General features: G+C 39.5%; 8 protein-coding genes and 1 long non-coding RNA gene across 34 annotated transcripts in view; 4 read left to right on the top strand and 5 right to left on the bottom strand.

The window, feature by feature from the left end:
- Positions 1-19,010: 19,010 nt before the first annotated feature.
- On the bottom strand, positions 19,011-54,409 carry ANKRD45 (ankyrin repeat domain 45; the record flags this gene model as incomplete). Its single annotated transcript, XM_081299492.1, has 6 exons — positions 54,384-54,409; positions 42,548-42,887; positions 31,242-31,409; positions 24,923-25,017; positions 22,143-22,281; positions 19,011-19,042 (listed from the first exon to the last, which is right to left on the bottom strand). The coding sequence occupies exons 2-6, from the start codon at positions 42,870-42,872 to the stop codon at positions 19,011-19,013; spliced, it is 759 nt and encodes a 252-aa protein (XP_081155618.1). The 5' UTR covers positions 42,873-42,887; positions 54,384-54,409.
- On the top strand, positions 28,250-29,723 carry TEX50 (testis expressed 50; the record flags this gene model as incomplete). The annotated part of the gene is made up of 2 exons (XM_081300045.1): positions 28,250-28,576; positions 29,502-29,723. The coding sequence occupies 2 exons, from the start codon at positions 28,250-28,252 to the stop codon at positions 29,721-29,723; spliced, it is 549 nt and encodes a 182-aa protein (XP_081156171.1).
- Positions 54,410-58,622: 4,213 nt separating the features above from the next.
- Positions 58,623-97,223, top strand: KLHL20 (kelch like family member 20). Of its 2 annotated transcripts, XR_014022613.1 has the most exons (13): positions 58,623-58,853; positions 59,681-59,744; positions 71,285-71,858; positions 77,095-77,253; positions 78,231-78,325; positions 80,790-80,905; positions 86,060-86,243; positions 88,610-88,753; positions 89,822-89,955; positions 90,822-91,030; positions 93,046-93,152; positions 95,442-95,872; positions 96,747-97,223. XR_014022613.1 is itself a non-coding variant. In XM_081298915.1 (12 exons), the coding sequence occupies exons 2-12, from the start codon at positions 59,722-59,724 to the stop codon at positions 95,524-95,526; spliced, it is 1,830 nt and encodes a 609-aa protein (XP_081155041.1). In that variant the 5' UTR covers positions 58,623-58,853; positions 59,681-59,721; the 3' UTR covers positions 95,527-97,223. The 2 variants fall into 2 exon arrangements, 1 of the variants encoding a protein (XP_081155041.1); XM_081298915.1 differs by having other exon boundaries at positions 95,442-97,223.
- A 24,709-nt stretch (positions 97,224-121,932) lies between these two features.
- Positions 121,933-133,085, bottom strand: CENPL (centromere protein L). 3 transcript variants are annotated; one of them, XM_081298912.1, is made up of 5 exons: positions 132,709-133,085; positions 130,709-130,897; positions 128,676-128,927; positions 124,470-125,012; positions 121,933-122,779 (listed from the first exon to the last, which is right to left on the bottom strand). In XM_081298912.1, exons 2-5 carry the CDS (start codon positions 130,892-130,894, stop codon positions 122,708-122,710), a joined length of 1,053 nt encoding a protein of 350 aa, XP_081155038.1. In that variant the 5' UTR covers positions 130,895-130,897; positions 132,709-133,085; the 3' UTR covers positions 121,933-122,707. The 3 variants fall into 3 exon arrangements, with proteins under 3 accessions (XP_081155038.1, XP_081155039.1, XP_081155040.1); XM_081298913.1 differs by lacking the exon at positions 132,709-133,085 and adding an exon at positions 132,272-132,684; XM_081298914.1 differs by lacking the exon at positions 124,470-125,012 and having other exon boundaries at positions 132,709-133,082.
- A 194-nt stretch (positions 133,086-133,279) lies between these two features.
- Positions 133,280-157,984, top strand: DARS2 (aspartyl-tRNA synthetase 2, mitochondrial). Of its 6 annotated transcripts, XM_081298903.1 has the most exons (17): positions 133,281-133,939; positions 134,576-134,675; positions 136,253-136,319; positions 138,137-138,238; positions 139,006-139,101; positions 140,560-140,683; positions 141,398-141,444; positions 142,573-142,679; positions 143,757-143,826; positions 144,654-144,833; positions 145,992-146,099; positions 148,130-148,192; positions 150,915-151,067; positions 153,169-153,387; positions 153,601-153,711; positions 155,655-155,730; positions 156,438-157,984. In XM_081298903.1, the coding sequence occupies exons 1-17, from the start codon at positions 133,813-133,815 to the stop codon at positions 156,650-156,652; spliced, it is 1,965 nt and encodes a 654-aa protein (XP_081155029.1). In that variant the 5' UTR covers positions 133,281-133,812; the 3' UTR covers positions 156,653-157,984. The 6 variants fall into 6 exon arrangements, 5 of the variants coding, with proteins under 5 accessions (XP_081155031.1, XP_081155029.1, XP_081155030.1 ...); XM_081298905.1 differs by lacking the exon at positions 150,915-151,067 and having other exon boundaries at positions 133,280-133,939; XM_081298904.1 differs by lacking the exon at positions 153,601-153,711.
- A 2,206-nt stretch (positions 157,985-160,190) lies between these two features.
- Positions 160,191-165,699, bottom strand: LOC308651586. 13 transcript variants are annotated; one of them, XR_014022608.1, is made up of 5 exons: positions 164,392-164,887; positions 162,908-164,062; positions 162,001-162,655; positions 161,581-161,697; positions 160,191-161,346 (listed from the first exon to the last, which is right to left on the bottom strand). It is a non-coding gene; the product is annotated as an uncharacterized lncRNA (long non-coding RNA). The 13 variants fall into 13 exon arrangements; XR_014022610.1 differs by having other exon boundaries at positions 160,191-161,697; positions 162,001-162,048; positions 162,233-162,655; XR_014022603.1 differs by having other exon boundaries at positions 160,191-160,920; positions 161,097-162,655.
- ZBTB37 (zinc finger and BTB domain containing 37) lies at positions 165,074-191,281 on the top strand. Of its 4 annotated transcripts, none has more exons than XM_081298908.1 (6): positions 165,074-165,207; positions 165,712-165,910; positions 166,913-167,869; positions 170,007-170,106; positions 170,645-170,740; positions 175,109-191,281. In XM_081298908.1, exons 3-6 carry the CDS (start codon positions 166,947-166,949, stop codon positions 175,595-175,597), a joined length of 1,608 nt encoding a protein of 535 aa, XP_081155034.1. In that variant the 5' UTR covers positions 165,074-165,207; positions 165,712-165,910; positions 166,913-166,946; the 3' UTR covers positions 175,598-191,281. The 4 variants fall into 4 exon arrangements, with proteins under 4 accessions (XP_081155034.1, XP_081155036.1, XP_081155035.1 ...); XM_081298910.1 differs by having other exon boundaries at positions 170,641-170,740; positions 175,109-175,316; XM_081298909.1 differs by lacking the exon at positions 170,645-170,740.
- Positions 191,282-191,908: 627 nt separating this feature from the next.
- SERPINC1 (serpin family C member 1) lies at positions 191,909-204,353 on the bottom strand (the record flags this gene model as incomplete). The annotated part of the gene is made up of 7 exons (XM_081299111.1): positions 191,909-192,085; positions 194,267-194,331; positions 195,552-195,942; positions 197,871-198,008; positions 198,839-199,054; positions 202,034-202,403; positions 204,313-204,353. 7 exons carry the CDS (start codon positions 204,351-204,353, stop codon positions 191,909-191,911), a joined length of 1,398 nt encoding a protein of 465 aa, XP_081155237.1.
- Positions 204,354-217,042: 12,689 nt separating this feature from the next.
- RC3H1 (ring finger and CCCH-type domains 1) overlaps positions 217,043-242,650 on the bottom strand; it is an 81,480-nt gene continuing 55,872 nt past the window's right edge. For all 3 annotated transcript variants that reach the window (XM_081299713.1, XM_081299711.1, XM_081299712.1), the window contains exons 9-20: positions 241,872-241,984; positions 237,116-237,397; positions 236,619-236,830; positions 234,183-234,550; positions 233,329-233,499; positions 228,627-228,779; positions 226,285-226,498; positions 225,823-225,913; positions 225,571-225,703; positions 222,627-222,800; positions 221,471-221,586; positions 217,043-219,065 (exon numbers count right to left, since the gene is read on the bottom strand). In XM_081299713.1, coding sequence (XP_081155839.1) covers positions 218,915-219,065; positions 221,471-221,586; positions 222,627-222,800; positions 225,571-225,703; positions 225,823-225,913; positions 226,285-226,498; positions 228,627-228,779; positions 233,329-233,499; positions 234,183-234,550; positions 236,619-236,830; positions 237,116-237,397; positions 241,872-241,984 — 2,178 coding nt within the window. In that variant the 3' untranslated portion in view covers positions 217,043-218,914. The remainder of the gene's footprint in view (positions 219,066-221,470; positions 221,587-222,626; positions 222,801-225,570; positions 225,704-225,822; positions 225,914-226,284; positions 226,499-228,626; positions 228,780-233,328; positions 233,500-234,182; positions 234,551-236,618; positions 236,831-237,115; positions 237,398-241,871; positions 241,985-242,650) is intronic.

The raw sequence follows: 242,650 nt of genomic DNA, 5'->3' as shown, positions 1-242,650 counted from the left end.
TGTCCACCTACAACTAAAAAAAAAATTAAATTAAAAAGAAAGAACAGAAGGAGGAAACAGCCATGAGTGGGATGGGTCTCTAAGTCAATCACAGTCGTCATTTTAAATTTTTCCTTTGTGCCTTCTGAATTTCCAGGGACAGAGGAACATGACAACAGCACTCCTTGTGTTGGCCAATGCCTCAGCCATGCTCGAGCTTCAAGATGAGACAAATCTTAGGACTCTCCATTTAACCTGAATGCACATGAATCAGACCCCAAAAGAATATCATTGCTGAGTACAAAGTATGATCCAGCAGTTCTCCTCCTGGGTAGATACGCAAGAAAATCTTCAGATGCAAGTCCACAGGAAGGCTTGTATATGGACATTTGTAACAGCTTACTCATCATAGCCAGAAAATAGGAACAAGCCTGCGTTCATTGGCTAATGAGTAGATAAACACATGCGGTCTCTCCCTCCTCAGAAAGATATGAAGTACCTACCAACTTGTGTTATAACACGGAGGACCCTGAAGCATTGTGCTCGGTGAAAGAAGCCAGACACAGAGCCTCTTACAGTAGTCCCCCGCCATCCGAAGCTGAGCTTTCCATAGTTTTATTCACCCGAGGGCAACTATGATCCAAAAATATTAAGTGGAAAAATTCCAGAAATTCCTCTTTTAAATAACTTATTTCAATATATTGTTACAATTTTTCTAGTCACTATTAGTTATTGTTAATCTTTTTGTGCCTAATTCATACATTTTTATGATAGTTGTATAAGGCAAAGCATCGTATTTATAGGCTTCAGTACTATGCATGGTTTCAGGTACCCACTAAGGGTTTTGGAATGTATCCCTGATGGATGGGGGAGGACAACTATATTGTATGGTTTGATTTATATGATTGTCCAGAGCAGACACACAGATACACACCAAAACTGGAGTAGAAGTTACCAGGGGTTTGAATATCAAATTCTAAATTTCTTTCTGATAACCACTTTCTTCCTGAAGGACTTCCTGTACCTTTTTTTTTTTTTTTTGTGGTGGTGCAAGTTGCTGCTGAGAGATTCTATCAGCTACCATACGTTTAAGGAAGTAGTTTGCCTTCACTGTAAGTTGTTTTCACTGAGTGTAGAATTTTAATCTGGGAGTGATGTTTTGGTACTCTAAAAATGTTGCCACACTGTTCTTGGGTTTGCTTGGTTTCTGAAGAGATTTTCTTTACTATAATTGTTCCACTGTATGTAAAATATCTTTTTCTCGGGCTGCTTTAAATTTTTTCTCTTTATCAATACTGGCTTTAAGGGATTTATTTGTATGTGCCCTGGCATAGGTTTGTGTGTGTTGTGTGTCTTAGACTTGGGGTTTATTAAAATTCTTCAATTTATGGCTTTAGTTTTCATGAAACTTAGAAAATTTTTATTCATCATTTATTCAAATATTTTTGGTTTTTCCTTTCTCTTTCTCCTCTTTTGAGACATGTATACCAGGTCACCTGTAGTTGTCCCACACCAATACTCAGTTCATTTGTCCGGTCAGTTCATTTTTCCCTGAGCTTCATTTTGGGTAGTTTCTATTGCCGTGTCTTCAAGTTCACTAACCTATCTTCTTCAGTGTCTAATCTATCTACAGTGTGGTTTTCATCTCTAGAAGCTTGATTTAGGTCTCTTTTATGTATACAATGTCTGCTGGTGTGCTAATAAACTATCTCTCCAAAATTTAAAAATGCCCAATTGGCAGTGCTTGCCAATTCCATGAGTACACACTTCAGCCCATTCTAAGCTACCGATGATTAATAATTGTGTTTGCAAAATTCCTGATTATTTAACAATTGGCCCTTATAATCTGGTATGAGCAGGTTCTACACTATGCTCAATCTTTCCTTTATTTTTGAACTCTTGGAATATGTCTGTAATAACTATTTTTTGAGAGAAAGGTTCTTGCTATGTTTACCAAGTTGGCTTTGAACCCCTGGGCTCTAGTGATGCTCCTGCCTCGGCTTTCCAAGTAGCTGGGACAGGGGTGCAGCTGCAGGTCCAGCTTGGGATAACAGTTCTAAGGTTTGTCTGTACTAACTATCATCTGTGTTATTGCTGTGTTATTTTCCTGATTATTTTGCATGCTGGGTAATTCTTACTAGATTTCAGACTTGTACATTTCCCCTTCTTAGGTACTGTATATTTATTCCTATAAATATTCTTGAGCCTAAGAACATAGTTGAGTTACTTGGAAACCATGTGAACACTTGAGACCTGCTTTTAGGTTGTGAGCACCAGAGCAGCCTTTAGTCTAAAACGAATCCCCCCCACGACGGCAGCATGACCTTCCATGGCCTCTCCCTGATGTCCCGTGAGTTATACTGTGTGGAAGGAAACCTGACGGGAGTTACTCCCTTTCCTCTCCCCCGTGCTGGGCACTCTGCTTACATGCAAGCACTGATGCTGACCCAGTCAAAGATCCTTCAAGGCAGCTCTGGTCTCTGTGAACTCAGGCTGCCTTGGCCCCACTGGACTCCTGGCTCCAGCACTGCTCAAATTAGAGAAAGTACCAGGCTCCAACGAGGTTATCCTTCCCCCTACTGACACCTGAAAACTCCTGCCAGGTGATGAACGGAGGCCAGAGCCATCAAGAGTCCATCGGTCTCTCTCCCTTTTTCTCCCCCACCCCCGAAGAAGCACTGTCCTGCGCCATCTGATGCCCAATATCTAAGAACTATTTTTTCATACATTTTGTCCAGTTTTTTAGTTGCTTCAGGCAGGAAGGTAAATTCTACCTGAGCCACAGGGGTATAAAAATAGAGGGCCCCCACGTCTCTGGTGAGTTAGGGAACTGCAACTGGGGCCAGCCCTGGACTTCTTTTACTTGACAGCAGAATCCCCAAACTCAAGAACATGTGACCCAGGGTGGCACATTATGCAGCCTAATGCAATGGCTGATGGATAGAGAAAGGATCGCACAACTATACACATTTTAAAAGCAGCTGTTCAATATAATCCATCATATATATTTTTATCATTATATTTAATATTATATTTAATGAAATCCATCAAGACCTAAACTGATCACATTAGGTGACAATTTTTTTTTAAGTGAAAACAAGACCTGATTAACATTCCGATTTTTTTCCTTTGAGGTTTTGAAATGTAATTGAGTAAATGTAGAGAAAAGTCATTTTATATTATTATTATTTCTAAGGATATTTTATCTAGTTTAAAAGAAAGGAAATCTCTGCTTTTCGATGTTTGATGTGGATGTAAAACGCCAGAATATTCCAAAGCTCAGGGTCAACATCAGGGGCGCTCAGGTGTGACTGTGGATTAATATTTAGCTGGTTGTGTCTCTCTTCCTGCTTCATTATCAGGCCGACAAAAAAGGCAAGCTCAGCCGCCCTCAACTCTCTCACCACCTGCTGCCAAGTCTGTGACGAAGGCACAAACCCCTGCTTCCTCAGGACTGGAGTCAGCACGTGGATGTATCTAGTGAGGAGATCCTTTAATTCTTCTCCCAGATTCAGTGAGATGATGAGGGGCAAGTAGAAGTTTGGCAAATGAGGTTGTATGTTTGATTTGTAGTTGTTTTTAACATTAAAACTCGATAGTAACTACTCTTCAGTGTCTTTATTGTAGAACTAACATATTGGTACATTGCAAAATTTAGAAAAGGGAAAGAACAAAAATCGTCTGAGTCCACAACCCATACACAGCTATTTTAACTTCAAAATCTTTTTTAAGTGTACAAAGAGAAAAAAGAGCACAGGATCAGACTCTTGGAGAAATAAAACTACCTTGTAGCAATTTAGAACATTACCGCCGGGAGTATCTAACACCCTTCTCTGCTGTCCCAGGTACAATGAGTGTAAAAATGGGAATATCGCACGGGAAGCCGGGAGGTTTCTCCTCGGGTGATCTGTTTCCTCTAAATACAACCAGTGCTTTGAAGTTAGTTAGGAAAACATTTGTGAGTCAAAACCAGTAACTATAGCCTCTATTTCATGTTTTTACTGCTATGTTAATAAACATGACAATAGGAGGATATTTCAGGGTGAGATCACCTTTCACCTCACTGAGTAATACGGGAAAAAACACAAGACCCCAAACCCTCTTGGAAATAAGCACTTACTGAAAAAATACATTGAAGTGCCAATCTCAATCTTTACCTCCTCTCTTCAGCTGCCCAACTTCAGTTCTTTCAAAAGGGTACCATTTTTTTTTGTTGTTGTTGGGGTTTTTTATTTTTATTTTTATTAGTTTACATGGACACAATATCTTTATTTTATTTATTTTATGTGGTGCTGAGGATGGAACCCAGGGCCTCACATATGCAAGGCAAGCTCTGTGCCACTGAGCCACCACCCAGCCCACCAGGGAACCAGTTCTAATGAGAGGTAGCAAGGCCTTGGAAAGGGGTCTGTATTTTCTCTCTTTATTGGTAAACAAGCTCACCAATGTGGAATCTTTACCTTGTGGCTTAGAATTCAGTGGCGGAGAACAATAAGGCCAATTTTTGTCACATTCTAGGAGGGTCACCTTTCCCTCAATTTTATACCGACACTATTTACCTCACTCCTCAGTGACGGGCTTCTCTGCTCTTCCTCCTTCAAGTCCAACAGTGCCCTGCCCTCAAGGACGAGAGCACCAATTCCTGCTCTGCTCAGTGCACCACTTATGCAAGGAAGACATAATCAAAAGAAAATAAAGTACCTTCTTATCTTCAAGGTGAGAAAAAGAAATAAATGTGACCTACCAAGAGTTTTTAGTGAGCTCACAGAATGAAGGGGATCCATAATGCTGAGAGTGATGCTCAAGAGTAAGCAAGATTGAAAATCCCATGACTCCGAATTGAATTTCAGAACCACATATCCAATTATGATGAGTGATATAGAAAAGCTAATAAATCCAATTAACAAAACCTGTGAACCAATTCATAATAAGGTATTAGATTTAATATCCAAAGATGACATGACTGCATTTATTTATGTTCTAAGAATCAAATCTTGGTTTTATACACATATTTTTTTTTCATTTTGTTATTTTTAATTGACACATAATAACCATACATATTTATGTGATACAAAGTATACATTGTGTAATGATTAGATCAGGGTAATCAGCATATCCACCACCTCAATTCATCATTGCTTTGTGTTAGGAACACATAAATTCCTCTGTACTCTTCTTTTTTGTAATATATAATACATTCTTGTTAATTAGAGGCATCCTACTGTGCTAGAACTTAATTCTCCTGTCTAACTGTATCTTTGTACCCAGTAACCAACCCTTTTCTCCCCTCCTCTCTACTCTGCAACAGGGACAGGAGACACCCTGAAATGCTTGAGATACGAAAATTTATGCAATTTTCTGTTTCTGTAAACACAAGAAACTTATTTTCCAAAATTATCCCTCAGGGGGAAAAAAAGATGTTATTCAGTCCTTTCATTTTCCACTTTGTCTTTTGTTTTATTTTCTGTGAGTCTCGGCAGCTCTCCCTTTGATCTCTTTCACTGAATTAGTTGAGTTCAGCCATCATATTTTCAACTTTCAAGATCTCTTCCTGGATCTTTGTTCTTTCTGTGATATTACTGCCTTATTCCTTATTGTGTTTCTCCAAGCCTATTAGTTATACATATTTGGAAGTTTTCTGTCCCTTATTTTTATCATAAAGAATGCTAATTTGGGGCTGGCTCAGTGGTAGAGTGCTCGCCTAGAATGCATAAGCCACTGGGTTTGATCCTTAACACCACATGAAAATGAAATACAGATATTGTGTTTCACATTAAATCTACTCTGTCTGTGCTCTAAAATGAACCAACCAAGCCTGGACAACAGCACATCTATTTACATGATTTACCTAATATTTTAAGCCCACTATGGAGACCTATTGCTTGGGAAAAAAAAAAAAAAGATTACTTTCAAAATACTATTGCTCGTTGGCAATGCACCTGGTCACCGGGTGCTCTAATGGAGAGTGCCGAGGCTAATGCTGTTTTCATGCCTCCTGTCACAACACCTGTTCTGTAGCCTGTGGGTCCAGGAGCAATTTCCACTCTCAAGTCTCGTTACCTAAGGAATACAGTTCATCAGGCTACAGCTGCCATTACCACTGACTCCTCAGATGGCTCGGGGTCAAGGAAACGGAAGACCTTCTGGAAAGGACTCCTCGTTCTAGACACCGTTAAGAATGTTTGTGAGTCGTGGGAGAAGGTCAAAATGTCAACCACCAGGAATTTGGAAGAAGTTGATTCCAACCCTCATGGATGACTTTGAGGGGCTCAAGACTACAGAAGCAATAGAAAGAGCTAGAAAGCTGGAAACAGAAGTGGAGCTGAAGATGTGACTGAATCGCTGCAATCTCAGAAGAAAACACGGAAAAGCCAAGAAAGCACGTTCTTCAGATGGAATCCCCTCCTAGTAAAGATGGCGTGCCCCGGGATGGCACGGCAAAGATAGAGCAAACTGTTACACGAGCTTAGTTGGGGAAGCCGTGGCTGGGTTTGAGAGACCGACTACAGAAGCAGCTCTGTGGTGGCAAAACAGCTACCAAACACCTTGGCCCCGTACAGAGAGATTTTTTGTGAAAGGAGGATGCAGGAAACTCCTTTGTCACATTAAGGACCCAGCCTTCGGCCATCACCACCCTGCTCAGTCTGGACATTTGAATTAATATCAGTTGATTGACTTTTAGCTTTTGGGGGGATTTTGTGTATTTAAGCCTTAAATTTTTTTGATAGGTAACAGACAGGAGTAGTGGGGACACAAAGTTAAGGGAATCATTCTATAAAGTGGGCCCACTGCGCTGATCCCCCCCCCCACATATTCTTTCTTTTAAAAACAAATAAACAACAATTTATTTGCACCCTGCCTGGCTAAAGTCAATTGGATATGTTACATTCCTCAGCAAAAAACCTGTTATCCGCAATAACAATATAGGATGGGTCGGCATGGGCCACAGTGACCTAGAGAGTTGTCATGCAGAGTGGGGACTGAGTTGTCCAGCTGTCAGTCAAAATCCAAGAGGTGAACCTGAGCAGGACTCTCTAAACTCCCCTGGAACCGCCAATAAAACTGGGGGGGGGCACACTGTCCTTTTCCTCTCTGAGAGGACTCACTCTCTCTCTTAAGAGTGTCCCCTTTTCCCATACCTTTAATAAACTCATGCCTGCTGCTCTGAGTGACTTGTTTAAAATCTTTCTCTTGTGATCACAAGAATGGGGATGAGAAGGGACTGCGGTGGCTGCCTCAGTTTGGCCACTGATGCATGCCCTGGAACAGTGAAAAACCGGGCAGATCTGCAGGTGGCCTATCCCAGGGAGCCTGTTGGCCTCCTGCAGGCTGTATTTGACTGCCTGCCCCCATAAGAAATAGGGGAAAGATGGGAAGAGAAAAAATTAACTTGATCAAAAGGAGGGAGAGAAACAGCCAGAAGCAGTTACAATTTATAGGAGCAGAAGCCAGGTGACAAACAGGAAAAGCACACGTGTGGATTTGGGGAGCTTAGTCAGACCACTGGGGGACGGGGCAGTCTCCACTGTGTTTCCTGGGCACCCATCAGGTGGAGGGTTGTAGCCCTTCAGTTTCTACTGTCAGCAGGGGTCGCTCTTAAGTTCAGAGGGGTCCCCCAACTCAGTCTGTTCCAAGCTGAGCCAGGTGTGAGACCAGAACCCAGGTCCCGACATTGATGGATGACTTCTGAGCCACAATTTGCTTGTGTACAAAATGGAGATGATATTTACCTAGTGCCTTTTCTTGGTGGTCACTAAGCAAATATTAATCCTTCCCCCCAACTCTCTTTAATTAGTGGTTCTACACAATGAAGAGGGTAAAACAACACAAAAGGCAAAATTCATTAATTCATTAATGAGGAATCTGCTATAAAACAATCATTTTTGATCAACTTGAATAAGCAAGAGTGGACTTCAGTTTGTTTCAAAATGTGTTCTTACCTGCCACAACACATTCTTGACTATATAAAAATCCACATCCAAAGCAGCCACAAATACAATTAAAGGCAAAAAATAAGAATAAAGCGAAAAACTTGGTGTTCTTAGAAGAGGGTAAACAACTGGATACACCTAATACAAGGCAAATGAGAAATTAGTTTGCTGCCATTCTCAGATCTTAGAAATTAGGTCAATTCTACGTCCATTCATGTAGACTTGAGAATATTCCCATTTACAACCAGTGAGAGATTATCTCCAAGGTCAGTCTCAGAGTCCTAGAGTAGTAGAGACAGTGGAGAGACAGATCAGTTGATAGACACATAGGCAAACATACAGTCTTCTATTTACCAGGGAATTTTTAGCCATATGAACACTGCCTGTGGAGGGTAGCCAGTTTATAAAATAGTGATGTGCCTACCATCAGTAATACCTGAAATAATTTTAGGTGATTCACAGATAAGCATTTTTTTATTTGACTACTAGATATTTATTTTAATTGGCTTTAAGCAGGAAAAGTAATACTGCATAGGTACCTGTGGTTTCACATAAATTTGCTTAAGATTGAAAAATCCTTCAGTTAATCAGTAGAGAAAAATAATACATAATCCTATGATTGGTTATATAATTAGGAAGGCTGCACATAGCATATTGGAAAACACAACAGTGATTGATGAGCTGTAAATATTCCCTCCTAAAAAGTTTATTTTGGCCTAGTCAATGGATTAACTGTCATTATTTAACCTCTCTGGGTCTCAGTTTCCTTGTATGCCAAATAAGAACAGAGAAACACTTCCATTGAGTTGCCACAAGAATGAATGTATTAATTCAAAACTTAATTAGTTAATAAATTAGTAAGTAATATAATAAACACTCAAAAGATGTTAGCTAGCAAGAGCAGGGGTACTTTAGGATGACCAATAGACTCTTACAAACCTGGACAGGTAAAAAGCATTGTCTCCATTGTTTAAAAATAAAGAATGAGCAGAGGCAAATGCTTATCAATCATATTGTAATGCAGTTGAAATCAGGAGTTACTAAATTAATGAATTTTTTTCTCTTGCTTGGCTTTTACATGCAATCTGCCTCCTCATGGAAACAACTGCTGCGTGTTATAAGGGGCCTCTGCAGGGGAGATAAGAAGCCGGAGCAAGGCTGGAAGGCCAGAGACAAGAACCCAGGGAAGCCAACCAACCCCCTCACTTACCAATTATGGGTTTATCTGGACTTTCCCTAATAATACATCCTTGGTTGTGTTTTTCCATTTGCCAAATATTTTAGACTAGGTGAAGTTTTTTGAATAGCTGTTCACATTTTTTTAAAACATTCATATTTGGGGATGAGATGAAAGTGGACCTTGTATTTGATATTTGTCCTTTAATTTATTCTCTCATTTATTATACATACAGTACCTCAATAAAATGGTAAGCCAGTTGTCCTATTATAAATCCTGATACAGAAAGAATGGTCAAGACAATGACTTCAGAATTCTTGAAAAACATCCTTGAGAATCCTAAAAAAAAAAATTGCACCATTTAAACATAACTTTTACAGTTTCAAAATGCTAATTACCCTCATTTGATCATTACACATGTATCAAATTATACCACTCCATAAAGTGTCAATTTTTAAAAAATTTGTCAAAGAGTAATTGTGATCACTTTCTGCACTGAAAAAATTCAGAGGGCAGAGGAAAGTAGAGTTTTACAAACCACCACTCAGGGCTAGGGTGAAGCTCAAAATAGAAAATAATAACAATTTATAGTTTTGAAACGATTTAATGTTCACTCTAGTTACTTATTTTAAACCTCTCTGTGTGTTATATTATTGTGAGTGAATATCTGATGGTCATTACAAATGCTATTATGTGTAAGACACACAGACTGTAGCATCCCTCACAGGTGAACTTGGAAAATACTGAGGCTTCAACAACGCCCCACTTGCCAACCCAGTGACATATTAGGAACACCATATTGGTATCTTACCAATGGATCTGAAGGTGAGAAATAATGAAAATCCAGTCTTAGTACCTACATCATTCATCTTATTAAAAATTGCTCATCCTAAGCTACTACAATGTATATTCTATAATTTTTCCTAAAAGCCAGAAATACTTTTAACTGACTCTAACCATAAAGAAAATTGCCATCACCAGAAAGGAACAAAAGGTGCTTGCTTTTCTCTAACTGCATTTTTGAACAGCTGACATTTTTCTTAATTTTTCTTTTTCCGAGGTCTAGAAGCTTTTCTCTAATCGCTGGTGTTGAATTGTGATCAGAGATAAAGCACCTGTGCTATCAAGTGCATTACTGTATCTGCATGAATACCATTTGCCACACCTGTTTGATTCTTAATCATTGTTTAAGAGCCCTTATTTGTAAAGGCTTTCCTAGTTTCCTCTGGGAAGTGGGGTAGGAGTGAAGAAGAAAAAAAAATCACATCAGGTGCTGTAATAAAATGGGCAAAATTAATGACATCAGCTATGCAAATTGTACCTCTGGGCTTTGCCCAGTTGTCAGGTTTGGTTGGGTCAGGCCTGGCCAGGCAGGCACACGAGGATCTCTCTCCTCCTTGGTGCCAGACACTCAGACAGTACCTTCATGCTGCATCGTAATTTCTGGCTGGCCTGTCCCCATATGAGAGGGCTCCGTGAGGCTAAGGACGGTCTCACTTCCCTGGTGTGAGACAGTGCCTATCACACGGCCATGCCCAGTCAATGTGACTGACTGAAGGAACGTCAGTAGACGCTACTGAAACCTGAGCGAGGCTAGACTGGCAGCATTCACTCACACGTGAAGAGTCCTGGGCCTCTTCTTTTGATGTGGTTGCGATCACTTTCTGCACCAAGAAAAGTCTCAAAGGACGAGGGAAAGTCGAGTTTCACAAACCACCGCCCAGGGCTAGGGAGAAGCTCAATGGCACAGGGCCCACCTTACATGTGCCAGGCCAGGGGTTCCATCCTCAGTGCTACAGGGCAGGCTGGGGCAAGGAAACCTACCTCCCAAAACAAGAGTGCCACATATAAGCATCATGAAACGGTCCTTCCTGGTGAGGAAACCAACTGGCCTCCCGCAGAGTAAGTCAGGTGTGGTGCCTTCTTTCGGTGACCAGAAGGAAGAATTCGACATCTTTGCTTCTCCAGACCTAACTCGGTGGATTCACGTGAGTTATGACTTTCTCTGCTGCAGACTAACCTGCGATCATGTGCAAAAGAGGAACATGAGGCGGGCCAGGTCTCCATTCACCCCACCTGCTTCTGTCTAAGGTTGTCCCAACTCAGACCCGAGTGCTTCTCCTCCTGTCCAGGAACACATTACTATGTCCTGTCTGACCTCTTGCTCCAAGAATATTGGAGCAAGCGCTGACGTTTCTTCCTCTTACTACTACATGCATGTGGGAGAGGGGCTGTATTGATTCCTGCACTTTCTGTCGTCACCAGGTGGTAATGTGTTTCTCAAAGGCCTGGGCAGAACACTGGCTTTCATTAAGGACAGGCACACAGGAGTGGCACAAGATAGGTTCTCCACAAACATGTGAGAAGCGAGCCCTTTGAGGGGAAGGAGCAAGGTACCTGGTTTTTCATTCTCTGTGGGTGAAACTCCTTTTAGAATTCCATTTTTCTACTCCAACCCCAATACCTCTTTTGTCTCTCTCCGCCTCATCCAAATCCAAAATAGCAAATAGGAAACAAGGTCAGAGTTGAGTGACGGCCAGTCAAGGCTGGGGTGAGGATGGGAGTGAATAAGGTAAAAGCAAAGGCAAAGACCCAGGGTGAAATCTGATCACACCGCACTGCTGACTGAACTAGAGACGTCCCCCTTCAGAGGTGCCCGATGACAGGCACATGGCTTGCACATGAATAACTGATTTAACCCCCAACCCCCACTGCAGCTGGTGCCCTGAGGCAGGGCTTAGCCAACCCAAATTCACAGGGTGGTGCTGAGAAGGACTTCCGTTGTTTCATTTTTCCTCACGATTAGCTTTAACCTACAAACTCCTAGAAGTTTCTAAGTGGCCCAAATAATACTTAAAGTTTATCTCTGTTCTCTAGTTTGGTACCTGTTTGGTCCACAGGTCACAGTAATGCAGATGTGTAGCCAGGAGTGAGTCAGAAGTGGACTCAAAATGCTACATCTTCAAGTCACATCACCTGTCCCCCAAGCGGCTCTTCAGGTCTGTGGCATCCTCAAACCGCAAATGTCAATGATCCTAAATCAAGTTCTTCTCCAAACTGCCAAGACCAAAGACAATGCTCTGCCAAGTCCAAGCTGGTTCAGTATGGAGAGGAGACAGAGGCTCTCAAACTCCCAAAGCCAGCCCCGCATCTGTCTGCGGGGGACACCACACCAACAGATAGCCAGCAAGACTCATTTCCATGCCCACTTCCCATTGGCTTCTTGCCAACCTGCTCTTGTTCTGATTGGCCGCATGATTGTCCCCACCCCCAATTCAGAAGAAGCGAAATCCTCTGGTCCCAGGGAAGCGTGTGGTTCTTAAGCTCTTGTCTACACCACAACTGTTGTAACTGACCTCCTTGGCTGACCAGATGGCTGACATGGCCAAGGATGAAGGGTTTTTCTCCTGCCAACCCTATCCAGTTCAGCCCCGTTTTCAGTCAGCTTTTTCACTGCTGTGACTAAAAGGACCGGAGCAGAGCAATTGTAGAGGAGGAAAGGTCTATTTGAGGCTCAGGTTTCAGAGGTCTCAGTCCATAGACATCAGGCTCCATTCCTCAGGGCTTGAGGCAGGACAGCATGGAGGAAGAGTGTGCTGGGGAGAAGCAGCTCACATCCTGATGAGGAAGCAGAGAGGAGCCCCTCTCCAGATACAAATAGATACCCCATAGCCACACCCCAACGAACCGCCTCCTGCCTCCAGTTCCCACTCAGTTAATCCCACCAGGGATCAATTCCCCGATTAGGTCACAGCGGGAACCCAATCGTCTCTCCTCAGACCTTCTCACATTGTCCCACAGGTGAGCTTTTGAGGGACCCCTCACATCCAAACCATGACAAGCCCTAACCCTCTTCAACCCTGCCCTGTCTCCTCTCTGACTCATTTTTACTCCAACTTTTCCATTTTCTTTTTTTATTATTATTATTGGTTGTTCAAAACATTACAAAGCTCTTGACATATCATATTTCATACATTAGAATCAGGTGGGTTATGAACTCCCATTTTTACCCCGTATACAGATTGCAGAATCACATCGGTTACACATCCACGCTTTTACATACTGCCATACTAGTGACTGTTGTATTCTGCTGCCCTTCCTATCCTCTACTATCCCCCCTCCCCTCCCCTCCCCTCCCCTCTTCTCTCTCTACCCCCTCTACTGTAATTCATTTCTCTCCCTTGTTTTTTTCTCTTTCCCCTCACATCCTATTATCCATTTTCTTTTATCTCTCCTTCCCATTCGATATTTCACATTTCCTTTTTCCTCCCTCCTCTTCCTCATTTGCTTTTGGTCCCTAAATTAAAGAGACAATGTCACCCATTCTCTGTGGGAGGACACATGCACCCCCCAATTCTGTGATCTCTGTTTTTTGCCTCTAATTAACTAACAACAAATATAGTATAAATGTGTTGTTGTTGTTGTTGTTGTTTGGGTTTTTGTTTGTTTGTTTGTTTGTTTGGGTTAGGTTTGGGTTTTTTGATACCAGGAATTGAACTCAAGGGCCCTTTTTATACTTTATTTCAGAACGGTATCTAAGTTGCTGAGGCTGGCTTTGAAGTGGTGATCCTCCTGCCTCAGGCTGCCCAGCTGCAAGGATTACAGGCATGGGCCACGCTGCCTGGCTAGTATAAATGTTTTTTAAATTAACATTAATCCTCATTTTATAGGTAACTTTCAAGAAGAGCTGAACTTGGCAACTAGCAAGGTCCACTTTTGTGCCTGTGCCGTGTACCCTCTCCTGGGGGACTGAGGAGAACATCACAGCAGGAAGCTCACAAACTCTGCCCTCCGTCTTCTCTAGCACTTGGGTACTAAGGAAAATGACAAAGCCCCAGTTCCTAGAGACTAAATAGAATTTCAGCTGACAGCTCTGTACCTGTCCCTGAATATAACCACCACTTTGGCATCCACCCAGCAACCCCCCAAATATTCTCTACAACTTTCTATTTTATACAGACTTGTACGGTTGACGTGGGTCTGTTCTTTTAAACCCCTGGACCCCTCCTTGCTGCAAATGCCAGAGGTCATTTTTTTCTTATAATTTACATATGACAGGGGGATGCATTACAATTCATGTTACACATATAGAAAACAACGTTTCATATCTCGGTTATATACAAAGTAGATTCACACCATTCCTGCCTTCATACATGTACTTAGGGTAATGATGTCCAACTCGTCCCACCACCTTTTTCACCCGCAAGAGGTCTTTCTTTTTTTTAATGTCTTATTCCCAGCTGTCTCCTGAGACCTATTCCTTTACGTGCCCATCTGCCTTTACTTAACTCACCCATCTTCCGAGTTCTCCATGCTGTCCCCCACTCTCACCCCCACCTCATCTGTGCAGGTTGTCACCTTCATCTCTCTCGGCACTAAGACTCTCTCCTGGCTGCACTGCCTCAGGTCATTCTGACTAATGCCCTGTCAGGTTCTCATCTAGTTCCTGTCCCACCTGGGTCCCCTCAGGCTCACTCAGTCCTCCTAACCCATGGGTGAGACTCCTGTGATTTCAAGTTTCAGAGCTCAGATTCTCCCAATCTCCATACCTCGGGAAAACATGGAGGAGATTTAGAGTCAGCCCTGGCTTTCATGTAGTTCTGAGAGACCATCTTCCCAGTTCTCCTGAAAAAGCCCACCTAAAATCTGGGAGGTTCTCTGTGATACCATCTTAGGAATTTCTGAGGTCTCCGCAGATAACCTTATAAACCACCACCCTACCCTGCCCCCTCACCCCAGATCTGATATTTTCCCAGAACTCAATTCTTAGTTGGAGAGAATGAGAAGCAACTTTATTCTCAAACCCAATAAGTACTGACCCCTCTATATTTCTTTTAAAGTTCATTTGAGAGCTGAAATGTTCCTTCTCTTCAGCTCCTCTCTCTTCTCTCACATTTTAGAAGCAGCCAGGGGGCACTGGCACGCTGTCCAGAAAGTCCTTGGCAGGATCAGGGCTCATTACTTCAACAACAGTGTGGTCACTCACTGCAATCTCACAACAAGGGCCCTTTTCTCCAGCTCCTAGTACATTTTCCCCTTTTCTATAAACTCCCACAGGCAGCCTCCTAGAGGCCCTGAAGACTTCTGTAAAAGCTCCACTCAAGGCCGGTAGGCTTTCACCCAGACCCCACTCTGGAAATTTCTGGCTTCTATCTACCATGCAATCCCAAAGCCAATGTCACATGTTTTAGGTGTTGTTTTGTCAATTTCTCACTTCCAGTTTCCAAAATGTGCATGTTTTATTGCTTACATAAAAGAACACAAAACTGAGCCTCTTAAAACAACAACTATCATTTATTTAGCTCACAGATCTGCAATTTGGGCAAGGCTCAGCTGAGAAAGTTGGTCTCTGCTGCATTCAGCATCCGTTCAGTGGCTTGACTGAAGAATCCACTTCCAGGATGACTCTCTTCCATGCCTGGCAAGTTGGGGAAGGTGGCTGGCTGGAGGGGGCTGGGGCCTGAGGCCTCTGTTCTTTTCCGAGTGGCCCTCTCCACAGGCTGGTTTCTAAGTGCAAGCATCTTAAGAGAACTAAGCCAAAGCCATGTCACCGCTTATGATCTAGCCTTGGAGAGCACATATACTCACTTTTACTGTGGTCACAGGCCTGCCCAGATTCACCAGGAGAGGACAGATACCCCTTCCTCTCACGATCACAAGGCAAGAACAGCACATGAGAAGGGAGAAGGGCCCGTCTTGGAGAGAGCACGGTCCACCACGTATCAGACTGAACACTGAGGCAACTGCCAGTCCTTCACAACTTGGAGCACCATGAGAGCCTAACTAGCAGTCCAACTGCTTCGCTTACTCTAGAGCAGCAATTCTCAAAGGCCGGACCACACATCAGTTCTGACTCTTATGGAAGTTCCATTGTACATGGCAAAATGACAACAAGAAACCTAACATAAAGTTCTAAAATAAAGCTTAATTTATTCAATCTAAAGGGTAATCTCCCCAACTTTTCTGATGTTAAATGTGTTTTATTAAATGAAAGTAGTATAGGTAGTAGTTGTTTTCTTAATGACATCATAGCAATCTCCTCCCCCGCCTTTTTTTTTTTTTACATTTTTCTAATCAATGAAACACAAAAGTCTAAAGAACCACTATCTAGAATTTATCCTAACAGAATGCCTCTCAAATACTGTGGAGGCTATCTTGAGTTGTTAGTATGTACTCTGAAGTAGTAACTACTCTTGAAGCTCAGGAAAAGACATGCAGCTACCCGGGTAACTGTAACTGAAAGCACAAGGGAATCTAACTCGTCCACAAATCTATCTATACTTCAGCACAACAACAGGCAACAAGAAATACCACCTCTCCAAATAGACAAAAGTTATAGATCTATAGAGATGAATAAATGTTCAGATCCCCACATCAAAGGAATCCTGGAAATGAGATCTAGGAATCCCTTGGTGTCACTGGGTTCACATGCCTGAAAGATAGGACACTCCAGAAAAAAGCTTAGGAAACAGGTCGCAGCAGAAACCAGACAAGAGTCACAATGCTGGATGTGTGTGACCCGTACTGTTGGAGGAGGAGGAGTTGAAATGGAGCACAGGCATAAGCAAGGTATGGAGAAAAGGTCTGGAAGTCATTTATAAAGACAAGAAGCTCTGGAGATGAAGAGCTCATGAGTTCTTCTAAGAAAAAGGTCGAGTTAACCGTGATTTCATTCACCTACTGTTTACTAATTTACGATCTTACAGCTCTTTAGGTATAAGGAAGAACACAGTCTGTCGCTTCAAAAAGCTCCGAATTCACTTGCAGAGATAAAAGTGTGAACAATTGAATAGAACACAGAATGAGGCTACCCGCCTCATTAGTTCCTTATAATATTGGGGACAGAGAGGGTGATGGGGCAGAGAATTACAAATGCTTCACCAGGGGTCAGGACTGAATTCTGAGAGGTTCCCATGGCTAGGCAAGATAAAGAAGAGGAGGTGGTGAAGGGGGTGGAAAGGCAGATTGTAAGAAAGTACAGGAATCGTGATTGGCATAAAGGTGCCGATACAAAGAGTTTTATAAATCGAGCATTAGCAAATCTATCAAAAGCTACAAAAGATTTAAGGATAAAGACTGAGAAACAAAAAAAGGGGGGGGGGGAAGAGGAGTTTATTTTATTCTAGGGGGTTTCCAGAAATGCTTCGGTGTTCTTTCAGAATCCCAGAGGTTAGACCCAGGATTCCCTCTACTCCCCAGGAACACACACCTGGAGAGAGGTGCTGTCCTCAGGATCAAGCTCCGAAAGCAGAGTTAGAACAGAAACAACACCTTCCGCCTGCTCTCCCTGGATTATTGCAGTGCTTACAGATACCACACCGTATGGAGAGAGTGGAGCAGCCAGAGCTCCTCTGTGCTGTTCTGTAACCCCTGGGAGCCCACCAGAAATGGGGACATCACCCTGTGCTGCCGCTCAAGGAAACTGGAACTGCAGCGCTCATGCATAAAATCATCTCAAATTTTAAAAATTTAGGAGACATTTAAAAGTTATCTCAAAATCATGGTTGAGAAAATGTTGAATGGAAAAACATTACCAAATTGCTCATTTATATTCCTTCTTCCTAAAATGGAAAAACTAGCTCTCAGAGCAAGACAAAGAGGAAAAAGTCACAAGAGCAAGGAATAAATGGGATTTTTTGGTTAACATTTTCTTTTCTATTAAAATTTCCCTGAAGGTCACAAGGAAATAGAAAATTCAGGGGCTTCATTGAATAAACTAAGAAAAAAAAAAGATTTTCCAATCTCCAATGGGAAACCAAGTATGACAGTTAAAATCTAGGAAATATAAAACAGAACAGGAGGGATACTGGTATGGCGTTCCATTATCTCTATGCTGCCGAACCTACAGAATAGGGAGCGATTCTAAATATAAAACTACACAGATGTGTGTTTATTAATCTAAAAATACAAAGAAGTTAAAGATATTTTTTATTTTTCTTTTTTAAAGAGAGAGTGGGGGGGGGACAGAGAGAGAGAGAGAATTTTTTTAATATTTATTTATTTATTCTTAGTTCTCAGCAGACACAACATCTTTGTTGGTATGTGGTGCTGAGGATCGAACCCTGGCCGCACGCATGCCAGGCGAGCGCGCTACCGCTTGAGCCACATCCCCAGCCCCGAAGTTAAAGATAAATAGGGATTTTACTCAGAGACTATATCTCACCTTACAGGTGAATTTTAATTTGTAAATAAAAAGTAATACTAAAGGACCCTGATCCAAACAATTACTATTTCCTTGCTCAAAAATGTCTTTCCATAGATGTTTTTTTTTCTTTTCTTTTTGTTTTTCTTTTGGTACCTGCGGATTGAACCCTGGGGGGTGCTTAACCACTGGGCCAGATCCTCAGCCCTTTTTAAAAAAGTATTTTATTTAGAGACAGGGTGTCTCTAAGTTGTTTTAGGGCCTCACTAAGTTGCTGAGACTGGCTTTGAACTTTCAATCCTCTTGCCTCAGCCTCTGAGCTACTGGGATTACAGGCATGCACCACCACACCACGCTAAGATTTCCTTCTGAGAGAGGGAGAATATTTTTCCCCCCTCTGGAAATAACTATCTTTTTTAGATGGAATTCCCCAGTTGATAAAAAATTTCTTGTTTCAGTTATACAGAAAATTATTAAGTTTTCTAAGTGGTTTTCAAAGCCTCCGTATGTCTTCCTGAATGATTTCTACCCAGTGAGTTCCTGAAGGAGCCTTTGAAAGCCGTGGAGCTGAGCTTGCAGGAGAGGGGCGAGGCCAGAGTCTGCAGTCAGCAGGCCCCACAGGGGAATAAAGCAAGGATGACTGAGTTTGTACTCCAGCATTTTTATAAAACCCCATATCCAGTTACTTGACTCAAGTGGCATCCATAGGTTTATCTTTGATACTAGAAATAAAATGTATGTTCCGTAGAAAGCGTGAGCTTGACTTCTCCTCTGACCACGCTTAGGTTACAGATTTGCCACTTTTCACTTGACCTGAAAGGAAGCAGATTTTAAAATTACATTTGATTAGCTGTGGCAGAAAACAGATGAAGCCAGTTTCTTAAAAATGAGCAAGGAGGAAGTCACTAGGTCCCGGCTGGTATCTCAACTGAATACTCTCTCCTCCTTTGTTTTTCAAATATGCAGAGCAGGGAGTCACATTTCCCATATCACTGGCATTAGCCTCCCCAGTTTGGCGGTTGGCTAGTCATTTTGCATCCACTGCGAACCTCTCTTGTCTCCGTTTCTTCATGTACAATGAAGACCATTTAGGGGACCCATCAAGACCCAACATTCTATGACATGGAAGTGCTCCTTGGGGAATGTAAACCAGGGGAGAGAGGTGATCCTGCTGCAGGGGAGGGTTTGGGCCAGGCCAGGGGCAGTGGTGGAACAGGTAGCAGTTGAGGTCTAATCCGCCCACTCCTGGACTGTACTAGTCTCTGTACTATATTCTCCCCTATTTAATTCCTCTCTCTTTACACCAAAGCCTATTTAACAGCACTCCACTGCCCAGAAAATAAAGCCCAAACATCTAAGCTTCCCTCAGCCGTTACTTTTTTAAATATTTATTTTTTTTTTACTTGTAGATGGACACAATACCTTTATTTTATTTATTTATTTTTATGTGGTGCTGAGGATTGAACCCAGGGCCTCACACTTGCCAGGAGAGCCCTCTACCACTGAGCCCCAGCCCCAGCGCCTTCCTACAGCAGTTTTAATAAAATGATCAAGAGTGAGCGCTGCAGCCCTGTCTCCTGTTGTCCTGGAGGGATGACACAGAGCAGCTGGGCATGGGCTCCCCTCTGCTCCCCTCTGGAGTTTTCCTCCTTGCTGGGCTTCCATTCTGGAAGTCCCTTCATATCCCTCCACCCTGGCTTCAAGGGGACAATTCCTCTTGCTCCGTGATGCTTTCTCTCCAGCTTTGGCTTCTCTGAATACATACAGCACTTACTTCACTTTTTTCGGGTGTATGTGTGTCACCTACAAACTAGGGGACATTCCAAAGCCTCTGTCTCCCTTCAGGGTCCCAAGGACAGTGCTACCTGAATGCTAACTAGGTGCTAATTAATGACAGTAAGAAATATTCTGCCACACCACCTAGAGGAGGTGCAGGGTCCTGACCTGTTAAAATCCACAACTTTCGATAAACATAAAAAGATGAAAGAATGAAACCCCATTTCACACCATGAACAAAAGAAAAACCCACACAAGATGGCTCACAGAACTAAATGTGAAACTAAAACTAAAAACTCTTAGAAGAAAAAGTAGAATTAAATCTTAGTAACCGTGGATTAGGCAACAGATTTTTAGATATGACACTAAAACCAACAAAAGAAAAAATAGATAAATTACGCTTCACAAAATTAAGATCTTTCATGCTTTAAAAGATATAGTTAAGAAAATGAAAAGATAATCCTCAGAATTGGAGAAGATATCAGAATCATACTTCTGATAAGGGGTTTGTATCCAAAATATATGAAGAACTCTTATACTAAATAATTAAAAAGCCAACTGCGGTGGCTCATGCCTGCAACCCCAGCTACGTGGGAAGCTCAGGCAAGAGAATTGCAAGTTTGAGGCCAGTCAACAACTTAGCAAGGCCCTGTCTCAGAATAAATAATATAAAGGACTGGGGATGTAGCTTAGTGGTAAAGCACCCCTGGGTTCAATCCTCAGTATCAACAACAAAAAATAAATAATAAAAAGACAGGGGCTGGGGTTGTGGCTCAGCGGTAGAGCACTTGCCTTGCATGTGTGAGGCCCTGGGTTCTATTCTTAGCAACACATAAAAGTAAATAAATAAAATAAGTGTGTAAAACAATTATATGCTAAAAAAAAGACAAACCAACTTTAAAACGATGAAGAATTAAACATTTCTCCAGAGAAAATATACAAATGGCCAATAAATACGCAAAAGGTAATTAGTAATTAGGAAAACGCAAATCAGAACTATGGTAAGATACCACTCCTCAAGATGGCTAAAATGTACAAAAAGACCAAGATGGAGAAATTGGAATCCTCGTAGACTGCTGGTGGGGATGTAAAATGGAACAGTTTGGCAGCTCCTCAAAAGCTCAGACACAGCTACCACGTGACCCAGCAATTCCACCTCTATTTATATACCAGAGAAAACTGAAAACGTGTGCCCACACAAAAATTCATACAGAAAAGCCCACAGCAGCATTATTTTAACAAGAAAAAAGAGTGGAAACTTAAATGTCCATCAACTGATGAATGGATTAAATTTGTATCCATACACAGAATATTTTCAGTTATAAAAAGGAAAGAAGTACTGACACATGTCCCAACGTGGATGAACCTAAAAAACACACTACGTGACAGATGTCAGCCACAAAAGGCAACACATAGTTTGTTTCTATTTATGAGATATTCAGAACAGACAAATCCACATATATATGGACAGTGGATTAGTGGTTGCCAGGGCTTGGGAGGGAGGGATGGGAAGAGTCTGCCAATGGTACAGGGTTTCTTTTGCGGGTAGTAAAATTTGTACTAAAATTAGAGAGTAGTGATAATTATATAGCTTTTTGACTATACTCAAAACCACTGAACTGGACCCTTCAAAAAGTTGACTTTTATGGTAGGAGAATTGTATCTCAATAAAGCTGTTATTGCAAGAATCTCAGATATGCCTCCACCAAGACCCATACACCACCCACCCACTCTTGAGCATGGTATTCCCACAGCAGATTTTCCTCCAATACATAATTAAAATGCTAAAAAACCATTTTTTAAAATTTTAAATTCTGTTACCCTCTCTCTCCCTTACACATTTGGAAATCACTGGCCAAAATCAAAGGCATAGTAATCACATAAAACTTAATGACGGACGATAGTCATATCAATATTATTATTAGGCATTTCCTATATAAAGAATTCAGTTGTTATTAGTAGTTTTTATTCATAATGATACCAGGGATCATCATGATACTGTGCCATGGATCAGTGCTGGTAACAAAGTTAATGACTACTTAATGGGTTGTTAAAATCACAGCGTCTCAGAAATAACAACACTGAACCTAATTTCATCCTTCTTGACAGTCAGCATCACCTTTTACCTCAAACTTACGTGGCATAGTCATTTTTACAAGGATGGGAGTCACGATATCTTCCAATAGTTGTTTCTGCTCAAAAAGCTCATCAATGGACGCGTCCGGGTGGGTTTCCAGCCACTCGTTTTTTGCCCGACAGGCACCGAGGACAATGTTCTAGGGATAGAAATAGAGACAGTATTTTCCACCTATTTGTTGAAAATCAAACTCTACAGTATCTCTAGGCATCTTTCTTTTTTTCCCTGAAGTACCGGGGGTGGAACCAGGCTCTGGCTTGAGCTAGGGTCCTCGTTGTGTTCTACCTTGGAGCTACAGCCCCCCCATAGTCTCCCCAAACTAGCACAATCCAGGCCTGTGGATCTGCGTCTGCGTCGGCTAATGCAGTAGCCATTAAAGATGTCTAGCTGTTGAGCCTAGAAATGTGACTAGTATGACTGAGGAAATGGATTTTAAATTTTGTTTAATTTTAAATCATTCAAATTTAAACAGCAACATGTGGCTTGTGGCTGCTGAGCTGAACACTGCAGCTCTCACATCGTGGGATAGGAGTTAATGAAACTCACCACCAAGAGGCAAGAAGCCCTGTGCTCTCTCCCTAATTCTCTATTTTCTTTAAGCCCTGTGACAAAGAGAAGTGGTTTGCAAAGGCTAGAAAAAGAGCTGATCTCTCCATTGGTTCACTGGGGAGGAAGTTCATGACATCCAAGAATAGCTCCGCCTCACGGGAAACATCCCCACACGCACTGTAAAAACCACCTCACTGCACAATGCAGCAAACTTTTGGTGTCTGACTTAAGACATTTATCATGCCATACCTCATAAATATGAACAATGTGACAAAGAATTCAATTAAAAAGTGAAAATAGAGGGGCTGGGGATGTGGCTCAAGCGGTAGCGTGCTCGCCTGGCATGCGTGCGGCCCGGGTTCGATCCTCAGCACCACATACCAACAAAGATGTTGTGTCTGCCAAAAACTAAAAAATAAATATTAAAAATTCTCAAAAAACAATAAAAAGTGAAAATAGAGAAAAATGTTCATTGCACTTCGGTTTGTAATAATATAGGGAACTCAATAAGCATGTGATGTGTCCTGTCCATACTATAAAGTAGCAGCAGATGCAGAAGTGGATTTAGAAAGGTTTCATGAGATATTATTAGGAGCCCAGCATGTCCTCACATCCCTGTAAGCCCAACTAGTAGGGAGACTGAGGCAGGAGGATGGGAGGTTCCAGGCCAGCCTCAGCAACTTAGGGAGACCTTGAGGGCTGGGGATGTGTTTCACTGGTAGAATGCCCCTGGATTCAATCCCCTCTACCTAAAAAAAAGGGGGGGCGGATATTATTAAGAGGAAGAAAAGCAAATTATAGAATAATATGACTGGTATGATCCCATGTTTTAAAACATTTTTTATACACAATACCTTTATTTTATTTATTTATTTTTATGTGGTGCTGAGGATGGAACCCAGTGACTCACATGTGCAAGTCAAGCGCTCTACCACTGAGCCACAACTGCAGCCCCAATAATCCCATTTTTATAATATATATATATATATCTCCCTTGTGGACCCCTATTATATATGGACATGCATATGTTTTTATAAGTGAAGAAAAAAAATATGATGAAATTAGCACAAAATTATTATGAGATCCACATGGTAAAAGACTGGAAATTGAAGCAAGTGTTTTAGTTGTTTCATTTTTTTCTAGTGATTTCTGAGTACACATTTTGTAACTCAGATAACTAAATTTTAAAAAATTGAAAATTGACTTTTCTAATTGCTAACAAAGCACTATTCCTTTGTGCCAAGAAAGTTTTGTCTTGCAGATCTAATAGCTCCAGAAACTATCCCAATAGAATTTTTCCTTTATGTTGTTTGTTTCACAAGAGATTCTGTAGTGTTTCATAAGATTCAAGTGCAATGTGTAACTTATCAAGTTCTCAGAATTGCTGATGTCTTCTTAGCAATGGCTAATTCTTTTTCATATAAAATGTGTCAGAGAAAATTAAATAAATTATGTCAGAGCATCCTGCACAGAAATGCATGAGATAATTTGAAACCAAAATGTATTTCTGATACCTTGAGCATATATTTAATACACATCCAAATCAATAAACTAGTTCACAGACAGTACTTAAATATAGCAAGGTGGCAGGCTGGCTCCATAGTTAGCTACCTTCCTATCTATATATCTTTTTTCCCCATTATGGAAACTTTGATACACTAAAAAATATGTAATGTACATGTGCATATGCATATATGTTAAAATGTATGATATACATCTAAGTTTTGAAGGAAAATAATGAAATGAACATCATTGGACCGAAAGGCTGCACCAGAACAGAGCCCTACCAGTACGACAAGCCCAGCTTTGCTTCCTGCCGCCCCCCTCCACCCCAGAAGAGAAACACCATCTTTGCTCATCCTTTTGTTTGCTTAAAAAAAAAAAAAAGTTTTGCCCCCATATGTAGGCATTCCTTTATAAATATCTGTGGTCTGTGGGAGTGGTTTCCACTCAACATAACATTTCTGACCTTCAACCAAGCTGTCAGGGGTGATATTTAGCACATCTCTGTGTCACTGTTCAACACAACTTCATTCCATTTAGTTCAGTCTGTCCCTTGTCCCCAGTTTATGGAGGTCGGAAGCAAAGGAGGCTTCTCTCCACCTTCTTTCCCCTTTCCCTTCACCCTCCTCCCTCCCTCCCTCCCAGTCTCTATAGCATTAGTGTGTGAATTAAGATGTGAGGCAAAATTCTCAGAATTTTCAGAACAAGAAACAATCACAGTACCATACCTTGTCTTCCTTAAGAAGCTTCCCTGGTCCCTTTTCTGGGTCTGTAATTGTTAAAGTAACCTTTGTCATGTATTTTTTCAGAGCCAGCCTTGCATCTGAAAGACAGTGAGAGCAGGGTGCGGTGGTACACACCTGTAATCCCAGCTAATTGGGAGGCTGAGAGCCTGGAGAATTTAGTGAGACCCTATCTCAAAATAAAAAGGGCTGGGATGTGGCTTAGTAGTACCTCTGGGTTCAATCACCAGTACCAAAATATATATATATATATATATATATATATATATATATATATATATATATACACACACACACACACACACACACACACATATACATACATATACTTATATATACACACATATGTATATATGCTTAACTGATCAAATTATATATAATATATATATATATATATATATATACACACAACTTTTCATAAAGTATATTACTTATCTTAATTTTGTAAAAATTGTGTGTCCAATATTTGTTGTGGTTTTTGGAGCACTCAGTGTGTTCCTAGAATTATGCTAAGTTTTTTGAAAAACAAAAGAAATATAAAACATAAAACTGATTCCAAAGAGAATATATCTATTAAAATTTCTCTTCTGGCAAAAGTAACAACAAAAAAATATTTCCATCACTTGCTTTACTCCTCTAGATCCCCCCCCCACAAAAATTCAAAACTAGCTTTTCTCTTAAAAAAAAAAAAAAAACTACATTCACTATAGTGCCCATAGCAATGTTATCACAGCATTTGCAAGACCTGTTTAAATAAAGTTATATTTCTTTGCTGAGATAAATAAAAGAGTCAAATAAATCAAGGATTTATCATATTCTCAGCTGAAACTACTGAACACTGTAAATTAGATTAGTCCCAGATTAATTTAAATGCTGATGGGTCCATCTTCTGTGGCTGCTACATAAAACCAACACATATTGGGTGGCCCGAAGTGACATAGACTCTTCCCCTTACACTTCTAGAGGCAGCAACCGGAGCTTGGTTCCACTGGTCTAAAGCCAACCTGTTGGCTTATGACCCCTTAATCTGTCTTCAATTACACCACCTGACCCCAACTTCCACTGTCAAATTACTTTCTCTTCTATGTCAATCTCCCTCTGCCTTTCAGTTATAAGGCCACCATGATTAGATTTCAATCCCTCCTGTATAATCCAGGATAATCTGCCCATTTTAAGATTCTTAACTCGAGGACCTACAAAACCACCTCCTCCAGAGGAGGCTGTAGCCACAAACTCCAGGGATTAGCCCTGGATATCTGTGGTACCCATCATTGAGCCTTCCCTCTTGCTGCCTCAGAAGTCACATCTACCCCACATCCAAAATACATTCCCGTCCGTCCAACATCCCTATAAATGATTACAACATCAACTCTATCCCAATCCTTATCTAAATAGCACAACTCAAAACTCTCAAACCCCAGACTCCAAATCATCAAAACAAAGTATGGGTGAATTTGTATGATCCATCCTAAGGCAGAACTCCTCTCTGTCTGTGGACCTGTCAAGCTAGAAAACTAGTTATCTTCTTCCAAACTGTAAGGGGGGATGGGCAGAGAATAAGGCATAGACACTGCCCTTCAGAAATGAGCAGAGAGAGGGAAGAAAGGCATCACCAATCCCAAGCAATTTTGAAACGCACAGGGAAAATTCCACTTGGTTTTAAGGCATGGGGATAATCCTCTGTGATTTAAGACTGCCCTCTGGGCCTGAGGTTCTACCCACTCACTAATCCTTCCTTTTTCACAAAAATTGCATGTGCTTGCTGCTAAATACCTCCATTAGTCTATTTCTTTAGAATTTTGGGAGAACAGTAACTTTATTACTTTGTCCTCTCTTTGCCCCTTTGTCGTAGCTGGAGTTTCTGCTGGTGTAACATTTTCAAAAACCTGTGAGTCTCCCAGCATGTCTCAGAGATTCAGTCTATGAGATGAGACTCCTCCACAGATGTTTCATGGAGAATCTCATTTCTACCCCTGACTTCTGCAGAGATGGCTGGGAGGATCAACATTCACACTCCTATTCTCAAACATACTTCTTGACAGTGGCTTTCTTAAATTCAAAACCTGTGTTAGTCAGCTTTCTGTTACATAATAAGAGAGCTGAGATAGTCAACTTATAAAGAGGAAAGGTCTGGCTCGGCTCGAAGTTCCAAAGGTTTCAGGCCACAGTCACTTAGGCAGCAAGGAATGGGTGGAGCAAAGCCATTTACCTTGTGGCCAGGAGCAAACACGCAGAGAAGAAGGGGCTGTGGCCCTGCTACCACCTACGAGGGTACACTGCAGTGAGCAAGCTCTCCCATTAGTCCCCACCCTTAAGTTTCCACCAATTCCCAATAGCACCAAGCTGGGAACCAAGCCTTTGAACACAGGCCTTTGGGGGACACTTTCCAAATGACAGCGGTACCTTTTGCAATCTGGATTGGCTGGGAATTTCCCAAACCATCAAGCCCTGTATCCTTTGTGCTTAATAGTTGTTCCCTCAGTTTATCTCTTTCCTTTCACATTTTAGTACTGCAATAAATAAATAAATACATTTATTTCCTGGTAATTCTGAGATGTCCTCTCTGCCTGGCCACCTACCAAAATTCTACTCATTCTTCAAGGCCCCTCAAATAACACTCTTGTGAAATTTCCTAATTGTCCCCGGTAGAGCTCATTGCTTCCTCAATGCTGTCTGTTATAGTTTTATGTAGCTCTCTTCTTACTCCGTCTCTGAAATCATCTTGGTTTTCCTCTTACTTATAGACCGTTCGCTCCATAAAAGCAAGGACTGAAGGCCACCATTTTGTCACATGCCCACTTCCTTGCCACCTTATCTCTATCCACATGCCATGCCATCTCCCTTGCCCCTCACCCACAGCCTGACAGCACCAAGGGAATATGAGGGACTCATTCCCAGGAGATTTTATTAATATGCTGACATTGTTGTTGAATTTACTAATCAGCAAAATATTAGTAAATTCTTTATCTTTAAGAAAATTGAAGAAGCTCAAACCATTCTAGCCAAAAGCAACAAGAGGTAATTCTAAGAAACCTCAGGGGATTGGTCAGGTGACACCTCTCAGCTCCAGAGCCCTTCTTTATGACATCACCGAGCTTACCCCTGCATCACCAAGCTTTTCCCTGGTATCCCTGGGACTGGCCAACGGTGGCACAGTGACCATTGCTGCATCTTGCCCACTGTATTTTGCTGACCAACAAGATTTTCTGAAATGCTTCAACTGAAGCATCCTATTAACCAATACTCAGGGCACATTCTTCTCTGTCTTTGATCAATTTTTTAGCTACAAATTTTTCTCCCAAGTGAGAAAGAATGGCGTCTAATGGAGGAGTATCCCTGGTTCTTTTTCTGTTGCTTACCTGCTTCTTCAGGGAGAGTGTCTGCATTTGTGATGGAACAATCTGGACAAAGGTTGGATGGGAGATTTTTCCAGAAGAAGTGCACTATCTGAAAGTTAAGCCTTCTCCCTCTCACTGTCTACCCTACCCCCTGGACAGACTGTGCTGCAGCTTCGCTAACATGGATCTACTTCAGAGTTGTTTGCACCTCACTTATATCATAGCACAAGCTCTCATTGTAATCCTGTCCGTCTTATCTGGGCATTATCTGTGGATAAAATGGAAGAAACACCAAAAAAAGGTGAATTCATGATGTAAATGGTAACAGTCACAGCATCTCAGAGTTTAGAACATAAGATCAGCCATTTCTGTGAAGAAGGGTTATTCCTTTTTGCCACCTGCCCCTCCCGCTCCTCCCCAGCATCCTGCAGAGTGACTTGCTGGTACCAGGTGCTCGACAAGTGTGTAATGAATAGAAGGGCCTTAAAATCACCTGGCCCAGCCCTTCTGTTTCAAGTCTCAAAGCACAGCAGGAACACAGGGTGTCACCGCGGGAGGAATGTGCAGAAAGGGGCACTGTCTGTCTGGGCTCTGTCTGGGCTGCCCTGTAAAACCAAGGGTCTGGAACAACAGATCTCTTGGATGACAGTGATCTATCTAAAAAGCTAAGTAAGAAAGTTGGCATGTACTTTTAAAATGGACTGTAAACTCATTTCTAATGTTAGGATGGCTTTTAGGGGAACAGAGCTCCTTAACTAATTCACTACTTTGCCAGCAGATGACACCACAGTTTGAGACAATCTTAAAGACTCACTGGCCAAGCCCAGACAACAGACACCAACCAGAAAAACCCCCTGATCTTCAGGAAAACTTAGACATCTACAAGTGTTACCCTATTTTAAAAATGCCTTTGATTTTATGGTCTTGCATGTTTAGGAAGGAAAACATTCTGCTAATATTGAAATAATTCCTCCCAGCAGAGTGCTCTAACACAGACAGCACTAGTCACACGTTGGCTGACAGTGATCGAGGTCATGCTAGTCCGATACCGTGTGTGTGTATATAAATGAGCATTTCTTCTGCATTTATACTTTTCTTCTAGAGTAAGTTTTCTTTTGCGTAAATAATGGATTGTGTATTTTAATAGAATTTAAGCTTATATGTTCAGAATATGAATTAAATTCAAACTAAGATGCAATCTATGTCATTCGCTTCTCTCCTTTCAGCTGAAAAAGCAAGCCTCCTTAGATAAATCTGGCAAAGCTCTAGAAAGCCCATCCATCTATGACATTGACCAAATACTCTGCAGACTGCTGGCCACCACGTCAATGATGACCAAGTACCTGAAGCAGGTGTCCCACCATTCTTCCTCTAAGAAAGTTAAGCACTGCGAATTAAAGAGGAAGAAAAGTGGAGGAGGAGGAGGAGGAGGAGCCAGAGGACACTAAACATGCACACATGCAAATGTAGCTCAGTCAAATATGGAGATTGCAAAGGAATCTGTTGAGAGGAACTTATCTAAGGTTCTTTAGGAGCCTCAACCTTTTTTTTTTTTTTTTTTTTTGGCCACAATTATTGCTGAAATTTTCCAAAGATGTCTGGATTTCCATTCAACTAACTCACTAACGTGCTCCCAGAACCTAATGAGAGCAGCTGGGCCTGGCACTCAGGGTGAGCTCTGGCTGCGGTTGCGGCAGCAGCATTTTGCAAGCGTTGACCACATGACAGGTATTGTGCTCAGTGCTCTGCACACCTCATTTCACTCTCAAACCCTCGAGAAAACACTGCCATTGCCCCTTTTTCAGAAAGGGAAACTGAGGTATAGAGAACTGAAGTAACTGTCCAAGGTCACAGAGGTTTCGGGTGGAGACACCAGAGGCCATGTAGTTAACCCTTCCATTATTCTACCTGGGCTACAGCCTACCTGTGCCAACCATGACCTGCTGCTCCAGTAAAGCGACCTTCCCCCTGACCCCCACATACCACCTTCATTCCGAGTCGTCTTTGCTCATGCTCCTTCCCTTTTATTGTGCCTTCAAATCCCACCCATCCCCCAAGGCCCAGCTCAGCCCCAATAGGTTGACCTCATCCTCTCCGACGGCCCCATGGCACGGACTACCTGCTCTGCCTTCATCATGATCTTCCTGCTGTAGTTACGTAACCGTTGGCTGTGTTTATCCAACAAATATCCAGAGGCGGGAACCAGTTGTACCCACAAGAAGACTGGCATATGGAATAGTGGGCATTGAATAAATGCTTGCTAAAAACCTGAATGCAGGGCAAAATGCATGCTGTGAGTTCCATAAGTACTGGGTTTTTAAGCCAATGTTTGCACACATACGAAGTTATGCGGGCATATTTTCCTAAAACTTCTTTCAGCTCTATCTATATGGCCATAGCACGTAGCTTTCTGAACTTCGTATTGAAGTCTGCAATATGCAAACAAAAAAGTGACAAATTATAAGTATACAGCTCAATAAATTTTCAGAACCTGCATCCAAATTAAGAAAAAGACACTACATCCCAGAAATCCTCCATGCCCTCAGGGTAACTACTATTCTGATTACTAACACCATAGATCAACTTTACCCAAACAAATATTTTCTTAATTATAAAATTTTTTATCTGGGAAATTGAACATATTACTAAAATATGCTAATTTTTAAACAATTAAGGAATCATTTACTTTGCCTGAGTAAGAAAACAGCCTTGAACATGTTGTATGCATAGGCTTATAAAAAATAAGTTGTTAAATCGTTATCAGCTGGTAAGTTCACAATTTCCAATACATACAGCTCCTACTAAGTGCAATAGGTTAGGCCAATAGTGAAACAGAAAAGAAGATTTCATGTTATTGCCAAAAGTTACTGTGGAGGTACCTACAATAAAACATCTAGATGGAGGGTGAAGATGCTAACTGTCCCCGTCCATCAGATCAATCCGTTTCCACTGTGGAGCTTCCTCACCTGCCAGGTCCAGAAACTCAACACACTCAGTCTGGGAATACCGAGCGGCAACGTCCCGAGCTCTTTCGTCGTTGTAGTTTAAAGCTTCTATGTCAACATCCAGCTCCACTAGTGCTTTCAAAGTTTCCAGACGACCCCAGGCTGCAGCACAGTGTAGCAGTGTGTACCCTGTCAGACAGAATGAAGATGGTCAGGTCAAACAGACTATGGACAAGTCCCCAACATAGGATGGTTTGACACGATGTTTTGACTTTAAGATGGCGGGAAAGCTGTATTGTTCAGTGGAAACCATACTTGGAATTTTGATCTATGATCTTTCCCAAGGCTAGCAATGGGCATCCAATACTCATGTGATGCTGGAAAGCAACAGTGAGCCCCAGCTCCCAGGCAGCCTGCAACCAGGCACTCTCTAGTGTACAGTGTTGATGAGCTGTAATAGGTCGGATATGTATACGCCTTCTCCTTATATGGTATTTTACAATAAGTCTATTGGTCATGACCCCATCATAAGTCAAAGCACATCTGTATATTTTAGGCTATTCTTTTTTGCAGTAGAATATCATAATCACAAGTATTAAACAATTACTATGGGCCAGGTACTAAGTACTTTACATATGGTGAACTCATTTAATTTCATAAAAATTTGATGGTGTCAGAATTATTATAATTCTCTTCTTACAGATAAGGAAACTAAAGTCCAGAGAAGTTAAGAGACTTGTCAGAGGGACACAACCCGTAAACGATGGACACAAGGCACTGACACAGGCAGCCTGAGGCCTGAGCTCTGACACAGCGTCTGAAGAAGATAACTTCCCCAGTAATTGTCTATTTGGAAGAACTGAATCTCCTAAGTTAAGGAATTTTCATAGAATTCAAAGTACTCTAGCACTACTGATAACAGCGTCACACAAATTGCCACAACTGTGTGTGCTTTGGTTTAGAAATAAATAATTTGTATTAAAGCTAAAATTATGACTTACTAAATTAGAAAGTGATTTCTTTTTTTAAAAAAAAAAGAGTGAGAGACAGAGAAAGAGAATTTTTTTTAGAGAGAGAGAATTTTAATATTTATTTTTTAGTTCTCGGCGGACACAACATCTTTGTTGGTATGTGGTGCTGAGGATCGAACCCAGGCTGCACGCATGCCAGGCGAGCGCGCTACCGCTTGAGCCACATCCCCAGCCCTAGAAAGTGATTTCTTAAGTCCTACTGAGGTGACCACCAGGAGGAATGAATTGTAAAGGGGGTGCTTCCTTACGACTTTTTCAGACTGTTTGTTTTTGAAAATCAAAGTTCACTGTTTTAACTGTTTTGAGAGCCCCCAGCAGCAGAGCAACTGGCAACCAGGCCCCAGCAGGAAATGACGTGGAACAGAAGGCTGGTGTGCCTTTCACAGGACACTGCTTTCCCTGGTGGACAGCCTAAAGCCGTGACCAGTCCATGACCCAGGGTCCCTCACACCTGAAGCGTGTTTACACTGGCATTTGTCCTGTGGCTCTGTGTGAGCTTCAGCCTATGCCTGCCTGACCAGCACTCTGGCACTAGGACCCTGACCTCGCGTCTTCCTCAGAGGCCCCAGGAAAACCCCTCCAGGGAAGCCCAGGTTCCTCAGATGGAAGGAGCAAGATCAACGCACCACCGCGTCGGGGCGCGTGTTCAGGACTCTGACTCTCAGGCTCTGGCAAGAAGGGTGTGATGAGTCAGAGGACAGCCCTCTGTGCCCAAGTCACGCAAGGCAGGAATAAAGAGGCCGAGAGAGAGTATATAGGGACACGGGACGAAACTTCACATTTGTGGGCAAATGCTGGGCGGTTCACTTAAAAGACACAGTGAGAGTGGGGAGCCACTGTGCTAGACAGGAGAGACGCATCTCAGTTCTTACTCCGGCCTCCAGCTCGAGCCATTTGGATGTGGAGCTGGTGTGGAAAGTGAATGAACCCTGCTTCTGGTGCCAGAAAGTTAAACGTAGGTTCACAGTGAAGGCTGAAGCAACACGAAAGCACAACAATCCATTACATTGACCTAGATAAGGACACACAACTCCCTTGACTACATACTATACACCACAAGAAGAACTAAGCCGCAGGATGAACCATGTGTTGACTCTATTGAGTGCCAGTCACTCTTCTTTCACTTAATCCATAACACTGTGAGGTAGGTAGTATCAGCCCATCAAAGGGCCCAGGACAAAGCCAAAGTCAAAGAGTCCCTACCTTCCCCAGGGCCACACTAACCAAAGCAAGATTAAAACCTGAGGCTATTGTCGATGGAAGGTTTATAAGGGGCAGGAAACAGCACCCAAATATTTGCCTCCGGTTTTGGAAGTTTCTTGACTCCTGATTTGCCACATTCCCATACTCATGGGACTATTTTAGACCAAGTGATGAACTGTCATAACCAGAAAGGATAACAGTTTATAAGAAATCCAAAGGAAATCCAAAGGAGATGAAATGAACTACACGAATATCAGCCAAAATAGGAATCACCTCCACTTTTTGGCACAACATTTTTTTTTAATATCAAGTGAGAAAGATTAAAATACTACCAGAAACTCACCCAAGAATTCTATTAAGTCTTTATTCCTGTCTTAGTCTGTCACACAATGCCACACACTGGTCATTTATAATGAACGGAAGGTGTTTCCTCCCAGTGGGTCTGAGAAGTCCACCATCAGGGCCTAGCATTCAGATGCAGGCTTTCTTGCTGGTCCCTCACAGTGTAGGAGGCAGAAGAGCAAGAAGAGTGACTCCACTCCCACGCACCTTGGTACAGTGTCACTAATCCACTCACGACGGCTCCTTGTGACCCAAACACCTCCCCAAAGGGCCCGCCTCCCAACATTGTTGATCATTAAGTTTTCAACAAATAAAATTGGAGGAACACATCTCTCCACAGCACCTTCTAAAAGGGGCAGGTGCAAGAACTACCCAGATATCACCATTATTACTGCCTCCTGCCTAAAGTTGGGAGTCTTCCATCAGCTGAATGGTTCGGGCCCCTGGACTGCTGGGGGAGAAAGACCTTCTGTACAGGCCAGACACTGCTAACACGGCTGAGGCCGTTCCAAATGGGGAAATATTCTCCCCACATCGAGTCCCTCTGGGCTGAAGTCATAGCCCAGTGCTGACATCTAATCAGAACACTCTTAAGTTCACCTGCGACCCTATAAGGGTGGGATGGGGGTATTTTCTATTTTTTAACATAGTTTTTAAAAAAATCAAATGCTGGGCGTGGTGGTGCACGCCTATAATCCCAGTGGCTCAGGAGGCTGAGACAAGAGGATCACGAGTTCAAAGCCAGCCTCAGCAAAAGTGAGGCGCTAAGCAACTCAGTGAGACTCATATCTAAATAAAATACAAAATGGGGCTGGGGATATGGCTCTGTGGTCAAGTGCCCCTGAGTTCAATCCCTGGTACAAAAAAAAAAAAAAATCAAGCAAGATTTCTAAACAGAGACTTTTACCAGGTGGTAGGCAGGTTGTGAGAGACTTGAATTAAATAGGTGAAGTGGCAAATGATTTTACAAGGATTTGCAACTTTTACATGTTTTATCCCTTCTTGGAATGGTCTGTTTTCTAGAAAGAAACACACAGATCCTCACAGGGCACTAACCTCATCACTTTCCCAAGAGACAGAAAACATCTAATGGAGATTATTTAAGAAAACATCCAGATAAGAAAGCAGTTTTCCTGAAGTTCTCTGGTAACATCAGCGATGAGTGCTGCATTCCAGGAGGGGGATGCTGGGAACCCCCACAGGAAGCAAGGGGCCACGCTGGACCTGGGAAGCATTCGGACTGAGTCTGGGAGGAGAAAAACCTCTTTGTGGAAGATTACTGGAAAGCAGAGTCAATTGAGAGGCAGTTCATGGTAGAGCAAAAGACCAGAGAGGAGCAGGGAACTTCTCCCCTGTGCAGAGATTGCTCTCCTTTAAACTCATTCTGATCCTGTGGCCTGGGCGTTGGGTACCAGTGTTCTCAGCTGCAAAGGAGGAAAGGGAAGCCCAGAGCGGATGAGCACTTTCATATATAAAGTCATGAGCTCCCAAGGAGGAGATCAAATCCAGAACAATCAGGAGCTAGGAGCGGGCCATGCAGCAGACGATTCACCTGTTTAGTTCCCATCTCACAGCCTGCCTACCTCCAGCAGTACAGACTGTGTGAATTCCCCCAACCACGCTGCTGCTCACTGCCAGGACCTCACAATGCTGTTCTTCTGCCTGGAACAGTAATTACAGTAGTAGAATAAAATGAATGTTCATTTTATGTTTGCATAGTATTAACGCCAATATTTTACAAAACTGGGCTTGGAATGCTCTTCTAATTAGCATAACTAATACAGTCATTCTGTTAGCATTATAAATCATCAGATAAAATTAATAATAAAATGAAGGTTTAATGAAACAAACACACTGTAAAGTGAATAAAATGTTTAACCATGGCAATTATAAATGAAACATTGGTGGATCTTTTTTTCAAGTATGTCAGTAGTATCACCAGGATATTTTTATACAAAATTTTTCAGCCACCGAAATTTTTATGACTCAATAAGTATAATGAGAAGGTTGTTAATACTAAGACCAAACACTTTCCTTCAAATTATCTTAAAGTTATCTCATCACCAACTTGAAAACAGAAATGTGTCTCTTTGAACAGCTTTCTGCATTTCAGTTAGTGCTAAAACCTTCTTATTTTTGAGAGTAAGCTCTCTCCCACCAAAAATTACAGGTTTATATTTATCATTTTTACTTTCTTCACATACAAAAGAAAATTCCATAACATCTTCTCAACCAATTTCAAAACTGTAGGATTCACATTAAATTTTTTATAACCAATTTTGCAGCATCACAACATGGACCATCTAATTTTGTAGACCTCAGCTTGCTTTCTGTAAACATTGACTAATTAAATCACTGATACTGTTCTCAACCCATAAATGATTGAAATCTCTTATTTTTAAAATGCCATTGTCAGGTTGGGGCTGTGGCTCAGTGGTAGAGTGCTCACCTAGCATGTGTGAGGCACTGGGTTTGAGCTGAGCTCAGCACAACATAAAAACAAAGGTATTGTGTCCACCTAAAACTAAAAAAAAAAAAAAAAAAAAAAAAAAAAAAAATCAAATAAAATAAATAAAATGCCATTGTCACAGCAAAAAATGATAACTGTGAATACAGTCTTGAGTTTCCCCAAGGGTTCGTGTGGTGGAAGCGTGGTCCCCATGTGTTGATCTAAGAGGTGGTAGGACCTTTAAGAGGAAGAACCTAGTGGGTGCTGGTTGGGCCACTGCCAGTGCTGTTGTTGGAAAGGACTAAGAGACCTCCACAAGACTCTGAATTCGTTCTCATGAGAGGGTTGTACAAAAAGATCAGGCCAGGCCCCTACTCTGCCTTCCAGTCTCACCTTGTGGTCTCTCCCTCTCATACATGCTCCCACCATGATGCCATCCAGCATGATGTCTGTCTAAAGTTGGAAGTCTTCCATGAGCTGAATGGTTCGGGCCATGCTGAGCCAATGCTGGCACCACGTCATTGAGCCTCCAAAACTAAAAGAGCTAAATAAACTCTTCTCTTTATAAATTACCCAACCTCTGGTATTTTGTTACAGCAATGGAAAATGGACTAATACACAATGTGAGTTAATACAAATGTCAATTAACTAGACTTAACCATTCCTCCGTGTATACATACTTCAACACCCATGTTGTACATGATAAATATATATATTTTATCTGACAATTGAAATAAATCAATCAATAAATTTGAAAAACAACAAATAATACCATCATATCTGTTTTCTTAAAGACCACTGTTTTGGTTTCTTAAAATGGTAGGCGAGGGGCTGGGGTTATGGCTCAGCGGCAGAGCGCTCCCCTAGCATGTGTGAGGCCCTGGGTTCAATCCTCAGCACCACATGAAAATAAATAAAAAATAAAATAAAGGTATTCTTTCCAACTACAACTAAAAAAAGTAAATATTTTTAAAAATGGTAGGTGAGCATTCCAGAAGAGCAGAAATACTGGAACGCTAGTACCTGATCATGCAATCACTGCTGCTTGCCCTTCCCCATCCCTCCCCTCTCCTTCACTGTTAGGTAAACTCTTAGACCTTCTTCAAGATTCAACATAAACATTTCCCCTCTGTGAAACCTTCCCTGAACGTTCCCAAGGCTCCCAGGTAAAGCTGGCTAATCTCGGCCCTGAGATACCGCTGGCCCTTACCCTACCATATGTCGTCATTTGTTTACATTTCTGTTTCTTGCCCAACCACAAACTCACCAAATGGCAACGGGTTCGGATTACGCCTGTTTAAGTACAGTCGGATTTGGTGACCAAAGCCTCGCCAGGACCAGACAGAGCTCCATGGTCAATGAACTGAGTGATTCGAGGGCCTGTCCTCGGCTCAGTCACAAAACAAGCCACTTCCAAATAGGCTGAAAGCCAGCAATGCACAGAGCTGAGACCAAAAACAGTTTCATACTCCTCTCTCTGGATCAAAACATCCAACTCTCCAAAATTAATATCTAAAGGAAAGGATATCCTGAATGCAAACATGATTCATCGCTAATCTTAAAAATGAGTTTCCTTCTTTCATTTCTGAGTATCACCCACAAATAAACAGCACATATCTTCTCACTTTACAGAGACCCATACACTGCAGTCTTCACCCCAAAGTCTTTTAATTCTGGCGGGTGGTTTCTTACGCCCCAACAGAGCTCTAGCATTCTAGATTCTGGTTGAGTGTATTCCACAGCTACCCCTGAATAACCACAGTCTTTCCTTAATTCACAGAAACTATAATAGTACAAATGTTCTCAATTTTAATTTCTTTCCCTTGAAATATTTTTCTTAGAATCTTCAGAACTTGCTGAGTAGCACTTCAAAGTGACATAAAAATTAAACAAATAATGAACGTTATGTTCATAAATAGAAAAAAATGGAGAGTGATATTAGCAGGATGGCTGAACAGAATAGCCTACCACTCATCCACCGCCACAAAAAATACCACAACAAAGATAAACATGTATATTCTGGCCAGAGGGATTGAGGAAGTTCACTAGAGAATAGCTAGGAAGTGGCAGGATCCCCGTGGAATGCAAAACCTAATGGAACACCATAGAGAGGAGAGCAAGACACCCCGTCTCTCCTCTCCTGTATGAATTCTGTATTGACTTGGCCAAGATGGACTTCAAGCTAGAGACCCCCAACAGTCCCTGTTGCTGTGGCAGATGATCACACAGGAGACTCATCAGCCCCCACAGGTCCCAAATACAGTTTGGAGAACTTCCCAGAGTTCACATGGATGTATTGCCACAAAGGGAGCCCACATTGTAAATGCCCCCGACACCCTGCATGAGCTAAGCTGCTATGGTTGGCACCATCCTGAAACTCAACCTACTTGTAGAGGATACCCTGTCCTAGAGGTTAGTGTCCACAGTGTACCTCCATTCCCAAGACTTGGCTGTCATTCTCCCGTGTACATAGCCACAGCACCATGACCCGGCCAAAGCACAGGCCTGGGAGAAAGACCAAGACCCGGGTTTTCAAACCCATATTATACCCCAACCCCAGAGAATTGGCAGATTTTCACAAAGGTGAAACTAACATGGCTGGTGGCCCATGTGCACCCACACCCAATGTAACAGCCAGCCAAAAGTCAGCCCTGTCACACCACGGAGCCTGTCAACACAGCCAGCCAAGGTGCAGCACCTGTGCATACAAGAATAGTCCATCAGTTAGCCAAACAGGTTAGCTAAACTGCAGTGGCCCTGCATCTCCAAACCCAGCCTGGCAGCAAGGTGGACAGCAGCACACCAACAGCCCATGGCACTTGCAAACACCCACAAATGGCCCAGCAGCCAGCCCCGTACCAAATCTCCCTCCACAAAATACAGTGTCATACCACCCTGGTTACAAACACAGCACAGGCCACTGATGCTACCGCAGACATCACTACCAGGACTGCAGCTGAACAAATCCATGCCATGGGTCCATCCACAATCAAAGCTAATACACCCTACCCTCTGTTCACAAGAAAAGGCCTCTCTCTATGGGGGAAAAGACAAAATCATCCATTCAACTGGAAAAAGAAATTATTGCACTAGATGTGTAGATACCACTGTGAGAGACAGAAGAAACACGGAAAAGCAAGGAAAGTACCACCGGCAAGGACATACTAATTCTCCAGCAACAGACTCCAAAGAAAAGGAAATTTATAAAGTGCCCAAGAGGGAATTCAAAATAATAATCTTAAGGAAGTTCAGAAAATATAAGATCATACAGACAAAAAATTCAATAAAATCAGAAAGAAACTCATGATCTGAATTAAAAGTTCAACAAAAAGATAAATATAAAAAAGAACCAAGCAGACATTTTGCATCTGGGATAGTCAATGAATGAAATGAAAAAAATATATATATACAACTGAAAGCCAAAAAAACAGATCAGATGAAGCAGAAATAATTTCTGAACTTGAAGTCAAGTATTTTGATGAAAAATATAGAAGAAGGAATAAAGAACGAAAAAGAGTGAGGAAAGCTCACAGAATCTATGAGATACCAATAAAGAAACCAATCACATGATGGTGGCTCCTAAGGCAGGAGAGACAAAGAAAGGCATAAAAAGTACACGTAAAGAAATGGTAGCTGAAAAAGAAAGAAGGAGTAGTTTAACATTTCCCAAGACAGATGGAAAGGGACATCCAGATTCATGAAGCAAAGAAACCCCCATTAACAAAAGGCCCTCTTCAGGGCACATGATAATTAAGCTGTTAAAAGCTAAAGTCAGAAAGAGAAAACAGTCACTTACAAGGGAATTCCCGTTAGACTAATGATATATTCAGAGCCCTGAAAGAAGAAAAGCTGCCAGCCAAGAATTCCATACCCAGAAAAGCTTTCCTTCAGAAACGAAAAAGAAGATCTTTATAAGAGGAGCAGAAATTGAAAGAATTCATCACCACTAAACTGGCCTTATAAGAAATTCTTAAGGAGCGTTCCATCCCATCATGAAAACAAGTGAAAATATAAAGCTCACTGACAGGGAAAACATCCAAATGACAAGAAAGAGGACTCAAACCTTATCACTACACAAAACCACAAGGTTTAAATAAGCCACACATGGTAACATACACCTGTCATCCCACAGCTCAGGAGGCTGAGCCAGGAGTATGCAAGTTCAAAGCCAGCCTCAGTAATTATCGAGGCCCTAAGCAACTTAGCAAGACCCTGTCTCAAAATAAAATGTTAAAAAGGGCTGGGGATCTGGCTCAGTGATTAAGACCCCTGGGTTCAATCCCTGGTACAAAAAAAAATTAGTAAATCTTACCTTTACATTTGGAATTTGGTGGTGACATAAGGGCAAAAGAGACAGATTTGGATTGCTTACTCAATTTCTTTAATAACCAATGATCTAGTCAATAATTCTATTTTTTCCTTGAATCAATTTTGATAATTTATGTTTTTGGAAATATATCCATTTCATCCAAGTTTTCAAGTGCATTGTCACAAAGTTGGTTATGATAGTTTCTAATTATTTTTTTTGTAAAGGTAAAATTTCTAAGCTGATTCTAAGCTGCAAAAGTCTGAGTTAAAGTGTAAAAGACTAGGGCATTGTAAAGCTTCTAGATTACAAGGCCTGGGCTAAAAGGTAAAAGCCTATTGTTACAATTCCTCTGCTATCCCCGGAACCTGTAAGTTGTTAGGACAATGCGGGAGCTGCTCAGTAAATATCTCCATTGATTCCCTGGTTGTTTAATAGCTAAGGGCTCCAGGTAACATGGCACGTAGGCATCCAGGCCCCAGAACCAATCAGTTTGAATGTGTACCCCACTTAGAAGTGACCAATTATCCCTGCCCAAACTGTTCCCTCCAATGAATGGACTAATCATGTATCAGAATTGTTGTTCAATTTCCCCGCGCCTCATGATGATTTGTTCTGATGTATGCAAAGCCCCCCACCCTCTCCAAAAAGTGTACTTAAGCTCTGCTTGACCTCTGCTCTGGGCTCTGGGCTGCTCTCCCTTCTTGAGTGAGCACAGAGTCCCAACGCGTTGGAACGGATCCCTAATAAAAATCCCCCTTGCCATTGCATGAAGCTAGTCTCGTGTGGTCTTTCCTTCTCCGACGTTTCGCCGGACCCTTACATTTTAATCTTAGGCTTTTATCTGTTCATATTCCATGTTTTCAATTCCAAATACAAATTGTGTTCTCTCTATCTTGCTTGATCGATATTATCACCAAGCCAGATTTTGACTCCTTATTTCCAGTGTTATTATTCCCCCTACTGCTTTGTTCCTTTCATTTCCTTTGGTTACTCACTTGGTCTTTGTGTCATCATCACCGTGCAGGGGACTGGGCCCAGGGGCTCTGTATGCCAGGCCAGTGATCCACCACTGAGCCCCTCCCTGGCCCTCAGGGTTGTTTTTTTTTTTTTTTTTTCCTTCTAACTTCTTGAGTTAAATGCTTTTCTTATTGATCTTAACTGTTTCCTACAGTTTAATATATGCATTCAACTAGAATTTTAATACATGGTGATCCTATTGTCACTTAAAGATTTTTTAATTTCCATGATATCTTCCGTGACCAACAGGTTATTTAAAGTGTTTGTTTCCAAAATTATGGTTATCTTTTGTTACATTTTCTAAGTTTATTTTGTGATGGCCAGAGACCACAGACTGCATGCTATAGATTTTGTGATACTGCTGAGATGTCCCTTATGACTCAATATATGATCAGTTTTTTCAATGTTCCATGTGAGTGGGGAGAGAATATATAATCCTTATTCACTGGAGATGATTGTTTTCTTTCATTTTCCACCAAGATCATGTATCATATTTGTTATCAGAAAAAAAATTACTGAATTAAAAGAGATAATCCAATAATGACTGCTAAAAGTTAATAAAATTTCAAAGAGAAAACAGTAATACTATTGGGCATTTACAATATATCATTTCACTATGTGCCACGCACAGTGATATTTTTGTATTTATTAGCTAAGTTAAATCCTCAGAACACCCTATAAGAAAAATATAACTATTATCCTCATTTCTGAGATGAAGAAATAGAAATGAAAAAGCTTAGGTAATTTGCTAAGCCACAGAGATAATAAATAGTGAAGTCTGTGTTCTTAAAATACTATGCAACACAATATCAACACTGATATATTTACAGGCATACACCATACACTTGTTCACATATGTGCATGCATATATGTAAAGTATACATCAGGCCCATCGAAATTATCTAACCTTAAAGACAGTACCTGGCATCTTTAGGTAGTCATAAGGAATACTGACGAGAGAGAAAAGACAAAATACCTCCAGTGGTTTTCTCATTCAGATTCACACCATACTTTGCCAAGGCTCTAATGACGTCATTTTGCCCAGCCATGCAAGCTGCGTACAACAGATTTCTCCCAATGATGTCTTCTTCCAAGAGGAGCTCCATGGCATGGTCATGATGAGGATCTTCAGGGTCCTCAAAAATCCTACGCAAGCCTTCTATGTCCCCTGTGAGAAGAGGCCGCAGGAGAGGGTTCTCACGGCTCGCTGCCTTTGATTGTTGGGATTCTTCATCTTCTTCTGGCTGTGAGAAGACAGATTTTTCTGAACTCTCTGACTCTAAGTGTCCTTCTGGCTCCATTAACTCCAAAAATACCTAAACAAAAAAAATGGTAATGATAAGGAATAGAGATTCCAAATCCATCAGTATTTATTTATTCACTTATTTAATCAATTAGAAAATGCGGCCGAGACAGGCGGTGCTGTGATCATCCATCACCCTCGGAGAGCCACATACACACGTGAGTGATGTGCAAAGGCTGGAAATGTCTCACTGGTGAACACTTCTTAGGAAAAAAGTTGGACTGGTAGACTTCCTGAAAATGCCTTGGGATCCCCAGGGATTCAAGACCACTGGACCAGGGACAACCCTCAACCCACTGCAGTCTATGGTCAACCCCTTAAGACCAGAAGTATGTCCCTTTTTTTTTTCTTTTCTTTTCTTCTTCTTCTTCTTTTTTTTTTTTTTTTTTTTTGTATTTTGAAATATTTGCATAGGCTTAACTGGATTTTGAAGCATTTCAAATTTCTGATTTGGGGATTAATAAATCTTTTTTTATTTATTCAAAACACACACACACACACACACACACACACACTGTATTGGTTCTGGAAAACATCAACTAATACAAAAAAAAACTTGTATTGGCTATGCATTGGCTAATGTGACCATAACAGTTCCCCAGTACTGTTCTGTGATTAGTGGTGATACTAATGAAAGTGGTTTTTTAAAAATATTACAGCATGACATATGCTAACACTTGGAAAACTGATATGACTAAGTGAACCATTATTTTATCAAATCTGATTTACTCTTCACCATCTTCCATGATGTCACAAAATCAGGAACATGTAAAAGATCCAGCATAAGACAAGCCAGGAATGGTGGTGCACACCTATAGTCCCAACTACTAGGGAGGCTGATGCAGGAGGGTCTTATGAGCCCAGGCATCATAGCCAGACCTCATGGCTTAAAACACAAAGATAAGACAGAGAAATAGGTTTTAATCAAACACAGTATGAAAATCTCATTGCTAGAGCTTCAGATTCCACATTGCAACTAGCTTTAATAAACTACCACTTTTCAAGTTTCTGTGCAATCAAATGAAGAACATGCACAATTATCTGAAAATACTATTTAAATATTCCTTTCTCCAACTATACCATATGAAAAGGAATTTTCCTTATATATTTCAACAAAAGCAACATATTGCAACAAATGACTAGAGAAGCAAAAAGAAATCCCTGTGCTCCATGAGACCAGGAATTTAAGACATCTGCACTTGTGTAAAACAATGCCACTTTCTTGTTAATTTTTTAGAAGTCATTTTTTGTGGGCTGGGGATGTGGCTCAAGCGGTAGCGCGCTCGCCTGGCACGTGTGCAGCCCGGGTTCGATCCTCAGCACCACATACCAACAAAGATGTTGTGTCCGCCGAGAACTAAAAAAAAATAATAAAAGTATAAGTATTAAAAAATTCTCTCTCTCTCTCTCTCTCTCTCTCACTCTCTCTCCTCTCTCACTCTCTCTTAAAAAAAAAAAAAAAAAGAGTATAGTGGAGTCCTGAGACCAAAATGTTTGAGGGAAGGCTGTGTAGAAAACACTCCAACCAGGGCTGAAGGGAGTCACAGCAGTAGCTTGGTGCAGCCTGAGAGCCACCAAGGAACACAGGTTGTATCTAACCAAGAGCACCATCAAGGCAAGAAACACCAACTGACCAAGAGAGAGGCCCCAGAGACGGCAGAGGGCTGCCACTTCTCCAAAATTGGTTTCATGAGCCATCACCAGCACCCATATATATACCCAGAGCACCATCTCAAGGAGAATCAGAGACGTTATCTAAGAACCTAAGCATTTGAACCTAAGAAATTAAACACCAGTTGAAGAAATCAATTGTAGATTGAGCTAAACTTTAAAACCAATTGGACATTTAAATTCTTTCTGTCCAAATACTGAATAAGAAACTAGAGGATTAATAGACAAAAGTAAATTTCTTTGTCCACCCAAGAAATAATATGTAACAGAATTGCAACCCTGCTACATGTAACAGGTTTCATAGAGAATATGAGCATTGGAGGGGATAGAGAGAAGGAACTACAAAGGCAGAAGGGCAAATCTTAACCCTGATTATTAATGAGGCAACTTTTCTGAAATGAGGCAACTACGCTGGGCCTCAATGACTGCCTGGGGGGCAGCAGTTGCAGCACCTTTTCCTTCCACCTACACGCTCTGCAGCCTTTTGAGACTTCTGAGGCCCCACAATAGGAAATCACAGAGGTCAGGCCTTCACAGTCTCTGGGGAAGACTCCAGTACACGAGCAGCGACCGCAGACACGGGACGGAAAGCCAAGGACGATGGAGGGAGAAGAGGACGGACTTCCACACCAGCCGGGTGGAGAGGTCCCGGCGCGCCTCCCCGGAGAGGGGCTGCGGAGTGGAGGGAGGAATCCGGGGCAAAAACAAGGGGTAGGAGGCGACGGGCGGTCTGAAGTTGTGACGCGGGTAGACCCCGAAGGGTCGTTCAAGACAACTGAATTCTTTCTTTAAAAAAAGAAATAGAAAAAGTCGCCGTCGTGGTCTCCCCGGACCCCGAGCCGCGGCTCCAGGAGGCCGCGCGCCCCGCTCTGAGCGCCCAGGCGCTGACCCAGGCCCGCGGGATGCGGCGCGGCAGCCCCGCCGCCAACCAGGGGTCCTGCGCGAGGGGCCGCGGCTGCGGGGTGCGGGTGGCCACGGCCGCGCGGGGCGAGGGGCGCGGAGCCCGGGGGCCGCGCAGAGGCCACCGGCCCGGCCCGGGCAGCCCCGAGACGATGCCCGCCACCCCGCCGCGACCCCGGGCCAGCGGCCCGCCGACCCCACTCACCGCTCGCCCGCGCGGCCTCGCGTCACCATGGCGACGGCGCCTCCCGCGCGAGTCGGCGCTGCAAAGGTGCGGGGCGCTGCGCGGGCGCGGGGAGCGGGGGCCGGGGCTCGGGGAGCAGGAGCCGGAGCCGGGGAGCAGGAGCCGGGGCCAGTGACAGGTCGCGGTCCGGACCCTGGCGTGCGGGTTCGGTCTGATTCTGTGAATTCTCCGTAATCTGATCTTCGTTTATTTTACGATTTAAAATGTGACACTAAGGGGTGCGCGTGGGTTGAGGATGGAAGCCTTTGCCGCAGGGATGATGCTTTCTGCAAACTGCGAGGGACCTGATGACAACGGCGCGGTCCACTCTAGGTCCCGGGGCTCTTTCTCCTCTGGTTATGGTCCTCATCACCTCCCAGGAGCGTTTCCTGGCTTCAGAGTGCCAACTAGGTCGGAGCAGAGGAACCTGGACACCGGATGCCTCTGGATTCAGGAATTTGAGATTCAGAACACCACGGGGGGGGGGGGGAAGGGGAGGCAGAGGAGGAGGATGGGGTATAGAAAGAAACCAGCGGAGAAGGGCCAGGCTTGCACAGTGAGGTACATAAAAGCTCACGTCAATCACGGGGTGAAGACTGGGAAATTTTTGTGCTGAAGACAAGTGTGAAGGAAAGTATTTTTTTTCTTTCCTATTTTTATAAAGAAATCATTAATAAGGTAAGAGTTTAGAGGGGTCCTGAGGTCCTGAACATTGATTCAAAGGTTTGAATAACTTCGTTTTTTGTTTTGTTTGAGACAGAGTCTCCCTAAGTTGCTTAGGGCCCTATAAGTTGCTGAGACTGGCCTCGAACTTGCAATCCTTCTGCCTCAACCTCCAGAGCCTCCGCAATTACTGGTATGCACCTCTGCATCCAACTTCAACAGCTTAGTTTTAAAATGAATACTTGCCCTATGGCCCAAGCAAAATATCATCATTGTAAATGTGAAATTCTGGAATATAAGAACAAATCTGAATTTTTAATGTAATTATTGTTAAACTTTTCTTTAGTAAATGGTGGTAGTCAAGATCTTGGAATTCGGCATTATGGACAAGAACAACAGTCTAGAAGTTCTATCAGCTGCAATCTTACTGCTGATATTACCGTGCAGCACATTGCTCCTCCATACACTCACTTCCTACTGAGATTGGTGATGAGCAAAACTTAGTTATTTCACTTTTAATATGTTCTCTCGTTTTTGTGGGCTTTATTTTTGGGATTTTTAAATATTCAGACAGAAGATAACTTAGATGAGTAATTTTACCTGATTCTGTTTTTGATTCAACTTCACAGGACATGAAGAATTCCCAAATACAAGTGTTTCTTGAAATCTTTTTTAAGCAGGTGGACGAGGCTCTGAGCAATATGATCCAAGCGGATAAAATCAAGGCTGGGGACCTCAGGAGTGAGCATCAGTCCCACCAAGAAGCCATCTCCAAGATCAAGTGGGAGTCGGAGCGGGATATTCGGAGGCTGGTTAGTAATCCCATCAGACCATGCGGTGCAGAAACCTTCTCTTTCTAGGCTCAGAGCTCCGTGGGACTTGCTTTTTCAGGTGTTTCCTGGTCAGTGGATGGTATACAATGCCTAATTATTGTCCAGTGCGATGTTCAAAATGCAAGATAGGTCAACAGGTATTCAGGGAGCGAGATAAACAGATGGGTGTGCCCAGGCCCAAAAGAAATTATAAAACGTAAGAGAATTTGGAATCACCCTTCTCTTATTAATTGGCTCTTCCTAGTCCTACATTTTTAGAGAGTATCTGTTCCATGACCATGGCTTTCTTTGATTGACATCTGTAAAAATATTCTAAATTATGAACTCTTCCAATGTTTTTATGGACTTTGCATTTATAAAACCTCACTGGGATTTTTACAGGGCACAGGAGATGGTTCTGTAATTTTTCAAGATGTCTGCAAATGGTAGCCACTGAGAACATCCTAAGTGATTCACCAATCTTTTTTTCCATGAACCATGTCTGAAAGCAAGAGACAGAGCTATAAAAGCTTTAATCATTTTGAAAATTGATCTTTTCTCAAAATAAACAGGGGTCATTCAAAATAAGAGTCATTATAATTTCTTACTTGGATGTTATTCCTAAGTAGCTAGTTGGCTATTTGCAATATTCAAGATTTATCTCAGCCCCTGCAGTTTGGATCTTTCATTTTACCTTGTATAACCCCAAAGCACATAGATCTTTCACCATACTAAAAATAAATAAATAAATTTTAAAAAATACAAATGTAACCATCATCTAAAAGCTAAAATGCCCTACATTGGCCATTTTAGTTATTTTAGAAACAGCATTTATGTTCATCTACACTTAGATGTTTAGTATTAGTTGTATCTTAGTTAATCTTATTAAATTAACTATCACCTATTAGAATGTACTTTATGCTTCTCTAAAAATAGTATTTTCTTAGAATAAAAAATAACTATATTTTCCTTCCTGCGTCTGCCAATTCTAAGCAATTGTTTTCTAAGAATTCTAATTATGTTCTTTGGATATACCTAGTATTTAAATTTTAAGGTAATAGTGGTTACCATAGAACATTTTAAAATAGCTAAATGTGTGATTTTCTTTGTAATGTAATATAGTATGACTGTAAACTATTCCTGTTGCCACACCTTCTGAATCTTTATATCTGCAATTCATTCTATGCCAAGGTTTGACAATGAAAACCAAACACAGTGCAGAAATATTGGTCCCTGCCCTGTCTTTGGTTTTGCAAGTGACAATGGCTGATGAATAAAGAATCAAAACTGTGAAAGCTGGAGTTGGCACATAGGTAAATGAAAAAGAAAGCTCTGCAGTAAATATTTTTGTTAATGGGTTTCAATATAAAATGTACAAGTAAAAAAAATATTTTTTAGTTGTTGATGGACCTTTATTTTATTTATTTGTATGTGGTGTTGAGAATCGAACCCAGTGCCTGCTAGGCAAGCACTCTACCGCTGAGCCACAACCCCAGCCCCTCTTGAAAACTTTATGTGTCATTAAAGAACTCAAATTTAGAGTTCTTAAAGATTATTTTTAGAGCTCTGAATGCCAGTACTTCAAAGGTGGCAAGACACTAAGTAGGTCTGACAACCCTAAAAACAAAGCAACCCTGTTCTCTGCTTGAACTCCATGTCAAATAACCATGTGATACATTTTAGTAGGTCAGGTTAAAAATAGGCTTTTGCAGGAGAGTTGAGCCCAGGTAAGGCCCAGATGTAGCAGGAAGGCTCCCTGATCCCCTCCAACCCCTAGCCATGCCCCCTCCAAACTTGACATGAGAGTGCTGTTTTGTAAAAAGCCACTGGATCTGAAGGGGCTAAGTGCAGTATGCAGGAGACACCTCAGCAATAACTCTTGGGTACTAAGTATGGAGATCCATACAAGTCAGTGAAGGCCTGGTGAGCAGATGGCTAAGGAGCAGATGATGTAGGCACTGTTCAGACCTTCTGACTCAGAAATTAGATCAGCTCCAGAAAATTATTACCAGGATAAACTAGTTAAGAAAATTACTCCAAGGTAACTTTACATGCTAAGATACAAAAAGTTATTTGAAGGTATGTTAAGTACATATAAATTGGTGTGTGTGTGTGCGTATGTGTGTGTGTGCATGTGTGTGTGTTGCTAGGGATTGAACCCAGGGCTTTGTAAATACACAGTAAATGCTTTACCCTTGAAATGCATCCCCAGCCCTTTTTTAAAAATTATTTTATTTTGAGACAGAGTCTTGTTAAGTTGCCCACCTGGTCTTGAGCTTGTGATCTGCCTGCCTCGGCCTCCCAAGAAGCTGAATTTCAGTTATGTGCCATCATGCCTGGCTTCATGCAAATTTCCTGTGATCTTTGTAGCAACCCTGTGAAGGTGATGATGTTCTTGAAACTGATATTTAGGAAGGTTGAGCTACTACCTAAGACGACACAACTAGTAAGGAACTGGACCAGGATTTGAACCCAGTTCAATCTGGTTTGAAACATGTGAAAGATTGCCACTGCTTAACTATAAATTAATTACATATTAGAAGATGCCCACCCAAAGTAGTAATTTTGTGTCAAAATGGTTTATCTTAAGCAAGTCTTTCCATTAGTAATTAGATAATATTAAAGCCACTGCCCTGGTGTGTCGCTAGAAACCTGCTTATGCATACAGCTGATGTCCACAGCAGGGGGGAAGGAAGTGGGGGACACCATTGTCTTCACCTGCCCATCCTTCCTCTCCTGAGGAAGGGCCTCATGCAATTAGGCCACCCAGCCATTCAGCCCTAGCAAACCAATACATTATCAGACCCAAGTTATTTTGTGACTTAATTCTAATTAATGGCCTAGTGGCAAGGAGGAGGGTAACCTACACCTGTAATCTCAGCAGCTTGGGAGGCCAAGGCAGGAGGATCTCAAATTTGAGGCCAGCTTCAGCAATTTAGCAAGACCCCCAGCAACTTAGTGAAACCCTATCTCAAAGTTTAAAAGGTCTGGGATGTTACCAAAAGTATTATACAGATTCAATATCCCATCAAAATACCAAGGTCATTCTTCACAGTACTAGAATAAAAACAGTCTTAAAACTCATTTGGAAGAATAAAAGACCCAGAATAGCCCAGGCAATACTGAAGAAGAAGAGTAACACGGGAAGTATTACAATACCTGATCTCAAATTATACTACAGAGATATAGTAACAAACACAGCATAGTATTGACTTCAAAATAGACATGAAGACCAATGAAATAGAATGGAAAACACAAAGACAAACCCACATCAATATAGTCCACCAAAGTAAACCCAAAATATATGTTGGAGAAAAGACAGCCTTTTTAACAGATGATGCTGTAAAAACTGGATATTGGTGTGTAGAAGAATGAAGATAGATTCCCATCTCTCACTCTGCATGAGAAAGAGAACTCAGAGTAGATGAAAGACCTAGGAATTAGACCAGAAAGCTTGTGACTGCTAGAAGAAAACATAGACTCAATACTCCATCATATTGACACAGGCACCAACTTTCTTAACAAGATCCCTAAAGCTCAAGAAATGAAACCAAGAATCAGAAAGTGGGCATCAAATTGACAGGCACCTGGGTTGGTTCCATAACTCGGCTGTTGTGAATTGTGCTGCTATAAACACTCATGTGTTTGTTTCACTAAACTATTACCATGCCCAGCTTCTGCACCCGAAAATCTCTAATGGCCAAAGTTTCCTGAACTCTGATCATAGAAAAATAATCCCCTCCTCCCTAGGGCTATGTTCTTTGATTGCACCAGCCTTTCCAAGATGAGCCCCTAATCTTTTCCTTCTGCATAACAAAGGAAAGGAAAAGAGAGCCTACAAAAGGGAGAAAATTTTTGTTAGCTGCTTCTCTGACAGGGTATTAATATCCAGAGTACATAAAGAATTCAAAAAACTTAAGACCAAGAAGACAACCCAATCAGTAAGTGGGCAAAAGTACCAAACAGACATTTCTCAAAAGAAGAAATAAATGCCCAGCAAATAAATGAAAATTCAGGATGTTCAACATCCCTGACAGTCAAGGAAATGCAAATCAAAACTACATTATGATTCATCTCACTCCAGTTGCAATGGCAGTCATCAAGAATACAAATAATAATTGCTAGTAGGGATGCGGAGGAAAAGGTACATTCATACACTGTTGGTGGGACTGCAAATTAGGGCAACCACTCTGGAAAGCAGTATGGAGGTTCCTCAAAAGACTAGGAATGGAACCACCATCTGACCTAGATCCATTTCTCAGTAGTATTCCAAAGAACTAAAATCCACCTTAAGTGACACAGGCACATCAATGTCCATAGCAGCACAACTCACAACAGCCATTATGGAACAGCCCAGGTACCCGTCAACAGATGAATGGATAAAGAAAATGTGTTAACACACAGTGGAGTTTACTCAGCCATAAACAAGAATGAAATTACACCATTTTCTGGTAAATGGGAGGAACTGCAGAACATGATGCTGAGTAAAATAAACCAGACTCAGAAAGTCAAGGGCCAAATGTTTTCTCTCATAAAAAGAAGCTAGAACAAAGTAAGGAGAAAGGTGCATGGGGGGACAGATCCCTCCAAAATAGAGGGAAGATAAATCATGGAGTAAAGGAAGATGGTTGAGGAGAAGGGAGGAGGGATTGGAAAAGGGAAGAAATGCAGAAAGAAATGACAAAATTATGCTATGTAGGTATATGTTGTACCACAGTGAGTTCCACCTTTCTGTATATCTATACAGCACCAGTTTAAAAAATTAAATAAATAGAGGGAAGACCAGCAGAGTAAAGGAAGGGGAATGGGGGAGGGAGAAAAAGAGGAAAGAGGAAGCCCTGGGACTGAAATGGAACAAATTATATTCCATGCATGTATGTCGAAATGTGCCCTGGAAAGCATGAGGCTTGAGCAAGCAGCACACTTCAGCCAAGAGGCACCCAGAGAGGGCTGATGCTGAGCCCCTCTGTCAGCACCACCTCCAGCCACTGGTGATGTCCAGATATCTGGGTGTCACGTTGCAGCATTAACTTTATGCCACCAGTTTGACACTAACTTGAGTTCATTTACTTTTCAACATTCGGGAACTGCTTTTTTTCTTTTTTGACTAAATTTTGTTTTAAAATTGTTAAGAAACAAAGAAAATGTTTTTTAATTTGTTAAAATAAATATAATATTAATAAAATAATAAGCTGTTTCTTAACACAGATTTTTCTTGAGTGATTTTTAAATTATTAAGACTATTTAATATTAAAAAGAACATATACTAAATATAGAAAAACTAACATTTTCAAAGCAATCCACTTCCATTCTTAACCTTTCTACCTCATTTCCTCCTTCCCCTACAGATGACCCTTTTTATTAATTCTCCATTTATCTTTCCGTTTTTAAATATGGAAGTAAAGATTTTTAAATATAGGTAAATACATATGCATATGTACATGCTCACAGGTTGTATTTCTATCCCCATCTTAAAGTTAGCATGTTGGTCAGGGTGGTGGTGCACGCCTGTAATCCCAGCAGCTCTGGAGGCTGAGGCAGGAGGATTGCAGGTTCAAATCCAGCCTCAGCAAAAGCGAGGCACTAAGCAACTCAGTGAGACCCTTTCTCTAAATAAATATAAAATAGGGCTGAGGATGTGGCTCAGTGGTCAAGTGGCCCTGAGTTCAATCCCCAGTGCCAAAAAAAAAAAAAAAAAAAAAGTTAGTGTGCTGTGAACTTCACTTGGTGCTATAGTTTGGATGTTCAATGTCTCCCAAAGGCCATGTGTTAAAAGTTTGGTCCCTGGTTCATGCTTTTGGAAGATGGTGGGACCTTTAGAGGCAGGGCCCTAGCAGGTCCTTAGTTCATTGAGACAATACCCCTAAAGCTTTTCCTCATTCTGCTTCCTGGCAATGAAGTGAGCAGAGGTTTTGCTTCTCCACGAGTTCCGGAGTTCCCGTCATGACGCTCCTTCTCACCCCAGGCCCCAAAACAATGGGGCCAATTGACCATGGGCTTGAACCTCCAAAACTGTCAGCCGAAATAAAACTCTTTCTTATAAGTTAATTGTCTCAAGCATTTGGTTATAGGATGAGACATTCCATTTTTATCACTCAACAATATACCTGAGGAGCATGCAATACGTGGATATCCCCTGGTTATGTAATCAGCCCCCGTTGAAAGGCTTTTGGATTATTTCCACTTTTTGCCATTACAAAGAATCCTGCAACGACACAACTTATGCATAATTTTGTATTTTGTTTCCTTTTATTTACACTTTTTAAAAAATTTACTTTTGCACGTGTTTCCTTAAGATAACAGAATTGCTAGGTTAAGGAAAACAACATTACTAGGTCAAAGAGTAAATATGAATGTAATTTTTCTAGATCTTGCCAAATCTCCATCCATAGACATTTTAGCATTTTTGCACACACACCAGTCACAAATATATGTCTGCTTCCCCACAGTTGTGCAAACAAAGCAGGTAATCTAATTTTGGATTTTTTCCTACTTTGTAGGTGATAAATGGGTCCCAATCTAGCTATAATTTTCATTTATCTTATTAGGAGCAAATAAACATTTTCAAATGAGTAAGGACATTCTATTTTTTTATATATTTTTATTTTTTAGTTATTGGCCGACACAACATCTTTGTTTGTATGTGGTGCTGAGGATCGAACCCAGGCCACACGCATGCCAGGTGAGCGCGCTACCGCTTGAACCACATCCCCAGCCCCAGGACATTCTATTTTAATGTGTACTGGCTGTTGGTGCTTTCTTCCCACTTATCTATATTTTCTGTTCTTCCTCCCTTTTAGAAGCCTTTTTTATATGTCATTATGAACCCTTTATGATAGATATTGCAAATACTTTCCTATTGTCATTTTTTTACTTCATTTGTCTTTTTTCTGTGCCATTTTTAAAATGTTTCTTTGCCAGGGACTAAAAGGGAGTTCTCCTTCAAAGAATAGCCTGACAGTTACCAGAAACAGCCCCCTGGGAAACATCCCGCCTGGGAGACATCCTGCAGCCATCTGTCTTCCTGAGACATCCTGCGGCCATCTATCTTCCTGATACAGGGGCACTGTTAGCTTTATGAAATTGAGTCATCCTATCCAATAGCATGGAAAGTTTTTCATATATGTTTGAAAGTCCACTTTTGTCTTTTTCAGGGGGGTTTTATAACTTGCCTCATACAAGTCTCATATAACTAATAACTATTGATTCAGAGGTTGTAAGGATTCAAATTTCAACTTACAGATGAGAAACTGAGGATTAGAAGGACTAAGTGATTGCTTGACGTCACGGGGTCAGATCTGAGACCAGGTCTTCTGGCTCCCATCACAGCACTTCCTGTTATACCACCTGTCTTGGTCAGTTATGTGTTGCTCTGACGGAATGCTGGAGGCTGGGTGTTTTAAAAATAAAACAAGTCTGTTTAGCTAATTACTCTTGTATCTGGAAAGTCCAAACAGCATAACATCTGGTGAACTCCTGGTGCACTCCTTCCCACCCCATACTCCACCCCCCACTGCGTTAAAAGAAGTGGGAAGGGAAAAGACCATTTTGAAGGGACAAAAATGCACCTGCAGAAGTGGAGGGACATCTTACCACACTTGCCCTTACCCTCTAGTGTAGATAGGATGCCCTGATAGCTGGTTCTTAGCACCCGTCTGTCACTTTCAATTGTGTCTCAATGGTAAACAACTACGTAACTCATGGTTCAATTTTATAATGCCTATCTTCTCAAGAATGAAAATTCCACAAAATAAGGGGCCTATGGGTCTTGTTTACCACTGAATCTGGGGCCCCTGCACAGTATTTTATTCTCCAGTGGCCTACGTCCTCCAACCACTCTCTACCTGCCTACAGTTAAACAAGATGTGATTTCTAATTGAGTTGATGAAATTGAAGGGAGATCAGTAGAGTAGAGGGGAGGGTGAAGGACGGGAGAGAGGGAAAGGGAAGTGCTGGAAAGTGACATTAGCCAGATTGTACAGTTACATTGTAACAACAGATCCCACCATGCTGTACAACTACAATGCATGGTAGAAAATGGGGAGAAACAAAAGACAGAAAGACTAAGAGTTAGCTCAGCAACCCCTGAAGAAGTGCTAGGCTGCTGCCACTGCCTCACACTGAATCTAGGTAACATCTATTTTGGGTGTATCTTCAACTAGAAACTCAAGGCCTCCAACAGCATCATCTTTCTAAAATGATGGAGGTCATGTACTTATTGTAAATGCCAGGTTTGCCATATGTATATTTCTAAATGGAGTTTCCTGCGCTTAACGTAAGTAGAAAGAGTGGATTCACATTGAACTGCTCTACTTTAAAAAGAAATAGAGTAGCAGAAGCAGAAGCCAGATTGCAGAGAGTTGGAGAGTGAATCACAGATTCACAAAAGGAGGAGGGACTGCTCTTATCTGGCCCAGAGTTTAAAAATCAGTCTTTGGTTTGTTGTATTCCTTACATTTTCATACCTTCTTCAATATTATCACTACAAATAATTTAAAATATAATTCATATTTTGGAAAAAGCCTAAGGTCACTTTGAAGATTTTTTTTTACTATAGGCAATTCACATGTGAAAACCTTAAAGCCAGCTTTTCACACATAAAACATGCTTTACCCAAATTACATTGTTCTATTGTGTGCAAGTAGAAATATGTAACAACAAATCCTACCGTTAGGTGTAATTATAATGTACTCTGTTAGTCTGCTTTTTTGTCACTGTGACCAAAATATCCAACAAAAATTTATTTTGGCTCACAGTTTTAGAGGTTCAATCGATGGTCAGCTGACCCATTTCTCTGGGCACAAGGTGAGGCAGAGGTACGGCAGAAAGGCATGGCAGAGGAAAGCTACGTGGCAGACAGGACGCAGAAAGAAAGCATGAGGTGCTTGGGACAAAATATAATTCCACAGGCATGCCTCCAATGGCCTACGTGCTCCAACCACACCCTACTGCCTACAGTTATTACCCAGCATAGACGCCTTTCAGATTATCAGTCACTCAAATGGATTGATCCACTGATTAGTTTACAGCCCTCATAATCTAATTGTGAGCCTTCAGCAGACACCTCATATCCAAGCCACAACATGCACCAATAAAAGTAAAATGTAAAACGAAATAATTTTTTTAAAATTAAAAACGTGTTAGCAAATGATAACATTTCAAAGATATCTCACTAGTTATCAGAGAAATATACATTCAAGCCATTTTATACCCATAAGATTGGCACAAACAAGTTTAAAGTTGGGGAACACCAAGTATGAGGATGATACAGACCAACAAAACTCTAAACCCTTCTTGTGGGAGAGGCAACATAACACTGTGGCTGAAGGCAGGGAGTCCTGAGCCACTGGGCACGGCATCCAGTCCCGGCTCTGCCTCTGACTTGCTGTGTATCCCAGAAAGGTGTTTCCCAGAAGCACCTGACTTTGGGCAAGTTATGTATTATCTTGACATCATCCGTAAAATCCGAATGATGATATTAGAACCTTCCTCAAGAGGACTAATGGTTATTGATGAGATAACAAAACATGCTATATTTTTGCTAATGTTATTAAAACAGAACAACTTTCACTAGTGCTAGTAAACTTGAAGCTGTGCATAGCACACTCAGCAATTTTACTTTAATTGCATACCCTAGAGACATTCTTAGAGATGCATACAGGAGGCATATGCAAGAATTTACATTGCAGCATGTTTGTAATGGAAAACTGGAAACAGTGAAAATATCCATCTGTGAATATTTCAGAAAAAAACATTCTTGGTGTATTAGAACAGGTTGCCAAAGATGGAAGGTGTTGTGAGGCCAAAGAAAAAGGCAAAGAGAGGCAGAATTACACGTTTACTTTGTTAAGAACTGGCAGAGAGTAGTGTGACTTCAGTGGCAGCAAGACAGCAGGATCCCTGCACCCCTAAACATTAGGAAGGGGGTTGTATGTTAAGGTAGGCAAAGATGGGCCATGGTCAACTAGAATGTATGTGGGTTTTTTTCAAAAAGTATTAAGTTAAATATCAGTTAAAAAACAGTCTGGGCATCAGTGGCTGATAAGGCACGTTCAGCCAACTATCCTAACTGACTTTGTCTCACAGGGTTTGGGATGAGTGCTATTATCACCAGGTGGGAAAAAGGGTGATTATAACCCAAGATAGCTGTAGATATGTCAACATGGAACCTTACTGTAGGATAATGGATTTATCAAAATCTGTGGGATATTTATAAAAGAATACCATATAGCAGTGAAAAGAAATGTTATTGCAGTGGTTTTTGAACTTTAAATGCATTATAATCACCCAGAGAACTTGTTAGAATACAAGTTACTGGGTCTGGGGTTGTAGCTCAGTGGTAGAGCACTTGCCTAGCACATGTGAGGCCCTGGATTCAATTGATAAATAAATAAAATAAACGTATTGTGTCCAACTACAACTAAAAAAATAAATAAATAAATTTTTAAAAGTATTGTGTCCATCTACAACTAAAAAAATCTATTTAAAAAAAAATTACAAGTTACTGGACCCCATTTCCAGAGTTTCTGATTCAGTAGATCTGTGGTGACCCCCAAGGATTTTCATTTCTCAAGTGATGTTGATGCTGTTGATCCAGGACTACACTTTTAAGAATTCTCTGAATTGAACAGCCATTAGTCAGCATGGACAGATCTTACAAACAGAATGTTAAGTTGAAAAGACAAGTTGCAAAAGATGGCATACAATTTGATACCATATACGTAATTTTAAAACATAAAAAAAAATTTACATGTGTACAAGTAGTGATAATCACAGCACTAGGACTGGAAACTATAGTTCTTTGGACCTAAACACCATTCATTCCTCATCACATTCTTATTAACAAGAGGCATCCTTTCCCTTTCAGAAACAACTAACTAAATAGATTTCATGTAAAGAACAGCAAAAGAAAAATCAGTTAAACTAACGCTTAGCCTAGGATAGTTATCAGGAAATCAGCAGTGATCTTTTTCTGATATTCTTAAAATTGTAAAAATATCATACCTTACCTTTGCAGCATTTATTTCCTTTCAATATATATATAAATAAAAAATCACAGGGCTACATACTATGGGGAATTTGAAGAAAAGACAAATTGGAAGGGGAACACTATGTTTTCCCCTAATAGGAAAGTGAGTCCACAGAAGCTGTGCCTGGTGGTAAATAGTAGGCAGAAAAGGCACAGCCTTGGAGTCTGGATAAAATCGTGGTTCCTTGAAAGCTATAGTGTGGGGAATGTGGAGGGTAGGTCTGTTTCTGATTTGTCTGTGTATCCTGAGCTCTTCACATAGTAAGGGCCTGAGATATAATACACATATATAATATTTTATATATAATATCATATACATATCTTCATAGAAAGGAGGAAGCTTCAACTACTACCAGTTTAGCAGTAAACTAAGGGGTCACTATTTGGGTACAAGAAAGGGACCGAGCACTGGTAGTCTTTGAGGTTTTTGGAATTTCCAACAAAGGGCGCGGCTACTTCCGGAGCGGCGTCGGAATCTCTTGCCGGGATATGTGAGTTTCTGCGGGAAGGATTTAGAGAGAGGACCACTTCCTGCTTCTGGTTAGGGGAGGGTGCGGGGAAAGGAAATAGTTCGCGGAGCGGCGTCCTGCCTGCGCTAGCGGCGGCAGAGGCGGAGGCAGAGAGGAGAGGAGGGCGGAGGAGGCGGAGGAGGCTGCGGCAGAGAAGAAAGTGTCAGAGCCGGTAAGTGAGCTGCCGTAGAGCCGCGGACACCGGACGGCGCGCCAGGTCTCGCTTTGCTAATGCGGGATCCCGAGTTGCCGAGCTGCCCGCTCGGGTGAAGCCAGAGCGTCGTCGGTCGCCTGTCAGTCGGCGCCGAAAAGAGGCTGTTGGGGCGCCGGGCCGGGCCTCGCGGGGCGCCAGGCTGCGCGCTCGCCGGCTGACAGCCTGTCCTGGACCCGGGGGAGGTGCCGGGGGTCCGCGCCCCGCACGGCTGCCTCCGGCGGTGCGTGAAGGCGGGCAAGGAAGCGAGTCCTGGGCGTCCCGTGGAACCCTCGGTCCGGCGAGATCCCGCCAAGTGGGGGCCAGCAGCGTTTCTGGGGCCAAGGGAAGGGCTCGCGAGTCCGCAGCCGTCCTCCCCCTGCCCTGTGCCTTGTCACTGAGGAGCAAGTTCACACCCTTCAGGTCCCGTGTCAACCCGCGCATTCCCACCCGCTCCGTCCGGTGGGCACGGTTGTGGGTAGCGGCGGTTACTCTGGAAATGCACTTGTTGGCGAAGGCGGAATTAAGAGTCTCTGGGGAGTTTTTGAGGAGGGACAAGACTTATCTACAGTCAGGACCATTTATCGCACTTTCCTGCACCTCGCAGGTGACAGTCTGAGCCTGCAGAGGAAGGATAGTCCTCCTACCCGCCCTGGACTCCGTGGTGATTAGAAGTCTGAGGGATATTACTATATGAAGTTCTTGATTACTGACAAAATAAGTGAAATTATTATAAAAGGTTTTTTTGCTGGAAAAATCAGAAATAACTTTTATTAAGTTACTGGTTTTTGTTTGTTTGTTTGTTTTAGGTTCGGCTTTAGAGTGTAGTGAAGGATACTTTTCATGGTGCATGGAAGGAAAGCCAATGCGCAGGTAGGCATTTAGGAAGAAAACCATAAGTTACACTAAACGAAATTCAGCATGTTTAAACTCAAGGCTTTTTTTTTAATAAAAGGTTCTCAAATCTTATTAAATTTTGCTTAGAACAAATGATTTTTGTTCTAAAATAAATCATATTCTTCTTTGTTCAAACATGTTTTATGGTTACTGAACTCTATTTAATCGTTTGTTATTTAACAGCAAAGATAACTCTTGGAGCCCTTTTTAAGAGAATCATTTCATGATGAGGGTATGAGTAAGAACTAGGAGCTAGAATCAGAATATATTTCCTTTTCTAGTTCTGTTATTTTCAATGGACCTTAAGCTTTACACCTCTGTAGCCCAGTTTACTTTTCTAGTATATCTGACCAGGATGTTGGTAATTCGTGAATGTTTGCTGATGTTTTGATATTACTAAATGAAAAGATGTTGTGGAAGTGACACATTCTGTTTTCTTATATGTCTTTCTCTACAATAGAAATATTTGTAAAGTACATGAAGAAACATTAAATGCTTCACTTCATTTTCTAACATTGCAAAAACCATTGATTGCTTCTCTTCCTCATCTGCCATAAATATCTTATGTAATTGCTAAAATTAGACCTTTTTAAGGAAAGGTAGTGTGTGTGGGAATGTTTTTGGTTTATTAATAATTTCTATATAAAATATTCACTTAATTACTCATATCTGTTCTTTTTTTAATCTGTTCTTTTTTTTTCTTGCTCTATTACATAATACTGTCAGGTATTCAAACTTTTGTTGGATGATTCCAGTGCCATTGTTAAATAACAGCTCTTTCTTCATCACTCTCACTTGGCCAGAGGCTGGCCTGCCATTGCTCTCTTGTCTTACTTTTACCTGCTGCCTATTAACTTCTGTCACACTTCCCTACCTTTTTTTGTTTGGCTGTCAGTTGCAGCTGCATCCCAGAAGGTAGTCTCTGTAAAATAACGTTGGGTTTATACTCAGCTGCTATTAAAGAAGCTTTGGATGAGAAGTAACTTTAATGAGATTATTTGAATACAAGTTCATTCTCCCTGTTAGATTGGGAGCTGAGTTTCATAGGTCTTTATATGTTTGCACCCCTAACACCTAATGATCACTGAATAATTGAATGAACAGCTTCTGCAGACAATCTGGTAGAGGGCTATGAAAAAGAAGAGACTGAGCTATGCACAATGACTCGGTATACCAGCTATCAAGAGGCTGAGGCAGATGGGTGACAAGTTTGAGGCCAGCCTCAGCAACTTAGTGAGTCCTGTCTCAAAATAAAATTTAGAAAGAGCTGAGGATGTGGCTCAGAGGCAGAAAGCTCCAGTGCCATACACACACACACACACAGTTTCAAATTAGTATTAAAGGTATTCTTTTTGTGTGCTTTTTTTCCCCACTCAGAATTATTTTGAGTTCATATTTATGGAGTACAGTGTGATAATTCAATACATGTATACAGGTGTAATAGTTTAATCAAGGTAATTAGCATTTCCATCTTCTGATGTGAATTAGTATAGCCATTATTAAAACAGTATGGAAATTCCTAAAAAACCTAAAGCTACTGTATATCCAACTATCACCTTATGAGGTATGTATACAAAGGAAATTACTACATCAAAGATATATGCATTCCTGGGCTGGGGTTGTGGCTCATCGGTAGAGCACTCGCCTAGCACGTATGGGGCTCTGGGTTCAATTCTCAGCACCACATGAAAATAAATAAAATAAAAGTATTGCATCCAACTACAACAAAAAAATACTAAAGAACAGATATATGCATTCCCATGTTTATTATAGCACTCTTTATAATAGCTAAGACATGAAATCAATTGAGGTATCCACTGATGGATGAATAGATACAGAAAATATAATAAACACATGTACACACACAGGAATATTATGTAGCTATAAAAAAGAGTGGAATCTTGTCACAGTAATCTCAGTGGAACTATAGGACATTTTGTTAAATGAGATAAGCCAGGTACAGAAGGACAAATGTTACATAGTCTCATTCAAACGTAGAAGCCAAAAAAAGTTGATTTCATAGAAGTAGGGAATAGAAGCTGGGCAAGGTGGCCCATGCCTGTAATCCCAGCAGCTCAGGAGGGATGGTGAGTTAAAAGCCAGACTCAGCAAAATCGAGGCATTAAGCAACTCAGTGCGACCCAGTCTCTAAATAAAATACAAAATAGAGCTGGGGATGTGGCTCAGTGGTCGAGTGCCTCTGAGTTCAATCCTCAGTACCCCTGCCCTTCCCCGCAAAAAAAAAAAAAAAAAAAAAAAAAAAAGAAGAAGAAGAAGAAGAAGAAGTAGTAGAGAATAGAATAGTGGCTAGGAATTGGGGGAAGGGGAGAGGAATTCAGGGAGGTTAGATAATGGGTACCAAAATACAGTAGATAGGAGGAATAACTTCTAGTGTTTTACAGCACAGTAGGGTAACCATAGTTTACAACACTTTATGATATTTTATAAAGAACTAGAAGAGAAGAATTTGAAGGTTCCCAACACAAATAAATGATAAATGCTAGATATTCTAATTCTTAATTATAAAGTTTATGAAATTAACTGGCATGTTTAGTAAAGTTATTCACTTAAGTATTATGTGTACATGATGCAAAATTTTAAAAATATACTAGCATATTCAGTGAAAAGTGAATCTCCCAGTGTTGATCCCAGCTCCTAGTTTTCTTCTCCAAAGGCAACCTTATACATTCTTTCAGAGGCATTGTAATACATATAAAACATGAAGAATATCTGCTCTTTATAAAAAAAAAAATTGATGTAGGCAATTTTCAATAAATAAGTTATTCAGAATTTTGCTGTTACAACCAGTTCTGCAGTAAATATCCTTTGTTGTTGTTGTTGTTGTTGTTGCTGTTTTTATAGTACCAGGGATTGAACCCAGGGCCTTATGCATGCTAGGCAAGCATTCTACCAACTGAGTTGTATCCCCAGCCCTGCAGTGAACATCTTTGTAGGTGGTTTTTACTAAAATGTGTAAGAGTAGAATAAATTCTTAGATGTAGAATTAACCAAGCAAAGTAAATGGGCATTTTAAGTTGCTGAGGCTGGCCTTGACTTTGAAATCCTCCTGCCACAGCCTCCTGAAACTCTGGGATTACAGATGTGTACCACCACTCTTGATGAGTATGCACATTTTAAAATGTTGGTAGATATTGACTAATTTTCCTCCTCAGAGATTGTACCAATTTGCAATCTTACCAACAATATTATAATAATACTAATAACGTCCTAAGATATTATTTTTAATAATTTAGAGAAACTAAAACATTTTATAATATCGTTTTCCATTTTTCCATAAAAATATAAATTGGAAACTGAGTCTAATTCTATTAGAAATTGGCTCATTTATCATCAAGTGTTTATATAATACCTGTATGTGTCGGTATACTGATTGTATACAGATGAAGTGATAGAAACAGACATCAGTATTTTAATAGAGATGTAAATCCTGAGGAGGGAACTTCTGCTCTGTGGTGATGTGGAGAGCATCACAGAGATGGTGATATTTAAGCTGGATCTTCTAGAAAGGGTAATAACTTACTTCTGAAGAAGCAAGTAAATTAATGACACCATAAACAGAAGGAAGAATTTGTAAAGAAACAAACATAATGGAACCCCAAATCAGACATGTATGGAATGTGAGTTTATGGAGTGTAAGGTATATGGGGAATGAAGTGGAAACCAGAAAAACATGGAGAACAAAACTACAGCCATGGGAAAGGGTTTGACCTTTATTCTTGACATATTTAAGAGCCAATAGACCTTGTCTCAAAATAAAATATAATAAGGACTGATTTTCCTCCTCAAAGATTGTACAAATTTGCAATCTTACCAACAATATTATAACAACACTAATAATGTCCTAAGATGTTATTTTTAATAATTTAGAGAGACTAAAACATTTTATAATATAGTTTTCCATTTTTCACCCTGAGTTCAATCCTCAGTACCACCAAAAAAAAAAAAAAAAAGGAAGAGGATAGGTTTCAGTAAGCCACGAATACAGTCTGTTTTGTTCACTTGAGGATTATTTTGTCTGTATTCAGCTTATAACTGGATTATGGGTCTGGAACTGAAGAGAGATTTGAGCTGGGAATTTCTTTTAAAAATTCTAAGTCATCCTCAGTGGCTAGGGAGGCTGAGGCAAGGAGGATCACAAGTTCAAAGCCAGCCTTAGCAAAAGCAAGGTGGTAAGCAACTCAGTGAGACCCTGTCTCTAAAAAAAATACAAAATAGGCCTGTGATGTGGCTCAGTGATGGAGTACCCCTGAGTTCAATCCCCCATAGCTGCCCCCGCCCCAAAATTCTAAGTCATCAGTATGCAGAAGGTTCTTCCGGCTATTGACATGAATGAGGGTAGAACAGGAAAGGAGAATGCCAAGGACAGAACCCTAGGCAGTGCCAGGGGTGTTTAAGGTGGCACCTAGGAGGGAAACCCACTAAAAATTCTAAAATGGATAGAGGCGTTAGGTGCTTTGGGTATTATTTACTTGTATCTAGAGGTTTTACTGATAACTTTTTGCCCATAGTGAAGATCATATAAGCTATTCCATGAATTTAATTACAAAAGAAAAAAATTTATTTAGATCTTTTATCTTTAAAGATTTTCTAAAAGGTATACTTAAAATAGTGGAAAATAGATCTGCTTGATCTGATGTCCCCTGGCATGCATACACAATAGGTCTGCCTGCTCAGCACCTCTACCCTTCCCACCTTCACAAGGCTCATGAGAAAATTAAATACTGTGCTCTACTTCTTAAGCTTTTTTGCATTTGGGGGTGGCTATGTTATACTATGTTGCCCACAGAGTGTTAGCAGAAGTTGCTGAGAGGTATTCTAGGGAGGTTTTCCTGACACACAGGGAGACCAGCTTGCTGACATGGCTTCTTGCACTTCCTCCTCCTTGCCTTGATCCCTGGCCCAAAGCTTATACTCATTTTATCTAGTAAGCAGTGATGAGGTATCTTGAGGCTAAAACATTCACACTCTTTTCAGATAAAGGTTAGGCAGCCTGGCTTTTTAGTATGAAATCAGAAAATGCATACAATGCCTGGTGGACACCCTTCATATAAGCAGAACTGGAAGCATAAACATAGAAGAGGGATTCCAGTAGACAGGGAGCACAGTTCCAGTCGAAGGAAACATTCCACATATCTTTGGACTAAGAGATAAAATTTGATTACAAATGCCTTAGAACCAAGATATGTTTTCTAAACTATTGTGTTTAATTTTAAAATTATCTTAGCCACTTACAGAAAATGATTCAGTTCCTTAATTAAATCATGGATTAGTAAATCTGAGAGTATGATGTGACCTAATAACTCTGAAATTTGAAGTTGACTCTCTCAGGGAGGGCAGAAATGTTATTTGCTTATTAGCAAGATATTAAAAAATTGTAGCATTTCTTTGGTAAAGGTGAAGTAGTAATTAAGATATTTGATTTGTGGGGCTGGGGTTGTGGCTCAGTGGTAGAGCTCTCGCCTAGCACTTGCATGCGAGGCTCTGGGTTTGAGCCACAGCACCACATAAAAATAAATAAATTAAATAAAGGTATTATGTCCAACAACAACTAAAAAAGTTTTTTTAAAAATATTTGATTTGTTCTTTGGTTCATGCTTTGTACTTGCACATGATTTAATTATTCTCCTCACTGTCATTTTAGGATACATCAGTATTCATGGGATAACCATCTGTTTATCCTTGTCTTCCTAAACTCCTGACTTTGACTTCTCTCATTTCAACAGTTCACTTCATCACTCAAAAATCTCCCTGAAATTTTAAACATGACTAATTTGTCCTCTGACTAACCCTTCTTGAATGTATATTCCATGTCTTCTCTGACCAGTCAGAAACAGCATGCCTGCACTTTTCCTTGTGGTACCTGGGTAGAATCCAGGACCTTGTGTGTGTTAAATGTGTGCTCTGACTGAGCTACAACCCTCAGTGAGCTACAGATGCTGAGCTACAACCACTGCATCCAGTTTCTCATCATCACCCAACTCCTTAGTTTGAGGCATTTCCCAACTCTAGATTAATCCATGAGTTTATATTCTTTTATCTTGGCTGTTGGGTATTGCTGAATAAAACTAACCACAGGGAAATCATGCTGCTGTATCCATGCTCTTCAAAATCATTTGGGCCGACAGTGTCATCCCGCAGTGCTGCTGTGAGTCCTGGTTATTGCTTACTTGTTCCACAGCAGGTATTTCACATCCTTACCCATCCTCATGATCCCATCACCACTCTCACTGGGAGCAAATGACGTGTTGCTCCCATTTTTGGACCTCACAGAAAAGAAATAGAGGCCATGAGGTAATGAACTTCCCCAATTTCCTGATGCTTCCCCAGAATAAACATGTCTTTTTTCTGCATTATTTTCCCTGTTATATCCTTCCTCTGATCTCCCAAGGTGAGCTCTTCTTCCTTTATTCTAAGATTCATTTCATCTGCATTTTGGTTATGTGCACTCCCACTCTTCAAGGATCTTGCTCCAGCATTTATTCTCTCCTCCTTATATTTTTAAATTTCTTTGCATCAGTATTTATTCATTTTCAAGTCCTCCCCTGCCCCAGTAGCAAATGGACATCTTACTATATGTCTCCCCTTTTCACACCAGTTTTCTCCAGAAACACTCCATACTCACTGTCTCTCCTCCTTCATTGAACACTGCCATTGAAAGCTTGGTTTCCCCATCACCATGACCTCGAGGCTCTTGAATACCTTGGGGAGGTCATAGAGTTTGTCAGCAGTTTACTAGCTGTCTTTCTCCTTAGATCACTGTCTGCCACCATTTTTAGTCAGTTTTTCTCTTCTTGTTCTTTCACCACCTACAACTTTTTAAAATATTTTTTTAGTTATAGATGGACACAGTACCTTTATTTTATTTATTTACTTTTATGTGGTGCTGAGGATTGAATCCAGTGCCTCACATGTGCTAGGCAAGTGCTCTACCGCTGAGCTACAACCCCAGCCCTCCACCTACAACTTTATCCCTCCAAATTACTGTTATGAGCAGTTTAGTTCTCTTTATTACAATCCTGGTATCTCTAGAATAGAAGTCTTTTAAATCCTGGTATGTCTTTGGCTGGTGAAATAGCTCAGTGATAGATCTTCTCATGTCTTCTTTTCATCTGTAAGAAAAGGCACAAATTCAAACCATAGTTCTAAACTCTCAATAGTATCTATAGAAAAACACAGCAATTATAGATGGTGGGGGGCCCCTCTGGAAACAGCAGTAATTAACCAGTCAAAACAATAATAAGTTTCTGTACTTGGTTGGTTAGTAAATTTAGAATATGTGACTAGTTTTGCTGTTTCACATTTTAGCTGCTGTATTTTGGATGTCATAATGTTTGGGGCTGAAAGTCACACAAAGTCTTGATGCAGCCCGGCTTCATCACTGGAATAATTTATTTACTGCAAGACCAGAGGGTGGGCTTCAGGGATGGATCATGCCATAGCTTGATGATACCATTTAGACCCAAATTCCTTCCTTCTCTCTCATGTGGTTGCTATTGCATTAGTTTCCTCTCAACCAGTCCTTTCTACCACCACTACCAGTGCTGCCTTCTTGTTAATGCCCAGCAAAAGAACCTCTTCCGGAATCATGGAATATAAGTCTTTTCCTTTGTGTTAACTGCCATCTTAGATAAGGGAATGCCATCAGTTAATGATTTAAGAGAACTGAGAATTCATCCTTAAAACTGGATAAATAGTTAAGTTTTCCTTGACATCTATGGTGGGGTAGAGGAATAAAATCAGAATTATTTTAAAGCTTGAAATAATTGTTGGTAAAATGTCATTACTAGAGTTTATCTTGAAGTTATGTTTTTTATAACTTCTAAAAGAGTAAAATATCTGCTGAAGTTATCATTAGTAGATTTTCTTCCTTTTGATTTTAAAAATATTGATTCTTTCACAAACTTGACATTTACTAAAAATGTAAAGTTTTAGTTTTAGTTTCTTTTCCTTTATTTTTATAATGTCATTAATTCAGTTTTTGAATAGAAATCCACATATTGAAAAAGCAAGTAATCTGAGACCCCCTGGTTTCTCTAGTTGAATTTTTACTTGGACAATAAAGCTTGCTCCCTTCAAGCCTTCAAAGAAATCTTTCCTAGGATTCTGCTCCATCCTGGGGAGGGGAGCAGTTAAAGCTTCAAATCAACCCTCACCCCTCAGATCTTTAGAGCATTTATTCCATCAGACTCCAAACAAAGAAGTTGTGAACGTACATGTGGCAAGGTGTGAATACAATCTATTTCTAGGTCTCTTATTATAATTTCCCTTCAAAAGCACCTGGAAAACATATAGAAAAGAATTACTTTCTACCAATAAAACCTTCTGGACATAATGAAAATGATGAAAGGTGTGAGCTTAGATTTTTTTTTTTTTAAGTGTGCATTTATAGCCAGGCATGGTGGTGCATACCTGTAATCCCAGCAACTCAGGAGGCTGAGGCAGGAGAATCCCAAGTTCAAGGCCAGCCTCATCAACTTAGCAAGACCCAGTCTCAAAATTTTTTAAAAAATGGACTAAGGATGTGGCTCAGTGGTAGTGAATCCCTAGGCTAAATCCCCAGTCCCCCCCCCCACAAAAAAGTGCATTTAAAAGATGAATAGCACAAATACAGGAAAAAATAACTTTCTGTATAGAATTAAGTACAACTTCTTGTAATATTTAAAATGAGGTGCCCCTTAAATTTTCAGCATACTGGTGATCCCTGTTCTTGTGCCCTCTCATTCTCCTAAAAGAGTAGTGTGGTGTAATCAAGTGGCTATGTGTTTGCTTTTTCTCCCATCGGAGAATAATAGCAACATAGACCAGATTTCTAAGGTCATTTCCATTTTATTTTTTTTTAAAGAGAGAGAGGAGAGAGAGAGAGAGAGAATTTTTTTTTAATGTTTATTTTTTAGTTCTCGGCGGACACACATTTTTGTTGGTATGTGGTGCTGAGGATCGAACCCGGGCCGCACGCATGCCAGGCAAGCGCGCTACCGCTTGAGCCACATCCCCAGCCCAGGTCATTTCCATTTTAAATACTCAGTCCCATTGCCTAAGAGAGTTTGGGATAATAAAGCACAGAATTTGGAATAAGAGGACCTAACATTCAGACAAACTCAGCATTGTCATTCCTGGGAGGTACGGAAGGTGATTTCCCCAAGATTATACCTAGTATGTGATAGAGCATAGTGGTTTGTCCGATGCTTGCCTGGCTTCAAACAGAGTACTTTTTCATGAGAACTAGACAAGTAAATTGATGGGTATAACTTATTTTGACAAGAAAAGTTGAATTCATTAGCAATTATTTAGCAGGCCCTGGACTCAGATATTAAAATAAAGGAGTGAGCAAGCGGACAAAAGCATTTGTCCTCACCAAGTTTACATTCTGGTTGGGGGAGACAGCCAGTGTATTATGTGAGGAGGTGATATATTCATGAAGAAGGGTAAAGGAAGTAATTGGAGTAAGAGTTGGGGTTTCATATAGGGTGGTATGTAAGTTGACAATTGAGCAAATATCTGAAAGAAATGAGGGAGAGAGTTCTGCAGATGTTTGGGAGAAGAACCTTTCTGGAATAAGGAGTCAAGCTCTTATGTAAGAGGAGCTGGGTAACAGATTATGCCAAGTGAGGAAGCACAGTTTGCATACTTAAAGCTTGTACAATTTATAGATGTTGAAACATATATATTTTGCCCTGGTCCTATAATTCAGTGTTCATTGAATTTGGGTAATTTATAGACACTCCTCCAAGGAGTGAGAACCTGTCTCAAAACGAACAAACAAAAATGAAATAAAATAAGAAGGGCTGGGGATGGGCTTAGTGGTATAGCATCCCTGGTTTTAATCCCCACTACAAAAACCAAAACAAAATAAAATACTTGTGTCAATTTTTCCCTCATATCCCTTTTTAAAATAAAATTATTATTTCAGCCTCTGAACAGTATATCTTTTAACACAGGTAGGCCACACACACTTGAATATACAGTTTATAGTCTTCCACCGTGATGGAGAAAAGTATCAGTGTCAATTCCCCAAGCGCCAGTGTCACCCTACCCCAAACTGTTTACTTAAAAACCAAAAACAATAGCAGCAAAAAAATCTTTGAGGGCTGGGCTTGTGGCTCAGAGGTAGAGCATTCGCTTAGCAAGCAGAGGCACTGGGTTCAATCCTCAGCACCACATAAAGTAAAAGGAGGACCTTGTGTCCACCTGTAACTAAAAAAATAAATGTTTTTTTAAAAGTCTTTTTGAATAATCCAAAAAAAGAAATGTTCTATTTCTTTTCCTTTTTTGTATCTTTTGGCCCTTGTGGCTTAGAACTTTAAATCTTTGGCCAGAACTCTACATAGTGACTTTCAAACTCATTTTATATAACCTGCAATTTACAAAGGGAACCAGTTATGAAAACATATGTGAACGTGTATATGCACGCAGTTGAACATACTTAACTAAATGTATGGAATGTATGCCAGTATTTTCTCATCCTGTTTCATGTTTAATGCTTCTTATAAGGCACTAAATTTTTATAACTAAACCTTGTCCCTATTCATAACACTCTTATTAGGAAAATCTAAACCTCTAAACTGCCAACAAAACTCAAACCTTTGGAAACTACTTACTTATAAATTAAAAAGTGTATGTGGGTTTATTCTTTTCTTCTGTAATCAGAGTAAAGCTTTACTAATTCAGACTGATCTGGAGGGAGAATTTGACATAATGTAGTTTTTTGTTCTGTTTTATTTTGTTTTGGTTTTTGTAGTGGGGATTAAACCCCAACTGAAACGGGATGCTACTCCACTAGCCCATCCCCAGCCCTTCTTATTTTATTTCACTTTTTTTTTTTTTTCTGACAGGTTCTTACTCAGTTGCCCAGGTTGGCCTCAAACTTGGGATTCTCCTTCCTTAGACTCCCGAGTCTCAGGGATTATAAGCAGGTACCACTTGCTCAGCACATATGTAGTACTTTCAAATGAGGCTCATTGTCATATTTAATGTTTCCAGACCCAAATGAATCTCAAACAATCAAAGACTCTTCTTTTTTAATTTTTTTAAATTATAGATAGGCATAATACCTTTATTTTATTTATTTATTTTTATGTGCTGTGTGCATCGAGCCCAGTGCCTCATACATGCTAAGCAAATGTTCCACCACTGAGACCCGACTCTACAGGCTCTTAATAGCCCTGCTAAATAAATCAGTACTTTACTGGCCATTTTCTTTACTGTTTTAATATCATGTAAATTATTCTGGTTATTTTCTGATACTTCTGGGATGAATTACCCTTTATTTTATGGGATTATGTAGTAAAAGAGTTCTGACTTGGAATTAATACCAATTTAAGAGACTCTGAAGAAATTTGAGCTTTAGAGTTCTTAGAAAAGGAATTCTTTAGGGGTGTCTTTCTTTCTCTCAGTAATTGCAAGTTTCCTTACCTCTGGACTTAGGAACACTTTAGTTAGGGCAAAAGAGAGCTTCTAATAATTGTCACCTTCTCTCCTGTTCCCCATTCCCATAGGTGTACCAACATTCGCCCAGGAGAGACTGGAATGGACGTAACAAGCCGCTGCACCCTTGGAGACCCCAACAAACTGCCAGAAGGGGTTCCCCAACCTGCCCGTATGCCCTACATCTCAGACAAGCACCCTCGACAAACCTTGGAAGTGATTAACCTACTGAGAAAGCACCGGGAGCTATGCGATGTGGTGCTAGTTGTGGGCGCTAAAAAGATATATGCTCATCGAGTCATTTTGTCAGCCTGTAGTCCCTACTTCCGAGCTATGTTTACGGGAGAATTGGCGGAGAGCCGTCAGACAGAGGTCGTGATCAGAGACATAGATGAGAGGGCCATGGAGCTTCTGATTGACTTTGCATATACCTCCCAGATAACTGTGGAAGAAGGCAACGTTCAGACCCTTTTGCCAGCTGCCTGCCTCCTCCAGCTGGCAGAAATACAGGAAGCCTGCTGTGAATTCTTAAAGAGACAATTAGATCCTTCTAACTGCCTGGGCATTCGGGCTTTTGCTGACACACATTCTTGCCGTGAGTTGCTGAGGATAGCAGACAAGTTCACTCAGCATAACTTTCAAGAGGTGAGCTGTACGTGGTTATTTGAATGCATTCTTAACCTATTTGTTGGAAGGACAATATGGGTTCACAGTCTCCAATAAATGACATCTGCTTGGATATTTACTACTGGTTCTCATTCATAATATCAAGTTGTTTTAAATTCTAAACCTGGGTTTTTTTTGTTGTTTTGTTTTTTGGTGTTTTTTTTTTTTTTTTTTTTGATATCAAGAATTGAACCCAACAGAGCTTAACCACTGAGCCACATCCCCAGCCCCTCTTTTTATTCTGTGACAGGGTCTCATTAAGTTGCTGAGCTGGCCTCAAACTTGAAATCCTCCTGCCTCAGCCTCCCCAGTTGTTGGGGTTACAAGCATGCACCACTGTACCTGGCTAAACTTGGTTTTTACTTTAGAGGCCAATGTTGTGTTTTGCCAGTAAAAGTCATTTCTCACTAGCCAATTCATAAAGAGTTAATTTATAAACCAAAATACAGTCCATTAATTCATAAGAGGATATCACCTGATAGAATAACTGCAGTCAGTCATTTGCTCAAGGCCTTTTCTTCCTGATTATATGAATTAGTCAGCAGAATAAATTATAGACAGAGGTTATTTGTGAGTAACCAAAATACCAAGCAATAATCAGAAAAATTTATATGGTATCAAAGAACTTTTCAGTGAACACTATTTTGCACTTATTCATTGAACAGATTTTTATAAAGCCTATTGTGTTTCATCCACATAGGCTATACAGTAGTAAACGAACACCCGCAGTCTCTACTCATGGAGTTTATAATTTAGCTAATCTAGATGGCTATTGTGGGCCTGTTACACAAATAATTATCATCACTGGGGTCTGCAGAGAAGGAAGCCTTGGGTGATTTGGAAGTGTGTAGAAGTATTTAACTTGGATTCTGGAACAGCTCATGCAAAATTCTGAGACACTAAACAAGTTTGAAGAACTGAAAACAAAACAAACAACCTACTCTAGACCCCAAGACCTGGGGTAGGATGTTACCTCATGATTTCACAGAAGGAAGAAGGCCCAATCACACCAGAGTTGATAGACCATGGTAAGAATTTGAGACTTAATCTTTAGAGTAATATAGTTTTAAATTGCATTTCTCTTAAAATAAGCAAAGTCAAACATCTTTTATGTGTTTAAGGATCATTTTTATAATTCTTGCAAATTATGTTTTAAATATCTTTTGCCCATTATTCTATTAAGCTTTTAGAGTTTTCCCCCTATTAACAATAACAACCTTTTATCTATGATATAAATGATATAAATATTCCAGTTTACATTTGTCTTTCAACTTTGCTTGTTATATTTTTGGTTATGCAAAAGTTTTTGGTTTTGAGTTTGTTTTGTTTTGTTTATTGGGGATTGAACCCAGGGGTGCTTAAGCACTGAGCCACAACCCAGCACTTTATATTTTTCATTTTGAGGCAGGGTCTCACTAGTTTTCATACAGCCTCACTAAATTGCTGAGACTGGCTTCAAACCCACAATCCTCCTGCCCTAGCCTCCTGAGCCACTGGGATTACAGGCATGTGTCACCACACCCAGCAATTTTTGCTTTTTTTAATGTTGTCAAATGTATCAGTCTTATTACATTTAGAATTTCAAGACAGAATTCAAAAGCCTTTCCCTATATCAAGTTACAGAAAAATTCACAGATTTTTTTTTCTACTATGTATGTGGTCTGTTTATCTTTGTGTATTGTGTGAAATATGAGCCAAGTTTTGTCTTTTTCTAAATGGTCAACTTGTAGTGTGAGGTAGACTGTAACTCAAGGTAGCATCTTTGTTATGTACTAGATTTCTGTATGTATTTGCTTTTGTACCTTTGTATTTGACAATGTACTCCACTGTTTTCTGTAATGGTTTATTTATTAAGGCTTTACAATATATCCTTACATGTGATAGGCCTAGTTTCCAGTGGTTTCCAGCTTTCTTGCTTGTTTACATGTGACTCCCACCACCACCACCCTGCAGTGCTGGGCTATGCATGCTGAGCGGGTTCTCTTGTACCTGAACTCTTTTTGCATGTTTATTTTCCCAGATGATCTTTAATATCACCTTATCCAACTCTAAGAAAAAACTTTTTTATATATTTATGGAATCATATTAATCTATAAGTTAAGAACAGTCCTATATATGATGACATATCAAAGAACAAGATTTCATTTCTTTAACTATTTTGAATCACTCAGGAACGTTCTATCGTTTTCTTCATGTAGGTTTTACAGATTTCTTTATTAAGTAGATTTGTTTTTTTTTTCCCTTTCCTATTTAGTTTTTCTCTTCCACTATATCTTCTAACTGGTTATCATTAATGTATATGAAAGTTACTTACTGAATTTCTTATTGAGTTACTTCTACCATTTTTTTTTTAAACTGGGAATTGAACCCCGGCACAGTGGCGCACGCCTATAATCCCAGTGGCTCCGGAGTATGAGGCAAGAGGATCGTGAGTTCACAGCCAACTTCAGCAACTTAGTGAGGCACTAAGCAATTCAGTGAGACTCTATCTCTAAATAAAATACAAAATAGGGCTGGGGATGTGGCTCAGTGGTCTAGTGCCCCTGAGTTCAATCTCCAGAACCAAAAAAGAAACTGGAAATTGAACCCAAGCACACTTTATCACTGAGCTATATCCCTAGCCCTTTTTGTTTTGTTTTGTTTTGGGAGACAGTCTTGCTAAATTGCCCAGATTGGCCTGATCTTGTGATCTTCCTGCTTTAATCTCCTGAGTAGCATCATCAGCATATACCCTGTTCTTGATTCTTTAGAGTGTTCTTGGCATCCTGTCTTATTGTGTGCATATTAATAGTTTATATTTCTTATTTTTCAGTCATAAGTTGATTTTTTTAAAGTTCTGCTTTAATCATAACTTTTTCTTAGATCAGAACACTATTAACCATAAGGAAATTCTGCAGTCTCTTCTAGTTCTGAGCTTGCCTTTCAAGGGAATTTGATACATACCATAATGAAATTGCAGTGTATTAGTCCACATAGGTGTAAAACAAGGATCACCATTTGGGGGTTAACACTTATGACACATTTAAATTACTTCTGAACTTTATCAGATTTATCCTTAATTTCCTTCTGTTTTATTAGACCTAGCCTAATGCATACAGTGTCATTCTTATTCAGAAACAAATTTTAAAATTGTCTTTAAACTCAGCAGCACAAGTTCACCATATACTCCATTAGAAAAAGTCTAGGTGACTTTGCTTATTCACTCTGCTTGTTTTTAGCTTTGTTCATTTCTCAAATAGTATCTGCATTCATCTGAAGAAACGGAAAGCAAACTATGATTACCATAATAGTGTGGGTCTTTTTTTTTTTTTAAAGAGAGAGTGAGAGAGGAGTGAGAGAGAGAGAGAGAGAATTTTTAATATTTATTTTTTAGTTCTCGGCGGACACAACATCTTTGTTTGTATGTGGTGCTGAGGATCGAACCCGGGCCGCATGCATGCGAGGCGAGCGCACTACCACTTGAGCCACATCCCCAGCCCCAATAGTGTGGGTCTTAAAATTCAATCTCCTCTAAACTCTTAGTTAAGAAAAAATTTTAATCATGTTTTCTTAACCTGTCATTTGGTTCAAGGATAGATTTCAGTGTTAGATTTGCCCTGATGATATATTACTAATATCTATTTCTTGTTGCTGAAAAAGAATTGGCATTTTAGCAGACTTTGTCTATCACCAGTATTATTTTTTTTACTTTCTGCTCTTATTTTATGCCAAATATATTTTTACACAAATTTTCATGCCTTCCTGCTATGTCATGTTTTTGTTAAATAATTATTAGTATCATAGTGGTTTATTCATAAACTTTAAACCTGGTGATATTTCAGTAACATTTGGTTTTTAGTCAATATGTTGGGAAAAGGAAAAAAATCTTACTCTTTGACAAGAGCTTAAAAGAATGTTAAGACACTTTACAAAGATACATGATACCATACTTGTACTTAAGAGAGGACATCAGAGAATAAAAAAGGGGAAAGGAAGATTCAGCCATGGCTAAAGTTGTGCTTGATATGAAGCCAACACACTAGGAACTAGACTCCAAACAGTTCTCGATGTTGTAGCCCTCCACCCACTCCCAACACAGGGAAGCCAGATAAAACAATGCTGTCCATTAAATTTAAATTCCAGACAAACAACAAATAATTTTTAGTATAAGTATGTGCTATATTTTTATTTGCTAAATCTGGCAACCCTACTACAAAGAATAAAATGCAACCATTCTACTTATTGTTGCCTGACTAAGCAGCCTTAGCTAATATTTATTTCCTGAACCCTGGAAAGTATTTCACAGAGATCATTTGAAAACTTGAGCTATTAAAAGGTATAACTGACCTAATGGCCCTTAACTGTTTCATTTTGAGATTTGCGTTTTTTCTAATGTGTTTGAGGAAAACGACCAAATATTTAAATTATTGTTATAGCCTTATATATCCTGCTAAATAGTCGGTTGACTTTGATGAGGATGAAAATAACCCAGTCTCAAGAGAAACTTTGGTCTGCCTCAGGCAGCACAGAGGGAACCAGCTCCCGGCCAATCCTGCTGGACCAGCAGACATTCCAGGTAGCCCCGTCTGGAGGGATGGAGCAGTGGCCGCTACCTTTTCTGCTGCATCCTGCCCTTAGTCACACCCTGAGGAGTACACTCAGGAGGGCCTGGAATCTGTGGCTTCCTGCACCTCCATCTTACAGTTCCCTAGACTTGAGTAAAGATAAATCCTGGCAGTTTGTAGTTCTCATTAGAATATGTATCAGAGTAGTGTGGTCCTCAGAGGTTGGTCTCCTGCTCTCCTCATATTCATGTTGCAGAATTGTAGGTAGCCTCATTCTTTTTTTAAAACTGACCCCTTAGTATTTCTACCCTAAATACTGCTCTTTATCAACTAATCTTCCTCTGAAAGCTTTTCCTGACTCTTTATGTACCTCTGGACATTTGTGGAATTTTATTTGGATATAGTTAATTTGGCTTATTTTGATCTTTAAGGGAAAATGTCATTTTTCTTAAATTGCTTAAGTCACAAGTGATTATTTTTGTAAAATTTTGATTGTGATCTCTATACTTTATTTTTAAACCTTACTTCAGATATTGTTTTAAACTTACATTCCATTGTGAAATAGTATTGCCATATAACCCTGAAGAAAAATTAAATCAAATGTGCTCATAAGTTTTCTTTCTTTTCTTTTCTTCCCCCGGCCCCTTTCATTCTTACCTAACTTTGAACAGGTAATGGAGAGTGAAGAGTTCATGTTACTTCCAGCCAATCAACTCATTGATATCATCTCTAGTGATGAGCTGAATGTTCGCAGTGAAGAGCAAGTGTTCAATGCAGTGATGGCGTGGGTCAAGTACAGTATTCAGGAAAGACGCCCTCAGTTGCCCCAGGTAATACTAGAAACACTTCTCTAAACTGCTTTGTACCAGAAGAAACAGTATGCACTTGTCTTGCAAAAATGAAACCCTTGTATTAGACTCCAAGACAGTTTACCTGTTTCCAAGGAAGTGTTTAGAAGCATTTGAGTGCTTATCATAGTGAACTTTTTACTTCTTTGCTTCCCTTCTATTTTGGACTCTACTTTTGAGCTATAGCACGATTCAAAAATCTAAATTATATAAAATGAACAAAAAGCAAGGATGCTTTTCCGATAGCTTAGAAATCCTATTATACCTTGAATAATAAATGGATAAATTGGGGCAGGAATGATCACTTGTTATGACTATACAGTAGTTCCCTTTTATCTGCAGGGGATACAATTCAAGATCAGCTAGATGCCTGAAACCTTCAAACCCTATGTATACTAATTTTTTTCCTATACATTGCATATCTGTGGTGAAGTTAAATTTATAAATTAGGCAATATAGAAGATCAACAACAATAGTAACAATTACAGCAATATACTGTGAAAATAGTTATTTAAAACTTATATTGAATTGTTTATTTCTGGAACTTTCCATTTAAAATTTTCTGCCAAGGTTGACTACCAGTAACTGAAACCACTGAAAGTGAAATTGCAGATAACAGGGGACTATTATATTCTTTAGTAATTAACAGAATATTTTTTCAGATTGTGAGTGAATTTGAGTACAGTTACAGAAGAGCTTGTAACATTGTTAAAACTTAAAGTAACATTCTAAAGTGATGTTAGTGTTATTTCAGTCATTTCACATTACTAACTTGTTAGTTAGAATAAGTCATTTAGTTTTAGTGTTTGTGCCTGTCATCCTTCTTCCTTGTTTATCATGTTCAACTAGCTACCATAATACTTGGAAGCAGAGTAGGGGAGCATGGGTCTTGTATTTCCTTGACAATCTTATGGGTAGACTTCATGCCTTTAGTATTAATAGTATTTCTTATCTCATAGGTGCTACAGCATGTCCGTTTGCCCTTGCTTAGTCCCAAGTTCCTGGTGGGCACAGTAGGCTCTGATCCTCTCATTAAAAGTGATGAAGAATGCAGGTATGAGTGGCCCTAGAGGAGAAAAATAAACATAATGTTTTCTTTTACTCTCCTATTGCTTCTAAAATGTTATATTTCTTAGTGCTGAAACCGGGGCGGTATTTAACAGGTTTTTCTTCTGGGCTAGGGTCAAGAGGAAGAGAATGAAGAAGAGAGGACTGAGCCTCCAGTATTCCATTCCATTAGTTTTTTATGTGTGGTGCTTATTGGTGTAGAAGTGGCAATAAAGAGGTAGATTTCTAAGATTTTAATGCTAGCTTGACTTTGAAGAGGCAATCTCTTCTTTTTTCTCTTGAGATAAAATGGACAATGCTGTTGACTCTGTTAGTGAGCACTCTTTCATTCCATCACATACGTCTTGTTGGGAAATAGGACCAGACTTGCTTTCTAAACTGTGGACAGAGTTAAAGAGTTAAAGACCAACTCCTAAAGTAACTTTGGAAAGATTTCCACTGGAGCTAGTTTCCAAATGTTTTTTGACTAAAACATAACAAAACAAAAAACTATTTTACTAGACTGTCTCTGTAACAGACACAAAATTTAACAAATTAATTTTCCAGTTTGAAATATCTTAAGATTTAGGTTCAAGTCTGAAACCATTAAAAATGAAATCATTTTTAATAATTTTTTTCCAATTATGAAGAATGTTCTAAATATAAAGGTGAAAGAACAAGTCAGTACTCCTTAAAACTGCACTCATCTCTGTGCCTCTCTTGGTGATTAAAGAAATTTGGGATTAACCCTAATTCTATAACAGAGGTAGGACATGCAGATTCACTGCATTTCTTCTATAATCCAAGGCCTGTTGTTTAACAGGAGATGCTACAGGTGATTTTAAGATATCTGTCTTTTAAATTTTAATTAATTCCCCTAAATATTTGCAATAGCAAAAAAGGAAACCATATGAATTATATGCACTGAAATCTGAAGAAACAAAACACTGATAACTCTCCTCCTTTATTAAGCATAATCAGATCATTTTAATTCTGATGTAGAAATTTAATGATACTTGTGAAGTTACTTTTAAAAGAGCCTTCCTGATATCTTAACCTCACAATTTATTAATTTTGTGACCTTGAGCAAGTTACTTTAACCTCTCTGTGCTACAGTTTCTTCATCCAGGAAGTAGGTTAATAATAGTGCCTATTCCATAGGGCTGCTATAAAGATTAAATGAGTTAATATATATGAAGCATGTAAAATAGGGAGCAGCATGTTACTACATTGTTGTTACTATTAATTTTGCATTGGCTTTCTAAGTATTAGCCCTGTAGTGCTCTTTCTAGGAACCCTTGACTAACTTAAAAACTGGCAATTAGGAGATCAAAGTCTTTCAAGTATGAAGCTTGAAAAAACTTTTGGCTTTTGGGGTGGTTTTGTTTTTTTTGTTTTTTTTTTTTTTTTTGGTGCCAGGGATTGAACCCAGAGGGACTTTACCACTGAGCCATATCCCCAGCCTTTTTTATTTTTTCATTTTGAGACAGGGTCTGGCTAAGTTGCTTAGGTCCTTGCTAAGTTGCCGAGGCTGACTTTGAACCTAGATCCTCCTGCCTTAGCCTCCTAAGACTCTGGGATTACAGGCGTGCACTCTTGCTCCTGGCCTTTTTGTTGTGTCAATTTTTGTTTTTAGAATAGATAACTCAGAAGGAGCTTTAACAAAAGCTTATGTTGGAAAGTGCATTATTGAGTGATTCCTGGGACTGGTCTGACAGGAATAAATTAACTCTTTGTAACATAAATAATAAGAGAAATCAAAATATAGAGTATTTTAGGCAACACTTTAGTTAAGGAAGAAGAGAGGAACAGAATTTGCAATAAGAAGGCACTGTATTACATGAAGGACTCAAGTGAAACAAGTACATACACTAACAGTTTGTTTTAGAGTACTGTATTCACAAGCATAATTATCAGGTTCTTAAAGCAGCTTAATTAGAAGAAATTTTTATTCATCTCACTGTGCTTGTTAAGATTAAATTATTCATATGATACCAGATAATAAATTAGTATTAAGTAACTCTAGACTATTTCTTTTTAGCAATCCAATATTTGACCCAGTTCTGTTACCTTAATTAATATAGCAAGTATCTAATGCCCCGGCTAATGTGCTGCTTTTCCAGTATTCTGCAGAATCTAATAAAACTCATTAGAAAGTAGTAACTATGCAAGCTGGTAATTGAGTTGTAATTTTTAGTTTTTTATAAGTTATTGTTGGCTGTAAGCATGTTGAGCTTTAGGCTAAATCTTCACTGAGATATTAAGTCATGATGGAAATCCGATGAATCCACAATTCATAGTGTGACTGGCATCACTGCTTCTATGTTTGTGCCAATTTAATATTGGCTGGCATTCATAATTTGATTTATGCTTGCTCCCTTTTGCCAATGTATATATTCCTAAACCATATTGGGACTTGAATGGCAATGTTATTTCTACATTAGAATAAAGGCAAAATCTTTTTTCTACAGAGACTTGGTGGATGAGGCTAAAAACTACCTCCTGTTGCCTCAAGAACGACCACTAATGCAAGGACCAAGGACAAGACCACGGAAACCTATCCGATGTGGAGAAGTACTCTTTGCAGGTTGGAATTTTAATATTCCCATAACTAAGTCAAATATTTTCCAATGTGACTTGAATAATTGTTTAGACAGTTGTGATATCGACTGTACATATTAAGTCATCAGGTAGCTTAACTCTAAACCCATAGTACAACAGTGGTAGTCTCCCAAAGAGTGATGTATTTTTACTGGGCATGGTGACACACACCTGTAATTCCAGCTACTTAGGAGGTAAACAGGATGATGGCAAGTTCAAGGCCAGCCTGGGCAACTTAGCTAGACCATGTCTCAAAAGACAAAATAAAAAGGGGTGGGGCTATAGTTCAGGGGTAGAGAGCCCTGGGTTCAATCCCCAGTACTGAAGAAAAGAAAGAGTGCTCTATTTTTATACTTCTAAAAATATCCTGCAGGTATGTTTTGTTAAAATGAGTCATATGCAGGCTGGGGTTGTGGCTCAGAGGTAGAGCGCTCGCCTAGCATGCATGAAGCATTGGGTTCAAACCTCAGCACCACACAAATAAAATAAAGATATTGTGTCCACCTATAACTAAAAAACAAATATTAAAATTTTTTTAAAAAATGAGTCACATGCATTAATTTATATACCAGTGTGTGTGTATCAACTCGTAATTTCATGGAGTTGCCAAACAACATCACCTTATATGTTATATGACACAGACCCTTTCTTGGCTCTGTTATCCTACATTGAGCTCAAGACAGCATGCTATATTATTTTACTCCTTCTATCTGCCCCTGTCTTTGAGATCTTCCAATTTCATGTGCTTCAGTTCTGCCCTGCAGTCAGCTCCCTTACCCACCTGAATAACACGGAATAACAGCTTTCTTACTATTACAACTTCTTTTTTTTTTTTTTTTTTTTTTTAAAGAGAGAGTGAGAGGGGAGAGAGAGAGAGAGAGAGAGAGAGAGAGAGAGAGAATTTTTTAATATTTATTTTTTTTTAGTTCTCGGCGGACACAACATCTTTGTTGGTATGTGGTGCTGAGGATCGAACCCGGGCCGCACGCATGCCAGGCGAGCGCGCTACCGCTTGAGCCACATCCCCAGCCCCCTATTACAACTTCTTACATGTTGAATATCCTTTATCTAAAATCAAAAAATGCTCCAAAATCATGTCCGGACTCAAACTATTTTGGTATTTTGGAGCACTTTCATATCTCAGATGTTCAGATTAAGGATGCTAAGCTGGTGATCTATGCAAATACTTCAAAATCTGAATCACTTCTGGTCCCAAACATTTCATATAAGGGATGGATACTCAACCTGCACTCCAGATTTTTTCAAATCCTGCTTCATCAAGCTGGCTGTAACTTATTATAGCCTTTTTTATTTAAGCTTCCAGATTTCAGTAATTCCATGCTCTTAGATATGGCCATTCTCTGATTCTGTTCTTCATTTTGATACATGAAGTGATCTCTTCTTTTCATCAGAGAATTTTATGCAGTCTTTAGGGTATAATACCCTTTCCTTCCTTCCTTCCCCCTCCCCCTTGGCATTGGAGATTGAACCCAGGGGCTCTATTCAACTGAGCTACATCCCCAGCTTTTTTTTTTTATTTTTTATTTTTAGACCGCGTTTTGCTGAGTTGCTGAGCCTGACCTTGAACTTTTGATCCTCCTGCCCAGATTCTGGGATTATAGTTGTGCACTACAGACTGGGTGACAAGTTTTCTATTTGTGACTCTCCCTAATAAAATCTCAGTTGCCTCTTTTGATTACATCATGATGATTTTCTTTTTGTACCGTGGATTGAACTCAGAGGTGCTTAACCACTGAGTTACATCCCCAGCCCTTTTTGTATTTTATTTAGAGACAGGGTCTCACTGAGCTGCTTAGGGCCTCACTAAGTTGCTGAAGCTGGCTTTGAACTCGCAATCCTCCTGTGTCAGCCTCTTGAGGCACTGGGATTACAGGTGTGTGCCGCGCCTGGCTATATCATGATGTTGATGAAGCTACACCCACTTCACCTTCTTCAGAAGCCTGTTAAATTGGATCTGTTTCATGGTCTCATTGTTGGTTATTGCTGATTTGGTGTCTGGTTCCTCCACTGTATTATCATTAAGTACTAAGGTCAAGGACCATTTCTAATTCGTTCTCATAGTTTCCAGATTGCATTTTGGACTTGTCAGAGTAGTCACTCACTGAAGAATAACTGAACATGAGGAACTCTAGTAAGAAATTAGCCCTGATCCTTCAAAAGTATTGGAAAAAGAAAAACCAAAGCCACATTCTAGCAGCAGTAGTAATTTATGAATTCACTTATATATGAAAGATGGCCTGTTTTTGTAGGTTTGTGGGTTTTTTTTCAGTGCTGCAGTCAGATAACCTACTTTTAAAAAACACATTTTTTCTCACTATATAAGTAAATGTGCAAGTAGTATAGAAATTTTGATTAGCACAGAAAATATAAAGCAGGAAAATAAAATCATCTGTCACCTTTCTTACACTAGTCAGGTTTCATTTGTAGAGAAGAGCCATTAGCTCTTTTCCTTTACCACCAGTATGGGTTTTCTGAACTCTATTTTATTTTAAATACTGGAGATTAAACCCAGGGGTGCTTTATCACTGAGCTACAACTCCATCCCTTTTTGTTTTTTGAGACCAGATCTTGTCGTGTTGCTAAGGGTCTTCTTGCTAAGTTGCCCGGGCTGGCCTCAAACTTTGCAGTCCTCCTGCCGCAGCCTTCTGAGACACTGGAATTACAGGTGTACACCACCACACCACCAAGCTTAGCCTGAACTCTTTTTTTTTTTTTTTTTTTTTTTTTTGGTACCAGGGATTGAACCCAGGAAGCCACATCCCCAGCCCTTTTTTTATATTTATATTTTTTTAGAGACAGGGTCTCACTAAGTTGCTGAGACTGGCTTGGAACTCGTGAACCTCCTGCCTCAGCCTTCCAAGCCATTGGGATTACAGGTGTGTGTCACGCCCAGCTCAACTCTGTTCTTGACCAACACTGTTCACCAACATAATTTAGATCTGGACCCATATGTCTATAATGTTCAGTTTGTTTTGGTTTTTATTTTTATTTTTTTAATCTTTGAAATGCCAAGTCACTAATTTTCACATATCCTTGGAAAGTGGAATCCATCTTTCTTCATCATTCTGTGGAAATAAACACTGGAAGCCTAAGAGCAGATGTGTAATCTCAGTAGTTTTTGACTCAGGAGCCTTTTACATCCTATTGATATCTTTGTTTCTGGCTTTTCCTCTTATTCTCTCCTAGTCTTATTGACATCTGTCAATTTTCAGTTGCCTTCTTTAACACTTTTTGACCAAATCTTTGTGAAGTGCTTCTTGTTAGTCAACATCTCATATGTATAAAACTGTATATCCCCCTTCCCTAGTGTTTTTTCTTCAGTATGCTGCTTAACACAAATTGAGAGTTCCAAGAGAAGGACTTGGATTTTGCTAGCTACAGTGTATAAGTCTCCTTGGGCTACCATAACAAAGTGTCATAGCCTAGGTGTGTTAAATAATAGAAATTTATTTTCTCACAGTTCTTGAAACTGGAAGTCTAAAAGCAAAGTGTGGGCAGGGTTGGCTTCTGCTGAGGCCTCTCTCTTCAGCTTGCAGAGAGTGTCTTCTGTCTCCTTTTCACATGGCCTTTTCTCTGTGTGCAAAGGTAAAAAGAGAACTCTGATGTCCCTTCCTTCTACGTGTACACCAGTCCTAGCAGATAAAGGACTCACTCATTTAACCTCAGTAACTTCCTGAAAGGCCCTGTGTCCAAATACAGTGGTCATGGGGCTTTGGCATCCACTTGTGAATTTCGAAGGACAGTCCGTAATACCAGTTATGACATCAGTTGCTGCCTTGGAAATCATAATGCACAGATGAATTGCCACAGGCAGTGGAATTTAACAAACATTTTCTTGCTTTCCTAAGTCACATGAAAGATTTAAATTTGGTTTCCTAAAGGCCTATTTTTCCCTTTGGTATTGAACATCACCATTTATGAAATATTTATTTGGTTTGGAGCAGTATAAAGCAGTGAACAGCTATTAGGCTATTTGATAGGTCTCAAGTATTGTAAACCCTCACATTTCCAGTCTGACTTTATTTTAGAGTTAAGAATGCTTTCCCTGATACTGAAATTCCTGGTATATATTTAGTTACAGAATTCAAACTTAACAAATTGCTATTCAAAAAACTTTCTGTGATTTAGTATTAGTTGTATATTCTGATTTAAATGAAAGCATAATAAAGTAAAATTTGTATATCACATTGAAATTTGAACTTTAAAAAGTGAATTTTTAGATTTATCTTGAAGATGACTAGGAACGTTATTGCCTTAGTAGTCTGACTCAGGAATTTACCCGAGACCCTAAGAAACAAGTCATTTTCAAAGGTTTAGAGGTTACAATACCATGACACTTTATTTTTTAAGAATCCAGCTCTTATTTTGGATTGAAATAGAGATGATTTAAAAGAAAAACATGTTAAGCTAGGCATAGTGATACACGCCGACAATCTCAGAACCTCAGGAGACTAAGGCAAGAGGATCATAACCAACCTCAGCAACTCAGTGAGGCCCTGAGCAACTTAATGAAACCCTGACTCAAAAAATAAGGAAGGGGGCTGGGGCTGGGGCTGTACCTCAATGGCAGAGCACTTGCTTCGCATGTATGAGGCACTGGGTTTGATCCCTAGCACCACATAAAGATAAACAAAATAAAGGCATTCTGTCCATCTACAACTCCAAAACAAAATTAGTTGTTAAAAAAAAAAAAAAGTACAGGATGTGATTCAGTGGTAGAGCACCCCCAGGTTCAATCCCTGGTTGAAAGGAAAAAAAAAAAAAAAAAAAGCAAATTAAGCTTACCTACCATAACTTACCTTTTTTTAAGGGTCATTTAGAGGAGCTTCATGGAACTCAGTTTGAAAGTGTTATTCTGAACACTACCTACTCTATTAATATGTTCAGTCTGCCATAACAAAATACTGGGTAATTTAAACAAAAATAAATTTATTTTCTTACAGTTGTAAAGTGGAAATCCACGACCAAGGTCCAAGCCAACTGTCCTATGGCTGTAATCTACATTTTAATCTGCTTTTAGACACATTTGTTAGTCCATGCTTTAGGTCCCAGTGAGGCTAGCAGGGATATATTCTGCCTTTAGGACAGGTACTCTCTTAACCTTCTCTTTCCTTCCCAGTTGGTGGTTGGTGCAGTGGAGATGCCATTTCCAGTGTTGAACGATATGATCCTCAGACCAATGAATGGCGAATGGTAGCTTCAATGAGCAAAAGGCGATGTGGAGTTGGGGTCAGTGTTCTTGATGACCTATTATATGCAGTAGGAGGCCACGATGGATCCTCTTACCTAAATAGTGTTGAAAGGTGAGTGAGGCTAATTTTAAATATTTTCATTTTAGATGTCAATCCAGATGTGACTTCTTTACTATTTCACTGTGGCACCAGTTAGCAACCTAGACCACTTAGCATGACATACAAGTCCTTTATGAACTCACTTCCCCCTGCTTGTCCAGCTTCTCATTGTCATCGCTGTTCTCTGCACATGCTAGTGCAGACCCAGCAAGTTCCCTGCAGTCCTTTGGGTGTGCTGTGTTTTTCATACCTTTTCCCTACAAGTAGGCATGCTCTTCTTTCTTCCCTAGAATATCTCTGTCCCTTAAGGACTTAGAAATCCTTCAAAAACTCAACTGTTTCTTTCTACATAAAAATTTCTCTAACTATACAGAAGAGTTATTCATTCCTCTGCTCCTCCATGAGTGTTTTAAACATGCGTGTACATATCACATCGTGCTGTAATTGTGTGTTGAAAGTCTGTTCCCGTTTCCACGTGCCACAATGCCTAGCACACCGAAAGCTGTGTTTGAGTAGCTTCTTGTTCTCACACACCTTTTTTCATTCTACCATGTTGATTTATTATGGTTTTTTATATTTACATAATACATCTATGAAACCCTGTAGCATATATAAGCTGGGGCGGAATGGGACAGAGGACTCCGTTGAATGGGGCAGGTTGCAGGGAAGAACTCTTGAAAATAAATTGATGAATATAAGAAATCAGAGTAGAAAAAATTGAATATTTATAACTTAACAGTTAAGCCTGTGCAGGTCAAAATATATAGAATGTAATACAAAGGCAAAGGTAAATGAATGTTAGCTTATATTAATTCATACAACTTGTTACCTGCATTTGAAAATAAGACAGATGAAAAATGAACCCTGTGTTTAAATCAAGAAGGTATACAACAAAGAGCAACAAAACAGAAAGAAAAAAATAATGAGAAAATATTAACAAAATTGAAAAAATTAAAATTGAGAGAATTAGGGCTGGGGTTGTGGCTCAGTGGTTTAGCACTTGCCTCACACATGTGAGGCACTGGGTTTGATCCTCAGCACCACACAGAAATAAATTAATTAACTAAAGGTATTGTGTCCATCTACAACTAAAAATAACTTTTAAAAATTGAAATTACTATTGGCTGGGCATGGTGGCACACGCCTGTAATCCCAGCAGTTTAGGAGGCTGAGAAAAGAGGATCACGGGTTTAAAGCCAGCCTCAGCAATGGCTAGGCACTAAGTAACTCAGTGAGACCCTGTCTCTAAATAAAATACAAAATAGGGCTGGGGATGTGGCTCAGTGGTTGAGTGTCCCTGAGTTCAAACCCCAGTACCAAAAAAATAAAATTAAAATTAAATTAAGATAACTGTAAAAAAAGAGCAATTTGATAGTTTTGGGTTTAGTTTATTTTGTTTTTGTGTTACTAGGGATGAAAGCAAGAACCTTCAAGTTCTCTACCACTGAACTACACCTCCAGCCTAATATTTATTGTTTTTCATAGGAAAAATGTCAAACAGCCTAAGATTCAGTAAGAATTCCTACTGATGTTAGTAGGAATATGATTAAAAAATGGATGGCACAGGGGCTGGGGATGTGGCTCAAGCGGTAGCGCGCTCACCTGGCATGCATACGGCCCGGGTTCGATCCTCAGCACCACATACCAACAAAGATGTTGTGTCCGCCGAGAACTAAAAAATAAATATTAAAAATTCTCTCTCTCCTCTCTCCTCTCTCTCACTCTCTCTTTAAAAAAAAAATGGATGGCACATACTGTATAATAAAATAGTTCAGGGGCTGAGATTGTGGTTCAGTGGCAGAGCACTTGCCTGGCACTTATGAGTTGCTGGGTTCAATCCTCAGCACCACATAAAAATAAATAAATAAAATAAAGGTATTTATAAAAAAAAATAAAATAGTTCAAAGGAAAAATTCTAGAGTTACGTTTGCATAATAGATGTCAAAAATTATTGAGAGAAAAAAATAGTGCTTACTGTGTGGTATTAATATATATAATTTTATGTAAAAAAATGCTTGTGCATAAAGAAATACATATGTAGGTACTTATTTGCCTTTTTAAGAGCATTTTACTGGAAAGTCTTGAAGATATGTGCCAGTTCAAACTGGATAGAGAACAGATTTCAGGTGGAACTCCAGGGATTATAGCTTTATCAATAACATTCTGATTTTTCAAAAAAGAAAATATACTCATATGTAACTTGTTTAAGTAAAAATAGATTTCAGAATATAAAAATATAAATTAGATATAAATGCTTCAATTATTAATCCACCCATATTTTGGGGAAAGAATATGTAAATCCTTTGTTTTGAAATACGTAAACATAGCCAAGCTTCCATTATGCAGTATGAGCTCTGCTCTTGATATGTTCCTTACAGATATGACCCCAAAACAAACCAGTGGAGCAGTGATGTGGCCCCTACAAGCACCTGCAGGACCAGCGTGGGGGTGGCCGTCCTCGGAGGCTTCCTGTATGCTGTGGGGGGCCAGGATGGTGTGTCTTGCCTCAACATTGTTGAAAGGTAATTTTTTTTTAAAGTCACTTTCAATTAAAAAAAAGAAAAAAACAATTACAGCTGAATTTAGGACACTGATAGATCCACTATTTAGTAGATTTCCCATACGTTTTCAGGAAAATGTTGAAGTCTGGAAAGATGAAAGACATAAAAAAGATTTTTAAATTTTATGTTTAATCAACAAATTATATAAGTCCATGTTGAACAACATGATGTTTTAAAATATGTATACCATGTAGAAGACCTAAGTCAAGCTGCCTGACAGCGTATTACCCCAAATACTTACCATGTTTCATGGTGAATGTACTTAAAATCTCACAGCAGTTTTCAAGTATACAGTATATTATTATGAACTGTAGTCACCATTATTGAACATTAAGTCTCTTGAACTTATTCCTGAAATTTTGCATCCTTTGACTGCATCTTCCCAATGCTCCCAACCCCCCACCCAGCCTAGTAGAGAATAGAGCACATTCTACTTTCTGCTTCTGAGTTAGACTTTCTTTTAGATTTCACATACAAGTAAACTTGTATAAAATTTATTTTTCTTTGCCTGGTTTATTTCACATAATATAATGTCCTCCAAGTTCAACCATGTTGTCACAAATGACAAGACTTTTCTCTATTAAGAATAAATGCTTGGGCTGGGGATGTGGCTCAAGCGGTAGCGCGCTCGCCTGGCATGCGTGTGGCCTGGGTTCAATCCTCAGCACCACATACCAACAAAGATGTTGTGTCCGCCGAAAACTAAAAAATAAACATTAAAAAAAAATTTTAAAAAGAATAAATGCTGGGTGCTGGGGATGTGGCTCAAGTGGTAGCGCGCTCGCCTAGCATGCTTGAGGCACTGGGTTCGATTCTCAGCACCACATAAAAATAAAATCAAGGTATGTATCCACCTATAACTAAAAAATAAATATTAAAAAAAGGATAAATGCTATTGCATGTGTGTGTGTATGATTTTTTTATACTATTGTAATTTAAATATCCAGTATATCTTAGTGTTATTTCAGACCTTATGGAAACAGCTTCACTCAGTAAGAACATGTACACATCCTGGTCTCTGTCACATAGGTATGACCCAAAGGAGAACAAGTGGACTCGGGTAGCGTCAATGAGTACCAGAAGACTCGGCGTGGCCGTGGCCGTGTTGGGAGGGTTCTTGTATGCCGTAGGTGGCTCTGATGGGACATCTCCACTCAACACAGGTTAGTCCCTCCCAGAGGTCTTCTGGTTCCCCCCAAACAGCACATTTCCCTGAGGAGACTCCCCCTACAAAAACTATTGAAGGTCCAGGTTATGCTGTAGTTTACTAGGAAAATGTTTTCTCTTCCTTCTAGGAGGATGCAGCTCTTAGCTCCTTCTGCATCCATACTCTTGTATACATTCCTGAAGTGTTTCTTTCTCCCTCAGCTTCGCAAACTGATGAAAATTTATAATGAATTAAAACTCCTTTCTGAAAAATTATTTTCACCTCCCCCCACCACAGTCTCCACCTCTCCAAAAAAAAAAAAAAAAAGAGAAAGAGAAAAGAATAATATTACAGTCTGAGAATAAATAAATAAAATTTTAGAACCACAAACTTTGTGTGTCGTCCTTTCTGTTTAGAAGCAGTGGGCATCTTTGCCTAAGGATATTGCCAGTGGCACTCTCTTCAGACCCCGATCATGATCATGTAGCTTGTCCTCTGTTGGGTGGCTTAAACTATAGGTGGCTATGAGCAAGGGAGGCTGTCTATGCCAAAATAATGAGTAGTGAATGGCATTTATGGCTCCTGTAGTCCGGTCCCCTCTGTAAAGGTCAGGAGAGCAAGGCTGAGGCTACCATTGCTAATTAATTATAGCCAAAACGAGAGCTGGAATGTCGTGACTCCAGCACGTGCCCTTTCCACTCTAACACACCTGAGGACGCTAGTCTGACGAGAACAGATGTGGTTTTGTCCAAAGTCCACAAATCCTACTCAGAAGCAAGTATTAAATTGCTTCTTGGAAATAAGTGTTATCACTGTTTCAGGAAAACTTGCATGAGAGGAAGCGGTTGAGTGGTCACATCTTGGTCTTTCTTTTCCCTGCAGTGGAGCGCTACAATCCTCAGGAAAACAGATGGCACACCATAGCCCCTATGGGGACCCGGCGGAAACACCTGGGCTGTGCAGTGTATCAGGACATGATTTATGCCGTGGGAGGGAGAGATGACACCACAGAGCTCAGCAGTGCTGAGAGATACAACCCCAGAACTAACCAGTGGTCTCCGGTGGTGGCCATGACATCCCGCCGCAGTGGAGTAAGTGCCCAGCTGCCAGGAGATTGGAGCTGTGGAAACCAGGCACCAGGGGAGCACGGTGATAAGGGCGCGCTGGTCTGTGAATCCACTGTGCTGCCACAGGGGGGAGGTGACCTGCTGGTGCCTGCAGGTGTTAAGTCTTCAGCTGCGTCACCCGATGCTGTGGGGTGCTTTAAGACAAAATGATGCCTGCTGATTTTATACTAGAAAAAATTATTTTGATTGCTTTCAACTCTAATAATTATCTTATATCCATTCATTTCTTTTATTAGATAATTAGTTTCTTCTGATTTACTTTGAATCAGGTCATTCTCTGGAAGGCATTTCCCTTTATTACTACTACCTTCTCTAACTTCAGATCCGTTAGAGCTCAGTATTCTTACATAACATTTCTAGCTAGTAGTCCAAAAATTTACATACATTGTATGCAGATATTTAGGCAAAAATGTACCTGCCCCATCCCCCACTAGTCTCCATAGCTGATTTGAATCAGTCCCACCCAGAGGAGAGGCCAGATCTGGCTGGCCCATGTCATGCTGTAAACCATTAATGACCTCTGGCTACATGCGGCTTCCAGAGTGGAGTACCCAATTCACCCACCCTGGAGCCAGGTGCAGTGGTGCACGCTTGCAATCCCAGCAACTTGGGAGGCTGAGGCAGAAGATTACAAGCTTGAGGCCAGCCTGGGCAACTTAGTAAGACCCTGTCTCAAAATAGCCCAGTGGTAGAGTAGAGTGCCCCTTGGTTTAGTTCCCAGCACCAAAAAAATAGAATTCATCCATCCTGGAACATTTGGCTTACTGAAATATAACCCACATGTAATGACCATGTCAGGAGTCCATCACTATAGGACGCAGCCATAAGAGAAAGGACTGGAAACTCCACAATCTGAGGATGAAACGAATGAATTCAAGTTTGCAGAGATCAAGGACCACAGTGGGAGGTGTCAACAAGTCAAAGCATTCACATGTGGCTTTTCATTACTGGTAACTCGACAGCTTCTTAGTCACATTCCTGTTATTTTCACTGCTATATCCTGTTGACCATATTTTCCCTCATTTAGCAAGCCTTTATTAAGTGCTCGCTGTGCTGAGGAAGCGGGCTTCTCTTCAAGGAACTCCTAATTTAGGGAAGGAAATTGAAAGGTTTGCCGCTGACTGTAATAAGCCAATGCAGCAGCCACAGTGGCGTGCTATTGGAGAGCATGGCAGGAGATGCCTTGGGTTGTGTGGAAAAGCATCCAAGTGGGCGGGTAGTGAAGCACCCAGGGACAGTCCACATAGGCTGGGTCATGAAGAAAGAGTAAGGTTTTCCTGGAGGGACAGAAACACCAGTCAAGAAATGACATGTGCAAAACCACGGAGGTATAGAAATGTACTTAAAAAGACCAGCAGTTAATCCAGTATTTCTGCAGCATGAGTCATGAAGAGGAAGAAGGGGACAGTTTAGGAGGCTAGACATACAGTGGCCTACAATGGGTTCCTGAAAGGCTTGAGTCACATAGTAAGGACTTCAAACTTATTTTTAGGGGGGAGGGATGCTTAGAAAGTTTTTGTTTTAGGAGGCAGAGGTAGGAGGATTCCAAATTGGAGTCCAGCCTCAGCAACATAGCAAGACCCTGTCTCAAAACTAAATTTTAAAAAGGCCTGGAACGCAGTGGTTGGGTGCCCCCATTTCAGTCCGAAGCACTGTGAAAGGGAATCTTAGTAGCAGTGTAGAAAGTGCGTTAGAGCTGGCGGGTACCAGAGGAAGTTAGCAGTTCAGGCCTTAGTGCTTTCTTCTAATGAACGTTTCTTCTAAAATTTAAGAAATATGTTTTGGATTCTATAAATATTGTAATTGAATATATAATTTTATGGTTCCCATATTTCACAGATATTCATTGTTACTTTTTTCCTCTGTGTTCAACCAGGATGTAAAACCATAAAGAACTAAAGAGATCAATGTAGAAGCGGGGCTGACGTCTCCCAGTAATTGTCTAGCTCTTCAGCAGCCACTATGCTCTCGTTCTGTAGGTGGGCCTGGCCGTGGTCAATGGACAACTTATGGCCGTGGGAGGTTTTGATGGCACAACCTACCTGAAGACCATCGAAGTGTTTGACCCCGATGCCAATACCTGGAGGTAAACCTAGGCTGTGTGCAGTTCTGCTCACTCTGACTCTGACTTGAAATCCTTGAAACTGGGATGGTCAGGGCTTTGAAATACCCGCCGTTGTACTCTAAAGAGGGCTGAAGCCCAGCATGGTGGCTCACATCTGTGATCCCAGTGGCTCCAGCGGGAGGCTGAGGCAGGAGGATCATGAGTTCAAAGCCAACCTCAGCAAAAAGCAAGGCGCTAAGCAACTCAGTGAGACACTGTCTCTAAATAAAATACAAAACAGAGGATGGGGCTCAGTGGTTGAGTATATCTAAATTCAATTGCCAGTACCCCCCCCCACCCCCGCAAAAAAAAAATGAATCTAATAGAGGCCCTAAAATGCCAAATTGTCTTAGATATTAATTTTTTTTAAATTTTATTTATTTACTTATTTTTTTTAGTTCTCAGCAGACACAACATCTTTGTATGCGGTGCTGAGGATCGAACCCGGGCCGCACGCATGCCAGGCGAGCGCGCTACCGCTTGAGCCACATCCCCAGCCCCTGTCTTAGATATTATAAGAACTCAAATTTGTAAGAGTTAGTTCTCAAACTTAATAAAAAATATTTTTTAACTAAAATTCTAATTCTTCCAAGACCTGGGTATGGTAGTATATACCTGTGATCCCAATTAAGCAAGACCCTGTCTCAAAATTTAAAAAGGACCGGTGAAGTAGTTCAGTGTTAGAGCACCCCCTGAGTTCAATCCCCAGCACCACAAAAAAATAAAATAAATTAGTCTTCCAAGAAATCAAATTCACCTTCCAAGCAATTAAGGGTTCTCTTCTCCACAAATTGAGCTTCCTTGCCTCAGCAAATTTTAAAGTTCCCAGCTCAGTGACTGAGGCAGAACATCAAACAGGGTGACGAGTGTGAACGTGAGGTCTCATCACACTCCGGGAGGTTCTCAGGTCCATCCTGAGAGACAAGCTGAACTCATCTCGGAGGCCATTCCCACTGGGTCCCAGTGAATCACTTCATAATGTAGAGCCTGCAACTAACCACCAAGTTTTTTCCTCTCCCCGTTGGATCAACTAATACATTCACTGAGTTGTTCCCAGTCTTCACCTCAGGAATATCTTACAGATGTTTAAATAACTTGCTTTATCTGCATGGCTCTCGCAGCTCTGTGTGCCTAAAATACTAAAGCCAGCATGCGACACTGGAGTATTTTGTGCTCCAAAACCTCATATTTTCACCAGCCTGTTCATTGAAGATTTACTGAGTATTCCAGGCCCTGGAGATCCAAAGGTGAACAAAACAAAGTTCATTGCCCTCCTGGAGCCAGCCTGTGCTCAGACTAGCTGGGCTCACAGGAGGTAGAAGTGCAGGTGAGCAGGAGAGCGGGGCATTTGGAAGCTAGGGAGGAGTCTGCCGCCAAGGGCCATTGAGGGCCTCACTGACAAGGAAACATTCTGGCAAAACCTACTACAAGTTAAAGGCTGCAGGTTTTCATGAATGGAAGCCTCCTTCTCCTGGGATTCTTCCATATAGAGTTTTATATTTTTTGTAAGAATTTGTGAGTAAGAATAATTTGGAAAAATTGCCAAATTTACTTTTGCTACTTAATCAGGTGTAATCCAATTTATATAAGGACTTGCTGCTCAGTAACCACCACTAGAGTTGTATCATGATGATATCATTCATGAAATTGTAGAGATTAATGTCTAAATTTTTGCAGTTATAGATGCCCAGCTTAAAACCAGTTTCACCTCCCTGCTAACTGAGGATCTGGCGTTGTCCATGAAAGTCTGTAGTGTTGAAGATGATCTTGTTCACCTCCTGGCTGCCAACACTCTTTGCTTGACTCTAGTTGTGTTCTCCACAGGATTTGAGAAGAGTCAAAAGAGTGCATGGAAGACAAAGAGATAAAAGGAAACCACTGAGGAAGGCTAGGCAGAGGGAATGGGATAGGAAAGTCAACGTAACAGGGCAAAGTTAGACACAAAGCTACAGGGCAGACAGAAGATTCTCTGTCATTGTTGGGTTTGTTTTTTAACTTTTTTTGTACAATTTTTAGAAGCCATTCTAGTTGTAGAGTTGTAAGGTTCTGATGCACAAAGTAAATATGGTGCTCTTGACTCTTTAAACAGCCTGTGAATGAGAGCTTTTCAGTCGGTGTCTGAAATAATTATGCTCCTTGCCAGTGCTCAACTCTGGCTTCGAATCTTTGGAAGAGTTGTATGAAGCTGGAAGTAGTTGTGTTTGACTTGTGGTTATATTAGAACAGTGCTTTTCCCAGCTAGAAAATCTGATTTTGTTTCTATCTTTGCAGGTTATATGGCGGGATGAATTACCGTCGGCTAGGAGGGGGTGTAGGAGTTATTAAAATGACACATTGTGAATCCCATATATGGTGAATATGTAGAAGACTGTCTTGAACCTGCTTCTCTGTATTCTGGAGAGCTCTGACTTTGAAGCTTTGTACAGCTTGAGAAAACATTAAAACAAATTTTATTCTTTGCTGGTGCCTCAACATATGGGAATGCAAATCTGATGACAGTGCTTCACCTGCAAGATGCCACCTTTGCACAATAATTTCCAACTCTGTGCAGAAGAATATTTATTTTTGGTTTTAACTTATCATGGTATTTTGGTTTGGGGGTGTTTGGGGCTTTGTTTTTTTGTTTTTGTTTTTACTTATCCTTCCTCCCAAGAAGACAACGACTACAGTTCCAAGCAGCAAAACTTACTTTGATTTTTAAGGTATTAACTTAATTTTGAAAATACAAATACTGATAAGGGCAGAAGGGCTATTATGGTCTGGTGGTCGTATCTACTGGACACTCCATCCATGTCCTCCACCACTTACCAGGACTCCCAGTGACAGAGATGGGAATGCACAGTGTGTGAACTACTCATCATTCTCATACTCAGCACCACAAGACTTGAAAATCTAAAATAAAAAGGAAACATCTCATTAAATAGTACAATTCAGAAGGGATATTAAATCATCAAAAGCAGGAGTCTAATGCTGCAGTTTTCATCAGTGGAAGTTTTCGTCTTATTTCCTTCTAATGAACTTGTTTTCAACTCTAGTTACTAAAGTCTTTTTTTATCATAATATTCTCATGGAGTTTCTGCTAGACCTATACTTTGATCAGTGCCTCTTATAAAAATGGGAATGCATCTCATTTGCTGTCTTGAGACCCCCCAACCACATGCAGCTCTGCAAGAGTTTTCACTCACAGACTTACCAGTGGAAGCCACTTCCCTTGCTGTTTCCTCATTGCTGCCCAGGATGGCAGGGAGAAATGTCCTCTCCCCAGCAGTGAATTCTGTTGAGTAATTTACCCTTGATACTCAGGCCTGGTGAAGCTGAGGCTTACCTTTAATAACAGCCTCCAAAGGAATGAAGTCTTCAGTTCACATAATCAACTGAGGCATTTTATCAATATCTGGGTTCTTTTATGCAAACTATACATCATTAGCTTCACTCTATAAGGCCACTGTAACTATTTCTCTCAAATTGCATTTTCTGGTGAAAAGTTAAAATTTTTAAGGAAATAAATGATATTCAGTGGTTAAAGTTTTTTTCCCTCATTATATTCATAGACCAATTTTTTCAATTATTTTGCAGGAAAATCTTTGAATAAGACTTTAACCGCACACTGGGCATGGTGGTGCGCGTCTGTAATCCCAGCTACTCGAGAGGCTGAGGCAGGAGGATTGCAAGTTGGAGGCCAGCCTGGGCAACTTAGCAAGACCCTGTCTCAAAATAAAAAGGGCTGTGGATGTGGCTCAGTGGTGGAATGCTTGCCTGGTGCAAGGTCCTGGGTTCTGTCACCAACACCCACAGCAAAAAAAAAAAAAAAAAAAAAAAGACTTTAACCACAACCAGAAGGAATAACCTTTGCTTTCTCCTCTACAATAAAAGAATAATCTTCACTTTCTCCCCTACAGTAAAAAGTTTGGCAACTTTTGTGTTTACATTTAAAGATCATTTGCACCTTTTTCAAGGAAAAAAAGTATTTGGTAAACAATTGTTTACATGTATCATTTATGCTTTTTTCTAGCATGTATAACTTTTTTAAATAAAGGTAGTATTTACCATAAATTCTAATGATTGCTTTTTTTTAATATTTTTTTATTTTTTAGTTTTTCGGCGGACACAACATCTTTGTTTGTATGTGGTGCTGAGGATCGAACCTGGGCCTCACGCATGCCAGGCAAGCGCGCTACCGCTTGAGCCACATCCCCAGCCCTAATGATTGCTTTTTAATGCTTGTAGTACCTTTGCAATTTAATTTGGGTTTTCTATTTCTTTATCATTTGTATTACTTTTATGTAAAGTTGGTTATGAGAGCTTAAACTTGAAAGAACAAAGGTTGCCAGCTAGAATTAGCACTTATTATATATTTTATATTACCTGATCTATAAATATATTTTCTGATGTAAAACTTAGAGCCATACAGTTTTAAGTTAAAAAGACATTTAATCCAAACCCATCTATTACGTTGATCTAAATCTGAAAACCAAGTAAGTCTACCTAAAATTAAATAGTCAACTAATGACAGAACTGACATTAGATCCCCACCCCATCTCTCTATATGCCCCCCTGCCACTACAAGCCTACCAGGAACATGGCCTGGAACAAAATAAGTCATTAGACTGCTGTAGTGTGGATCTAAAATTTCCCCAGCCCCTGGTAGTAGTTGAAGGTGATGAACCCTTACAGGAGTAGGACCAAATGGGAGGAAATTAGGTCATTGGAGGTATACTTTTGAAGGGGATATTGGGACCCTACCTCCCTCCTCTCTTCTCCATGAGGTGAACGGCCATCTTCACTATATGCTCCTGCGTTCTATGTCTCAACTGGCCAACTGTCCGTGGACTGAAACCCCAAGCCTCTAAATCAGTGGTTCTCAAAGTGTGGTCTAAAGACCCTTAAAGTTCCCAAGATTCTTTGATGAAAGAATCCATGAGTCAAACTATCTTCTTAATAATACTAAGACATTTTTGCCTTTTTTATTGTGGTGATATTTGATGGTGCAAAAGCAATAGTAGGTGAGACTGCTGGAGCCTTAGCACAAATCAAGGCAGTGGCACCAAACTGTATAATTAATTATAGTATCCTTCTAAGTGCAAGATAGACCAATAGATCTTATAAGAACAGTATGATATGGTTTCAGATTTCAACAGACACTTGTCAAGTTTTGATAGACATCCTTATCCAAAGTACATGAATGAAGACATGAATTGGGTGTCAAAACACTTTATATACAAACAGAGATATGAAAAATTGTATATATGTGTAATATATAGGTGTAAAAATATATACAACATATGTATATATTTGTTATATATACATATATATGCATATATATTTACACATACAAAAATATATGTGTAAAAATTGTATATATGTGTAATAAGAATTGTAATGCATTCCTGTCATTTTTAAAAAAAAATAAATTAAAATTTTTTAAAAAATTAAAAAAAGGAATATCCATAATTGTCAGGAAAGCTATTAAAATACTCCCTGTTCTAACTTCATGTTTGTGTGAGCCACACTTTCTTCATATACTTCACCAAAGTAAAACATTGCAAAAGATTGAATGCAGAAACAGATATGAGAACCCAATTGCCTTCTTTTAGGCCAGAAATTACTGGGATGTGTTAAAAAAAAAAAAAAGTAAAAATGTAACTCATCACTAATTTTGTTTTTGAAAAAAATCATTTAAAAATGTTAATATGTAGTAAGTTTAATTTTTAATTTTTTAATTTCTCAGTTTTAAATTCTAATATATAGACATCACTAGATATAATCCTCATAACCATTCTTTTAGAATCCTCAGTAGTTTTTGAGACTGTAAAAGGATCTCAGTGAAAAACTGTTTGAGAACTACTGCTCAAAATCTTCCAGTTTATAGGAAACAGAGGAGTGAGTTAACATCATAGGAATTCAATGAACAAAATCCAGAATGTGGGAAACTTTACAAATGATCAGTTTCTCTTAAAAATAAATGAATTGCAAAAAAAAAAAAGTGGAGAGTTTGAAAAAAGAATGTGTGACTCATAGCATCTAATGCAGTGTACAAATCTTATTTGGATAATGTTTCAAGCAAATCAATAACAAAAATTTTTGAGTTAAAGAAAATTTCTTACTGGGTATTTGACATTCAAGGATTACTGAAAAATATTTTCAGGAATGATAGTATTATGTTTATGTTATTTTGAGTCCTTTTACAGATGCATGTAAAATATTTGTGGGTTAAATAATTTGGATTTTAGAGAAGTAGAAAGGAGACAGGAATGTAGATGAAATAAGAAGATCAAGTATTGGTCATTGCTGGCATATGAATTCAGTAGGCATTAATAATATTTTGGTATATGTTTGAAATTTTGCATTTAAAAAATATTTTTGAAAACCAAGTTTCAAGTATGAGTCAGGCAATCCTAAAAGTAATGTATTGCAGTATAAAACATGCAAGGATCTAATTATTTAATTAGCCCAGGAGTGACTCAACAGTTGCCCTGATGAGGATTGAAAGAGCCCTCAGAAAGAAGTTGAGCCTGAGAAAATCTGAAAGACATAACAGTTTTGTTAAGTGGACGAGAGTGGCAAGGACATTCCGGGAAGAGAATGTAGCATGTGTAAATTGTACCGAATAAAGGCCACGAGAAAGCATAGGGTATGAGGGGAAAACAAAGATGTCTTCTTTCAGAATGAAGAACAAACAAGCCACTGTGCAGAAATAAGCCAGGAGAAGCAGCAGTTACCATCACAAAGGCCTCTCAACTCAGTAGTTCTTAGCTTTCTTTGCTGCTGCTTTATTGCAATAAGTCTTTTGTTCTGTTACGTGTGGTGCCCAGGCTCCAAGATGGCCCCAAAGACGGCTGCCTCCTGGTATTCACACCCTTTGTAACCTTCCCCCACTGCACCGGCTGGTCTGATGGTCTGTACTCTGGTAAGAGATGTTGATAAGGAAGGAGGTTAGCGTGTCAGGGAGAGGGTATAGGAGAAATGCCTGCACCTTCCACTGAAGTTTGCTGTGAACCTAAAATAGCTCTAAAAATAAGGTCTATTTTTAAAGGGAGGAGGACATTTTCTAGTTTTACTTCCAAAACCAGTTTATAAAAAACCAGCCTTCATTTTGTGTGCTTTTTTCTTTCATCTTTCACATTCTGGAAGAAGTAAATACATGGAAATAGAAAATAAACCCATGAACCTCCATGTGCCCATCATCCAATTTCAAAAATGATCAACATTTTGCTAACCCTTTCTTAACTAGTTTCTCCTACTCTTTTCCCCAGTTAAAGCAAATTTCAGTCATGTTATTTCATTCTTGAATAATTTCAATAGATACTATAGCATTATCACACTTGATAATATCATAATTCCTTAATATCATCTGATACCATCAATGTTAAAATTTCCTTAATTAAAGCTTATGCTCCTTGATCAGTGGTGGGGACCTGCAGGGTCGCCACTTCCCTCACGATGGCTTTAGTCTGGACTGTGCCACCGCCCCAGAGCCTCATTAGTAGAGGAGGTCAGGCTGCAGACAGAGTGATGGCAGCAGAACAGAACCCCTGGATGGGCTGTTCTGGGAAGCTTTGCTGATGTGCAGCAGCTGGACAATGTTCCTCATTAACACCAGTCATGAACATCATTATGACATCATTTCACAGTGGTGGCAGGGACTCAGCTCCCAAATATATATAGAAAAAGAACCCAAATCCCAGTCTTTCAATGGTTTCAAGACAACCACAAGTGCCTGTTCTTGAGCCTAGTGGATCTCTTGGCAAGATGCCCCTGGCTATGGGGATCTGCCACAAGGCATTCAGCTATGATGACCACCTCCAGGGCCCGTGCCCATGCTTCTCCATTAGACACGGGCAGCATGCCAGTGATCCAGAGCACAAGAGGAGGGAAAGGCCAGCGTATCCCTCTGCCCTGAACCATCAGTCATCAGTCGCCCACAGTATAGATAAGGTCCCAGGGGTGAAGGTTAAAGCTATCCATGTCATCATGAATTCTCTGATCACCAAACAGACTCAGGACAGCATTCAGCAGGGTGAGAGGTGCTGGCAACATGCTCCACAAGGGCCTTACCACTGGGAAGACCATGTACCTCCCAGGGGCAAAAGCACGCTCCCCAAGCAGAGACCCAGAGGCTGGTTCACTTCTTATTCTTCTACATCCTTACCTGCCCGAGGCCTAGCACCACGAGCCCTGGCATTGGGGAGGACAGAGACTCATCAGATATATGAAGCCTCTTTGGGCTCATATCATATCATCAGATATATGGACCCCTTCAGAAGTCTGATTTGGGAGGTTTTGCCATCCAGACCTACAAAAAAAAGCCCTCTCCCTGGAGCTGATCCATGCCCAGACCACCCCAATAGCTGAAGACCCAGCAACCTTCAAGCCACCCAAGATGGATGTCCCATGATTGAAGGGAAGAAACAATTGCTGGGTACCCACAACCTCAAGCCCCGGGACGTGCATGCGTTCATACACTCTGGTTTCTAGGGTGCTTTCCATCCCAGGGATACTGGCTGGAGGGTTTCTTGCTCCTCATTCCACTCCTATGAGATAGACATGGTATGTTTTTTAAAAAAAACTCTTGGGCTGGGGATGTGGCTCAAGCGGTAGCGCGCTCGCCTAGCATGCGTGCGGTCCGGGTTCGATCCTCAGCACCACATACAAACAACGATGTTGTGTCCACCAATAACTAAAAAATAAATATTAAAAAAAAAGAAAGTGTATTCATTTGAAAATATATATATATATTAAAAAAAAAAACTCTTACCTGAAGCTAGAGCTAGAGACATAATTGGTTTTAAGAAAGATTAGTGCAAAGCTTGCCCTTATGTAGAAGAAACCATTTTGTATTGCTTTAAAATCAGACAAAAAAATTCTCAGCAGTGGCCTGGGGGCCTCATTGCCATTATTATTTAACCTAGACCAGAACTTTGATCTTTGCTTACTAGGTGAATAATGTTTATGCTATTCTAAAACCCAGGCTTCTTGATTCTTCTTACCCCCATCAGCATGAGCAGGGAGATGCCTTCTGAGTTTGGGCCACTTTGGCCTAGATTCTGCCAATGCTGTGCTCCAGCCTTGTCAATTTGAGGGACCTAAGGCCTCTTTCGGGTCTGAGCATAGTTAACAGCCAGATTTGGCAGGGACTCTTTTTTCTAGGCTGAAACTGGAGTCTCCTTGCTTATTGATTAACTTTGTCCTGAAGCCAGTTCTTCATTCTTCCTAGGCCACTGCTGTTCGAGGGATGCTTTCTCTTTTACGTGTCACAGAGCAAACACTCATCTTGCATATACTTCCTTGCACTTTAAAGTGACAGTAGTTTAACTCCAATTTGGGTGGAAATGTCCTAAGAGAAAAAATTAAGTCTATGGATATGATAATGATGAATAGATGTTAAGTTTTGTTTTGTGCTGCTGAGGATCGAACCCAGGGCCTCACACATCAGGCAGGTGCTCTTCCACTGAGCTGCACCCACTCAGGCCCCAGATGTTCAACCTTTTTAGAATAAAAGAGATGGTAAGTACAGTTATATTATAGACTTAAGGTTCCTGTAAAATTAGTGTATTTTGATTTTCTTTGTCCAGGTCAGGGCCTGAAACATTTTTGGAGGGGAGCTACAATGTGGGAGGCCAACCTTACGGGTGACTGAGTTACACTCCCCAGCTGGGTGCTGAGGCGCTCAGTCACAGAAATGGGTGTGTCTTGCTACAGCCCCATGGGTGAAGCTATGCTCACCTGTTCCTTTGTAATATAACCCCTTGCCCTGTTTAGGATAGAATCTTCCATGGAAGTGCCTTGTGTGGGTCCCCTTCTCTTACTGTGCCCTTGGGTGTGGCCTACCCAGGTGTCAGTCAACCTGCTGACAGTGGACAGGACATCATGAAGATAGACTCAGCCCCCTGAAACCTGACCCCTTGCCTCATTTGAATAGCTTCTCCTCAATAAAAGGGGTCTGCCCGTGCGTGCTCTCGCTCTTTCTGTGGACCCTTAAGGTCAGAGGAGCCGTCACAGCGACCCCAAAGAAAAAGGTATTTGTGTCTCTTCTGTGGTTATTTCGTGCAGCCCAGTCAGCCCAGTTCAACTGGAGTGACCCCTGAGCCTTTTAGTCTCGAGAACAGAAACCCGGCACTAGAAGAATTAAAGTTTTCTATAATAAAAGCACTTTCACCAAGATGATTCTCATACCTTTAGTGCAACACATATCCTGAGAAAATGAAACTGAGGAACTTTTTCTTCTCCCTGTACATGTTCATTGTCTTCAACACTATCTTGAATACTTGGTGCTTTCTGTTGTGGATAGCATTTTGTTTACATAAGGAGAAGTTGTTCTCCTAGAGAAGCCCTGGAGTCCAAAACTATCAGAACACCTAACTTGAGTCTGTTATCTTGTTTTGACAAAAATCCTTACCATGTTCTCAAAAAAATGAAATCAAAAATTTTCCTTAATTGCCATCTTATTTAATATTTACTAGTATACTTTGGTTTTCTTTTTTCCTCTCCTTTTGCTTACTTAATCAAATTTCTTTTTGTTCCTTCACCCTATCATCTTGACAATTTTTCTACATTCTCTATTATAGTTTTATGTGTGTATCCCCAATGTAATAGACATGGTTAAACCTGTATTTCTGCCAGGCATGGTGGTGCACACCTGTAAATCCCAGTTGACTTGGGAGGCTGAGGCAGAAAGAACACAAGTTCAAGATCAGCCTTGGCAACTTAGAGAGACCCTGTGTCAAAATTAAAAATAAAGATTCCAACATGGCGGCTGGCGCGGAGAGATCAAGTCTCTGACCTCTTCAGCTGTGCAGGCATAGGGAGTCGTAAACAACCTAAATCTGTTTGCTCAGGATCACAAGGCAATGCTGAGCTGACGTGGATCTGGGGGGAACAGTCTGGGCCTCTCAGAACACACACTGAGCCCGGATCGGCTGAATTCTAGCTCCCATTCGCCTGCTTCCCGCAGACAAACAGCTGTGACTCAGCACTAATCCATCCGGCTGAAACAACTGGTCGGCCCTTCTGTTCCTACGGAGGTAAATGCCTACCGAGCCTTCATAGCTAGTGGCCACAGGCTTGAAACGGGGCTTGGGAGAGACAGTAAGAACCCACCCCTTGCATTGGTCACCCGTTGCATTGGTCGCCCGGCAAAGGGAAACGAACTGTCGCCATTTGCAAGAGACACCACCATGGCAGAGAACTGACGTCATCAGACTGCGGCGGAGGAGATAACTTCATTGAAACCTGCGGCTACAGGTGTGTAATCCCCTAGCCTTCCCTCTCCACACATCGGGGAAACCTTAAGGGCCCCTCACAGCTCTCCCGTGAGTGCGACAGCCAGCCCGAGGGAATCAGAGGTGGCTTGGGACCCGCAGCACGGAACTACCGCTCCCACCAGGGCTGACTGCTGAGGTCTCTTGCACCAGCTACCGGGGGAGTGGCTACCGGAGGGCAAGTAAAATTTGCTGAGGATTCTCAGCCCCAAGCTCTACAAACTTAGGGTCTGAGGGAATGGCAAACTGGAAGAGTGTGCCCAGTCATTCAGGAAAACAGGGCTCCCGGGAGCAGCAAACCTGGCATGTAGCCAGTATTGTGATGAGCGGCACCTGTGAGAGGGGCCTGGCTACAGGAAAAGTGGAAAGTGACTAGACACAAGAGGAGGCCCTAGACACTCAAGATTGGAGACTCGCCCAGTCTGGGAGGAGATGCTGCACAGTAATTGGTTCCCGCGTATTGACAGGAGAAACTTGGCCTGGTGGGCACAGCGCCACCTACTGGAAGAGAAGTTAATCAAACTCTAACACTGCATTTATTAGTTTATTTTTTCCTTTTTTTCTTTTCTCTTTTTTTTTTTGGTTTGGGTTTTTCGTTCATTTTCATTTTTCTTTCTTGTTGTTTTTTTAATTTTTTTTACAATTTTTTAAATTTTTTTCTTCTAATTTTAATTATTATTATTATTATTATTTTTAATTTTTTTTTCTTTTTTATTTCCTATGTTTTCTTTTGTCTTTTCATTTTTCTTATCCCCCCTTCCTTGAATTCTACCTGCTTACTCTCATTCTCTTTAGTGACTTCTTCCCTTCCCTTCTAACACCTTTCCTCCCAAGCATCAAATAAATTTATAGGAGTAAACAGTAACTCAGCAGCCAAACAGAACAAGAAGTAACATGAGCAGCTTCAAAAAGTAAGGAAGAAAAGGAGTACAAACAATGCAGGACAGCCTAAATATTCAGGAGGACCTGGAGTCATCAGAAAAATGGTCATATAAAGAACTCAAGGAACACCTTAGACAGATGGAATGGAACCTTAAAGAGGATACAAGACAGCAAATTCAAGCAGCAAAAGAACACATTGAGAATGAATTACATAAACACATAAAAGAAGAAGTTAAGCATCTTTATCAGGAGATAGAGATTATAAAAAAAAATCAAACAATAATTCTAGAAATGAAGGAAACGATAAACCAAATTAAAAACTCAATTGAGAGTATCACTAACAGAGTGGAGCAAGTAGAAGCCAGAACGTCAGATAATGAAGACAAAATATATCATCTTGAAAAGAGTCTAGCCTACTCAGAAAAGCTGGTAAAAAATCACGAGAAAAACATCCAAGAGTTATGGGATAACATAAAAAAACCAAACTTACGAGTCATCGGGATAGAAGAAGGTACAGAGATTCAAACCAAGGGAATGAGTAACCTGCTGAATGAAATAATTACAGAAAACTTTCCAGAAATAAAAAAGGAAACAGATATACAAATTGAAGATGCATACAGGACACCGATCACACAAAATCACAGTAGACCAACACCAAGACACATTGTTATGAAGATATCCAATATACAGAACAAAGAGAAAATATTAAAAGCTACAAGAGAAAGGAGACAGATTACATTCAGGGGTAAACCAATAAGGTTAACAACGGATTTTTCATCACAGACACTGAAAGAAGAAGGTCATGGAACAATGTATTTCAAACACTGAAAGACAATGGATGCCAACCAAGAATTCTGTATCCAGCAAAATTAAGCTTCAGGTATGACAACAAAATAAAAATCTTTCATGATAAACAAAAGTTAAAAGAATTTGCAGCCAGAAAACCAGCATTGCAAAGCATTTTGAGCAAAACACTACACGAGGAAGAAATGAAAAACAATAACCAAAACCATCAGTGGGAAGTGCCTCAGTAAAGACAGAGGGCGAGGGGAAAGATAATCATGGAGAAACAAACTAAATTTTCTATTAAAAGGATAAATAATCAAACATGGATGGAAGTACAAACCATATATCAATAGTAACTCTGAATGTTAATGGCTTAAACTCTCCAATAAAGCGACATAGGCTGGTATCTTGGATTAAAAAAACAAATCCAACAATATGCTGCCTCCAGGAGACACATCTGATTGGAAAAGACATACACAGGCTGAAGGTGAAAGGATGGGGAAAAATATACCACACACATGGTCCTCATAAGCAAGCAGGGGTGGCCATCCTCATATCGAATAAAATCAACTTCAAGACTAAGTTAATCAAAAGGGATAAAGAAGGACATTATATACTGTTAAAAGGAACCATTCACCAACAAGACATAACAATTATCAATATTTATGCACCAAATAATGGTGCTGTGACAATTATAAAACAAATTCTCCTCAAGTTCAAGAATCAAATAGACCACAACACAATAATTATGGGTGACTTCAACACACCTCTCTCACCATTGGACAGATCCTCCAAACAAAAGTTGAATAAAGAAACTATAGAACTCAATACCACAATCAATAACCTAGACTTAACTGACATATATAGAATATATCAACCATCATCAAATGGATATACTTTTTTCTCAGCAGCACATGGATCCTTCTCAAAAATAGACCATATATTATGCCATAGGGCAACCCTCAGTAAATATAAAGGGGTGGAGATAATACCATGCATTTTATCTGATCATAATGGAATGAAACTGGAAATCAATGATAAAAGAAGGAAGGAAAAATCCTACATCACATGGAAAATGAACAATATGGTACTGAATGATCAATGGGTTACAGAAGACATAAAGGAGGAAATCAAAAAATTCTTAGAGATAAACGAAAATACAGACACAACATATCGGAATCTATGGGACACAATGAAAGCAGTTTTAAGAGGAAAATTCATCACATGGTGGTCATTCCTCAAAAAAAGAAAAAACCAACAAATAAATGAGCTCACACTCCAACTCAAAGCCCTAGAAAAGGAAGAGCAAAACAACAGCAAATGTAGCCGAAGGCAAGATATAATTAAAATCAGAGCAGAAATCAATGAAATTGAAACAAAAGAAACTATTGAAAAAATTAACAAAACTAAAAGTTGGTTCTTCGAAAAAATAAATAAGATCGACAGACCTTCAGCCATGCTAACGAAGAGAAGAAGAGAGAGAACTCAGATTACTAACATACGGGATGAAAAAGGCAATATCACAACAGATGCTACAGAAATACAGAAGACAATTAGAAATTATTTTGAAAACCTATATTCCAATAAAATAGAGGATAGTGAAGACATCGATAAATTTCTTAAGTCATATGATTTGCCCAGACTGAGTCAGGAGGATACATACAATCTGAACAGACCAATATCAATGGATGAAATTGAAGAAGCCATCAAAAGACTACCAACCAAAAAAAGCCCAGGACCGGATGGGTATACAGCGGAGTTTTACAAAACCTTTAAAGAAGAATTAATACCAATACTTTTCAAGTTATTTCAGGAAATAGAAAAAGAGGGAGCTCATCCAAATTCATTCTATGAGGCCAACATCACCCTGATTCCGAAACCAGACAAAGACACCTCAAAGAAAGAAAACTACAGACCAATATCTCTAATGAACATAGATGCAAAAATCCTCAATAAAATTCTGGCGAATCAAATACAAAAACACATCAAAAAAATTGTGCACCATGATCAAGTAGGATTCATCCCTGGGATGCAAGGATGGTTCAACATACGGAAATCAATAAATGTTATTCACCATATCAATAGACTTAAAGATAAGGACCATATGATCATCTCGATAGATGCTGAGAAAGCATTCGACAAAGTATAGCATCCCTTTATGTTCAAAACATTAGAAAAACTAGGGATAACAGGAACTTACCTTGACATTGTAAAAGCTATCTATGCTAAGCCTCAGGCTAGCATCATTCTGAATGGACAAAAATTGAAGGCATTCCCTCTAAAATCCGGAACAAGACAGGGATGCCCTCTATCTCCACTTCTATTCAATATAGTTCTCGAAACACTGGCCAGAGCAATTAGACAGACGAAACAAATTAAAGGCATAAAAATTGGAAAAGAAGAACTTAAATTATCACTATTTGCGGATGACATGATTCTATACCTAGAAGACCCAAAAGGGCCTACAAAGAAACTACTAGAACTAATAAATGAATTCAGCAAAGTGGCAGGATATAAAATCAACATGCATAAATCAAAGGCATTTCTGTATATCAGCGACAAAACTTCTGAAATGGAAATGAGGGAAAACACTCCATTCACAATATCCTCAAAAAAAAATAAAATACTTGGGAATCAACCTAACAAAAGAGGTGAAAGATTTATACAATGAAAACTACAGAACCCTAAAGAGAGAAGTAGAAGAAGATCTTAGAAGATGGAAAAATATACCCTGTTCATGGATAGGCAGAACTAACATCATCAAAATGGCGATATTACCAGAAGTTCTCTATAGGTTTAATGCAATGCCAATCAAAATCCCAACGGCATTTCTTATAGAAATAGATAAAGCAATCATGAAATTCATATGGAAAAATAAAAGACCCAGAATAGCAAAAGCAATTCTAAGCAGGAAGTGTGAATCAGGCGGTATAGCGATACCAGATTTCAAACTATATTACAGAACAATAGTGACAAAAACAGCATGGTACTGGTACCAAAACAGGCGGGTGGACCAATGGTATAGTATAGAGGACACAGAGACTAATCCACAAAGTTACAACTATCTTATATTTGATAAAGGGGCTAAAAGCATGCAATGGAGGAAGGATAGCATATTCAACAAATGGTGTTGGGAAAACTGGAAATCCATATGCAACAAAATGAAACTGAATCCCTTTCTCTCGCCATGCACAAAAGTTAACTCAAAATGGATCAAGGAGCTTGATATCAAATCAGAAACTCTGCGTCTGATAGAAGAAAAAGTTGGCTCCGATCTACAGATTGTGGGGTCGGGCTCCAAATTCCTTAATAGGACACCCATAGCACAAGAGTTAACAACTAGAATCAACAAATGGGACTTAATTAAACTTAAAAGTTTTTTTCTCAGCAAAAGAAACAATAAGAGAGGTAAATAGGGAGCCTACATCCTGGGAACAAATTTTTACTCCTCACACTTCAGATAGAGCCGTAACATCCAGAGTATACAAAGAACTCAAAAAATTAGACAATAAGATAACAAATAACCCAATCAACAAATGGGCCAAGGACCTGAACAGACACTTCTCAGAGGAGGATATACAATCAATCAACAAGTACATGAAAAAATGCTCTCCATCTCTAGCAGTCAGAGAAATGCAAATCAAAACCACCCTAAGATACCATCTCACTTCAGTAAGATTGGCAGCCACTATGAAGTCAAACAACAAAAAGTGCTGGCGAGGATGTGGAGAAAAGGGTACACTTGTACATTGCTGGTGGGACTGCAAATTGGTGCGGCCAATTTGGAAAGCAGTTTGGAGATTCCTGGGAAAGCTGGCAATGGAACCACCATTTGACCCTGCTATTGCCCTTCTCAGACTATTCCCTGAAGACCTTAAAAGAGCATGCTACAGGGATACTGCCACATCGATGTTCATAGCAGCACAATTCACAATAGCTAGACTGTGGAACCAACCCAGATGCCCTTCAATAGATGAATGGATAAAAAAAATGTGGCATTTATACACAATGGAGTACTATGCAACAATAAAAAATGACAAAATCATAGAATTTGCAGGGAAATGGATGGCACTAGAGCAGATTATGCTTAGTGAAGCTAGCCAATCCCTAAAAAACAAATACCAAATGTCTTCTTTGATATAATGAGAGCAACTATGAACAGAGCAGGGAGGAAGAGTAGGAAGAAAACATTAACATTAAACAGAGACATGAGATGGGAGGGAAAGGGAGAGAAAAGGGAAAATGCATGGAAATGAAGGGAGACCCTCATTGCTATACAAAATTACATATAAGAGGTTGTGAGGGGAATGGGAAAATAAACAAGGAGAGAAATGAATTACAGTAGATGGGGTAGAGAGAGAAGTTGGGAGGGGAGGGGAGGGGGGATAGTAGGGGATAGGAAAAGTAGCAGAATACAACAATTACTAATAGGGCATTATGTAAAATTGTGGATGTTTAACCAACGTGATTCTGCAATCTGCATTTGGGGTAAAATTGGGAGTTCATAACCCACTTCAATCTAATGTATGAAATATGATATGTCAAGAGCTTTGTAATGTTGTGAACAACCAATTAAAAAAAATTAAAAATAAGAAGAGTTGGGGATGTAGCTCAGTGGTCAAGCACTTTCCTAGCATGTGTGAAGCTCTGGGTTAAATTACCAGTACCATCAAAAAAAAAGGGAAAAGAAGACCCATATTTTTATCTTAAATGTTCAAATTTGTTTAAAAATTAAAGAAGATTCAAATTAAATAATTATAGAAGGGGCTGGGGACGTGGCTCAAGCGGTAGCGTGCTCACCTGGCATGCAAAGAGGGCGCTGGGTTCGATCCTCAGCATCACATAAAAATAAAATAAAGATGTTGTGTCCACCAAAAACTGAATAAATAAATATTTAAAATTTCTCTCTCTGGGAGCGGGGATAGTACAGGATAGGAAAGACAGCAGAATACAACATACACTAGTATGGCAGTATGTAAAAAAGAGGATGTGTAACCGATGTGATTCTGCAATATGTATACGGGGTAAAAATGGGAGTTCATAATCCGCTTGAATCAATTGTATGAAATATGATAATAATAAAAAATAAAAATAATAATAAAATAATTAAAAATAAAAATAAATAAACTAGGTTTTGCTATTCAAAAGTAAAAAAAAAAGGGGCTGGGGATGTGTTTGAAGCTGTAGCGCGCTCGCCTGGCATGCGTGCAGCCCGGGTTCGATCCTCAGCACCACATACAAAGATGTTGTGTCCGCCAAAAACTAAAAAATAAATATTAAAATTCTCTCTCTCTCTCTCAAAAAAAAAAAAAATAAAAAATAAATAAATAAATAAATATTCTCTCTTAAAAAAATACTTATAGAACTAGTTCATAGGTATTCTCTCATTGCATCAATCAGAACATGTTATCTGGACAGTCCCTGTTAGAGGTACTGAGCTTGAGCAGTGTGTTCAGGTGCTACCAGCTGTATCTATTATAAAGTACCCCATTGCCGCAGTCTGGCTGGGCACAATTCAGGAGCCACTTGTCAAAAGAAACTAACTTTATTGTTAGAACCACTCAGGCCAAGCAAAACAGCTCCTCAGGAAAACCCTCAGAGCCCAACTGCCACCACCGGCTTCCCACAAGCCTCTCACCCACACAAGCCTCACCACCTCCCACAATCCTCCTGCTCTTGAGGCCGATTGGCTGGGTCACGTGGGCGGAGCCAAAGAAGTCCCCCAATGAGCAGCTCCGTGGTCTGAAAGGGCAGGGAAACAGCCCAATGAACATCACCGCAGAGGAGCCAATCAGCTAGATGTTGCTGGGGCCGCTGTGAGCCAATCATCAGCTTTGCAGTCTGAAGGGCGGGGAAACAGCCCAATGAACATCACCGCAGAGGAGCCAATCAGCTAGATGTTGCTGGGGCCGCTGTGAGCCAATCATCAGCTTTGCAGTCTGAAGGGCGGGGAAACAGCCCAATGAACATCACCGCAGAGGAGCCAATCAGCTAGATGTTGCTGGGGCCGCTGTGAACCAATCATCAGCCGGCAGCTGGAAGTTTGCTGGCAGCTGGAAGTTTGCTGGGGCCCCTTTGGCTGTGGCTCTCAACATCTCCCCCTCTCTGTTTAAACAACAAGCATGTGGCTTAGGGACCGTGCCTGCCTTAGGTTGTCCAATACTACATATGGTCCTTACCCGTCTTCGGATGAGCTGACCTCAGGGCATCAGCCTCCTGTCTTAGGTTGGTACCATTGTAATTGGATCTTACCTGTCATTGACTACGGGTCCAGTATACAGCCACACCTGTGGAGAGGTCTTTGTCATGACAAGCAGAAGGGAGGAAGATACACCAAGCCAATTGAGGCTCTTGTTGGAAAAATTGTACCAGCAATGACATCATCAGCAAAAATACTCCAACACTACCACAAGTCACTGCACCAACAGATAGTTCACAATGCATACAAGTGAGTTCACAATGCATACAAGTGACACATAGTTTAGGCAAGTTCTGCAAGCAGTTCAGTGATGGCTATTGCAGAAAATGTAGATTAGTTTTATCTTTGTCTTTACCGGCACTGGGATGAAGATAGGAATTCTGGCAATAATGGCTAAAGAAAAAATTATGTAACATTCCAGAAGGCACTAAAAGAAAACAATTTTCTTAACAATTTACATTATTGGGGCTGGGGATGTGGCTCAAGCGGTAGCGCGCTCGCCTGGCATGCCTGCGGCCCGGGTTCGATCCTCAGCACCACATACCAACAAAGACGTTGTGTCCGCCGAGAACTAAAAAATAAATATTAAAAATTCTCTCTCTCTCTCTCTCTCTCTCACTCTCTCTCCTCTCTCACTCTCTTAAAAAAAACAATTTACATTATCTTGAAGAGAATTATTAAATATAATGAAAAGGAAAGGTGAAAGTAAACAAACAGATCTGTTAACCTTCTTTTTTATTTACATATTAAAACAATCCTTAACAGTTATTTACCCAATTTAAATTAAACCATTTAAATCACGTGAATAAAAAAAAATTTGGATCCATTTTTTCATGAGCGCTCATCATATATGATATATGGACATACGTACATTCAAACATATAACACAAAACACAAGTGTTCACACATAATACATATAACACATAACATAATAGTAAAGACCTTATAACTTTTTACAGGTGAAACCTCCATTGCAATGTTTAAAAACTCTATAGTCAAAAAAATAGAACTGATCAGCAAAATATTAACCTAGGTCTGTATGAGCTCAAAAAACAAAATAGAACTTCATGATATGGGAAAGGGCAATAATAAAATAGATATTGAAAAAGGCATCCTGGTTCTGTTGCAGATGTAAGAATAGCCAAACTGGAGTTTTGGATATCAGCTGTTATGGATTTGAGCCAAATCATCTTCTTTTTGGTCTGTAGAAATCGCTTTAGTTAATCTCTCTGGAATCCAAATCAGCTGCTGTTCTCCCTGTGGAAACACACAAACAGGCCCCCGACTCCAGACAATCACTGGGTCAGGACTTTGGTTAATCTCTCTGGAATCCAAATCGGCTGTTGTTCTTCCTGTGGAAACACACAAACAGACCCCTGACTCCAGACAATTACTGGGTCAGAACCTTTCCATTGTCCTGTTAGAATATCTTTCCAAAGTACCTTAGGCTTATGTACATTTTTTGGACACATATGCCTTTCTGCAGCACTAAGTCCTGATGAATCCAAATTTAAAAAGTTTAGAGTAAAAAGGGTTATTTTAAGTTTATCTTTGGGGAATATATACCCCTTCCCAATTCTGTCTTTTTGCTTTAATAAGTACATTTTAATAGTTTGATGAGCTCTTTCAACTATGCCTTGTCCCTGTGAACTGCATGGGATTCCTGTTATATGAGTAATGCCAAATGATGAGCAAAATTGTTTAAAAGAGGTAGAAGTATAACCAGGGGCATTATCTGTTTTTAACTGTTTTGGAATGCCCACAGTGGCAAAATTTTGTAAGCAATAAGATATAACATCTTTAGTTTTTTCTCCGGCATGAAGGGAGCCCATCAAAAATCCAGAAGAAGTATTAACTGTAACATGCAAATATTTTAATTTTCCAAATTCTGGCAAATGTGTGACGTCCATCTGCCAAATATGGTTAGGTATCAATCCTCTAGGATTGACTCCAAGATTAACTTGTGATAAAAAGGTCACACAATTTTGACATGCTTTTATTATTTGTCTAGCTTGTTCTTTAGTTATTTTAAAACGCTTTTGTAAAGTATTAGCATTGACATGGAACCTTTTATGAAAATTTATAGCTTCTTCTAGTGTAGAGAAAATATGTATGTCATGTGTAGTTTTATCTGCTAAATCATTGCCCAAACTAAGGGCTCCAGGCAATCCTGTATGTGCCCTGATATGTCCTATAAAGAATGGATCTTTTCTGTCCCAGATTAAACTTTGTATAGTGGAAAACAAAGAGAAAACAGTAGAAGAAGGGGAAATCCTACCAGCATCTTCAAGGGATACTATAGTATTAACTATATACTGACTATCAGAAAATAAATTAAATACAGAATCTTTAAACATCACAAAAGCTTGTAATACTGAATTAAGCTCTAATTTTGAGCTTAATGTTTTGAGCTGATTGTTTGGGTACTAAAAATGTAAAAGTTTGATCAGGTATAACTATTGCTGCTGTACCATTATTTGACCCATCAGTGAATATATTTGGAGCATTCATGATAGGTGTTTTTCTTGTCATTTTTGGAAAAATTACAGGATGCAATGACCAAAAAGACAATAAAGGATTAGATGGTAAGTGGTTATCAAATGAAACATTAGATTTGCACATGATTATTGCCCAAGTATTTAACTCATTAGCTAATTCATCAATTTGATTCATAGTATATGGAGTAATAATTTTAATGGGAGAAATTCCAAATACTCCCTTTGCTGTTTTTATTCCTTTGAGTATTAATTGTCCTACAGCCTCAGGATACCTAGTAAGAATAGTGTTAGGAGAATAAGATAAATGTATCCATAATAATGGACCTTCTTGCCAAAATACTCCTGTAGGAATATTTTTTGTTGGTAGTACAATAAATAATAAAGGCAAACTTATATCAATTCTATCCAAATGCATATTTTCCATATATGTTGATTTTTAATGCCTTTCTTGCTTCAGGCGTTAACATTCGGGGTGAATTTGGATCTGTTGGACCTTTTAGGATATCAAATAAAGGTCCCAATTCTCCTGTTGGAATACCTAGATAAGGCCTTATCCAATTTATGTCTCCTAATAACTTTTGAAAGTCATTAAGTGATTTGAGTTGATCTACTCGTATTTGAATTTTTGGTGGACGGACCATGGTTGAGGATAATAGAACTCCTAAATAATTAATTGGAAAATTTAATTGTACTTTATCTATTGCTATCTCTAGATTATAATTTTTTAATAAGTTTGTAAGTGTGGCATAACATTCTAGCAATGTGTTTTTAGCTTTGTGTGCTAATAATACATCATCCATATAGTGAAATATTTGTAGTTCAGGATTTTGATTTCTAAGTGGCTGGATTACTTTGTTAACATAAATTTGACACATAGTTGGGCTGTTAGCCATCCCTTGAGGGAGTACTTTCCATTCATATCTCTGATCAGGACCTTCATGACTCAGTGCAGGGATAGTAAATGCAAAACGTGGACTATCCTCAGGATGAATTGGAATTGAAAAAAAAACAATCTTTAATATCTATAACTAAAACATACCAAGTTTTTGGCAAAGCAGACAATTGAGGAATCCTTGATTGAGCAGGTCCCATAATGACCATTTCATTATTAATGGCTCTTAAATCTTGCAATAATCTCCATTTACCAGATTTCTTTTTGATGACAAAAATGGGAGTATTATGGGGAGATACAGAAAGTTGTATATGTCCTTCCGCTAATTGTTGTTTGACCAGATCATGGGCTACTTGTATCTTTTCTTTAGTCAAGGGCCACTGAGGAACCCATACTGGTCTTTCTGATTTCCATGTAATTTTTATTGTCTCAGTGGCCCTTTCTGAAAATCCAACCCATGTCTGTCTGTTCCTTGATCTATTTGTATTGGTGCTGCTATACCTTGTTCTTGTTTTTCTAATCTTTTTCCTTTCCTAAAACCTTGTCTAGCCATAATAGTGGGTGCATTTTGGTTGATATTATTTGCTAATGTCAAACCTAATTGATCTAAGACATCTCGTCCCCATAAATTTACGGGAAGATGATCCAATACATATGGCTATATAGTTCCTTCACATCCTTCAGGATCCTTCCAATCTAATACCATTGCACTTCTATGGGGATTAGTCGCCACTCCTAGGCCTCGAAGCGTTTGAGTGGCTTGTTGTAATGGCCAATGTTTTGGCCATTCTTGACGAGAGATGATGCTAAGTTCTGCACCTGTATCCAGTAGCCCATTAAATTCATGTCCTTGAATATTTAGTTTTAGCATGGGGCGAGAATCTAAATTTAAAGAAAGCATAGCCCAATCTACACCTGTGGAGCCTAATCCCTTGGAACCTCTTTCTACAGCATGACTGGAAAATTTATCATGTAGGCTTGGTATTATTAGTAACTGTGCTATTCTATCTCCTGGTGAAATTACTGATATACCCTTTGGAGAACTGGCTATAATTTTTATTCCACCTTTATAATCGGGATCAATTACCCCAGGACTTATCAAAACTCCTTTTAGAGTAGAAGAGCTGCGTCCCAATAATAAGCCTACTGTTCCTTTGGGAAGAGGTCCTTTTACCCCTGTGGAAATGATTTGAACTCCCATCTCTGGAGTTAGTACTGATCTGGCGGAGGCGCAGATGTCCAACCCTGCGCTCCCTCTGGTTTGTCTGATGAGGGATCTGATGGACAATGTGTCCTGGGCACTAGCCTGATGGGGTTGCTGGGTTCCTCCAGTGCTCCGTATATTTGTAGTTTGGGGCCCCAGAGCATTGGGGCCCCCTGTCCATTTTTTGGCAACGGAGCCCGATGCCTTTGTCCACGATATTGTGGATAAACACCTTGTCCTTGTTCGTTTTTTGATAATGGAGTACCCTCTATGGTGGTTTGAGAACGGCATTCATTAGCCCAATGTAATGGAGTACCCTCTATGGTGGTTTGAGAACAGCATTCATTAGCCCAATGTCTCCCTCTACGGCATCATGGGCAAATACCCGGTATTCTACTCCTTTGATACTTAGTTTTGTTAAACCCTCCTCCTATGGGGCAATTCCTTTTAAAATGACCTGTTTGTTGACCATTGTAGCATGTTCTTGGCCTGGCATATAAAGCCTGTTTTACTGCAGCTGCCACAATTTGCCCTTGTTCATTAATGTCTCTGGCATCTAAAGCCTGTTTTACTGCAGCTGCCATGACTTGCTCTTGTTCATTAAGGTCTCTACATAATTTAATATATGTGTTTAAATCTTCCTGTTTCCATGGTCTAATGACCTCTCTGCACCAATGATTTGCTTGGTCATAAGCCAGTTGTTTTATTAATGGCATTGCTTGTTCTGTATTCCCAAAAATTCTGGTAGCTATTTGAATAAGCCTATCTACAAATTCAGCGTAAGATTCATTAGATCCTTGTATTATCTTAGATAATTGACCTTGTAAACCTCCATGTCCTTGTAAAGTCTTCCACGCCCTAACCGCCTCTACAGCAATTTGTGCGTATACGCCAGGATCATATGCAATTTGTTGCTGCTGATCCTCATAAGGTCCCTTTCCTAACAACATATCTAGATTTCTCTGAGGATAACCAGCTGCTGCATTTCGCCTAGCCGTCTCCTTGCAAAATTCCTCATTGGCAACCTTCCATAACAGGTATTGACCTCCATTTAGCACAGCTTTACACATATTAGCCCAATCTGCTGGCGTCATGTTCAAGTTGGTAATGGATTCGACCATGCTTACAGTGAAAGGTGCTTGGGGACCATAGGTTGTTACAGCCTCTTTTAGCTGCTTCACTGTTTTGAAATCTAAAACATGGTGAATTTGCTGCCCTCCTGGCTGTTCAAATAGAGAGCATGCTGATCTTTTAGGTCCTGTCTCAGGATCCCATCTATCAACTACGGGGGTTGGGGGCTTCCCAGCATATGGAGGTGGCCTTGTTAGTTGGACATTTACGTCCTCTGGAGATAGAAAGGTGTTAGTAGCAGTCTCCTGTTGTAACTTTTCTCCTGATCGCTTTTTCTGCTTTACACTTTCTTCCTCTGTCTGACTAGTTTGAGAGACCTTCTCTTTTACTTGAATCAATATGTCTTCTCCTTCCTCTACCTTTGTCTGAACTGAAGGCTTTGGACTAAGCAAACCAGATACCAACGCCCACAATGTCAATGTGCCAACTGGCAGAGTTCCTGGGCTTTTCTTTTCTATTCTTCTTAAATCTTCACCATGATGGTTCCATTGTGATATATCTAACAACTCCTCCTTAAAAAGCCATGGGCTACATTTTTGTATTGTATCAATGTATGCCCTGACTGTTCTTGATTTTACTGCGATGCCTCCTTCCTCTAACAATTATACTTAACAGTCTTTCGGTTTGTTTTTTACTAATTGCTGATCCCGTATTTCTACTATAATACAACCCAACAAGATAACACCAAACAAAACCGAGACAGAATGAAATAAAAATGGAACCATACAAAATCATTATATCAACCTTTCTATCCTCCTGAAATGTCCAACCGTCCTTTCTCCCTATCTGTTCCTCAGACGCAAATAGTTTTTCCTCAGATGTGAGCGGTTTTTCTTCCGTCTCACTCATCTCCAGGGACAGGCAACCTCAGTCACTCCCCGTGCAAGCCACCAAATGCCGCAGTCTGGCTGGGCACAATTCAGGAGCCACTTGTCAAAAGAAACTAACTTTATTTTTAGAACCACTCAGGCCAAGCAAAACAGCTCCTCAGGAAAAACCCTCAGAGCCCAACTGCCACCACCGGCTTCCCACAAGCCTCTCACCCACACAAGCCTCACCACCTCCCACAATCCTCCTGCTCTTGAGGCCGATTGGCTGGGTCACGTGGGCGGAGCCAAAGAAGTCCCCCAATGAGCAGCTCCGTGGTCTGAAAGGGCAGGGAAACAGCCCAATGAACATCACCACAGAGGAGCCAGTCAGCTAGATGTTGCTGGGGCTGCTGTGAGCCAATCATCAGCTGGCAGTCTGAAGGGCAGGGAAACAGCCCAATGATAATCACCGCAGAGGAGCCAATCAGCTAGATGTTGCTGGGGCCGCTGTGAGCCAATCATCAGCTTTGCAGTCTGAAGGGCGGGGAAACAGCCCAATGAACATCACCGCAGAGGAGCCAATCAGCTAGATGTTGCTGGGGCCGCTGTGAACCAATCATCAGCCGGCAGCTGGAAGTTTGCTGGCAGCTGGAAGTTTGCTGGGGCCCCTTTGGCTATGGCTCTCAACACCCCATCAACTCTGACCTACTGATTTTCACAGATTAATAATGATTGATGCTTAGACACATTATTTCAGTGGAAGTTTTGGTCATTCATTTACATTAATTGGCTGAAATACCTCTATAAAGAAAAACTTTCCTTAATCATTTATCTTGAAATATAATGTATTTAAAAGACAAAAACCCCTTCAACTTACCAATTTTCAGACGTTATTCCATAGCAACCCCCAAAGGTAAAGCATGAGTTTATAAGATGGCATTTATTATTAGTATGAGCTCAATTTTTACATACTCAGCATTTGAAAATTATCTTTTTGATAATCATGTTGGAATCTATCCTTGACACAACTTTAAATTGATAGCTACCTTGCTTCTTTTTTTTTTTTTTTTAATATTTTTATTTTTTAGTTCTCGGCGGACACAACATCTTTGTTGGTATGTGGTGCTGAGGATCGAACCAGGGCCGCACGCATGCCAGGTGAGCGCGCTACCGCTTGAGCCACATCCCCAGCCCGCTACCTTGCTTCTTGATACATAAAATATATTCCACATTTCTTGTCCCAAACCTGAAATAGACTTTAAGAAATCTTATGGGCTGGAGATGTAGCTCAGTGTTATAGTGTGCTTTAGCATTTGCCTAGCATGTCGACAGTACTGGGTTCAATCCCCAGGACTACACACACTCATACACACACACACACACACACACACACACACCCCACACACACCCCTTTAGAGGGAAATACTTAAAGACCACAGTCTGAGCATCAGTAATGCTCACCGCTAATATTCATTGCTTCCTGGCCTGCCCAGTAGAGAGCTAGCAATATATGATTCTGAGCAAAAGAAAACATAAACCATAAAACATCTCAATGGATGATTTTTTTTTTTTTTTGGTAAAAACATTTTGACAAGGTTAGAATAAAAACCCTCAATCAACTAGCAAAGGGAATTTCCTTAACTTGATAAAAGCATCTATGAAAAAAGATACAGTTAACATTATATTTAATAGTTAAAAAAAAGACTCAATCCTTTCGCACTTAGATCAGGAAGAAGATAAAAATGTACCTCCTCCCAACTTCATTCACCATTGAACTTTGAGGGAATTTGGAAAGAAAAAGAAATATTGAAAATTAAAAAGTAAGACTGCCTTTATTCATAGAACAAGCTGAATTTATACATAGAAAATCCTAAGGAATTCAATGAAAAAACTACTGAGGATGAACCCAGTGCCTCAGGCATACTAGGCGAGTGCTCTACCACTGAGCCACAGTCCCAGCTCTGATTCTAAAATTCTTATGGAAAAGACCCAGAAGAGTCAGAACAACCATGAAAAAAAAAAAAAAAAAGTTGAAGTTGGAAGACTCACAATTCATGGTTTTAAAACTCACTACAATGCTACAGTAATCAAAACTGTGATTCTGGCACAAGCACAGTCATATAGATCAGTGAAATAGAATTCAAAGTTCAGAAAGAAACCCAAACATCTAAAACCAATTTATTTTTTAATGACAATAGTTTTTTCAACAGATGGTGCTAGAACAACTGAATGTCGATATACAAAAGGATGAATCTGAACCTCTACCTCACACTAAATAAAATAAAAGTTATCCCAAAGGGAATCAGACCTAAATGTAAGAATTAAAACTATAAAATCCTTAGAAGGAAACAGGAACAATGAGGCATGGTGGAGCACACCTGTATAATCCCAGCAACTTGCTGGGCTGAGGCAGGAGGATCACAAGTTCAAGGCCAGCCTTAGCAACTTAGCAAAACCATGTCTCTAAAAATAAAAGAAGGTTGTTGTTGTAGCATAATGGTAGAGCCTCCCCTGGGATAAATCCCCAGTACCACAGCGGGAAGGGGAGTATTATCTTGTATTTTCTGTTTTGATATAATATTGTTTCATAATTTATTGACTTAATATTTGCAGTATTGGGGATTGAACTCAGGGCCTCAAGTATGCTAGGCAAGCACTCTACTTCTGAGCAACATCCCCAGCCCTTATTTCATAATTATATAAAACACTCATATGATTATAAACTATAACCAAAGCACGTTCAGGGAAGTCTTAACTTCTGTTAGTGTCTCCTCTACTCAGTTCTTTCCTTTCATCTGTAAACACATTTATTAGTTATTTTGGTTTACCTTTTCATTGTTGCTTGTTCTACAATACTAGGGATTGAATTTAGGGATGTTCTACCATTGAGTTACATCCCCAGGCCTTATTTCTTTGTTTTGAGAAAAGGTCTCACTAAATTGCCCAAGTTTTCCTCAAACTATGATCCTGTCTCTGCCTCCCTGCTGCCTCTGCCGGCTGGGATCACAGACATGTGCCACCACAGCTGGCTCTTCCAATGGTTTTTGAAAACATAAGGAAATAAACGCACAACAAAAAACAAAGACACTGAGAAACACACTACTTCATTTTAAAAGTAAATATTTAATTTAACACTGTTATAAGAATTGAACAATATTAAAATCAGAAGCATATTAGTGGCTTTTAAAAAGTCTATTAATCTTTATTTTCCTTTTGAGAGGGTTTTTTGTTTGTTTTTGGTACTAGGGATCAAACCCAGGGGTGTTTAACCACTGAGCCACATCCCCAGCACTTTTCATTTTTTATTTTGAGATAGGGCCTCACTAAATTGCTAAAGCTGGCTTTGAACCTGCCTCAGCCTCCCAAGCTGCTGGGATTACAGGCATATGCCATCATACCCAGCCAGAATTTTTGAGAGGATTTTGATGGCCAGTTCTCTACAGCAAAACAATGCTAGCAAAATGTCTTTAGAAGATGAAAATTCTTTGACTGCAAGTCTAAAATGCTTTAAAGGGATTAAAGGTTTTAAAGATCTAAATCAAAAATACCCAATATTAGATATCACATTTGAATTCTAAAAGTTTGATATGAAAAACATTTTTTAAAAAGATAACCAAGAAATTAACAACACGGCATTGCTCCTAGGCATAGGCATCTGAGATCATCATGACCAGTACAAGCGCGTGGCTGTGGTTCACCCAGTGCCGAGTCCTTGTTCTTCTAAATCCTCCTTGGCTTTCATCTGGGGAACTCCAAAGCTACTGTGAGGAAAGAAGAGGCAGAGATACATACCCACCTCTCTTGCAGACCCTTTCAGCGTAGCAACTAACCAAATAATTAGTGAGAAAAGAGTAGATGATCCGTAACTTATTGTTCACTCATTCAATTTGAAAAATTGCCAGTTCTGTCAAATATGCCAACACACCAATAAGGTATTTATGACACAGAATCTGTAAAAAAGAAAAAAAAGAAAAGAAAAGAAAGAAAGAAATTTAAAATTAGAATAATATTATAGCAGGGCAGTTTGATATTTGAGTGATCAGTGTTACACTGGTCTAATTTCTGGATTTAGTTCATTGAATTTGGCACATTCAATACACTATCATTTTTATATCTTCTATTTCTTTCCTTTTTAATGCTGATCTCTTCTCCTCAAAATTATTTCCCAGCTTCCATTACATTGTAGCCTCCATTCTGAAAAAGATAATTTATAGAAAACTGTGCTCTTGGAACCTAAGAGAGTTCAAATCTTGACTTCTCTCCTTACTAAGCTATCTTCCATGTATCACTTAAACTCACCTTGACCTGTTTTCTTGTTTTAAAATAAAATGTGGATAAAAACACCCAGCTGAGGCACAGTGGTGGACACTTGTAATCCCAACTACTCAGGAGGCTGAGGCAAATGTTAAAGGCCAGCCAGGCACAGTGGCACATGCTGAGCAACTTAGCAAGACCCTATCTCAAAAATAAAAAATAAAAGGGCTGGGAATGGAGCAGAGTACCCTTGGGTTCAATCCCCAATAAAACATATACATACACATACACACAGTTAAGGTCCTCTAGACAAATATAAGCTTTCCATTTTGTGGAAGCTAAAAAAGTTCACCTCATATAAAAACAGTACAGTGGTCACTAGAAGCGAGGAAGGGTAGAGGTAAGAGGGGACAGATTAGATAATAAGTACCAAAATATAATCAGATAGGAGGAACTGATTTTGGTGTTCTGTAGCACTATGAGGTAATTATAGTCTACAACTACTTAATATATATTTTAAAATACTAGAAGAGTCTGAAGGTTCCCACACATAGAAAGGATAAATGAAGAGAATGGAAATGCTAATTACTGTGATTAGATCACTAACATTGTACATATGTCATAAATTATCATACTGTACTCCCATAAATATGTATCAATTTAAAAAAGAAACAAAAAAATCTCCTAACACAATAACAAGACCATAGGAAATATTCACTGAGAGCATAACATAGCTCTGTTTTCAAATATGCTTTAGGGACTAACTCTATTTCTTTTTTTTTAATATTTATCTTTTAGTTGTAGTTGGACAGGATAGCTTTATTTATGTATTTTTATGTGGTGCTGAGGATTGAACCCAGGGCCTCCAATGTGTTGGGCAAGTGCTTTATCGCTGCGCCAAACCCCAGTCCTGGACTAACTATTTCTGATATTTCTTGTAATAAGCACTTCAAGAGAGTAAAACAATGTGTCTATTAGTCCTTTCCAATGGGGATAGAAAAGCCTAAAATATAAAGATGATACCTTTTTCTGTGTTTCTGGCTATAAATTTCTAACATGAAATCTTCTATAACTTTCATAATTATTTCAAAATTTGATAAGAAACAATTTTGAAAGAATTATAACTCATATTATTACAGAATAATAATTTAAATTATTATCCAAGTCTATAGTATACATGTATAATGTTCTTCCATTATAGGGCTGCACAAACAAGGCTGAAGACTTTGATAAATCATTTATAAAGCATAAAATAAAGTCTCTCTATTATCTTCAGTTGGCATACATTCAAATGTTTTTCTTCAATGTGATGATCAAGTCACCATGCATGTTGAAAACTGGCAATAATAAGAAAAAAATTACTTAACCAGATTTGTTCAAACTAACCTTTACTTTTCCATCAGTATGTGCAGAAGCTACAGATGTTGAAACACGGACCAATCTTGTGGCTGATAAATGAATTTTGAAATGCCTATGGAAATGTGAATAAAGGCAGTCCATAAATAAGTCAACTTCCTCCTGGGTAACTTCCCCAGGTGTTTTGTGGACACTGTCCCACAGAGCTTTTGCATCCTCTGGATGAATTGCATAAGAAATGTCCAGACTTTGAGGACTACAGGGAACAGACCAAAGAAATTCAGTAGTAGCCATATAGCAGTCCATTTGACATGCAGTCCACATAGCAGCCATCCAGGAAAGATTAAATGCACTGATTGCTAAAGGACTGAAATAACAGTCAAAAGTCTTCTGAAACCAAGTTCCAATTATGGCTGTATTAGACTCTGCTCCATTTGCAAGGAATAAGGGTAGACAAGTGAAATCTTGTGAAACAGTCTCCAGGAGATTATCTCCAAATACACAGCAGAACCAACCAGTCCATAACACTTTACCTTCTCTGTTCTCAGATGGCATTTGAGATTTTGACAAAATCTACAAGGGAAAGTAAAAGTAAAACAAATTCATTAAGTTCAAAAGTACATTTGCTCCTAAATTACATCTTCCCAAAATTAATTAGCACATTAGAAATAAAATGACATATTGTTCAAAAGACAAAAAAGGAATAGTTTTGCTAGTCATTATTAGGGTTTATAAAAATAATGGACTCTTCTTCTAGTATTTTATAGAGGTATGTCATATGGCAAGATCTTGGTGCAATGAAAATGCAAAAAAAAGAGATACCTACATAGAATAATTAGGTACAGTATCTTGAAAAAAAAAAAATCTCAACTTTAGAAGGGACTGTAAGGTCACCAAATTCAACATGTGGAATTCTCCCACTGGGGAAGATACCAACATTTTCTAAGGCAACTCCTTCCATCAACTTAAAATGCAATTCCATACATCAAGCCCCATAGTTTCCACCGAATGGACTTGTTTTCTTTATACGCATGTAAAATAAATAAAATTTAATCTCTCCTCCACAGGAAAAGCCCTTCAACTATTTCATGATCTCTACCACATATACTGCCAAGTTCAACATATACATTTTCTTTTGTGAGAGTAGTGCAGGAATGGGGAACTGGGGCACTTTACCACTGAGCAACATCCCCAGTTCTTTTTAATTTTATTTTGAGGCAGGATCTAAGTTGCTGAGGCTAGTCCAAAACATCCTTCTGCCTCAGCCTCCCAAGTTGCTGGGATTATAGGCATGAGTCACCAAGCCTGGCTCATAACCAGTTTCTTCAACCACTTTTCCTAAATAGACTCACATTATCTTACTATTCTGGACACTCTTTTCTGAAATTCTTATGCATGAGTCATTCATAAGTTAACATGATTATTTAAAAAAAGATCTGATTACAAGACTATCATCATCTTTGATCTATATTACACTTCTATTGGTGTAATCTTAGATTATAGTTTTCTGACTTTTAGTAGACAGTTTTATAAAATTAGCCCTACATATTCAATTTTGCTGTAAATAGGTAAATCTCCCCCAGCTTAGACTGAGGTATAAACTTACTTCTACTAAAATTTTAAGCTCTTTCAATTTAGCCCATTGTACCAATCCATTCAGATTGTTGAGGACCTTGATCATATTCCCAGCTTACTGACTAATCCCTCAAACTGTGTAACATGATAAATACCTTCAAGATTTGTTTAAATATTGACCAAGCCAAGGTTAAGATCACAGCCATTAGAGAAGATTGTTGGAGCAGTTTCTTTTTACCATAGTCCTCCTTTTTATTTAAGAAATTATGAAAGACTTTTGCATACCTTGAAGCTCAGATATGCTATATTTATCAGACTTTCATAACTTAAGAGTCCTATAACCTTGTCAAGAAATGAAATTTACAGGACTGGAGTTGTAGCTCAGTGGTAGAGTGCTTGCCTAACATGTACGGAGTGCTTGCCTAACATGTACGAAGCACTGGGTTCAATCCTCAGTACCACATTAAAAAAATAAATAAATAAAATAAAGGTATTGTATCCATCTACAACTAATAAAATTAAAAAAAAAAAAACCTGAAATTTACTTTGAAAACTATCAGAACACTGTACTAGGAATTTATATCATTTCTAATCCTCATGAGAACATCTTTATGATATACAAGTCACAAAACGTCTTTGACATCAGCTATTTTACTTGACAAAGACTGCTGACTACCTGGTATCCACTTTTCCTTCTGCAATAAAATAGTCCCTTTACTTAAAGTTGCAAAGTGCCCACTAAAAAAGAAAATTTTTCCAGCTTCTTTTCCAACTAGGATGTAAGCAGAAGTTGCTGAATCTCAGCAAGATTCACATTTCTGGGTTTCCTGTTTGTCACTCTCATCTTCCTTCTACCTCCTGCCTGAAACTTAAATATAATGTTTATAGCTCCAGGAGCCACCCTGGACCATAAGGTGACCTTTAGAATGGAAGTCATCCACTACAGATGGTAGAGAAGAAAAATGAAAGGAGTCTGGGTTGTTAATGACCTCATCATCAAGCGTCATGCCAGCCTTGGACAGTGTGTCTTCATTTACCCTTTCTTTTCAGGAAGACAATGAGCCTATCATTTTTAATCCACTGTTAACTCAGGATTTATGCTATAAACAATGGAACCTAACCCTCAAACACTTTGAGATCTTTGCCAATACCATGACCTATACCAGGAGTTAGCAAACTTTTTCTGTAAATGGACATATAATAAATATTTTAAGGTTTGCAGTTCATGTGGTTTCTGTTGCAACTATTTAACTCCGCTATCACAGCCCCAAAGTAGCCACACATACATAAGACATAGCATATGAAAGAAGCTACATTCCAATAAAACCTTATTTATAAAACAAAGAGCAGGTCAGACCATGCTTTGCTGACCTTTGATTTACATAAATAAATAAATCCAGTCTTGTTAATTGCTTGAGGATTTCATTTTCTTATTAGTGATTAAGATTAATATATTCAGAAGAGACTTTATTACAAATAACAAAATAAATCTGTGGTCTTTTTTTAAATTCATCAAAAGATAGCCTTACTTGGGGGTGGGGATTAAACCCATGGGTACTTAACCACTGAGCCACATCCCAGCCCTTTTCATTTTGAGACAGGGTCTCACTAAGTTGCTTAGGACCTCACTAAGTTGATGAGGCTGTCTTTGAACTTGTGATCCTCTTGCCTCAGCCTTCTGAGCTGCTGGGATTATAGGCACAGGCCATTATATGCCACCTTTCTAAAATATTACATTTCTAAGAGTAACATGGCATGATATATCACTATATGGAATGTTATATACTTTACTAAAATTCTACTTTTAGGAATTGAATCCTAATAAAAGTCAGAGAATTATACACACACACACACACACACACACACACACACATATATATATATATATGTATATATATATATATATATATAAAATCTATAATCATCTACAATGTTGATTGGTAAAAATGCCATAAATTTTAACTGTGATTTTTAAAAAATTTTTTCTTTTTTTCTTTTTGGTACAAAAGATTGAACCCAGGGGCACTCTACAACTGGGTTATAGCTCCAGACCTTTTCATTTTTTTATTTTGAGACAGGGTCTCACTAAGTTGCTAAGGCTGACCTCAAATTTATGATCCTCCTGCTTTAGCCTCCTGAGGTTGCTGGGATTACAAGCATGCACCAGCTTAACTATGATCATTAACTTTCTTTGTACTTTTACATATTTTCAAAGTTTTATAAAATTAACATAATTTTACACATACACACATATGTTAAAAAAATTTACATTGGCCATAATCTAATTATTACACTTTGGTAAAATAACACATAAAATACGTTAAAAAATCACAAGCTTAGGAACTTAAAAAACAGTAAAAATACCACTATTTCCAAACCAAGAAAATGCTGCTGGCCATAGTAGTGCATAGTAATTCGAACTACTTGGGAGGCTGAGAGAGGGGGATAACAAGTTTAAGGCCAGCCTGCGAAACTTAGTGAAACCCTGTCTCACAATTTTAAAAAATGGCTGGGGATGTAGCTCAGTGGTAAAAAGTTTGCCTAGTATGTGAAAGGCCCTGGGTTCAATCCCCAGCACTGCAAAATTTTTAAAAAGAACAAAATAAAAACAAAATGTAGATCATTTTGCCTTAGGAAACAAGAATTGTTTATATACTATACTTGGACAAGAAATGCTTCGGGGTCCCTTTGTGTTCCTTTCATTCCCAGGAGAGTAGAGAAAATCACTTTAATGTTGAAGTCTTCTCCCACTTCCACAGCAAGTCCTTTTTGCTTTTCAGCAGCAATAAATGCATTCAGAAGTTTAGAATACTCTTTAAGATTATTATAGGAGAATTTATATAAGGGAGTTACACTATATAAAGTCCATTGCTTATGCAGGAGGAAAGCAACCTTCTGAGAATCAATATCTTCCTAAAAAAGAAGAAAAAAGGTTAAAAATTAACAAACATTAGTAAGAAAGAATCAAAGGATTTAAGTATTTATACAAATCTATAACTGAGGCCCAAATTTTTGCATTCCCAAAGATCAAACTAAAGTGGGGTTTGCAAGATTTTTTATAGATCTTCGAACTTCGCTGAACATTTCCACCATGCGGCCTGCGCAATGGTTTCATTAATGAGGTTCTAGGCATAAAGTTAGCTAGATGAGATCGAAATAAAACACACAGACTCAGTTACCTTATTTATATTGCCAGGTCCCAGACGGCTCCCCTCTCTGGTTCCCTCCTCTAGCCGCCCAGCAGGGCAGCAAGGATTACTCTGGGCTAGCAGGAGAGAGAGTTTGAACACGCCTGGGAGTAGCCTTTTATTGGGGAACAAGAGATTTAGGGGAGAATTTCATCCAATGAAGGTTGAGGGGGGGCTGCACTCCAAGGTCAGGGTCAGTGATTGGGCCCCCAGGGTCAGTGGTCAGGCACACCCCCACACGGATGGGCTCTCTCATCAGGAAAGGGCCGGGAAAGCTCCGACACAGTCAGAGCGCCTCAGACCCTTAACGGGAGCCACCCAATCACGTGTCAGAAATGGCTTCCCACAAACATTCCCTTCTAGAATGCTCTTTCCCAGGAGTTCGAATGGCTTGTTCCTTCACTTCATTCTGATCTCTTCCCAATATGCCACCCAAGAGGCTACTCCACTAAAGTAGCACCTGTACCCACTCCAACTTTGTCACTCTATATCTTTATATAAAAAGATATATAAAGATCTTTTTATATAAAGATATATATATATTATAGATATATATTTTTATATATCTGCTTTATTTTTCTTCACAGCACTTAATTACTGAGTGACAATAAAATACTGTCTGATTTTTATTGTCTGTTTTCCCCAGAAAAGTCCATGCTTTCTAGTATTGTCTCACAGCTCCATCTATTTTTTAAAACTTTACTTGAGAAAAAAGTATTTCTTCTGGATAGAACATTTATTGAAACAATTATACTTTTTTTTAATAGTTATCAAAATACATGGCAAAATTATTGTAAAGGTAAAGAAGCACAGAATAGGGCATTCCAATCTTCATATAAAATTTCCATTTTCTGGCTAAAAGCTATCACTTTCATTACCAGCATCAGTAATTTTTCTTTAAGAAAGTTGTTACGAAAATGCAAAACTTGACTCCTATCCCAAGAGATACCAGGCATCAACACTGATAAAAACAGCTACAATGAAGGTCACAACAGCACCTATGCAGTGCTCCAACAAAGAATATGACTTCATTCTCATCACAAGCAAACATCAGACAAATACAAAATGAGCAGTATTCTATTTAAAAAGGGGAGAAAAGATTGTACTTTTTTAAAAAAATGTTATCATACAACAAAGAAATAAAAAAATACAAAGAAAAATACTGTGGAAATGATCCAGATTAAGGAGATAAAAGAATATAGTGCTAATACTATAAAATTATTTAACTGTTTCTCATTTATTTTATTAGTGAAGGGTTAAGAAGATATTATAAACAGTAACAAAAATTGAAATGTTTTGCTCAAATAGTCTCAATTATTTATTAATCCACATGGGCTGGGGCAGTAGTTCAATGGTAGATCGCCTGCCTTGCATGTGTGAGGTACTGGTTCAATCCTCAGACCACATAAAAATAAATAAATAAATAAATAAAGATATTGTGTCCATCTACAACATATATATATATATATATATATTTTCTTTTCTTTTAAAGAACACAAAGCATACCTGCAATTGTGAACACTGGGGAATTTTCCTTTGAGGCGGGGTTGGGACAAATGAAGTCTTCTTCCTAACTGACTCCAATCGTTTTTGCAGAGGGGTGGCACCTATAAGGTAATCTTTAAGACCTGAGGATGTACTTTGTCTAGGAGTCAATTCAGGAGTTGATTCTGATGCAACATAAGGATCCATGGTCTACATAAAAAAATAATAATAATAAGACAGAATTCTAAACACTAAAAGATTAACTCATATTCATAGTTCCACAGATTCCTCTACCCACTATAAAATAATTCTTTCTTTCCTTCCCCTTCTTCAACTTTTTCATGAAGTGCTACACTTCTCATTGGCTATAGCCATATTTATGAATACTTTATAGAGACCACAAACAGTATGTTCAAAATTAAATTCAACTCCTTCCTTCCAAAAGCTAACTGGCCCACTTTCAAATTCCTATCAATTTTCTAGGAGAACTTAAATGCTTACAGTCCCCCACCTCCACTCTTTCACAAGTAGTCATTCAGCACATTCTATCAAATTCTTCCTTCAACAGCCTTTGTCATGCATTCCCAAATCATGAGCTGGGCTATATTTTTATAACCACAACCAAGAGTCCCTAAGAGTGAAACATTTTTCCAAAAATGGCACTCTATTGTTAGTTATCAGAGCAAAAACCTCATGACAATATAAATCCTAAACTCCTCTGCCAGATATTTAAGTCTGTCGAAATTCAGCTTCTCCTTTTTCTCCTCTCCAACCTAGGACATAAATATATTCATATCTTCATGTTTCTGCCTATCAACTATATCACCTGTCTGAACTGACATTTCCTATTCCACCTCCTTTAAGACCATGTTTGAATGTGACCTCCTTTCAAATTCTGTTTGAAATTTTTTTTTTTTTTTGCAAAAATTCCTGTTCGAAAATTCAAACAAGAGGGTTTTTCCAAATCTCTTGCCCCTGAAATGCCTACATTATGAGATTCTATCTGTATTGTGGCTCATTCCTGGAAGGTGTGGGTGGGTGGATGGGTGGGTGTGTGTGTGTGGGTGTGTGTGTGTGTGTGTGTGTGTGAGAGAGAGAGAGAGAGAGAGAGAGAGAGATCTCATTTCCAAAGAAGTCCAGCAAAATTCTGAGAGAGAGAGAGAGAGAGAGAGAGAGAGAGAGAGATAGATATCTCATTTCCAAAGGAGTCCAGCAAAATTCTTCAAGAATGTTCTGTAAAATCTTTGGAGATACAGCAGCCACACAGCTCTCCTCACCAAGTCTGAACCACTCATTTTGGGCCCTGTTCATTTATTTTCTTGGTGTGAATTTCTTGTCTCCCCAGCAAGTCTAAGCTGCTTTGACTGAAATAGTGCTTTATAATTCTCTTGCATGACTGCCCTAATACAAAGCTGAAGTGCACTTTAATTGTTAACCAAGTATTGGTTTAATCGAACGTAAGTATTCCATAGAGCTCCAACATGAACATACCATTTCCACTGAAAGGAATGAAGTTATAATTACTCCCAACTACTGTGCTGTTAGTCTTTCAAAAGAGTTTTTCACAAATGAGGTTATACTTACAGTTTTAATTATTTTTGCGGTACTAGGGATTGAACCCAGGGATCTCTACCACCGAGCTACACCCCCGTTGTTGTTGTTTGTTTTTTGGTCTCGCTAAATTGCCGAGGCTGGCCGGCCTCAGCCTCCGGAAAAGCTGGGATTACAGGTGTGCGCACCCTTGCCCGGACGCAGGATTACTACATTTAAATGATAATTTGTAAGTACCATTTAAAATTCATGGTAGCAAACCAGGACACCCCGAGTTGTCGGTCCTGTAGGTAGTCCGTGCAGAAAGGGGCTTAATCACTTGGGTACACCCCACCAGTCCCTAAGGCCAACAGCTCCGAAGCCCGAGCGCGGCGGAGTGTCGACCACGTAGGGCGAAGCACGTCTGTGCTTAAAGACACAGGCCACAGCCAAGTTCACGGCCAGTCCTGGACCAACACAAAGCAGCTCACCAATAAAGTGCAGTGCTGACGCTGTCACCCATTCCGCGTGCACGAGTCATTCTTCAATCCGGCTCCGGAACTTGGTCGAGGCTGAAACCTCCTGAAGTGAAAAAGCCGCCAAAATGACAGCTGAGGGAGAGGCCCGAGTGCCGCCGGCGCTCCGCGAGCGAGCTCCCCCGGACGCCAAGGAGCCCAGCTAGGAGGCCGCCGCTCGCTCCTAGCCGGAGGGGGTCGGCAAGAGACAGGAGACCACTTGCTCTCCACCCGAGCCCTCCTGGGGTAGAGCCAGATCTGAGAGCCCACGGCCAGAAGCGGCAGCTCGGCTCTCAGCGCCCTTCACAGTTTAAAATCATCTCCCGACTCGCTCTGCGGTCCCACGCAGGAAGCCTCCCTGGCGCCCCTCCTATTTCAAGACAGTGAAGTAACCCAGGTCGCCATTTTAACTGAGGTCAAGGCCGGTGCGCGGCGCTGCTTCTTGGTTTTCCACGGGTGCGAAGCGTTCCCCTCCTATTTCCGCCCGTAGTAAGCATGGCGGCGGAAACTTCTTTCTGATTGGTAGAATGCCTTCCTCTAATCCTGGGCGGGTACAAGGACCCTTGACTCCCCGGGTCTTGCGTGATTTCTGGCCTAGGAGTGCTCTTGATTTGGTTGCCTTCCTTTTCCTACGGAAAGTCTCAGGTCGGCTGCCAGGTCTAGGAGATTTGGAACGCAGGCTGTTTCCTGCTTGTTTTCCGGTTCTGCCCGTGGGAGCCTTCGTTCTGGCGGAGAAGAGGAGGAAAGCGTGCGCCTGGTGACGGCCTTTCCGCGTCGCGCTTCACACTGGTCCTATGGTCACTCGGCGCAGCGGCATTGATAGAAGTGGAAAGTGATGCCCTGACGGGGAGAGGGCTTTTCCCTATCCACTCATCCAAGGGCCTTCCAAACCTTGCAGATTTATGTAGTTGCTAGACACTCGTACCCGGATGTTCAGCGGAGGAGGGCTTAAATATTGGAGAAGAGTGGGAACTAAAATTTTAAGGGACTTCGGTGCATTTCCAAAACAGAGTTTTGAGCACCGTCCAACACCTGCAGCGTGGAATTTGTGATCGTCTCTCGCCGTCCTGGGGTCTCAGCATGTACTTCCTCTCCTGGTTAAGTCAGCTGTGCAGGGCTTTATCCAGACCCATCGGAAGGACAGCCCAGCCAACCTGGGGTTCTTTCTCCCGAAGTCTGGCGCTGAGTTCACAGAGGAGAATTCCAGGTGAAAACAGGGAAGAGCCTGTTCTTTGCAGCCATTTCCCCCCTGATAGCTGTATGTATGGAGAAATAGAGAAGCAGATCATTTCCTTTTTACATTCCTTATAATGCATTTTTTCATTGTTTTTTGTTGTTGTTGCTTTTGTTTTTTAACGACCCTAGAAAGGTAACCGCATTGTAGTCTATTCTGTTTGGTTGATACTACAAGTAGGAAGCCAAAAAGAACCTTTCACATTTTTGATATTTTTCCAGTGTACAAGTGGCTATTACACACTAGTTTCATACTACAGCTATATCGTTACTGCACCATCAAACATCTTTAATTCCTAATATCATATTTCATTTCGGGAAAAAAGTGTAATATTTAGAATTGGGCAATTAGGATTTTAGGTCAGTGCAACTGCTAGATCCAGAAAAAGCTAAGTTTCCTAACCCAAAGCAAAAATTTGCATTCAAACAGTTATTCACTTGGCTTTTGTCACATTGGCAGGTAAATTTAATACTGGATGAATCTACATGCTCTAATTTACACATTTCTACCTGAAATATTTAAGAATCTGTGAATTGAGAATATTTTTAAGCAATCTGCAAGTAATATATTTTTAATATTGCCTTTTACACATTTGGTTTTTTTTCCAAGAATTCAGTAGCTTTGTTGCCAGGACCAACACATGTGGAGAGTTACGTTCTTCTCACTTAGGCCAAGAAGTCACCTTGTGTGGATGGATTCAGTACCGAAGGTAAATTGAGTTATAAGTGGAATTATAAGTGGATGGTGGGCCAAGGAGCAGTGGCAGACCCTGTCTCATAATAGAAAATGGTTGAGGTATACCTCAGTGATAGAGCACCCCTGGGTTAAATCTCCCAATGCCACCAAGAAACCCCTGAATGTATGGTAATTGTTTCCCGAAAGCAATTTCAAACCTTTACTAAAGTTTTAAGTATTCATGAGAATAAAAAGCTTTCTGTAACCCCTGCAGGACTCTCAAAATTCACTGAATTCTTATTTCTCATTTTTGTTTTGAAAGATCCAAATGGTAAATTTGTTTTGAAAGATCCAAATGGTGTCAGTCTTAGTAAGTACCAGAAGAGAATAAAAATGAAGCTTGGTCCTGGAATGGACTAAAAATAGCCCTGGGCTAAATAAATTGGAAGACTTCCTATGACCAGTAAACTAGAAATGGGCCCACATCCTAGAAACAGCTGGGAAGCTTCAATAGCATGGGGAAAGAGCTTGTTTCATCCTAATATTAGGTAGGGAAAAAAACCTAAAAGCACCAACAGTGGTTTCTTAAGATCAGAGCCTATTTTTTGTTGTTTAGCTCTGTATTCCAGACCATATGTGAACAGATTCAAAATACATAGGCTGTGTGACCTTAAAAGCATATGTCCCAGGGCCTGGGGTTGTGACTCAGTGAGCTCGCCTACCATGCGTGAGGCATTGGGTTCGATCTTCAGCACCACATAAAAATAAAGGTATTGTGTTCACGTACAACTAAAAAAATAAAAATAATTTTTTTTTTTTTTTATAAAGTGTATGTCCCAAGTGGGTGGATATTTACCCCATAAATTTGGTGATTTTTGTTTCCTGAACCCAAAATCTGTACCTCTTTCAGATACTAAAGACAGGATGAGGAGTGTAGATTGAATGTTAAAATGTTGAAATTTGGGGAATTTTTTGGTGATTTGTAGAATTGTTAAATTAGTAGTTGGAACTCTTCTAGGAAATTTCAGATCATATACCTTTTTAGGAAGGAAAAAGACCTTAACATTGCTATATTTCAAAAATGATTTCTAATACCATATTATATCTGAATTGCACCTTATAAAAAGTTTCCACATTTCATAAAATTATCTTATGCAGACTTAAGCCAATGAAAAGTTCTTTTAATTTTTTTTAAATTTTTAGTTGTAGATGGACACAGCACCTTTATTTTATTTATTTGTGTGGTACTGAAGATCAAACCCAGTGCCCCCACACATGCAAGGCAAGCTCTGTACCACTGAGCCACAACCCCAGCACAAGTTCTTTTAATTTTAAATCTGCTTTTTCATTAATAAACTATCTATAGAAGAGTAGTGGGCTATATAAGTGACCAATTAAATTGAAATTTTAAAAAATGACTTGTTTTCATTAATAAGCAATGTAGACAATAATTGCATAAATATAGCTAATGAAAGTACATAGTTATTCATAAAAAAGGAACATGATAAATTGCTTGGGGTTTTTGTTTTGTTATTGAACTTGTTTACTCTGATTAAACTTTGGGCTTAGAGATTTTATCCTAAAATGTTCATTTTATTTTTCATTAATCAGGCAAAACATCTTCCTAGTCCTAAGAGATTGCCACGGTCTTGTTCAAGTTGTCATTCCCCAGGATGAGGTAATAGAAAGTGTCCTACTGTTAAAAGCTTCTTTGATGCTGTGGCTACAGAAAGCTAAGTAGTTTGATATAAGTGTGTTTGAGATTTTAAATTCAGGGGCTTATTATTAATAAAAACTAAAAACTACCATAAGCAACATTAACATGCCAAACTGGAAAAAAAAAAAAAATATGTGCAACTCATGTTACAGAAAATGGCTTCTCTAATAGCTAAAAGGCTATTAGAGCCAGGCACGGTGGCGCACACTTGTAAACCCAGCAGCTGGAGAGGCTGAGGCAGGAGGATCAAGAGTTCAAAGCCAGCCTCAACCACTTAGGGAGGCACTAAGCAACTCAATGAGACCATCTCTAAATAAAATACAAAAAAGGTTGGGGATGTGGCTCAGTGGTTAAGTGTCCCTGAGTTCGATCTCCAGTACCAAAAAAATAAAAAATAAATAAAAATTAAAGAGTACTACAAATCAATTAAAAAAAAATAGACCAGTGGGCTGGGGATGCAGCTCAGTGGTAGAACACTTGCCTAGCATGCACAAGGCATTGCGCTTCATTCCCAGCACCACAAGAAAAGAAAGAAAATTTACAGAAAATATAAATAGCATGTAGACAAATGAAAGTATACCCAGCCTCACTCACAGGTAGAGCAATGTGAATTAAAACTACCCAGAATTGTTTTTAACACTTTGGATTGACAACACACTGTGTTTGGGGAAGCAGGTGCTCATACATTCTTGGAAGGAGTACAATATTATCACTAGCTGTATGGAGAGCAATTTGGCAATATCAAGATTATAATTACATATATACTTTGAACCATTCATTTCACTTCTGGAAAATTACAGTTATCTTACATCTAGACACAGATGCAAAATGTCAAAAATAAAATGATATTCATTTCAGGATTATTTTTAATAGAAAAAATGGGAACTACAATGTTCTCAATAAGATATTAGTTTAAAAAATAATGTGCATCTTTACAGTGAGATGTAGAAAAAGAATGAATGGGAAAAGAATGAATCTCTTTACTAATAGGGAAAAAAATCCAAGATATATTGTTAAATGAAAAAAACAAAAAAGCCCACAACAGGATATAGACGAACATGTACAGTGCTGTTATCCAGATGAACTATGGTAAGAGATGGAATGTGTGCATGTTTATACGCATTGTGAAATGAATCTGCTAACATTGGGTGCTTCTGGGGAGGGGAACTGAGGTCCTTGAAGACATGGATAAGATGGAAACTTTTATCTTTTCTATCTTTCTATACCTTTTGCATTTTGAGCCCAGCGAAGGGAACACCTGCTCTAAATACTTACCATTCATATTAGATAAAAGAACTGCCATCATGCCCATTGGGCACTGTGGGTGCCTAGTTGTGGTAATTTTTACAAATGCTTCTATGTCAAAGGAAAATAAGATTTACTCAGCTAAGTGAAATAGAAGTGGTGAACTATTTGGAGAACGAGGACTTGGAGGTGAGCATAGCTACCGTATAGTCCATTATCGCTATTGGACGTAATTGCCCCTTAGACTAACCCTGGAGACAGTTGTCTTCAAAGTATGAGGGAGGTGTTTGCATTACTAATAGTTGTTCTTATTTTCCTTTGAGAAAGTTTTTAAAACTCTTAACTGATAGTTTTACTTGCTATATTACATGGAGTCAAAATAAGGATGCAGTTTGCCAAACGTATTATAATACAGTCATCTTATGGGAAGTATGATGGGAGGTAAGTTGTGAATATTAACATTTTTCTAAGCCATAAACTTTCAGATACCTGTAAGTTCATTTGTTTCTTGGAACTGTTTTCCTCCTCTGTAGTCAGCTGCTTCTGTAAAGAAGATTCTATGTGAAGCCCCTCTGGAATCTGTGGTGCAAGTGTCCGGAACAGTCATTTCCCGACCTCCAGGACAGGAAAATCCAGTTAGTAGTTTAGAAACTGTTTATGTAAATTTTACCTGTTTGCATTGGCAATATCTTTATACAATTCAGGCAACATAGACCTGTTGTCCGTTAGGCACTAAATGCTCAGTAAGTTCTACCGTTAAACCTATAGATTTCTGGGCTGGGGATGTGGCTCAAGCGGTAGCGCACTCGCCTGGCATGCGTGCGGCCCGGGTTCGATCCTCAGCACCACATACCAACAAAGATGTTGTGTCCGCCGAGAACTAAAAAAAAATAATAAAAGTATTAAAAAATTCTCTCTCTCTCTCTCTCTCTCTCTCTCTCTCTCCCTCTCTCTTTTTTTTTTTTTAAAGAGAGAGTGAGAGAGGAGAGAGAGAGAGAATTTTTAATATTTATTTTTTAGTTCTCGGCGGACACAACATCTTTGTTGGTATGTGGTGCTGAGGATCGAACCCGGGCCGCACGCATGCCAGGCGAGCGCGCTACCGCTTGAGCCATATCCCCAGCCCCTTTCACTCTCTCTTTAAAAATAAAAAAAAAAAAAACTATAGATTTCACCATCTTCATTACAAATACATCTATATAAATATGCATGCTAAGACAAAGTATCATCCATGGATAGACACAAGAACACCAAAGCCATGCACAGACGTATATACTATACACTCTAATAAGGACCTACACATTTTACATCTATGAATGAAGTTGTGTGTTTTGTAAATGTGCATCGTGTACATGTCCTGATCAGCAGTTTTTAAAATAGGTCTTTTCTTTTTGTCTTTAAGAAAATGCCAACAGGTGAGATTGAAATCAAAGTTAAAACAGCTGAGCTTTTGAATTCCTGCAAGAAACTGCCCTTTGAAATTAAAGACTTTGTGAAGGTACTAACTTCTGTTATTAATAAAAGAGAATGTTGATGACCAGAATTTTCAGAGCTTTTTAAAGAAAAAGTTTACCTTCTACAAAATTAAACATCTTACCAACAAATTGTTCTTAAATAGCGGCAGTTCATTAAGCTGTTGCAGTCTGTAAACACCTAGACTTTTTTCAGACAGGTTGAAATATGGGTCTATCTTTAAGACTAGAGGTGTTATATTTAAGTTCTTTGTTGCTCCAAAATGTTTAATGTTTTGTAAGAAAATTTATATCTATCTTGGAAGTCATTGAATGGTGTAGGGGAATCCTGCACCTATTACATTTAAGCCTCTAAGAGTGATAAAATTGTGGTTAGAGTGACTTCCCAAGCCCAAACATGTAAATAGAATTACTGTAATTTAAGATGTTCTTTGCCAAAGTTTGAGGGATCACCGGAGCTAGATAGCACTGGGTAAGTACACCCAGATGATTTTCAGCTGGGTCACTGTTACAGGCTTTTTTACTAGAGTGCTGGGGATTAAACCCAGGGCCTAACATGCCATGCCAGTGCTCTATCCAGTCCTATATACCTCATTTTAAAGTGAACTATTCAGGAACTTTTAAATTAATTCTGTAGCCACTTAGTCTTATATTTATAAGTTCTCAATACTCAGAAAAAAATAATGAAATTACAGAGTTGACCTCAATGTGAGAAAGAAATATACAGATTTCTCAAGATAAGCATTTAGAAAGTGAATTTAGAGGTATTTCTTACTATTTCTGTTTCTATTATCTAAGAAAGGAGCTATTTTGGAGGGAAATGACTTTCTTTAAAAAAAGTACTCAGCACAAAGATGGATGCAGATTTTCAGCCTTGAACATAAGCACACCTCACCCATTTCTGCCAGTACAGCAGAGGAGGCTCCACCTGCCATCCCTTTACATTCCTTATACTTATAGTCAAGGGTCTCCTCCAGGTAATAATTAAGTCAAAAGTTTTTGATGTGTTTATTTTGTTTTGTTTTTGTAGCAGGGATGGAACCCCAAGGGCACTTAACCACTAAGCCGTACTCCCAGCCCTTTCTATTTTTAATTTTGAAACAGCTGAGGCTGACTTTGAACTTGCAATCCTCCTGCCTTAGCCTCCCAAGCCACTGGCATATACCACCCTGCTGATTGATATGTTTTTTTAAAAGATCTTTAAAATTTTCACTAGTCAATTATGGACTTTAATGAATGGATTAATGTTTAATATAATAGGTAAATTTCAATCAGTGAAGGGTGATGTTAATACTCATGAATAGTAAGAAATGTAAAATCTGTATTAGTAACAAACTTAGAAGTTGTAGGAGCTGAGACTGGCCAGGTGTACACATGGTGCAGATAGCAAGCTGTAGGCTTCCTGGTGATGGAAGCTAAAGACAGAGCTAAAGATAACACCTGTAATTCAAAAAGTAAACATAAAAATCTTTAAATTTGTTTAGAAAACGGAAGCTCTTCGTTTGCAGTATCGCTACTTAGACCTTCGTAGTTTCCAAATGCAGTACAATCTGCGACTGAGGTCCCAGGTGGTCATGAAAATGCGGGAGTACCTTTGTAATCTCCATGGTAAGGGAAAGCCTGAACATCCTTTGGGGCTTTTTAGCATCTCTTAGGTTGTATTCAGTTTTATTTTATCCTCTCCTTCCGTCATAGGTCAGGTATTGGGAGAAATTTGGAACTGACGCCATGTGTAGTTTTTGAAGAAAATTTATTTTACAGGTGTTTGTCCTAGAGCATAGTTTAGTCACTAGGTGCTCACTGGGTCACATATACTTCCTTTTAAAGGTAGTAATACCTGTTACATTGTTTAACCTAGCATTTCCCATTGTTATTGAAGGCAGGACAGCCCTTTGGTTGTTTCTACAGCAGAATTTTTCTTAACGTTTTGTTTATTTATTGTTTACTTATTCATCATTTGCTGGAACCTTGGAAATGGCTTGTGAATTTAACTAGATACCTTGATTAGTTCTGGGGAAAAACTGCACTATTTGTGTTATTGTCCCTATGCTTAGAATGTTTTGAATACCAGAATAATTTAGTAAACAAGAATCCATCAAGTATTTAGGATTATTTTATATCAAAAGTATCAGCTTTATAAAAGAACAGAATCTTTAAGCTTCAGATTACTTCTTGGACTTATAAAAAATAACACTAGGGTTGGCAGCTTACTTCAGCCCAAGTTATTAATTAAAGGAGAGCCTTTCATTTGTTGGACTGTAGTATAGACATCATATTTGACAAATTCCTATCTACTTAATTCTGATATTTCTTTCTTTTTAGGGTTTGTGGATATAGAAACCCCAACACTGTTTAAGAGAACCCCAGGGGTATGTATTTTCCTGAAATCATTCTATTAATAATGTCTTATTAGTTGTAAAACTGGACCACTTTGCTTTTGTATTCACTTGGTCCACTTTTATTTTTATTTCATTTTACTTACTACCACAGGATGGTCACATTAACTAGATTGTCTTAAGAATTGAGAAAATTGAGTCAGTAATTTGAGTCAGAACCTTTTATTTCATGGAGATTTCTTTTCCTTGCAATTCATAGATGTAAATCATTAATGAATTGGTTCCTTAAAAACAAAACCCTTGTTTATAAGAACTGACATTTTGGGGCTAGGATTGGGGGTGTAGCTCAGTGGCATAGTGCTTGCCTAGCACATGTGAGGCACTGGGTTCAATCCTTAGCACTACATAAAAATGAACAAATAAAATAAAGGTATTCTGTCCATCTACAACTACAAAAAAAAAAAAAAAAAGTACTGACATTTCAGCCAGGCATGGTGGCACATGCCTATAATCCCAGTGACTTGGAAGGCTGAAGCAGGAAGATCACAAGTTCAAGGTCAGCCTCAGCCACTTAGCAAGATATAGTCTCAAAATGAAATAAAATAAAGGGCTGGGATGTAGCTCAGTGGTAGACTGTCCCTGGGTTCAATCCCCAGTACAAAAAAAAAAAAAAAAAAAAAAAATTTTTTTTAAACCAAACAGACGTTTCTAAGTGTGCAAGAGTGTGTGTGTGTATGTGTGTGTGTGTGTGTGTGTGTGTGTGTGTGTTTAACCTCCCCCTTTACCATCTCTTCTCTGTGCTGGGAGCAACTCTCCTGAAATGTATATCATACTCCAAGCTCCTCTCCACCCCCATCTTAGTCAGAAGCACTTCTCTGTTGCTCAGCACCCACTGTCTGCATTGGTGCTGAGACAGCAGACACACAGATGAGATCCTCAGAAGCTTGCTGGTCCCACATCCCCTGACCTCATTTGTCTCTAGCCACAGTGTCCAAATCAGCATCGTTTCAAAGGACATTGACACAGCACCTAAGTTCACTGGGGAACATTGCTCTTTAGTTAATTTCATTGATGAGCTGAAGTATACACTTCCATCAGTTAGTTATACCTTGGGTTTATTTTTTTAATAATGTCTCTCCTTTCCCTATCTGTCTTTAAAAGGGGGCCAAAGAGTTTCTAGTACCATCCCGGGAACCTGGAAAGTTTTATTCTCTCCCTCAGAGTCCTCAACAGTTTAAGCAGCTTCTGATGGTTGGTGGTTTAGACAGGTGAGTTTTTTATGCTATAAAAGTTGTCAAAAAAATGAAAAGGGAGAAATGAAAGAAAGGGAAAAAATTCAAAAAAATTGTCTGGCCTCTTAAGGTTATAAAATTTATAGGAATTCAAAGAATACTTAATAAAATACCCTGAAAACTTCATAGTAGTCCTCATTTAGTAAAAATTTATTGCTAGGCCCAGTGATGAAAGCTAAGGCAGGAGAATCACAAGTTCCAGTCCAGCCTCAGCGACTTAGCAAGATCCTATTTCAAAATAAGAAATAAAAAGGACTGGGGATGTAGCTCAATGGTAGAGCACCCCTAGGTTCAATCCCCAGTACTGAAGGGAAAAAAAGTTTATTTGGTATCTACTACGTACAAAGGTCTATGCTGATAGATGTGACGAGGTTAAAAAGAAGGTTTTGTTGTCATGAGTTAATAAGATGAGCAAAGCAGAATAGAACAATGAATAAAACCAACTGTAAAATAAACCAAAATATAAATGCATGGAAATTTGAAAACTGTGACCCAGGTTCAGTGGAGTGAGTCTGTAGTCACAGCTACTTGGGAGACAGAAGATGGCTTGAGCCCACGAGCTTGAGACCAGCCTGAGCAACAGTGAGGCCCTGTCACAAAGCATAAAAAAGAACTTTACAAACTAAGTATGAAGAGGTTTGAAATTACATTGAAAGCATCCTGAGTCACACCCTCATTTCAGCAGGGGTGGGGATGAACATGCAATGGCATAGAACAGGAAACTACAGTGTGTTCCTACAGCAGAAGTACCTCAGTCTGGATAGAGCAAAAAAGTAAAATGCTGAGAAGCACTGACTAGGAAAAAAAGCATCCAATGGTTTACATGACACTCTAATTACCACTGTCCTAAGGGGCCAGAGAATATTTTAGAAACAATATATAGAGTAGTAACTTCTCTTGGATCAGCTGTGTATCCAATTAAAGTATCATTTTTAAAAAAAAGTTTCTTATGTCTTTGAGGTATTCATTATTAATTTATTTCACAATCTGCCTCGTGATAAGTTTGTGTGTTCTTAAACCCATGACTCAGTTGGTGCTTTGTTTCACTTGTAGATACTTTCAGGTTGCCCGATGTTATCGAGATGAAGGTTCAAGACCAGACAGGCAGCCCGAGTTTACTCAGGTACAAAGTTACATGAACACCAGGGAAGTAACTTTATATACCTAACTTCTCATTAAGTATTACCCTGCACATATGTAGTTAAATTCACCTACAGTTGAGGCTCTCATTATCCAATTTTTGGTCTATTTCATGTGTCCTTTTCATGAGGAGCATGGTCATCAGCTGAGGAATGCCAGAGTTGTCATCAATGTTTGATTGTTCCTGACTTGAAAGTCCTTAAAGCAAATTTCTTGTATAATAAAATCTTATAATTCTAGGGCTGGGGATGTAGCTCAGGAGTAGAGCTCTCACCTATCACCTGTGAGGCCCTGGGTTTGATCCTCAGCACCACATAAAAATAAATAAATAAAATAAAGGTATTGTGTTCAACTACAACTAAAAAATAAATTTTTTTTAAAAAACTTGTAATTCTGCATATTGATATTTAATCTGTTTATCTGTGGACTTATCAAAGCCATTATGATTTTATTTCTGTATGATAGCATATTAATAAGTATGATAAAGTGTAAAAAAATCATACGCTATGGAGTTGGACAAACCTGGGATCACATGTAGTTTCACAACTTCTTCATGGTGGTACACAGGCAAATTACCCAGCTTTTCTGAGCCTTGAGCCATGAGATGGTTGTGGGAACTAAGCAAGTTAATACAAGGCATTAGCATAGTGCCTGACCTAAAGAAGATATGCAATAATATTTACACTCTCTCTATATATTGTGTTTTTGGTACAGAATCCTGTGGTAAACTGAAAGCAGAGAAATGTATATATACATATAGTGTGTGTGTGACTATTCCAAGTTAGTGTCCTTGTGTTATTTTGGTTTCAGATTGACATAGAAATGTCTTTTGTAGACCAGACTGGGATCCAGAGTTTGATTGAGGGTCTGCTGCAGTATTCCTGGCCCAGTGACAAAGACCCTCTGGTAGTTCCTTTTCCTTCCATGACCTTTGCTGAGGCATTGGCCACCTACGGAACTGATAAACCTGACACTCGCTTTGGCATGAAGGTATTTCTCCACACTTTTCCAGAATCCTGCTCTCAAATAGTTCCACAGTCTCTTAAACCATTTTAATGAAACTTGTGTTACACACTGTTAGATATATTTTTGTTACCTTGTTACAGAACTACAGCAAAAAAGAATAACATGTTAGCATTAAAATGCTTTTTTTCTATCTAATGTGTTCCAAGATCCATTTCCAAGAGCAAGATACTTGCTATAAAGTTTTTATTACAGTACTTACCAGTTATTGATTATAGGGACATGAATAGTAACTTGAAAGAAAAAAAAGTATGCTTTCTATTTCAATTTTTTAAGCCATCATGGTACTTGGAAGGCAAATGATCCAGAGTTCTTCATTTTCCTTGGTCAATAAAAAACTCAAACACTTGAAGACATTTATTCAGATTATTAATATCTATGTGTATGAAAGGACAAGAGTAGAATTTATATAGAGCAGTTTCATTACCAGGCTTTCCATTATTTGCTCTGAGAAAGCAGTAGCCCTTGAACTTTGTAATGCTGCTGATATTTCTGAACCTCAGTTCTCACAAAAATTTCTTAGAAATTGAATTCTGCCTAGTCAATAAAATCTGTGCTCAGTTTTTAGAATGAAAAAAATATAATGATGGGGTTATAGCTCAGTGGTAGAGTACTTGCCTCGTACATGTGAGCCACTGGGTTTGATCCTCAACACCACATAAAAATAAATAAAATAAAGCAAATATATTGTGTCCATCTTAAGAAATATTTTTTAAAAATAGGATGCATACAAAGTCATAACTGTACATATAGCTACCAACTTAAATACTCATATCTTCATTTGTGATATGGAATAATGGGTCTTAAGTCCAACTGCTTGGGTTACATCCTGGCCATTTACTAGCTTTGTCATCTTAGACAACTTACTTTCTTTTCTGTGTCCCAGTTTACTCATTTATGAAATGGGGATAGACTGTCAGCCTAGTACTCTTGTATGGATGAAATAAATATTTGTAAAATACAAGTTATGATGCTCAATCCATGAGCATAGTGCTTAGCCCTCTTTGAATGTAAATATTAACTTATCAAGATCTATTCCCTTCTTTGAAATCTTATTTGTAAAATGTTTTTTGAGATAAAAATGAGTTCATGTTTAATTATCTCTTTTTGTTGCCCTTTCACCAGATTGTCGATATCAGTAATGTGTTCAGACACACAGAGGTCAGATTTCTTCAAGATGCACTTAGTAAGCCCCAAGGAGCTGTCAAAGCCATGTGTGTCCGTGAAGGAGCAGTAAGTGAAGCATAGTTCTGTTTTTTCTATAGTGTATGTTTTGGAAGTAAATATGTTTAACACTGATACATTTAAACTTGAGGAAGGAACTATTCTCTTTAAATAAAAATATGTACTTTTCAAAATCTAGCAGTGTCCCTAAAACTCTAAGTAGAGAACAATAAACCTTAAGAATGTGAGTTTATATTCGAGATCTTGGCCACCCTCTTTTTTTCCTTTCTTTTAAACACTGCTATACACTGATATTGTACTTCATTTGGGATAATTTCATTGGCAATACTTTATAAGCATAAATGCTGGATAGGATTTAGCATTTTGTCATAGTGTTGGTTTATCCAAAGGCTCTTAACACCTAGCATAGTCCTGGCCTGTTGATTTTTGGTGTTCTGAAGATTCTGGCCTCAATAGGGGAGGCAAAGGAGGTGGCACTAAAAAAGCAAAAAGAAAGGGAGGTAAGAGGAGAAAGGAGAGTGGTTGGGCTGAGCAAGCACTAACTGTAAAGTGATGGGACACATTTAGTACTGTAATAAGTATACTTGCTTTAAAAATAATGATTCATTCCAGAAGTTTCTTCAATCAGATTACTATTTTGAAAGATTATGCTCATTTGGATACATAGTATATTTAGAATGGGGGAAAGAACTCTTGTCTTATTACTCTATATTCACTTCATATGTTCAGTGGAAAGTAATTTGGTGTCCATACTCTCTCTAGTCCAGATAAAAAGTGTGTTCAGGTATGCCAGGATAACTTATTGCCTGTTGGTATTATTTACCCTATTTCAAGTGTATCTTTTCGGCTGGAGATATAGCTCAGTTGGTACAGTGCTTGCCTCAAGTGTGTCTTTTCTTCTCTAAGTAGACTACAGGAATATATATTATTTTTCACCTCTTTGTATCTCCTGTTCCTAATGAAATGCCCCATGAGAATAGCTGAGGATAACCAATGTCTCACTTAGACATTAAGATAATTTGAAATAAGATGCAAAGAATTTTAAGAAACTTAATCCAGGGGCTGGGATTGTAGCTCAGTGGTAGCGCGCTGCGCTTGCCTAGCATTGCGTGAGGCACAGGGTTCAATTCTCAGCACCACATACAAATAAATAAAGGTCCATCAACAACTAAAAAATATTTTTTTAAAAAAGAAGAAAACATTAAAAAAAACTTAATTCAGTTTATCAAAAGCAAGATATAAAGAATTTTTAAGAAACCTTCAATAAATTCTGAATCCTTTTGTGGATCTGAAATTTTTTTCTTTCACAGTTCAGTTGTATTTTATTTATCCTTTGTATTCCACATCTAAAGACTTCTGGGGAAAGACACAGCTCTTTCCAATGAGACCTGCATAATTGGGAAAAATAAGACCTATAATAAGTTTTAAAAATGTGTTATTTAGGGCTGGAGTTGTAGCTCAGTGGTAGAGCACTTACCTAGCACCTGTGAGGCACTGGGTTCAATCCTCAACACCGTATTGAAAAATCAATAAATAAGAGTTAAATTCTTAAAAAAAAAAAAAAAAAGTGTTATTTAGAAGCCTGTTTATGTGGCACACACCTGTAAGCCCAGCTACTCAGGAGAGCGAGGCAAGAGAATTACAAGTTTGAGGCCAGCCTCAGCAACTTAGAGAGGCCCCAATCAAAAAGTAATGTTTTAAAAAAAAACACTGGGGCTGTAGTTCAGATGTAGAACACTCCTGAGTTCAATTCCTCATACAGAAAAAAAAAAAAATTATTTTTGGTCATTTAGAGTTCTAGTGGCTTTGGTGGGGTTGGGTGAGGTTAAGGTAGGTAAGGAGGTGAGGCAGCTGGGGCCTGGTTTTCCTCACTGCTTCCTGCTCTGGTTTGTGTCTTCCTAGAGAACAGGATCATCCCAAAGGATGGCAGGAAAATTTGTAATTTAGTAGCAGAAATTAAATTTGTATTAAATCTCACTATTGTGATGAAAAAAACAAATATATTTGTGTTCCATTGATGTTATAAACACGTTTATGAAGCTGAGTGTCATTAATGAGTTTTCTTTATTTTTCATCAGAATTACTTAAAAAAGAAAGACATTGAGTCCATTAGAAAATTTGCAGCTGACCATTTTAATGAGGTAAGGAATTAATTAAAGCAGTTTTCTTCCTTTTGGGAATTCAGTATTTTTAACTGATTGCTTGAGCTTTTAAGATATCATTAATTTTGAGGATCTTGTTATTTCAGATCACGCTTCTATTTATTTTTAAAGTTAATGTCACCCCTGGGTATAACTCAATTTAATTGGAAAATAAATAGAGCCCTACATGCTCAAGGTTTAACAAAAAGCATTACAAGCATGAATGACTTCCAATATTCAGGGTTATTCCTATACCTATTTTAAAACTCTATATCCAACTTCCAAAGACACATTTTATGTTTGAGACCAGCCTGACAACAGTCAAATGAGACTTCACTTTTAGACAATCTCGTTCATTTCCTGTTTCTTTATATTCTATACCTTTGCTTCAGCCAGATCAACATTCTTGCAAGCCTGGGATGGGAGTACAGCCTGTTATCCCAGCTACTCATGAGACTGAGGCAGAAGGATTGGCAAGTTTGAGGCCAGCTTGGATGACTTAGCAAGACACTATCTTAAAATAAAAGCATTGGGGATCTTTCTTAAGAGCACTCAATTTTTTTTTTTAATATTTATTTTATTTACTTGTATGTGGTGCTGAGGATCGAACTCAGGGCCTCACACGTGCTAGGCAAGCACTCCACCACTGAGCCACAACCCCAGCCCTGTTTTTAATATTTATTTTTTAGCTGTAGTTGGATGCAATAATTATTTTTATGTGGTGCTAAGGATCAAACCGAAGGCCTCGCATGTGCTACGTGAGTGCTCTACTGCTGAGCCACAACCCCAGCTCCCTTTATTTTTATGTGGTCCTGAGGCTCGAACCCAGTGCCTCATGTGTGCCAGGCAAGTGCTCTATCACTGAGCCCCAGCCGCAGCCCCTCCAATTCTTTTTTGAGGAGGATTGCTTTAAAACAGGATCTCAATATGGTGCCTAGGCTGTTCATATGGTCTCAAACTCATGGGCTCAAGTGATCCTCTTGGGTAAGCTCCCAAGTAATGGACTACAGGCATGTGCTGCTGTTATTTTAATTAAATTTAAATAGCCATACCACATAGCCATGGTTATTACTTCTCCCATCTGCTGTTACTGATGAGAAGTATAATGTTTGTATGGATTTTTTCCTTTACAGCAGACATGATTATTTGATTATTTTTCTCTTTGGAAGTTTTCAGCCTCCTGAAAACTTTTTTCCGGGGATGGGGGTCAGTGTTGGGGACTGAACCCAGAGAATCATGCATGTGAGGCAAGTACCCTAATGCTGAGCAACACCAGCCCCTCCCAAATCTTGATGCTCTAAAATTTCAAGTTTGGATCACTTTTTTTGATACCAGGGATTAAACCCAGGAACACTTAACCACTACGCCAAATCCCCAGGCCTTTTTATTTTTTATTTTGAGACACAGTCTTGCTGAATTGCTGAGTCTGGCTTTGAATTTGTGATCCTCCTGCCTCAGCCTCCCAAGCTGCCAGGTTATAGGTATGTGCCACCGCACCTAGCCTGGATCATTTTTTTATTCAAGTATTGCACACTTGAAGGGCCTTTTCAGTATGAAAGCTCATGTCTTCATCTGGGGAAAAATTTCTTTTACTATTTAATTATTTTGTTGGATTTTGTTTCTAGGGCTGGGGACTGAATCCAGAGCCTTACACATGCTGCACACCAGTTCTATCACTGACCAGCTCTTATTATCTCTAGCATTTCTCTGAGTTGTATGTTGAACCCTTTCACATAGCTTATATTGCTTTTTTTCCCCCCAAGTCCTTTCCTGTCATTTTCTCTATCCTTTTATTCTGTTTTCTAGATTTCCTCAAGTCTTCTGTTGAACTTTTTTTTCATGTTTTTATTTCCAGTAGCTCTTTTCATTCTATTTTATTCCGATTTTAATGATTTTTTTTTTTAAATGCTGAATAATTTCTTCAATGTGTGGTGACTGGGCATGTTTAAGTATAAGGCCTTCTAAAAGCTGGTTGGAAATACAAGGTCCTGGGAAAGGCTTTGTGAATGGATAGGTTTAGGGTGAGCAACAAGGTTACTTGGCTGTTACCCTGGGGACTCAAGGTGTATGAGTCCTAAGCCTCTCCAGGATTCTGCTGGGTAAAACAGTTCCTTCCTGTGCTAAAGCTGCCTCCATTCTTTCCTAGGCCAGAGCCATCTTCATCCTGCTTCCTTAACCATCCCTATATCATTCGCTTGGAATCTACCAGAAATTTCTCATCTACTAATATTACTCCCTATGCTTCATTCCCATTTTTTTTTCATTGTGGTGAGATTACTTTTTTAAAATTCCTTTTATGCAATGCTCAGTGATGCACGCCTATAGTCCCAGCTACTCAGAAGGCTGAGGCAAGATCACAAGTTGGAGGCTAGCCTCAGCAATTTAGCAAGACATTCTCAAATGAAACAGTTTAGAGATATAGCTTGTGGTAGCATGCCCCCTATGTTTAGTCCCCAAAACCACAAAAAATAAAATTCCTTTTTATCATTTTGAAGGGATTCAGGGAAGAGAATAGTGATAATCTCATATAAATTCCACTGGGAGCAAGAAATCTTTGTACTATGAGAAAATGAATCAATCTCACTTTTTAAAAAATATGAGTAAGGATTATGGATGTAGTTCAGTGGCAGAGGTTTGCCTAGTATGTATGGGGGCCTGGGTTCAGTCCCCAGTACCACAGATGCACACACACAAAGTAAGTGATTCTTTTTCTTTATCACAGGAGGTCTTACCTGTATTCCTAAAAAACAAGGAAAACTGGAATTCACCAGTTGCTAAATTCATACTGGAGAAACAAAGATTGGAATTAATTAGACTAATGGAGATTCAAGAAGATGATGTAGTCCTCCTGACTGCCGGAGAGCACAAGAAAGCAGTAAGAAGTCACCTGCAGGCATCTGTGCAATGGATGCTAAATGTTGCCTCTCTTCTTCTGTGGATGTGCACATTTAAAATGACTTGTTAATTTCAGAGATGGAGCTGCATCCACTGTTATGTGTCTTTCAGTACTTCTTAATGCACTATGTGAACACTGGAGTCTTTTCATCAGCTGTCAGACTCCATTGGCATCATCACACAAATTAGATCTGACTCAGATTAGGAAATCTGCCTGAGTAGAGGGTCAATAGTTTTAGTTATATAACCATGAAACACTTTTCATTTTTAAGGTTTGCAGATGAAGGAAATTTGGTAGTTGCTGACTTTTGTACATAGTGCATTACCAAGAGTGTGGCGGGACGGCTCAGACTGCTGGAGGGCTGCAGGCTGAAAGACACTCTTGGACCCGCTTAGTCAAGGCAGGACCCTTTTTTCTCAAGAGCAGTAGTTGTAGGTGGTGAGTGCTACCATGCATTGTGTAAATCACCATTCTTCAGGGGATATGTGGGAGGCTGAATTTACCTTTAAGAATCCTTGAAAGATAGGCAAAAGCGTAGTATAAAAATCAAACGAGGGGCTGGGGTTGTGGCTCAGTGGTAAAGTGCTTGCCTAGCATGTGTGAGGCACTGGGTTCAATTCTCAGCACCACATATAAATAAATGAATAAAATAAAGGTCCATCAACCACTAAAAATATATTTTAAAAAAATCAAACATGAATATTGAAAATATATTGTAAATGTTAAACATAAATTCAATTTTTTTTTCACTGTAATTTATATTTTCCCTTACTATTTCTTTCAAAGGAAAGGTTTGTTTTCAGCTTCAAAGCTCAATATAATTCATTATCTTTCCCTTCTGCAATAGCAGAGTGAAGAAATCCATTTAAATACAAATTTTATTATTAATGAATTTCTTAAAAAATACATTGCAATTTTATATAACATAACATTCTGCTGCAAATTAATTTGGTGTGAACCAAACATTCTGCTGTTTCTTTCTAAGGAAGGTAGACTACAATTCCTGCTGGACCTTTCTTGAAAGAAAGACACAAGACTGTGGGAAGTAACATTAACTTTCTGAAAAATGTCAGAATGAAGGTGTCCTGTGGGAATAGAATGGATCTCAAAGTGGCCTCCTAGGGGCTGGGTTTGCAGCTCAGTGGTAGAGCACTTGCCTGGCATGTGTGAGGCACTGGGTTCAATTCTTAGCACCACATATAAATAAATTTTAAAAAGAAAGATTTTTTTTAAAAGGTCCATCAAAACTAAAAAAGTATTAAAAAAGAAAAAAGTGGCATTCTAGGCATCTCCGGGCATGTGACACTTTTCTGATAAACTGCCTTCTCAGGGAAACTCTGCACACCATAGTTAGCATTTATTAAGTACCTCCTGTTTACCACTGATCTAAATACTGTGTATATATTGATTCATTTAATGTCCATGCCAACCCATGAGAGAAGTACGGATATTGTTATTATTTTTAAAATAAGGAAACTTGCTGGGCATGGTGGATTACATGCCTGTAATCCCAGCTGCCTTTAATCCCACCCACTTAGGAGGCTGAGGCAGGAAGATCCTTTGAGCCCAGGAGTTCAAAGCCAGCCTGGACTACATAGTGAGATCCCATGTCAAAAATAAATAAGGGGCTGGGGCTGTAGCTCAGTGGCAGAGTACTTGCCTAGCATACATGAGATACTGGGTTTAAGCCTCACCACATAAAAATAAAATAAAGGTATTCTGTCCATCTATAACTACATGAATAAATTAATAAGATCACAATAGTGTCTTGGATTAAATATATTCATCCCCACTTTACTGTGGATAAGGGCACAAAAGAGTTCCTAAATAGCCACACTGAGGCTCCAAACCAAGTCTTTGAAGCTCTGCTGCCTGTGTTCTTAATCACTGGATTACTAGGTGCTCACCACCCAGTTAGCTAAGACTGCTAGTCATCTTCAGGTCTCTGTCTCCTAAGAAAGAACATCTCATTTTCTAGTTGGCTGCTCTTTTCCTAGAGAATAGTGCTTCAGAACCCAGGTGGTGGCATATGCTGCTATTGTTAAGAAGCTAACTCAATGTTTGTATCTTTTGTTTGCAGTGCTCTCTGTTGGGAAAGTTACGTCTGGCATGTGCCGACATTTTGGAAATGAATGGTATGGTGCTCCGTGACCCAGCCCTGTTCTCCTTCCTTTGGGTGGTGGATTTCCCACTCTTTCTTCCCAAGGAGGAAAATCCCATGGAGCTGGAGTCAGCCCACCACCCATTCACTGCTCCCCACCCTGGTGACATTCACCTCCTGTACACTGAACCTGAAAAGGTACTATATCTGTATTTCCAAATAAAAAGGACATATGTAAATAAAGACAAAGTACTTCAAAGTTCATAGTCTAAAGATAGCTAGGACCAGTTCTGGAAGTCCCAGGAGAAATTGAGCCAGTGGTTAATACATTATCTAAGTAGCTACAGCATCTTTAATCTGTAGAACAGAAAGCTAGAAGTTTTCCCTAATATAAAGGCTCTGTGAATCTAGGTTCGCAGCCAACACTATGACTTGGTTTTAAATGGCAGTGAGATTGGAGGAGGTTCCATCCGAATTCACGATGCAGAGCTACAGCATTACATCCTGGGGACACTACTGAAGGTAACATACCATCTAACCTGGCCTCACTGTTTTTCCCTTGGTTTTGTTAAACATCCATCATGATTATTTGCTAGATACAAATAGTTTCAGCTTTTCTCTCTACCTTTAGTGTAGGACTTAAAAATGTAAGTGAAATAAGGATAACATTAGTGCTTATTATATGCCAGTAACTGTTTATATACTTTCTATGCATTGATACATTTAATCCTCATAGTAATCTCATGAGATAGATACCTTTATTCTTTGAAATTTCAGAGATGAGAAAGAGGCAGATGAAGTACCTTGACCTATAGTCACACACAGCACAAGATAAGTAGAGCCAGGAATTGAAGACTGGCTCTTGAGCTCAACTAGCTAACCACTACACTACTCGAAAGTCATTTCCAAGCCAGGCACAGTGGTGCATGTCTTTAATCCCAGTGACTGGAGGCTGAGGCAGGTAGATCACAAATTCAAGGCCAGCCTCCGCAATTTAGCAAGACCCTGTCTAAAAATAAAAAATTTTTAAATGAGCTGGGGGGCCTGGGGGTATAGCTCAGTGGTAGAGCACTTGCCTAGCACATGTGAGGCACTGGGTTTGATCCTCAGCACCACTTAAAAAAATAAATATATAAAATAAAGGTATTGTATGCATCTACAACTAAAATAATTTTTAAAAATGGGCTGGGGATATAGCTCAGAGGTGAGGCACCTGAGTTAAATCCCCATTACCATCCCCCCCCCAAAAAAAGTTATTTCCAGTTACTGAAAATGTTGAGAGAGAAAAGTATGAAGAGATTTTATGCCTTTTAATAGATATATTTGAGCTGTATGAAAGGTAGGGGTGTATTTTAGTGATATAGAGTGTGGGATTTGGTCAGAATTTTAAAAATTGAAAAATAAAGGTCGAGAATTTAAAAATTCAGTGATTTCTCTAGGATAGGATAAGTTTCATGAAGGAAACCATCCATCAATCTGGTCCTAAAAACTAATTTTGTGGGACTAACAGGTATGAAGTAGGATGTGAGAGCCCATTTGGAAAACTCAAAACATCAGGTGCTCTTTGATTTTAAGGGCATTGTGAAACCTGTGCCCTTTTCTGCCTGAAGCTCCCAGACCTATTTCCAGCCTACCTTTTTCATTCCTTTCATTGTCAAACTTTTCAGAAGAGTAAGAATACACTTCTTTGCCTCTGGTGGTTCTTAGCCCTTTCCTACTGCCCATTAGAACAGAATCATCTGGCTGGACATGGTGGCACATGCCTATGATCCCTGCTACTTGGGAGGCTGAGGTAGGAGGATCACAAGTTCTAGGCTAATTTAGTGAGACCTTGTTTTAAAGGCTGGGGGTGTGGTTCAGTGGTAGAGTGCTTACCTGGTATGTGCAAGAACCTGGGTTCAATCCCTAGGACTGAAAGAAAAAGAAAATTGAATCATCTTTCCAGTTTAAAAAAAAAAAAATCCCTGATGCTTGGGCTCCACATAAATAAAATGATTGCTACTCATTTGTTTGAAGTTCCTCACTAGATCCTACCCTAGAGTCTGGCTGGAGAATTATTCCGGTGCTTGGCCTTCAGCCTCTCCTGCCTCCCAGCAGCATTTGATACTTATGCTTTTCTCTTGGTCCCTGTGACAGCACAGCCTGCTACTCATCTTGCCCTTTTGAGCCTACCTTGGTCTGTCTTATTCTGTTCCGATTAGCAGAACAGTAATGGTGGCAGTTACTAGGCACCAGGCACTTTTCTACACGTTGTCTGTGATTTGTCTTGTTCCCTTGCTAAACTGTAAACCTCTTTAAAGTTTTTTTTTTGTTTGTTTTAACTCTGCTAATGAATTTTCATGATAACTTAGTTAAGTCACGTTAAGGTTAACTCAACTTTATTTCCCATTAGCACGTAAGCCTTGAACGCAGTACTTAGTGGACCTTCGGTGTTTATATTTAATGGAATATCTTTTGAATTTCAGGAAGATGTGAAATTACTGTCCCATCTGCTCCAGGCTTTAGATTATGGGGCACCCCCTCATGGAGGAATTGCCTTAGGTAAATAACTTGTACTTATAAACTACATTTCATTCCATAGCACTGTCTCAAGTTGGGGTTTTTAGGCTGTAAGTGGCGGGTGGAGTTGAGGTCAAGCGTTCTATGAGAATGTAAGTTTGTTTTAATTTCAGTAATATATTTTTATGTGGTTTTTTTTTGTTTTTTTTTTGTTTGTTTGTTTTTTGGTACTTGAGATTGAAACCAGAACTTCACACATGCTAAAAGCACATGCCCTAAAAGTATATTTTACTAGTTAAAACTTGACATAATTTTGCATTTGAAAGGTTTTTATGGTACTGGGGATTGAACCCAGGGAGACTCTACCACAGAGCTACATCTTGAGCTTTTTTTTTCCTCCTTTCCTTGAGGCAGAATCTTGCTAAATTGCTTAGGCTGGTCTCAAACTTGGAATCCTCCTTCCTCAGCCTCCAAAGCCACTGGGATTACAGGCATACACCACTACCATGTCCAGTTCAGTTCTGTAAAAACAGAATACTATGGTTGGTACAGCCTAGATTTTATTTAGAAGTTATATATAGAATTGTAGTTCAGTGTTAAGAGTGCTTGCCTAGCATATGTGATGCCCTGGGTTTGGTCTCCAGTATCACCAAAAATAAAGTTCTCTACAAATTTTATAGAAAAACTAAGACATTCCCAACATTTGATTACTATGTATTTCTTATTGGCTAACTGTATTCTACTCACAGGGCTAGACAGACTGATGTGCCTTATCACTGGAGCTGCAAGCATCAGAGATGTCATAGCCTTCCCAAAATCCTTCCGGGGACATGACCTCATGAGCAACGCCCCAGATTCTGTTTCTCCTCAGGAACTGAAGCCCTATCACATCCAGGTCTCCTGGCCAGCAGACTCAGAAGCAGAAAGGAACTCAGTGAATCATTCACACCATCCAGAAAGTTGAACTTGAGTTTTGTCCTCTTTGCTTCACCAAGGCTAAAATCAAATCTGGATGTGTCTCTCATCTGACAAGTCTGTAGGCGAATATAACCCAGGAAGGATTCTTCACAATAATGTATCAAAATTTCACAATATGCTTTTTTTTTTTTTTTTGGTTGGGACTTTTTTGTAAGTTCCTTTTTACTTGGAGTTAAAAATATATATATGGCTCTTTTGCGGGGTATTGTGGCTTACACCTGTAATCCCAGCAGTTCAGGAGACGAGACAGGAGGATCATGAGTTCCAAGCCAGCCTCAGCAAAAGCGAGATAATAAGCAACTCAGTGAGACCCTGTCTGTAAATCAAAATAGGGCTGGGGAGTGGGTCAGTGATTGAGTGCCCCTGGGTTTAATATCTGGTGTCCTACCACCGCATCCCCCAAAAAGGCTCTTTATTGGAGTAATATAGTGGCTTAGTGTTTTCTAATCATGTTTTTCATGTTCAGATGGTAGATTTACTCAGAACAGGAAATCAAATTATATAGAAAAATGCTTGTCTCTCTAGACTGCCACTTGATGAAGGGTTTCAGTTCATCCAGCCCTGATGACATTTCAACCATCAGTATATTAAATAAGTAGCATAATATAATGCGTGTACACACACACAAAATTAGTCATGAAGTCTGTGTTTCACATTAAGCAAATTTTATAGCCTCCCTATTTATGTAAAATGCAATCAATACTTGCCCTGATTACTTAGTAGGGCTCTTGCAGAAAAAAAGGATTTATGAATCAGTATTCTTTGTTTTCAATTTTTAGGGATAATCATTAGTCCTTGAATATTTTCCCTCAATTATAAATACTGACCTTAGACCAACTTCAAATATAAAAAAATGTGATTTTGTTTTGATAAAAATAAAAATTTAATCATTACAAAATGAAATTAATCTCAATACTGAAATTCTACTTGATCTTCTGCCTTGATAAAATTCCTTTGATTTGTAATTTGTAAACACTATCAGTTTTATGTCCTTATTTTCTCAACACTAAGCAATATAACACTATAAGAAAATAAGACTCCACCCTAGTTAACTTGTGACACCTAGAAAGCTATGGAGTGCTAGGCACAATGGCACACACACACACCTATAATGCCAGTGACTTGGGAGGCCAAGGAAGGATCACAAATTCCGTGCTAGCCTCAGCAGTTAAACAAAGAACCTCTTTAAATAAACCTTATTTTAAATGAATAAAAATGGCTGGAGATGTGGCTCACTGGTAAAGTGGTACTACTGGGTTCAATTCCCAGTACCAGATTCCCTCTCAAAAAAAAAAAAAAAAAAAAGCTATGAATGTTTTTCCCTACAACAGCAAATTGATTGACTATTAGAGCTTTTCCCTAAACTTTTTTTTTTTTTACCTTGCTTGTGTTTCCCTCATTTGCTGGTTCTTGCTGGCAAGGTTCCCTTAGTGAGGTGTCCAATTCTGCCTGCCCTTTGTCAGAATTTCTAGAGATGCCCTTTATTGGATAAGGAAATAAAATTTTACATCCATCAATATCATCTACGGTTGTTGGCTAATTTCTAAATACATATATATTTACTATTCAATGCCTAATTCTCACCAAACTGTCCTGGAAGCAAGCTGTACACAGAAGAGACCCACAATCCAGATTTTTTCTGGAATACAAATACCAAAGGCCCTAGGTCTCTGGGAGACAGTCCTGCCCTGACATACCAGAAATAATCACTTTGGGCATTACTCAACTTCAGACCATTTGGGGACAGGGGGGACCACTACTGAAATGTAAGGATGTTACTATTTAAGACATCATTGTGGTAAGGTGATATTTGAAATTAAGCATTTTCTTTAAAAACAAATAAATGCTTAAGTTTGGAATGCATAAGCTATAGACTGGGAACCAAGAGTATTTCAAATTCAATCTCCTCAGCCTCCAAGAGAATTTAACTTCTTTTGTCCACTTACGAGACTAGATACTTCTCAGAAGATACACATTTGATCAACAAATATATGAAAAAATGTTCATCTCTAGCACCTCTTCTAGGCTGGCTAGATGTCATGTTTTGCTGAGGTAGGCAAGAAACATGGCACAGGAAACATCATGGCAGCATGGTAACATCTTAAGACACTTTGTAAAGAATCCACAATGGATCTTGCCTCACAAAGCTGAGTTCACTAGGAACAAGATGCTACATATGCTTATGAGATGATGGGCAAGTTTCTGGACCCAGGAAACAGTATTTGGAGCTTCATCTCACATACTGCTAATCTGACTGCCCATGGACAGGCTGATGTGGGAGACAAAAGAGCTACCAAAAAATGAGTGATCTACAGAATCATAGATAGCAAGCCATCAATTCTAGCAAGAAAGAGTCATCTATCTTAGATATGATCCACTTAGAGGAATCCAAGAAGACCAAGCCTACTCTTACATAATACTGTAGGTCTCCTCAAGACCCAACTAATTCTTCCATGGCCTTGACTATGCAGGCAAGTCTAGTAGGATTAACTCCAACAAGAGGGACAGAAAAACATGAGACAAGTTCTCCCAGGCATACTGTGCCTGGCAGATGGGATGAGAACCAATGAGAAAGAAAGGGAATGATTTGCACCCATTGTCCTCAAAGCATAGTCTGTTAATGTGCATAACTATTTAGAAACCATTAAGACAATTTGACAAGGTAATTCTGTTGAATATCAATAAAAAAAATAACTTGTAAAAAGAAAAAAACCAGAATGGCAGTTATTAAGAATACAGACAATAAACATTACCAAGGATGTGGGGGGAAAGGCACATTCAAACACTGCTGGTAGGACTGTTAATTGGTGCAACCAGTCTGGAAAACAGTGGAGATACTTTAGGAAACTAAAGAATCACCATTTGACCCAACTATCCTACTCCTTGGTAGATACCCAAGACTTAAATCAGCATACTACTGTATCACAGCCATCAATGTTTATAGCAGCTCAATTCATAGTAGGTAAACTAGAAGCAACCAAGATACCCTTCAACAGATGGAAATGTGGTACATATACACACAATGGATCATTACTCAACATTGAGAATTGGATGGAATTGGAAACATCAGACCTTAATTTTTTTTAGTTGACTGGTGCAGGAGCAAACCCAGTGCCTCACTCATCCCAGACAAGGGCACTACTGCTGAGCCCCAGCTCCCTCACCTTTTTCTTGTTAACAAAGTATTTTATAAAAATGTTAGGTGGGACATCTGAGCAACTGCAGATACATATCCTATGTATCATATTTCTATGACTAGTGATCAAGTCTCAAGACATGCCTTGCAAATTCCTATCATTTGGCCAAGCTTCTCAGTTCCATGCAGTCACACATTGGGTTTGTTTTTTTCCAAGAATTGAGGAGTTACACCATGGAGCAAGGATAAATTTAAACTATGTCCTGAAAACCTGTAAGATGAATATGGTAAAGGGCATGTTCAAAGATGAATGTGGTAGAAACAGGACCATTCTGCTTAACACACAACCTAGTTTGTCAATATAGCCCATCATGACAAAAATAAGTTAAGAGTTGACTAGCAATCCACACTGACAAAATACACTGACTCCAGATTTGCAGTTAGGCAAAAAAAATATAAGGCAAATGCTCCACTGAGAAGTACCAATATCTAATTGCTTTATCTAATGTTATCCATCCTATAGGGTATACCACTTTTGACATAACCATTTATGTCCCTCTTGTCCAAATATTTGGCTGACAGGTATTTCAATGACCTATTACTTTGAGTAAATCTCAAAAATCATTTTTCTTTGGGAGGTTTCACTAAGCAGTGATAATCCAAATCTGATATTTCCCTTGGTCTCAAGTTCTCTCCATGACTTGAGATTTTTATTGTCTTTCAGGTACTTTAAAGAGCACTAACCCAGTCTTTCAGCCCCATAATGAATCCTTCAAATATATGGCTCATCCTGAGCAGATCTTATTTCTGTTGGCATTAAATATGGCATTTCAAGCAGAAAATAACTTTAAGACACCCAATATCAGTGTATTGCCTACACTGATAATGAAGCAATAATCTTCATGACTTGTACAGGCTCTATTTCAACTCAAAATGACAAAGCACTAAAATTTTCCTTAGTGACTTTTATTAGGCACCTTTATTCCCTTCCCCATCATGCTTGAAATATACTTCATGGGTTCAACCCCCAGCCCCAAACTAGACTCAGATCTCTTCAGAAACTTAAAATGATGACATATTCAATCTTCTATCCCAAGAGTGAGCATCCATCCAGCTACCTGCAACAAAAAACACTTTTTAGCCACATTTCCAGATTACAACTTAAATGGTACTTGGGGAACACAGAATATCAGATCTTTTTACTGTCATCAAGTGATCAGTGAGAGAGTTCAAGTTGGGGTGAGATCATCATGTATTCAGAATAGTAATTAGTGCTGATATTTTCAATACTTACCTAAGGGTTAAGTGATATCCCTGCAGCTGCCACAAAAAAGCCCTAAAACAAAAAAGTCCATATTAATCATGGCAAAAAAATGTTGCAGAATGTTTTTTAGGTGTAGTAACCTCAGAATCAAAAATGGAACGGTTTTGAAAGTGATATCATTACATTCATTTGGCAGAATCATTACATCACTGGTTACATACTAAAATATGTAATGCATGTACTAAATCTTGACATACCTAGATCTCAGGATGCAGCACACCTGTTAAGAAAACAAGTACACACTTGAAACTTATCGGTACTTTATGGTGGAGCACATAGATTTGCAATGGTCCTACTCACTTTCATTTTAGTGGCATATTTTTATCTTTAAAAAATAGCTAGCTAAGCACTAATTTGGTGCAAGTGAAGTAATTTTTTAAAAAGTATTTATGTTTTAGTTAAGCTAAGTAATTTTGAGTTATGTAATAAAATTACCGTAAGTTTTGGTACTAACCTCCCCAATCATGAATTCAAGAGTTCTCATTATTGCTTCTCCTGGCCTCATGAGATGGTCATCCCTCAGGATAGTGTAGATAGGAGGATCATAGACACACCCTCTCCAGCTTCACTCCTGGCATTAATGGAAAATACAGGATAGGACCTGTAAACAGTCATAGTACCAAATCCATAAAAATTTTGTATGGGGACAATAAAAGGTTATTTTAACAGAATGAGTTGGATTGTTGAGCCAGATACATCAGATAGGAGCGAAAGACATGATTGCTCATCAGTGAAAATCTGCTGAACTATGTTATCATCACTGTATCGGCTTTGAGAACATCTAGTCTATATCCAACTTGAGGCCTGAGGTGCCCACCTAGTATATGCAAGGCCTTAGTTCACCCCATCAGTAAAAATCTTGAGACTGATGTACCTTTGCTTAAAACTTCTTGCCACTGCTTCCCAAGCTGAGTCTGTGTACCTGCAGGAATTTAGTCTAACTTAGCAATAGGTTTTTAACAAAGATATTTCTAAATATTTTCCAACTACTGTTTCAGTTTAAAGTTAATCTTCATTCTCTTTCAGAGAGATTCCCATCTGTTTCAACTTTAAATCATCATTAACTGCACCTTACACAATAAGTATGTAAGATAAATGATACATACCTTTAAATAGTCTCAGGGCTGGGGTTGTGACTCAGTGGTTGCACGCTTGCCTGGCATGCATGAGGCACTGTGTTTGATTCTCAGCATCACATAATAAAGGTCCATCAACAACTTTAAAATATTAAAAAAAAACAGTTCTCCAATCTGTAAAGTTATTGCTTTAGAAACTTCTTCCCAACAGTTTCATACTAGCTTTGAAAATAGTTATTTACCTTTTTTACAAATACTTGTAACCCTTATTCAATACTTTATATACAGTAAATTATTTCTGGTCTACTGGTTTAACAAGAAATAATCCTTAGACTTAACAATTCATTAGTAAAATTATGTTCCAAATTGTAAACCTAAGACATCAGGAACTAAAAAATTGTTTTTGTGGTCTTACCCAATCATGCTATCCAGATCAAAATGTGTTTCCAGGAACTATAAATGAAAGTATGAGGAACTTCGTTAGTATGCTAAATGTCATCAATTCTCTTCAAACTGTATGCCTTGGGTTCTTCAGCATAAAACTTGTCTACATGCTCATTTCAGGTCAGACATTTGAACTACATCATTACAAAAACCCCATTTGGAGCATGCTCAAATATGCCAAATTTTCATTCACTTTTAAATTTATTATGCAACAGGCATGCAGTTTATTGGCATTCTCAGGTAATGCTTTCCAATACTTACTAGAAAAATAAAGCAGATCCAAAGAAATCATCCTCCACCTAATGAATAAGGGTGATTTTAGAATAGCCAAATATGCAATTTCTCCCAGCCCAAACCAACAATGCCCGAAATCAGTTAGAGCTAATTAAAAACTTCACGTTCAATCAGTTTTCTTCTTATCATCATCCAGGCCACACTGACCTCAGAAATGGTAACAGGCAAGATACTGGCATTTTATGAATTTAGCCCTCATGCTTGAGTGCTTACTACAAAAAATTGCAATCCAAAACCGCCATCTTTTTTGCCCAGCTACCTATTTTTAGTGCAATGCTTTACTCACCATCTCTACTTCTGGTTTTCTATCTAGTGCCTAAAAAAAATATAAAAAATTTTAGATCTTAAAGTTGCTAATTGCCATATTGCTTATGCTAATTAACAGACATGAACAATCCCAGATACATCAGAAGAGGTATATTTCTTCATGACTTAAATCTGCTGAACTATGCAACCATCACAGTATCTGCCTCTTCCGCCTGCCCCCAGAAGTTTGATTTTGGAATTAGAGCAGATCACATCTGCAAAGGGGGAAATGCTAATAAGATTGTTTTGTCTACTTTCAATTTTAAATAATGCATGAGTATATAAATGTTTCTTTCTAACCTTGTGTCCATTGCTGGAGAGGCTCTTTTTTACCTGGGAAGAAACAATTTCATGTTACCGAGGTGCAATCTCTACAGTCCCCAAATAACTACTTTGAGTGCCTCAGTTAAAGTAATGGTGGTTTAGTCTATCGTCATTCTTGCAGTCAAGAGTAGCAAATAAATGTCATCATTGTAGCACATTAAGCAATTAATCTAAATCCCTTGAGGAAATTTCAGTATCTCACCTTAGTATTCATTCCTTTGGCATCTAACTAGAAAACAAATAATACAAACAATGAGAAACATCCTTGGGTGAATTAAAAATCAGATTACATGTTCGAAATATTAAAGCCTCAGAATGAAAATTTTCAGAAATCCCTTCTGTCCACTACTCTTACACCATCATAGGCTTAATATAAAAGCTATCTCTATGCATATTTCATTCTTACCCGCAGCAAGATGCCACCTGGAGCCACACTGCAGCTACTTCGTAATGCTGAAGCACGTAGATAGTTTCAGGGGACACCCTGCGTCTCTAAACGGAAAAACGTTTGGAGATGTAGCTCCTGGGTTGAATTTCCAGTGTCTACACAAAAAAACCCACACTACCTACCTACCCCATACCATTTCTAATACGTTAGACCTTACATTCATTCGTTCCATTTAAGCTAATGCTTTACCACATTTGTTACTATCTAAGACTGATAGTTCATATCACCATAGGCTTAAGTAAATGATGCACTTCATGTTGCAAAATAACAATGTAAGTAAAGAACCACGGATAAAATCGTGAATACACATGAATATGCAAGCAAGAAATACACTGTTATGCACCAAAAGTGGTGCACTGCGGAATCCAGCCACCTTAAAGAACCACGTGGGCTCTTCTGTCCTTCCCTCAGATCGAGCCGCTCCAGGCTGGGAGCGCCATTACTGGAACAAAGGCCTACTCTGGCGACTCGGCGCCGGCCGCCTTCAGAGCCGTTGGCATTCTTCAACACTCTTCAGATGTCCCTACCAACAAAGGCTTCATCACAGGCAGGGCATTCGAGCCGCATCTTCCTCATAGTTTAAGCCCCCAAATCCCAACGCTATCTAGGTCGCGCGGTCTCCCAACACGCCATCTCCCTCTCCGCCTTGAGAGGCCTGCAAATGCGCGCCGTAGGCCTAGCAAAGCAAACCGTTCGGGAAGGCCCAAACTCCTAAGGGTTCCAAGAGCCGACCGCTTCCCACCACCGCAAAGCAGCAACCTACCTACTGCCGACCAGACTCGAAGCACCGAAAGACCGGTATGGCGCCCGAACTCCAGTATAAGAGCATTCTTCCTCGTGACGTCACGACGCACGCTCCTCCCCTCGCCGCTGCTGCTCCGCCCCTCCCCCCTCTAAGCCACATCCTCCTCCTCCAGCCCCACCTCCCGCCCGCTCCCAAGGCCCCGCCCGACATCGTAATTTGGGGCGGGGACACGACCGCTCACGTGACGCTGGGATCCGCCCTCCTCCTCGCCCGGGAGGAAACGCTGAGAGGGGAGGGGGCGCGAACGGAAAGCGTTGGGGGAGGGGGACGGTAGAAGGGTGAGCGATTTCCTTCCGGCACGTCGCCCGCTCCGGGGGAGGGGGCGGGGGGTTTCACTTCCGGGACGGTGTTCCGGCCCATTCCGGCCCATTTCCACCCCCGGAGGTAGGTGCTGCTCCTCTACTGGGTTCGAGACCCGTTCCCCGGCCCCGCCGCCCTGCCCCGTGGCCGCCCTGCCCCGTGGCCGCCCCGCCCGTCTGCGCCGCAGCCCGCTCCCGCGACACCCAGGCGCTTCCCCGCACCGCCCCTCACGGCACAGGCGACCTTCCGCCCCTTTGGCCCCGAGCCGGGCCGAGCCGCAGACCCGCCCTCTCGCGGGGCCCCTCCCTCAAGACCCCGGGTGGGCGGCCCCCTCCCCCGGGCCGCCGGGACACACCCAGATGCACACACCCACCTCTGGCCGCTCCCCGCCCGCGACGCACCGCCTGGACCAGGGCCCGGGGCGCCGCCCCCTTCCCAGTGCTCAGCCCTCACCTTTGCGCCTGCTCCTCGTTCCTTCGTGACTTGTTGCCCCTCAGTTCCCTTTCCCCACGCTTCCTAACGCAGACGAAAGCCGCTCAAGTTCCAGAGTGGCCAACCCCATGGCGATCCCGATTCTCCCTCTTTCAGCTCTCACTCCTCCAGTGCCGACGGTAGAGAAAGACTTTACTCCAGGGTCTTCCTCCTCACTGGGGAATTGCCGGAAAGAGCAAACAAAAAAGGCGCTGGTGTAGGCTCCAAAATAAACACATCTGAATTCATGATGGCATCGACAGAGGCTCTTATTGGATTAAAAGTTTCAAAACAAACAATAACGCTTTGGAAAAAGGTCAGATTGGCTAAAGTTGGTTCTTGAAAGCAGTGTGTACACTTCCCTGTTTACTGATAAATGTGTTGTCAATGCGGGGCAATGCTGTGAGCTTCTTAGGATAAGTTCCTGCAGTTTCAAGGCATATGCAACTATGAATATAAAACTTTAGATAAGTGGAGGTGCACTGGACTTAAAGCATTGTCTTCCTTATGGGATTTCTACAAACTGTACTCTATAAACTATTAAAAACAGTTGGATGCAGTTGCATTCTTTCAATGTATTTGTAAATGTTCTATTGTTACCAGCTCTAGGGAAGTAAATTTCAGGATCAAAGTATCATCACCACTCTGAAATTCCCAACCTCGAATTCGAATAGTGGCAGATTTCATGACCTTTCCTAACTTTGAGAACTGAACTTTGAAGTTCTCTGTGTTTTGATTTGATTCCTGACACAGCTGCAGAATTTTTCTTAATGTAGGGTTTGCCTCAGAGTGCCATATCCAAAGGCTTACTGTGGGAGCTCTGACTTGTAAACTTAAAAATTGGCCTGCATTCATATGGGATATTAGTCACTTTACAAAGTAATAAGCATAACTCAAGCAGCATGTTTTAAAATGTTAAGAGGTATATCCAGTCAGTCTATCTGTGTGTAGATACATTTATTCAAAAAGCTTTCCTCCTTCAAAGTTGTAATGTTGTCATAGGACTTTATATTCAGTCTGCAAATACATTGCCATTAACATCCCTCCTCCCTTTTGTCAAACTTCTGTTTTGCTGTTGTATAAAGAAAGCATGATCATAGTTTGAATTTTTAGGAGTCTAAAGATTGCTTTTTTAACGTTAACTATCTTGCTGTGAAACAGACTAAAAAACCTGTTGGTAATATGATTTCCATATCTCAACATAAGGTATCTCTTTGTACTTGGAGATTTTACCAAATGATATTTTTAAGTATGTTTGAACTAAAAAGCATCAGGGTAATAAAATTATGATTAATGAGAACACGGTTTCTTTCAGCAGGGTTGAATGCCTGCCTGCACCTTCAGGCACGACCATGGAGAAAGGTGGGAACATACAACTGGAGATCCCTGACTTCAGCAACTCAGTCCTCAGCCATCTAAATCAACTGCGCATGCAGGGCCGTCTCTGTGATATTGTGGTCAATGTGCAAGGACAAGCTTTTCGGGCTCATAAAGTGGTACTGGCTGCCAGTTCCCCCTATTTCCGGGATCATATGTCCTTGAATGAAATGAGTACTGTCTCCATTTCAGTCATCAAGAACCCTACTGTTTTTGAACAGCTTCTTTCTTTCTGTTACACGGGGCGGATATGCCTGCAACTGGCAGATATCATCAGCTACCTAACAGCTGCCAGTTTTCTGCAAATGCAGCATATTATAGACAAATGTACACAGATCCTAGAGGGTATTCATTTCAAAATTAATGTGGCTGAGGTTGAAGCAGAATTAAGTCAAACAAGGACAAAGCATCAAGATAGGCCTCCTGAGTCTCACAGGGTTACACCAAATCTAAACCGCTCCCTTAGCCCACGACATAATACCCCAAAGGGAAACCGGCGAGGGCAGGTCAGTGCTGTGCTAGATATCAGAGAGCTAAGTCCCCCTGAGGAGTCCACCAGCCCTCAGATAATTGAACAGAGTTCTGATGTAGAAAGCCGGGAGCCCATTCTTCGAATCAACCGAGCAGGACAGTGGTATGTGGAGACAGGAGTAGCAGACCGGGGTGGCCGGAGTGATGATGAAGTTAGGGTTCTTGGAGCAGTGCACATCAAAACTGAAAATCTCGAGGAGTGGCTTGGGCCTGAGAATCAGCCTTCTGGAGAAGATGGGAGTAGTGCAGAGGAAGTCACAGCTATGGTAATTGACACCACAGGCCATGGTTCTGTAGGACAGGAGAGTTACACCTTAGGGTCTTCAGGAGCCAAGGTGGCTCGGCCAACAAGCAGTGAAGTTGACAGGTAAGTTCTGAGTTTTTTTCCCTTCTAATGGCTCTTGTACAGACATCACTAAGAGGGTCCTCTGTGTGATACAGACATGTTTACCAGATGTACTTAGCCAGAATAAGTTGATGTTGGGGATTTGAGGTGTCCAAAAGACCTGTATCCTTATTTTTTTAAAGCAGGAAGCTCCTAGTCATGACGTATTCACAATGCTGTGAGAACTAGGGTAAAGTTAGACACCTCCATGAATCAACATCTGCAGCCACACTAGGATCAGTCATTGCCAGGGCTTTCTCAGGATTCCCGGCAGGGAACTGATCATCAGTTGGGAACCTCGCAGCATTGCCCTTCCTTGGTTATCACACAGGTATGTGCCTTGGGGAGTTAAACTTTCCTTTGTAGCACTATATGCTTTTCTTTGCGCCCACCTAACAAATTAGAGGAAGTGTGGTATCATCAGTGATTGTTTGTTTCACATTAGTGTCAACATAGTACACTGAATCCAAAGAAAAGCTTTTTGGATATTCTTCATTCTTATTTTCACTTGTCATCTGGTGGTCTCTTACCTGTTCTCTGTCAAAGATGAATGCTGCTACTGCAGACCTGAGACTGTCCTTTTTTCACCAGTGGTACTGTGTCCTATACCTCACTTCTCTCTTCCTAATACATCAAATTTTTTAGAACATTTCTCTTTGATGGAAATAGCACAAATTTTAATCTAAGCCAATTGAAACAAAGGAATAATTTATATTGTAATATTTGTTCTTTCTCCTCTTAAAAGTAAATAAAAATTAGCCAGGCATGGTGGTGCACATCTGTAACCCCAACAACTAAGAAAGCTATGGGGCAGGAGGATTACAAGTTCAAAGCCAGCCTCAGCAACTTAGCAAGACCCTGTCTCAAATTGAAAAAAAAAGATGAGCTGGGGATGTGGCTCGGTGGGTAAATGCCACTGGGTTCAATCCCTAGTTCCAAAAATTTAATTAATTAATTAATTAAAATTGAGCAATGAAAACTAAGGATACCATTTCTTTGACATATAGCTGATCTTTAGAGACACTACTGTTTCACACATTCAGATACTATACTGTATCTACTTAAGGTGGTTTTGATTTAGGTAATTAACTATTAAGTGTGCCTTTAATAGTTAAAATATTCTGGGGTAGTAGCTCAGTGGTAGAGTGCTTGCCTAGCATGTGTGAGGCCCTGGTATTATGTCCATCTATAACTAAAATATATATATTAAAAATATATATGTATATATATTTTTGAACGTTCAACTTATTGGTCCCAATGTTAGCACTGTATTTTCCTATGTTAGAACTTCACCAAAAATATCAATTTAAATGCAAGGATTGTATTTTCCATGATGTATGTCAACAGTCTGAAATATGTAACAGGTTATAATGGGGTCCACCACGTGACCAGCACGCTGGTTTCATTAAAGAGGTTCGTAGCATAGAAGTTAACTAGTGAGATCAAAATAAACACACATACTAAATTACCTTTTTCTATGACCAGGTCCAAGACGGCTCTCCCCTCTGGCTCTCACCTCAAACCATCCTGTGGGGCAGCAAGGCTTACTCAGGACTAGCAGGAGAGAGAGAGAGCACGCCAGGGAGTGGCCTTTTATTGGGGAACAAGAAATTGAGGGGAAAATTCCATCTAATGAAGGTCGAGGGGGGCAGCATTCCAAGGTCAGGGTCAGTGATTGGTCTCAGGGTCAATGGTCAGTCACACCCCCACACGGACAGGCTCTCGCACCTGGAGAGGGTGGGGTAGCTTCGACACAGTTTGGCCTGAACACCTCACACCCAATCGGGAGGTGCCCAATCACGTGTGAGAATGGCTTCTCACAATGGGGTCTAGGGGAAAGAACAACCAAAAACCCAATGTTACAGAACCATTTTTAATTTATTCTTTTACCCCTTTTCCAGTACTTATGTAGAAAGCTTATATTTAGCTATAGTTTCACCAGCTCATAGGACTTACTATGCATTTTGTACTTTTTAAAATTTACTAGGACAGACTTTCTTACCTTATTTCAAACCAGGTTATATATTGACTGTGAAAGTATTTTTCAGTCATCAGTTGCTTGGTTGTCCCTTCCTCAGCCACTACTTTTCTATAGTACCTTTATGCTCCTCTCCAACAGATTCAGCCCCTCCGGCAGTGTTGTCCCCTTGGCTGAGAGACACAGAGCCCGAAGTGAGTCTCCTGGGAGAGTGGATGAGCCCAAGCAGCCAAGCTCCCAGGTATGTTGTTGTGGGCTTACAGCTGCTGTATAACTGGAGGAATTACCACTGACTGAACAGAATTTAATGAATGAAAGGAAAGATGTAGTGGCCTTGCTAAAGAAATATTTGATTACTTTATTCTTGTTTATGAGCTTGCCAGAAATACATTTTTGGTGTCAATATTGTTTGGGAAGTAGAAAAAAAAAATAACAAGATTGTGATACTCTTTCCTGATTGTAGGGGCCAATCTCTATTCCTGACAGTAAAATTAACTGCTGAAAACTACATGCAGGTAATTTAGGACCCAGAAGAGAAAGTGTATGATTTTGTATGTGTGAGAGTATGACACCAAAACATAGTAACTAATTTATAATAGTATGTATGTATAAACAGATTGCTTATACATTTCAAATGTGTGCTGTTTTGTATGCATGTATTTTTTTCATTTATTCTCTTCCTGAATTTTTTTTTTTAAACTTTGTATTAGGGATTGAACCTAGGGATACTATAGCAATGAGCTATGTCCCAGCCCTTTTTATTTTCTGTTTTGAGACAGGATCTCACTGTGTTGCTGAGGGTCTCGCTAAGTTGCCAAGACTGGCCTCGAACTTGCAATCCTCCTGCCTTAGCCTCCGAGTTGCTGGGATTACAGGTGTGCACCACTGTACCCAGCTTCCTGCATCTTTTGTTAGAGTACAGTGTTCTAGAAAGAACAGGAATATCTTCTCTTTTCTTTAGCAACTAGTATAAGAAGTTAATCAATTAATTTTGTTTTTTCTCAAGAATTTGTATAATTGAAGATTGAGCTTTTAGAAAGTGGTAAACTCACCAAGTAGAACACAGTAAATTAGATACTTTTGCCTTTTAAAAGAAAGTACTCGGAGCCTGGTTTCGAGCCTCAGTGCCACATAAAAATAAATAAATCAAATAAAGGCGTTGTGTCCAATTACACCTAAAAAATAAATTTGAAAAAGAAAAAGCACTAATAGATTAAGATTAAGATTGCATGGATAATTTTTTTAACCTCTGCATTATACTTGTATCTTGTTAGCTAAACCACTGGATGTTTATGATATACACGGTAAAGTAGTAACAGACATTGTTACAAACTGTGATTTTTTTTTTATTAGATTTTAGAGAAAATGTCAGGAACTTGGAGGAAAAGTAGTTTATTCTCATAATTGGGGCCCTTTTTTTCATCTGTCAAATATGGTATGATAACCATGCAAAGATAACTGGTTAAACAAATAAATATAGTAATGAGATAATCTTAGAAGCTTAATGGGGACAGAGATAAGACAGACCAGTGAATAAATATATATATATATATATATATTTAAGATGTATATAGATTTCAGTAACATTTTTATGGGAATAGATGTACTTAACAGGCTGTAATTAAAATCAGTATCCACTTAAGGAAAGTGAATTAACTTTGTTTTTGTTATTTGTTTTCATGTTTTTTGTTTCATTCTGTTTTTCTTTCTATTTTGGGGGGGAGAGGGTGCGGCAGAGGCAGTACCAGGGATTGAACTCAGGGACACTCAACACTGAGCGACATCCCCAGCCCTATTTTAGAGATAGGGTCTCACTCAGTTGCTTAGTGCCTTGAGGTTGCTGAGGCTAGCTTTGATCACATGATCCTCCTGCTTCAGCCTCCCATCCTCCTGCCTCAGCCTCCTGAGTCTCTAGGATTACAACTGTGCGCCACCACACCTGGATTTTTTTGTTTTGTTTTGTTTTGTTTTTCTTCTTATTTAATGAGGTGTCTCACTATGTTGCCCAGGCTGGCATCAAACTCCTGAATTTAGATAATCCTACAGCCTCAGCCTCCCAAATAGATGGGACTATAGACACACACTACCACCCTGCCCAGCTATAAATGCAGTTTTGAAGAAGTTAGGAAGAAGTAATTTACTCCACTTGTAGATGGGATAGGGATAAGAATTGGAATTCTCAAATTGTTTAGCTGGCTGAAACAAAAGGTATAGGCTATTAAGGAATGGAAAATAAGCAGTACTGTCTGGAGATGATATTAAGGGGTGATATATATGCCTAAACATGTATGAAAGTGTATTGACTCTGCTCCCCAGTTTACCCTGCTGCAGAGGACCAAAGCAGGGCAGGGATTTACATTATAAGAACCTCATTTTATTTTATATTTTTTTTTCTTTTTTCTTTTTTCTTTTTTTTCTTTCTTTTTTTTTTTTTTTTTTTTTGTACTGGGAATTCAACCCAGGAGCACTTTACTATGGAGCTATGTCCCCAGCCTTTTTATTTTTTATTTCGAAATGTTTTTAACAGCTTTCTCTATGTGTCACAAGCCTATCATATTATTTCTCTCACTGTGTATCTGATACCCCTCATTCTTCCTGGGTCCTCATGGAGCTCAACTGCTAGTTTCATGTGCCCTAATTAGCCTTGTCTTTTTTGTTCGTGCTTAAATCACTATTACAGCATTTACAATTATATTGCAGCTTTACTACAGTAGCCTTTTAAATGAGATTGATCATAATGAATGATTTTTGTGATCATAGCTCGTCCATATTTACTAAAATACATTACCTTCTACATGTGGACAATACTTCTTAACGTTAGGAAGGATATTTATGGAATCATACCCTCAAGATTATAAATAATATGAATTTGGGCTGGGGATGTGGCTCAAGCGGTAGCGCGCTTGCCTGGCATGCATGCGGCCGGGTTCGATCCTCAGCACCACATACAAACAAAGATGTTGTGTCCACCGATAACTAGAAAATAAATATCTTAAAAAAATTCTTTTAAAAAAATAAATAATATGAATTTAAAGTTGGTCAGGTGCCACTGAGCAGGGAGGAAACAGGTCAGGAAAAACTTTTTTTCATATATATGTTTATGTAATATTTAATAATAACTAATAGTTACTGAGCTACATTAAGCATATTAGTGTATAAACTCATTCAGTGCTCAAAGCAGCATGTGAGGGAGATGGTTATTATTATATTCATTTTGGAGATGAGCAAACTGAGGAATAGAATAGTTAAATTTAACTTATTTAAGGTGAAATAATAAATGGAACTTGAATTTGAATCCATGTTCCAGCACCCTTAATTATATGTAATATTATGCATTCAAGATATTTAAGTGTAGCTGGGTGTGGTGGCCAGCATCTGTTGCCCCAGTTATGCAGGAAGCTAACTGAAGAGCATTACTTGAGTCTGGGGCAACATAGTGAGACCCTGCCAAAAAATAAATAAGCAAAATTTAAAAATATATTTTAGGGTATTATTATGTTTGATTCTCATGAGAATCCCTAAAAGTTGGCAACACTTAAAATAGCCTTTTCATTTTGTGAATGGGAGGACTAGCCCAGGGAAGTTATCATGTGCTTTGTCCTTGATCACCTAATACTTTTTAGTGGGATAATTCATCGTTCTTTATGTGATTTTCATTTTTATTATCTAGAGAAATAAAGCAGAAAGAAATGTTATATAAAATGAATCAGAAATAAACTTCAGACTTGCTCTTCAACCCTTGATTTAACATGCTGCTTCCCAAATCTGTTAAGAACTGCCTCTGTTCAAAATGCTTTATAAAAAAAGCACTGTCAGCTAACATGAAGAAAGAGACAAAACAAAAACTCAGGAGAGTTGGTCTGGAGCTGTAGCTCAGAGGTAGAGAGCACCTGCCTAGGACATGTGAGGCATAGAATTCAATCCTCAGCACCACATAAAAATAAATTAAATAAAATAAACGTATTGTGTCCATCTACCAAAAAAAAAAAAAAAAAAAAAGCTCAAGATTGATAGATTAATTGCTAACTAGGTAGACTTTCTCTAGTTAATCCAGAGTCAGTGTTGACATTTTATCCTCTTTGCCTTGGTACTTCAGCCTCTGCAAAATATATGTCATTCCTTCCAACATATTTTTTTTAATTTTTTTAAATACAATAACTTAGAAGTCAATAGGCTAAAAAAGTCAGTAGGTAATTTGTTTTCTTTTTAGTAGTAGATAAATACAATACCTTTATTTATTTGTTTATTTATTTATTTTTATGTGGTGCTGAAGTGCTAAGTAAGCACTTTACTACTGAGCCACAACCACAGCCCCTCAGTAAGTAATTTCTGAGTAGTGAGATTTTAATACAGAATTTTTGAACCAAAAAGCATTTATAAATCTAAAATTTTAAATAATTCTCAAAAGGAATATATTCCTTCTCCCTCCCAGCTTTCAGATAGGAGAAACCTCACTCTGAAATCAGATAAACTTTGAGTAATTTTTTTATTTTCTTTTTGTTTTGTTTTGTTTTGCAGTAATGAGGATTAAACCCTGGGGTACTCTACCACTGAACTACATCATGATCCCTCTTTATTTTGTTTTGAAACAGGGTCTCACTAAGATACCAAGACTGGCTTCCACCTTGTAATTCTACTGTCTCAGCCTCCTCAGTAACTTTGATTACAGACATGCACCACCATGCCCAGTTTGAGGAGTTTTTAGAATGAAGATAATCTATTGATATGGTATCAGAATATTTCGGGGTAGAAAGGCATATCATCACCTATAAATTATATACATTTTTATAAAGTTAGCTGCTGCTGGTTGAAACATGGTAATAATGATGTCATAAATATAATTTATATTATGTTTGCCATTATCTCTTCTGTACTGTCTGACACAGTATCCATTGGCTGCTGTCATATGTGGTGTTTGAATTTATATTTCAGTTAATCAAAAACTGGGTATGGTGGTACAGGTTTATAATCTCAGCTACTTAGGAGATTAAGGTAGGAGGATGGCAAGCCTGTGTAACTTACCAAAACCCTATCTCAAAAAGTAAAATGTAAGAAAAGAGCCAGGGAAGAAGCTCAAGGGTAGAGCACTTGCCTAGCACATACGAAACCCTGGGTTCAGTCCCCAGTGCCATTAAAAAAATATATACACACACACATACATATATAAATATATAGAGAATATTTTGATTGCTTTTAACATGTATGCTTAGTTTATTCTTGCTTATTTTCCTCTCCTGGAACAGGTAGAAGAATCAGCAATGATGGGAGTAAGTGGCTATGTGGAGTATCTCCGAGAACAGGAAGTATCTGAACGGTGGTTCCGATACAATCCCCGTCTCACCTGCATCTATTGCGCAAAATCTTTCAACCAAAAGGGGAGCCTAGACCGCCATATGCGCCTACATATGGGGATCACACCATTTGTCTGCCGCATGTGTGGCAAGAAGTATACCCGGAAAGATCAGCTGGAGTATCATATACGCAAGCACACAGGCAACAAGCCCTTTCATTGTCATGTCTGTGGCAAAAGTTTTCCCTTCCAGGCCATCTTGAATCAGCACTTTCGTAAAAACCACCCTGGCTGTATACCCCTGGAGGGGCCTCACAGCATCTCTCCTGAAACAACTGTCACATCTCGAGGACAAGCTGAAGAAGAGTCACCTTCCCGGGAAGAGACAGTTGCTCCTGGGGAAACTGCCCAGGGCTCTGTGTCCACCACTGGGCCAGATTGAGACATTGAGGGGGAGGGGGCAGACCCTCTTCCCCTTTGGGCCGTAAACAGCCTGCATCAGGGCCATGGACTGGTACTTAGATTCACAAAATGCCACCTCATTAAACCAGAAGATGCTCCCAAGATGTTGCCAAACTAGAGGATCAACAACATACACAGAAGCACTAAAGGCTCTTCCCCTCCTCCTTCCCTCCTCACACTTTGGAAAAAATCAAGCAAATCAACTTTCTAATTCAGGGATCAACAGCCTTGGTTTGTTAACTTTATAAGAAAAACATTTTTTTTAGCAAAACTATGATAAATGGTCATTTATCTACCAGTTGTGTTTGAACACTGTACTTTGGTCCATAACATCTTGGTGGCTGTAATTGCCAGGATCTAAAAAATGCAACAGGAGTTTCTTGGCCATCTGAAGCAGCCAGCCACGAGAGAGAGAAGGAGGTAGTCATGATGGTGAGGAGGAAGAATCTCTCCTCTTCCTTCCCTGCCGGAATGTGCATTTTCACATCAAGAAAAAAAGAGTGAATACTGGTGGTTCTTACTGTTCTGCAAGGTTAGACTTTATCTTTGCCCTGACTAGGCATCTGATACTTTGCCTGATCGACTCATGTCGTCAGCCATCTTGGAGCAGTATTCTAGTGGGCAGCCTCACCTGAAGCACTTTAGGCACCTGGAAGTAAAATGAGTAGCAAAGTGTTTGCAATAGGTATAGCTGCACTTGGGGGCTTGAGTGATGTATTGAGGAAGAGAGGAGCAGGGAAGGAAGTGTTTCCATGTTTTACAAATGTTGAACAGCACAGAGCCAAACTGCAGCTTCCTGACTGGTATTTGTTCAGCATAGTGCTCATGAATCCTTTGGTGTTAAGGAAATGGCTCTAGTTCAGATGAATTAACCTGTTAGGCTGACTACCAAAGTTTCATCCAGTCTCTTTGGCTCCTAGTTTCACATAACAGCAATATTGTACATCAGAAATGTCACTTTCCAGTGAATTGAGCCTGGGTTGTATTTTTAAATCCACAGGTCGTCACGTTTGATAACTTTTATATGAAGTTTTAGACACATTTTTTCCTGCAGTATTGTGGTTGAAGAGATTTAGCACTATTATTCTTACTGCAACCACAATTTCATTTACTTCTACATATGTAGTAGTTTATATTTTCAGTCCAATGAAGAACCTCATTTAAATCTATGTCTCGAGTCTGCAAACCTAGAAATTCATAAACCAACCATCAGCAAATTGCTGCTGACTCCAAGAACTTTGATTTTTAATAACGCACTACAGGGCACTTACCAGAAAACATCATGCACAATCATGTTGCAATAAATGATCAAAGGATCAGTTTTGATCAGGTTTGGTTACTTAATCATTCCTAAGATTTTTAAAACTTCAAGGGACCTTTTTAGTAATTCTGGGTTTTTCTGAGATTCTTAATCCAGCACTGAGATAAAGAACTTACCAAACATGTAGAGCTTTTGATGCCCTGGTTTACATGGAGAGAGAAAAGAGAAAATATTGGAACATTAAGGGATGCAGGCAAAGAAATGCTTAAAACTCACAGTGCAAATAACAAGAGAAAAATCTCTCACTTCTCTTGATTTTTAAAAAAATATTTGAATATGTAATGATTTAACAAATTGTTTTGGTGTAGAGACATAGATGATTGTGAAAGAGATTTGGGAGAAGGCTGGTCATTCCTGCACTGGTGAGCCATTTGTGAGAATGTTAGTCACATGCTCCTTTCCTGAGGATATTTTGTGGTACATGGAAAGGTGGATAGAAAAGATTTTTTTTTTTTTTTTGGTGATAAATTAGAATGCAAAGCGTAGCTTTAAGCAATCTGAGAATTGTACATATGCATACAGCTGCATTCTTTCACTAGAGGAAGGTTTTCTCTTCTGGAAAAGTGTAGAAATTCATCTTTTAGAGGAATGTGATGTTGCTGCCATTTGATAAGAGCCTACCCTGAAGGGCAGCATTGAGGTTGTGTCGGCCTTCAGGATACCCAGTGGGTCCTTCTCCTCCCTTGTTGGGCAACAGCATGCTAGGGTGAAAACTGTCCCATAGAGCAATATTGGGAATTGGCTGTGCTCTGTGGCATCGAAAACATGGAGTTGAGATTAGACTCACATCCTTAGGAAAACGTCTCAGCAGTCACGAGGCTTTCAGTGACAGAATTTGCCATTACTACATAGGCAGGGATGGGAAAGACAGAAGATGGAGCTTTTAAGCCTACCAAAAAAGTTTTCAAGTTCCTCCCTACTTCTGAGAAATAGTATGTGGAAAAGTTCTGTATTGCTTTGTTAATTTCTTAGAATATATATGAGAAAATAGAGTTTTTACACTATTACCAAATTGTAAAGGTGAAGTGCAGTAATTTCTGTAACAAGAAACTGCAGCATCTGGCAGTGCTCCATCCAGAGTTAGAAACAAACATCCTGCCTAAGTAGGGTCTAAGTGGTATGCAGATGCTGTGCTGGGTTCCCCTCCCTTTTCATTCTCCTCTTACAGGTTTTTACTGTGTTGATACTGTGAATGGAGCACTTCCTGGTTATCTAGGACCACATTAGCACAATCAGGTTCACTTGTTCTCTCCCCTTAGGCCTAGCAAGAGCCATGAAATTCAAGCCAGGCTAGCTTGTAAACAAATTGAAGCTTCTAAAAGCAATTTCCCTAGCTTAGTTAGAAGAGAGATTATTCTAATTATCTATCCAAGATTCTTTTCCAGGTTCACTGTGATTTTTGTCCTATTTCTTAGCTAACATCACTCTTAGGGTCATAGGAGTTTAAGTTCTATGTACGTTAATGAATGCTTGTATTGGTGGGTGCATGGACAATACCTCTTAAGGACATACTAAATGGACGTTAGCTAATGCTGAAAACTCGTTACCAAACTTTAACTTGCACGTGTCACCTTGTGAAGAGAGCAGCATTAGCAATGAGAGCTAATTCATCATTAAGTACCAGTGCCATGAGATTGCAAACACTGGGACTGTTTTCATTTATTGAGTGGCACTTAATAGCAAAGGAGCTATCCAGTATTCTCTGCAGAAGAAGACATATGGCAACATATTAACCTATTTTCATTTTAGGATGTACCTTTCATTCTCTCTGAACTCTGATATCTGTATAAAATGTAGCATTGGCATGACGGTGACACTGTACTTAGGCAGAAAGGCTCTTTCTAATGACTTGTTCTCTCTTTACTCAAAACCATATTTACCTCTGAACTGCGTTGCATTTTACTTTATGTAACTTGCAGTCTACCCCACACCATTTATTACGCTAAAGAGTTAAATCTAAGGGTGAATGTATAAAAAAATAGTTTGTAAAGGATCAAGATTGGAAAAGAAGAGAGATAGCAGCTAACATTTTCCTGTGTTTTGGCACTTTCTCATGTTTCAGGTTCCCTCTATCAGTGAAGCAGGACTTTATAAAGGTGGTATGAAAGTAGACCTAGGCTGTTTCCTCATTTCATAGTTGACGACTGACTTTGGTTGGAAGTTACCTGGTGAAGTGTGAATTTTGGAACTTCATTTCTTATAGCTGAGTGATCTGTGGTTGTGAAATGACTTTTTCAAAGTTTTAGCTGTTACATGACACTAATTATGTTTCTTTCAGTGGGTGAAAACTACATTTTGTTTGACTAGAAGATCAAATTCCAAGAAATGAAAGAAATGGAGAAAGAAAAGTAAATGCAATTGAGTCTTAATCACAGTGGAAAAGGCATCAGAAAGGAGTCAGAATCCTAGATGTTCGTTTTTCAAATACAGCAGGCATGATTTTTTTCTCTTCTCAATTGTTCTCCTTATTTGTTCAAAGAATGACAGATGAGTCTTTATTGAACTTACTCTTTAAAAGTGCAGTTCTTTACTTATGCCATATGAGAAATTGTTTAAAATGTTGAAATAAGCTGGGTACAGTAGTACACGCTTATAATCCCAACAACTTGAAAAGCTGAGGCAGGAGGATCACAAGTTCAAGGCCAACTTTGGCAATTTAGTGGGACCCTGTCTCAAAATAAAAAAATAAAAGTCTAGGGGTAGCTTAATGGTAGAATGTCTCTGAGTTCGATTCCCAATACTGCAAAAAATAATTAATAAACCATTGAACTAATTTGTTAGCTAAGATTTAGAAAAGGGACAATAAGCAATTTTCAGGTAGATTCCTAATTTTAAGAAGTACCCCTTAGCAAAGTATATCCCTAGGGCTTATGGTCAGGGTTCAGCAAACCATAGCCCTGGACTCAAATCTTAAGGCCATCTACTGTATAAAGAAAATCATGTTAGATGATTACAGGGCCACACCTATTCACCTAGGTATTGTTTACAGTTTCTTTCTACTGTAATGATGAAGTTGAGCACATGAACAGCAAAGCTTTAAAATATTTACTGTCTAGAATTTTGACAGAAAAATTTGCAATCTCCTGAATTAGATTTAGAAGATTTGCTTCCCAAAATTTGTTATAATAGTTTGGTCAAAGTTTTATATTCATACCGTCATGTTAAGCGTCCCTTCCTTCCTTCCTTCCTTCCTCTCTTTCTTTCTCTCTCTCTCTGTCCCCCTCCTTTCACCCCCTCTCTCCCTCTTTCTGTCTCTCCCTCTTTCTCTCTCTCTCATTCTCTCTGGGCAGTTTTGGGGACTGAACTCAGGGTCTTGTACAAGCTATACAAGTGCTCTACCACTAAGCTATATCCCAACCCCTTTTTAAAAGTTGTTTTTAGACAGGCTTTCACTAAGTTGCTGAGGCTGGCCTCAAACTTGCCATCCTCCTGCCTCAGCCTTCTGAGTCACTGGGATTATTGGCATGCCACCACACCCAGCCAATGAATAGGTATTTTGATTCTTATCCAAAGCACAGTTTCCTAGATTAGAAACCTATAACTCTTCCTTCTTATAAATCTTCAGTTTAATTTCCTCAAGTAAACTTACTCTATTCCTATGTGGAGTAGTAAAAAGCCAAATTTTTCTCCTTTTTGTTTTTTATCTTTTTCTGAATATTTTAAAATAGTGAAACAATCTTGTTTGACTTATATTCCTATCTGTGTTGTTGTCTGTAATTCTTTTGAGCTTATATTGGACCATTACATTTTTGCTTTATGAATCTTCATTCTTAGTGTTAAAATAGCTTACTAATATCAGATGGGGATAAAATGGAAAATATTAGGGTGTTAATAAACAGAAATCCATGCAAGAGGAAATATAATTGCTTCTTAGAAGCAGTATGTGAGCTTCTGAATTTAAATTTTTTTATTTGGACAAAGTTTTCCAGACCATGCTGAAATAGTCCCATGAGTTTGATTTTTTTGTTGTGAGTCCTACCAGCATATGCCAAGTTCAGGTAGGTAAGTGTCTCTTATAGGGTACCTCCCCATGCTTAAAGTTGCCCTCTTCTAATTGGATATTTGTAAATTTTAATATGACATATTCTCTGAATAATAGGTAATCCTCATAAAGTTCCAGAATGTTTGCCTACATTAGATCTGCCTTCTCTTAGAGCACTTATACCATAGTAATCATGGCTTCTTAGTATTTGAGAGTATTAATTTTCTGATTTACCTGGAATTCTGATTAATCTGGGATGTAGGACTTGTGAGAGAAATTGAAACTGAAAATATTGGAGTTTGCTAAGCATTGTGACTTCTTTGATAATTTGCAGTCTTTTTCCTTCTTTGCTTCCTACTTTTTTTTTTTTTCCTGTCTTCAGACTTGTTAATTTTATTTTATTTTTTGTGTTTTGCAGTGGTGCTGGGGATCAAACCCAGGACCTCATGCTGTATAGACTTCTTGTTTTCAAATGGTGCTTTTCCAAGGGCCAGTCTCTTTACTTATAAAGTAAGTAGGCTTTCTTGCTCAGGACAAGCTGGAGTTGGATATTATGAGTACTTTGAAACATCTGAATTTGTTACATTCCAAAGAAAGTAATTATTGATAGGGACCATGATATCCAGCCTGAAAGATGTCTGCACAGATTATCTAGTTTCATTGTCTATGCAGACTGTCTTTCTTCAACTGTGACACACAGCAGTGCTTAAGAAACATTACTTGAAATCTACATCTTATAGGGGGTACATATGTAAATAAGTTTCCTATCTTATGTCTGTCCTGTTACCTATGTAACAAATACTTCTCATCCTAACCAATGAAAGAAAACCCACTAGCTCAAAAAGCAGAAGCTTTAAACAACAAAGCTTTTAGAAAGTCAGAGCACTTAATGGAAAAAAAAAATGCTTGTTATCTTCATGTCTACTCAGTAGGTCCTGTTGAAGAAGCTAGAATGCACCATCCAGTTAGGAGAATCTCGTGTTCAGCATCTCATATGGCCTACACCACAATTTAATATACTGTGAAGCTTAGGATCTGAATTAATCCATAATGCCAGAAGTTAAAAGTATCTGTAGGACCCTGTTTCCTATTTGAAATCACTCGTCTTCCATGATAGATAATATATAGGAGAAGCTGTTCCATTAAATAAATATTAAGTACTTTGGTACTAGGCAGCATGCCTGGAATTTGTATAACAAAGTTGACTTTAGACATAGTTTAGATGTGACTTCCCAGACTTTAGAGTCCTAAACCTGCTTTTGGAGTCTGGGATATATGCTTTTAAAAAGCCTGTGCTTTTCACTACCGAGGTAATATTCAAAAAGAAAAGTCCAGAATTATCTGTACTGAGTGCTTTAGAGGCATAATTGTAGTCAGTCCAGTAATCCTATGAGGTGATAACAGTATTAAAAATAGCCAGCTGTTTTATATGCTTGTGTGCTTAGTTCTGTATGCTTTACCTTACTTAATGCATCCAAAACTTAGAACACTCCCATTTCCTCATTTTAGAGGAAAAGAAACAGGCATATTTTGAGCAACACAGCCTAACCTGACACTTAATAGTCTGTGTTACCTCTAGTAGGTGAAATTATTCCACATTTTATAAATGAGGAACCCAACAGGCCCAAGGTTACATGCTGGTAAATTGCAGAGCCAGTATTTACCAGTCTTATTCCAAAGACCAGACCATCTTCACTACTCGTGTCATTTGCTTATGAGTTAGGATGAGCTGGATTATACAGTAGCCAATACGGTACTTGTTTTTGTGAATTTGTAATTGAAGAGTAAAAGATTATAAGAGCTCTTCAAAAGATAATGCCATTGGTTTCTGAGCAGATCTGAATGGTAAATGTTTGCTGGGGATATTGCCCACTGATTCAGATGAATCACCCATTTGCTAGGTCTAATTGTGAGTGAGTAAATTAGTACCAAGGCAAATATTAAAAAATATTTTCCAGTTACCTCTTGCTGTACAATGAACTACTCTAAAGCTCAATGACTTAAAACGACCACCATTCCAAATATCATGATTTTGTGAATCAGAAGTTAAGGGCTTTCTGGACAATTTTCTGCTTTCTATGGTGATGCCTCAGTTCACTTGGTGGTATTCAGCAGATGTTGGACTGGTCTGGAGGGTCCAAGATGATCTCATTCACATGCTTGATACCTTTTGTAGGGAGAGTTGCAAGGTTGGACCCAGCAGGGCTTCTCTCCCTTTTCACTGAATATCAGGTACTCTCTATATGTTCTTCATGAAGGCACTCAGATGTAATGTGGCAGCACAGGCTTCTGAGATGCTGGGTAGAAAGTGCTAGTCCTCTTAAAGGTCCATAACTGTCAAGAGTCACCATCTTACTGTTCTCAGAGAAGTCTGGTCAGCTCAGATCCGAAGTGAGAGGAAGTAACCTACCATTTTATGAAATACAAGTCAGGGATTTGGGACCTTTAATATCTTACATGTAGCATTAGGTTGTTTTTTTCTTAATTCTTCTATCAATTGTTAGTAACATGGAAACCATTTATTCTGTCTACTGTTGGTCAGTAAAGGATCTACAAGAATGAGACAAACACCTGTAGCACATTTCCTTAGTTGCTCACCTCCTCCCAAGTTTAATTTATAGCAAAATTTCCATTTTTTTCATTTTGTGCTGTATTCAAAGTTGTGAGCATTTGCCCGTATTTGCTGTGAAGCCACAACAACTATCAATGCTGATCCAAATAAACTCCAGAGTAAAAAGCTTACTGTTGGAGAATTTGGTTTATTAGAAATGACAGCCAAATTTTACATCTACAAATGGGTGGAAACTCCTATGGTATGGAAAAATATGGCTACTAATTTGTTTTTAATAGGAGTTTCTATTGTGTGACTGGATGAATCGTATTGTTACAATACTAAAAGTTTTACCTGTTTGTCTTGGTCTCTTCTATACCTCCACACCTCTGGCATAATTTTGTGCTTAACTACCTTTTATTCAGGAAAGTCTATTGCCCAGTTTTATATTTCATTAATCTTTACAAATTAGCAGTTGCTACTAGCTTCTGTCATTCTAAATAAATCACTGAAGTTTTTTATTTGGGGCTACATTTATCAGATTTAGCATGCTTTATTTAAACTCTTGCTGATTCATAATAATAATTAGGAAAAAAATGAGACTATTTCTGCCTTGAGAAGAAATATGAGCAGAGAGTGAGTTGAGTTTTAGTCTGTGAACATTCATCCCCAAAGCAAAACATGAAGAGAAAAAAAAGTTTTGAGATTATCTACTCCCTGGGCAGTGGATCCTGGAGAATTAGTTGTAAAGACTTCTTACTGGCCAGCTCCAGTTCTCGAATAGAAAGAGATCTCTGTCTCAAGTCAGGCCTCAGGAATTGCAGTTTTGCAGGAAATAAAAGAGGTGTTCATAGCCAAAGACTTAATTTCAGGCTCTACAGAATGCTGGGAAGTGAAAAAGACATTTGGCATTTGCAGTGGATAACCAGAGAGGGAATGATTAAGGTTATTCTAAAGCATAAAGATTAATCACATTTTATCATGTTGAGATTGGGGCAGGGACTGGGGATATAGCTCCATTGGTAGAGTGCCTGCCTCTCATGCACAAGGCCCTGAGTTCAATCCCCAGCACCACACACACACAAAAAAAAGATTGGAGCAACGTTTTAATATATGAAAATAACAGTCTTAAAACTCTCTTTTTGATTCTCACTTCCACCCTGGCATAATCCACTTACCTCAAAATCTGCCCTTTACGACAAAGAAAGCCTTTGAAAACAGTCCCAAGGAATGAAAATCTTTATGTTATAGCTTTTGGGCCCTTCTCTAGATTCTCTGTGACTCTTAAGTTTGAATTCATTGGGTGGTTGCACGAGAAATAAGCTCTGTGGTCTTGAAATGAAAAAGAACAAGATCAGAAAAAAAAAAAGGAATCTTATAGATTGACATTATTTTCTTTCTTTTCAGCATCACAAGTCTAAACCATTTCAAGCCAATCACAACAACTCAAGTGAGTAGAAATTGCTTAAGGTTTAGATGTGTGCTTTCAGCCACTTCTTGAAGCAGATATTGATGACATATTTGAAGGTTTTCTATGGAGTCATAGGAACTCTAGTGGTTAAGAACCACTCAGAAACAGAAATGTTTTGCAGGGACAAAGCTTAAAATATTTCCTCTGGAAGCCAAGTGCTAAAACAGAGGTTACTAAAAGTGTGGCTAAATCTACCCCTGGAATGGCTATCAGATAGCATAAATATTTAGAATTTATATGGTATTTCTAATATTTTTACAAAAATAATTTTAAATCATGTAACTTGAATTTTTTTAAGAATTAGCCTGTTTTCTTTTTGGAAAACTGGCCCAGGAAAAATAGCACTAATATAATTCCAAATGTATATGCATGTGCATTGAACACAGAATGGTATACTAAAGATAGTTCACACAAATAACTTTTGTGGGAAGTTTAGCTATTTTCTTAATAACTTTTCATAAATGTTTATAAATATATTTACTCATCCACCATGAGCTTGGTAGCATAGAAGCATTTTGTTAGCTGTCTTATTGATTCTAAAAATCAAATTCTTGGCATAGTAGGCTGTGACAGATTTTTGTTAACTTTGTATTTTGGCTAAGAAAATTATTTCTTGCACTTTCTATTTATAAAGATGCTATAACACAATGTACCCACTTAATGCAGCTGTTCTTTAGAAACAAAAGATGTAGGTGTTACAATGAAATATATGTCTAGAACCCTGGCAAAAGTAAAGACCTCGGAAAAATAAAAGTGGCTTGCATCTACCTGAGAAGGACTGGGGATTGATATGAGATTTAGTTGAAAGTAGCTGTGGGTAGGCTTCCTGTGGCTGTGAATGGCAGTATTGCTGAGTTGCCAGCTGTATGTATGCGTGTTTATGTACGCATGTGAGAAAAAGGTATTTAATGAAGGCAGATAAGTCAGTGTAGAATATTCTACCTCCCACTAGAGACTGAGCACATTCAAGATTGCCCTTAGGCAGGAGCTGGATTCCCTCAGCTACTGTCCACCCCCTTTCTCTTCCATAACTCACTTCAGCTCCTCTACCTCTGAGCACTTGGCTGAAGAAAGAGTGGAGCTTTCTGAAGCAAGCAAAGGATAACCAGGCCCAGAACACAGGCTGCAGTGTCTGAAATTCTTATTATGTGCAGATATTAATGTTTTATGTGTTGCCGAAATGAAAAGTGTCGGGACACTGAGGCTTAGCGCTTCTATCCACTGGCTTCTGCTTGCCAAGAGTAGCCTGTGGAGGTGGGCGCCATTTGTTTTTAAGGATGCACCCAGTGCTTTCTAATGAGGTGAAATATTTGTTTGAGTGCCAGTTTTCTTTTTTAGTTGCCATTTGTGGTCCATTTTGGCAGGACTGGAATATTAACCATCTTTTCCTGATAATGAGTCTCTGCCAATATCTTACATGGATGTGTGCATGACAAAGGTTTTCAGATGAGCTGTTTTGCTTTTAATCACTCCAAAGAGAGAGTCTTGTTTTTATTGCTGATACTGTTGTAATAGACAAGAAGGCTTCACTTGAATGGAGATTTGGTTTTAGTAATAAAAGGCCTCTAGGCAGACCTAATATTAAAGTCCAATGTAGCATCCACTGGCTTCTGCTGTCTTTTCCTGCTGGGGCATTAGCACATAACACACTGAGTCCAGTCAGCCTGCCTATCTCTTGAACACTTTCGACTGCCACGGGTTAGGGCTGGCCTCAGCAGTCATCCTCGAGTGTGTTCCACTTCTTCATTCCCATGGTGTGATTGGTGGTGTTGTCTAACAGGGATTCTCTATCAGGAGTGGAAATGAGAGCATCATCCATTTCAGATGTTTTAGGGGTCACTTTGGGGCACTGATAGATAAGTATTTACTGGTAAGCAAGTGGGGAGTAGAGAACATGTAAACTTCCAAAGAAGGGTTACAATGGATAGAGTAATTCCTGCTGGAACGCAGCATGAATCCTGAGGAGATGAGGTGGCGAACTATGTAAATCCTTTCCCCACAGCTCTAACTGTAGACTAATTCTCAGCCTAACAGCCATGCTAACATGCTAGACTCAGGAATTAATTCCTGCTGAGGAAAAATTTTCCCTCTGGCTTTTTGATTGATTGTGCTCAGAGTCTTGTCCCAGGCTTGACTCCTTATGTTTTGCTATAATTCATACTTAAGGTGCAGACTTAACCTAAATCAGTACTTTACTGTTGATGTTGCTGCCTATTCTGGACAAAGGGATTAATTAGGGGGAAAAAAGTGAGAAATACCTAGGTAGTTTCATTGAAGCATATTAAATCCATGAGTCTAGAAGGAAGCCATAGATTTTTAACACCCTCTGGCTTGGATGAACACTGAACTTATGCTTTCTATTAAGAAACCTGTTAACCTAGGCCAGTGGTTCTCTATCTTGGATGAGACCCCTTCCAGACATTCACATTTAATTGGTCTGTTGTGCAGCTTGGGCTTTAAAAAGCTTCCTGTTTCAGGCATGGGGTGCACACCTATAATCCCAGCTGCTCCCAAGGGTTGCAAATTTGAGACCAACCTCAGCAACTTAGCAAGACCCTGTCTCCGAATAGAAAGGTCTATGGATGTAGCTCAGTGGTGGAACACCACTCAATACCCAGTGCCAAAAAAAAAAAAATGATTCTGATATGCAGCCAGGGTGGGGAATCACTGCCTAACTAGATAGTCTCAAGCTAGTTCTCTTGTCATAAAATATCTTGATTGATATCCTGGCATTATAGAGGGCCAAGGGTCAGATGATAAATGAAACATCCATTTCTCAGAGTAATTCTGGACGGAATTGTTGTGATCCATCCAGCTTCTTCTCTAAACCAAATACTGAGTGTGCCTGAGTAAGCAAAGCAAATTTGTGATGTGAATAGAGATTTGTTTTTGTTTTTGTTTTTGTTTTTTGGCAATCATGGATTGAACCCAAGGGGTATTCAACCACTGAGCTACATACATCCCCAGCCCTTTTTTTATTTATTTTTTGTCTTTGAGATAGAGTCTCACTAAGTTCATTAGGGCTTCGCTAAATTGCTGAGGCTGGCTTTGAACTTTCGATCCTCCTGCCGCAGCCACAGCTTCCCTGAGTCGTTGGGATCACAGGCTTATTGGGGGTGGGAGGGTTGAGTAGAGATTTTTCAACTCTGGTAGCTGAAATAGAGTCCTTGAATGTATTAAAAGAGCCACTTGTAAACAGTGAGGTAGCATTGGTGATGGGGAAGAGAAGGATCATGCTTGGGGCCATCTTGATACATTGTCTCCTGGTTTGTCTTCTCAGTGGGATTTCTGTGTTAAGTGACTCACTTTTCCTTGACTTTCTTTGTAAATGAAATTAACTAAGGCATAAATGTTTCTGAATATTATATGAAATGTGAAATGAGTTATTTTAGCATCTTTGTTCCAGTATGACAAAAGACATCACCCAGTAATTCCCAGTGAGATTCCATATCTTCCATTCTTCTTACCCCAGGTAGTAAAGGTATTTTTTTCATGGCAGTCAGGGTTTGTTACTGCCTTTGGCAACCTCACACCTGGTAATTGGGAGGGGAGAATTGTTGCATTACCCATAAAAAGTGAGAACCACTGTTCAAATTAACTAGCTACCAAGTGACTTCTAATTCATGAAAGAAATTTGTGTTTAAGAGCAAGTTCAAATATAGCAATCTGTCTTCTCAGTATTCTCAACACCACAGAAAATTTCATTCATGTATTATGTATAACTTATTGATAATTTGAACTTCAAATAGGTGGTGTGTGCAAAAAGAAAAAGTAGGTTGAGGAAAAAGTTGATTAGTGCAGAGGACTGGGTTAGCATTTGACTATGAAGTTGGTTTGAAGTGCATTTAGGCCTTGCTGTTGCTCAGCATGTCAGTGCCATGGTGTCATCAGACAGGCCTTCTGACCTTAGATTTGCTGAAGTCTTCCTATTAGTGGAAAGACAAAAGCAACAGCCTGTGGGACTCCAAAAAGAGTAGCCCCTGAAGAACATTGTGGAGTACTGTGAAATATTGCTGAACTTTATGCAAAGTATATCGCACTGGAATTTTAAGATTTTGAGCAGGGGAGAGTGGTGGGGGAGGATGGGGAAACAGTAAAAGATTAATTATAAACACATACTATGTTTTAAACAAGGAATGAAACAAATTCCTTAAAAGGAATTTCCCAGATGGACTGTGAAGTTAGGTCAACCTCAGCCCTAGTGAGTTGACTTGCTGATCCCTAAACCTCTAGGGAATCCTTTCTGAAACAGCTAAGCAAATACTAGCCTGACCACAGTCCACCACTCTGCCCATCCTCCTGCCCTAGCAAAGGAAAACGTTCCCATATTATAGGCTAATGAAGTGTGTTCCAGCTCATCCACCAGCTTTTCATCTGCCTAGATATGCATGCACAATTCTTAGCCTGTCGCATTATTTTGTGATCCAATAGCAGAACTTAAAATGGATCCACTAGTTCAGTCAGGAACGTCAGTATCTTCCTTTCCCTTAAAGAAACCTTAAAATCAGAAATCTGGATTTTTGGCCTGTCAGCCTACTTGAGTAAAGGGAGAAATAGGGAGAACATTCAGATTTCCTGGTTCCTCATAATTTGGGGATGGAACCCACTTATGCACTGCCTCCCGAGACACAAAGAGAAGGTTGAGGGTTCAAAGATAGAAAAGTCAGTGTAGCAGAAATGTGGTTTCCTTCAGATGGACACAGTCTGAAAGAAATCCAACTGTTCTCTATGGTGCTTATACGATGGGTGACAGCTCTCCCCATCTACCTGTCCCTGGCACTGTGCCTTCCCACTGGTCACTGTGAAAAGCAGATCACACTGGACTCAGAGGCCAGAACCCAGGACGAGTTTCCCCTTCTCACCTTGAACCCATCACTTTGTACAGCTTATAATGTAGCATTTAACTTCTCTTTGGGAAACTTGGTTCCCCACTCCCCACCAATAAATGATAAAGCATTGAGAGTAAAATAGAAAAGAAGTCTCTGGTGGTAGCTTTCAAATAAAGAGATCATAGGAAGATTTCACTCCCCTACAGTTGATATTGATAGCAAGAATCAACTGTGCCTGCTTCTTCCTGAGTTTCTAAAGGCTACTGTAGTACATATAAGTAACAAACGTAACAGTTTTTCACAACCTGCTATTATTTTCACAACTTGGATTCTTATTAAAACAGACAATCAGTTTCTAAAATGTTACCCTGGAAGGGAATGGGATAGAGTATTTTTAACTAAGAACCTACCAGTCTGTTTTTTCCTTTTGAAAAACCCTAACATTTGAGACTTGTGTCTTTCATCTGCAGCAGCTACTCCATAAATAATACAGATGCCTCTGAAAGGCCTGCGAGCCAGGATGCCGCTCCCCGCTGGGGATGCCGGACTGGCCTTACGCGTCTTATTTCCTAAGACTATCTGTTTTTATCATGTCCTTAATTATAAATACCTATATATAGGATTAGGACTTTCACCCCACCCTCCCTTAACCATAATCACTTCAGTGTGAATCACCACCTCTCCCCTGTCCCCTTTACTGAAAAATGCACTTTAATTCCTAAGGAGAGTGGCTGTTCTGGCTCTGAAGCCAGAGTACTTCAGGAGGAGAGTGGAGGAGGGAGAACTCTTGCCAGACCCATCAAACTAACCAAATGTCTTATTGTGAACACACAAATGATATCCATTTTTAAGCTGCCCCCACCTACTCCCTGCCAAAGGGAGAAAGAAACAACCACCAAGTTGAAATTGTTCAAAATGCCTACACTGATTTTGGAAATTTCACTGGAGGGAAGAAAAGGAAAAAACCTATCACTAGGTGATTTTTGTCAGCTACCAAATTGTCAGGAACTTCTGTTTGTCTTGTGGGAGGCCGAGGGGTTTTTTGATTAAAATTCAAGTGATACGATCCAGAATTGCATTGTCCCCAAGTATCAGGTTGGTTCTCCCTTACTTTGACAGGTGTCCTCGCACTCTCCTCCTGCAGACTGTCCTTCCCCTGGTGACAAGCCAGTTATTCTTGGAGGGGTAGCATGTCTCCTAAAACCCCAGGAGCCCTGTGGTGTCGGGGAGGGGGGCGGGCAGCAGGGTGGGGGAGGGCAATTCCCAGAAGAATTAAGATGTGGGTTTATATGAACATATTTAAAGCAGTTTAGCAAAAGCTTTCTCGTTGAACAGCTTTAAGAACAATGTGAATGAAATCTTAGCAACTTGGTTAGTAATCCGAAAAGTCTATTAATGTATACTTGAAATTCTGTTTGTATGAAAATGCATTTTCCTCTTTATTTTAACACTGTGTAAAAGACTATTATGCATGTGAGTGGTTTGAGAATTAAATGGTTTAATACTCAGATTTGAATCTGTCTTTTCTGTATATAGAGATCAATTTGTTTATGTTTTTGGAAGTTTTTAATGTGATGGGAATATTGAGAATTCCAGTTAGCCCTACCTTTTTTTTTTTTTTTTTGTACTAGGGAGTGAACCCAGGGATGCTTAACCATTGAGCCACATCCCCTAACCCTTTTGAGACAGGGTCTCACTAAGTTGTTTAGGGCCTCACTAAATTGCTGAGGCTGGCTTTGAACTTGTGATCCTCCTGCCTCAGCCACCCCAGCTACTGGGGTTACAGGCATGTGCCCATCTTAGTCCTTCTTAAATTTTATTTTAAGACAGGGTCTGGTTAAGTGCCCAGGCTGGCCTGGAACTTGCAGTTCTCCTGCCCCAGCTTCCAAGCCACTGGGATTGCAGGTGTGAGCCACGGTGCCTCCTCTTTCATTTTCTTGACCTAAGATTGTTCAAGGGGGAGAGAACAGTTGAAAGCATCATTTTACCAAATGCCCCAGTAGCCTCTCTTTTTCCTTCCCTTGTCTTCATTTCAGGTAGCAAAGTCCTTTCACAACTGTGAGATGGGAGTAGTTGTATTTATTTTTACTTCTATTCACAAACCAAAATAGGAAGAGGCTCAAAGAATACTAATACTTTAGTGAACACAAGGGTTGGCTACTCTCCCCATGAAGATAATAGTGTTCAGAACAACTTCCCTTATAAGAACAAGGAAGGGCCTGTTGGCCTTGAAGGTCACCCTGTTGGGGTTCAGCGAACGGCCGGCGATGCTGACAACAGTGCTTGCTGCTGCTTCGCTGCCTTCCTCGTTCACCTGTAAGTCACACAGGAAACACAACTGCTGTATTAGCTGCTCTGTGGCTCTCCAAGGCTGGGGCCTCATTCGCAGATGGGCAGTTCCTCGAAAGGCTGTTTGTCTTCCAGTGGTAAAGAATGGGTCAGAGCAAGCTCCCTCCAGAACCCTACTTCTACTCAAATTCTTTTATTTTTTTTTTAAGGTACTGGGGATTAAACCCAGGGGCACTCTAAGTATTTTACTTAGAGACAGGGTCTCACTGAGTTGCTTAGCACCTCACTTTTATTGAGGATGGCTTTGAACTCTTGATCCTCCTGACTCAGCCTCCCAAGCTGCTGGGATTACAGGTGTGCGCCACCACCGCACCTGGCTCTACTCATTCTTTGACCCAGTAAATGTAATGCACTTGTGTACATCCATCCAAGCCTTGCAAGAGTTCTCATGCTCCCCTGAGCCAGAAGTCTGAATGTACACAATGATTCCGGCATCATTGAACATGGTGTCACAAGGTTATTTTGTACTAACTGCCGAAGGAAAGTCTGACCCAAGGTCAGAGCCGCAGATGTAACTACCCCAAACCGCTACTCAGGACTCAGCTTATGAACAGGGTCCTCTGGCTGGATAAGATGGGTTTTTCTTGAAGTAACAGACAAAGCTATTTGAACTTGGCTGATAAACAGAATCGCTACATCTAGAAGGACATCAGAAAATGCTTCCTGACTACCCAGAATATCACTAGCTTTGTCCCTGTAGAGAACTTCAGGTCCCTGAGTTTTGTGGTCCTGGTTAATGATGTTTTCCCCTCTCCTGTCTTCCTTCCACCTTCTTCCTTACCCTCTGTCTCTCCACAGTATCTTTTCATGCTCATTCTGGTACTAAATTTAATAGCAGACTAGAGCTTTTACCAACAGGTTCAGATCTTTCAGTCTGCAGACTTCCTCCTGTCCCTTGAGCCACTTCCCTCACAACTAAACCTTTCCTACTGAGCTTGAGCCTTGGAACCATGTTTACTGGCATCACACTCTGCACCTTTTTCTTTGACCACAACCATTTTTTTTTCTTTTTGCCACCAGGGATTGAAATCAAGGGCCCTCAACCACTGAGCCCCATCCCCAGCCCTATTTGGTATTTTATATAGAGACCAGGGTCTCACTGAGTTGCTTAGAGCCTCACTTTTGCTGGGGGTGGCTTTGAACTCTCAATCCTCCAGCCTCTGCCTCCCAAGCCACTGGGATTATAGGCATGTGCCACCATGCCTGGGACAACCTCCTTTCTTCACAGCTTCCTCAGTCCTGGGAACATCTCGAACATTGGTCCATCTCCTTTGCCTTACAGTCTGGCTTCCATGAAGAAAGGTCTACGCTGGTAAATCCCAAATCTGATTGTACATCACAATCCCCTAAGAGTTTGTAAATAAACAGATTTTCAAACCCCATCTCAGAATCTCCAATAGTGAAGAGTCCCAGATGACTAACACTGTTGGTCCACAGTTTACCCTCTGAGCACCAGAAGCTCCGTAAGTGATACAGAGCAATCGTTCTGTCTATGGAGGCCTCTCTTGGGGGAGCGTAAGTTAAACAGTATTTGACTGTCTTCCTCGGTAAGGGACTTCTCACACCTCAACATGGCAGTATGCATATTAATCTCTCAAGAAAAGGGTACACACTTATTTGTCCACCTAACTTTTCATTTCCTGCAATGTAGTCTAGTGCTCCCATTCTCCAGAACACTCTTCAGGACCGATCCACACCGGTACAATTAGGCATGTTCTGTCCAAACTCAGCAAAAGGTAACTGCATTCACTTTCAATCTTCTTGCTAGATACTTTCTGTTTTCTTAAAATTCCTCTTGGTTCTCCTCCTCCTCCTCCTCCTCATCCTCTGAAGTCCTTCTCAGTGGCCTTTGATCGTTCCTTTTCCTGTGTAACCCTCCCCTAAATGTTTGTGTCCCTGTGTCCTGTGTGACCTGCTATGTGGAGTGGGGAGAGGAGGCTGGGACAGCCCCATCATGAGGGTTTCGGAGGAGGGTCGTATTGCAGGAGACCTCACAGAGGAGAGGACTACAGGTTTGGGTTGAGGTGCTAGAAGTTGCCCCCTCCACTCCTGTGTCCAGTTGTCCTAGCATCTAGGCCATAAGGGCTAGTGCAGCAAGACTGCCAGTTACATGAGATACAGAAAACCGCACTGGAAGGGAACTCACCTCAAGAAAGGCCTTGTGGAATGCATCTGAAACATAGAGGTCATTCCGGCCATCTGCAACAATACCTAGGAGGAAGTCCAGAGAAGTTTCTATGAAATGGGAGGAAGTTGACTTCAACGCACAGACAGGAATTCAGTTGGAATTAAGAGGTCCTTTGGGATTTTTTTTGAAAAATAGAAATCCTGGGCCTTCACTTAATAATACCTCCACAGTGAATATGTGTTAAAAATAATAGAGTACTTTGGGCTTGTTCAGCCTGGCTCTTGTGGATCTAACCTCAACCATCAGCTCTTTGGAGTGGGTGGGAAAAGGTGGAGTTTTTGTTTGTTTCCTTGCTACTGGGAATTGAACCCAGGGGGCTCTACCACTGAGCTATATCTCCAGCCTTTTTAATTTTTTAAATATTTTTTTAATTGTAGATAGACACACAATATCTTATTTTTATGTAGTGCTGAGGATCAAACCCAGTGCCTCATACATGTGAGGCAAGCGCTCCATCACTGACCTATAGCCCCAGGCCCTTTTTTAATTTTCATTTTAAAATAAAGTCCCCCTAAGTTGCTAAGGCTGGCCTCAAACTTGCTTCAGTCTCCTGAGTAGCTGGGATTATAGTGTGCATCCCCACGCTCAGAAGGATTTTGTTTTTTGAAAAAGGTCCTCACCTACTTTGTAGGAATAGCTTTCTTTTCCATCTAGCCACATTTTTAAGAGGTGGGTTGACCTTCAGAACTAGTTTATAGATGTCAGCCCAGTAAAGATAAATCCAATGACCTATAACATCTTATAGACCTTTTTTTTTTTTTTTTTTTTTTTTTTTTTTTTTACTGGGGATTGAACCTAAGGGTGCTTTACCACTGAGATCTCCAGCCCTTTTTATTTTTTTATTTTGAGACAGGGTCTCACTAAGTTGACAAGGCTGGCCTCCGTCAGACACTTGCCATCCTCCCGCCTCAGCCTCCGGAGTCACTGATATTACAGGCATGTGCTTCTTCACCTGGCTTCTAATTCCTTTTTGAGTTCTTCTCCACTTGGTTCCATCTCCTCTGTAAGATACAGATTCATAGGGTACTAGTGCTAACTGGACCAGTGGCAATACAAGAGCAAATTTCCCCTTTCATAGAAGAAACTGAGGCCTCAAAAGAGGAAGGACTTTCCACAGTTAGCAGAGAGCTGGTATCAGAATCTAGGTGTCCTCACCCGTGGCTTTGTTCTGCTCTTTCTTCAACTCTTTCCCTTGCTCAAACCACCTTGGGACAGAGAGGAGGAAACTTCCTCCTGTACCAACCTGGGAGCCTGGACTTCTCAGGGGTGAACAGATCAACAAGACCCATGTCTTGCAGCTGCTCCTTCAAACTGAAGTTGTCCTCAATGCGGAAGCGGGGCACATGGGCCACCAGCATCATCTCTGACAACTCATCCAGCCACTCCTGCAGGACTTCAGGGGTGAGTTCCTGCTCCACCTTGGCCAAGCTCTTCTCAGGCCTGGGCAGGATGAGCACCATGGTGATATCATCTCCTTTGAAAGGCAACTCAAGCACCTGGGTGCCTTCTGCCACACGCCGGTACCGGAACTTGCCCTCCTGGTACATCATAGATGCTAAGCATGTCTTCCCATCAGCCATGTAGAACGGCTCCTTCCTTGTGTTCTCAGGGCTGAACTTTGACTTCCACAGCCCCTGGAAGAAGGCGCCAGGTGAGATGGTCACAAAGCAAGAACAAAAACATTCATAGAAGAATATTTATTGAAATGAGAAATATCTTATTACACTAATATATGTAAGTGTAATTATTAGGAAAAATACTGAAGGAGCAGGCATGAAAAGATTAATAAAAACTGTATTGCAGTGATGGAATTATAAATGGGTTTTGTTCTGTATACCTTCCTATATTTCTCAAAATTTCAGCAGTGACTGTTACTTTTATAATCCAGAAAAATAAAAGCTAAAATCAAGAATAACCTAGAAACTTCCTCTCAAGTTCACGAGTTTTTTTGTTTTGTTTTGTTTTGTTTTTTAATATTTATTTTTTAGTTCTCGGCGGACACAACATCTTTGTTGGTATGTGGTGCTGAGGATCGAACCCGGGCCCCACGCATGCCAGGCGAGCGCGCTACCGCTTGAGCCACATCCCCAGCCCAAGTTCACGAGTTTAATCCAAGTTGCCCTTTTAAAAATATATATATTTTTAGTCGAACATAGTTCCTCACACATGCTGGGCAAGTGGTCGGCCCTGAGCCCCAGCCCAGCCCTCAAGTTGTCTTTTGCTCTCTGCCTTCCACCAGCCTCATTCTGCAGGGCTAACCTCTGAAGCTCTGGCTCTGCGCCTGACAAGGAGAGGCCAGACAGAAAACCGAGGGTTGGCCTGGTGGCACCGAGGCAGGGGCTGGGTTCTGACTGACTTCCTGCACCATTCCTTGTCACTTTTTGGCTCTTACCTCTTGGGACAAGTCATTTAACTCTGAGTGACGGCTTCTCTGGGTGAGGTCAGCAGCTGGTGACGGCTAATATTTATAAAATGCTTCCTGTGTACAGTGGGGCATCCAGATACTACTTCATGCAACTTACGTGGATTGATTTTTCAGTCTTCTCCGTTACCCCGTGAGGTAAGTGTGTCATTGTCATCACCTTATAGATGCCAGAATTTCCAGAGGAGATTCCTGGTGGCCCTCACAAATTCACACACTAGGAAGAGTCAGGATTTGAAACTCATCTATATAAGTGACTCAAGTTCTCTTTTTTGGTGTTGTATCAAAAGGGCTACCAAGCTCTGTTTTCTTTCTTGGATTCCCACTATCTTTAAAAACTACTGAACTCTTGGGGAAAGAGAAGAGGAGGCAAACAAATGGTAAATTGTTCTGTAAACTGTAAGGGGTGAGCTACTACACTATGGAAAGGCCCTCAACTCTATTCTTGGGGAGGGGGAACCCAAGAGACAGTGTGACTGGCAACAGCAATGACCGACTCAACCCCTTGGGCCTCCTGGAGGAAGGAGGGGAGGATGCATATGGAGCATGTCCCAGAATGAACAGTACGCCACAACTCAACTTCTGCTGGTGGGCCTCTTGAAAGCCAGGGATCTGTTTGTTTGCACTATCCTCTTGCTTCTCCTTCTAAATGGAATCAATTATGAAGTCCTTGGAACTCTTGACTCCGAGGAAGACAAGGCCATCTACATGGTCAAATAACTAGGCCTCTGCTAAGTCTGAGGTGAGCCTGGCACATAGAGATTCAGAAACTTCAGGCAGAGGAGCTGAGTCTCTGTACAAACCACTCCAGACAATCTTGTCACTGAGAATTGTCAACAGATGCTGTCATTTTGTTCCAGATTTCAAGTGGAGTCAACTGGATGACAGAAAGTATCACATGTGGGGTTTGTGAGTGTGTGTACTCTGCCCCAAGCTTAGGGATACGACTGAGCCTCCTGGACCTCAGCCCAGCCGCCATGGTCCTAAAAGTTCTATGCTCTCAGCAAATTTATGTCTGCCCAGACCACACCTGGACTGTTTCACAGAAGGGAAATGTCTACATGTGCCCAACAGTGTGAAAGAGGGCGAGCAGAAGAGGAAGAGGAAGTCCCTGGGGGCCCCCAGGTCCATTTTGAGTACCTTGAAGTAAATGGTGTTGACCAGCACCAGAACAGTGAGCTCATTGATGGCGTCCCTGGGAATGACGTCAGTGATCCGGCCTTCAGTCTTATTGGCTACCCATTTGTTGATGGTCACTCTGGCCTGCTCTGCATTTTCCTAAGGAGAACAGAAAACAAACCTGTGCTGTTCAGTTGCTTGTCCGTAGTCACGTGAAACATTTCATTTTGCTCATCATCTCTCTGCCCTCTCCCACCATTTGGTTTAGAAGCGTCACTTTTCCCCAAACTGAGCAAATCTCATTCATCTAATGCAGTGCCACCAAATTTCCATACAGCTAATTAATCTATAAGAAAGAACAAAAAGAAACAGGAAGAAAAAAAGAAACAGAAAAAAAGAAGAGAGTCTGGGAAAAAAGATAAAATATCTTTTCTGACTTGGGAAAACCTGAACCCACAAAAGCAGAGTTTCCAAACACGCATCCTGTGGGAAGCAGGGAGTTGTGGCAGGCTGAGAGGACAGGGAGGAGGAAAGCCCGGCTGGCAAATCAGTTGGAGAAATGCCAGTGTATTTCTTTGTTGCAGAACTCCTCAGAACACTTAACAGCTTCTATGCTTCATGAATTTTTGAGAATGTGAAATGAGCATCATATACCATTTTATTTGACCATGGTAATTGTTTATATTAAATAGGTCTCTTATAGGACTAGCATCTCCAGAACAGCCTTTGGTATGTGTTTGAACATAGTGATGCAAATGAAGAATCCATGATTTATGCAAGTTTTTCAGAGCAACCTCTACAACCTAGGTATGGGTACCATTGATTTCTGAGGATGTATCAAGTAGGAATATGTATCCCCGGGGGTATGGACTTGTACCATCCTCCACCAGTCTTCAGCCTGCAGAGTTAATTTGGACCCTGTTTTTCTACCTCCTCAGTTTCTGAGTGGAGAGGAAAAACTCAGGTTAGAGAGGACACCTACACCTCACCTTGAAGTCCAAGGGCTGCAGCTTGGCTCCATAGACCACCTCACTGATATCCTGGTAGGTCTCATTGAAGGTCAGAGATTTGTCTCCAAAGAGGCGGTTAGCTGAGACCAATGTGGAAGATTTGTTGGCTTTTCGATAGAGTCGGCAGTTCAGTTTGGCAAAGAAGAAGTGGACCTGATCAGATGTTTTCTCAGAGATGGTGTCAAACTTAAAAACCTAGAGAAGGAAGAGAAGATGCTGGGTTTGTAGGGCAGCCTCGGTGACAAGGTGGTGAGCACAGCGGGGACCTCAGTGTCAGCTCCTCCAAGCTCAGCGCTGGCATGGCATGCGTGCTCAACTCATGTTTCTAAAATGAATACATGGATAAAAGAAGTCTAAAGGGCAGGAAGGACAAAGGGAAAGACGGAGACTGGGTGCCACCTACACTCTCTAAAGGGCACCCACCAACACGAGACGCTTTCTCACTGGAATGGGAAGGTCCTCTTGATGATGCTGGACAGGGAGACATGGACACAAGACCACGTCTCCGCTCGTAACAGACACTGTCGTGGCATCCTCGGGGTCAGCAGCTCCTGGGGGCTCTGGGATACTGGTTGTGTGAGGGTGAGAAAGGAAGAGACTCCACAGCGAGGGAATAAATGGGCCCATAATAAAAGAGTCTCCAAGTTGAAAAGGACTCACAGGTCGCCGTGCCAGTCAGAACCACAGAGTTGTCAGACACCCGTCCTACCTTCACCATCCCCAGGCGAAACGGTGAGGCTGCTCTTCCCCTCCCAGCCGTGCGTCCTCAGGTGACAAAGGCCTGCTGCCTTCATCCTTTGACTGTGGTTTACCTGATTTGGTCCAGTATGCCCCCACTTTTTTCTTTTTAAAGATTGTGCTTTGGGCTGGGGTTGTGGCTCAGTGGTAGAGCGCTCGCCTCGCACGTGCAAGACCCTGGGTTCGATCCTCAGCACCACATAAAAATAAATAAGTGAAATAAAGGTACTGTGTCCAACTACAACTAAAAAAAAATATTAAAAAAAAAAAGAGTTTCTCTTCTCTAGAGAGATAGAGCTCAACCATACTTCTCTAATACATGGCATCTTGTCTTGGAAGATCTTGTAGAAAGGAGGGCCCGAAGGACATGCTAGGTTTGGAAACGGTGTTCTGTTTCTTTTCCCAGCACTAGGGATCAAACCCAGGGCCGTGTGCATTGCTAGGCAAGTGACCTCCAACTGAAGCCACACCCCTAGACCTTGTTTCTGGTCTTACAGGAAAGATCAGATTTAAACTCTCACCGGGGGCGAGAGACAGTGGTATGTGGAAGTGCTTTGAGACCAACACCAGTGTATGCAGAGCAACTGAGAAGGCGGTAGTATGGGTCCTAACAGTTTCTGCCAGGTGGGCTCTCCTGTGCTCCCAGCCATTCAGGAGCCTGAGGCAGGAGCATCCCAAGTTCTAGGCCAGCCTCAGAAACCTAGTGAGACTCTCAACAACTCAGCAAGACCCTGCCTTGAAACAAAAAAAAATAAAAAGAGCTGGGGATGTAGCTCGTGGTAAAGCACCCCTGGGTTCAATCCCTGGTACAAAAAAAAAGTTTCTAGCCCAGGTGCAGTGGCCATGCCTATAATCCCAGTTACTTGGGAGGGTGTGGCAAGAGGATTGTGAGTTCAAGGTCAGCCTGGGCAGCAAGATCCTATCTTAAAATTAAAAAGGATTGGGGATGTAGCTGAGTGGTAGAGTGCCCACTATAACAAAAATAAGTAAATAAATAAGCATTGAGAGTACCTAACAGCGAAAGGATAGTCTCTTCAATAAGTCTCTTTTGTGTGTTGGGTAACACACACACACAAAATAAATTAGAAGGGCTGGAGGTGGAATTCTGATGTACAGTGCTTTCTTGGCACACGTGAGGTGCTGGGTTCAATCCCCTCTACGACAAAAAATGAGAAAAGAAAAAGAAAAAAGAGAATAGAAAGAAAGAAGGGGTGGAGGGAGGTGGGGAGAGAGAGAAGAGAAAACCTGAAGAAAGCCAGCCAGGCACTATGGAGGGATTAAGGACCTAGTGTTCCATCTACGACCTCTTATACTGGTATCATTGGCTACTTAATTTATGGCATTTCTTATCTTTTCCCACTTCCCTCCCACAAAAAAAAAAAAAAAAAAAAGCAGGATGGGGAGACTAAGTCACTGACATGAAATGATTAGTTTTTCCCAGAGCAAGAAAAAGCTCTCACATCCTTGGCTTCCCTGGCACCAGATCTCAAGGTAAAATCCAAGGTCCTTTTTTGTTTTTTCTTGGTACTGGGGATTGAACCCAGGGGCACTTTACCACTGAGCTACATCCCCAGCCCCAACACTAAGTTTCTTGGGGTCTCACTAAGTTGCTGAGGCTGTAATCCTCCTGCCTCAGCCTCCCAAGTCACTGGGATTACACACTTGTGCTTTGTGCCTGGCAATCCTCGAGTCTTCACCCACAGAGCACGTGTGCCCGAGTTCCGCTCCCATACCAAGACAGGGACTGAGAGTCTACACCTCCAGGCACGTTGTCTGGCACAGAGATAGTGCTGAATAAACACATAACTATGATCAAATGAGTGAGTAAATATATAATGAAAGAATGACTAAAAAGAGAAGTTTTAAGAAACACAGGGCTACACCCATTTAAAAACACCCTAAAGAGGGCTGGGGTTGTAGCTCAGTGGTAGTGTGCTTGCCTAGCGTGAAACGTTGGGTTTGATTCTCAGCACTACATACACATACAAATAAATAAAGTAAAGGAACATTAACAACTTTTTTTTAAAAGGGAGTACGATTGGATGAGCATATTTAGGAGCCAACCTTAAAAAAAAAACACCCTAAAAGAGGAAACTCGGATTTATAAAGCGGTCATCCAGGTAGTAATTCTCAGTGACTCAGGAGGCTGAAGCAGGAGGATGGCAAATTTAAGACCACCCTGGGCAACTCAGTGAGGCCCTGTCTCAAAAATAAAAAATTAGCAGACTGGAGATTCAGCTTAGTGGTAGAGAGCACCTGTCTAGCATATGCTCTGGGTTCCATCTGCAGTACCAAAAAAAAAATAATAATAATAATAATAATCATGACACATGAAGTAGTGATTCAAAGGAAATAATCTGAAATGAGGTCCCTATGTATTGGTAAACCAAAAGATGCTCCCAGCAAAGAAGCTGAAGAGAGAGCTCCGGGTTGTACCTCCATGAGCTGCTTGAGGGTGTCGTTACAAGCACCCAGCTTGGTCATAGCAAAAGCTGTGGAGATACTCAGGGGCGACAGGAAAATGTTGTCGTTGTCATTCTTGGAGTCTGCCAGGTGCTGATAGAAGGTGGTGGCAAAGCGGGAATTGGCCTTGGACAGCTCCCAGACCCGCCGGTTGGTGGCCTCGGGGATCTTCTGCTCCAAGCCCTCATCCTCAGGCGCTTTTTTCTCTGGGGAGCGGTAAATGCACATGGGATTCACGGGAATGTCCCGGGGCTTGGCTGTGCAGATGTCCTCCACAGGATTCCCTTGGCAGGCCACACAGCCCCAGAGGCCAATGAGCAGCAAGCAGAGAAGACACGCTTTCCTGAGAGGGGACAGAAGGCTGAGTTAAGTAGGCTGGGCAGCCCCACCCCACTGGCCACCAGGGCTCTGCCCAGGAAAGCTGAGGAGGGCGGCCCGCTCGCTCGGGTGGCCAGGAGGAGGCCAGGCCTCCAGCTGGGCACAAGCCCAGACTCCTCACAAGCGGAAGGCCCCTGCCTGGACGTGGTCCTGCTGTTTGACGTTCATTAGAATCAGCTGGGTTCATTAGAATCATGCTGGGGGTGGGGGCTTTGGGTTAAGGAAGAGTTAGGGAAGTAAGGGAGCCACTTGGCCAGGCTGCTGCGGGAAGCTCTCCCAGATGGAGCGAGATTTCCTGGATCATGAAGGATGTTTAGGATTTAGAACAGAAGGGGTGAGAAAGATTGAGTGGAACCAAGGCTCCGCCCTCCCACTGAGCCCCAGTCCCACTGCTTGGGACACAGGCCCACCTGGAAGTCCTGCAGGTTCCTGTGAAGTAGGACCCGCCAGAGCGTCATTCTCACGGCACACCTTGTTTCCCTTCCTCAGCTCAGGTCAGGGAATGGGACCCCTTTCTTCCACCCTCCTTCTTTAGTTAGACCCCAGAGTTGATTAATTCTGCTTCCTTTTCCTCTCACCAACCGCTGCCCCTGCCGTAACTCAGACCCTCAACCTCTTGTTTGTTCTTCCCGTGCTGCAGTCTGAACCCTGGGCCTTGTGCAGGCCTGGCAAGCGCTCTGCCACTCACCTACAGCCCAGCTCTTTTTTTCAAATTTTGTTTTGAGACAGGGTCTCACCAGATTGCCCAGGTTGGCCTTAGACTTGGTGATCCCCTCCTGCCTGAGCCTCCCAAATGGTTGGGGTCAGGCCTTCATCTTTTTTTTTTCTTTGCTTGAAAATTTTAATAGTTTTCAACAGGAGATCACTAGATATAAATGAAGCCAATCTCGGTTTTTAGAAAATGAAGCAGTAGAATTGTCAGAGAGAGAGAGAGAGAGAGAGAGAATTGGAACACCCAATAAAACAGACCAAGCGATCACATCTCTGTAATATTTCTATAGATAAGACGGAGCTAGGACTTCCTCAGGGGGGCTTGGGGTCCCTGGATCTATAGAAGGGACTCTGTATCTGGGGACTGAGGCTCCTCACTCCTCCTGTAGAAAAAGACAGGCAGCAATACAGAGAGCCCACTGAGGTGGTCTGCTGGGCAAGCAGGGGGCTGAGTCAGAGCTGCTGAGGGACATCTATCTTTTTGCGTGGTTGGAGGCCAACCCTGCAGCTCTGAAGAAAGAGGTGCACCGTGGAAGAGAGGTGGAGGAAGGCAGGGTGGGGAATCTGCCATCCATCTCCCGACTCCATTGCCCTCCGCTTCCCATGTTGTCCTTCAGCATATTTGGAAATACAAATGGAAGCTGGAGGGGCCTTGGAGCTGTGTTAAGCGTAAAGAAAAACCATGATGAACTGAGTCACCGCTTCACTTCCAGCCTCCCGTGACAACCCAGATCAAGAAGGGACTGCGTGTGGCATGGGGGTGGGGGTGTCTCGCTGTGAAAAGGGACAGGACTTCAGCCATTGAGTCAAAGGTCAGTGAGACCTCGGGCAGTGGGAACGGAGTGGAAGGAGGAGCAGGGAGGAAGCCAGGAGGTCCTCCAGGCCTCAGTCTGCCCCCGTTCACACGCAGGCAGCCTGGGCAGTCCCCTCCAGCGTCCAGTTCTGCAATCTGCAAGGCATCTTTGCACAAAGGAAGGCACCTCCTGGTGTCTTGGGCTGATCCGGGTGTGGCTTAGGGAAGTGCCTTACCCCGGGAGGGCTGCGATGCTCCTGCCATGACATCTCTTAACAGGTCCCTAAGTACAAGCCAGGCCTGGTCCTCTCGAGGTGTGGCAGGTGGAAAGCCAGTGAGAGCATGCAAAGGGCAAGCGCGCCCCTCTTACCTTTCCCCAGCAGCTGCAGTTCCTGTCCCAACGGACCCCATGACCACTGATCCCCGAGGGCGGGCTAGTGGAGATGGTGTGGTCTGAGGCAATCCCTCTGAAAACTGGTTCTTTCCTCTAAATCTGACTCAGGTTCCAGAGGCCAGGGTGGGGGAGGGAGCTGGATCGGAGGGGAGGACTGAGGTCAAAGACTGATGACCAGTTCCCTGGGTTAAGCAAGCATAGGTCCTGGTGTTTAATCAATAGAGAAGCTGAAGTCCAGTCAGCCTAGGGAAGGTAAGACCCACCTTTCCTGTCCACAGTCCCTCACACTCCTCTCCATCTTTATAGAAGAGGAAAAAAACATGTTTATGAATACAAACTTGGTTAGGAAATACCTGATTCAGGAGAACCTTGTAGGGATTTTTTTTAAAATTTTACTTTATTTATTTTTTTTTGCTGGTTATTTAGTTCAGGGAGTAAGAATAGGTGAACTAACTACCAAGTTGGATGTCAGAAACTTCTAGACCTCTGCCTGTTCAGTACAATATCCCCTCTCTCATGGTTTGGGGGTTGGATACTGTCTGAATAGAGAGGGAAAGCGAAACGAGCTGCAGGTCTCTGGCCAGAGCCAGGACACACGTTGGCCAGATGGGCCTGTTCCACACTCAGCCCTGAAGCCATGGGAGGGAGACACCAACACAGGAGCTTCAGGTGCAGCCAAGAGTTTCTCTGAAGAGTAAGGAGCTGGTTGGGAGCACTTAGCAAAATGGTATTGGGGATTGGGAGGTAGAGTGTGGGGCAGCCGAAAATTTTAATAGTTTCCAACAGGAGGTCACTAGCTATAGATGAAGATAATCTCTGAATAGGGGAACCCAGTTCAGTGTCTGCAGGTGGAAAAGAAGATTTAGTTTTCTGTTTCTCTTCCTCCTCCTCCTTTTTCAGTTTTACACCACTGGGGCTGGCACCTGGGGCACTCTACCACTGAGCTACATCCCCAGCCCTTGTTATTTTGTTTGAGTATTGTGAGACAAGGTTTCACCAAGTTGCCTGGTTGGCCTGGAACTTGTGACTCTCCTGCCTCAGCCTCCTGGGTAGTTGGGATTACAGATGTGCACCATTGCTCCTGGCTAAATAACACACTTCAAGAGTTTATACTGTTTTTCATCATATTTTCACCTGCTAATTTAAGCCACCCTCAATGACGTTTTGCAAGATTTTGTTGTTGTTACGGGGGATTGAACTCAGGGGCACTCAACAACTGAGCCGCATCCCCAGCCCTTCTTTGTATTTTATTTAGAGACATGGTCTGACCGAGTTGCTGAGGCTGACTTGAACTTGAGGTCCTCCTGCCTCAGCCTTCTGAGCTGCTGGGATTACAGGTATGTACCACCATGCCAGGCTTTACAACTTTTTAAGCAGCTTGCCTTCCCTTCCTTGTAATTTGTTTCCTCAAAAAGGGTTCTCACAAAGGCATTAGAATTAAAAGAGATAAAGTCAGACAACACACTGTTGTCAGGCTGTGACAAAATAGGACTTTCCTTCCATTACTGTTGGAGTACAAACTGCTATAAATCTTTGAAGGGAAATTTGGAAATATCAAAATTACGAATGCACTTGTCCTTTGAGCTGGAATTTCACTGCAGGAAATTCATGCTACAGACACGCTCGCCTGGGTGTAAACAAGATCACCGATTGTAACCTGCTTCAACATAGCAAAAGATTGGAAATAACTTCCATCTACAAGGGATTATTTTTATAATAACTAATGACAACTATTTATTTTCAAGGAAATATTTAGGGAACTAACTTCTAAATAAACCAAACACCACAATGGAAAACCACACATCGTCAGAAAGAATGAGGGAGCTGTCTACTGCCACGGGAGCGTCTCTGGAATAAAGCAGTGGGGAAAGCCAGGCAGTGTTCACAGTGGTGCTCCCGTTGCAACAAAGGTGAAGGTGACAGGGTGAGGTGGGCAGGAAGGGGCAGGGTAGGACTCATCAGTATGGACCTTTGAATTTATTTCCTGTTTTGAACATGTCGATGTGTCACCTGTGCTGAAAGGTCTTGACTTGCTGGACATCAAGACTGTGGGTGCCATGTGGAGAGGCAGCCCAGGGCAGGGTGAAGGCAATAGCAGCACAGGGAGGACCTGCAGGCTGAGCCCCTGACTGGTGACAGGAAGAATAGGGGAACCCAGCTCAGTGTCAGCAGGAAGAAAAGAAGATTTCAGGTGCCCTTCCGGCAAAACAATCTCTGTTGACTGTATGGTATTTAACCGTTGTCTATGATTTAACCATTACTTTGTTAGGTATTAGTTTAGGTCAAACTCTTTTGAGTATTTAGCAATGATATTACAATGATAGGTGCTATTTTATTTTTAAGGTAGCACTGGGGATTGAACCCAGGGGCCCTCAGTTGCTGAGCTAGCTTCATCCACGCCCCGCCCCCCCCTTTTTTTGCAGTAGGGTCTTGCTATGTTGTTGATGCTGGCCTCAAACTTGCTATCCCCCTGCTTCAGCCTCCCAAGTAGCTTTGAATACAAGTATGTGCCACCATGCTTGGCTGACAGGTGCTATTTTAAAGCACATATCAGTATCTATGCTAAATGCCTCACATACATTGCCTTCTAAAGCTCTCTTATGAGCTCTACCAGGAAGATATTACGATGCCCGGCTTACAGATGAGAAACTGCTGTTTGCTAGGTTTATTACTTGCCCTAAATCACAAAGTTAACAGAGCTGTGGGACTATTTTTCTCTGTTATGAGTGGAAACCAGGTTGGAAGGAGTACAGTCTCCCTGGGCTCTGCTGTTGGGGGTTGGTTTGAGGAGCCATGAAGAAAAAAGAATGAGAACTTGGTCACCCTCATGTCCAGAGTTTCTTTCAAGGTCAGTGAGACCTCTTTCCTAGTCTGCCACCTGCCTCAGTGTAACTCCTGTGAGTAGGTCATTTAGCTGGTCCTTGCCATTTGCCTCATATTCTGGGCCGATGTATTATTTTCTTTGGATCCCAGAGTAAGCCCTTGTCAAGACCAGAGCCAAACTCCTCCTGTGGTTACTGAGTAACTCTAAGCTCAACTCTTCCATGGAAATTTGGCAGAACATCTGGCACAAAAAAATGAAGAAGAGTCTCCAGCCCCCCTGGGTTTCCAGTTTATTAGGTGATGACATTTTAATTAAGATGATTTAAAGTCAATCAAAATAAAGCCTGCATTATCATTTGACAGCTTTTAGCTGAGACTCAAAGCATCTCACTGGAATTTGTCCCTGTTCTCACAACAGTGAGAAAGTTCAGTTTGGGTTTCAGGGAAATCAAATTAAGACAGTAAATATTTATTGAACACACTCAGTGCACAGCACGGGGCCTTGAGTGTACCAGGTACTCAGTAAACATTGGTGTTTGAAGAAATTCAGATCCAGAATGTCCTATTAACAGAAAATGCTTTAAATTCCTCCAGAATGGAAAGTTCAAATTATTGAATCAGGTTTAAAAAAAAGAAGAGAAAGAAAAGAAAAAATAAAGCAAGCCTATTCATCCAGAGGTATTGTTACCTCACATGAACAGAAACAATGGGCAAGGGTACTCTTAGAAGGTTGAGCAAGAGTTTTGAATGGGGTCAAAGCTCATTGATTATATATTAGTTCAGGAGTTGGTGGAGGAGAAAAGCAGAGTATAGAGGCAGAGATAGTGGGAGAAAATTCCCTGTAGAGAAACAGGATGGTTTGGACAGAACTAGAAGCAACTTGAAGGAACTCATAGTACAGCTAGGGCCAAGTGCAGACTAGTCATGTGATAGGCCTCTGACCCACATCTTCCAAAGCCTGCTGTAGCAAAATGTGACCAAGTTCATTTGATGGTTGGGGAGGACAGGAGGATCTGGGAATGAAAGCGTGGCAGCTTTATTTATTTATTTTTTTTTTTTTGCAGTACTAGGGACTGAAGCTGGGGGTGCTCATGAGCTACATCTCTAGCCTCCCCCCAACCCACCAAGTATTTTGTGACAGGGACTCCTTAAATTACTGAGGCTGGCCTGGAACTTGCCGTCTAATGCCTCTGCCTCCTGACTCCTGGGAACACAGCAGCACCACTGTGCCTGACTCAACGGGGCAGTTTTGAGCCCTGCCTTCCCAAATGACCAGTGCTAAAAAACAACAGACGTTGCTTGGGAACAAAAACTAGCACCAAGGCTGGGAAGTAGCCCAGCAGAAGTGCTTGCCTAGCAGGCGCCAGGCCCTAGGTTTGATTCAGTACTGCCCCAAACAAATGCCACCTTAGCTTCAGGGATCCTATCTTGAATGGCTGTGTTCAGCTAACCAGGAAAGAAGGGTGCTGGGGGCCAAACCCTCGCGCCTCCCACAGGTAGAGGAGGGACAGCCAGCCCACTTCAGGGAAGCAGAGTACACTCTGCTGCATGTTCTCAGGTTCCTTAACTTGTTGTGGGGAGCAAAAGCCTCAGTTATTTGACAGAAGTGAGTAATAATGACTGAGGAAAATTAGAGGGTTCCTTTTAGATCACAAGGTAAGCATTTGGACCTGAGAATATAAGAGGGTGATGTCAACTGAGGTAACTACAGGTTTTCCTCACAACTGAGCACTTCAAAGGGCTCTGGTACAGGTAATGTATGAACATACCTAGTGTTGGTCATGGGAACCAAGAGGAGCAGCTGACTTTGGCAACAGCTGCCTGTTTTCCTGTTTGATAATGATAATCATGTCTGTGCCATCTGTTTGCATGGACTTGTCCCCATGGCTTCTTCTAAGCCTATTACAACAAACCTTTTTTTGCACTGACAATTGAGTCCAGGGGCGCCCTCTCACTGAGCTACATACCCAGTCCTTTTTATTTTTTAATACCAGGGTCTCACTAAATTGCTGATGCTGGCCTCAAACTTGTGATCCTCCTGCCTCAGCCTCCAAAGCTGCTGGGATAATAGGTATATTTGTAATTGGACAAAATACCTTTATTTTATTTATTTTTATGTGGTGCTGGGGATCAAACCAGTGCCTTGCACATGCTAGGCAAGCACTCTACCGCTGAGCTCCAGCCTTGATCTATTTTTAAAGATAGACCTAATTCCTTTAAGTTCCATAAAAGGACCACATTCTTTTGACTGTACATATATTCCCATACTCCCCTGGCATTGCCACCCCATCATGTAAACTGTTTCAGACCCCCGCCCTTCAGATGTAAAAACTCAATCACCTTGCTCCTCCAGTTCCTTTCCCTTTGAACAGTCTCCAGGTAGTGCTAATTGTCTTATATATCACTCACTTTATTGTAATTGAAGTCTCTGATAGGCAGAAACAAGATCTTTCTGCTTCTAAAATTACCCATCACATTGAACCTTACTGCCCACCAAATACAGCACTGGCACCACCTGCGGCATGATAGCCTCAGCAGCCCCCCTCCACCTTGCAGACCCACGGAGACCCCCGATGAACAGCATGCACATGGAGGTTTGAGGAACTGATGCAGAGTCTATTGAAGGATTGTGTAAACAGGCACATATCTAGTTCGTTTGTTCCCCTGCTTACCACCCTTCCTTGCATTTCCTTTACCTTCAGAATAAATTCAAACCAACATTTTAGCATGATCTAAGGGCCTCCATGATCTGGCTCTGCCTTCTCTCAAGCCACTTGGGCCTTCTGTAGCTGCAATGACATGAAAGTTTCTTCAACTCGGCCCCTTTCTTCCTTCAGAATTCATACATCCTATCTTTCTTCTCACTAGGAGTCTTGCCTCCAATATCCACTCTCCCTGCCCCACCATTCTTACCTTCAAGGCAACTTACAGCTGACCAGGCAGGCGAGTTCTTCCTTGTATAGTCTCAGGGATCCTTACTTTTCTGAGAATGGCAATGGTTGAGTAACTTACTTCTCTGCCACTATTTTAAAACTGTGTACTTGGGCTGGGGTTGTGGAGTGCTCGCCTAGCATATATGAGGCCCTGGATTCAATCCTCAGCACCACGTAAATAAATAAAATGTTAAAAAGTTCTACGATCTTCTCTTTATCTTCTATATTGTTATGCACATGCAGAATACTCAATAAATTAGGACTACTGAAGTATCTGAGGAGTAGTTGATAAATTCACTTTTATATGCTTGTTATTCCAAAAAAGGGTGGTAGCCATTTGTGCTATGAGCCAACATGATGGTAAGCAGAAGTTTATACTAGCTAATCACTGCAGATTGCTGGGCACTGGGATTGCAAGTCCATACTAGCCTATGTGTTAGCTAAGAGGTCAGAAAGTGCACTGCTTGTGAGCAGGATAGGCCTAGGTAAGTGCAAAAAGACAGCAGGTCTGGTTTTGCAGTTCCCACTCTGGATTTTTATAACCATTAAGGGATGCTGCAGCAGTTACCATCTCCTATGAACAACTTTCTTTTACTCTGGCCTCTTCTCTCAAGGTCAGATGTGACACCACTGGATACTTAATTGCTAACTGATGGTAAGTAAGGTTTATAACCTTCACTGGTAATGATGTCTATTATTTTTTAAAAAATATTTTTTATTTAGTTGTTGATGGACCTTTATTTACTTATTTTTATATGGTGCTGAGAACCAACATGTGTGAGGCAAGCGCTCTACTGATGAGCTACAACTCCAGCTCCTTAAAAATATTTATTTTAAAGGAAACTCCAGCCATTGTCAGTTCTTGCTTCTTTAAAAAAAATGTGGATTATTTTCTTTAGTAACCATGTTGCTATTATTATATTAAACAAAACCCATTCACCTAATATCCAATACTTGGTCAAATTTCCCTAACTATAAAATATGTCAGGGGCAGCGATATGGCTCAGTGATAGATTAATAATCCCTTCTCCTCCCATTTTTTCCCTTTATGCTCTTGAGATGCTGCCTGATGTATATGGTCTCATGGCTATAAACTTACATTTATCCTCTGCCAGGAATGACTAGTGGGCAGGGAATTAAAAAAAATTAGGAAGTCACTAAGAATGAAAAGACACATACTTTGCCTCATGAAGATACCCAGAACAAGACCATTTTGCTTTAGGACAAAAATGGTACTGATGAGAAGGCATAAAAACCAAGGTGCTGGATGTCAGCTGCGGTCTCACTGAATACTGGTCTTGTGTCTCAGAACCACTGTGCATCAAATAAAGGAATCTGGACCACAGCATATTTAACAGTGGACCCGTTCTCATGAAATCCACACAAAGGGGGATGTGCAAGTAAGTGTGTGTGTGCTTGAGGAAATTAGCCATTTATTTATTTTTCATCTACAAAACACTTCCCCCAAACGGTGTAAGAGTATAACCCCAATGATTGAATAAGACGACACAGACTCATTTACAAAACAGACTACACATTACTCATTAATTTATCATTTAATATAAATGCTGACAGAAAGCAGATAAAGACCTTGTAGACACGTTCATATATTTACAATCCAAATGGTGAATCACCTCCTTCTACTTGTTAAAGTAAATCCTTTTATCTGCAACTCATGGGAGCCTTAAACACTAATTAGGAGCAACAAGAGGCTGAGTCAGTTTCTAAGGTAATAAAGGAAGGAAATAGCATTTTAACAAAATGTGGCATCTTGATACAAACAACATGCACACAAATAATAGAAAATAGAAAAAGATGGCCCTAATCCTCTCAAATCTGCAAAAAGTGGAACTTGTACTTATTCAGTCAGAGTTTTGCTGCTCTACACATAGTCCTATCATTTCTTTTTTTTTCCACCTCATTTGTTCTGAAGGCTGCTTAAAAATTAGAAATACTAAAAAGAGAGGAAATGGTCCATTTCAAACAAGGTTCCCTGCCCCCCCCATTCCAAAAGAACTTTCAGATAAGTCATTACAAAGTCTTCGAACAAGATTTCACAGTTTGCCAGATGCTACGGAATTATTCACAGCTTGTGAAATCCCAACCCATTGTCTATTTTCACTTTTTTAAAAATTGGAAACATTTGGAAAAAGTAAAATTTCACAAAATTCAGCAATTAAAAATCAGCTGTCACTTTAAGGCTGAACACTAAATTTTTAAAAATTTCTGAACAGGTGGGTAGAGACAGGCAAAAAAACCCAAAAACCTCAAACCAAACAAACCCAGGAATGCAAGAAAAACCTTTAAAAAATGACACTTTATCTAACACTGATTTATAAGAATAAGAGAAAGAATTCTTACTATCCAAAATTCTAAGTGATTTTATTAAATCTCTTATAACCTGACTCAAATCTCAAGGGCTCCTTTATTCACCTAGATTATTTTTGTCTTGTTAAGTATACCTCTGCAGGGCACAATCACATACAATCAATACGATTGGTAAATTACACAAGCTCTATCCCAAGCAAATATGCATCAATGTTAAAAAGTTATTATTATTTTTTTTAAAAAACAAAACAAAATAAAATCCACCCAAAAAGGTGATAATGACTGCAGAATGTCTCTGGGAGACTGGTATGAGCCTAAAGACCAATTGAGCAGAGAAAAAAGGGTTGCAGGGGGCAATGGGAAGAGACCACACACATCAAGAGGAATCTGACAACTGGAAAATGTTTAAGTGGGTGAAAGGTTTTTGTTCATTATCTTAATTCACTTTTTCCATTGTTCATGTTTCCACGTCATAGATTCATCATAAAGCTAATGAAGTCCATGACCAATAAATAAAATGAAAGAAAAAATTTTTCTTCAAGTCCCATTCATTTACAGAATGTGGGAAAAAGACAAAGGATGAAAAAGGGGTAAGTATGAACACTCAGGCAACATCTGAAAAAAGTAGTCTGAAGATAGTGTTTCAACTGAACAGAGAAAGGTAAATATTAGAGGCAAAAAAGCTTAAAATGCCTTTAAATCAAAGGAATATTTTATGGGCTAATTCAGATATTATTGTGAGAAAGGCAACCAAAAATGAAGAGAGGTAACACTAAAACATTTTTAATTTTTTAAAAACCCAGGCCAAAAAACCAAACCAAAACAAAACAACAACAACAACAAAAAAAAAAACCAACCACCCAACCAATTATCAACCCACTATTTGTTCCCACCCTTTTTTGACCCTCTCACATGCCCCACCTGACAGTTTCCAGTTATAAGACAACTCTGAGTGTATGCCAAAGACTTGTGAGCTCTGTCTGCTTAGAGTAAACGGATGCCAAAGACTTGTGAGCTCTGTCTGCTTAGAGTAAAAACAAAAACAAAATCTTACACAAAACCAAAGAAAAGCCAGAGACAGTGGAATTTCAATATAAGAAAACAAGTCACGTTATCTAGTGTATAATAAACATACATTAGGATAACAAACTCCACAGGATTTTATTTCTCTAAACACACATTTTAGACACAATATTGTCTACAGGTTTAAGTTTTCCACCTTGGGTTGTTGTGCCTTAATTTCTAGTGAAAATAAATATTACTTTAGGGATGTTTTACTCAGGACAAAATTTAGGGGAAATTCAGTGTTTGGCTGAAAACTCTGAGGCTCTGAAAACCAGGGTTCCAGTAGTGAGGTAACCCTGCGACCACAACATGGTTGCAAAGGGCTCTGGACCCACTCTGCTCAGTGCAGTATTGAAAACCCACCTATTGGGAACATTACTGATTAATAAAAGGTGTCACTTATTCCTGGTGTTGGCAGTTTCTTATTCTTAATTAACATTATAGCTAGTATTACTTATTAATTAGAATTTACTGTGAAAAGACTTTTAGCAATCACAAAAACAAAAATCTTAAAATTTCAAATCTTAAGTTATTTACCATAGTAAATAGTACCTTTTGACAAAACAGCTTTAAGTGGCTCAAAAAAGCGGAATTGAGAATTAAAAAAAAATTAACTGCAATTCATCTACAATTCCCAATAAGTCATTTCAGCAGAAAAATTTCATAAAGCTGAGCCGAAGCAACAATAAATATAAAAATAAAAGCTGTCCAAGGTAGAAATGTAGATGTGGATCAGCCAGAGGGCATGAGGGACAATGACACCAGCAGTAGACAGTCTGTCTGTTTAGTCCCCAAAGCTGAATACAATCTGTTTTTAATTTGGCAACTCTGATTTTAACTTCCAGGGGAAGAGATCACTTTACAACACTGTAACCATGTATCATCAATTAAAATTTTAATAAACTAGGACTATTTTTAAGGTAAAGGTTTAAGTGAACACTGCAGTTAATTTTCAGACAAGTTATTATATTTCTTCTAAAAGTAACTGGGCCATTTCTCCTAATGAAATATCATTATAGGTGGTTTTTACAGATATCTATGAAGCCTTTACTCAGTTCTTTAAAATGAACAAAAGTAGAAAAAAGATTGTGAGACTTCCATCCACCACCATGGGTGTATACATATATATAATATATTATATATATGTAAAAGCAAATGAATCCTCTTTAGTGAAAAGAATCTTATTTTTCTCTGAATCTGACTACAATTAATTATTTCTCACTAGCCAGATACTCAGGAAGATTACCCAGTTCCATGACCTGACCATCCTGAGAGTGTATCATCCTTCAGGCACAAGTGAAAAAACAAAACCATGGGAGATGCTATTATAAGAAGATAGTCTCAAAAAAGGCAGGTGGTTGCTTACTCAATATTGTAAAAGCAGACGTTCACTGGTTTAGAAAAAAAATGATGAATTTCCATTACTTTTTACATTTTATAAGGCCAGCTAACTTTAACAGTTAACTTTAGATAAATCTACACAGTACAGTCAATTCACAAATACTAAAAGGTTTCACAATCAAAATGGCTACTACATCCCCCCAAACCAAAACAGTAAAGCACAAGTCTTTGGCTCTCCCTTAAAGAAAACAGCAGGTTACCATTCTTAACCAGACCTCTGTTTGCCTACCAGTAGGGCAAATACCACATTTGTGCATCACTGAGTAATAACACCATTAGAAAAGGCAACTTCACAGAAGTTATTGGCTAAGCGAATTCATTTGAATGCTCTGTTTTGAGGCAGCAAACTGTCACTGTTACAGATTGGGAAGGGCAGTGGGTAAGTCAAGGGGAAACTGCAGAATGGAAAAGGGTCAGGGGAAAAAACAAAAGATTCATGGGAAAACTTAGGAATTAAATTTTGAGCTCCAACAATGGGGACCCATGCAAAATCTGATGGAGTTACATACTCAAAGTAGCAAATAAGAATCATATCAATTTGTTATCTTTCAGGCAAACGAATAAATACATGGAAAAGTAGGAAAAGGGAAGGGAGAAGGGAATCACCCACATTAATGCTGTACCAAACCAATTTCTATACATTCTGAGTAGTTGACATTAAGAATAGTGTCATTATCATTTGAGTAATATTACTACTAGGAACTTATTCTATAACTAACTTCTTCTCAATTAGAAAATAAAGAATAGATCTTTGGTCACTTTAGGCTCTGTACATTAGCCAAAAAAGGGCATCTATTAGACTTACCTTTTGACAATATCTATAAATTAAAAAACAAACAAACAAACAAACAAAAAAAAAACACTACATGTAAGACAGGAAACTGAGCCTGGACATCTTATTCTCAATTCTTCTACACTTTTCCAAAAACCCCTTGAAAAAATAATCCAAAACACTTTTTCTATTCCTCATTATAATAAAATCTAACTTTGTTATCTAAACAAGAGTGAACACAATGTTCATTACTCCTATCTTAACCCTTTCAGAACTGTTGATGGAGTTCATTTGAGATTTCCAAGACTTGCTTTTGAAAAGCACAAGATCATCTCCAGAAGAAACTCATGTTTAAAAGGAAGCACAAAAAACTATATTTCTTACCTGATGGGTTTCACTTCTAATGTCTCTAAAGGCACAAATAAATTTAAAAAGCCAGGAAAAAAAAAATCAATGCTTTCCAGATTTTGATAAAAAAGCAGTTACAGAGTCAAGTGGTTATGCCCTAATAGGCCATTTACCTTTACTGGCTCCTCATAACACAAAATATATCCAAGAGAAAAACAACAACAAAATGTCCCCCCCCCCCCAAGTTTAGGGGTTTTAATAAATTCCCAAACCTGTTGGAGGGCACTAGGAAAGCTGTAACAGTTTCCAGCAGGTAAGGCAGAATGGCCAATTTAAAATAGCTGAACAAGAAGATGGTCTACATTCTGCTTTTCTATCCAAGCAGACTGCCTCTAGAGTGTGGGGACAGGAAGGGCTATAGCTAGAATTCATGCCAGAAAAGACTTTTTTTTTTTTTTTTTTTTTGCCCCAAATGAAAATACATTTTAAAAAAAGGCATTAGTGTATACGGAGAAAATAAGAACAAGAATGAAAGAATTTGAGTTATTAGGGGAATGGAACTACTTTACTTTTATTCCTAACCTCAACAAAATCATTACCCATAAATTCTTTTCTAATAGCAGAATCATTCCAACTTCCAAAATAAACCAACTGCTTCTAAAACTTAGGAATTATCTGACATGTCCAAAGGAGAAATAAGATATGTCCAAATTTGCCTACAGAAGGTTGGAGGCAAATAATGTTGGCTTTTATATAAAGAAATGAAAATTCTTAAGACTGTCAGACATAACAAAAGTTTCTTTCCTTCTCCCAATAAACAATAAGTACTTAAAGTGTAAATATAATAGGGTTTTTATTTTTAAAAAGGTCAAAAAAAAAAAAAGCAAATGTATGAATGTATTTTTTTAAAAAAAGGAAATGTATGTATCAACTGAAAAAATGCCTCACCTTCATTCAGTGCTTCTACCTCCCAATCAGTCATTTTATCGCAACAGCTGCGCTCATGCGAAGAAATCCTTAAAACATACCCAATATATATACAGATATAGCTATGTATATATGTATATATATAATATATATATATAAATTTTTATTTAAATAAAAAAGAAAGCTCGAATCCCAAGCCAAATGTGTATATCAAATCCTTGACCAGCCAGGTCTGTAGGGCATAATCAAATTCAATGTGAAATAGTATATAAACACGGTGCCTTGACTGGGCAAATTAAATAATCGCTACTCAAAAGAGTGTTCGGTTTGGACTCTCCTACTGGTAGGCAATGGCAGGACTGTATTACCCTTCCCACCCACCCCCATTTGTTTCAGTTAATAATATAATGGACACAGAGCTTAGACTGAGGCTGTTATGACCTCAGCAGGAGTTAAGGGTTAAGAATATAAGAAACAAGAAAAATATAAACTTTTGCTTTTACCCAACCAAAGCAATGCAGTAACTTATTACATAACCAGTGCTTTCTGATTTAGTAGTATAATCCAAAAAGGGAAACTAAAAATATCAGGCAAACAGTGGTCAGAGAGAGTGAAATAATCCCCACAAAACATGCTTTATAGGGGTTAAGTATAGACTCAGGGTATCAGAATATGTGCAGCAGAACTAAAAATTAAAAAAAAAAAAATTCTTCCTCTTTGCAAAATTTTCTTGAACAAAGTTTATCAAGGCTGGAATCCAAATCTATGAAAATTGATTTCAAAATATTTACTACTTATTTATGCTAATAATTTGGGATAGCAACCAGTGATCAATTCACAAACCAGCCTTAAGATTCAGGCAGTTTTATATCTGCCAAATCTTTTTTGAAATCCAAGGGCTCCAGTACACAGGGGTTTTATTTTATGCTTTTGTAAGTTTTGAGAGTAAAAGAAATAATGTGTCCATATTTCATTTACTGAAAAAAGGTGTCCCTGTTTAAGTTCAAATAAAGTGTTAATTTTAAAACATGGATGATTGTCCTGTTTTTTGAGCATTCTGATTTTAGCAAAGTTTAATTAAAAAAAAAAAAAAGCTTCAAATTTCCAACCATGAGCTCAATATCTAATATACTAATTGTGTATTTTTAGTGCTAAAAATTACATTTCACTCTTAATCTTCATTTAAATCTTATCAAAAAGGACACACTGAATTGCCTTTCTGATTACATTAAGAGAATGCAAAGGATCCTTAACAGGGAGCTAAAACATTTAGCTGTTAATTTTCATTCTTAAAAGTTGAAAACAAAACCCTCCTAAATGGTTGGTTAACAACAAAAGTTTTAATGTCATAGCAAAAAACATTTTTTTATCCATGAACCTAGTGATTCAAAAAGGAAAAAATTCTAAATAACAGGTCTGAGAAATTTAGTTTGCTGCACATTTTCTAGTAACTCAGTCTATTGTCTCTGTTTCTCAAGCACCACAGAATTCTAAGAAACGCCAGTGCTTTTTGTCTGTTTTAGTTTAAGGAGTGGTGAGAGTTGGAAAGGACTGGAGGTAAGGAATTATACACTGGGTATGTAATAATACCAAAATACAAGAAAAACCTACTTCATTAAGATCATACAATTAATCAAACAGAGTGTATATATAATATCATCATCTTTTTTTAAAGCCCTGGATCCAAGGCGTCCAAAGTTATTAAAATAAAGTTCATTCACAGAACAAAAACAAATTTAATCTGAATTGCTTGCAGATACTGCTAATTTTCTTTTTCTTTAAATTAAAAAAAAATGCGTTAATGTGAACTATGTGCAGGGTTTGTTTTTAGTAGTGGTGTTTGTGCACATTGCCTCTGGTGCTTTTCCTGGATTTCTCTGACCACTCTTAGAGAGAACACATTTAGAAGTCATCCATTCTTCTACCCTTATGCTCCACAAATTGATTAGGAGCAGAAGAGAACATTAGGATTTCTCATGTTTTAGGGAGCAGAACTGGGAGTAACTCCGGATCTCTGGGAGTCATTGTTATCTCCTCCTCCCTCTGGGTCCTCTGATAGGTTCAGAGAGCTGGTCTTGTTTGACAGGAGGCTGATATTCTCTTGTGTCAAGGCTGATCCATTCGGTATATCACTGTTAACATTAAAAAAAAAAAAAGGAGTTACAATTTTTAAAAAGAGGAGGAAAAAAAATCAATTATTTAGTAGAATAAAATCATCAGGGTCATCAATACCGTAGAAAAATATATAAATGGATTCCAAATTTTAATTTACAGCTCTTCATTCATGTTTTAATATAGGGTTGGCAAGGGGCTGGGGATGTGGCTCAAGTGGTAGCGCGCTTGCCTGCCATGTGTGCGGCCTGGGTTCAATCCTCAGCGCCACATACAAACAAAGATGTTGTGCCTGCCGAAAACTAAAAAATAAAGATTAAAAAATTCTCTCCTCTCTCTCTCTTTAAAAAATATATATATATATAGGGTTGGCAAAATAAAAGTAGGTAGCTTCCTGATTGTAAATAAAATTTTACTGGAATATAGCCTGCTCATGTATTTATATATTGTCTGCTACTATTAAGAGCAGAGTTAGAAGTTGCAACAAAAACTATAAAGTCCATACCTTAAAATTTTAACCAAATGGTCTTGTAGAAAAAGTGCTGACTTCTGATTTAGCGAGTTTACTAGTATAGATTTTTTTTTTGCAATGCTGAGGATCAAGCCTAAAGCAAGCACTAACTACTGGAATATATGCCTATCCCTAGGAAATACTTTTCAATCTAAGATAACACATGGATTTAAGATAGCCAAAAGCCAAGAATGAAAATAACAGGGTATTAGAAATTCTTGCTGTCATCAGAAGGTCAACTCAGGACTATGCATTCAAAAAGACTCAAAGTAGCCTAATAAAATAATTAAAGGTATGCAATTAATTTCAACATTATTTATTGCAGGATTATTCAGGATAGTTGATATATATTTTTCATAGCTGTAACAGGATATGAATAGGACAGATCAATCAAAACCTAGAGGGCAGGTGCAGGTGGGTAGATTTGCAAAAACAACAGGCTAAACACTCCCAACACTTTAAAAGATAGGAAAAATTTTAACATCGTTTAACTCTGGGTATTGGGTTTACAGGTGATATATATTTAAAAAACAATTTTTTTTTTTTCAGGACTGGGGACTGAACCCAGACCTCACACAAGCTAGGCAAGCACTAAGATACAGTCTTTTTAAATTCTGAGACAGGATCTTGATACACTGCTCAGCTTGACCTCAAACTTGCAATGCTCCTATACCTTAGTCTCCTTAGTTACTGGGATTACAGGAGTGTACCACCATGCCCCACCACACAGGATTTTAAAATTTATCTTGGGGGCGGGGAATAGGAGGATGGTAGAATTAATCTGATATAACTTTCCTAGCCTTATATTTGAATACACGACCGGGATAACTGCATCATGTACAACCACAAGAATAGGATCCTAGTTAGAATAAGCTATACTCCATGTATGTTTTCATATGCCAAAATACACTCTACTGTCATGTATATCTAAAATGAACAAATTAGTAAAATAAAAAGTTATCTTGATTTAAAACTTTCAATTTCTTACAACTTTTTTCATAACATATTTAATGTAAGGAGTGGTGTTAAGGATGTAGCTTAGGGTTAAAGTGTGCAAATATTATGCATGAGGCTCTGGATTTAATCCCCGGCACCAAAAAACTAGAATATATTATTTTTATCATTTAAAAATAAGGCTATATTTAATATAAATTAAAATAAAGAGAAGAAGATAACAAAGTAAGAAACTTTGTTAGGAATTAATAGATAATTCAACCCTGAGTCTAACTTCTATAACTCTTAGGTTAATATAAAAATATTCTGCTCTGAATATACATAAAATAATATTATTTAAAAAATCAAAATATTAGCTGGGCGTGGTGGCTCACACCTGTAATCCCAGAGGCTGAGGCAGGAGGATTGTGGGTTCAAAGCCAACCCTAGTAATTTAGCGAGGCCCTAAGAAACTTGGCAAGATCCTGTCTCTAAATAAAATACAGAAAAAGAGCTGGGGACATGGCTCAGTGGTTAAGTACCCCTGGGTTTAATCCTTGGTGCCAAAAAACAAAACTCTAAACAAACCAAAAGATTTTCTTAATATATATTTTATTTTTTTTTTTAGTTGTAGATGGACATACACTTATTTATTTTTATGTTGTGCTGAGGATCAAACCCAGGGCCTCGCACGTGCTAGGCGAGCACTCTACCGCTGAGCCACAACTCCATCCCAAACCAAAAGATTTATAAAGGTTATTCTGGTATGACCACATAACATAATATTTTCTTTTGGCCATACTGAGGATTGAACCCAGAGGTACTATATCACTGAGCTCTTACTGGTTTTTTATTCTGAGTCAAGACCTTGGCAAATTCCTCTTGCCTCAGCTTCCCAAGTAACTGGGATTATAGGCGGCATTATTTTTCTTTTGTATATTTTTTTGTTTAATAAGACTATGAAAATGTCCCCTTCTTTACCTGAATGTCAATGTAAGGTCCTCAGCTGGAACCTTGTTTTGTGGTTCTGGTTGTCCATTTTCTGCTTGCTTACTTGTATTCAATTTGGTTTTCATGTCCAGAGAACACTGGTTCTCCTTTGAAAGAGAAGGAAATAAAAGCCAGTTATCTTGTATTTAATGGTGCTAATGGGAAAGATTAATACAGATGATACAAACCGATGATCCAGAAATTACATTTTTTAAAAAATATTTTTTAGTTGTTGATGGACCTTTATTTTATTTATTTGTATGTGGTGCTGAGAATCAAACCCAGTGCCTCACGTGTGCTAGGCAAGCACTCTACCACTGAGCCACAACCCCAGCCCCCACATTTAGTTTTATAAAAGAACAAGTAAACAGGCAAACTAGAAGAAAAACACACACCAAAGTGTAATGGGTACAACCTACCTGTTTGCTATGGATTTAATCCCTGGCACCAAAAAACTAGAATATATTACTTTTATCATTTAAAACATAAGGCTATATTTAATATAAATTAAAACAAAGAGAAGACGACAACACAGTAAAAAACATTGTTAGGAATTAATGCTTGGCCATAGGGGAAAATGCATCAAAACTAACATGGAAAAGTCACATGTGAACTGCATCTCACTCACAAAAATAGATCATCAATAGGCTGGGGGCTGGAGCTGGAGCTCAGTTGAAGAGTGCCTGCCTTGCACGTGTGAGGCACTGGGTTCGATCCTCAGCACAACATAAAAACAAAATAGGGGTATTGTGTACAACTACAACTAAAAAAAAATACTTAAAAAAAATAACTCAAAGGCTATCAAAACTAGAATGTTACTTGGTAAATATATCTTTATATAACATAATGCAAAATAGTAAACATCATCTCATCTCCTTCCCTATTGATATTTTAAACAGAAATTTAAGAATTCCTAATTAATCACCATGTTTTCCCTGAAGAATCCTACAACAAAGAATACACCCAAACCAAATGAGAGTAAGGAGAGGAAGGATCCAACATAAGCAGAAGCTCATCTTCATGAGAATTATTCTACTCATTAGAATGCCTTAGACGAGCTCCAGATGATTCAAGAACTCTACAGTCATGTGACACACCACACAGGTTTCATTTCACTTTCCCTCTTCTTTCTCATAATAACACTCACCATACTTAGTTCCCGGGTTCTCTTCCCAATTTCCCTTTCCACTTGATGCAGTTCCAAGCTCAACTGCTCACTTGAGATCATTCCAGGCCACTTTGGAGGAGGTGGCGGCGGCGGCTGTGGCTGTCCCGCTAAGGTGTTTGTTTCCCTCTGTAACACCAGCCTGTTACTAACGGCCTAGTGTATAAAGCCAAGAACATACATATGTCAACACACTTTCACCATGAACAGAATAACTAAGTCCATTTTCAGACCACAGCTATTTAACCTTACCACCCATGTATTTGCAATAAAAATGATGCAACATAAGGTGCAATCTCTTTCAAGTACCATGTAAATTGAAAAAAATAAAAGGTATTTAAATTAGATAAATAGTAATTTCATCTTAGATATAATATAAACTCTATTTTTTTGTGGTACTAGGGATTGAACCTAGGAGTGCTCTACCACTAAGCTATATCCCTACCTCTTTTTTATTTTTTGAGAGAAGGTCTTGCTAAATTGCAGGGGCTGGCCTTGAATGTGGGATCCTTCTGCCTCAGCCTCCCGAGTCACTGGGATTACAGATGTTTGTCACCACACCTGGCTAAAAATTATTTTTTTAAATATTTATTTTTTAGTTGTAGATGGATACAATATTTTGTTTTTATGTGGTGCTAAGGATTGAACCCAGTGCCTCACATGTGCTAGGCAAGTGCTCTACTACTGAGCTACACTCCAGCCCCATACTTTTTTTTTTTTAGAGAATTTTTTTTTAACATTTATTTTTTAGTTTTCAGTGGACACAACATCTTTCTTTGTATGTGGTGCTGAGGATCGAACCCGGGCCGCACACATGCCAGGCGAGCGCGCTACCACTTGAGCCACATCCCCAGCCCCCCATACTTTCTTATTTAAAAGAGAAGTCAACTATCAATGTGTATCTCCCCCTACCTTTTATGATTCTTTTTTTTTTTTTTTAAACAGCACTGGGGATTGAACTCAGTTGTCTCACTCATGCTAAGTCAACACTCTAGCTATTAGCTATCCCCCAGTCTCACTAAATTGCCCAGGCTGGCCTCTATAATCTCCCAAGTAGCTGAGATTACAGGTGTGCAGCACCATGCCCAGCTTCCTTCTTTTACTGGTTGTTAATTTTCTCTAAGGTAAATTCTACAATCTCAATAAAACCTCAAGAACGGCAGCCAGGCACAATGGTGCATGTATATAATCCCAGTGATTCAAGAGGCCAAGGCAGGAGGATCATAAGTTTGAGTTCAGCCTTGGCAACTTAGTGAGACCATGTCCCAAAAATAAAATAAACAGGGTTACACAGTGGCAGTGTGCCCTTCAAGTTTAATCCTCAGTACTGCAAAACAAAACAAAGCAACAAAGCAAAGCAAAACCCTCAAAAATGACTAAGACTTTTAAGTATAAAAAGGTAAATATTCAGTAAGCTTCCAAATAATACTGATATTCTTCTTTTCTCTGTTTCAGTGCCGAATATAGAACCAGGGCCTTGTGCATGTTCAGCAGGAATTCTATTCTGAGCTATACCCCAAGATCCTAATATTCTTCTTTTTAAAAAATATTTATTTATGTATCTTTAATTTTAGGTGGATACATTAGTTTGTTTTTATGTGGTGCCGAGGATCGAACCCAGTGTCTCATGTATGCTAGGCAAGCGCTCTACCACTGAGCCACCACCCCAGCCCCGTAATATTCTTTTTAAATTTTTTGGGGGTAGTGGGGATTGAACTCAGGGACACTCAACCACTGAGCCCACATCCCCAACCCTGTTTTGTATTTAATTTTCAGACAGGGTCCTACTGAGTTGCGTATAGCCTCACCATTGCTGAGGCGAACTTTGAACTCACAATCCTCCTGACTTAGCTTCCTGAGCTGGTAGGATTATAGGTGTGTGCCACCGCCCAGAGAGAGAGAGAGAGACAGAATTTTAATATTTATTTTTAGTTTTCAGCGGACACAACATCTTTGTTTGTATGTGGTGCTGAGGATCGAACCCGGGCCGCACGCATGCCAGGTGAGCACGCTAACGCTTGAGCCACATCCACAGCCCCCTAATATTCTTTTGATATAGAAAATGGCTCTAGAAACTCCAACAAGATAAAAAGCCATAAATTTGAGGATAAGGAGTACTGCACCCTGTGGGAACAAAAACCTGAATCTTTTAATGAAACTAAAGACCAACATAAGCAAACAGCATTTTGATCTTTGTTTTGTGATTCTAGAGATCAAACTCAGGGCCTCCCAAATGGTAGGCAAGCACTGTACTACTGTACCATCAGCCCAGCCCTCTGTTTTTATGATAGGAAAATTTCACACAATCAGAAGAGGGAGGCAATACCACCTGCCAACCATTTCAAGGACATTATGAGGGTCAAATAAGATATGTGGTAGTGGGCTGGGAGTGTAGCTCAGTGGTAGTACAGTTGCTTACCTTGTGTGAGTATGTGAAGCCCTGTGCTGGGTCCTCAGCACTGGGGGGAATGTGTGATTATAATTTATAAACTGTAAATAACTATATAAATGAAACATGTTATATTCTTATATAGGAATTATAGGTTAAAGTTCTAAGTTTCTACCTTCTAAAGATTTATAAAAGCTGAGGATTAAATAAAATAAGAGAAATTTTAAAAATTTCTAAAGCTAAAAGTACTTGTTGATAAATAATTTACCTTAAACTTGTACTACCAGAAAATAAAAGCTCCTGCTGGGAAATTTAGATAAATTGTTTTCTCTTTGTAGGTGGCTCTTCTTACATTTCCTATTATCCCAAAATTAAACCTAGTACTGAATTCTTTGATGAATGGACAGCTATATCAATCCTTAAGGAAAAGACCTTAAAGTTTTATGTTCATAATACCTCAAAAGTTCCTCCATTTAAAATCTGAGAATGCTGCAAAAATTGGAATGAAAAAGTATCTATATTTTCAGAGGCTAATACCTCTAATCCGCGTAGCTGAGTCTGCTGGCTAATCTGATGGTTCAGTTGCTGCAATTCTAGTCGTAGCTGTTCTCTCTCAGCAGATGGAAGGGGTTTTCCATGACTGGCTACTTCTGGCATGGATACTCGCTCCCTTTTGTGGGAAAAGCATGAAATAAATTTTAGTTTTATTTTATGAAAATGCTACTTACTGAGAAAACAAAATAAGTTGAAAATTTAAAGATCTGTACAAGTAAAAAGTATGATTCATACCTCTCACTGAAGTGTCCCTGAGAAGTTACATTTTGATGAGGTGAATATGGAGAACCTCCCCAGCCACCATGGGTTCCATATGGACTGTAATCTGTAAGTGAATGATTTATTGTAGTATGATGCAGATTTGATTCTTCCTCTAAAAGGTACAGACATATTCCCTATAAAGCTGTCTAAAAAGTCATCTACCAAAATGGTAAATAGGGTGTTGCTATTTGTTTCTTTCCCATAGAACCTTCAGTTTTTATATTTTTTCTTCTATTTAAATTATTACTATTTTGCTTTTTATTGGTGGATTACAGTTGTATATAATAGTTGGGTTCATTTTGATATAATCACATAAAAATTTGAAAATTACTGACTTAGAAAATTGTTGAAAGCACTGGCAGTAAACAGGGAAGAGGAGTTAAACTGGGAATCACGAATATTAATTTGGGTCAGCATACCTCTGAAGATTCTTACCAGAAATGTTAATAGATTTTGTGGGAGCTCCCTGAGGTGCCATAGCCTGCATTGGGCCAGCACCCTGATACAGCGTTTTGGAAGTTCGAGAGATGGCACCAAACCGAGATACTGTTGGTCGGTCTCCAAATGGGATGAGGTCATCATCACTGGTTTCTACTGCTCTTCTCTGAAGTTCCAATCGCTGGTCTCTCATTCCTTTACTTTCCACATTCTGATGAAAAAAGCAGAATAAGAAGTCTACCCCACACTTAGATCTCTAACATAATTTCTTCTTGTTCTGTAATAAGGTTAAATAAAGATCATGATGTTGGTACTAGGCAGTGAATCACAGGTGTACTACTGAGCTATATTCTCAGCCCTTTTCACTTACTTTGAGACAGGGTCTCTTGCTAAATTGCTAAAGCTGGCCTCAAACTTGCAATCCTCCTGCTTCAATCTCTTGAGTCACTGGGATTATAGGTGTGGACCATTATGCTTGGCTAGAGCATCATGCCCATATTGGTAAGACTGAAATCTTTAGTGTCTTATATAAAACACTGCCTTTTAGACCAATGACCACTCCTCATAGTCAAAAATATATTTTATATCATGACCAAGTATGCACACATACAAATATACTCTCACACAGATAGCTTTTGTGGTAGACTGAAATCAGGGCCTTAAACATACTAGTTAAATGCTCTACTAATGAGCTACACCATTAGCCCTTTTTATTTTTTTGAGACAGGGTCTCACTAAATTGCTGAGGCTGGCCTTAAACTTGCAATTCTCCTGCCTCAGGCTCCCTATAGTGGCCAGGATTTACAGGCATATGCCACAGCACCTGATAGAAACATGTATTTATCCACATATATATGATGTATAATGTTATACATACAAATTATATATATAGGGTGGTAGAGAGAGATTAATTCCTAGGTAATGTGTATACAGATTAGTGTGTCTGAGAAACACTGAGCTAGAATTTTTGCGTCTCTGTGGGAGATTTTCGATTACATCTAGACTACACCTAGATTGTGTTAAGAACATTTTCATTCTTGACTGATTTAGGGGAAATTAGCTTTATTTTGATAGCATATATGGTACTTTTTTTTTTAAGTCATAGTTGGACACAATACCTTTATTTATTTATCTATTTTTATGTGGTGCTGAGGATCAAAACCAGGGTTTCACATGTGCTGGGGGAGCACATGTGCTAGCTGAGCCACAACCCCACACCACATATGTACTTAAAAAAAATATTAAAATTTACTGGTAATACCTAAAATATCATATATAATAATATTAATATATGATATGTTATAATATAGTATGCATGTACTTTTAATGTAATAATCCTTTCAGAAAGTACACCATGTCCAAAACAAGGGTTCCTGTTTAACTCCACCTCCTCATCTTATTCCAGTGAAAAGGCTTATTTATGGCCTAAATGCAATGTTTCCTGAATCGTGCCACAGAAAAACACAAAGGCGCGCGCGCGCATGCGCACGCGCATGAGCTGGGGATTAAACCCAGGGCCTCACAAGTGCTAGGGAAGTACCACAGCACTGAACTATATAAACCCAACACCTAAAGGCTTATTTTTGCTTGTTCTCCTTTATAGCCCTATCTCTGTTTTTTGGAAGCTGTCATCTATTTGTGTTTATACTACAGACATTAAAACATTTATTTATAGTGCTACCAGTGTATAAGTGATTATCATCTTTGTTTTTTTTTTTTTTTTTTTTTTTTTTGCCCAGGGGTTGAACCCAGGACACTCTACCACCAAGCTAATCTCAACCATTACAGACTTTTAATTTTGAGACAGTCTTGCTAAGTTGCCCACGTTGGTTTCAAACTTGCAATGCTCCTGCCACAAACTCTGGAAAATTTCATTTCTTTAAAAAATAAAAAGGCAATTAAGATAAAACAGATAACTTAAGAATAATAAATTTCAATATCAGAGCTCACTTGAAACTAAATCAGCTTTAATTCTGACTCAAATAATACTCTTATTCACTAGATTCAACTTTGTTTTTTAGAGCTGTAAAAAAGTTTTATTTGGTGAAGCCCAAAATCTTAATTACATAAAATAATTTAGCTTGGGTTCTAAATAATTGGTGGGAAATTACCACCTGCGCAGAAATACAATAAATGTTCTTTTGTCTAGATAATAAATTTTTACTTTTACTTGAATGAAACAAAAGAACCATATAGTTTCAATGCAGTTCAACGGCAGAGAAGACTATCATCTGAAACTCTAAAGCAAAGCTCAATTATTTGTGTCTAGACTATAATGAGTAAAAATTTACTTGGCGTCTCTTGATTTGTATTAATTATGGCTTATCCATTACACATACCATCATTTCCACACTCCCTGCTGCCACAACATCTTTGGGTTTTGCATCTTTGGTTCCAATGTAGGAGCCGATGGTGTCACATGACCAAGGAGAGTATTGGCTATAATCATTTCCTTTGTATTTCCCAGCTACCTTCAATTCTTCATCCAAAAACTACAGATGAAGAAAAACAAACAAACAAACAAAACGAACAACAACGACAAAAAAAAAAAAAAAAAAAAAAAAACAGGAAATGGGTCTATGAGTAACGAGACAGAGAAAGCAAGGAATTTCTCAGAACATCAAGCTGAAGCAATAAAGTGTTTTACTTAAAAAAAAAATATTATTTTTTAGTTGTAGTTGAACACAATTACTTTATTTTTATGTAGTGCTGATGATCAAACCCAGGGCCCTGCACATGCTAGGCGAGCACTCCACTGCTGAGACACAACCCCAGCCTGTATATTTGACTTTTAAGTGTCAATTTTTATAGTTTATGAAACGAATAGCTTTAGTAAAGAATCGTGTTTTTAGCCATCACACTTTGTTATTGAGAGGTCAAAAAGAAGTATCTCAGTTTCCTACAAGGAATCAAGCCAGGATTTTACAGGTTTGCCCATCCTTTTCTTCATTACATTAGATGAAATCAACATTTAAGCAAATATGTATTAAGGCATGATTTTCCTAGACCCCCCTCAATGCTGCCTTTAATAACAGATAAACAAAAACATTAAATACAGTTTAAAGCGCAGTGGGTGATGATGTAACAATTCGTGTTTTTTTTTAATATTTATTTTTTAGTTGTAACTGGACACATTATCTTATTTATTTTATTTTTATGTGGTGCTGAGGATCGAACCCAGGGCCTCGAACATGCTAGACGAGAGATCTACCACTGAGCCATAATCCCAGCCCCAGATGTACCAATTCTTTATTAAAATCTCTTTAACAGCAATAATTCCTATCTTGAATAAATTCTGGTCCATAGGATGATTCAAGGATGTAAAAAGGATAATATGCATAATTTTTATCTTCTTAATGTAAGTTCTGCAATTATCTAGTAAGAGAATAGCTATTGTTATATTCACTTTTACATAATATTTGGCATTTTCAAAGTGGTTTCCTGTACACTGTCTCATAAATTCTTCAAGTTCAATAGAGAAAAATGTAGATACAATCTAATCAAAGCTAAACCACAACAGAACAAGAACTAGAACTTTAACATTGCTTTCACTTTATCACAAGAATATGCAGATCTACTGTTATCTATGGGCTGCTGGTACACTTGAGAGGATCTAAGTCTTATACTTAAGGATCTCTTCTGAGTCATAAGTATAGCCTTCTGCACTGAGCAAGGCTATGTGCTCATCAATACTCACTTCAACCACAATTTCTGTTTCTGTTGTTAAAAACACCTTTCCTTTTGATTGCCCTACCACTTTTGAAAAATTTCATCTCCTTTATATTTCCCCTTCATCTTCAAACTTCATGTATAACAGCTAGCTTTTAAAACATACTATCTACTAAAAAGCACACCCTTTTCACCCCAAATATAATGTGCTATGCAGCTGTTAAAGGAATTGGATAAATTTATATATAAACATACAGAGTAACTAGTTAAGTAAAAATAAACTGTAAGCAAAAAAATTGCAAAACACAGGCATAAAATCTCAAAATGTATGATCAAATCATCCTAGTAGAAAATAATGTTAGTATAGGAATACAAAGAAAATGAAATACATAACAAATTAACAGTAGCTACAGAAAACAGGATTTTGGAAAATTATTTCTATGTTATGTATTTCTATAATGTTTGAATTTAGTACAACTATATGTAAGCTGTTCATAATAAAAATTGAAGCTTAAATATGTAGAGTTTTCTATGTCCTAAGATAGTTCTATATAAAGTTCTTTAACAACGAGGCATTATTGTTAATTTTAATGAAAATTAAAATATAAAATAAAGTTATTATTTACCAAATGTCCACTATGTGCTGTCTTTCAAAAAACATATATAACTATAAGCTTAAGTACTACGTATAAAACAACAAAACAAAACAAACAAATAAGATCAACAAAGCAAAAAGTTGGCTTTGTTTCACAAATAAAATGAACAAATCCATAGCAAGACCAACCAAGAAAAAAATATACCAACAGCAGAAGTGGAAAAATAAGTATCACTACAGATCAGATAAACATTAAAAAGATGCAAGACAACATTCATTCACAATAACTATTAGCACTGTTTTGTAGAAATACAAAGAAGGTAAAATCCAAAGTTATGGTTTACTGTCCTATGGTACACTAATTAGTTTTTGGTATTGTTTCAGTAGTGGGGACTGAACCCAGAGACACTCTACCACAGAGCTACCTCCCTGGCCCATTTTGAAAAAATGGGGTCTTCCCTAGGTTGCCAAGGATGGTCCTGACTTTGAGATCCTCTTGCCTCAGCCTCCCTGGCTGCTGGGATTTCAGGTTTATACTACCATGCCTACTACATTAACCAGCTTTTGGTTTGTTTGTTTGTTTTAAGCAACTTTATTTTAGGGTTCTTGTTTTTTTCCAACTTTGACTACCTGTATTGCTTTTTTTTTTTCCTTTATTACCATCCTGTTAATTTTCTCATTACTAAGTTAAACACAAAAATTGTAAAACAATAAATGGAAACTTAATCTGATAAAGATCTTCTACCAAAAAACCTAGAGCAAACATAATAATAGTGAATTACTAAAAGCTTTACCTACTCAAAAATTACCAATGAGTAAAGAATACCGGCTATTATACTTCTATGCAACATTATTCTGGAGTATAAACAAGAGACAAAAGGAATACAAAAGAAACAGCTGGTAATTATTCAGAGGACATGACTATGTGCTCAGAAAACCCAAAAGAACCCATTAACAAATATTAGAATTAGTCAGGAAATTTAGCCTGCTAAAGAGCAGAATACACAAAAGTCTACTTAATTTCTCTATGTTAAAAACATTAGTTAGTGCTGAGGGTGTGGCTCAGTGGTAGGGCACTTGCAAGACTCTCCATTGGATCATGGGGCGCGGGTGGGGGGTGGGGAATCACTTGTACAAATGGAGAGAAATATCATGTTCATGGAAACTTGATTTCTAAAGATGTCACTTCTTTCAAAATTGATCTAAAACAACACTATTCTATAAATATATTTTACTCAAATACATAGTTTTAAATTTCTAGTAGACACATTAAAAAATAATAATTTAAAAAACAGTGAAATTAAATTTTTTTGGGTGGTATTGGAAAACAAACCCACAGACTTGAACACACTAGACAAGAGCTCCACCAGTTAAAATTAATCTTAAAAAAAAAAAAATTATCGAGGGGGCGGGGTACAGGGAATTAAACCCAGAGGTGCTTGACCATATCCCCAGCCCCTATTGCCTTTTAATTTGAAATGGGTCTCACCAAGTTGCTAAGACTAAGCCTTGAACTGCATCATTTTTCCCATTTGCTAGATGCCACTGCATCCATCAAAATTAATCTTAAAAATGCATTTCACAGCTGGGCGTGGTGGCACATGCCTGTAATCCCAGAGGCTCGGGAGGCTGAGGCCCTAAGAAACTCAGTGAGACCCTGTCTCTAAATACAATACAGAAAGGGCTGGGTATATGCCTCAGTGGTTAAGTGCCGGTGAGTTCAATCTTCGGTACAAAAAAAAAAAAAGAGACAGGCATTTCACTTAACCCAATATATCCAGATAGTAAAAAATAAAATATTTTTTTTGGTACTAAAAAATGTGCTTATAGCACATTTCATTTTGGATGAGTCTCCTCCTGCCTCTTTTTCTTGGCAGCTCTGGGGATTTAACCCAGGGCCTTAAGTGGTAGGCAAGCACTCTACCGCTGATGTATACCTCCAGCCCCTGGATTAGCTACCACATGTTCCAGCACAACTTCAGAGATTCAATGAATCTTAATCAAAACTGAAGCAAATATTTTTGTGAAATTATGTAAATTCCCCCCGACTCCCCAGTACTGGGAATTGAACCCAGGGGCACTTTATCACTGAATATACAATCCCAAGCCCTTTTTATTTTACAAAGGGTCTCATCAAGTTGCTTGGGACCTTCCTGCCTCAGCCTCCTGGGCCAATGGATTACAGGTGTGCATGCTGCAACTGGCTAACATGATAAATAAAACTACATTAAAGGAATGTGGCTGGAGGTGGTAAGGGTGGCCAATACATGGTATTGGTGTAAGACAATCAGATCAATGGTCACCTCATTATAACAAGGTAACTGCAGGACAAGGAGGAAAGGATGCTCATTTCATTAAATGGTACAGGATAAATGAGATACCCTTAGAGAGAGAGACACACACACACCACACACACACAAAAGGATCATGTCTCCAACACAGTTTATATAAAAAAAATTGATTCTAAGGGCTGGGGTTGTAGTCAGTGGTTGAATGCTTGCCTTGCATGCATGAGGCACTGGGTTCAATCCTCAGCACCACATAAAAACATAAATAAATAAAACAAAGATTAAAAAAGAAAAAAAAATGGATTCTAGATGGATTATACATCTAAGTATAAAATAAAATAATCTTTAGAAGAAAACAGCAAATACCTCGATAACTCTAGGAATAGGTAGATAACCTTGGGAATATATAAAGATTATTTAAACAGGACACACACATGCACACAAACTGATAAAGGAAAAATTAATAAAAAACTAAAAAGATGTGCTTACTTCCTCTTGATGGAATGTGGGAGGCAATGTTGGTGAAGGTGCAAAAGGAGGTGGAGAGATAACCTTTCTTTCCTCCAGTTGAGCCATAATTTCCTTTCGTCGGCGATGTAGCTCATCTAGACTAGGATGGGGCTGGGGAGGAGGAGGAGGAAGCCGGCTATATGGAGGCTCCTGAAAATGGAAAGAGAAGTTAAAATTGACAGAGAATTTCAGAACACATCAGTATTTAGTATATATTTAAAATTAGAAGCAGCCTGTATACACACTGTAAAATTCAGAAATACTGACTTAAACTAAAGAAAAAGAAATGCACTAAAATGCTCAAGGTTTCCCAAAAGCTAAATTTAGGTTTGTTTTTCTTGGCCAGAGACCATCATTTCCTAATAGAATCAAAATACTCATTCATTCATTCATTCATTCATTCATGGTACTGGAGATTGAACCTAAGGCCTTGCTTGCTCTAGGCAAGCACTCTTAACACTGAGCTACATTTTCTAGTTTTAAGTTTTATCTTGACACAGAGTCAAACTAAGTTGCCTAGGTTGTACTCAAACTTTCAATCCTTCTGCCTCAGCCTTCTGAGCAACTGGGATTACAGGTATATACCTTCATGCCATTCAGGAATTATTAAGACCATCTAAATTCACAAACTAAGAATCATTAGTTGGGAGACCTCCCATTAATTCTTAAAAAAAAAAAACCCTACTTGAATTATGAAAATAATTTTTAAAAGGAAAGAAACTTTCTTATATAAAATAAGTGATCAAATTCTATCAGCATAGCCAAGAAATTAATGAATCACTGCCAAAAATAAACTAAGTCTATGTAATGAGAAAAAAAAAAATACACCATACTCTGGGATACGAAGGTCTGATCTGAGTAGGATGAGGGGCTACTGGATAGTAACCCTCCACTTGCTGGTATCTTTCTCTGGACTCTGGTACATATGATGGTACTGCAGCAGGTGGAATCTCAATGGGTATAGGGCTTTCTCGGAAAATTTCCTCTCTTGTATAAGACTGAGCAGGGTACACTCGATGGCCATCATAGTGAGGTGGGTACATAGGTGGGTACTGTTGTGGCTGTGCGCCATACTGAGAGTTCATAACACGATCTTGGAGGTAGGGTGGATAAGGATCCAAGTAGGGAGGACCAGGTTCAGGAGCAGATGGTGGAGGTCGAACAAAGCGGGATACACATGGTGGTGGGGTATAGTACATACCTGTATAATACAAAGAAAAGGAACCAAAGGCAACAATTTGCCAAACTATTTTCATTCATACACAAACACATATTTTAAATACTGAAACACTGAAGCATTAATAATTCACTTATTTCTTCAGAAGTTTTCCCTCCTAATTACATTGTTAGGTCAGCTTTATGAGAATATGAAGCTAAAATTATCCTTAGGCCTAGCATGTGTGAGACCCTGGGTTTGATTCCTAGTACAAACAGCCCATGAACCCATAGCCACACAATTTAAATGTCACTGAAAAAAAAAACTAAGCTATTTATAATCTACAACAGTTGGGATAAAGCTGCAGTAGTAGGTTTCAATTTCATTGTAGCAGTTAGAACAGAAGTTTTCCACTTCTGTATTTTCTTTCTTTTTTTTTTTTTTTTAAGAGAGAGAATTTTTTTTTAATATTTATTTTTTAGTTCTCGGCGGACACAACATCTTTGTTGGTATGTGGTGCTGAGGATCGAACCCGGGCCGCACGCATGCCAGGCAAGCGCACTACCACTTGAGCCACATCGCCAGCCCCCACTTCTGTATTTTCATTGTAAAAGATTCAATAAGCATCTAGTTCTGGGACTTATCTGCTTCCATAGTTCATGGATATCGTGGGCATTAAACTCCTGCACTAAGCCTCTTTCTGCTTAATATAGCTAGAATGACTTCTGTAATCTACAACTGGGTCCTGACTAGTACCAGTATATTTAAAGTTACACATTAGCCAGCTCAATAAAAATAACTAGATTTTTCCTGGTCAAAAGAAAGATATCAATCAAGTTTTGTCATTTTTTTTTTTGTTAATAATGTCATATCAATTAAAAATTATTCTCTTGAATGTACAGGAGGTGACATTTCTGATTCAAAATTAAAAGCCTTGAGAAAAGGAAACAAAAGACATCTTTATTGCCTATTTATTTCTTTGGTACTGGGGATTGAGCCCAGGGTTGTTTTACCTATGGGCTATATCTCCAGAATTTTTTGTTTTTTTAAATTTTCAGACAGGATCTCACTAAGTTGCTTAGGGCCTTGCTGAAGTGCTGAGGCTGGTCTCGAACTTGTGATCTCCTGTCTCAAGATTCCCAAGCTGCTGGGATTACAGGTATGCATACCAGGCCTCCATTTAACAAATAATAGCATTTCATTCTGTTGTATCTCTGACAGAGATACAACACTTCAATTTTAAAATCTTTCAGCCTTTTATAATGTACTATAAATATTAAACCTTAGTCATCCCCTTTCTTCTCCATACCTTTACCTTTTTTGGTGGGGAGGGTACTGGGGCTGAACCCAGGAGTACTCTACCACAAATTATATCTCCAAACCTTTTTATTTTATTTTTTTAGTTGTTGATGGACATTATTTTATTTTTATTCATTTATTGATATGTGGTGCTGAACATCAAACCCAGTGCCTCACACATGTGAGGCAAGCATTCTACCACTGAGCTACAACCCCAGACCCCTTTTTATTTTAAGTTGTCCAGGCTGGCCACAAACGGGTGATCCTCCTAACTCAGCCGCCCAAGTCATTGGTATTATAGGAGCGCACCACCATGCCTAGAGGATTAACAGTTTTCTAACTCTTCCATGACTCTAGACTCTTTCTAACCCATTCATAAATTTTTCTTTCCATTCCTAATACCTCTATTTGAAGCATTTTTTTCATGGGTTTTTCTGACTCAAGTTCTCAATGATGTCCTTTTTGGTCAGCTTCTCTCTCACACACACACACACACACACACACACATATACACACACTAATCATACATATAAGTAGTTTTTTATTCTTTACTATTGATTATATACAATAAATTCCAAAAGAATCAATGTTAGTTTTTCATATATATATATTTTATAGGTCCAGAAAAATACAGATAACTGTGCATAGTTACTAAGGTAGTTTATTTAGTTGACCATAAAAATCTCAATTTTTTCCCAAAGTAAAACCACAATTACTTGTTTTAAGGAAGCCACTATGTAAATCATCACTCTTACCCTGCCTAGTTTTCTTAACTCCTAAGACAAGTGAGTGATATAAATGAAATATCCATTACCCTGCTGATAAGGTGCTGGTTCAAAGGGTGGGGCAGCTCCTCGAGGATCCTGATAATAAACATCTGCTTGTGCTGGATATAACTGAGAACCTCGTGGTACCATCTGAAGTGGTTTGGTGACAGGCATGGGAGGCAGATCTGCCGGCCCCCTTGGAGGTACAGGATGTGGATTCACAGGTAAGGCAGAAATACTCTTAGGGACAGATTCTAGCCTAAGGGAATAAGATTATACAATCTAAGATTTAGATCTCTAAGATACTTCTAATGTACATAAATTGTTCAATGTAAAAACAAGATGGCCACAATTTGATAAACTGGTTTATTCTAATAGTCATTTCCTCTACCAAATTTGCAAATTTTATCATTTTCACACCTATGCTACTTCTTAAAAACTACTAGAATAAAGAAAGAAAACGTTTTCTTTAACTAAAACATTAATCTTTCCTTCTTCTTCTGCTTTACATTTAAAAGGAAGAAACTGAGGAAAAATGACGTACAGGTCAGGAGGGGATCCTGGAGCACTACTGCTCAGATGATCTATTTTCCCTGGTTTCAGACTAGAATCATAGCTGGGATCTGTCCCCCGTGGAATCAGTTGTGTTACTGTATTTCCTGCTGGCACAATTCCATTTGGCAGAGCAGGGGGTTTTCTGCTAGGTAGATCCACTGCACCTTCTTCTGGAAGGATGGCTGCAGAAGGCAGGCCCACCTCATTCAACTGACCCAAAGAGGCACTCAGAGGTCTTCTGGGAACTAGACGTTTGTTCATTTTACGAAATCTATAACAAAAAGCAAAGGTACAACCAAAAAAAAAAAAAAAAAAAATATATATATATATATATATATATATCAAGGCAAAACTAAGAACAAAATGCATTTGAAAATATTTTTTCTTTCTTTCTTTTTTATTTTGGTACCAGGGACTGAACTCAGGGGCACTTAACCAGTAAGCTACATCCTCAGCCTTATTTTTTATTTCTTTTAGAGACAGGGTCTCACTGAGTTGCTTAGCACCTCGCTGTTGCTGAGGCTGGCTTTGAACTCACGATCCTCCTGTTTCAGCCTCCTCAGCTGTTGGGATTACAGGTGTGAGCCACAGCGCCCGGCTTAAAAATCTTATATTCTAATGTGAGAGACTGAGGTAGGAAAATGGTTAGTTCCAGGCCAGCCTGAGCAACTTAACAAAATAAAAAATGAAAAAAGCTGAGGATGTAGCAGAGTGGTAGACAGGAAACACTGGGTTCAATCTCTAGTACCAAAAATGTGCGTGTGTGTGTGTGTGTGTGTGTGTTTGCCCTTAGAAATTCTCTCTTGAAAACACTGGCTCTCTATCAACTCAAGAACTGTGTGTATACATATTTGCTATAAAATCTTAGGTAACAAAACACACTGATAGAGCACAAAATTCCTTCTAATGAACTCATCAGCATTTTACCATTATAAGTCAGTTTATTAAGACTTTTACTATTTGTTGAGATTTCTATTTCCAAAACTTACTGGTAAAAAGATCTTGAGAAGACAGTTTAAAACATTTTACTTCAGCTTTTCCTCAAATTTATTCTTGAGATACAGTAAGCCTATATTAAAAATTAAGAATAAAACAGGGCTAAAGGGGTAGCTTAAGTGATAGAGTACATCCTGAGTTCAATATCTAGCACCAAAAAACAAAAACAGAACCAATGCGCATTGTGAAAAAATAATAATTTACAACATTAAAACATCTGAATAACTGAAAATGTTGACTTTTATCAGAAGTGCTACAGAGATGCTGATGCTATTTGTGCCTACATAAAACTGAAATTATTTTATTTATTTATTTATTTTGAGAGGAGAGAGAGTGAGTGTTTATTTTTTTAATTTATTTTTTAGTTCTTGGCGGACACAACATCTTTTGTTTGTATGTGGTGCTGAGGATCGAACCCGGGCCACACACACGCCAGGCAAGCACGCTACCGCTTGAGCCACACCCCCAGCTGAAATTATTTTAAAAGTAGGTTAATGTAAACAATACAAAATAATGGCTTAATTAAATAGTGGCCAATAATTTAAGCCACTATTTTGTATTGTTTACATTAACCTACTTTTAAAATATCATAGTTAAAAAAAAAAAAAAAACCAAGGGCACAGAAAAACTTTTTTTAAAATACTGGGGATTGAACCCAGGGCACTTTACCACTGAGCTACATATCAAGCTCTTTTCTTTTTTATTTTGAGACAAGGTCTGAATTGGTTGCCCAGAGTGGTCTCTAGGAAGAAGTAACTACCATTTAGAATTTGAAATAGCATCATACACATTTTTTGCCCTATACACCAAGCTTAGTATTCACATTCCTATGTGTATAACATTATTATTTACAAAACCAGGGTCATATATTAGTCATTATTTTTGCATTTAATCTTGGATATTCCTTTATGATACAGTTAATTTTAGGGGTTTTGGCTATTAAATCAATGTTGTAGCTGATAATTATGTACATGAACTTGCATCCTAATGTGAGTAATCAAACACAGAACTGCTAGGCCAAAGAGTATACATGTTGGGATAGTGATACACCTCAGTTTAAAATACCTCTGGGTTCAATAGCCAATACCAATAAATAAATTTAAAAAACTGAATAGCTTTAATTTGCAGTTCTTCAATAAATAGTGAGGCTAAATACAGTTTACACATCCAGTGGCCATTGATTCTGTGAATCATCTATTCATTATGGATTGGTTACGGGTTGAGTGTACTCTCCAAGGGTGTTAAAGTTTGGTCCCAATGGTGGCAATGCTGGATGGTGGTGAAAGCTTTAAGGAGAAGGTAATTAGGTCATAGGGACACTGCCCTTGCAAGTTATTACCGCTGGTCTTGTGGAATGGATCAATTTTCACAAGAGTGAATTGTTATCAAGTAAAATCACCCCATGAACTTGGCTGTTTTTGCTTTCTCACTATGACACAACTGGGGAGGTCCTCATAAAAAAACCTGCTCTAAGCTGTTTGAACCTCCAGCCATCAGAATCATGAGCCAAATAAACCACTTTACAAGTAACCCAGCCCCAGATATTTTGTCAAAGCAACACAAAAGTCAGGACTAATACATTTATATTCATGATTCACAAATATACTGGCTCCTCTCTTAAATATTTGCAGTATCTCATTTTGTGTCAGGGATATCTGATCTGCATATTCTTTCTTTTTAAAATTGTGTGTATACACCATATCTGTTTTTAGTTTTTACGTAATCAATTTTAAGAAATCTTTTTCTTCATGGATCTACAAAAAAATTCTTTCCTTCTTTAAGACTATTTAACAACAAAAATACTTCAGTACTCTATGGTGTTATTCCTATGACATGTCTATACAGACACTGATATAAAAACTCATTGTTTTGTACAAAGACAGGTAAGAATCTTTCAAAGAGACAGCCATTATCTTTTGTCACTGATGTAAAATGTCACCCTGAGCACATAAATTCCTATGTTTTTCAAACTCTTTTTAGATGCTCTCTATTACACTTTACTAAGCTATCGTTCCTATGCAATACCAGTTTTTATATTTATCTTAGCTTATAAAACAACTATTAATCTAGTCTCTTTTGAAGACTTTTTTTCCCATAATTTTCCTACCTATTTGCATGTATTTATTCTTTTCAAGTGAATGATTTTGTTGGGCCTTTAATAATCACCACGTTGAGATTTTATTTGGGATCTCACAGAACTTACTGTTTATAAGGGATCTGTAATTTCAACTTTTTTCTCTCGTGGTGCTGGGAATCCAACCTAGTTAGTGCTTTGCACATGCGCTCTACCACTACCTACACCATCCAATTCTCAACTTAATTTTTCTTTCTTTTGTTGGTTTTACAGTATTTGAGATTGAACCCAACAGGGCCTACATGTTTTCCTTTTTATTTTACATGACAGTGGTTCATTTTGTAACTTTACATATATCAGCTACTACTTCCAGAATGTTAAGAGTCAGGTGAAATGGCACATACCAATAATCCCAGCCACTCAGGAGGCTGAGGTAGGAGGATCCCAAGTTTAAGGCCAGCCTGGGTAACTTAGTGAGACCCTGCCTCAAAATAAAATAAAAAGGGCTGGGGGTGTGCTCATTGGTAGAAGGCCTCCGGATTCAATATCAGAACAACAACAATAACAACGACAACAAAGAGGAAAACCCCAGAATGCTAACTAACTTTCTAGGAGAAAAATCTTACCTTTTTTACTGACTTAATAATAAGATGAAATTATTATTGTACTAATTAAATGCATCATGCTACCATGGTGGCTTTTAAGATATAATTAATTAACTGGCTGAGAAAGTATCTATGATACTGTTATTATACTATAATACAAAGTATCTACTGATCTAAAATTGATGTTAGATTTTATTCAAATGACTTCTGCAATCTTTGGGTATGATCATGTTATTTCTTCAATCTATTTTAATGAATTACTGAATTCTGTTTTATTTGGAGTGATTTTTAATATTAATATTTTTGTCATTTTCTTTCCCTTTCTTTCTTTTGTTGGTTTTACAGTGTTGGAGATTGAACCCAACAGGGCCTTGTGTATGCTAGGTGAGTGTCTACCTCTGAGCTATACTCCCAACCCCTAAAATTTTCTTTCATTGTGTTATCTTTGTCAAAATTTGGTGTCTCATACCGGCTTTATTTAAAAAAAAAAAAAAAAGAAGAAGACAGGCATGGTAGTTCATACCTATAATCCCAGTGACTCAGGAGGTTAAAGCAGGAAGATCACAAGTTCAAGGCCAGCCTGGGCAACTTAGCAACCCTCAACAACTTGATGAAACCCCATCTCAAAATAAAAAATTAAAATGGATAGGAATGTAACTCCTCGGTGGCAAAGCATTGATTGGTTCAATCCCCAGTACCTGGAATGAGGGTGGTGAGAGAATGTGGTCTTTCTTTCTTTAGTGTGCTAGAAAACTTAACATCACTGTAATTATCCAGCCCTTGAAATTTCAAAAAACTATGAAGTTGAGCCAATGGCAAAATTTTCCACAGGTAACACATTATACAATTATTAAAAATTAGCTAAAATTAATGAAAATTGCTAACATTCTATTTTTTTTTGTAGTAAAAATGATTCATTTTGAGATAAACCTAAACACAAAATAGTTTTCTCTGTAGAAACAAATGTAATTAATGAAAGCTGAAGAAACCACTCTCCTTATTTCTCAAAGTCAGCACATTGTTCTACTTATATCTTATTCCAAAGGCTGTCTCATGCTTTTCACACTTACTTTTCCAGTTCCTCTTGTGAGTGTGCAAATGTACAGCTGGCACCACGAGGGCATCCTCCTCTTTGCTTCATATCTCGACACATGTATGTTTTATATTTGCTATGCTGTGGAGGCTAAGACCAAAATCAAAACATCAGACATAAAACAAAAATTACAAAACCAAAATAAATGCAAATTCCATTTTGCCAGTTTAGGATTTTCACAATCTAGATGAATAAGAATAATCCCCATATTCATCTAAATTATCCAGAGACAAAGTTCTCAAGTTATTCTTCCTTAAGTCTCAGAGAGTTAAAAATATATAAGTCCTGGGCTGGGGTTGTGGCTCAACAGTAGAGCGCCTACCTAGCACGTGTGAGGACCTGGATTCTATCCTTAGCACCACATAAAAATAAAAATAAATAAAGGTATCATGTTCAACTACAATTAAAAAAATAAATATTAAAAAAATATATATATAAGTTCTAATTTTTCTGAAATGTTGATGTTAATTCTCAAACACATGGCATCATATAAATTCTTAAACCTCAGGGCAACTTTATAATCTTTCTTCCAAATTTTATAACAGAAAAACAAACCAATGGAATTTAAGACTTGTGAATGTATAAACTCTCTTCTAATATTTGTTTTGTGCAATGTTCAGACAGATATACATTTCCTATAAAATACTACAAAATGTACAAAAGGTCCAATAACCAATTCAGACGAATATGCCAATGACTTAAAATTCTCCAAAGGTACACATTAAGCTTATTATTTACAACTTGAGGATAGGCATT

The sequence above is a fragment of the Spermophilus citellus genome (assembly GCF_964194105.1).
Source record: "Spermophilus citellus genome assembly, chromosome: 6".
Classification (NCBI taxonomy): domain Eukaryota; kingdom Metazoa; phylum Chordata; class Mammalia; order Rodentia; family Sciuridae; genus Spermophilus; species Spermophilus citellus.
The sequence above is the reverse complement of the archived record's forward strand: the minus strand, read 5'-3'. Positions and strand labels throughout refer to the sequence as shown.

Coding starts and splice junctions, on each gene's coding strand:
- KLHL20 (XM_081298915.1), top strand. CDS start 59,722: ATGGAAGGAAAGCCAATGCGCAG. Junction 77,254..78,230: donor GACGCCCTCAGTTGCCCCAG/GTAATACTAGAA, acceptor CTTATCTCATAG/GTGCTACAGCATGTCCGTTT. Junction 78,326..80,789: donor AAAAGTGATGAAGAATGCAG/GTATGAGTGGCC, acceptor TTTTTTCTACAG/AGACTTGGTGGATGAGGCTA.
- CENPL (XM_081298912.1), bottom strand. CDS start 130,894: ATGGATCCTTATGTTGCATCAGAATCAACTCCTGAATTGACTCCTAGA. Junction 128,928..130,708: donor CCCAGTGTTCACAATTGCAG/GTATGCTTTGTG, acceptor CTTCTTTTTTAG/GAAGATATTGATTCTCAGAA. Junction 122,780..124,469: donor ATACTGATGGAAAAGTAAAG/GTTAGTTTGAAC, acceptor TCTTTTTTACAG/ATTCTGTGTCATAAATACCT.
- DARS2 (XM_081298903.1), top strand. CDS start 133,813: ATGTACTTCCTCTCCTGGTTAAGTCAGCTGTGCAGGGCTTTATCCAGA. Junction 138,239..139,005: donor CTCCAGGACAGGAAAATCCA/GTTAGTAGTTTA, acceptor TTTGTCTTTAAG/AAAATGCCAACAGGTGAGAT. Junction 151,068..153,168: donor CCGGAGAGCACAAGAAAGCA/GTAAGAAGTCAC, acceptor TTTTGTTTGCAG/TGCTCTCTGTTGGGAAAGTT.
- ZBTB37 (XM_081298908.1), top strand. CDS start 166,947: ATGGAGAAAGGTGGGAACATACAACTGGAGATCCCTGACTTCAGCAAC. Junction 167,870..170,006: donor ACAAGCAGTGAAGTTGACAG/GTAAGTTCTGAG, acceptor CCTCTCCAACAG/ATTCAGCCCCTCCGGCAGTG. Junction 170,107..170,644: donor CCAAGCAGCCAAGCTCCCAG/GTATGTTGTTGT, acceptor GTTTTGAGACAG/GATCTCACTGTGTTGCTGAG.